Genomic DNA, 280,510 nt, shown 5'->3' with positions numbered 1-280,510 from the left:
ATCTTTGAAATTCATCATAAAATTTTCTTAACTCTTCTCTCTTGTTGCTTATCTCTTTTGGGAGTTCTGCTTCCTGGAAGAGTTCCTAAGCTTTACCTTTAAATCTTTTTACCCTTTCTTATTTTTCTTTTTTGTTACTATAATTTTAAATTTCCTAAGACCACTTATTTTGCAATTTTGTATGTAAAAAAAAAAAGCAAAGCAGCCATAAATCCTATTAATGTTTTATGAATGAAATATCTCTCTTGATGATTTTTATTTTGTTTTTTAAAAGATTTTATTTATTTGACAGAGAGAGACACAGCGAGAGACGGAACACAAGCCAGGGGAGTGAGAGAGGGAGAAGCAGTCTTCCCGCCAAGCAGGGAATCCTGATGCGGGGCTCAATCCCAGGACCCTGGGATCATGACCTAAGCCAAAGGCAGACACTTAAGAACTAAGACACACAGACACTCTCTCTGATGGTTTTTAGATTTATATTATGAAAATTTCAAAACACAAAAAAGTAGAACAAACACCCTTGTATCCATCACTCTTTTGAAGCAGGTCTTTTACATGACATATTGTAAATATTTCAAAATCTGTCTCCAATAATAACTCCTTTAAAAATCATAAAAATATATTATCACATCTACAGAATTAGCAGTACTTGTCTAGTATCAAATGTACAGGCAGTGTTCAAAATCCTCTGTTATTTCGTGTGTGTGTGTGTGTGTGTGTGTGTGTGTTACTTTATTTGACTGATGGTCTAAATAAGTCTCATGCAGTTTTAGCTTTAATTTAAGGTGCGCCTTAAAGAAATTATATCCCAATCTTGGTTCAACTTGCATTTCTCTTATGAGCATCTCTGAGGATACTGTTGTCACTTTGAAATATGCCAGTATTTTTCTCACTTTTTAGGACGCTGTGGACTTCTAGATGAAATTTTTCCTTTAACACTTTGAAGATACTATTCTGTGGTCTTCTGGCTTCTATCTTTGCAGTTGAAAAGTCTGTAGTCAGTATAACTGGTATTTTTTAATAGGTAATTTGCCTTTTCTCTCCAGGAACTTCAAAATTTCACTCATCATTCCTGACACTCTACAGCTTACATTCAGCGTATCCACGTGGATTTCAGAAATCTCCGCAGGGTGACATGTGGTACATACACTTGTGGGTGAAGGACTCATACCATTCTTTCAGCTTGGGAGAAAACAGTCATTATCACTAATATTGCTTCCTTTGTATCCCCTCTGTCCTCCTATTCTAGACTTCCTACTACGTACCCATTTATGTCCTTGATCCAGGTGGGAATGGGAATATGTGACGCAGAATCTGCTTCCCGGTCAGCTGTCTTGACACCATTTAATAACTACCTGTCCTTTCCCCCAGTGATTCATCGTGCTGCCTTTATCACGTACCAGCTGTCCAGCTACACGTCAGTCTGATTCTGAAGTTCTTTTACTTTTTATTATTGCCCCATTATCATCTGTTTAAGTTCCTAGAAATTAATTTTTTTTAAGATTTTTATTCATTTGACAGAGAGCAAAAGCAGGGGGACTGGCAGGCAAAGGGAGATGGAGAGGGAGAAGCAGGCTCTCCACTGAGCAGGGAGCCCAACATGGGGCTCGATCCCAGGACCCTAGGATACTGACCTGAGCTGAAGGCAGATGCTTAATCAGCTGAGCCACCCAAGCACCCCAAGTTACTAGAAATTTATAATGCATTTTTAAATACAGTAGGGCAGGGACGCCTGGGTGGCTCAGTGGGTTAAGCCGCTGCATTCGGCTCGGGTCATGATCCCGGGGTCCTGGGATTGAGTCCCACATCGGGCTCCTTGCTCGGCAGGGAGCCTGCTTCTCCCTCTGCCTCTGCCTGCCTCTCTGCCTGCTTGTGTGCTTTCTCTCTCTCTTTCTGACAAATAAATAAATGAAATCTTTAAAAATATATATATAGTAGAGCTGGAGGAGCAAGATGGCAGTGGCGGAGGAGACCTAAATTTCGTCTGGTCCCAGGAATTCAGCTGGTTATCAAGCCATTCAGAACACCTACAAACTCAACAGGAGATTGAAGAAAATAGCAATTCTATCAACAGAAAGGGGCCACTTTGGGGAAGGTAGGATTTGCAGAGAATTGAATCCTTGGTGATTTTGGGGAAGATACACGGTGAGCGGCGGTGGGGGGCCTCCATCAGCCGCTGCGGCAGGTGATAGCACAGCACAGCACAAAATCAGAGCTTTTCCTAGTCTGCTCCATGGAGGGACATCGCTCCAGTGGCTAAGCGGGTGGTGGAACCCTCGCTGGGAGAGTGTGGTGTCAGGAACCTCAGGGTCACGGAAAGACTGGGGGTGCCTAGGTGTGCCAGACCCCCCAAGTATCAGAGCAGGAAAGCCGGCTGCGAAGACGGAGCTGAGGAGTGGGCTCTCCTCTCAGGGTTGCCATAAACTGATCCGCAGCACAGTCAGGCCACTGCTCTTTGAGCAGGGACCCCACAAGTGGCAGATCCGGGGAGACCCCCGCTTCCTCCAATGGGAGGAGTGGCAGGGGAGCACCCTGCAGGAATCTGCTGGGTTTGGAGACTCCACACGGGGTCATGTACCAGAGGAGAGACACTTGGTCACAGGCCAGGTTAGCAGAGAGAGCAGCCGGAGACAAGGGAGATAGCTGTGACTGAATAGTTTTCTCTGAGGGCGCACTAAGGAGTGGGGCCCCGGAGCTCACGGCCCCTCCGGGCCGGAGACTGGGAGGCCGCCATCTTCATTCCCGTCCTGCAGAGCTCTACGGAAAGCTTTCAGGGAACAAAAGTTCCCAAGAGCAAACCCAAGCGTTTGACTTAGCCCAGCCCCTGGCAAGGGCGGTGCAGTTCCGCCTCCGGCAAAGACATTTGCGAATCCCGGCAACAGGCCCTTCCCCGAGATCAGCGAGAACATCCAGCCAAGACCAAGTTTACCAATCAAGGAGAACTGCAGAACTCCAGCAGGAGGGGAATACAGCACATGGAATTCATGGCTTTTTTCCCATGATTCTTTAGTATTTCAAGTTAAATTTGTTTAATTTTCTTTATTTTTTCTTTATTTATTTGAATTTTTCCTCTTTCCTATTTTAACTAACATCAATAGCTTTTTAAAAAATTTTTTTAATTTTCTTTATTTTTTAAGCTTTTATTTATTTGACAGACAGAGATCACAAGCAGGCAGAGAGGCAGGCAGAGGTGCCCCTTAATTTTCATTTTTAAAAGTCATATTCTACCCCTTCATTGTATTTAACCTTATTTTGTGTGTGTATATATATAAGTTATTCTTTCTTTAAAATTGTGGGGGGTGCCTGGGTGGCTCAGTTGGTTAAGCAGCTGCCTTCAGCGCGGGTCATGATCCGAGGGTCCTGGGATCAGGTCCCACATCGGGTTCCCTACTCAGCGGAGAGCCTGTTCCTCCCTCTGCCTCCGCCTGCCTCTCTGCCTACTTGTGTTCTATCTGTCTGTCAAATAAATAAATACTCTTTTAATAAATAAATAAATAAATAAAATTGTGGAATTGGGGTGCCTGGGTGACTCAGTGGCTTAAAGCCTCTGCCTTTTCAGCCTGGGTCATGATCCCAGGGTCCTGGGATCGAGCCCCGCATCGGGCTCTCTGCTCAGCAGGGAGCCTGCTTCCCCTCTCTCTCTGCCTGCCTCTCTGCCTATTTGTGATGTCTATCTGTGAAATAAATAAATAAAATCTTTAAAAATAAATAAATAAATAAACAAAATAAAATTGTGGGATACATTTTCTTTTAACAGACTAAAATAGACCATAAATCTAGTGTATGACTTTGTTCTTCTCTCCTGCCTGAACACATTCTCTCCCCTTGTTTTAAATTTTTTTTCTTTTTTCAACCAACTTCTTATGAATTCCTTCTTTAAAATCTTTTAAAATTTTCATCTTTGCAGTCATATTCCAACCTTTCATTGTACTTACACTTGTTTTTTTTTGTGTGTGTATATATATATATATTTTTTTTTTCTGAGGCAGTTTCTTCTAACAGATCAAAATACACCCAAAATTTAGTGTGTGGCTCTGTTCTATTCACCAGCCTGATCATATTCTCTATTATTTTTTTCCTTTATTTTCCCTCTGGTTGCAGGACTCTCCTGATTCACTTAGTGTCTACTTTTCTGGGTCATTGTTATCCTATTAGCATTTTGTTCTCTCAGCCACCTATTCTTCTCTGGACAAATGACAAAATGGAAAAACTCACCTTAAAAAAAAAAAAAAAAAAAAAAGAGCAAGAAGCAGTACCGCCTGCCAGGGATCTCACAAATACGGACATTAGTAAGATGTCAGAACTAGAGTTCAGAGCGACAATTCTAAAGACAATAGCTGGGCTTGAAAAAATAGAATCCCTTTCTGAAGAAATAAGAACTAAAATCCAACCATGTTGAAATAAAAAAGGCTAATAATGAGGTGCAATAAAAAATGGAGGCTCTCGCTGCTAGGATAAGTCAGGCAGGAGAGAGAATTAGTGATACAGAAGAGCAAATGGTGGAGAATAAGGAAGCTGAGAAAAAGAGAGACAAACAACTAGTGGACCATGAGGAGAAAGTTTTAGAGGTAAGTGATACCATAAGATGAAATAATATGAAAATAATTGGGATCCCAGAAGAAGAAAGGGGGGGGCAGAAGGTATATTGGAGCAAATTAATAGTAAAATGTACAAGTCTCAGAGACAGAGAAGATCCTGAAAGCAGCTCAGGACAAGAGGACTGTAACCTACAACAGCAGAAATATTAGACTGGCAGCAGACATATCCAAAGAGACCAATCCAATCAAGAAATGGGTAGAAGACATAGACATTTTGGCAAAGAAGACATCCAAATGGCCAACAGACACATGAAAAAGTGCTCAGCATCACTCAGCATCAGGGAAATACAAATCAAAACCACGGTGAGATCCCACCTCACACCACTCAGAATAGCTGAAGTTAACAAGCAGGAAATGAGAGATGTTGGCGAGGATGCGGAGAAAGGGGAGCCCTCCTACACTGCTGGTGGGAATGCAAGCTGGTGCAGCCACTCTGGAAAACAGTACGGAGGTTCCTCAAAAAGTTGAAAATAGGGATGCCTGGGTGGCTCAGTCAGTGTCTGCTTTCAGCTCAGGTCATTATCTCAGGGTCCTGGGGTCGAGTTCCACATGGGGCTCCCTGCTCAGCAGGGAGTCTGCTTCTCCCTCTCTCTCTGCCCCTCTCCACTGCTCATGCTCCCTTACTCTTGCTCTCAAATAAAGAAAAAGAATTTTTTTTTTTAAAGTTGAAAATGGAGCTACCCTATGACCCAGCAATTGCACTACTGGGTATTTACCCTAAAGATACAAACGTAGTGATCTGAAGGGGCACGTGCGCCCGAATGTTTATAGCAGCAATGTCCACAATAGCCAAACTATGGAAAGAACCTAGATGCCCATCAACAGATGAATGGATAAAGAAGAAGTGGTATATATACACAATGGAATACTATGCAGCCATCAAAGGAAATGAAATCTTGCCATTTGCGACGACCTGGATGGAACTAGAGGGTATTATGTTTAGCAAAATAAGTCAGTCGGAGAAAGACAACTATCATACGATCTCCCTGATATGAGGAAGTGGAGATGCAATGTTGGGGGTTTGGGGGGTAGGAAAAGAATAAATTTAAGAAGATGGGATCGGGAGGGGGACAAACCATAAGAGACTCTTAATCTCACAAAACAAACTGAGGGTTGCTGGGGGGAGGGGGATTGGGAGAGGGTGGTGGGGTTATGGACATTGGGGAGGGTATGTGCTATGGCGAGTGCTGTGAAATGTGTAAACCTGGCAATTCACAGACCTGTACCCCTGGGCCTAAAAATACATTATATGTTTATAAGAAAATTTAAAAAAAATTTTTAAAACCCCAATTGAATATATAGAATAATAAATATCCAATGCAATTCTAGTTAGTGAGAAATTGAAATCTTTATAATATTTAATCTTTCTATCCATAATCATAATGAATTCCTCCATTCAGATACTTTTTCCTGTTTGTCCCTACAGTGTTTAGTTTTGCTAATTAGTTCTGTAACTAGAAAAGAAATAAAACATAGGGAACTAAGAAAAAAGTCCAGAATATAATTCTTAGCCTAAAAAGCTTTAATCAGGGATGCCTGGGTGGCTCATTCAGTTAAGAGTCTGCCTTCAGGGGCGCCTGGGTGGCTCAGTGGGTTTAGCCTCTGCCTTCAGCTCAGGTCATGATCCCAGGGTCCTGGGATCGAGCCCCGCATCGGGCTCTCTGCTTGGCAGGGAGCCTGATTCCCCCTCCCCCTCTGCCTACCTCTCTGCCTACTTGTGATCTCTCTCTCTCTGTCAAATAAATAAATAAAATCTTAAAAAAAAAAAAAGTGTCTGCCTTCAGCTCAAGTCATGATCCCAGGGTCCTGGGACGGAGTCCCTCATTGGGCTCCTTGCCCAGTGGAGAGCCTGCTTCTCTTTCTGCCTTCAGCTCTCCCTACTTGTAGTCTCTCTCTCTCTCTGACATAAATAAATAAATAAATAAATAAATAAATAAATAAATAAATAAATTTTTAAAAGCTTTAACCAGAAGACAAAGTAGTTCCTTTTTGAAGAGGAAGCATAACTTTCTAATTTTTTCTCCTCATGAAAGAAGGGTATGGATGGTGGGGTGGGGTTGGGGGTTCCTTCACAAAGCCTTCATTGCCAGGACTCATTCAGCTTATTCGATAAATATTTGTTGAGTGTCTGCCATGTGATACAATTTCTAGGTACTTGGAATAAAGCAATGAACAAATCAGATGGAAGTCTATTTCTGTATGGTTTACACTAAAGACCTATATGCTTCTGGTTTAAGGACATAGAATCTACCTGTCAAAGATATTTGTCTAGGGGCGCCTGGGTGGCTCGGTGGGTTAAAGACTCTGCCTTCAGCTTAGGTCATGATCCCAGGGTCCTGGGATTGAGCCCCGCATTGGGCTCTCTGCTGAGTGGGGAGCCTGCTTCGTCCTCTTTCTCTCTGCCTGCGTCTCTGCCTACTCGTGATCTGTCTGTCAAATAAATAAATAAAATCTTTTAAAAATATATTTGTCTGAATAAAATTCCCAAATCTGTGATTTTATCCATTAAAACTGAACTCTATTGTAGCATTGAGATAGAGGACTCACATTTGAAGGTTATCATATAATCTGCAAAAAGGAACACCTGTAAAGAAAATTAGCGTAAAGAATTATTGCATGATTTATGATGATCCTAAAGTCTCGAAGCATTCGTTTTTGTTTTTGTTTTTTAAGATTTTATTTATTTGACAGAGAGATCACAAGGCAGAGAGGCGGGCAAGCAGAGAGAGAGGGGGAAGTAGGCTCCGGCTGAGCAGAGAGCCCGATGTGGGGCTCGATCCCAGGACCCTGAGATCACGAACTGAGCCGAAGACGGAGGCTTAACCCACTGAGCCACCCAGGCGCCCCTCTAAGCATTCGTTTTTTGTATTCACACTGCATCTTTTTAAAATTTATGTTAAAGCCTTTGTAAAAATTATATAGGAAAGTACTCTGCCATCTTATTTTTTTTAATTTATTATTTATTTGTCAGAGAGAGAGAGAGAGCACAGGCAGACAGAGTGGCAGCTCTGCCATCTTATTAACATTAAGACCTCACTCCCAAAGTTTGGATCATGGATCATGCTTTTTTGTTGATCCCATTCAAGTTCTAGATAGAATAAATTATCTCGAGGAAACATGTCCTCTGGAGAAGGAGATTGAATTGGAGGTAATCACATGAACACTTGTTTCAAATTCACATATCTACCCTTAACAACTCCAATAAAATTCCTGAGTAGAAGATAAATGATCAATGTTATTAATCATGTATGATGTTATTCAGGTAAACGCCAAGTTATATATAGGAAAGTAAGCATACATAGAATAATTATGTTTCACATGAAAATTACTTTTCCGTTCCAAAAGTTAACTTAAAAAGTAGCAACGTACGCACAAAATTTAATTAGTCAACCATGCCTCTTTGAACTGCTTCCCTTTAGCTTTAACATTTTTTCTTTTGATAATGCCTGGTCCTAGGGGCTCCTGGGTGGCTCACTGGGTTAAAGCCTCTGCCTTCGGCTCAGGTTGTGATCGCAGGGTCCTAGGATCAAGCCCCCATTGGGCTCTCTGCTTGGTGGGGAGCTTGCTTCTCCCCCCTCCTCTGCCTCCCTCTCTGCCTACTTATGATCTCTGTCTGTCAAATAAATAAATAAATAAAATCTTAAAAAAAAAAAAAAAAGTCTGGTCCTTGGGGTCCCTGGGTGGCTCAGTCATTAAGCATATGCCTTTGGCTCAGGTCATGATCCCAGGGTCCTGGGATCAAATCCCAAATAGGATTCCCTGCTTAGTGGGAAGCCTGCTTCTTCCTCTCCCACTCCCCCTGCTTGTGTTCCCTCTCTTGCTGTGTCTCTCTCTGTCAAATAAATGAATAAAATCTTTTTTAAAAAATATTTTATTTATTTGACAGACAGAAATCACAACTAGGCAGAGAAGCAGGCAGAGAGAGAGGAGGAAGCAGGCTCCCCGCAGAGCAGAGAGCCCGATGTGGGGCTCGATCCCAGGACCCTGGGATCATGACCTGAGCCGAAGGCAGAGGTCCCAACCCACTGAGCCACCCAGGTGCCCCTAAATGAATAAAATCTTTAAAGAAAATAAATAATGTATGCTCCTTTCACACAGTGCTGAACAGTAGTCTCCAGGAGAAGCTAGCATAAATAACCAAGATGACAGTGCTAGAAGGGGGCCAAGGATGACAATATTGTATGTGACTACAAATCCCTGGAAAGAGTTTAAGCTGGCCAAACCTTGCTGAGAGTAGTGGAGAGGGTCTACAATTTTTCTTTTTCCTTGCCAACAATGGGGCTCTGTTTCCACCTTTCTTCTTTTTTTTTTTAAGTAAGTTTATTTATTTGACAGATAGAGATCACAAGTAGGCAGAGAGACAGGCAGAGAGAGAGAGAGGGAAGCAGGCTCCCCGCTGGGCAGAGAGCCTGATGCGGGGCTCGATCTCAGGACCCTGAGATCATGACCTTAGCCGAAGGCAGAGACTTAACCCACTGAGCCACCCAGGCGCCCCCCACCTTTCTTCTTTTACCTGAACCTGCCTCTTTGGCTACAGGGGGGACACCCAGTGAAATGCATTCGTGCCTTGATTGGATCAGAGGAACAAGAAAAGAAATATCCTGATCTCTGTGCCCGACTGTGCAGGCAGATATCAATTTCAGACTCTTAAGATGGCAGCCACTGACCTACCCCTCATATGGGCTCTGCAAACACAGAATTCTGCCTGTTTATACGTGAGAAATACTGAGGAAAAAAGGGTAGTGGCCGAATTTCCAGCAACCTGGTTATAGGTACCTGTGACCATTAAAGATGTGGCTGTGGAGTTCACCCAGGAGGAGTGGATGATGCTTGATTCTGGTCAGAGAAGAATTTATGGATGTGATATTGAAAACCATAAATCTTACCTCACTGGAATATCAGTTATGGAAGTTTATTGTGATCTCCCTGTCTGGTCAAGAAGAGATAAGAACTATGAAAAGGATTATTCTCCAAGGTACCTATGCAGACTGGGAGATTCAACTTAAAACCAAAAACTCAACTCCAAAGCAGAATATTTTTAGGGAAAAATCATCCCGTGGAATGAAAATGATAAGATTCATAATGGACAATTGGTCCTCCACATTAAGTGAAGACCAGGAATGTCATAAGATCAGAAAACGCACAAGATCCCAGGTGAAATTTGAGGAAAGTGACCCAAAAGAAAACAGCATCTTAGAAGAGATTCTTTGACCATCATGAATTAGAGGGAAAACTCTAAACTTGGATCAAAACTTGTTTTTTCAAAGAGAGTTTCCGCCAGTAAACATTGCCATAAATGTTACTTAGATTTTGAGAATTTGAAACATAATTCAATCCCAAATAATTACAAGAGGAACCGTGTAAGTGGGAAGCTTTGTGTGAAAGTCATAAATAGTAGACCTCTGTGACATCTTGAAAAAACTCAGCACAAAAATATGCATGTTTCAAGCATGGTATACACTTCAAACATAATAATATGCTTCCTACTTATAACAATTTTCATATAATGGAGAATTCCTATGAATGTAATAAAAGCAAGAATTTTTGTCATCATCCATCCCATAGGCAATAGGAACAAACTCCTAATGGAGAGAAATGTCATAAATGTAGTCAATGTGGGAAAGCCTTCAGAAGACCTTGTAATCTTATTTTGCACAAGAAAAGTTGCATGGGTGAAAAGCAGTATGAATGTAAAGAATGTGAGAAAGTCTTCAACAATTCCTCAACCCTAAGGAGACATGTAAGAACTCACACTGGTGAGAAGCCGTATAAATGTAACCAATGTGGAAACGCTCTCAGTCAAAAAACACCTCTTGCTTCAGAGGAGAACTCATACTGCAGAGAAACGTTACGAGTGTAATCATTGTGGAAAATCCTTTGGCACAAATTCTTACCTAATAGTGCACAAGAGAATACACACTGGGGAGAAACTCTATGACTGCAGTGACTGTGGAAAAGCCTTTACTACAAGCTCACACCTTAAAGTTCACAAGAAAATACACACTCGAGAGAATCTCTACAAATGCAATGACCGTGAGAAAGTTCTTAGTGGACTCTCATCCCGTAAAATACTTGTGAGAATTCATACTGGAGAGAAACCCCTTCAATGTAAGGAATGTAGGAAAATCCTCAGTGTTTCTTCTTCCTTTAGGAGTCATGTGAGAACTCACACTGGGGGAAAAATCCTATGAATGTAGTCAATGTGGAAAAGCCTCCAGTTGCAGTTCTTCACTGCAAGAGAAACTCTATAAATGTTACGAATGTGGAATTGACTTATTCATTGTCTTGAGGTGGACTCCAACTCACTATTTCAGGCTTTATCATCCAAAATAAGCACTTAAGACTATAGTCTTCTAAATACCTCTTAAACTATGTAACACATTTTGGCCTATGTTTAATTCTAAATGTTGTATAAGATGTATTATGACTTAATGAGTGTATAGCTGTTTAGAATTCTATGTTTTCAAAATAGTTTCAAAATAGTTAAAAGTTTGTAGTTATTTTCTTTTTTTAAAAAAGACACTCATTGTAGGGGAACCTGGGTGGTTCGGTGGGTTAAGCCTCTGCCTTCAGCTCAGGTCATGATCTCAGGGTCCTAGGATCGAGCCCCACATCAGGCTCCCAGCTCAGCAGGGAGCCTGCTTTCCCCTCTCCCTCTGCCTGCTTCTCTGCCTACTTGTGATCTCTCTCTGTGTCAAATAAGTAAAATCTTTTAAAAAATTCATTTTAAAGACAGTGATCAGGGGCCAAGGGGGAGAGGGAGAGACAGAATCCCAAGCAGACTCCCCACAGAGTGTGGAGCCCAGTGCAGGTCTTGACCCCACAACCCCAAGATCACAGCCCAAGCCAAAATCAAGATTAAGATGCCCAACCGGCTGAGCCACCCAGACACCCTCATTGTTATTGATTTCTAAGTTAATTGCATCATGTTTAGAATATCTGGGGTATATGATATTACTTTATTGGTATACTCTTGGGAGTTGCTTTCTGGCCTGTTGTGGCAGCTATTGTTAGTAGGCAGTCAGACATCCAGCTCATCTTTCCGTACTGACAATCCTATTTGGGCTCACAATAGCAATATATCCGTTACAAAAGTCCTCTCAGTCTCCTTGAACCCAACTTTAGCCATAATCCTCATTCCTGATTAATCAAAAACAGTATCACTGGAAACAGACCTGTCTGGTTTTTTCTCTTTCCCTTTTGCAGTTCATCTTTCTGCCTTCCTCATTCTTTTCCCTTTGAGTTTTCTACTTCTAGAGCTGAAGGAGCCATCTGTGACCATAAGAATGACACCCGTGGCCTAAGGAGGTAAAGAAGGAGATCCTGGTTCCTCAGCGATGCCTTAGATAGCTGTACCAGAACTGTACTGCTTTTGGGGAGCCTGGGTGGCTCAGTGTGTTAAAGCCTCTGCCTTCAGCTCAGGTCACGATCTCAAGGTCCTGGGATCAAGCTCTGCATCGGGCTCTCCGCTCAGCGAGGATCCTGATTCCTCCTCTCTCTCTGCCTGCCTCTCTCCCTACTTGTGATCTTTGTCTGTCAAATAAATAAATAAGATCTTTAAAAGAAAAAGAACTGTACTGCTTCTACCTGGATATTTTTGTGTGAGAAAAATCAGCTTATTGATGTTAAAAGCATATGCTTACAGTCCACACAGTAACCTTGTTTTTGTTTGTTTGTTTTTTAAAGACTGAAGAGGCATGCAGAGTAAATATTTTAGGTTGGATGCATGTGTTTGGATAGGTATATAGAAAAGGGAGGAATGAAAGAATGTTGACAGAACACTTGTGCTTAGGCTAGAAATAATGATGGATCCAAGGTCACCAAAGCCAAGTGATCAGAGAAGCAGGGAAATCCCAATATTTGAGTACTGGAAATCCAGAGAGTTTTCAGAGAGGGAAGTTACCAGTTTTTGTTGCTGAAAGCAGCCCTTGAGATTTTGCCACTTGGTCTTACAGATACTGACCAGCTCAGCTCCAATTTATTAAGAAACAAAACATAGAAGGAGGAACCTATGACGGAAAAAAGGGGCAGTCGGTGCAGTTTCAGCCATGACACCTTTATAGAGTTGTGAAGCACCCAGATAACTGGCTGACACGCGGCAGTTGTGGACCTGACGAGGTGTCTAGGATGGACGTGCAACTTTAGCAACGTCAGTCCACGGACTACAGTAGGTCTTGTGAAGGTGGCTGAGATTGCAGAGAGAAAATGGATGGTGGAAAAAGACAGTGTCTACCGCTGACCACGAAGACCTGCTCTATTTAAAGTTTGGCTTAAAAGAGGAATCTTAGTAGATGAGAGGAGAACAATAAAGATGAGTTTTGCCCAACCAAGACAAACTAGTGTCTCAAGAAGGAAGATTAAGGGGCGCCTGGGTGGCTCAGTGGGTTTAACCTCTGCCTTCGGCTCAGGTCATGATCTCAGGGTCCTGAGATCGAGCCCCACATCAGGCTCTCTGTTCAGCAGGGAGCCTACTCCCTCCTCTCTCTCTCTGCCTGCCTCTCTGCCTACTTGTGATCTCTGTCTGTCAAATAAATAAATAAAATATTTTTTTAAAAAAAGGAGGAAGATTGAGTTCATTCTTTTAAATGCTACTTTGAGGTCAAATTCAATGAAGTCTTATAAAACGAACACATCATAGAGCAGCATGAGGAATATTGTTGACCTTAGTTGGAAATAATAAGGTTGAGGATGGATGGTACGTTGGGATGAGTTCAGTAATCAATAAAGTAAGTAAAGACTGAATATAGACAAGTTCGAACATGAGAAAAGGGTAGTAGCAAGAGAGATTTGGTCAAGGCAAGAGACTTTTAAAACAATGAGAAACTGGGGGCGCCTCAGTGACTCAGGTGGTTGAGTGACCGACTTGGTTTCAGCTCAGGTCATGATCTCAGGGTCATGAGATCAAACCCTGCGTGGGGCTCAGCACTTTGTGTGGAGTCTGCTTGGGACTCTTCTCTCTCAAATGAATGGATAAAGCTTCTTTAAAAATGAGAAACTAGAACATGTGTAAACCTTTATGCAATGCGTCCGCTATGGAGAGATGACATATGTGGGCGCAAGGAGAGACAGTCAATAATACAAAGTTCCTGAGGGGGTTGGAGGGTTCTGGAGCACCGAATGAGAGTACTGCTGTTAGCTCTGAGAAGACACTTCCACAGGCAAAGGAAAGGAGAAGGCGGGCTGGTGTCAATTACCCTGTTTCTTTACTTTTATCTGAGTTAACTGAGGTGTCCTCAGAGTACCTGAACTATAACGTGCAGTTTGGTTTTTTAACAGGTCCTTTCTGAAGGAAAGAAAACTTCCAGCTTCGTTCTGTGAAGCCAGCATCACCCTGATACCAAAACCAGTTAAAGACTCCACTAAAAACAAAAAACAAACAACAACCTAAAAAACAAACAAACATACAAACAATCAAACAAAAAAACTACAGGCCAATATCATGAACATGGATGCAAAAGTTCTCAGTAAAATACTAGCAGTACATTAATACAACAGTACATTAAAAAAAAAATCATTCACCACGATTGAGATGGGATTCTTCCTGGGATGTAAGGGTGGTTCAACATTCCCAAATAAATGTGATCATGTGATTTCACATTAATGAAAGGATAACAACCACATGATCATATCAATAGATGCAGAAAAAGCATTTGATAAAGTACAGCATCCCACTTTTTCTATCTCCAGTGTTTTAAAGGCAAACTCTTTGAAAAGGACATTTAAAAAATATTGCTAAGGGGCATGGGCTCTTTTTAGACTTCATCTGTGGGCATCTGGTGGGCTCAGTCAGTGGAGCATGTGACTCCTGATCTCAGAATTGTGGGTTCAAGCCCCATGGTTGGTGTATAGATTCCCTAAAAATAAAATATTTTAAAAAGAAATAGACTTGGGGCACCTGGGTGGCTCAGTCAGTTAAGCCTCTGTGTTTGCCTCAGGTCATGGTCCTGGGGTCCTGAAATCCAGTCCCATATCAGGCTCCCTGTTCAGCACAGAGTCTGCTTCTCCCTCTCCCTCTGCACCTCCCCTCTGTTCATGCTCGCTAGCTCACCCACTCTCTCCCCCTCTCTCAAATAAATAAAATCTTAAGAAAAAGCCCTTCTAAATGGACTTCTAGCTAAATTCAAAATATGAGGGGAAAAAACAAGATGATAGGATAAGAAGCAGGGGAACTGTGTTAGATAAGGAAGTCAAGAAAGGTCTCCGTGAGATGACGTTTAAGCCAAAATCTGAAGGAGAGGAAGTAGTCCTCCACGGAGGACGAAGAGCGACAGGACAGAAGAGCTTACTAACGAGAACAGCCAAGCTCTGAGTCTCCTCTCAGACCTTGCCATATTTCTCTCTGCCCGTCTCAGTATTGTTGTTGTTCATTTGCCTTCCAGTTTACTTTTTGGTTCTGTGTTCAATTTGCTGTTAAGTCTGTCTATGAAATTCTTAATTTCAGATACTGTGTCTTCAATTCTAGAATAGCCAGCCATTTGACTGTTTTTTCTAGATTCTAATTACTAGTTGAAGTCGTCCAGTTTTCTTTTTCTTTTTTTTTTTAAATATTTTATTTATTTGACAGACAGAGATCACAAGTAGGCAGAGAGGCAGGCAGAGAAAGAGAGAGGGGGAAGCAGGCTCCCCGCTGAGCAGAGAGCCCGATGTGGGACTCGATCCCAGGACCCTGAGATCACGACCTGAGCTGAAGGCAGAGGCTTAACCCACTGAGCCACCCAGGCTCCCTCTAGTTTTCATTCTGTGTCATTTACTTCCTTTGATAAGCATTTATTCTGTTTGATGCTATTATAAATGGAATTTTCATAATTTGCTTTTCAAAATGATCATTGTTCAAGTGTAGAAAGGCAACTGATTTTTTTTTTAAGATTTTATTTATTTGACAGAGAGAGAGAGATCACAAGTAGGCAGAGAGGCAGGCAGAGAGAGAGGAGGAAGCAGGCTTCCTGCAGAGCAGAGAGCCTGATGCGGGGCTCGATCCCAGGACACTGGGACCATGACCTGAGCCGAAGGCAGAGGCTTTAACCCACTGAGCCACCCAGGCGCCCCTCAGTCTTCTTTTTCTTCCATCCTCTCATGTATTTTAATGTACTAACCATATTTACATCAAAATCCTTGTCTAGGGGCGCCTGGGTGGCTCAGTGGGTTAAGCCTCTGCCCTTGGCTCAGGTCATGATCTCAGGGTCCTGGGATAGAGCCCTGGATGGGGCTCCCTGCTCAGCAGGGAGCCTGCTTCTTCCTCTCTCTCTGCCTGCCTCTCTGCCTACTTGTGATCCCTGTCAAATAAATAAATAAAATCTTAAAAAAAAAATCTTTGTCTAAAAACCCTGGTATCTAGGTCATTTCTGGGTGTGCTTCTCTTTCTGTTTGGTCTCTTACTACTCACAGGCGCACCTCAGAGATAGTGCAGGCTTGTTTCCAGACCACTGCAGCAGAGCCAAAATACCGCCATAGAGCAAGGCAGAGGAGTTTGGTTTCCCCGTGCATGTAAGTGTCATGCCTTTACTTCAGTCTATTAAGCGTATAATACAGTTATTCCCCCCCCCCCCAAAATGGACATACCTTAGTTAAATACTTTTTTGCCAAAAAAAAAAGAAAGAAAGAAAGAAAAGGAAAAAAGGGCAAGCTAACCATCATGTGGGCTTTCACCAAGTCTGTCCTTTTGCGGGGGGGGGGGGGGTACTGCCTCACCACTGATGGCTGCTGATGGATCAGCCTGGTCTTTGGTGAAGGTTGGGGTGGCTGTGGCATTTTCTTAATAAAGTTTAATCCATTCATTAATCTTCCTTTCTCTATAGTGTATGATGCTGTTTGATAGCATTTTACCCACAGAATTTCTTTCAAAATTAGGAGTCAATGCGCTCAAGTCACCCCACCACTTTACCAAGTTTATGTAATATTTTAAGTTCTTTGTCATTCAACAGTCTTCACAGCATCTTCACCAAGAGCAGATTCCATCTCGGGAAACCACTTCGTTGTTCAACCATAAGAAGCAACTCCTCATCTGTTAAAATTTTATCATTAGATGGCAGCAGTTCAATATAATGCAAAAAAGCTAGGATTATGCGGAAATTCCCAAAATGTGATGGAGACATAAAATGAGCAAATACTATCGGAAAAATGGCACAGATAGGGTTGCCACAAACCCTCAATTAAAAGAAAAAGGCAGTATCTGCAAATCACAATAAAATGAAGTGTATCTATGATCTTGTTCTTAACATGCCTTGTAATGGTGTGTGTGTGTGTGTGTGTGTGTGTGTGTGTGTGTGTGTGTGTGTTTTGAGGGGACACAGACTTTATGTTTAAAAGAACCACAGGGGCACCAGGTTCTGTTACCTTCTACCAGAGTTTCTCCTTTCCTCTGCTCATTTGAGAGGCTAATCACCTCAGTCCAGTAAGAATGAGCTGGGTCAGATCTCCACTGAAATTTTTTTTTTTTTTTTTACACAGAGAGAGAGAGATCACAAGTAGGCAGAGAGGCAGGCAGAGAGAGAGGAGGAAGCAGGCTCCCTGCTGAGCAGAGAGCCCGATGCGGGGCTCGATCCCAGGACTCTGGGATCATGACCTGAGCTGAAGGCAGAGGCTCAACCCACTGAGCCACCCAGGTGCCCCTCCACTGAATTTTTAATAACCCTCAGTTTACCCTTGTTTAGCCTCTGTGTTTTGGGTGTTTTGGCTCTGCTGAAGCTTTTAAGTTGGAGGGCTTGGTAGGTCCTAATCTCCCTAACCTCCCAGCCCATGCAGCTTCAAATTTTGATAGTGTGGGATGGAGTATGATGCCTCCATCAGAAGGGACGAATACCCAACTTTTGTAGCAACATGGACGGGACTCGAAGAGATTATGCTGAGTGAAGTAAGTCAAGCAGAGAGAGTCAATTATCATATGGTTTCACTTATTTGTGGAGCATAACAAATAACATGGAGGACATAGGGAGACGGAGAGGAGAAGGGAGTTGAGGGAAATTGGAAGGGGAGGTGAACCAGGAGAGACTACGGACTCTGAAAAACAACCTGAGGGTTTTGAAGGGGCTCGGGGTGGGAGGTTGGGGGAGCCAGGTGGAGGGTATTAGGGAGGGCACGGATTGCATGGAGCACTGGGTGTGGTGAAAAAAACAATGAATACTGTTACGCTGACAAGAAATTAAAAAAAAAAAAAAGAAAAAAATCTTGATAGTGTGGGGGGAGACTGGCCGTGTATCTTGGGCGGCCACCCTCTCTAGTGGGCTTTTCACTCCTAAGCTCCAAAGACACTACGGATACATCACTCTTTTCGACGCTTTTCTTCTGGCTCCCCAGCCCTCCTGCACGGCCCTGAATTAAGCAAATGTCCCGGTGGAGGGAACCAGCGATGTATGTGAGGACTCTCAAGTCGCTGTCCTGCCACTTCAGCTTCAACTGCCCACAAAAACCCCGGTGACTTCTCTCTGGAATTTGGGCCCATCTAGTCATCACTGCTTCCACAGCCCAATGACGCCTTTAAACACAGGACTTTTGTATTGATCTGGTTGCTGGCACAATTCTGCATCCTATTTGGAAGTAGACTTTTTGAAGACATTATAAGGGCAGTTAAACCCAACCTCATACTAACAACTTGCACTCTCTTGAGGAGACCAGTAAAAACTGCTGCAACCATGAGACAGGCACATCTGCACGACAGCTGCACATAAGTGTGCCGGATGTGGAGAGCCACTCAGCTGTACATTCAGATGGACTGTGTGCAAGATAATTATCCTGAAAGTCAACTCGATTAAGCAAGGCTTCACACAGAAATGATATATGGAGTCATGTTCCAGAAAAGACACCAGGTGTTATGTGTTCCATTGAGGAAAGGCCTCTTCATTGGGAGTTTGATGCTTTTACAACATATGGGTAACTAAAAAAAATGACAGAAGAATGAAAATCTGGTAACAGCCTCGATTGAAATAATGGTTGCAACAGGCCTGAGCTTATTCCACCGAATTTTACACATCTTGAATATGCAAACATAATAGAATTGTGTCTGAGACACAAACATTTTTTTTTTTTTTAAGATTTTATTGAGAGAGAGACAGCAAGTGAGAGAGAGCACGAGCAGAGGGCAGAGGGAGAAGCAGACTCCCACTGAGCAGGGAGCCCGATGCGGGGCTGGATCCCGGGACCCCAGAATCACGACCTGAGCCCAAGGCAGACACTTAACTGACTGAGCCACCCAGGTGCCCTGAGATACAAACATCTTATACTACAAAGTTCAAAATGTTCAGGCAGGATGCCTACCCCTTCACATGTACACAGATGGTCATATCATGTATCACCTGTTTCTTGTCTCAACAACACAAATAGGAAATGAAATATCACCTTCTAAAATGTAACATCATGCATTTCTACTACTGTTTGCTTTTATATCTTAGTGTATCTGGCTATTGTTACAGAATTTCATCTCAAAAAACAGGCAACTTGGGGCGCCTGGGTGGCTCAGTGGGTTAAAGCCTCTGCCTTCAGCTCAGGTCATGATCCCGGGGTCCTGGGATCGATCCCCGCATGGGGCTCTCTGCTCAGCAGGGAGCCTGCTTCCCCCTCTCTCTCTCTGCCTGCCTCTCTGCCTACTTGTGATCTCTGTCAAATAAATAAATAAAATCTTTAAAAAAAAAAAGGCAACATTTTTTTACTTTTCTGCTACCTCTGTAAAGCACTACAGCTTATTTTTAAAAATCATTTTAAATATGGAAAGATGAAACAGATTTGTGTGCTAAAATTCAGTGAAAGAAAGCAAATGTGAACCTTGCCAGCACCTTCTTGATATGACAAGTATATCATATAATGAAAATGGCCACAAGCTATTCATTTTCTTTCTTCAGTAGCAAGTCTCTTGACATCTCTTATTGTATAATCTAGAAATGATCTTTAATTTACTTTAATTAAAGTAAATTAAATTTTAGGGGTGCCTGGGTGGCTCAGTTGGTTAAGCAACTGCCTTCGGCTTAGGTCGTGATCCCAGAGTACCAGGATCGAGTCCCGCATCAGGCTCCCAGTTCCATGGGAAGTCTGCTTCTCCCTCTGACCTCTCTCATGCTGTTTCTCACTGTCTCTCTCTCAAATAAATAAATAAAATCTTTAAAAAACAATAAAGTAAATTTTAATTAAAGTGTAAATTAAATGTATGTGGTGCCCACATAAAATTTAATTAAAAATTAAATTTTAATCCAAGTATAAAAATAAAGATTTACTTTAATTAAAAATAATAGCACGGGCCCTTGGGTGGGTCAGTTAAGTGGCCAAACCCTGATTTCCACTCAGGTCATGGAATCAATCCCCGCACTGAGCATCTGCCTGAGACTCTCTCTGCCTCTGCCCTCCCCGTGCTCATGCGTGCATTCACTCTCTCTCAAACAACTCTCAAATAAATATATAAAAGCATAGTTATTTTCTGATGTATCTTTACCACAAATTAATTACCTTTAGGATGAGTTACGTAGTGGAGAATGATGTTTCATGAGGGGGATTTTAAAGGAAAGTTACTATTTTTGAGAAAATGGTTCGAGCAATTTGGCAAGCTGGACCACTCCGTGCACTGGCACTCCCTGCCTGACCACCCCCACCGACCTGATCATAGGCCTCTTGTCAACCTTTCGCCACCACTCTTTGACTCTTCCTTGCTCCCGTAAGGGTCACATTTGATTTAGAAATACAGAGCCCTGTTTACAAAAGGGAGACAATAGATACTTCAAAAGGTTATGGTTCTTCCTAGGTCCAGACCCAACTTTTTAATCCAGAGGGAGAGACACGAGGGGTGCCTGGGCAGCTCAGTGGGTTAAGCATCTGCCTTCGGCTCAGGTCACAATCCCAGGGTCCTGGGATCGAGCCAGGCATGGGGTTCTCCACTCAGCAAGGAGCCTGCTTCTCCCTCTCCTCTGCCCCTCCCCCTGCTCATGCTCTCTCTCACTCTCCCTCCCTCAAAAGAGCATGAGTGGCAGGGAGGGGCAGAGCCTTCCAGGAACAATGCCAGCCACTTCCCATTTCTACGAATTTTACTTCATTTCCTCAAGAACCTGGAGTAGGAATTCAGGCAGGAAGGTTAAAGCCACGCCCTTTTTCTAAAAGAGAAAGCAAAGATGCCTAAATTCATGTTCTGAATGGAGGAATGGCAACCTCGGATGAGGATCCCATGGTTCCAAATCATTCTATTCCTTTATGAATTCTTCGGGTCAGGGTCCAATCAGCCCCATTTCTCGTGAGACAAGTCTATGGCCATATCCCCGAATGTTACAAACCTCCGAAATGATAAACACATTTTTATCCAAAAAAGACCCCCCACACGCGGCTAGGAACGTAATAATGCTGCCACACCAATGGAACTGTCCTGGCAGAGACTGAGGCGTTGAGAAAATTACCAGGCAACGGCTATGTGTTACATCACAGTCAGCATGAAAGACAGTTGCCAGCCTCTCACTTGGTGAAAGATTCACCCGTACTTAAAATATACTTAAATGAGGCACTTATTCAAGTACCAAACTGCATATTACCTATCCTAAATGCAAGCTCAGTCCTTAAAAGGAGGCAGATGCTTCCAAGATAAGATACACCTTTAACTGGGACATTAATAAATGGGCAAGGTGTACATGGAGAGTAAAAACATCGTCTGGTTTATTTTGACAAGTACGTGCTTACAAAAGTAATGTTCCCACTGCTAAGTGGATCAAAAGAGGAAAACCACCTTGGCATTTTCCTGCAACATACCTTATGTGTAAGGGCCTACTTAAGCAGGGGGAGCCATATTGTTGCAGTGAACTTAGATTGACCCTGCCCCTCCCAGAGGAACTTCCTTGCAAAGCCTAGATGGAGGGGCGGGTCAGGCCAGGTGAGGACATCCAATCAGAGGGGCGCGCATATATCTACTAGGGTGAATTGAAATTCAATTGGCCGCCCGTGGGTAACCTAGCAGTTTTCTCTGTGTATTGCAATCTCATTGGCTACCTGTGTATCGCCCGGCTAAAAGTGCCTCTATAAAAGTTGGTTTGTGAGGCTAGTAGGGGCAGTCTCTCGCAGTCTCCCTGGAGCTGTAAGAGCTGTCAGGAGGCCTTGCCAGTGCAGCCTCCCTCCGGGGAGTAAGAGCTGTCCCCTGTAGGAGCAGGAGCTGTGAGCCTCGTCGGGAGCGGTCTCGCTGGAGAAGCAACAGCTGTGAGAGCTGTCAGCGAGAGCTGTCAGCTGTAGGAGCCACCGAGGGCTGTCTGCGAGAGCTGACAGCTGTAGGAGTCGTCGAGAGCAGTAAGGGCTGTCAGTAAGAGCTGTAAGAGTCGACGGGAGTGACCTTGCCAGAGCAGCCTCTTTCCGGGGAGCAGCCTTGTCTGGGAAGCAGCCTCGTCGGCAGCAGCCTCGTCTGGAGCAGTCTTGTCCAGAACGGCCTCATCGGGAGCAGCGTCATGGGGAGCAGAGTCTGCGTCATCAGGGCTGTCGTCCTCGTAGTCATCCTCGTCGTCGTCGTCGCCTCTTCCTTGTTGGGAGCGGCCTCGACCAGAGAGCGGCCTCGCGGGGGTCGTCGTGGTTGCCTCTTCGTAAGAGACGGCTCCTACCGGCCGGGTTGGTTTCTGATGCTGGTGCGAAATAAAGCTTTTCTTGACCTTCGCTTTGTATCAGTCTCGTTCCTTTGATCACGGACCCTAACATTATGTACATTTACTTCAAGCTAAAACAGGTCTAGTTACATTCAAGGATAAACATGAGTGAGCATAACCTTAAATCTAAACTCTATGTCAAAGTTAAAGCCATTAAGATACGAAAAATGTTCCTGTGACCATGTACGTTTCTACAAATGCACACTAGTCTTCACTGCTGATGTCAATACTGTGGTATTTGCATTTTCAGAATGATACATGCTATGGAAAAAAACTCTGCAAGTACCAGATTAATTAACTAAAAACCAAATATTTATTCATAGCTTTCTTTTCTGAGTTTGCTTTAAAACAAAAATACCCCCCCCCAAATCCTCCCCCACTCCCTCCAGTAGGACTTCTCAGAACTCAAGATGTTGCCACACTCCTTATGACAGGCTTCTCCCCGGTATAATTCTGCAGTTCTGAAGTAAAGCAGAAAATCACCCTCTATTCAGTTCATTTATAGGGTTGTTTTTTCTCTTGAGGGTATTTTCAGACTTAATAAATGTTGCAGGGTACACAAAAACATTGCCAAATCACTGCATTTGCATGACTTTGCTTCATTAGGAATTTTCTGATGTCCGGGAAAAAGGGAAACAACTCTCGCCCACGCGCTCTGTCCCGTTTGGGCTGACAGATGTGGAGCTGGGGCCAGTTTCCCAACAAAAGCTTCCTCACATTTATTGGCCACGTGTCCTTCCCTGGTAGGAATTTACAAATGTCAAGTGAGGGAATCGGACCAGATGAAGTCTTCTCGGTACTGATTTCATCTTCTGATGTTACAAAAAGAACGTGCTCATGGCTTTCCAACACATTCCCGGGCTTCTATGTTCCAGGATGTTGAATCAAGTATAACCCACCTTCTTCACATTCAACATATTCACTTAAGGCTTCTTTCCAGGAATCCTCTGAAGTCAAAGTAAGGCATTAACTGTTTCTGCTTTTGTTTTGAATCCGTACATTGTTAGGTTTTCTCTGTAGTGCGAATCCCGTTGTGCTCAGTAAGGAATGAGTGATAACTGAACGAGTTCTCATACTCATAGGGGTTCTCTAGGCTGTGTGTTCTCTGATGTTTGGCCAGGTTTGAGCTCCAGCTGAAGGACTTGTTGCACACCTTGCACACATAGGGTTTCTCCCCAGTGTGCGTTATCTGATGCAGAATGAGGGAAAAGCTCCGACTGAAGGTTTTATCACACTCAGTACACGCGTACGGCTTGTCTCCAGTGTGAATTTTCATATGTTGCATAAGGGATGCATGCCACGTGAAAACCTTACCACATTCGTCACACTCATAGAGCTTCTCTCCAGCATGAATTCTCTGGTGTTTAATAAGGAATGAGTGGCAGCGGAAGGCTTTCCTACATTCATTACATTCATAGGGGGTTTTGGTAGTATGGGTGCTCTGATGCCGCGTAAGGTGGGAGGAACGGCGAAACGCCTTCCCACATTCAATGCATTCGTAAGGTTTCTCTCCGGTGTGTGTGATCTGGTGGCGAATAAGTTCTGAGCCACTGCTAAAGGCTTTCCCACATTTCCTACAAATATACTGTTTCTTTCCTATATGAATTCTCTGATGTCGTGTGAGGTTTGAGGCACGGCTAAAGGCCTTTCCACATTCCGTACATTCGTAAGGTTTCTCCCCAGTATGTGTTCTCCGGTGTTCAATAAGGAATGAGAGGTAACTGAATGTTTTGTTACAGTCCTTACACTCGTGGGGTTTCTTTCCAGTATGTATCATCTGATGTTTCACAAGGTTGGAGATCTGGCTAAAGGTTTTGCCACAGTCTGAACATATGTACGGTTTCTCTCCAGTATGAGTTCTCTGGTGTAACACAAGGGAAAAGCGCCGACTAAAGGTTTTTCCACATTCATGACATCCATAGGGCCTCTCCACGGTACTGATACTCATGCGCTGCGACAGTGCTCCTTGATGAGAGGCTGACGCTTGCCGGATACATCCCTGATTTCCTTGCATCTGAGTGTCCTCCTCACATTTCCAGCCTCCTTTCAAACTGGAATATTCAGGGTCTTGGTTTAGAATTCTTTCCACTGCCAAATACTGGGACGGGCCATCTTCATATATGACATTTGGAGAAAACTCTCTGATCTCACCATTTGACTCTGAAAATAAAACAATTTTTTTTCTATACTGAGTAAAGCCACTCCACTTTTTCAACGAGGGATTAAAACACACACACACACACACACACACACACACACACCCCTCAACACTCTATGGCTTTCAAAGTTCTCATATAGACTGAAATCTGAGCAGTATGCCTGGAAATTCAGAAGACATCAGAAGAGAGACGGAACAGGACAGGGAACACCCGGGCGGCTCAGTCAGCGAAGCATCTGCCTTCAGCTCAGGTCATGATCCCAGGCTCCATGCTCAGTGGGGAGCCTGCCTCTCCCTCTGACCCCCGACCCCCCGCTTGTGCTTGCTCACTCTTGCTCTCTCTCGGACAAATAAATAAATAAAATCTAAACCAAAAATACTGTCAGGAAGATAAGTACTTGGGAAGGATGCATTTTCATCTTTCTCAGCTCTACTTAAACTTTATTTGAGGCAAAAAGGACTTGAAAAAGACAATTTCATAATGCTGCTAATAAACTACAAATATTCCTCAGGTCCCATAAAGACATCAGACTGTTCACTTAATGCCTTTGAACATCTGACAGTGACTTACTTTAAATAAGTAAGTAAAAGGAAATGACTGTCTATGATCCTCACTCTTACTCTACTTTGCAAAGTGATAACTGAAGCTCAACTTTGGTGTAACAGTGTCTTTCCATTAAATGCTTTTTTTTTTTTAAGGTGTATTTATTAGAAAGAGTGAGTCTACAAGCAGGATGGGCAAGGGAGAGGGAGAGAATCGGAAGCAAACTCACCACTGAGTGTGGAGCCTGACGCAGGGCTTGATCTCATGATCCTGAGACCATGACCTGAGCCAAAACCAAGAGTTGTACGCTAACCAAATGAGCCACCCAGGCACCCTATCAGATGCCTTTAACAGTCAAACATCGGCCCTGATCTTCACCAGAGGAACAAAACAGTACGACAAATATGAAGAATTTTTTAAAAATATATTCACTCATACTCTAATTCTTAGGAATATGTGGAGGTAAAAGGCCATGATGTATGCAATCTACTGTCTGATCTTTAAGGGGGAAAAAAAATCATATAACAAATGATAAAATGAATGGGGCAAAACATTAGCAATAGGTGAATTTTTTAAAAAAAGATTTTATTTATTTATTTGACAGACAGAGATCACAAGTAGGCAGGGAGGCAGGCAGAGAAAGAAAGAGGAGGAAGCAGGCTCCCCGCTGAGCAGAGAGCCCGATGCAGGGCTCGATCCCAGGACCCTGGGATCATGACCTGAGCCAAAGGCAGAGGCTTAACCCACTGAGCCACCCAGGCACCCCAGCAATAGGTGAATTTGAGTAAAGAGCTTATAGGTATCTTTGTACTATTCCTGAACATTTTCTGGAAGTTTAAAATTATTTCCAAGTAACAACAACAAAAAAATCGTATTTCTCTAAAACACACTTTGACATTTACTTTGCATGGGGGAATTCTATCTTTTATTATCACTGACCTTAAGCTTCTAAGGAAAAGCATATAAATCTATTTCTTTCTTTTTTAAGTTTTTTTTTTTTTTCATTTCTTTGAGAGACAGAGAGAGAATATGCATAAGTAGGGAGGGGCAGGAGAAACAGGCTCCCTGCTGAGCAGGGAGCCCAATGCAGGGCTCAATCCCAGGACCCCAGGATGATGACATGAGCTGAAGGCAGACACTTAACTGAGCCACCCAGGTGCCCCAGACCTATTTCTTTCTTTCTTTTTTTTTTTAATAAATAAATATTTATTTATTTATTTGACAGAGATCAGAAGGAGGCAGAGAGGCAGGCAGAGAGAGAGGAGGAAGCAGGCTCCCTGCCGAGAAGAGAGCCCGATGTGGGGCTTGATCCCAGGACCCTGGGATCATGACCTGAGCTGAAGGCAGAGGCTTTAACCCACTGAGCCACCCAGGTGCCCCAACCTATTTCTTTAATAGGTATCTGAACAAAGAACCAAGAACTATACCTACATGGTAGGCACGTTAACATGAAAGATAAAGGTGGGGAGGCAGTAAAACAATAGTGAAGAAAATGGTCTCAATAGAGGTAAATCAAATTATTTTCCTGGCTCTTCTATAAACCAATTCCATATCTACTGAGCAAATCAGTAAGAGCCCTGGAGATACAAACAGACGAATTCTTTTCGTGAGCAGAACATAAATGGGAAGATAAAGAGGACACAGATGAAAACAACAGTATAAAAAAACAAGATAAGCTCGTCTAGAAAGACTTCACTGCAGAAATTAGTCGGGAACAGAAATACAGCAAGACACAGGAGGTGAGCATAGGTATTTAATGGCATTAGAAAAAGTAAATGGGGCGCCTGGGGCGCTCAGTCGGTTGCATGACTGCCTTCGGCTCTGGTCATGATCCCAGGGTCCTGGGATCGAGCCCCACATCAGGCTCCCTGCTCAGCAGGAAGCCTGCTTCTCCCTCTCCCTCTGCTGCTCTGCCTGCTTGTGTATCTCACTCTTTCTGTCAAATAAATAAACAAAATCTTTTTTAAAAAAAAGAAAAGAAAGAAAGAAAAGAAGAAGTAAAAGTAACTGGGGCTAACTGCAGAGATTTCATATACTACCAGCCATACGGTTTCACAGACCAATCCGAGTAAAAAGCACAACCAAGAAAACCAGGTTCCAAATATGAATAGAATGCTAATTATATATTTCTCACCCCGGTTCGTTTCCTCAAAGTCACCTCCCCCTCCTATCACCTACATGCCTGTACTCTCTTTGGTAAAGGTCAAATGGATCTGATATAACTTAGTTATTATACTGATTAAAAGCCTAAAGGAATACAAGAATTCTTTTTTTTTTTAAGATTTTATTTATTTATTTGACAGAGAGAGACACAGCGAGAGAGGGAACACAGGCGGCGGGAGTGGGAGAGGGAGAAGCAGGCTTCCCGCTGAGCGGGAGCCTGATGGGGGGCGCAACACCAGCACCCTGGGATCATGACCTGAGCTGAAGGCAGATGTTTAAAAACTAACCCACCCAGGCACCCCCTTTATTTTTCTTTTAATGATTTATTTGTTTTAGAGAGGGTGTGTGTGAGTGGAGGGAGGGGCAGAGGGAGAGGAAGAGCAAATCTCAAGCAGACTCCACACCAAACATGGAGCCTGATGCGCGGCTCAATCTCACGACCCTGAGATCACAACCTGAGCCAAAACCAAGAGTCACACACTTAACCAACTGAGCTACCGAGGCGCCCACAAGGATCCAACCTTAATGGAACGGTTCCTATGATAAATCTGCACCTAACATACTCAAAGCAAAACTCAGATGCACTCGCTTTCTTCTTATGGGAAAAAAAAAAAATTCTCTATCACCAATACTTAAGACCACTGAGATAGTACTTAATGTAGTAGAGAGAGAGAAAAAACCCACCAACCTAGAATTGTGTACCCTGAAAAACTATACTTCAAGGTGAAGGAGAAATAAAGGTATTCTGAGACAAAAACCAAGGCAACATGTTACCAGTAGATATGCCTTGCAAGATCCAACATCCATTCATGAAGAAACTCAACAAACTAGGAATAGCGTGGAATTTCCTCAAGTTGCGAAGAACATCAAAAATCCTATAGCTAACATCCTATTAATGGTGAGAAATTTGAAGCTTTCCTGCTAAAACCAAGAACACTGCAAGGATGTTCCTTCACAGCACTGTTTTTGTTTTTTTTTAAGACCTACTTATTTATTTCAGTGAGAGAAAGGAAGTGCAGGGGGAAGGGGCAGAGGGAGAGGGAGAGAAATTCCAGCAGACTCCCACGATGAGTGCAGAGCCTGACATACGGCTCAATCTCACAGCCCTGAGGTCAGATGTGAGCTGAAACCAACAGTGAGATGCTTAAGCGACTGTGGCACCCAGGTGCCGCTCAGCACTACTTTTCAATGCTATAATGGTTCTTAGATAATGCAATAAGACAAGAAAAGTAAGTAAAAGGTATACAGATTGGCAAGGAAGAAATAAAACTTTTTTTGGTAGATGACACTATTATCTATGCAAAGAATCTGAAAAATTTTACCAAAAAAGGGAGTAAGTAATTATAACAAAATTGCAGGATATAAAGTTAATGTATAAAAGTCAGTCTCTCGGGGCACCTGGGTGGCTCAGTGGGTTGGAGCCCCTGCCTTCAGCTTGGGTTATGGTCCCAGGGTCCTGGGATCGAGCCACGCGTCAGGTTCTCTGCTCGGCAGGGAGCCTGCTTCCTCTCTCTCTGCCTGCCTCTCTGCCTACTTATGATCTCTGTCTGTCAAATAAATAAATAAAATCTTTAAAAAAAAAAAAAAGTCAGTCTTTCCCATATACAAGCAATGAACAAAGGAAGGCTGAAACTGAGACATTATTGTTTACATTAGCACACAAAGAATTAAATACTTAGGTAGAATTCTAACAAAACGTACCAGATTTATACGAGGAAAACTACAAAACTCTGTGGAAAGATACGAAGTTAAGAACTAAATGGAGAGGGGCACCTGGGTGTCTCAGTGGGTTGAGCCTCTGCCTTCGGCTCAGGTCATGATCTTAGGGTCCTGGGCTCGAATCCCGCATTGGGTTCTCTGCTCAGCAGGGAGCCTGCTTCCCCCTCTCCCTCTCTGTCTGCCTCTCTGCCTACTTGTGATTTCTTTCTCTCAGTCAAATAAATAAATAAAATTTAAAAAAAAAAAAAAGAAAAGAACTAAATGGAGAAACAAATTCCACGTTCATAGGAGGATTCAATGTTGTCAAGATGTCAGTTCTTCCCAACTTGATCTATAGATACAATGAAATCCCAGAAAGTAATTTTATAGATCTCAACAAAGTGATTTTAAAGTTTCTATCAAGAAGCAAAAGACCTACATTACCTAATGGGATACCAAAGGGAAAGAACAAAGCCATAAGCCTGGCACTACCTGACTTCAAGACTTACTGTAAACTGACAGTAATGAAGACAGTGCAGTACCAGTAAAAGATGAGACATCAGATCAACAGAGCAGAACAGAGAGCTCAGGAACGGAGCTGCCTAATTACACTCAACTGACCTCTCACAAGGCGACAAAGAAAACACAAAGGAGCAAAGACGTCTTCCCAACAAATGCTCCTGAACAACTATGCATCCACAAGCCAAAAATGAATTTAGACACAGACCTTCCACTCTTGACTAAAATTAACTCAAAATGGATCACAAACCTAAGCCTAAAACACAAAATTATAAAACTCCTAGAAGTAACATAGGGGGAACCTAGATGACCTTAGGTATGACGATGATTTTTTAGATACAACAACCAAAGTCATGATCCAGGAAAATAATTGACAAACTGGGCATCATTAAAATAAAAAAGCTCTGCTCTGCAAAAGCCAACATCAAGAGAATGAGAAGACCGGTCACAAACTGGGAGAAAATATGTGCGCAAGACCTGTCTAATAAGACCTGGTACCCAAAATACACAAAGAACTCTTAAGACTCAACAGTAAGAAAATGAACAATATACTTTAAAAACGGGCAAAAGACCTGAACAGCCACATCACCAAAGAATATATACAGGGACGCCTGGGCGGCTCATTTAAACGTCTGCCTTCCACGCAGGTCACGATCCCAGGCTCCGGAGTTCCGTGTCGGGCTCCCTGCTCAGTGAAGAGGTTGCTTCTCCCTTCCCCTCTGCTCCTCACTGCTTGTGCTCTCTCTCTCTGACAAATAAAATCTTTAAAAAAAGAAAAGGAAGAAGTTTAAAAAGAAAAGAAAAGAAATAGGGGCACCTGGGTGGCTCAGTCATTAAGTGTCTGCCTTCGGCTCAGGTCATGATCCCAGAGTCCTCAGATCGAGGCCCACATCAGGCTCTGTGCTCAGTGGAGAGTCTGCTTGAGGATTTCTTTCCCTCTCCCTCTCCCCCTCCCAGTTTATGTGCACACACTCTCCAAAATAAATAAATCTAGAAAAAGAACGAACAGAAAAAACCTCTCCAAATGACTAAACTTTGAGAAGCACAGTGATCTCTTTGTTAAGCTCCTGAGTCTGATACTCAACTGTCTAATGAACTGATAGAGTCAAGTATCCCACAAAGATCCGACACTCGGAAAGTCACAAATTGATATAATCTTCCCCTCCCCTTCAAAGTTGATCATCTTGGGGCGCCTGGGTGGCTCAGTTGGTTAAGCGTCTGCGTTTGGTTCAGGACGTCATCTTGGAATCCTGGGATGGAGTCCCACATCAGGCTCCTTTCTCCCTCTCCCTCTGCCCCTCCCCCAGCTCCTGCTCACTCTCTCTCCCAAATAAATAAAATCTCTGTAAAAAAGAAAAGAGAAATCTATGTTCCCTGCAGCACAGGAATAACCCTTTTCTTCTTTTTCTGTCTGTCTCCTTGTTGCTTGGCTGCAGAGGCAGACACAGAGCGGAGGTCTGCCTTTCTACCCGGAAGACCCGAAAGAGGGGGCCTGAGAGCCAAAAAGGGTAGGAGAGGGAGCTCAAGAAAGTGCTCCCATGAAGTCGTGTATGAAATCCTGAGCTCATCCCTGAGTTGTGCATGCATGGATCTGACCCTATATACCACACTAGAAACTGTGAAAACGGAAACACAGGGGAACCCACTGCCCAGGTGCAGAAAGGCCAGCAGGAGGTGCATATGCAGGACAAATAATGGAGACCTACAAACGCTTTAGAAACAGGACTGTCCTAGGGCACCTGGGTGGCTCAGTGGGTTAGGCCTCTGCCTTCGGCTCTGGTCATGATCTCAGGGTCCTGGGATCGAGTCCCACATCGGGCTCTCTGCTTGGCAGGGAGCCTGCTTCCTCCTCTCTCTCTCTGCCTACCTCTCTGCCTACTTGTGGTCTCTCTCTGTCAAATAAATAAAATAAAATCTTAAAAAAAAAAACAACAGGACTGTCCTAGAACCACGTACATAGAAGAGAGGTTACAACCGATGGCCTCAACTTACCCATACTGACAACCAGCCTAAATACAATGATTGTCTCCAACAGAACTTAAACAAGACCCAAAGTCTTAAAATGTGAAAATCAATGGGTTAAAATTCAAGTTATAGGACATACAGAGAAACAGAAACATTTCACCATCCTGCAGGACAAGACTGCTATAGACAACCCAGCTATAAAACACACTTAAAAGGCATTTATGGGGGTGCCTGGGTGGCTCAGTGGGTTAAAGCCTCTGCCTTCGGCTCAGGTCATGATCCTGGGGTCCCGGGATCGAGCCCCATGTCGGGCTCCCTGCTCAGTGGGGAGCCTCCTTCCCCCCTCTCTCTGCCTGCCTTTCTGCCTACTTGTGATCTCTCTGTCTCTCTCTGTGTCAAATAAATAAAATCTTAAAAAAAAAAAAAAAGACAAGAGAATCCAATACATAAATGAGCAAAAACCTTCAAGAGGCAGCTCACAGATGAGGCATAATCTAACGATAAGAAAGAGGTCACTGTCCCCTGACCCAGCATTCCAGTCCTAGACACAGATCACAGGAAATCCGGCCAGTCTGTGCCAGGATGCAGGGACAATGGTAACACAGCTTGTGACAGCCCTAAAATGCAAACAACCCACGAAGGCCTCGATAATAGAAGAGAGAAATGGGAGTGCTGACTTGCACGATCAAACCAACTACTGGAGTCATACGCAAAATGCGTTAAGCCTTAGAAGTAATTTTGAGAAGCAAAACACAGTACATATGGTATGGACCCGTCTATATGAAGTTCACAAACATACACACCTAAGCTGTAGTGATTAGAAACACAAACACTTGACAAGTCTGTCAAGTAATGAACAGGGCAAGTTACTCCCATTAAAGTAAGGAGAAGTCTGTTCTGGGCGGGGAAGAGGGGATCACACAGAGCGCTCGCAGACACCCGGCAGTGTTCTGCTCACCGACCTGGGTGGTGGTTACGTCAGTACCTTCCAATCATTTGCTAGGCTGCACATTTATGTTTTATGCATTATTTCTGTGTGATACGGCACCTTTCTACAAAAGTTCTGCACTGCAGCCAACAAAGCCAACCGTGCGGCCACCCCATGGAGGGTCTGGTGTGCGACGGTGGCAAACAGTGGCCTCCTCCGTAGTGTACGCGGCCTGTTGCTTATATGTGTTGCCTTACAGGACCCTAGACACAGCCCGTTCTGGTGGACACACATCTGAACTCATGCTGCCCCCAATACAGGCTCCAAACAGGCATGTGGGGTGCTCTTGGGAAACCTCGGGGCACGGTGGCCAAGGTCCACATAGGCCAAATCATGTCCATCCATACCGACGGGCAGAGCAAGTGACGGAGGCCAACACAGGGACAAGTTCCCTGGGGCAGCCGGAAGACCCACATCTCCAAGAAGGGGGACTTTACTCGCTTTAAAGGACAAAAATTTGAAAGCCATGACGGCTGAAAAGCAGTTCAATGCAAATGTCTGCAGGGTCAAACACATCCCTAACTGTGGCCTCCTGGACAAACGATGGGCCCTGTGCTCATGCGAACCTTACCACTGCCCCCTCCTTATTCATGCCCACCAACAAATCCTAATTCCTGTTAAAATAAGGGGGAGGAGGGGTACTAGAATGAACACATAAAAATTGGAAGAGCTGTATTAAAGTTGTGGAGGGACACCCGGCTTGTTCAGTACGTGGAGTATGTGAGTCTTGGTCTCGGCATCAAGAGTACAAGCCCAACGCCGGGCACGGAGATCACTTAAAAAATAAGTGAATAAATGAATGAATGAAAGAATGAATGAAGTGGCGGAATGAGAGACAACTTCTCTACCTTTGTCCTTTATCTCACTTCCCTTGTACATAGTTCTAACAGTTTTGCTGCTCTTACAGGATTGAGAAGAGGACACCGTTCTTCAACTCCTACTGGAAAGGAGAAATCTCCCGGCACGTGCCCCAGTTCAGGACTTCCGCCCACACCCGTTCTCTCCTGCCCTCCTGAAAGTCTCTGCGGCACAGGCGAGTCACGCCCACCACGGCCCTCACAGCGGCAGCTGTTCCCATGGCACCTGCTCCTGCCCCTCATCAGGCTCTGCGAGCCGCTGCTTATGTCCGTGTCAGCACTCCTCCTGCTATCTCAGGGACAGGTCACGTACCGCCATTAGAGGCTTCAGAATCAACTGAAGAACTTGCACAACTTTTCATCGATGTAGAATTTAAGCTCCGTAGATCTTCTGTGTCAGAATCTTCCAGGGTGGGGCCATGGCCATTTATTTTTAAAGAGCTTCACCAGCAATTTTGTTATTAACCCAAGGTAACATCTCAGTCTCATGGCTTCAATTTTTGCTTAATATTAAAATTCCCACATGTACATCTTTAACTGGAACTTTTTCCTACCATATATTCCAACAGCTTGGTGCAAATCCTCACTTGGAAATACCATCCTCTACCTACACCAAGCTTATCTCAAATGAATTCATCACTTTTTCTCCAAAATGGATCCTCTTCCTGTCTTTTACGTTTCTATTACTACTACCCCTGCACATTATCATGTAGGCCTAAAACACCAACTGGAAATTCTTTTCTCCTTATTGCTGAACCGCAAATTTGAGGACATGTAATGTAGTTACTTTCAGACCTATTTTATCTCACTAGGCTATAACTTCTCTGATAGTTACTACGCTCTTATACTTTCTCCTCTTTGTAGCACCTAAAAGAAAGTCTTTTAAATAAATATTAAGAGAGGGACGCCTGGGTGGTTCACTCAGTTAAGCCGCTGCCTTTGGCTCAGGTCATGATCCCAGGGTCCTGGGATCAAGTCCTGCATTGGGCTCTCTGCTCAGTGGGGAGCCTGCTTCTCTCACTGCCTCTGCCTCCCACTCTGCCTGCTTGTGCTCTCTCTCTCTCTGACAAATAAATAAATAAAATCTTTAAAAAGTAAATAAATAACTATTAAGAGAATGTGTGAGTGAATGAATAAACCCATCAACTGACCAAAAAGTAATGAATTAGTCTTTCCAAGATGGTTAAACAGAACAAAGTTTACAGAAGAAATACATACCTTTTAATTTAGGCAACAGAAACATAGGTCAGTTTCAAGAAAGAAAGGGAGGAGAAGTCAAAAAGAAATGAAACTTAGAGCCCAGACAGAGCTCACAATGGAAAGAAAGAACACATCCGTCTGTGAGAAAGCAGGGAAAGGATAAGAGAATTGAAGATAGACTGGTAAGAGGATGCAAAGTGGTTCCTTATGGAGCTATGGACAAGATTTCATAGTCCCCATATGTCTTGTATCTTTAAGGGAAAACTTTACAACCAACATATAAAAGTACTGTTTCTCCCGGATTAGCTGGGTTGTTATTAACTTACTCACCTGAAAACAGATCTCTTCTCACATCTTTCTCCAGCCAGGGGTCTCTCCCTTGCTCCAGTAAGGAAACCACATATGGCTTAGAAATGTTAAGACCTATTTGCAAAAAATGAAATAAATTCAATTATCAGTCCTTGAGTCCCTAGAAGAGGGACATTAAAAGAAATGGCAGATGTAAATATGAGAGATGTCTAAGGATTAGCTGGTTATAATCCATCTTGAAAAATAAAAAACGGGTGATTGGCTGTCTCAGGCAGGAGAGCATGCATCTTGGGTTTTAAGTTCGAGCCCCACACTGGGTGTACAAATTACTTATAAATAAAAATTGTTAAAAAAAAAAAAAGTGGGGCACCTGGGTGGCTCAGTGGGTTAAGCCTCTGCCTTCGGCTCAAGTCATGATCCCAGAGTCCTGGGATCGAGCCCCGCACCGGGCTCTCCGCTCGGCAGGGAGCCTGCTTCCCTTCCTCTCTCTCTGCCTGCTTGTGATCTCTGTCTCTCAAATAAATAAATAAAATTTAAAAAAAAAAAGTAAAAAACAAACAAAAAGAAAACTAACACACCCCCCGTGGAAATATTCAATCAGAAAACCAAGATTCACGAAGTCATCCCAAAGTTCAAATTCTGAGAGAAGGAGGAACACACGTACCCAGTGAGACCAGGTGGCCGTAGTTCTCCAACATCACATGTCTGTACAGATCCCTCTGAGCAGGCTGGAGCCATTCCCACTCCTCCTGGGAGAAGTCAATGGCCACATCTCTGAATGTCACTGACCCCTGAAATGACATACAGGGACACCCAGGCTCCCAAAGACGCTCGTCAAGGAGTAAAGTGAGTCCCACGGCGCAGAGCAGACAATGGACACAAGCAGCAGCAACGGGAGCTTTCAGAATTCTGAGTGATTGGTAAGACTGTAAGTAAGAGCCTAGCTGTTTTGTTTTATTGTATAACTGAAGAAAAACAGAAAACATAAATACAATTTGTCCTGAGATCATTTACAACTTTGTGAAAGATAAAGGAGTATACATGTGAACAACGTCGATTCCTGGCTTTTTGTTGTGAAAGTTCTTAGAATCTTACAACACTAAAGGAATAGTGAAGACAATCCCTTTGTGTGTAACAATGTTTATTTTCCTTAATGGCAGCCCTATTTTAATATGATTTGGCCAAGTTTCTTCCTGGTAACTGACAAGGGAGCAGAAGGCAAGTTGGGGACAAAGCTCAAGCTGACACCCCCAGGTGGGTTCTCCCGAACATTCCTCAGGCACTCCTGGCTGCTCTAAAGCTAAGGGAAAGGAAAACAAGTGGTTCACTGACGGCGATTCAAGTCCTGCAAGACGTGAGTCCCCCTTGGTTCACAAACGTCTTAGTGATTTACAAGAAAAAAGTTTGCTTCTTCTTCTTTTTTTTTTTTTTTTCAAGATTTATTTATTTGACAGAGAGACACAGCGAGAGAGGAAACACAAGCAGGGGGAAAGGAAGAGGGAGAAGCAGGCTTCCCACCAAGCAGGGAGCCCGATGTGGGGCTCGATCCCAGGGCCCCAGCATCATGACCTGAGGCGAGGCAGATGCTTCACCGACGGAGCCCCCCAGGCGCCCCAAGAGAAAAGCATTCTTACCAATAACCTAACTTCTGGAAGGAAACTCACAACTGTCTCAAGGACAATCACCTTGACAATGGCAAGGCCTCCAATATCTTGTAGGTCCTCTTTAGCATACGAAAGTTCTTTTGAAACCCTCCCTTTTGGGGCCCCTGGGTCATTCAGTTGTTAATCCATCTGCCTAGGCTTAGGTCATGATCCCGCCTTGGGCCCCTGGCTCCAAGGGAAGCCTATTTCTCCCTCTCCCTCTGGCTGTCTGTCAAATAAATAAATAAAATCTTAAAACAACAACAAAACAAAACAAAAAACCCTCCCTTTTCCTTACCTCCCCCAACTCCCCCGTATGTCATCAGTCACCCCTCACAGCCTCCATGCAGAAGCTCTTTCTGCCCATGGGTCCTGCCCCTGGGTTTTAATAAAGTCACCTTTTTTGCACTAAAGACGTCTCAAGAATTCTTTCTTAGCCGTCAGCTCCGGCCCCCACCTACATTCAAAAACTTCATCAGTAAGAACTGACTACAGCAGACAGCAGCAGCACCCCTGAAAAGGGGCATGCACTCAAGTGCACCACAGCTGTCCCCACTCCCGGAGAAACAGCTGTGAAACTGAGGGGTAACCTGAGCAGTGTCACAGACAAGCAGGGTGAGCAGCCAAGCGATAACGACTGCCCAAGAAAGAAATGCAACACCTCCCGGGACGCAACCCAAAGCTTTTCCCCTCAGGGCCTGGGGTAACAATAAGCCCCATTTTGCAGTCTGGCTTTGCCCGGCTTAAATAATCCACATGATCATTAAGCATGGACAGAAATTTTAAAAGGTACCAAACTAGTACGACCCCAGGTGTAGGGTGGTTATATTTTACAGTTTAAAAAAGTTGTTTCGGGGCGCCTGGGTGGCTCAGTGGGTTAAGCCTCTGCCTTGGGCTCAGGTCATGATCCCAGGGTCCTGGGATCCACCCCACACTGGGCTCTCTGCTTAGCGGCCAGCCTGCTTCTGCTTCTCCCTCTGCTGCCCCCCAGCTTGCGCTCTCTAATAAATTAAATATTAAAGAAAAAAAAAAAGTCCCCTCTGCCCGTCCTCCCTCTCCCACCAAAAAAACGTAAATGTTAAAAGATTATCGACAAATAAAGCTCTTTCCCAAACGGTGGACTCTGCAGCGCAGACGGAAACGGCACTCCCCAGCAAAACTCGGGGAGCTTCTGGATCTGGAGACAAGCAGGACACGAAGTCGAGAAGTGGAACTGAAAGGAGGGCCCCCGAGTCAGGATGGTCGCCGTTCATCCCCACGGCGGGGGAGCGGCACTGCCGCAGGTCGCGCTCCCCCGCGCCATCCGCCGCCCCGAGACGGGCGTGCGTCGGAATCACTGGGAAGTGACTACGGAAGCACAGCCCGGAGCCGCACAGCCAGGGCCGCCGGTCCAGAAGGTCCGGGCCGGAGCTCGGGGCAGTCACCCCCCGGAAGCTCCCCGGTGACGCTGACACTGCTGGTCCGGGGACCCCACCGACACAGGCGCCGGAAGCAGGCGCCTGACAAAAACACGGGGGTAAGCCGGCAGCCGTGGTCCCAGCTCTGGGGAAAGGAGGCGCGCCGTCCCCGCCGGCTCCCCGGCTGCCCGGAACCCCGCCGGCGCGGAGAGGGCTTCGCGCGCACCGCTCACGCCCCCGTCCGTGCGAGCGGCCGAAGGGCAGCCCGCGGGCCGGGGGCTTTCGGAGAGCGCCGCCCGGCCTGAGCGCGCGGCTGCGTCCGGCAAGAAGGGGACGGGGCGGCTTACCTGAGGCATGGCGCGCGGCCGGCGCGGGGTCGACGGGACCGGGACACGCAGAGCTGGCACGGAGAGAACGAAGCCCTGAGCGCGGGCCGGCGGGCCGACCTCGCCCCCACAGGGGCCCCTCCGCCCCCCAACCACGGCGTGCGTCCGGGGAGCCCGGAGCTGACCCACAGCCCCGCCACCCCTCCGCCTTCTACGGGTCACAGGACGGCGCGCTTCCTCGGCGCCTCTGGCCCGGTGGGCGAGGCGGTCCCGAGCCCCGGACGGAGCCTTCGGCCCGGGCCCCCCCGGAAGCGAGCGCGCGCGGGCAGGGAGGGCCGCTCTACATACCCGGGGCCGATGCGAGCCCGACTTTCGCCTGTGCGTCCGGGGACCCCGCCGCCAGACTCGCGCAAACTCCGCCTGCCCGAGCCTCGGCGACCGGACCCCTGACCAGGCCGCGGGCCTCGGACGACTACACGTCCCAGGACCCACCGCGGCACCCGGGTGAGAGCGGGAGAGCTGCCCTCACGCACGACGACTGCCGGAACGCCCCGCGCCTGCGCACACAGCGCCGGAGCCGGCGGGCCTCAGACAACTACACGTCCCAGGACCCACCGCGGCACCCGGGTGAGAGCGGGAGAGCTGCCCGCACACGCGACGACTGCCGGAACGCCCCGCGCCTGCGCACACAGCGCCGGAGCCGGCGGGCCACAGACGACTACACGTCCCAGGACCCACCGCGGCACCCGGGTGAGAGCGGGAGAGCTGCCCTCACGCACGACGACTGCCGGAACGCCCCGCGCCTGCGCACACAGCGCCGGAGCCGGCGGGCCTCAGACAACTACACGTCCCAGGACCCACCGCGGCACCCGGGTGAGAGCGGGAGAGCTGCCCGCACACGCGACGACTGCCGGAACGCCCCGCGCCTGCGCACACAGCGCCGGAGCCGGCGGGCCACAGACGACTACACGTCCCAGGACCCACCGCGGCACCCGGGTGAGAGCGGGAGAGCTGCCCGCACGCACGACGACTGCCGGAACGCCCCGCGCCTGCGCACACAGCGCCGGAGCCGGCGGGCCTCAGACGACTACACGTCCCAGGACCCACCGCGGCACCCGGGCGGGGGCGGGAGAGCTGCCCGCACGCGCGACGACTGCCGGAACGCCCCGCGCCTGCGCACACAGCGCCGGAGCCGGTGCGCGCGGTGGTCCCAGGAGCCCCCGCGGCCCGGCTGTGAGGGCCCTCCCACCCGGGGACTCCTAGAGCGCCCCGCAGGGAGTTAACGGCGCCTCGAGACAAATACCCTTGGTCTGAGTTACGACTCCCAGAAAGCCTCAGGCCCACAGCCCGACACCTCGCGCCTAACCGGGAGCGCCTGCGGCCGCAACGCTTCCGTGAGAGACCCGCGGCAGGGACAGCTGTAGTAGACCGAGTCCCCGCGTGAGGGACTGCGGTCCCGAGAGACTGGCGCGTCCGGGCCGGCGACGGCCCCCTTGGGTCGAGCCCAGACGCTGCAGTCCCGGGGCTGGCCCCGGCTCCTCGTTCTCCCGGCTCCGAGCCGCCCTGAAGCCCTCCGGAAAGAGCAGCTGGAATGGCGGCCCCGCCGGAACGACCCGGGAGCTCCTTTCCCCCCTGCGCCGCGGGGGAGATGTGGTGGCCGCCCCGCCCCGCCCGGAAAGAGCTCGGGGCCCCGGTGGGGCGGGAGGAGGAACCGTCCACCCAAAGGTGCAGGTGCGCTGAGAGGCGGCCCACGGGGACGGGGAGCACGTAGCCGGTGGAGGGGGCGGCCTGGGCGAAAATACTTGCAGGCAAGAGAGAAAGTCCGTGATCGAAAGTGGAAGGAGCGGAGGAAGAAGGGAATCCGCGGCTGGTCCATCCCAGGGCCCCGGGGTCGTGACCTGAGCCGGAGGCAGTCGCCCAACCCGCCGAGCCACGCAGGCGCTTTATTCTTCATAGCAAAAATTACCAATCCAGGTGTCCATTAACAGGGGAGTGGGGAGGGGCGCCTGGGTGGCTCCGTGGGTTGGGCCTCAGCCTCCGGCTCAGGTCAGGATCCCGGAGTCCTGGGATCGAGCCCCGCATCGGGCTCTCTGCTCCGCGGGAGGCCTGCTTCCTCCTCCTCTGCCTGCCTCTCTACGTGTGATCTCTGTCAAATAAACAAATAAAATCTTTAAAAACAACAGCAGGTGAACGGGTGGACAAACTGCGGCAGAGCCCTACAATGGAATGGCTATGAAAATGGCTAAAGAAAAAAGAAAATGCCCCCAATAACATGACACCGCGTGAAGGAACCAGGTACAAAGGGTTACCAGGTGTGCGACTCCATTCATACGAAACTCTAGGACCGATAAGAGAGACCAGTGGTCGGGGTCAGTGGTGGGAGTGAAACCTGACCGTGGGGAAGTGCCGGCGCGGCGGGGGTGGTCGTGACGCACGCATGGCCGTTTAGCAGAACCCACGGCGCTTCACCTCAATATTAAATAGGTACATTTTGTCTAACTTTCATCAATAAAATTTACTTCTAAAATGTGGTTTTGAAGAAGGAATGAAAATGAATAGACTAAAATTTGTTAAAGGAACACCAAAAACAAAGCAAAACCAAGTAGCACGCCTAACACCACAGAAGGCAGCAATTGATCAGAGAGGCTGGCCCGGGGTTAGGCGTAGGGCCCGCAACTGCTGTAGCAGAAGTAGGGCCGGAAGGTGTCGGGGAAAGCGCACGAGGTCTTAGAGGCCCGCCATCAGTGCCATTTTTAGAAGTTCAGTGACCGGAAGAAAGCCAGGACGTCCCTTCAAGGTAAAGGGCAAGTTAGTCAAGTCCACCCTGCACACCACACCGAGGGACAGTGCCTCGTGGGCCTCTCTCAAGTTGGAAGGCAGCCTGATCGCACCCGGGCAGGGTTCCCCACTGCAGTAGTTAGTAAAGCTTCCCATTTCGAGTGGCACCTGGAGCAACAGAGCTCCGCGGCAAGCACGGGATGGGTGTGAGGCGTGCTCCGGCGGAACTCCCCAACAGCAGAGGTCTAGCTGTGGGAGAAGCACCCGAGGCAGATCAGGACACTGTCGGGCGTCTCACAGCTCCCAAGAGCTCTAGGGCTCTGTAGCAAAGCCCGGTTTCTGGGAAAGAAAACTTATTGAAAAGCAGAGTCTTCCACACCACAGGGCCCTCACGGAGCCCGCACACTTCCCCGGCATGTGATTTTGTAACTGGTGCTGGATGTAACGTGAGGTTTGTTGATGGCTGCTGAGTTCATTGTATTGTGGAACGATTCATCTGGCGTCAGGCCCTGGGGAGCGCCTAAAGCCCAGCGCAGAGGAAGTAACTCAGATGCGTCCTGTATCGTCTAGAAAGGACCACAGATTCACGGGAGCCCCCCAGTTTGTGGAGCCCCCAAGAGAACCCTTGCCAGTGGTCAGAGCTATGAGCAGTGCCCTGAGGAGTTTGCGTAACAGATGGAGGGACGGCTGGAAGCACGGAGACGCACAGATATCCCGGCAGAGGTGACTCACTTGGCTGGTTGGTAGGATCCTGAGGGGAACAAAGCCAACAGGGACGAGGAAGTCTGAGGGAAAGGCAATATGGTTGAACTCTGCACTCGGGCAGTGGCCATGAAGCAGGTGGAATTTTATATCTCACATGAATGCCTAGGAGAGTCAGAGAAGGCAAACGGGAGCAGTGTGACTCTTGCGCATACTGGCTAGCTTCAGGTCCAGTGGGCTATTTGAAGGCAAAGCAAGTATAATAATGGGGTCCTGGTCAAGGTGAAACCCTTGAGTGTTATTCGGTTACCCGGAAGCAGTCAGCCTGACAGATGGTAAGATGGTCTATTGATGATTCCTCAGTTTACAGCATGTACTTGTGACCCAATTATTGGGTCTATACTTAAGGATTTCCAGCTTCTATGTTTTTGATTATAGAGATAAGATTTTCTAAGCTGTCCATCTGTTTTGGCCCTGTAGACCCCAGGATCAATTAGTCACTTCCAGAGTTGCCTGCATGGACAGCAGTTCCAATTACCATCCTGACCTTGAGCCTACTGCAGTAACCCTGCCATCTTGTCTCCCTAAATTAAATTCTGCTACTAGGCCTGTTCTACCACAGAACCCTGGAGTCTCCTTTCATATCAGGAATCTGACTTTGGGGTACCCTTTGCCCCAAGCACAGCAATTAGCACGTTTTTACAGGATGCTGGTGCTCCTCTTACCCACTAATTTCTCAGTGCCCCTCTTGGAGGTCAAGATTGGGGAAACTGGTGAGTGGATTACCCATAACAGACCTACAGCATCATATTTCCTTAAATCCCTATATTATACCAAGAAGTTCCTGGCCTCCTGCCTTTGTGTTGGCCTCTGTCCAGGATTTCAGAAAATCAACTGAACACAAACAAAGATACTGATGGCTCAACAAAATCAAGATCTTGTTCATTGTAAAAGCTGACAAATGGGAAAATTTCTGCCAAGACGGAATTAGAATAAAAGAATTCTCAGGGGCATCTGGGTGGCTCAGCTGAAGCATCCGCCTTCGGCTCAGGTCATGATCTCGGGGTCCTGGGATGGAGCCCCGCGTCGGGCTCTCTGCTCAGCAGGGAGCCTGCTTCCCCTTCTCTCTCTGCCTGCCTCTCTGCCTACTTGTGATCTCTGTCTGTCAAATAAGTAAATAAAATCTTTAAAAAAGAGAGAATTCACAAATATAAATGAAAAATTCAGTGTAACTACAGAGGAGATCCAGAGTCAGCATCTATAATTTGATGTCCGTAAATGTAAATTGCCGCAGACAACAGCCTACCAAAACTCCCTGAATCATATGTATAAAGCAAAGCGAGTCACATGCTATCTTCCACAGTAAACTGCTCACCTCCTCAGGGCTTATCACCTTGTCCCTGGAATGTACATGGGGTATCAGGGCCTCCAACGTGCCAGCCCCTTCTCCACCATCTCACTGGATGGGCACGATTTCACCGGTACCAGACTATGTGCAGCTCGCCCGCACCTCTGCAGACTGTGATGGCAGCCCTGGGGCAAACCGTGATGTGTGATGTGGTCTGCTCCATGCTGATACGGACATCTGATCTCTTCCCGAGTGGGATAAAAAGAATGCATTTATCGAATCAAAGGCTGCATCCTGTGTACCTGAGGGCATATAAATCTACTTTAGAAGACAGTGCAAGGTCTGCAAGCCAGACCATTACTTGGTTGAACTTGTCTGCAGTCTATAGTCCCTGTGGTCTGTAGGGTTTCCCGGGCTCCTAAAAGGCCTGAACTACTGAACTAGACAGCAGTGTGAGAGGCACTCTACCAACATATCTCAAAGGTCTAGAGGAGCACTACTCTCTGGCACTCCCTCCCGTCCAAGTGCAGTGCTGTTTTTGATGTACTATCCTCTCTGGGAGTACGTGTCAGAGGCCTCCATCTTGCCTTCCCCACTACAGTGACCCTCAGCCAAAGACCAGGGATCCAGAACAGGAGTTAATCCAATCGCCAAGAATGCCAATCTGTCCGACAGTACAGAATCTTTCTCACGGGGCTGATTTCGCTACTGCCGTTAGTGAATGTCCAAAACAAGGAAACCAGAGCTGAGCCCCCCAGTACAGCACCGTTCCCTGGGACTTGGTGTCAAGTTGGCCATTTTGGCCAGAAAGGCCACCATTCTCACAATAGAATGCATAACCCAGGTAGGGGTTTTCTTTCCTGCCCACAGTACCTAGGCCAGCGCCACTATCCAAAGATGACGAAACAGGGACGCCTGGGTGGCTCAGCTGAAGCATCCACCTTCGGCTCAGGTCATGATCTCGGGGTCCTGGGATGGAGCCCCACGTTGGGCTCTTGGCTCAGCAGGGAGCCTGCTTCTCCTTCTGCTGCTCCCCCTGCTTGTGTGCTCTCTCTCCCTCAAATAAAAATCTTTTAAAAAGTGCAGGGGGCGGGGGGGGTCACTTACAAAATGATTGAACAGGATAGGACCTCTCATACACTGTCTCAGGCCAGAAGAACAACTCTGCTGCAAAGCGGGGGGTGGGGGGGGAACATGCCCACCACAAAAGGCCACTCTGGCTGTATCACACAGCTCACCTTCCGCAGCGCGCTGGAATGGCCTCGCGAGGGTGCAGCGCACGCCCAGTTCAAAAGGGGTACTCTGTAGGGACAGGGTGCCATCCTTCCAAAGGCAGCTTGGGAGCCAGGTAAGACCTTCTGCAGTGCTGTGTCCCCAGAGCGGAAGACACGGGTCTGTGTACCACCACCACCACCGATTACCTCCAGGGACATGGTGCTTCCCATACCCACAACTCCGGACTCCGCAGCGTTACAGGTCTTGATCCCCAAAGGGAACAACTTTTCACCAGGAGACAAAGCAAATTTTCTACTTAACTGCCAGCTACAGGTACCGCGTGGGCATTGTGCTCCAGCGGGCCAGGAGTCCCTCTTTCTGCAGGGCTTCCTGAGGCATCGCAAGGAAGAGGGCGCGGGACAACTTACACAACAGGATGAGGAGGAAAGAATGGATTCTGGTGATCCGCACAGGTGCTGCTTGAATCTACCGTCTCCTCGGGTCAGGGCAGGCCACGGTAACCATGGCTCAGACCCCTCAGGAAGGAGGTGAGCCACCGAGGCAGCAGAGGTCCCAGAATGGCTCCCAGGTGAGCGAGGACAGCACCAGTAGGGGCCAGTGGGTCCTAATGGCCCGTTTCCTCAGGCTCTCCCCAGACAGACCCAACGCTGGGGAAACGGCGCTCAGCAGTGGAAGGGTCGGACTGTGCTGACAGAGGCGGGCGGCCCAACCCTCCGCAAGGAAGGACTCGCTGCCCAGCGGCAGGGAGAGTGGCCCGCAGGCTGCCTCCCGCCGCCGGCTTCTGGGGAGCTGGCCGCAGCTAAAAAGAACTGCCTGACGTGGGGCGATCCCCTTCCCAGGGCAGCAGGCCTCCGGGGACAGAGCGCCTCAGGGCTGCAGAGACCTGCCCATCTGGGCCCACCACGAGACACTCCTGAGCTGCACTAGCTTCAGAGCCCCCTACCGACGTGGCAAGTGTCTCTACCACCTCTGTGCCGCCTCCCCTCTTCCCCTGACCCACTACCCTTCCTTCGCCTCACAGCAGCTGGTCCTCAACGAGCACTTCCATTCCCAACCTCGTGTCCGGATCCGCTCCCAGAGAGTCCACGGCGTGACACGGCCCGACCTCCTGTGCGAGGAACAGCTGGGCTGTAAGAACAAACACACCTTGAACCAGTCAAAGCTAACATCAGAATTTATTACAAGGATATTCGGAGTATCTCACAGAAGAATGCAACAATCAAGGCATGAAAAGGGCAGGAGAGGTGAACCTGGACATCAAGACCAGAAGCAGCAGCTCTTGGAGCACGAGTTTCCATGGCTTCATTCTTGTCTCTCTGTAGACAATGCTTCCCCACACGGGGGGTAAGCCACCAAGAGCACCCACACTTGTATGTCACAGCTTCAGTTGTTAAAACTATACAAAGAAGGTAGTCCCAGCTTTCCAGAACCTTTCTAATGGAAGAGACATGTGATCGTTCTAGTATCACAGTGACAAGACACGTGTGCGAGTTCATAAAGTGTGGACAGGCATTAACAAGGAACACAGGCATTTCAGGGACAGAAGATTGGCGGAAAGCTTTGCGAAACCGTAGAAACCTCAAGGAACTGCAAGTAGTTTGAGGAGGCCAAAAAAGTACTGTGTAGGAGGACAGATATTCAGAAATAACAGGCTGGGTTTGTGTAGAAGTCCTCATCTACCATGAGGCCAGAACACTTTAAGTCCACAATTAGCCGCATGGTATTTCAACAGAGGAGTGCATAATCGGAAGTGCATCTTGAAGTAACTACTAAGTGTGGGAAATGGACAAGGGTCATGGTGGGGGTGAGCGTGTCTACACTCGGGCCAGACCAGCTTGTGGGTACAGTATTTACAGACTCAGGAGTTCAGCGAAATCGACCACCCGAGCATATTGCTGGAGTAAGCGGCCAATGAGAGCCTCCAGTGGAGATTCCAAATCCCCACTGATCTGCATTCTTTTTGATACAGGTATTGCTGGATAAACTGGATATTCTTTGGGTTTCCTTCTCCTCGGGCTCTACAAGGGTTGATCTTGAAATCAGAATGTCCAGCACACAGATCCACACAGAGGTAACTGTCTGATTACCAAAGCCCACAGAGAAACGCTGAACAAGAGACCTCCTGGGACAGGTCCCAAAACTCAGACTTTATTTAGTAAAAGGAATGCAGTAGGAATTGTCCTCTGCAGGACTGTCTCCAGGCCAGTCGGGGAACCTGGGTAGGGATGCTCCTTCCCCCTGGTCTCCTTGCACATTCAACCAACATAACCTATTGTGCACCAGGAAGCTACACATAAATCCCTCTATAAAATCGGTTTTCTTTTTGGGGTGGGATTTGTGGTAGGAACCAATGAGCGGAAATGTGGTGTCATAGGTTTTTTATGGTTTACCAAGGTAATTTAAAAGATAGACACTAGAAATATCTAATTTCAGAATCAAAACCCTTGTGACTTCAGAAAGAGTCCCTAGTGAGTTCTACACAACATAGCTGGGCCTCCACAGAAGGCATTCTGATAAAAGAGACCTCTGCCACCAGCATTAGCCCTTCGGATGACTGGTAACTGGCACTAAGGGAAAAAACCTGCTTTTGGGTATTAGATCAATGGGCTAGTGCCAAAGCTCTATTATTTAGTGAGGAAAGTACTGGGTTTAACTGCTTAATAGTAAATGGAATCATCTAGAGTTAAAGTGAGCAAAATTAGGTCACTTTTAGACAACAGACTCCAAGCTCAATCCAAGAACTAATGAATCAACCTCTGGGACTAGTAAAGAGAATCATGATGGATAGAAATTTAAAAATGGGGAAATCTACAAAATAAGACATCACTCTGTCACTACTGTCTTACAAATGAAGTTGATAAAAATCACTTTCAGAGGGGTGTCTGGGTGACTCAGTGGGTTAAAGCCTCTGCCTTTGGCTCAGGTCATATTCCCAGGGTCCTGGGATCGAGCCCCGCATCGGGCTCTCTGCTCAGCAGGGAGCCTGCTTCCTCCTCTCTCTGCCTGCCTCTCTTGCTTACTTGTGATCTCTGTCTGTCAAACAAATAAATAAAATCTTTTAAAAAAAATCACTTTCAGGTATTATGCAGAAAAGTAGGAAGTCCATACATTTGAGAATGAATACAAACTTGAGAACTTAGATACTTTTAACCTGGTACAGTGGTTTAGAGAATTACTCTTTAAGTCCCAATTTTAAACAATGATGTTAAAATTGGCAACTAAAGGGAAAAAATACTGCTAGAATCAAAAGTGCAAGACACCATACTGATAAAGCAACTTGTGTATAAGAGAAGTCTTGATTTTTTCCAAGCCTGGTAACAAGGTCAGGGCTGGACTTCTCTGAATTTCACCGTCATACACAGAATACTGTTGACTTTGTCAAGGAACATTGTAAAGATCACTGCAAAGTTCTACCTAAGCTAAGGGGTGAGTCATGCACTGCCAAAGCGAACCCTACTGGTCATGAAAGGTTCACAGCAGGAGTCTCCATTAGAGGGTGCAACTGGTGATGAAAGGAGAAACACAGATATTTCAAATGATGCAACAGTGAAAATCCTATTTCTTAATACCAATCCAGTAGTCACAGAAATTCATAGGAAGGGAAAACAGGCTTCCTTGAATACACCAAAAATATTTTTCTCACCACAAAAATCTATATTTTACATTTTCTGAACAGTGACTCTTAAATTGGCTTCTCCAGCTAGTTTTTTTACAAGATATTTTAAGAAACACCAAAAATGTAACAGCACACAGCATCATATTTCATCAGAGTGAAGTAACACACACGCTGTATTTAAGTACATCTACTTGATGCACAGAGGTGCCAAGATGAATGGGAACAAGACTGTGCATAGCATGACTGCCATTTAGCCTGAGTCAGAGCTGAGTGATAGAGTTCACACACCTGCTTTCTTCTGTTCATTCATGAGTCACTACTGCTAGGTTGTGGTTCCTGCCTTTGAATACTTATTAACCAGATGTTATATAAATTCTCTCAGGTTGCAAACACATGTATATAACGTTGCCTTTCATAACTGAAGAGAAAGTTCACCTTTTATATGCCAACAAGCCATAAGGAAAAAGGATGTGGTGCTATCACTTAAGCTGCGTATCAGCAGTAAGAGGTGTTCTATCAATTGCCCTTTTTACTGTACCGGTGAAACAGAAATACCAGCAGCACGTGGTATGTCCTGACATCAGAGGCACTACCAGGTATGGTATGTGCATTTCATGCTCGCAATTACATTTACACATGTGATTCCAAATATGACACACACTGTGTAACACAGGAAAATAAGCCGTAAGTACCACTGAGAAGTGTCTTATTCAGATGCTTCAATGACTTGATTTATTCACACATTTTTAAAAACTTCATTCTTCAGAGTGAACACATCAACCATTAGAACTGGGCATTTCTGATAACCCCACCTATTAAAAAATGCATGGCTTCCCTTTATAGCCTTATTTCTAGGGGCACGTTTCCAAGGTCTTTAAACTGTTAGTCTGACCCACATTATGAATTCCCCCAAAATACAATATGGTTGGATTACCTGATGAAGATTGTCCCACATTTAGTATTTCCACTGAGTTTCATTCCTGAGAGTATTTTCTTAATGTACAATGACCTGTGACTTCTTGATGAAAATAGGACATCACCTGCTGCATTCATGGGGTTTTTCTTCATTTATTGGACCAGGGTTTACCCCAGTGAGGAGATTTCCCAACAGCAAATGAGGTGTCACTTCTTCAAGGCTTTCTGATGTTCACAGTACTCCTCCGTGCTTTTCATTTCCCACTGTATATCTCACAGGGTTTTGAAATTCACTGCATCTCACAGGTTCATTCTACTCTCAGGGTTCTTACATAAACAGGTTAACCTGCTGAAAGCTCTCCCTACATAAGCTCAGAGATCCTACCCTAAAAGATTACCCAGACAGACGTAAAATGTGATGCGACTATTTATCTGAAAGGTTTACCTTAACTGCATTTTCTGAAATACGGAGAGCTGAGAGCTCTGTCAGAGAGTAGCAGTAACTCCAGTCCTAGGATTTCTTCACTGTATGAGTCCTCTGGTGATTAATGAGCTGTGACTTTTGGGAGAAGGCTTTCGCACATTCATGGCACTGGTAGGGCTTCTCTCCTGTGTGTATTCTCTGGTGATTAACAAGCTGTGACTTCTGAGAGAAGGCTTTCCTACATTCGCTGCAGCCATAGGGCTTCTCCCCGGTGTGTGTCCTCTGATGTGGTATTAGGTGTGATTTCCGAGAAAAGGCTTTGCCACATGCGCCGCACTCAAAGGGTTTCTCACCTGTGTGTGTTCTCTGATGATTGATGAGGCTTGACTTCTCCCTGAAGGCTTTCCCACACTCGCTGCATTTGTATGGTTTTTCTCCTGTATGAGTTCTTTGATGTCTAATTAGTTCCGATTTCTCAAAGAAAGCTTTCCTACAAAGACTGCATTCATAGGGTTTCTCTCCTGTGTGGATTCTCTGGTGAGTATTCAGCTGTGATTTCTGGGAGAAGGCTTTTTCACAATCCCTGCACCCGTACGGTTTTTCTCCCGTATGAGTTCTCTGGTGAGTTGCAAGACTTGACTTCTCACCAAAGGCTTTCCCACATTCAGTGCATTCATAGGGTTTCTCTCCCGTGTGAGTCCTCTGATGGGATATGAGATGTGACTTCTGACAAAAGGCTTTCCCACACTCGCTGCACACATAGGGCTTCTCTCCTGTATGAATTCTTTGATGATTAGTAAGGCTTAATTTTTCACTGAAAGCCTTCCCACATTCACTGCATTCATAGGGCTTTTCTCCTGTGTGAGTTCTCTGATGTCTAACAAGCTGAGATTTCCTGCTGAAGGCTTTCCCGCATTTACTGCATACAAAGGGTTTCTCTCCTGTGTGTGTCATCTGATGGGATATGAGATGTGACTTCTGGGAGAAGGCTTTCCCACACTGAATGCACACATGAGGCTTCTCTCCTGTGTGAGTTCTCTGGTGGTTAATGAGACTCGACCGCTCTCTGAAGGCTTTCTGACATTCGCTGCATTCGTAGGGCTTCTCTCCAGTATGAATTGTCTGATGTCTAACGAGCTCTGATTTCTCAAAGAAGGCTTTTCTGCAATCACTACATCCATAGGGTTTTGTTCCTGTGTGAGTCCTGTGATGTGTAACGAGCTGTGACTTCCTGCTGAAAGCTCTCCCACATTCTCTGCATTCAAAAGGTTTCTCTCCTGTATGAATTCTCTGATGATTAATTAGATTTGACTTCTCACTAAAGGCCCTCCCACATTCGTTGCACCCATAGGGTTTTTCACCTGTGTGTGTCCTCCAGTGTGAGATGAGATGTGACTTCCGGGAGAAGGCTTTCCCACATTCACCACATTCATATGGTTTCTCTCCTGTGTGTGTTCTCTGATGGGATGTGAGCTGCGACTTCTGGGAGAAGGCCTTCCCACACTGGCCACAATCATAAGGTTTCTCTCCTGTATGAGTTCTGTGATGCGTAATAAACTGTGACTTCTGGGGAAAGGTTTTGCCACAGTTACCACAGCCATAGGCGATCTCTCTTATATGTCTGCTCTGATGTTTAATGAGACTTGATTTCTTATTGAAGCGTTTCCTACATTCGCTGCATTCGTAGAGTTTCTCCCCTAAACGGTTTCTATGATATATGATAATCTGTGACTTCTTAGAGTTAATTTTATCATATTTATCATATTCATAGTATTTTAACCAATTATCAGTTTCCTCAGGTTTGGGATGGAGAAACAACTTATCAAATACACTTAAGCCACCTGCTTCCGTTTTTCCATAATCTGCTTTTGGAATAAGTAAATCTAAGTGATGTTTTAAAAGTAATCCATCCACATCATCTTCACTGTTTGATTTCCTTAACGGAACAAAGTTCATGCTCAGACTGAATTTTTCCCCAAATGCAGCACATTCACGATCTTGTTTCACATTTCTAAGCTTCTCTTGGTTATCCTGCTGCCATGTCATGTGACCATTTACTTGCAAAACTTGTTCTATAAAGAAAGAAAAGCCTGTGAATGCTTCCATAGTTGGGTTTTTCTTGGGTTATTAGTCAATTTCAGAGAGAGTGGGCATGAAAGTAGGGGGAGAGGCAGAGGGAGAGAATCTCAAGCAGACTTCCCACTGAGCTTGGAGCCCAAACACAGGGCTCAGTCCTATGACCCTGAGATCATGACCTGAGCCAAAACCAAGAGGCAGACACTCCACCGACTGAGCTCCCCCAGTGCCTCTTCTATGGCTGTGTTTACAGAATACAAAACCAGCAACACTATTTGAAGGGATGAACGCTTCAGAAGGCTGTCTCAGTCCCTAGCATAAGATCTATCCAGGTAAGGGGGAAAAAAAGAAAAGAAAATTCTATAAAAGGGAATAAGATACAGGCAGTATAGTAAGTCACCTCTGGTTTTGTCAAATGTAAGTTTATAAAATGGAGAGAAAATGTAAAAATTTCATCAAGAGCAAGGAGGAACCAAGAAAGGAGGGTAGAAAGACTGATCCAATATTCTGAGGAGAGGATTTCCTCCACCCTGAGTGCGTGAGGCCCTGGGGACAGGAAACAGTCAGCCCCTGACCTTGTAAAGTTTACATTCTAATGGAGAAGACAGAAAATTAACAGGATTGATAGAGGAACTACTGAAGCCATTACAAGCTTGAAGAATGAGAAATCGTTTGTGCACTTTTCCCCATTTTTAAATTCTCTGGAATTTTGAAACTTTCTAAGCACATTTTCAATATTATTACCAAGACAGCCATTTCATGGAACGCATCGTCCTTCATTTAATCTGTTCAGGTACAAAACCTTAAGACCCATGTGTTCTTTCACTGAAAATACCCTAAGATAGGGGAGGAGGAAAAAAGAGGTCTGGTGGTTAAAATCAGAGTCTAGTATAGAAATATTAGTTTTGAGATGGAGGTTAAGAATCTGAATAAAGTGGTCATAGGAAATGTGAGAGCAGAAAATGAAGTCTTTGTAAATTAAACTTACAACTTTGCATTATCTTAAATATTACATTGTTAGACTAAGTACACATTTGGAAATTTTTACTTTTTTCTCACTAGAAAAATGGGACTGCTTTATGGTTGGTTATTTGTGGTATATCCCAGATACGCCAACTCTCTCCACTTTTCTCAGTGAAATATCACTCCACCTGGTTTCCCTGCTTCCCATTACATTTTCCACAACGCACTCGGGTCAAACTTTTAAAAATGTAAATCTGAGCCTGGGTGGCTGAGTTGGCTAAGTGCCCGACTCTTGTTTTCAGCTCAAGTCATGATCTCAGGGTCGTGGGACCGGGGGGCTCTGTGCTCAGTAGGGTTCTGCCTGTCTCCCTCCCCAACTCCCTCTGCCCTCCCCTCCATTTGCACGCATGTTCTCTCAAATAAACAAATCTTTAAAAAACAAAACATGTAAATCAGGGCACCCGGGTGGCTCAGCTGGTTAAGCGTCATCAGCTCAGGTCATGATCCCAGGTTCCTGGGATCAAGCCCCACATCAGGCTTCCTGTTCAGTGGGGAGTCTGCTTCTCTCTCTCCCCCTCTACCCATCCCCTTGCTTGTGCGCGCGTGCGCACGCTCTCTCTCTCAAATAAATAAAATCATTTTAGAAAATGTAAAATTTTTATTTACTTATTTTTTAAATTACTTTTTTTAATTTAAAATTACTTGAATCAATCTAATCACCTTCCTACTGCTTACAAGTCAATGTATGACCCAGGTCTCGCACACAGCACAGCCTCTATCTCCCTGGCACACAAACCCCCAGACAGAAAGGCTTCCTTTCTGTTGTCCTGAAGTCACCACGTCCCTTCCTGACCTAATACATTCATATTTGTCATTTCTTCAGGGAACACTTTCCCCCAATTCACACAGCTCACTCATTTTGGTCTTCGTGTCTAGAACTGGCTTCTCCACGTGACTATGTTGTGCACTGAATGTTTGTGCAGCCCCCTTAACCCCCCCCCACCCCCAAACCTCTATGTTGAAGCTCTAACCATCAGTGTGGCTGTTTATTTGGAAATGGGATCTCAAAGGAATTAAGGTTAAATGAGAACAAGGGGTGGGGCCCTGATCCAAAAGGATTACTATCCTTATCAGAAACACCAGAGCAGACCTCACCCCCACCCCTTGCACAAATGAAGCAAGGCCACATGAGGGCAAGGCCACAAGGCCACAATGCAGCTATGCACAAGCCACTACCACGACGTTCATCAGAACCCAATCACACAGGCGCCTTGACCCTGGCCTCCAGAATTGTGCCAACAGCCTTCTGCTATTTATCTGTCTGTGGTATTTTGTTACGGCAGCCTAAGGAGAGCAACAAATCCTCTACCCTATTATCATCTACCTAATTTATATCTATGATCGAACTTTCAGGGTCTGGGCTTTACCCTGGTTATTCCAACTTGATTTCTTTTGTCCTCCCAGGAGAAAGTAAGCCCTGCATAGGCAGGGCACTGATCTCCAATGCTCACTAAGGAACCCACACCACGCAGCACAGTATCTGTAGAATAAGAGACATCACTGTCTCTTCGACATTCTATGGTACATGGCTACTTGCAAGGTAGCCCTTGGCTGCCATCTGGGAGCCTGGTTTCTGGAGTGTGCCCACCACCCCCCAGCTGATATAACAAGGGCTCCCTGTGCTGAGCACCTGCTGTCCTGGGAGTCTGCAATGCTGCTGTGCCAGGCAGAGGTCCCCGGGTGCTGGGTCTTTAGTGAGCTTCCCTGTGCAGAAACACTACACACATTACTGCACTTTCATTGTTGGGGTGACCCTCAATGAGGGAGCAGCACAGGACACCTGCCCCCAGATTCCTCCAGCCTCTGTTTGTGCCCTTTCGCTGATGAGGAAGCTGTCATTATGTTGCTGTTAAGAAGTCCCAGCCATATGGACGATATCCTGAGTCCTCCTCGCAGCTCTCTGAACGTGGCAGTGGTCTTGAGGACCCTGACACACAGGCTTTGTTTAGTTAACTTAAGACTACAAGTGCACTGCACTGCAATGAAGCATAAATGTTCAATGTTTAAATGCTGAATTAAAAAACAAAACAAAACCTAGGGACGCCTAGGTGGTTCAGTTGGTTGGGCGGCTGCCTTCGGCTCAGGTCATGATCCCAGCGTCCTGGGATCGAGTCCCACATCAGGCTCCTTGCTCGGCAGGGAGCCTGCTTCTCCCTCTGCCTCTGCCTGCTACTCTGTCTGATTGTGCTTGCTCTCTCTCTAATAAGATATTTACAAATAATAATAAAATAAACGTAAATATCTTAACTTCTTAACTAATTTCTATGCTTCTCTAAGGTGTTTTCTAGGTCTTTTATTTCTAATCATCTTTAGTCGTCATTCAAATGGAGGCTATCAATAAATGAGGGGCGCATAAGAATCACAAGAGGTTCCTCAAACTACAAACTCCAGCTCTAGAATACTCCATTTTAAAACTACACTTAAACCACTGTACTGAAACAATTTTACAGGTAATGGATCCATAACATTTACTGTTGGAAAAAAAATGCCCAGGTAATCCAATGCACACCTGGCTAAAAGCACCTGAATTAAAACGATAGGTTTGGGCGCCTGGGTGGCTCAGTGGGTTAAAGCCTCTGCCTTCGGCTCAGGTCATGATCTCAGGGTCCTGGGATCGAGCCCCGCATCGGGCTCTCTGCTCAGCAGGGAGCCTGCTTCCTCCTCCTCTCTCTCTGCCTGCATCTCTGCCTACTTGTGATCTCTCTCTGTCAAATAAATAAATAAAATCTTTAAAAAAAAAAAAAAAGATAGGTTTATTGCATAAATATTGTATCCACATGTAAGTGGATATAAACTATAAGCCTTGTGTTTATGTGTGCACACAGCTCAGGGACCAAGCAGCTAAAGAACATTACATGCACTGTGATCAGGTCTGGGATGCGACTTCCGAAAAAAAATGAGAAAAATTTAGCTGAAACAGTCAAGGAACATTCCGTGAGTATGAATGCAGCAGAAACAGAGCTTATGCAGAAAGGACTAAGATAAAGCACAATCAAACATTCAGATGCAGAGAAGAAGAAATATTACACCCGAAAACAGAGAAATGTTTAAATGGAGTTGGCCATGAACTGGGGGAAGGGATAAACAGGGGACAGACTACACAGATTCAGACCGGGGAGATCCTGGAGGAAGAGGCCACAGGTTGTAGCAGACGCTCCTGCCGCCTCAGCTACATTTAGAGGGACCAGCACCTCGGGAAGACTGTGGGGTCTACCCCAGGGACCCACATCCCTCTGCCCAAAATAATCCTTAAGCCACATGGCGCGCTGGGTCTGTATGTAGGGATTCTGGACGTTCTGGGGAGTTAACACCCCCAAGGCAATGCTCAAGCCCGGAGAGATGGGAGTTACAGGGTGACCAACTTCCTGGCCCCATGGGGCTCCCAACAGCTGCCATGGGTCACACCCCTTCCATCACACACACTGCCATTCCTTCTCCCCCCATCTCACTGCTCTTTCTCCCATCACGGTAAACTCATGGCACTCAGACATACAATCTCAGGGTCTACTCTCGAGGGAGCCTGAAACAATGTCACTTAGCAGATGAGTAGGGCTGGAAAACGGATCAGAGACAGCTGGCAGCTTTAGGAACTGAAATTCATGGCATCATTTGAGAACACTTATAAAAGGTAAGACTCTAGACCCATCGAGCAATTTGGAAAAGTCAGGAATGGGACATCATGGGCCTATTTCAAGTGTCACTTGAGAAGTTAAAAAGATAGTTTCCAAAGGCAAGAGTCTGAAATAATAAGAATGCGAAGAGAGAACATTCGAGGTGCTCCATGGTGTCTAATCTACAGGAGAAGTAGAGCAGAGGCCAATCTCACACAAGGAGGAAAAGGACGGCTGTGTGGGAGGGATGAGGAGGACTTTCTTCTCCCCTGGCACTTCTCTGGGCATTGGATGCCTGAATGAGAGCAAAGGAGACCTCCTGAAGGTACGAGCAGGTGAACCGAGGACAGGAGGAGACTAAATACGCCAGAAAACCAAACAAGAAGTCGACGTCCCAGACCTGACAGCTGGAATACTTCAGGGCCTGGACAAGCCGGGAATATTCTGCTTTACGCCACAAGCAGAGCGGCCACATCTAAGCGTGACTTCCGTGAGCAGCTCACGTCGGCTGTCCTGAATCAGCACGAAAGCTGCAGGGGTCGGGAAGAGCCCTCTCCAGGGCACACTTCACCCAAGCCCACCGACAGCCACGACCGAGTCTCTGCGTCCCGCATCTGCCTGGTTCCCACACCCACCTGGACCGTCTGAACGTGGGACGTCCCCGTCTCCGGTCCAGGGCTCTTCTCCTTGCTCCAACTTGAAGATGACCTCAGGTTTCACAGCTTCGTACCCTGTTTGGGGAGAACACAAAAGCTGTGGCCCCCACTGCTTGGGCTTTAGGGCCTCTGAAGAACAAGCAAGGTCTGGCATCAGGGGGACACAGTGAAGCTACCCAGTGGTGTAGCAACAGAGTAAGTAATTCTCAAAGGCAACGGCCTTCACTGGCGGCTACTGGCGTCTAAGACTCTCTGACTCCTATAATCCAAACCCCAAACCATTACTCCCTTCAGAGGCGCTGGACCAGTCTGCCCAGGTTCAAATCCAGACACTTCCCCTTACTAGCTTTCAGTCCTTGGGAAAGTTACTTAAAAGGAAAATCGTCGTACCAGCCACACGAAACTGCTCTGTAAATAAGGCCACGTGTGAACAGGACGTTCCTTGCACTGGTGCCGACTACTAATGGTAACACCACCACCGTCCTGATCAGTTTCAGAGCTGCACATGGAAAATAAGTCTTCATTATCCCAAAGTGAGGTGCAGACGCCTTCCCTAGTGTCACAGTGCAAGGAACTTTCAATCTCCTAAATTCAGGTCCAAAACCGCTAGAGATTTCAGAAGCTGCGGAGCTCTTGGCAACTCAGAAAGTGAGGTGCTGGGCCCGCCAGGAGGTCTCGGGGAGCTGCCTTACCCAGGGACACAAGGCTGCTGTAGTTCTCCAGCATGACATCCTTGTACAGGTCCTTCTGACTGGGGTCCAGGAGCTGCCATTCCTTCTGGGTGAAGTCCACAGATAAATCTTCAAATGAGAACGCCTCCTGTAAGAGCACAGCCCCGGTGAGCCCGCAGCACGGGCCGCTGCGTGACGTGCGCACGTCATTCCACCACAGCAAGCCACGGACAATGACGACCGTGACTCCTTCGCATCACGTCTCTGGGAGAAAATGCCACGATGCACCCTTCCATCCCTCTGTTCATAGGATACCTGACACCTGGAGTCGCAACTTTACATCTTCTGAACCACCAACAAAACGTGTACTGCACCACAGCTGCGGCACCGGAGAAGCGGCACCAAAAGAAAGAGTAAAACAGCTTAAAAAGCTGCACAGCCTTGCGGAGGGCTGCGAACCTACACACCTGTTCCTACAACAGGCCACTATAATGGCAGAGGCAGAAATAAAGGGAGTGCACAACACGCGTCAGAGCGAGAGCATCAGTTTGAGCATCAACTGAGGCTCTTTCCAAGAGGCAAAGCGTGAGATGAGTTTTAGGAAATTAGCAGTGCGTCCCACAAAACGGGGATGCAGGGTGCCTGAGTAGCTCAGTCAGTGAAGGGTCTGCCATCAGCTCAGGTCATGATCCCTGGGATCAAGCCCCACATCCAACTCCCTGCTCAGCGAGGAGCCTGTTTCTCCCACTCCCTCTGCCCCTCCCTCCTGCTCATGCTCCCGCTCTTTCTCAAAAAAAAAAAATCTTAAAAAAAAAAAAAATGGGGATGCAAAGGCATCCTGGGAGCCAATAGCTCCAATGAGACCCCAAAACTGCTGGAATTCGGGAGGTACAAGTGGTTCAATTAGACAGCATCAGAGGGTGTGAGGTAGGGATTTGAGTAAAGGTCACGTGGGAGGCAGGGCTAACTGGAGTTAACTGACCTAGACACTTTTTCTTTCTTTTTTTAATTAAAGATTTATTTGGGAGAAGGGCAGAGGAGACAGAATCTCAACCAGACTCCCCACTGAGCACAGGCCTGACATGGGGCTCAATCCCACGACCCTGAGATCATGACCTGAGCTGAAACCAAGAGTCAGATGCCCAGCCGACTGAGCCACCCAGGCGCCCCTGAGCTAGACACGCTCTTGTTGCCAACAGTTAGCCATGACTCACAGAATAGGAGTGATATAACCAAATCTAGGTCTCAGAAAGATTTCTGGATTTTATGTCATGATGGATTTCTGTCCCAAAGCCTCCCGAGATGACCAGAAAACATGCACACTAAAAAATCCAGAATATCATCATAAAATACAAAACCTCACCTAGACAGGACATCACACACTTTAACAAGGGCCAGCAAATCTGAAGCCAGTCAATAAAAGTACCCATTTTGAGTAACTGAGAGAAAAGAAGACTTAAAAATGAGCTTCAGACACTCAGGGCTCAGGACAGGGCCAGACAACACCAAACGCGTCTCAGGAGTCCCAGGAAAAGCAAAGCAGGAGCGTGGCAGACAGAACAAGTGACAGCTCCATGCTCCCCAAATGTGGCAAAAGGCATAAGGTGGCAGACTCAGGAGACAGACTGGCCCCCCAACTGGACAGACATAAAGAGCCGAACAAACACATCACAACCCAACTGCTAGGGAATACAGACAAAGAAGGAGTCACATGACTCACAAGGAGCAGTTCAATCGACTGCAGATGTCTTATTCAAAGGCACAGAGGCCAGAAGAAAGGAGAACATTTTAGGAGTGCTGAAAGGAAGGATTCTGTAGCCAATATAAATATTCATCAGGAGTAACTGTGTAATGAGAATAACTGTAACATAGGGGCGCCTGCGTGGCTCAGAGGGTTAAGCGTCTGCCTTCGGCTCAGGTCATGATCTCAGGGTCCTGGGACTGTGTCCTATATCAGGCTCCTTGCTCTGCAGGTAGCCTGCTTCTCCCTCTGCCTCTGTCTGCCTCTCTGCCTGCCTATACTCGTGTCTGTCTCTCTGACAAATAAATGAAAAAATAAAAGCTTAAAATCTCCTCACAAAACAACAGCTTTACTAGTTAATTCTGTAGACATTTAATGCAGAATTCCTATTTTACTAAGCAACTATGGAATATGGAAGCAAGAACACAACCCTAAACATTTTGATACAAGCATAACCTTGATAACAAAACTCAGTAAGAATATTGCAAGAAAGGAAAAACAAAGGCCAAATTACACATAAACATTGTTGTAGAAAACCTAACCGACATGTTACCACACTATGCTGAATAATATATACGGAAGAAAATACATCAAGACTGAGTTGGTTTATTCAGAAATTAAAGGTTGGTTTAACATTAAAAATAAAAAAAAAAGATATTCACTACACTAACAGATTAAGAAGAGATATATAATCACCTTAAAAGATGCAGATAAAGCATATTTACTAATTAAAAGAACATACAAAGAAGCACAACAGAAAAAAATTGAACTAAGTTGTTAAAAAAAGCTTATTAAATTTTCAAAAGGAAGGGGCGCCTGGGTGGCTCAGTGGGTTAAAGCTTCTGCTTTCGGCTCAGGTCATGATCCCAGGGTCCTGGGATTGAGCCCTGCATCGGGCTCTCTGCTCAGCAGGGAGTCTGCTTCCTCCTCTCTCTCTGCCTGCCTCTCTACCTACTTGTGATCTCCGTCAAATAAATAAATAAAATCTTTTAAAAAAATAAAATAAAATAAATAAAAGTAAGTAAATAACTGTATAAACAAATAAGTAGAAGAAAGGGTACCTGGGTGTCTCAGCGGGTTAACCCTCTGCCATCGGCTCGGGTCATGATCTCAGGGTCCCGGGATCCAGCCCCGAATCAGGCTTTCTGCTCAGGAGGGAGCCTGCTTCCTGCTCCCCATCAACCCCCTCCACCCGCCTCTCTGTCTACTTGTGATCTCTGTCAAATAAATAAAATCTTTAAAAGAAAAAAAAAAAAAAGAAGTGGAAGAAAAAGAGGAGGTCGATGCAGGGTATCATTTAGTAGCCCCCATGGAAATAATCCATCAAGGCAACAACCACAGACAACCGCTAGCAAATAGGAGCTGCACCCTGAAAGTATGTACCAAAACCTCTGAAATACTTTTGCCAAAAAAGCGACACCTGAATCTGATCAAGCCTCCAGATCAGATCTGTGAAGACGGAGATATCCTTTATCTGTGCTAATTCATGGCTTCTGAGCACTTGAAATGTGGCTAGTGTGACTTGGGGCTAAATCTAATCATTGTATTTTATTTTGTTCTATTTGTTTTATTCATTTTATGTTATTTAGATTCTATTTATTTGTCAGAGAGAGAGAGTGAGAGAGAGAGGGAGGAAGCACAGCAGGGGGAGCGGGAGAGGCAGGAACCCTGCCAAGCAAGGAGGCTGATGTGGGGCTTGATCCCAGGACCCTCAGATCATGACCTGAGCTGAAGGCAGACACTTCACCTACTGACCCACCCAGGCGCCCCGAGATTTAATCATTTTAAACTGAATCAGCTGATGTGGCTAGTGGCTTCTGTACTGGACAGCGCAGCTCTACACAACACACCAGCAACACTAGCAAAACTCGGACGGTGGGAAATCCACAGAATAGGCCACCTGGCTTCTTCTGCCAAAAATGGGGTGAGGAGGGGTGCCTGGGTTAGTCAGTGAAGGGTCTGCCTTCGGCTCAGGGCATGATCCCAGAGTCCTGGGATCGAGGCCCATGTCGGGCTCTTTGCTAAGGGGCGAGTCCGCTTCTCCCTCTCCCTCTGCCCTTCTTCCCAGCTCACGCACTCATGCTCTCTCTCTCTCAAATAACATCTTTAAAAAAAAAAAAAATGGGGGGGGGGCGCCTGGGTGGCTCAGTGGGTTAAAGCCTCTGCCTTCAGCTGGGGTCATGGTCTCAGGGTCCTGGGATCGAGTCCTGCATCGGGCTCTCTGCTAGGCAGGGAGCCTGCTTCCCCCTCTCTCTGCCTGCCTCTCTGCCTACTTGTGATCTCTGTCAAGTAAATTAAATTAAAAAAAAAAAAAAATTGGGCTAGGAAAAATAGACCCAATAGGTTAAGAGGGTCTTAAGAGAGCAGATCAACCAATTACACTGTATGAACTTTACCCAGATTCTGATCCGAACAAACTTCAAACAATTTGCAGCTTTATAAGACATTTGGAATTTTGAACACTGACTCTGGTGATATTAGGAAGCTGCCTTCGCTGGACAGCGGGTTGCACTTGCAGTTAACCTCATAAACAAAATGTTAACTGAAAGAAACAAAACACAAATTACTACACACTACAGCAGATGACACCAAACTGCAGTGTTAAAGGAACACTAGAAAGAGGACAGAAATGGTTACAACAAAAGTCAGGGTCCCAGTTCTGTGTGAGGAGGAAGAGGTTGTGATTGGCACAGAAAGGACCTCATCTGGGCTGGGAATGTTCTAGTTCTTCTTCTTCTTTCTTTTTTTTTTAAGATTTTATTTGTTTATTTGTCAGAGAGAGTGAGAGAGAGAGAGCACACACAAGCAGGCAGAGTGGCAGGCAGAGGCAGGGAGAGAAGCCGGCTCCCCATTGAGGAAGTAGCCCGATGGGGGACTCGATCCCAGGACCCTGCGATCAGGACCCGAGCCGAAGGCAGCCGCTTAACCAACTGAGCCACCCAGGCGTCCTGGAATGTTCTACTTCTTGACCTGAATGGTGGCTTCATGTGTACGCAGTTGGTAATAATTCATTAAACTGTACTTATACATTGTGGGTACTTTTCCATATGTGAATACTGCCTCACAATTAAAGAGGTACTTAAATACACAATTATGATTACTAAGTGCTTTGGTATTTTCCCCTTGGGTCACATTCTGTGGAAAACTAGGAAAAATGACCGTAATACCCATGGATTTACTACATTTCTCTGAGGACATTACCCACACTATATCATTTATTCAAAGAGTTCATCAAAGCATAACCCAGAAATATTTACTTTCTATGAAGAACTAATTTACTTTTACCTTTGGATAATGCAACCCACAGAAACATTCTTATTTCTTTATTACAACAGCTAAAAATTAGAAAACCAAGTTTGCAGCTCAAAGTCATTAATTATGTAGGACACTATGGTTTATAAAAATTCAGGGGGCGCCTGGGTGGCTCAGTCCATGAAGCATTTGACCCTTGATTTTGGCTCAGGTCATGATCTCAGGGTTGTGGTATCGAGCGGGTTGGGCTCTGCGCTGGGTGTGGAATCTGTTTAAGATTTCCTCTTCTCCTGTGTAAACCTGGCAATTCACAGACCTGTACCCCTGGGGCTAAAAATATATTATATGATAATAAAAAATAAAAAATTGTTTAAAAAAAAAAAAGAAAGATTTCATCTTCTGTCTGTCCTTCCTCCACCTCCTCGTGTGCCAGCCCCCCCCCCCTCTCTCCCTAACAAAACAAAAAATTCAAATCATAAGACCTTCTCAAGGTCCTCCTGTTAATAAAGTTGGCCCTTGAAAGGGCGCCTGGGTGGCTCAGCGGGTTAAGCCTCTGCCTTCCGCTCGGGTCGTGGTCCCAGGGTCCTGGATCAAGCCCCGCATCGGGCTCCCTGCTCCTCCCTCTGCCTCTGCCGCTCCCCCTGCTTGTGTTCTCTCTCAAATAAATAAGTAAAATCTAAAAAAAAAAAAAAGTTGGCCTCTGACCACCACAGGCGAGCACTGGGCAGGTCCACTCACATGGGAATTTTTCAATACAATCACAGCACTACAAATGTATTTTTTCTTCCCTTTGATTTTAATCGCATTTTCTTTTCTCTAACTTTATCACAAAACACAGGGTGTACACGGACAACACAGGCGCTGATCACCCGTCCCTGGCAAGGCTTCCGGTCAGCACTGGGCCGTGAGCGAAGGTTCCAGGGAGAGGGACGTTACCCTCGCCCTTCCCCGGCCGGGAGCCCGCGCCCGACCCCGCCACGGCTCTCGTCGTGGCCCAACCCGGGGCTGCGCCGCGAGGCTCGTTCCCCACGTGTTTCCCCGGAGCCAGCGCGACGCCTCCCAGGCCCCGCCAGCCAGGCCCCGCCAGCCAGGCCGCCGCCGCCTCACCTGTAACATGGTCGCTTCCGGGCGCGCGACGCGTAGCTCCGAGCCCTGCGGCCGCCGCAGCGCCTCCGCTCCCGCCCGGACTCCGCCTCTCCCGCGGCGGCGCCTTCACGCGGCGAGCGGCGTCCCGGCCTCCGCAGCTCCTTCCTCACGCCGCATGGCGGCCCTTCTGCGCGCGGCGGGATCTGCGGCTCCGACACGACGCACTCTGAGGCGGAGACTCGCGCGGCGCCTGCGAGCCCTTCCCCGCTCGCTCGGGACCGGGCGCTGCGGTCACCCGCGCTTCCGAGCGGCGGGCACGGGCCGAAGAGGGGCGGCTGCGACGGCCAGACCCAGAAGGACCCGACGGCAGGAAGCGCCGACCACTCACTCTCCGTCCGGGCGCCGCGGCAGCCGCTCCGGGGCGGACACAGTGCAGCTCCACCGCGGACAGACGGGGAGTCGCAGAGCGTAGTGACCTGTGTGAAAACAGACTTGAGGGGCGCCGGGGTGGCTCAGCGGGTAAACCCTCTGCCTCCGGCTCGGGTCGTGACCCCGGGGTCTCTCTGCTCGGCGGGAGCCTGCTTCCCCCTCCCCCTCTGCCTGCCTCTCTGCCCGCCTGGGATCTCTCTGTCCCTGTCAAATAAATACATAAATAAAATCTTAAAAAAAAAATACTTGAATTTCAACCAACTGTTCCCACCAGTGGCTACATGGCTTTGGGCAAAACCAGACAAAGTTCATCTTTACCAGGCAGAGAAAGTCTGCCTCAACCCCCTCAGTCTACATCAGCCAGTTGTAGCCACTTCTGACGGGAGCGCGTTAAAATCTCCCAATGAGATGACAGACGGGTAAACTTTACCTTGTAATCATATTAGCATTTGCATTCAATGTTTAAAGCCACATTGTTCGACACACGGAGGTTGTATATTTCTGGAAGGTCATGCTTTAGTCATGGTGTAACGGCCCTCCTTATGCCAAATGCTCCTTTCTTAGCTTTTAAGCCTCGTTTTTTTACTTGTGAAAATTGTGAGGAGAAAGTGGACCTTTGGGTCCACTTAACAGTGGGATTCTGAGGCAGAAATGAAAAAATAAATGGAGAGTGAGTAACAAAGGACAACATGTGAATTCTCTCTGAGCACGTTATAATTCGACCCTCGCAGACAAGCCGAGGCGGCACTGAACAGGACCTCGGGGTTACCGAAGCGCGCGGTCTTCGAAGGGACGCGCAGCCGCCAAGCAGCAGCACCGCAGCACCGCGTCTCCTCCGTCGCGCGCTCCAGGCGCTCCCTGCTAGAAGCACCGCACGTGCATGTTTGCACAGACACACGCCGTCGAGGGAGCGCTCATCTCCAGGCACACGTCCGGCCACCGTGTTTCCACGGGAACACACACGAGCGGCCTGCTGCCCCCGAATCATACTAACAGACACCACCTGAAGGAACAAGCGCTTCTTCCCTTTCGTGTCTTTCTGCGATTCAAACGTCAGCACCAGCTCAGAAACACTGAGGTTTCTCCGAGTTACACGAGAAACAATGCCTTTAGATAGCGAAAATACACGTATCTTAGAACAGAAGCTGACACTTGAGCATCACACAGGTATTAGCCATAATTATGACTGCAGCAGTGCGACATGATGGCAAAATTCAGCAACATATACAAGCCAAGTAAGAAACTATGACCTCCATTACCACACCCAGACAACCAATCTTAAGGGACAGGGAAACTGTTTGCATTTATTTATTTATTTATTTGACAGAGAGAGACACAGCGAGAGAGGGAACACAAGCAGGGGGAGTGGGAGAGGGAGAAGCAGGTTCCCCACTGAGCACGAAGCCTGATGCAGAGCTTGATCCCAGGACCCAGGGATCATGACCTGAGCCGAAGGCAGACGCTTAACGACTGAGCCACCCAGGCGCCCTCTGTTTGGATATTTTTAGCAAAAATGTATATGGGAAATAAAATCTACTCTCAAAGAAAAAAACCACAGGGGTGCCTGGGTGGCTCAGTGGGTTAAGCCCCTGCCTTTGGCTCAGGTCATGATCTCTGCTGAGCAGGGAGCCTGCTTCCCCCTCTCCTTCTGCCTACTTGTGATCTCTCTCTGTCAAATAAATAAAATCTTAAAAAAAGAAAAGAAAAAAAAACCACAGAAATTATGTACGACCATCTTTGGACAAGAAACATGTAAGACCCATAGGAAAGAAACTGAAACAACCAATGGGGACTATAAAAAGGTTTCATACATGCACAATCTGGTCTTGCTCTGGGATAGGAAGACTTCCCAGTGAAGTAATTTAGCCCCAAATTATTTATATCTTTAGTTGACTCCAACCATAATCTCAAAAAGGTTTTCTTTAAGAAGCAATTCTAAAGTTCATCTGGAAGAAAATATGTTCAGGAAGAGCTTGGACACTTTTAGAAATACACAGTAACTGGGGCACCTGGGTGGCTTACCTGGTTAAGCGACTCTCTCTTCATTTTGGCTCAGGCTGTGATCTCAAGAGTCAAGCTCTGCTCTGCACTCAGCAGGGAGTCTGCTAGAAGAGTCTCCCTCTTCCCCTCCCCCAACACACATGCACACTCCCAAATAACATAAATCTTTTTCAAAAATTACAAAATAATGAATGTGAACAGGTCCACATAATATTAACAGGTACAAATAATTAAAAACATTTGACACTGTCTCCATAGAAGACATGCAGACGCATGAAGCATTACAGCTCAAATATGTAGGAATTTAGCAGACAATAAATGTGGCATTTCTTTCTTTTTTTTTTTAAGATGTTATTTATTTGAGACCGTGCACACGAGAAGGGGGAGGGGCAGAGGGAGAGGGAGAACCAGACTCCCCCCAAGCGGGAAGCCTGATGCAGGACTCAATCCCGGGACCCTGGGATGAAGACCTGAGCCGAAAGCAGACACTTAATGGACAGAGCCCCCCAGGCACCCCAATTGTGGCATTTCAAAGCCATGAATAAAACTGGCTTGTTTAATGAACAGAAGTGATTAACATTTAAAAGAAAATAAGGCTAGTTTTGTTGATCACATTACAACAAACTAATCCCATATGGATTTTCATTTAAACCACAACAATGCCTTAAGAAAACAGAAGTGAGGCACCTGATGTTTATGGCAGCCATGTACACAATAGCCAAACTATGGAAAGAACCTAGATGTCCATTAGCAGATGAATGGGTAAAGAAGATGTGGTAATATATACACACACTGGAATACTATGCAGCCATCAAAAAAAACCCAAGAAATCTTGCCATTTGCAATGACATGTATTATGCCAAGTGAAATTACGTCAATCAGAGAAAGACAATTATCATGTGATCTCACCGATATGTAGAATCTGAGAAACAAGACGGGATCATAGGGGAAGAGAGAAAAAAATGAAACAGGACGAAACCAAAAAGGGAGACAAACCACAAGAGACTCTTAATGTCAGCAAACAAACTGAGGGTTGCTGGAGGGGAAGGGGGTATGAGGGATGGGGTGACTGGGGGATGGACACAGGGGAGGGTATGTGTTCTGGGGACCGCTGGGTGTTATGTAAAGACTGATGAATCAAGGGCACCTGGGTGGCTCAGTGGGTTAAAGCCTCTGCCTTCGGCTCGGGTCACGATCTCGGGGTCCTGGGATCGAGCCCCGCATCGGGCTCTCTGCTCGGCGGGGAGCCTGCTTCCTCCGCTCTCTCTGCCTGCCTCTCTGCCTACTTGTGATCTCTCTCTCTGTCAAATAAATAAATAAAATCTTTAAAAAAAAAAAAAAAGACTGATGAATCACAGACCTGTACCCCTGAAACAAATAATACATTATATGTTAATTAAAAAGGCGGGGGAGGGCGCCTGGGTGGCTCAGTCAGTTGTGCATCTGCCTTGGGCTCACGTCATGATCCCAGGGTCCTGAAGCAAGCTTCCTGCTTGGTGGGGAGTCTGCTTCTCCCTCTCCCTCACTGTTCTCCCTGCTTGTACTCTTTCAAATAAATAAATAAAATCTTTTTTCTTAAATGTGAAAAGTCTTTTAAAAAAAAACCCCACAGTATGTGTAATTTGGGGGAAAATTATCCTATACATAATGCAAAGGCAAAAACCATAATTAAAAGAAAAACAGTCAATAAATTTAACTATTAAAATATGTAGGGGCACCTGGGTGGCTCAGTGGATTAAGCCTCTGCCTTCGGCTCAGGTCATGATCTCAGGGTCCTGGGATGGAGCCCCGCATCGGGCTCTCTGCTTGGCAGGGAGCCTGCTTCCCCCTCTCTCTCTGCCGGCCTCTCTGCCTACTTGTGATCCCTCTCTCTCTATCAAATAAATAAATAAAATCTTAAAAAATAAAAAAGGAAAAACCTTTGTGTGGTTGAAAAAAAAAAAAAGTCAAATCTACACAACCGCCCCCGTACACACACCGCAAACCAGGAAAACAGACTGACAACAAATGTCATTTGCTTTGCATTATACTCTCACTTCATTTCACATAATAAACATTCTGGCACCATGACAAATAAAACTATGTTTATCGTGTAAACCATTTCCTTAAATTCACAGGGTCATTTAAAAATCTCCTTTGTAATTGTTGTCAAAGGCTACTCAGTGAAGTTTACTTAGGTTTCAACGAAAACTTACCAAGAGTAGAAAACTCATCATATCAAAATGTCGTGGACTTAAGGGGCACCTGCGGGGGCAGTGAGTTAAGCGACCAAGTCTTGCCTTCGGCTCAGGTCACAATCTTGGGATCCTGGGATCGAGCCCTGCGTTAGGCATGCTCAGTGGGGAGTCTGCTTCAGTCTCTCTCTCTCTCCATCTCCCCCTGTCCCTTCCCCACTCCCTCTCAAAGGAAAAAAAACAGGTGTAGACTTGGTATAGAAAACACATGGAGGGGCGCCTGGGTGGCTCAGTGGGTTAAAGCCTCTGCCGTCGGCTCGGGTCATGATCCCAGGGTCCTGGGATCGAGCCCCGCATCGGGCTCCCTGCTTGGTGGGGAGCCTGCTTCCCCCTCTCTCTCTCTCCCTGCCTCTCTACCTACCTGTGATCTCTAATAAATAAATAATTAATTAAGATATCTCAAGCCAAGGACTTTGATTATCTTTAAAAAAAAAAAAAAAGAAAACACATGGAGTTGAGAATTTCAAGTGAACAAGTGTGACAAGCCCTCAGTGTGGTGGTATTATTTCTAACAACATTTGTTATTCAGAAAAATGTAGACACAACCTCACTCTGAATTTAAACAAATACATTTCTGAAAATTGAAAGTTTTGACAAGTTTTTCCTGAGCTGTTTTATATGGGTCCCACGTGTCCTCTCCGCAAACGGAAGCCTAAACCCTTCTCTGTACAACTGGCCCAATTTAACCAGACTGCTAGTGTTGTATACCTTGGCAGCTTCCTGCGTACCACACAGCTCTCCCTGTGACAGCTCTCACGTGTGTCTCCAGAACGAAGGGACCATCATCACCATCACGTAGTTCCACTTAGCATCAGATTCTGAAGGAATTTCAGGGGGAAGATAGAGAATAATAAAAAATAACATTTATTACTTACTATGACAGATGTATTATACATCATACTGTTTGTTGTTTTTTTAATGATTGTTTATTTGACAGAGAGAGAGACAGAGAGAAGGAACACAAGCAGGGGGAGTGGGAGAGGGAGAAGCAGACTTCCCGACGAGCAGGGAGTCAAACAAGAAGCTCGGTCCCAGGACCCTGAGATCATGACCTGAGCGGAAGGCAAATGCTTAACCCACTGAACCACCCAGGCACCCTGTTTGGGTTTTTTTTCTTAATGCATCCAGTACCCATTACAGAAAGTCCTAAGGCTCAGAGGTTCAGCAACTTGCCCAACATCGATGACATACATATGAAGTGGCAGATCCAGCCCATCGGCCCCACTGGGTGTCCCTGAAGGCCTGCAGTCACAGCCCCTCAACAAAAGTGGGGGGTGAGGGTGGGCAAAGGCCTCATTCCAATACTGGCACCATTCAGTCCCCTGTCCAGAAATAATGCCACCACGGCAAACTAAGGATAAAAACAAAACAAAGGAGGGCACTTAGATGGCTCAGCTGATTAAGTAAGTGCCCAACTCCGGCTCTCGGCTCAGGTCTGGATCTCAGGGTCATGGATTCAAGCCCCGCATTGGGCTCCACACTGGATGTGGAGCCCATCTAAAAACAAACCAAAAACAAACAAAACAAAAGGAAGATAAGTTCTCAGGGGCCAGCTGAAAAAACTTCCCCCGCGGAACAAAAAAGTCTACCTTAACAAAAGATAACTGTAATATATCCTAAAGGCTTCAAACAGCATACTCCCAATTTTGCTTCATTAAAGAAATATAAATAAGATGTACTAAAATTATACACACATCAACTGACTACAAGAAATTTATCAAAACATTAACAGTGACTGTCTACTGTTGATGGGATCATGAAAGATTTTCATTTGAGTCTATTTATCTAGTCGCTCCAAACTGACAACCAACACATTTTAAATTCATAAAAGAAGGGGCGCCTGGGTGGCTCAGTGGGTTAAGCCTCTGCCTTCAGCTTGGGTCATGATCTCTGCTCAGCAGGGAGCCTGCTTTCCCCTCTCTCTCTGCCTGCCTCTCTGCCTACTCGTGATCTCTCTCTCTGTCACATAAATAAATAAAAATCTTTAAAAAAAAATGCATTACTTATTAAAAAAACTTAGAAAAAAGTATGAACATTATCTTTTTAAATGTAAAGCGTTTAACCCAAGAACACAGTTCAGTTCACCACCACACAGTTGAAACAAACAACAAATAATTAAAATAACTAAAAGTGTTAATGACAGCAAAAAGCACCAGAACTGGGAGAAAGAAAGGAAAGAAGGAAGGAAGGAAGGAAAAAAGAAAGAAACCCTTTCCTGGCACTCCCTCATTTTCAGGAGATAAACCTGAGACCCAGAAACCGTGAGTGGAGGGTCCAAAGTGGCAGAGGTGACCCACAAGCAGAGAGAGAGAACTTCAAGCCTCAGCAGCCAGCTGCTACCAAAAACTACTTGGGTTTTTTTCCGCTGGCTTTGGGTTTTTTGTTTTAGTAGAGAAGCCTTTAAAAACAACTCGACTGGTAAGAGGCAGAGCTAGCCTGGTGAAGCCGAACTGGAAGGGGGGAGGGGAGGCCCAGCAGGGAAATCACCCTGACAGCAGGGGCCCAGACCCTCTGCGAAGCCGGGGGAGGGGGCGCCGGAGGTTCCAGAGACCCCAGACCCTCTGCGCAGCCAGGGGGGTGGGTGGAGGCGGGGAGGTCCCAGGGACCCGAGACCCTCTGCGCAGCCGGGGCGCATGTGCCCCGGGCTCTTGGCCCCCGGACAGCCACGGACGCCCGGCGGGGGAGCTCCTTAAGGCGTCACCCACGAACGCGAGCGTCCCCGGACGCGGGCGCAGACCCCACGCCCCCTCAGTCGTCCCGCGCCCCGCTGCGCGGTCCGCGAACGACGAGCCCCCGCCCGCCCACGCGCCGGCACCCACAGGCCTCCAAGCCTGAAGGCCAGACGCGACCCCCAGGTACTCCCCGCAAGACCCCCGCACGCCTCCCACCCGCCAGCCCGGAGGAAATTCGACCGCGAACGCCCGCGAACGCCCGCACCGACCCCAGGCCTCCGTCGGCGGACGCGCAGGCCCAGGAACCACGTGACCCGCCCCAGCGCCCCCAGACTCGCCGCCGCCCCGCCCCCGGCCTGCCTGCGCCCCCGGCCCGCACGCCTCCCTGACCCACAGGCCTAGTGCGGTGCCCCTGGGGCAGCGGGATCCCGGCGAGGCTGCTGCGGGGCCGGGGAGCGCGCGCACGAACATCCGGGCGCGCGCGCAGAGACGCCCACACTCGCCTCTCTCTGGGCGGCGAAGGACAAAGAAGGGGCGCAACCCGAAAGCGTCAGGGGCCGTGCGAGTGGAGTACGCGTGCGCGAGACAAAGACGCCTTTAATTTTTTTCTTTTTTCTCTTTCTTTTTTTTTTTTGGTCAGCTTAACGGCAGGAAGTCGCCTTTGAACTACATTTCCCAGAAGGCTCTGCGGCACGTAGGCGTCCGTGCATCTGGGGAGCGCGGGTCGTCTGGAGACGCGTCATCGACCGCTGGCCAGGGAGCGAGCGCGTGAGCGTGTGAGCGCGCCTCCGGGGGAAACGTGGAAGATTAGGATTTCAAAAGACCAGGAATATAAATCCACCAATATGCTAAATAAAGGAAAAAAAAAAAAAGACAACTGGCTTAAGATTTCAACTGAGGAAATGAAAGGATGTATGAGTACATTTACGTTAAATTAACAGGAATTAACAGGAAAAAGTAAAGATGATCCATAATTCGTGGGGTGCCTCGGTGGCTCAGTGGGTTAAAGCCTCTGCCTTCGGCTCAGATCATGATCCCAGGGTCCTGGGGTCGAGCCCCGCATCGGGCTCTCTGCTCAGCAGGGAGCCTGCTTCCTCCTCTCTCTCTCTGCCTGCCTCCCTGCCTACTTGTGATCTCTGTCTGTCAAATAAATAAATAAAATTAAAAAAAAAAAAGATGATCCATAATTCGAGAGCTGTGGGGGAAAGTTATAAACAAGTCACTACCTTAATGTAAGGGCCTAGTAGCCAGAAGGAGCCATTTTGTTGTTTATGCAGTGAAATGAGATTGACCCTGCCTCTCCCAGAGGAACTTACTTGCAAAGCCCAGGTACAAGGGCGGGTGAGGCCAGGCGGAGACATCCAATCAGTGGGGCGTGCATACTGTCCCCCTAACTACCAAGGAGAGTGGGCCCCCCTGCCTTATGCCAATTCTGACCAAGGTGATAGGCCAGTTCAAATATCTACTAGGGTGAATTGAAATTCAATTGGCCGCCCCTGTGTGACCTAGCATGACTGCGCAGTTTTCTCTGGGTGTTGCAATCTCATTGGCCACCTGTGTGTGGCCAGGCTCAACCACCTCTATGAAAGTTAGTCTGTGAGGCTGGGAGGGGTCGCCTCTCTGTAAGAGACAGCCCCGACTGGTCGGTTTGATTCTCGATGCCTGGTGCGAAATGAAGCTTTGCTTGACCTTCGCTTTGTATCAGTCTCACTCCTTTCATCATGGACCCATTGTTGGGGGAAACCTATCATTGGGGGCACGTCCGGGATCAAACAACGAGAACTGAGCCAGCATCAGAATTTCTGGGAAAGGCCTCTGGGGGTAAGATCTCGGGATCCTGTCTGCCTGGTTGCAAAGCCCCAGGGTATAGCCCACCGGGGAGAAGCTGGGCGCAGCCATGCTCCCCAGGGCTGGAGTGGATGCAGGGACACCCAATCCCTCCACTGGTAGATCGTCAAGGGGTTCAAGTCCCCCTGGGAGGTCAGGGGGTTCGAGTCCCCCTAGGCGGTCAGGAGATCAAGAAAGTCCCCATCGGTGGCAGGTTCTGGGTAAGGACCGCTGGGCCTGCGGTTGGCTTTGTCTTGCCTTTTTGTTGTCTGTTGTGTTGTTGACTGTGTTTGGAGAAATGGGGCAAGCGGGGAGTAAGGGACCCGTGACACCCCTAAGTCTTGTTCTCCAGCATTTCAAGGATTTTCAAGGTAAAGCCACCCAGTCGGATGACAAGGTTTACCCGGGAAAACTAAAAACACTCTGCCAATTAGAGTGGCCCACTTTCTCCACAGGGTGGCCGCCGGAAGGAACGTTTGCCTTGGCTCAGATCTACTCTACCCAGAGTAAGGTCTTCGATCTCCATTGAGACCAAATACCATACATCGTGGCCTGGCGATATCTGATAGAAGAGCCACCGTCATGGCTCAAGTCTCACCTTCCCCCTGCTAACGAAACCATCTCTCTCCCTCTAAGGCAGGTTAGATCACCAAACCCAGGACAGAGAGATGAGGAGGAACCAGGGAAGAAGACCGTCCTACCCCTGTTGGATGTGGAGGATGTAGAATCCCCCCCCCCAATCTGTCCCCTAAACCTGACTCTCGATCTTGAGACACCCTTACCAGTCCACCTCATACGCGGTCGGGGTCCACCTATGGGACCACCAAGCAGAAAGACCCCCCTGATCCTTCCCCTTTCCTCTATCCCCCTCTGCCTCCCTCTACCTCACCGGTTCCATCAGCGCCGATGCTGCCTCTCCGTGAGGTTGCTCTTCCGGACGGGAGAGGGCGCCCCCACCTAACCTATATCCCTTTCTCCTCTTCTGACATCTATACTGGAAGGCCCAACACAAATCCTTTTCTGTCCACCCTCAGGATTTAATTGGTCTCCTGGAGACTGTCTTTCTTACCCACCAGCCCACCTGGGTGGATATTCAACAGCTCCTTATGGCTCTCTTTAATGTGGAAGACAGGGATCGCATCACGTGAGAAGCCCATAAGGTGATAAGTGAGAGACTTGGCAGGGACCTCGATCCCGGCCAATGGAGGACTACTGCCCGAGGGAACCCCCCAACTGGGATCCAAACTCTGATGAAGGTAAGCAGAGCCTACGCTTCTACCGCCAGGCTCTACTGGGAGGCCTCCGTGCAGCTGCAAGGAGACCCATAAATTTACCTTAAAAAATTAGTGTGGTGACTCAAGGTAAGAATGAGTCTCCAGGAGCTTTCCTAGAAAGGCTTATTGAAGCCTATAAAATGTATAGCCCAATCGACCCTGAGGCACCCGAAAATCAGAGGGCAGTGAATCTTGCTTTTGCCAGTCAGTCAGCCCCAGATATAAGGAGGAAACGTCAGAAAATGGAAGGATTTGAAGGGGAGAATCTGACTGAGTTAGTGGGAATAGCAGAAAAGGTGTTTAACAACAGGGATGCACAAGAGGATGAGAAACAGACAAAAAACTGGTTAAGGTTTTGGCATTACATGAGGTGGGAAGGAGACAGGGGGAAAGAGGTCAATGGAAAGGGAAAGGCAGGTAGGGGCAGGTAGGGGATGGTAAATGGAAGGAGAAACCTAAGCACACAGGAGGCAGGCGGGAAGACGTAGATTCAGATCAGTGCGCTTACTGTAAGGAAAAAGGACGTTGGGCCAGGGAGTGCCCCAAAAGGAAGACGGCAATGCTGGCCACCAGAGTCTGAAGGGGCCGTGGTTCGGAGCCCCTCCCCGAACCTCGGGTAAGAATTGAAGTGGAGGGGAAATCAACTGATTTTTTTGGTGGACACGGGAGCCCAATTTTCATCATTACTTAAGCCTATGGTAAAACTCTCTGGAGAGGAAGTCTGGGTGCAAGGGGCGAATGGCACAGAGAGACATAAACGGACAACAGAAAGGACTTTAAATTTGGCCTCGGGAGTAGTCAAGCATCGATTCCTGGTCCTCCCTAATGCCCCGTATAACCTGATGGGAAGAGATCTCCTCCACGAACTACGAGCTGGCATTCAGTTCTCGGAAGGAGACACGACTGTAACCTTGAGACAACCCACTGTGCAGATGTTTGTGGCAGCAGTAGATGAACACCTTCTGTACGAGCCAGTCTCAGAACCAGAGGAGACAAGAGAAGGGAGCCTTCTCCGAACCCTACAGGTCGAGTTTCCCGAAGTCTGGGCAGAAGAGAGGCCCCCTGGCTTGGCCAAGGGACAGCCTCCAGTGGTGGTACAATTAAAAGCAACGTTCTCGGCTGTTCGAGTCCGGCAGTTCTCCCTCCCCTGGGAAGCAAAAGAAGGGCTCAGAAAACACATGAACCGCCTCCGAGGAGACGGGATCCTAGTTCCTTGCAAGTCTCCATGGAACACACCTTTGCTGCCCGTCAAAAAGGCCGGAGACTGGGGAGTACCGACCCGTTCAGGACTTGCGGGAAGTTAAAAAACGGGTTGAAGATATCCACCCAACGGGGCCTAACCCCTATACCCTCCTCTCCCTCCTGGGCCCCAAAAGAACGGTCTATACCGTCTTAGATCTCAAAGATGCATTTTTCCGCCTCTCTTTAGCAAGGGAGTCTCAGCCCCTCTTTGCTTTCGAGTGGTCCGACCCACAGGAAGGGTTTCAAGGCCAGCTCACCTGGACAAGACTTCCCCAAGGATTCAAGAATTTACCCACTATCTTCGACGAGGCCCTACACGAGGATTTGCGTGAGTACAGAACCTCCAACCCGGGAGTCACTCTGTTACAGTACGTTGATGACTTGCTAATAGCCGCTGAGGACTATGAGTCCTGCTTGTGGTGGACGGGAGCTCTCTTACAGACTCTGCAGGAAAAAGGGTATCCGGTGTCAGCAAAGAAAGCCCAGCTCTGTCAGAGCCACGCCACTTATCTAGGCTTTGATCTCTACGAGGGAGTGCGTTCACTGTCTGAGTCCGGGAAACAGGTGATCACCCGATACCCCCACCCCACCACATCCCGACAAGTGAGGGAGTTTCTTGGGACGGCGGGCTACTGTAGGCTGTGGATACCGTGGTTTGCGGAGATTGCCCGACCTCTCTACGAACCGGCAAAAGGGGGGCTCACTATGATAGAGTGGACAGCTGAGGCAGAAGGAGCGTTTCGGGAATTACAAACAGCCTTACTGAGTGCCCCAGCACTGGCCATCCCAGATGTTACCGAGCCCTTCCCCTTGCATGTGAATGAAAAAGCAGGGGTGGCCAAAGGAGTATTGACTCAGACTCTGCGGCCTTGGCAAAGGCCAGTAGCCTATTCAGACTATTCAGAGGAAGATTTAAAGTATTTACAAAAATGGGCTAAATTGGACTATGATGGAGACTGGGCTAAGACTAAAATAGGAAAGTTAATTCTTCCATGAAGACGAGGTAAGAAGTTAGTAGACCAGATCCATCAGGGTACTCATCTGGGGACACACAAACTCAAGGAGCTTATAGGCAAGCAGTTCCAGGTTTCTAAATTAGGGCGTATGGTTCAGGACGTAGTTGATAGATGTGCTCAATGCCAGGCAGTTAGTGCAGGAGGAACTAGAATGGGAAGAGGGAAAAGAGAAAGAGGTAAGGAACTACGAATTTATTGGGAAATAGATTTTACAGAGATGAAACCCGGAAAACATGGGCACAAGTATACGTCAGTTTTTGTAGATACCATTTCAGGCTGGGTAGAGGCTTTTTCCGCCAAACGAGACGGCAGGAGTGGTAGCCAAAAAGCTATTAGAAGAAATAATTCCTGGGTTTGGGCTGCCTCTCGCAATTGGGTCAGACAATGACCCTGCATTTGTGAGTTCAGTCTCACAGGCATTGGCCAAGGCTGTGGGTGCTAATTGGAAACTACATTGTGCCTACCGGCCCCAGAGTTCCGGGCAAGTCGAGAGAATGAACCGGACTCTTAAAGAGACCTTGACAAAGCTAATTCTGGAGACTGGTGGTGGATGGATGGGATCTCCTTCCCTTCGCTCTCCTCAGGGTGCGGTGTACACCCTGCTTAAACAAGGTGACCCCATTTGAAATAATGTTCGGGAGACACACACCCCCCAGCTCTGCCCTCGGCTACAAGAGGTTGCTCTAGCAGAAATGACTGATCAGTCTGTACTCCAGTCACTGCAGGCATTACAGTCTGTCTTAAAAAGAACCCTCGCAGGGATCCGAGCTGCCACACTGGGACGGAGACGGAGCTGGAACCACATCCTTACCATCCCGGGGACCTGGTTTGGAAACGTCACCATCAAGTGGGAAACTTGGAGCCTCGCTGGAAGGGACCTTTTACTGTCATCCTGAGCACCCCCACGGCAATAAAAGTAGAAGGCATCAGGGCCTGGATTCACGCGGGTCACGTCAAACGAGCCAAGGACGAGGACGTCCCCCAGAGATGGAAGCCGCAGCCGATGGACCCCGCTGACCGTGGACTAAAGCTAAGACTCAAAAGATTATGAGTTCATTGTTGCTCCTATTGTTACCTGTTTGTGTAAGAGCTTCTGAGTCACCTCAGAAGACAAAAAAGTACAGGTGGGAAACTAGACGAACGGAATTAGTAAAAATGGAAAAGGTTATACAAAGCAGTGAATGGCTAACTCATCAGCCGACTGCGCACTAATGTTACTCTTTGGCCCCTGCGTTATAAACGCCCTAATGTCATTTGTACAAAAGAAAATTAGAGTGATAAAAATGTTAGTCTTACATGCTCAGTATAACCCCTTACAACAGGAGAACATAGAACTGGCTGAAAAGTCAAGGATTTGACTAATCTCCAAAGAAAAGGGGGGAAGGTAAGGTCCTGCTTAGCCAGAGGGAGCCATTTTGTTGTTTATGCAGTAAACTTAGGTTGACCCTGCCCCTCCCAGAGGAACTTACTTAAAACCAAGTCTGGGAAACCAGTCTCAGGTAGCAAAGCCCGGGTACAAGGGCGGGTCAGGCGAGGTGGAGACTTCCAATCAGTGGGGCGCGCATACCGTCTCCCTAGCTACCAAGGAGAGTGGGCTCTGCCTTATGCCAATTCTGACCAAGGTGATAGGCCAGTTCAAATATCTACTAGGGTAAACTGAAATTCAATTGGCCGCCCCTGTGTGACCTAGCATGACTGCGCGGTTTTCTCTGGGTGTTGCAATCTCATTGGCCACCTGTGTGTGGCCAGGCTCAACCACCTCTATGAAAGTTAGTCTGTGAGGCTGGGAGGGGTCGCCCCTTTGTAAGAGACGGCCCGGACCGGTCGGTTTGATTCTCCATGCCTGGCGCGAAATAAAGCTTTGCTTGACCTTTGCTTTGTATCAGTCTCGCTCCTTTGATCACGGACCCATTACTGGGGGACCTATCACCTTACACAGACAGAGGGGTAGGATGATAAAACTAGAATAACCGCAGACATGTAGAAAGTCGAATGAGAATGCTATCTATACTAAGAAATTCGGAATTCTTGGTGAAACAAATGATTCTCCAGGAATGAATGTGTCAGATTTGACTCAAGAAAGGAGAAACCACTTCATGAGTAAAGATGAAGACAGTGTCAGAGATCCTGTGCCAAAAAGCATCATTGAGTTTCCAGGGAATTCTTTCAAACATCCAGTGATCCGAGAATTCTTACATATAAAATTTCCTCCTTCTATTGAAGGAGGAAGTTTTCTATTGATTACTCACCATAAAGACACCAAAATTGACAAATGTATGGTTTGAGAAAGGAGCTCAGACGAAACCTGATTATGATTACCGGTGCAAATATTATGATTACCCTGAGAAATTATCAACAGAGAGAAGCTGGCAATACCTTAGGAAAATATATTATAACGGAGTGGAAATACAGGAAAGTTGGGATATGCATTAATATTACCATATCAATAAGTCCAAGGGAAAATATAATCACCTCGATAAAATGAAACGAACTTTTTAAACTTAAAAATACATTCTAGGGGGCGCCTGCTCAGCAGGGAGTCTGCTTCTGCCCCTGCTTGTGCTCTCTGTCTAATAAATAAATAAAATCTTTTAAAAAATTGTCTAACCCTGGGGCGCCTGGGTGGCTCAGTGGGTTAAAGCTTCTACCTTCGGCTCAGGTCGTGATCCCAGAGTCAGTCCTGGGATGGAGCCCTGCATGGGGCTCTCTGCTCAGCGGGGAGCCTGCTTCCCCTTCTCTCTCTGCCTACTTGTGAGCTCTGTCAAATAAATAAATAAAATCTAAAAAAAATTGTTTAACCCTTAAAAAAATTTTTTAAATAAAAATTTAAGATTTTTATAGCCTTTTTTGAAAGTTTTTTTTATTTGAGAGAGAGAGAGAGAGCGGGCACAAGCAGGGAGCAGGGAGCCCAATGTGGGACTGGATCCCAGGATCCCCAGATCATGACCTGAGCAGAAAGCAGATCTCAACCAACTAAGCCACAGAGGCACCCCTAAGATTTTATTTTTAACTTATATCTACAGCCAACATGGGGCTCGAACTTACAACCCCAAGATCAAGAGTCACATTCTCGGGGCACCTGGGTGGCTCAGTGGGTTAAGCCTCTGCCTTCAGCTCAGGTCATGATCTCAGGGTCCTGGGATAGAGCCCTGGATGGGGCTCCCTGCTCAGCGGGGAGCCTGCTTCTCCCTCTCTCTCTCTCTCTCTCTGCCTGCCTCTCTGCCTACTTGTGATCTCTGTCAAATAAATAAACAAAATATTTTTAAAAAAAAAAAGAGTCACATTTTCTACCAACTGAGCCAGCCAGGTACCCCATGAATTTTTCAGTTCTTTTATGAACTTTAATAGCATTTTTTTGCATTTTCTTATTTTATTCATAAATCATTTTTATGTAAGGTTTCTGTTTGTTTGGTTAGAAAGGGAGAAGGGGAGGGGCAGATGGAGAGGGAGAAAGAGAATTTTTTAAAAATATTTTATTTATTTGGGGCCCCTGGGTGGCTCAGTGGGTTAATCCTCTACTTTCAGATCAGGTCATGATCTCAGGGTCCTGGGATTGAGTCCTGCATCAGGCTCTCTGCTCAGTGGGGAGCCTGCTTCCCCTCCCCGTCTCTCTGCCTACCTCTCTGTCGGCCAAATAAATAAATAAATAAAATATTTCTTTAAAAATTTTTATTTATTTGTCAGAGAGAAAGCACAAGCAGGGAGAGGCAGAGAGAAGCAGGTTCCCCGCTGAGTGAGAAGCCCCATGTGGGACTCAATCTGAGGACTCTGGCATCATGACCTGAGCTACAAACAGCTTACCCAACTGAGCCACCCAGGTGTTCCAAGAAAAAGGATTCTACGGAGGCTCCATGCCCAACACAGAGCCCAGCACAGGGCTTGATCTCATGACCCTCAGATCACGACCTGAGGCAAAATCAAGAGTCCAGGGGCGCCTGGGTGGCTCAGTGGGTTAAAGCCTCTGCCTTTGGCTCAGGTCATGATCCCAGGGTCCTAGGATCAAGCCCCGCATAGGGCTCTCTGCTCAGCAGGGAGCCTGCTTCCTCCTCTCTGTCTGCCTGCCTCTCTGCCTGCTTGCGATCTGTCAAATAAATAAAATCTTTAAAAAAAGAATCAGGAGTCCAGTGTTTAATCAACTGAGCCATTAAGGCACCCCTGTTAGGCTCCCTGCTTGGGGAGGAGCCTAGTTCTCCCTCTCCCTCAGCCCCTCCCCGCTTCTTGTGCTCTGTCAAATAAATAAATAAAGTCTTTTTAAAAAAATTCAACACTGAGGGATGCCTGGCTCACCCGGCTCATGCCGGCTCAGCCGGTTGAGCTGTTGCCTTTGCTCGGGTCATGATCCCAGTATCCCGGGATCGAGTCCCACATCGGGCTCCTTGCTCATAAGGAAGCCTGCTTCTCCCTCTGCCTCTGCTGCCACTCTGCCTGCTTGTGCCTTCTCTCTCTCTCTCTCTCTGACAAATAAATAAATAAATAAATAAAATTCAACATTGTATCAGATATATTCCTAAGAAGCTTGTCATTCCTATTGATATTATGAACGTGAGCTTTTTTCCCCTGGTGTATTTTTTTACTGGCTACTAAATGTGCTATGGACTGAATATCTGTGTCCTTCCAAAATTGTTTTGCTGAAATCCTAACCCCAGTGTTGCTACAGCTGGAGATGAGCATCTAGGGAAATTAAGGTTAAATGAGGTTATTTCCATCTTACACGCCCAAAATACATCAGTGGCGCAGACACGGAAAAGTGCTACAGATAGTCCTGTTGAACACGGGGGACAACAGGAGTCCCCGCACAACAGTCACTGGTCCACGGAAAATCCTAAATCCCACCGAATACGCGTTACCGGGTTCCCCGCTGGGTCCCGCTCTCTTCGCCGCAGCCGCAGCTCTGCCGCCGGTCACCGTCGCTCCCCCCCGCGAGGGATTCAGGGTCGCAGGGGTCCTTCCCGGCCTCCTCCCCGCCGGCAGAGCTGAGCGCGCCGCGGTCGCCTCCGCGCTGGTGCACGGCGCGTCCCTCGCAGTCCGAGCTCACGCCGCCGCGCAGGGCCCGCGGGCTGGGCACACTCACGCCCTGGCTCGGCTTACGAGGAGCTTTTCGGCTTCGTGTTTCCTGCGAACCCTGCACGAAGCCGCTCCGTAACTCTGCCGTCCTGGGTCCCTCTGCTCACTTCGCAGGTTCCTCCTTCTCCCCGAACACGCGTAACCCTCCGGGCCGGCCTGTACGGAGCACGGCTGCAGCCTCGAGGGCTAGAAAACGTGCCCGGGAGCCGAGGGAAACGACGTTTCCTCCCACAGGATTCTCCCCGGGGCGCCGGGGCTCCGCCGTGAAGCGCCGCGTCCCAGCCGAGCCCCGCGCTGAGGCCCCGCCCCGCGCGCGCTGAGGCCCCGCCCCGCGCGCGCTGAGGCCCCGCCCCGCGGGGAGCCGGCTGCTCCCGCCGCCTCCGCCCCTCACCCCGCTCGCGCTCCGCCCGTCTCCGACGACTCTCCCCCGACCGGCGACCGGGTTCTCGGAACTCACCCGCGGACGCCCGGCTCACCTCACCGCGGGCTTGTGGACTCGCTTCAGTTTTCTTCTTTTGAAGATTCCGTCTGTCCGTTTAGAGAGCACGTGCGCTGGGGGAGCGCGGGGCGGGGGGGTCCCCGGGCGCATCGGTCCGAGCGGGAGCCGGAGGCAGCGCGGGGCCGGACGGCAGCGCGGCCGGGGCCGGCCTGAGGCGAGGCGGCGCCCCGCGGCGGGCGACCTACCGGGGACGCGGTGCCGCCCGAACGGCCGTCGCGCCGCGCCGCATCTCTTGCGGGGACGGTTCCGGCTTCAGCGGGTCTCCCGGCCTCGAGCGGGAGGACAGTCACGGCGGAGAGCGGGCGGCGCGCGGACCCGGCGCCCGGAAAGCCCGCGCCTCCGCCGCACGCCTCACGCGGGCGTCCCCGCTAACGCCGCCGGGACACGGCCACGCCGGTAGCCGGTCCCTTCATCTGCAGCCTCCCTCCCGCGCGCTGCGGACGCCCGTCCCGAGGGCCCTGCGCGTTTTCCCGAATGCTCCCCTGCGGTCTTCCGGAGGTTCTCGCCGCCCCGCGCCGAGGCCGGGGGCCCCACTTCCAGGCCAGATCTGCGGGCGCGGGGCGCGTCGGGGCGCGGGGCGCGTCGGGGCGCGGGGCGGGTCGGGGCGCGCAGTCGCGCCTCCGGAGGGCGCACGCGACGCGGTCTGTCCGTCCGGCGCAGCGGGCGGGGGCGCGCGGGCCTCTGGTTCTCTTCGCGAAGCCGCAGAACGTACGTAGCCTCTCCGCGCGGACCCTCGAGGCTCCCGCCGCCCCACAGCCCGAGGCACGGCCGCCCGGCCGCCGGGGGCTTCCCGAGCGAGAGCTCCGGCCGCGACAGCGGGGGCTGCGAGGCGTCTCTGGTGTGTGCGTGCGCGCGGGTGCGGGTGCGCGGGTGCGTGCGCGCGCGTCCGCCCGTGGGAGGGCCACCGCATTCCGCCGCCGCCACCAGTGAACAGGGCTCTCCGTGGCAGCAGCGGGAGGGCCGCCTGGGAGAGCAGGTGAAGAAGGCGGGCGCCTCGCCGCAGCCGTCTCCGGAAAGCGGCGTCCCCCGCCGAGGGCAAACAGGCCCATCATCGGTAACTCCACACGGCTCAGCCCGAACGCGTGCATACAAATGAGTGGGCAAAGAAGCCCGGATTCCATTTTATCCAGAAAACTTTCATCGATTCGACTGGCCTGTAATCACTGTTTTTCTATGGTCTCTATCCAGATTTGGTATGAAGCTTACACGAGGGCTGTGAAATGAATTTGGGAGGAATCCATCCCTTTAAAATTTTCCAATACTGCTTGTATAACGTCATGATGACCAGTCCTTAAATCTTTGGTAAAATTTTACTGCTCAGTACTTCAAGCTTGCTACATTTCATTGAGGGCAATTTCTGACTACAATTCAATTTCCGTATTTCTTTAGTTTTTTTTTTTTTTTAAAGATTTTATTTATTTATTTGACAGAGAGAGATCACAGGCAGGCAGAGACGCAGGCAGAGAGAGAAGGGGGGAAGCAGGCTCCCCGTGGAGCAGAGAGCCCGATGCGGGGCTCCATCCCGGGACCCTGGGACCATGACCTGAGCCGAAGGCAGAGCCTTTAACCCACTGAGCCACCCAGGCCCCTCTTTTTTTTTTTAAGGGTTTATTTATTTGTTTGTTTGATAGAAAGAGGTCACAAGGAGGCAGAGAGGCAGGCAGAGGGTGGGAAGCAGGCTCCCCACTGAGCAGAGAGCCTGATGCCAGGCTCGATCCCAGAACCCTGAGATCATGATCTGAGCTAAAGGCAGAGGCTTAACCCACTGAGCCACCCAGACATCCCTCAACTTCCATATTTCTTACTGATTTATTCAGTCTTGCTTTTTCTGCTTGGTCCATTTTGGTCATGTATAATTTGTGAGAAAATTGAGAATTTTTTTAGAGAATTTTAAAAAAGATTTTATTTATTTGACAGAGCACAAGCAGGGGAAGGAGCAGGCAGAGGCAGAGAGAGAAGCAGGCTCCCCGCTGAGCAGGGACTCGATCCCAGGACCATCCCACGGACCCTGGGATCATGACCTGAGTAGACGCTTAATGTGTGAACCATCCAGGTGTCCTGAAAACCAACTGATTTGATCTAACCTTTCATATTTAGTGGTACATTAATATCCTTAATTTGTCCTATAATTTTAACAATCTAAATTATCTGTATTTGTGTCCTCTTTTCATCCCACATCACTGACAAGTACTTTCTCATGAATGTTCATGCATCTGTCACCCAGATTACAAATGATTTGCAGCCTCTCTTTGCTGCTCCTCCGGAGAAGCAGATGACATCCTGAATCTTTGGGTTAGCATTCTCTTGCTTTTCCTGTTTCATCATTTTACCACAGAAACACGCCCGCCTCGATAATACGTAATCCCATTTCACTTAATTTGGGCCTTTAACGAGGATCCATAGATCAGTTGTAGTTTATGTAGTAGTACATAACATTCCACTGGCTCTATGTAAGTTTATTCATTCTTTTACAACTTTCTTAGATCTGTTCTAAGAAATAGATCTAAATTTCTCTTGAGTCAAATGTAAATTCAGCTGTAGTGTTAAAAATAATAGAGAGATCCTTATACGTTGCCCCAGTGTTAACATTTTGCAAAACTACAGTACATCACAGACAGAATATTGACCTTAACACAGTCCACGCTACTCCTTCAGATTTCCCTGGTTTCACTTACACTCACATTCACGTATGAAGTTCTAGTCAGTGTTATCACTTGTGTGGGTCCATGTCTCAACAGCCACAGTCATGACACCAACCCATTCCCACAGCACAAGGCGCTTTTTTGGTACATTTTGTACTTTGATACTTTTGAAAATGGATTCATTTTATTAAATCCCATTTTGCAAAGTTCTGCTGGCACGAAGAAATAGAATTGATTTATATACATAGACCTGACATCTGATGACCTTGCTAAATTCATTTTTTTTCATTTAAGTATTTAGAAATGTTTTGATACGGATGAAAAGTCAAAAAAAATCACAGAATCACAGAATTAAAGAATTTACAGAAGAGGGAAGATTCCTAAATAAACTTTACCTATGTTCCCCAGATGTTAACATTTTACCATGTCTGCTTTCTCAATAAAAGAACATACTTCTCGGGATGCCTGGGTGGCTCAGTCGGTTGTGCCTCTGCCTTCGGCTCCGATCATGATCTCAGGGTCCTGGGAAGGAGCCCCGCACTGGGCTCCCTGCTCAGAGGGGAGCCTGCTTCTCCCTCTCACTCTTCCTCTGTGTTCCCTCTCTCTCTCTCTAACAAAATCTTTTATTTTATTTTATTTTATTTTATTTTATTTTATTTTATTTTATTTGACAGAGAGAGAGAGAATAGTCACAAGTAGGCAGAGAGGCAGGCAGAGAGAGAGGAGAAGCAGGCTCCCCGCTGAGCAGAGAGCCCGATGCGGGGCTCGATCCCAGAACCCTGGGATCATGACCTGAGCCGAAGGCAAACGCTGAATGACTGAGATACCCAGGTGCCCCCCCCCCTTTTTAAGATTTTATTTATTTATTTGACAGAGACACAGTGAGAGAGGGAACACAAGCAGGGGTGAGTGGAGGTGGGAGAAGCAGGCTTCCCGCTGAGCAGGGAGCCCGATTCGGGGCTCAATTCCAGGACCCTAGGATCATCACCCAAGCCAAAGACAGAAGCTTAATGGCTGAGCCACCCAGGTGCCCCAATTATGTTTGTTTGTTTGTTTGACAGAGGTCACAAGTAGGCACAGAGGCAGGCAGAGAGAGAGAGAGAGAGGAGGAAGCAGGCTCCCCGCCGAGCAGAGAGCCCGACACGGGGCTCGATCCCAGGACCCTGGGATCATGACCTGAGCTGAAGGCAGAGGCTTTAACCCACTGAGCCATCCAGGCGCCCATCATGTTTGTTTGTTTGTTTGTTTTTAAAGATTTTATTTACTTAGGGGGTGCCTGAGTGGCTCAGTGGGTTAAGTGGCTGCCTTCAGCCTGAGTCATGATCCCAGGATCCTGGGATCAAGCCCCATGTTGGGCTCCCTGCTCAGCAGGGAGTCTGCTCTTCCCTCTCCCTCTGCTGCCTCCCCTGTTTCTGCTCTCTCGCTCATGCTCTCTCGCAAAAAAATAAATAAAATCTTTAAAAAATGAATTTTATTCGTTTATTGTATGAGAGAGAAAGCACAAACACAGGGAGCCTGATGCAGGGCTGCATTCCAGGACCGAGGATAACGACCTAAGCCAAAGGCAGAGGCTTAACCAACTGAGTCACCCAGGCCCCCCTGAGATAATCATGTTTATTTTTTTTTAAGATTTTATTCATTTATTCACAGACAGAGATCACAAGTAGGCAAAGAGGCAGGCAGAGAGAGATGCGGGGAAGCAGGCTCCCCGCCGAGCAGAGAGCCCGGTGCAGGGCTCGATCCCAGGACCCTGAGATCATGACCCAAGCCGAAGGCAGAGGCTTTAACCCACTGAGCTACCCAGGCGCCCTGATAATCATGTTTAAAGATTTTATTTATTTATTTGACAGACAGAGATCACAAGTAGGCAGAGAGGCAGGCAAAGAGAAGCAGGAAGGGAAGCAGGCTCCCCGCCGAGCAGAGAGCCCGATGCGGGGCTCGATCCCAGGATTCCGGGATCATGACCTGAGCCGAAGGCAGAGGCTTTAACCCACTGAGCCACCCAGGCGCCCCCTGATAATCATGTTTAAGTGAGGTCATTAGGATGGGCCCTAAGCCTGGATGACTGGTATCCTTATAAAAAGGGGAAGTTTCAGGGCCCAGGCAGCTCAGTCAGTTAAGTGTCTGCCTTCAGCTAAGGTCATGATTCCAGGTCCAGGAATCAAGGTCCATGTCAGGCTCCTTGCTCATCAGGAGCCTGCTCCCCCTGCTTGTGCTCTCTCTGATAAATACATAAAATCTTTTTTTTTTTTAATGTATTTGACAGAGAGAGATCACAAGTAGGCAGAGAGGCAGGCAGAGAGAGAGAGGGAGAAGCAGGGCTCCCCGCTGAGCAGAGAGCCCGATGTGGAGCTCGATCCCATGACCCTGAGATCATGACCTGAGCCGAAGGCAGAGGCTTAACCCACTGAGCCACCCAGGCACCCCCAAATCTTTATTTTTTAAAAGACTTTATTTATCTATTTGACAGAGAGACAGCACAAGCAGGCAGAGCGGGAGGCAGAGGCAGAGGGAGAAGCAGTCCCCCCCCCCCCCCCCCCGCTGAGCAGGGAGCCCGACACGGGACTCGATCCCAGGACCCTGAGATCATGACCTGAGCTGAAGGCAGATGCTTAATGACTGACCCACCCAGGCACCCTAAATAAAATCTTTAAAAAGAACAAGCAGCTCTTTAAAAAAAATTTATTTCTAATAAAGTGACAGAGAATTTGGCTAAACTGTGTCCTAGTGTTTTGTAAAATGAACTTTTAATGAACTGAAACATTTAGCTGAACAGATTTCTAAGCAGAGTGTTGACGACATGGCCTGACTTCTTGCTGCTAATAGTACAATTTGGGAGGACAGAAATAAACTGAAAAATGAATGGTTAAGTATAAAGGAAACAGATTTTAAAAATTTGAGGTTCTCAGCTTATCCATACTGTAAAAAACGAGAAACTGCTCTGGAGAGAACAAGGGTGTGCCTTGTGACTCCACCAACCATCTCAGCAGAAATGCTACCGACGGGACTGAAGGGGAGAGAGACGGGTGAAGAAACTCGCTGGCTCTCCAGGGAACGGGCCAACAGAGCTCTCTAGATGGGCATGTGGGTCATCCTTAAAGACAAAGGAAGAGTGACCCTGGGAGTAGAGCCACCTCCTCGGTCTCAGAGGGTGAAGCCACCTTTTCAATTCCAGAGGCTTGTCCAGCATCCAGGGATGACGGGCATGGCCACCACCCCAGTGGGCTGAGGACAAAGCATTGGGCCAAAGAGAATTATTCCCAGGCCTTAAAATCTAATGGAATCTGCCCTGTTAGGTTTTAACTTGCGTGGGACTCACAACCGTTTTTCCTGATTTCTCCCTTTTAGGACAGGGTAGTCTATTTTATGTCTGCCTCATCACTGGATTTGGGAAGCAGGTAACCGGTCTGGTTTCACACATTCTGAAACAGAGAGGAATACTGCCCCGACGCAGCGTGCCCCGTCTCACCCACAACTGATTTAGATGGTATTGAGAGATTTTGGAGTTGAAGCTTGGGTGAATTAAGACTTCCGGGGGGTGTCGGGTGAGAATGCATTCTGCATGTGAAAAGGACATGGATGGGGGGTGGGGAGCAAGCAGGCAGACTTACACATTGAATTGTGTCCGTTCACAAAAGATGTATTAGGGCGCCTGGGTGGCTCAGTGGGTTAAAGCCTCTGCCTTCGGCTCGGGTCATGATCCAGGGTCCTGGGATCGAGTCCCGCATCGGGCTCCCTGCTCAGCGGGGAGTCTGCTTCTCCTTCTCCCTCTCCCTCTGCCCCTCCCCCTGCTCACGCTCCCTCTCTCTCTTGCAAATGAATAAATCTTTAAAAAAAATTATTAAAGAGCCTCCTTTTTCTAGACCAATACAGGTTTCTACAAGGGATCAGCAAGCACGTGAAGTAGATGGCTGAATTCAGCAACGTCACAGTAAAAGCTCTTCCTTGAGGTGCGTGTTCAGGGCCTCACGTCTGTCATTGGTGCGATTAAGAGCTAACAGGACCAAAGTAGCCATCGCATCTCCTGTCTCAGATTTCCTCATAAATTAAAAACTCTCCTATGGCAACAGCAGCCCTCAGTGTTCCCAGAATCTTATCATCAGGAGCCACAAGGTTCTTGGTGTCAACGAGCAATAACACTTCATACTCTGGGCTAAGGTTTCCACTCTGTAATGTAAACAAGAATCTGATTTTCTTCTTGCCTCAGGAAAAAAGCCCTCTTTTGTGACTTATTCACTACTCCCAGCAACCATTTATTGACTAAAGCCCTTCAGTGACATGAGATAGAAATTCACTCTCCTTAACTTTAGCAGAAAAAAAAACATTTTTACCGAAGAGAGGCAGAAAATCAGATTCAGGGAGGGATCGCACCCAGACTCAGCCTGGGAAACCAATCCAGCAGCACCTCCGAGCCGAGGCGAGAGCACGTGAGGCCCACAGGTCCCCTCTGGTTCACATGAGGCCGACTCAGAGACTCACGATCCAGGAACGAGGCGCCCGTGACCCGGCAGTGGGTCGCCAGTAGCTGGTGGGACAGGCGCCGAGAGACACCAACCCGGGCACGCACACACCCGAGAGGCGCCCGGCCAGAGGAGACTAGGGAGCTCTCGCCAGCCAGCGGAGAACACACTCTCAACGGCTCAAGTACGGTCTCTCCCTGCTCTTCACAGCAGCCCCGTAACTGCCAGACCCACTTCCGCAGGCCGCCGAGTAAGTAAACTCATTTGGGGACCAGATTCTTTCCATTTATTAAACGCCACATCACTTTAGTTGCTAAGAAATAAAGAGACAAAACTGATATTTAGCATTTAATATGGAGAATATTAGGGGATGTTATTCCACAAGCTACCAAATATATGTATGACAAGTTACATTAAAAAATAAAATACTAAAATTTTTAAAAATGCTGTTCAGTGTGACTTAGGAAAGTCACACTACATGTCCTTTAGCCTTCAGAGTATGTTCCTTGATGTTTTCCTGACCCTTGCTTTATTTACATATTAAAATGAAAAACAGCTTTATACTCCACCCTGAAAAAACCTGGAATGGTTTTTCAAGTAGCTTCAAATCTGGAATGTAACTCTGCACACATAACACATTTCCTATGGGAAACTGCTTTCCTGGTTTATTAAATTTGGGAAGTTTTAAATACGAACTCTCCGGATTTCATCTCTACCGTGACGGCACCGCCCTTCACAGTTACTCCTCATTCCCTCGGGGCTCATCTGCCGAGTCTCGGAGGACTTATTTCTGAAGGCTTCTGCCCACGAACGTCTCTCTCAAACACGTCTCTCTCTGACTTGGCTGACGGGAGTGTCTTTTTAGGACTTCCTGCTCCTGATCCCATCTCCATCATCATCGAAAGTCCCCTGAGGGTCAACGTCTGGGAGAAAGTTCCTAACATCTACGTCATTCGAATTTCTCACTTGTGAGTTTTTCGATGTATACGAAGCCCTGAGTTCCAACAGAAGGATTTCCCACATTCAGAGCACTTCCACGGCTTCTCTCCCGTGTGAACTCTCTGATGCTCACTGAGGGACGACTTCTGAGTGAAGGCCTTCCCACACTCACCACACTTGAAAGGTTTCTCTCCTGAGTGAGTTTTCTGGTGGATCTGAAGTGACGCCTTCCGGGGATAGGCTTTCTCACATTCGCTGCATTCGTAGGGCTTCTCCGTCGAGTGAGTCCTCTGGTGTATGATGAGCTGGGACTTCCCGCAAAAGGCTCTCTCACAGAAACTACATTCGTACGGTCGCTCTCCCGTGTGCGTTCTCCTGTGTATAACAAGGTATGACTTGCTGCTGAAAGCCTTCCCACACTCGCTGCACCCGTAGGGCTTCTCGCCCGCATGCGCCCTCAGATGTGCGGTGAGCTGCTCCTTCCTGCCGAAGGCTTTCCCGCATTCGCTGCACTGGTAAGGATTATTTCCCGTGTGGATTCCCTGGTGGACGACGAGTTGCGTCTTCATATTGAAGGCTTTCCCACAGTCGCTGCACTGGTAGGGCTTCTCCCCCGTGTGCATTCGGATGTGAACCAGGAGGTAGGACTTACTCCTAAAGGCTTTCCCACATTCGCTGCATTTATGGGGCTTCACCCCCGTGTGCGTCCTCTGGTGTACGACGAACGGCGACTTCAGACTGAAGGCTTTCCCACACTCGCCACATTCATACGGTTTCACGCCCGTGTGGCTCCTCTGGTGTAAAAGCAGCTGTGATTTCCAGCTGTAGGCTTTCCCGCACTCGCTGCAGCCGTAAGGCTTCCCTCCCGTGTGAACTTCCTGGTGCACGATGAGCTGGGACCTGAAGGAGAACACCTTCCCGCACTCCCCGCAGGAGTAGGGCTTTTCTCCCGTGTGCACCCGCTGATGCGCGTTAAGGTTTGACTTGGCACTGAACGCGCGTTCGCACTTGGTGCACTCGTAAGGCCTCTCTCCCGTATGGATTCGGAGATGCACGATCAGCTGGGATTTACAACGAAAAGCTTTCCCGCACTCATTACACACACAGTTTTTTTCTATACTATGAGCTCTCGGATGCCTAAGAAAATAGGACTCTTCGTATCCGTGGAACTTATCAGGGTTTTTTCTCAGACAGCTTTTGGCTGAAGCGGAGTTTTGTGCCAGCCTTCTTCCATGTGTGTTATACTTGTGGATTCTCTGTCCTGAAGGAACACGGGTTCTGCTCAGACGACGTCTTCCGAAAGCAGCACAAGCGAAACTTCTCTCAACGTTTTCAAACTCATCTTCATTTTCCCGGCACCATTCTTTCCAACCTTCTAGGAAAAATAAATATATATGCATATATGTATTTTTTTTAATTGTCGATGTAGCTGATGTGGAATTAGAGAGCTACAGAACTGCCATGTAATGAGCTTTTTTTTCTTAATAACAGGCCCCAGACACTGGTTCCAAAGAAATACTGGCCAAGCCCAGGCGTGCCATATATCTGAGCTTTGGAGCATGCAGAACTGCGTCAAACAAAATCCCATTATGGAAATGGATGGCAAATGAACAGTGATCAAAAGCGGTTTTTAAAACAGAAGCTTAGGGCCCCCCGGGCGGCTCAGTGTGCTGAGGGCCGACTCTGGTTTTCAGCTCACGTGAGTGGAGCCCACGTCGGGCTTTTGCTTGAGAGTCTCTCTCCCTCTGCTCCCTCCCACCCTCCACGCCCCCATGCTCTCTCTCTTAAAAAAAAAAGAAAAGAAAAAGAAAAAGAGAACAAGAGGCTTAAAAAGCTTAGCCTCGGGGCACGTGGTGGGGCTCAGTAGGTTAAGTGTCTGCCTTCAGCTCAGCTCATGATCCGGGGGGGCCTGGGATAGAGCCCCACATGGGGCTCCCTGCTCAGCGGGGAGCCTGCTTCTTCCTCCCCCTCTGCCTGCCGCTCCCCCTGCTTGTGCACTCTCTGTCAAATAAATAAATCAATCTTAAAAAAAAAAAAGAAAAAAAAAACAAAGAAAGAAAAACTCAGCTTGCACTTAGGAGCCAATACCATTGATCTTGTATCTGAATGTCACTATTACAGCGGCTTACTCAAAAAGTGAATTCAGAGGATACAGGGTAACCAGCATATAACACTCGGATAGGTACGACGAGACATTAAAAGTAAGACTGAGTAAGCCAGAGGAAAATTAGGGGCAAGAGCATTCCAGACAGATGGAAAAGCACATAAAAAGTTCTTGAGCAGGGGGCGCCTGGGTGGCTCAGTGGGTTAAGCCTCTGCCTTTGGCTCAGATCACCGTCCCAGGGTCCTGGGATGGAGCCCGGCATCCTGCTCTCTGCTCAGCGGGGAGCCTGCTTCCCTGTCTCTCTCTGCCTGCTGCTCTGCCTACTTGTGATCTCTCTCTCTGTCAAATAAATAAAAATAAAAATAATCTTTAATAAAAAAACAAAAAGTTCTTGAGAAGGGAACACCTGTTTGGCACAGTTAAGAAACAGAAAAAATGGGACACCTCATTGGCTCAGTCAGTGCAGACTGCAGCCTGTGAGTCCTGTTGTCAGGGTCATGAGTTCGAGCCCCACATTGGGTGTGAAGCATACAAGTTTAAAAAAAGAAAAATATTTTGAAAAAAGCCTGGGACAGTTAAAACCCACTGAGTGAACAGAGTGAGGCAAGAACCAAATAGGCAGGCAACAAGTTTTCATATTACCCAAAGAGTTTTAATTAGAGGACATCTTGATTCATATTGTGCTTTTCTAGAGTTTTTTTTTTTTAAGGTTTTAAAAAATTTATTTATTTGACAGAAAGAAAGAGAGACAAGTAGGCAGAGATACAGGCAGAGGGAGAGGGAGAAGCAGGCTCCCCGCTGAGCAGAGAGCCCAATGCGGGGCTCGATCCCCCATCCCAGAGACCATGACCTGAGCCGAAGGCAGAGGCTTAACCCACTGAGCCACCCAGGCGCCCCTCATGTTGTGCTTTCTAAAGATGTTTGGCTGTTAGGTCGAAAACGAATAGAAGAAGGGCTGAGAGACAAACAAGAAAGCCCTTACAGTACTGCGGGAAGACGTCATAGTGGTTTGGACTAAACTCCGGAGCTGAGTGCACATGGAACGCATCTGGACAGAACCAAGAAAATCTAAAGGACTGGGTGAAGGCTAAGGTGAGAAGGGGAGGCTTCAAGAACTCCAGATTTTAGGCTTGAGAAACAGGAGGTGCTGTTCTCTGAAAGGGAAAATGTCTGCAGGAAAAATGAAGGACTTTATTTGGGATCTGATACACTAGAGATCCCAGCAAATACCCAAGCGACGAGGAGGCAGCACGTAGGCAGCAGACCGAAGTTTAGTGCTCGGGGAAAAGCAAGAGTCAACGACACGTAAAAGGTCTTAAACACCACGAAGGACGAGACCTTCCAGGGAAGGTGAGCAGATGACACATGTGGCCGGATAAGGAGGCCCAACAGCAACATGATGCTGAGTGTGAGGACCGCAGGGCACCAGGAAAGACGAACCCGTCAGGGGCACAGCCTCATCGTGTCAGTACAGCTGTCCTGTGGGGGCACCAGGGAATCTCCTGCCTCCTCTGGACCTCCTGATAAACCCTCTCTCCCCACTCATGTGGCAACAGTTCGCATTATGGTTTGTGCCTCAAAGCAGGGCCACTCAACTCAAGGACAGGGGTGAGAATACCAAGACCAGAGGCTAGAAGACTTCTCAGGCTTGAATATATGTTCAGACAACTTTCAGTTGTTGGTACTGGCTTCACAGAATTACTCAGGAAAAAAGAAGACAGACTGGAAGCTTGTTGGGTATTTTTAAAAAATATTTTATTTATTTATTTATTTATTTACTTGGGAAAGAGAGACAGAGATAGCGAGAGAGAGCATAAGCGGGCAGGCAGAGGGAGAAGCAGACACCCCACTGAGCATGGAGCCCAACGCGGGGCTCGATCCCAGGATCCTGGGATCATGACCCAAGCCGAAGGCAGACGCTTCACCAAGTGGGCCATCCAGATGCCCCACCTGTTAAGGTTTTTTTTTTTTTTTCCCCAAGATTTCACTTATTTATTTGACAGAGAGAGACACAGCGAGAAAAGGAACACAAGCAGGGGGAGTGGGAGAGGGAGAAGCAGGCTCCCTGCTCGGCGGGGAGCCCAATGCAGGGCTCCATCCCAGGACTCTTGGATCACGACCTGAGCCGAAGGCAGACCCTCAACCGACTGAGCCACCCAGGTGTCCCTGCTTGTTAGGTTCTGAAGGAAACCTAAGCCTGATCTGACAACAGCCTATGATTCTGTAGCCCCAAACACACCCAAATCTGCACCAACAGACAGGACCATTCTCCCCAAGTGTCACCTTATCCCTGGCCATGCAGGACAAAAAGAAAAGACTGGAGTGAACAGGAAAGTATGCCAGTGTTAGGGCAGGAAGTCGTCTTTGACTTTCTTTCTCAAAGAGGACAGTGTGTGATGAGCCAGTGAGGCCGGCTATCCTGCCTCCACCCCTCTGCAGAGGGGCTTCCGCGACGGCTTCTGAACCCTTCGCCGCTACTGCATGCGTCCAGAACAGACCAGTGGCCTTGGAACCCCATGTCGGTTCGGACTGTGCGGCCACAGCCACACCAGTCTGAAGGCACCACACACATCTCAAGAAATCCTGGGCTCGCAACTGGACTCAGGTCCAGGACGAGAACGCGTGCTGCCCGGTCTGGGGAGGGGATGATCAGCGCACATGCGGACACCCGCATTTTTGAAGCTGCACAGGTGGAGAGAAGGGCCTGCGTGTGGCACACTCCCAGGCAGGACTCACACCGTGGACCGCACAGCCACGGGATCTTCCCTCCTTCCGTGCACCAGCCCTGGCCGGTGAGGACAGTCCCTGTGCTCCCCCAGGACCCCGCCCCCCCCCCCCCCCCCCCCCCGCCAGCTCAGGCGCCGCAGGTCAGCTGTAAGACAACATGCCCGCAGGCTTCTGAGACCAAGTCTGGGGACTGGTGAAGGGGAGTGCGGGGAAAGAAACAGGACTCATCCCTGAGTCCCGCGGTGTCCGTGTGTGGCGCCTGGCAGGGAGGAACCCACCAGGACAAAGAAAAAGAAAAGCAGAGCGTCGGGGGTGAGAAAGAGGAGGGTCGCTGACATCACCACGCTGCTTGTTCCGTTGGTTTGTTCCGAGGAAGTTGGCTGGTTAGGTGCAGGCGCGTGTACCTAACGCATCGTGAGGGGAGAGCGGGAGTCTCAAGCAGACCGCACTGAGTGCGAGCCCAAAGCCGGGCTCCATCCCAGGGCCCTGAGGTCATGACCTGAGCCGACATCGAGACCGAGCCACCAGGCGCTCCTGACATCACTAAGCTTCTGAATGCAGCCGCTGTGCCGCGGCGTCCCGCGGCAGACAACGGTCATCTGAGACCATAAACTCCCGATTCCTTACTCTGGCTGAATCAGACACGTAAGACACCGTTTATTTTCTCGGACTGGGGACAGGATGCTTATGAAAATAACTCCTGCAGGAACAGCTAAGGAGAAGACCAGGAACTTGAGCTGCCCGCGCCCGAGAGAAGCGATCCAGTCGGGTGACACCCGAGGGCCAGGAGCTGCGAAGACCGAACGGTGGCAAGGCCGCAGCGGAACCGAGACCCGCCGCGGAGGCAAGCCGGGAGCCCGGGGAGCGAGCCCAGGCGCGGGAGCCGCGTGAGGACCGCGGGGAAGCCAAAGACGAAGAGCGCCTGAAGGTGAAGAGTGGGGCCGCCCGGGGCTCTCTGCGAGCACGTAACCCGCGCCGGAGCGCAGAGGGCCGAGGGCGCCCGGGGAGGGGGTGGGGGGCGTCACCGCGGGGCGGGAGGGCGCTCCACGGAAGAGCCCTGGGCAGCCCGGGGGGAGGACGGGCGGATGCGGGAAGAGCGCCTCTGCGGAGGCGGGGCGGGGCGACCCGCGCGCTACAGGGGGCGGGGAACGCAGGTGCGGGCGGCCCGCGGCGACCCAGTGACACGGGGCTGGCTTGCAGCACCGGCCGAGAAGAACCCGAGAAAGCAAGAGCTCTGACGTCAGTGCGAGGAAAGGAGGCAGCGCGGTCTCCTGCGCGCGGGGCGGGGAAGACGAGGCGCTCCCGCGGGAGGCAAACGGGCAGTCGGAGGAAGGGACAGGGACAGCGCCAGCCGCCCGACGGCGGCGGAGACGAACTCTGGAGGCGCGGCTGGCTGACGCCACCCGTGACCTCGCGAAGGAAAGCAACGAACCCCGAAAGCGACATCCTGGCAGAGCGCGGGTCACACGGGCACGCCCGCCGCTCAGGCCCCGGAGAGCACAGCGCAGGCGTGGGCCGAGCCGCAGTCCTCCGCTTCCCCGAGCAGCGGCCCGGGCTCCTCCCGGGCGCCCCGGGGTCCAAGGGCTTGGAAGCAGACCTTCCGCGCAGCACGGCCTGAGCTCCACGCCCACAGCCCGGCTTCCTGGTCCCCGCGCACCCACCTGGACAGCTCTGACGGGAAACTTGGGCATTTATTATCCATGGCTCCTCTCCTTGCTCCAACTTGAAGATTAAATCGGGTTTGGTACCATGATACCCTGTTGGTGGAAAATCATAAAGGATGTGGGCCAGGCTGCTGGGGACTAAGGGACCCAGAACTACACAATGAAACTGCTCGCTCGCACTTGGGGCAAAGACCGCAGTGAGGATGAGGGCCACATAGGAACTCGGAGTCTTTGCTCTCTGACGTTCAAGCCCATAACCGTGAAGTACTTTGGAGACCTCAGGGCAGACCAACAAAAGAACAAGGGTGCCAATTCGAAACGTGCAGCCTGAGATCACAGAGAAGCCGCACTTACCCACAGACACCAGGTGGCTATAGTTCTCCAGGATCACGTCCCTGTACAGGTACTTCTGCGTCGAGTCCAGCAACTGCCACTCTTCCCAGGTGAACTCCATAGATATATCCTTGAATGACAATAATCCCTGGAATAATATACATCCCATTCAATCGGATACAATCACATTAGGTGACACGGAACAGATGTGCAGTAACTGGGAAAGCAGAAATGTTCCTCCGGACTGCCTCCTGTGCCCAGGTCAGCACTGACTTCCAGGATGAAAACAAAACAAAAATCAGGGCACCTGGGTGGCTCAGTCAGTTAAGCATCTGCCCTTGGCTCAGGTCATGATCCCAGGAGCCAGGATTGAGCCCTCTGCTGGGCTCCCTGCTCAGCGGGGAGCCTACCTCTCCCTCTTCCCCCTGCCCCTCCCCCTACTCCTTCCCTCACTCACTCGCTCTTTAAAAGGAAAAACTTTTGAGCTTCCATGTGCCACATACTGTTTTTGGTCCTGAAAATTTCAGGATGAACACAACCAACTTCTGCCCTCAAGAAGCTTCCAGTCTTGGGATGCCTGGGTGGCTCAGTTGGTTGAGTATCTGCCTTCGGCTCGGGTCGTGATCTCGCGGTCCTGGGATCGAGCCCCGTGTCAGGCTCCCTGTTCAGTGGGGAGTCTGGTTCTCTCTCTCTCCTGCCCCTCCCCCTGCTCTTGTTCAGGGAATCTCTCAGAAAAATAGAATAGAATAGAATGGAATAAGATGAAAAGAAACTTCCAGTCTTACAAAGGGAAACAAACAACTACACACGGACACAAAACAGCTGTTGCAAGTCTTTGATTGAAAAAAAAAATTATCTTGGGGCGCCTGGGTGGCTCAGTGGGTTAAGCCTCTGCCTTCAGCTCAGGTCATGATCTCAGGGTCCTGGGATCGAGCCCCGCATCGGGCTCTCTGCTCAGCGGGGAGCCTGCTTCCTCCTCTCTCTCTGTCTGCCTTTCTGCCTACTTGTGATCTCTGTCAATCAAATAAATAAAATCTTTTTAAAAATTTAGAAAAAAAATTATCTGAGATATATTTTGCCCAGAGATGGAGAGAACAATTCTAAACACATGGGAAGGTGTGACCCTCTGAAATGTCATCTTGACAGGTGCTCAACCCATCTTGAGTCTTACAGAGACTGAGAACTGGGCACAATTAGGAAAAAAGAAAAAGAAAAAAAAAAGGCCAAACATAAACTCCTAGCCTTCTTTCAAGAAAATAAGGGGCCCATTACCCACTACTGAGGTCAACCAGGGCTCACTCCCGCACAGACCCTGAGCCGGGAGCCAGAGCTGCGGAGCTGCAGACGCCGGAGAGAGGGTGGAGAGAGGGCGGGCCGGGCGCGGCAGTCCCTCCTGCGAGTTGTGAGGCAGTTCTGTCTGTTCAACCTCTCAGTGAGGCTCCTGACAGTGCTGTGAACTTCCCAAAATGCTTGTAGTAAGTTCCTCTCCCGGGACCAAAGGAAACTCCTAACAAGCTACAGGTCCTCACGAGATCGTTCCGCAAGCGTCTCTGAGGCTCCGCCGATGGGCCGGGGTTGCTCCATGTGCTGGGGGCTCAGCCATGGACACGGTCCCTGCAGGGGGAGGCGACAGTAAACACACAACCACCCAACAAGCGGGTGGTGACAGCACTCTACCAAGACTCAGGCAGGGTAAGGGGACAGAGTCCAGGGAGGCAGGTGCAGGCGGATGGAGTAATCAGGAAGCTCTCCGGTAAGGGACTACCTGGGTAAAAACCCAAGCGACGTGAGAACGATACCAAGATGGGTGCAGAAGAGCCTTCCAGGAGGCATGAGAACAAAGGCCCAGGCCTTCGGGGCTCACAGCATATGGTAAGGACTTGAGATTTCATTCCAAGTGAGGACAGGCCACCCCAAGGCCTCGAGCAAGAGTGGCATGCTCGGATTCCCACCCAGGATCATTCGGACCGCTGTAGAGAAGGGACGGTCCTGGATCCGGGGGCGATGAAGGTAGCTGGAGCCAGAGTGGGAAACTGGAGAAATACGCAGTGGCTGGACTGTGGGCATCAAGTGAAGACAGAGCAGACAACGTCCTGACCGGAGGCGACCGGCACACAGAGACGGATGTTGAGGAGGACAGCAAGGATCCCAGCTGAGGCAACTGAAGACGCTGCCCTTTAACAAGGAGAGGGTGCCTGAGGGATGAGAAAGGAGGGGCATGCGGGGCTGCAGAAGCAACTGGACACAATCCCCTGAAGCAGGCCGCTGGGGGAAGGAAGGGAACATCGGGGACAACCACGTGGGTGTCCCGAGCCCACAGTCAGGAGGAACTGGTCTGTGTTCAGGGATTTCAGTAAACCAGGAATCTGGTATCTGTTGCCCTCTGGGAACTTCTGAAGATGGAGGCTTCTGGAACATTCTGTAAAGGCAGCTGAGAAGTGAAGTACAGAGATTCCTGGACTTGAGCACCCCTGACAGGCTCCTGACGCAACAGCACTGGCTGCAGACAGAGAGACCCAGGAGGGAAGAGACAGTGCAGTTCGGGGGGAGTCTGCAGAGGTAAGTGAGAGAATTGCTCACGACATAGAGGTACAGGGGAAGGTCACGTCTCAGGCCCTAAGCAACCGCCTGGTGCTGAGCACCACCCACCTGACAAGAGGAGCTTCTCTGGTCTAAGCACTGGGCTTCCCAACCGAGGAGGAGCCCCCACAGGAGGTGAGAATGAAGAGACAAGCTCCCCATCTCTCCTCTGCAGCCTGCGTGGGGAAGAAGAGGAGGAATTAAGAGTGTGGGCTGGAGGCCCAAAGGCCAAAAGAGACCAGAGAAGATGAGACCAGAACATCGTGAGTGCTCACTAAGACAACCCCTGGGGCCAAGGAAAGGGAGAGTGGACAGGCACATCTGAGGCTGTGCTGGAGAAAAATGAGGCTGTGACTTCCTGCATTCCGATCCCGCCCAGGCCACTTGTCAAATCAGCGACTTTTCAGCGGAGGAGAAACCCAAGCATGGCACACCACGTGATCGTGTAAAAGCTGAAGGCAGATGCCACGAGAGTGAACACAGACCAAAGCGGCTGAGTATGGAGACAGGATGGAAGAGGAGAGTGAGAGTAAACTGTGAGGCTTATTTTAAGCTTTTTACTGTATTGTGAACTTGATAAGCATAAAAATAAAATATAGAGAAACCATTAAAAAATTTTTATTGGTCAAGAATGGTAAAGACATGAAGAAATTAGAAATAGAAAACTACTAAGAGCAAGAGAGAACCCATAACTCTAAGATAAAGATTTTTTTTAACTAAAGATTTTTAAATATATGAGATTATAACATAGAGGCAGTTCTACTGTATGCAGCAAAGAATCACCCCTGTGCGAAGTCACACGGCAAACCCACAGGGAATCCTGGGAGAATGGGGATGGGGCACGACACCTTTGTCAGCAACACATAAGAAAGGACACCAGGAACCTATCAAACATAGTAGCAGTTTCACCTGTTTACAAGAAATAATAAAATGACAAGGTATCACTTTACCTTGGAAAAGACCTGATGTTTGGACATAAGAGGGGCTGCAGCTGATCATAAAGTGGTGGAAAGAGGGCTGTGTGAAGTCAGACAGAAGGCTCACACTGTTCCCTACCAAATCCATTGTGCTGAATTCACATTTTTAAAGCAAACATGGTGGCAGACCTGAAGATATTTGTTCCAGGAGCGCCTGGGTGGCTCAGTGGGTTAAGCCTCTGCCTTTGGCTCGGGTCATGATCCCAGAGCCCTGGGATCGAGCCCCGCATCAGGCTCTCTGCTCAGCAGGGAGCCTGCTTGCTCCTCTCTCTCTCTGCCTACTTGTGATCTCTCTCTCTGTCAAATAAATAAATAAAATCTTAAAAAAAAATTTATTCCAACAAATTTTAAAACTTAGAAGAAATAAAAATTCTTTAAGAAAGTAGAAAGAACCCAAGTTGGCCCAGAAGGAAGTAAAAAAAGCAAGACTGACTAATCCATGATCAGAAAACACACAGAAGTACAACCGAAGGTACACCCTCTGGTCCAGAGAGGCCACAGCCCACACTACACCCGATAGTAAGTTCTATCAACATCGCGGGGACATCAAATTCCCATCGTGTCTCCCCCAGTGAGGCGCCCAGAAGTTACAGGATGCCCTACAGCGCATGGCACAGACTTGCACAACCCCACAGACAAACCAGGCAACTACAGCACAAACTGCGGTCTTACTCATTTACCATTAACTCCGATCAAAGTATCCGGATAAAAATAGTATTTTTTTATACAAGCCCTGCACACACATACGGAGCAAACCATGACAAAGAAATTTCTCTAAAAAATTAAAGCATGGTCCAAAATTAACAACAACAACAAAAACACAAAAAAACCCATCCATGAAATAAGCCACATCAATATACACCAGAGAACAGCCAACCAATCATCTCAGTGGATGAAAACAAAGTAATGTGGTGAAACTCAACCCTTCTAAAAACCCCAGCTCTTCCCAGGTGAGTCAAGTGCTGGGTGTTTCCATCACTGGGGGCATCTGTCCAGCCTGAGAACAGGCAGGGGAGCCCCTGATGCCCCACGGACAGCGGGCTTTCCCTCCGGTGCATGTCGGAGGCTGGAGAGCACAGAAGCTGTGCTCCGGGAGCGAGAGTCTGCGCCCTCGGGAATGTCTGGCACTGAGGCTTCTGTGCCGGTCGCGTGGGGACAGAGCTGCTGCGCTCTGACCAGGCAGAGGCCAAGGACGCCGCTCAGCGTCCTGCCATGTACAGGACAGTCCTCCACAGCGAAGAGTAACTCAGTCTACAACGTCAACAGTGCTGAGACCGAGAAGTCCTGGCCCAGCAGACAGACGCTCCCAGTCTCAAGGCAGCGAGGACGCAAAGAACCGAAGAGCGGCGGAGCATGCAGTAACCGCCCGCACCCTTACCGCTGAGACCGCAGGTGAATGTGCCACAACTCAAGTGGCACCCTGGTGCCTGTTTGACAACATCATCAGTCACCTCCCTCTCTGCGCGGCAGAGGAAAGGGGAAACACTCTGGTGGAAGGTAACACTGAACTTTGGTCTCTGTGGCTGTACCAATGTAGGCATAAAATAGAAACTTGTGAGACACGTGAAGAGGAAAGAAAACAAGACTGAGAAATCCAAGGAAAAAGCACACAACACAGACTCACAGATGACCCAGAAGTTAGCAGACAACACTAGACACAACTGTCATAAGACATACTATTACAAACACTTAAGAGTATAGAAGTATACAATAGATTGCAAGGAAATTAGAAATTTATTTTTGAAAACCCAAGGAGACACTGAGAAATAAAGAATGGATATCATATTGACCGAGCATCAGCACAATGGCTGAGTACAGGACACCCAACCTTGGGAAGATGCTCCAAGCGAAGGTGACAAACCACCGCTGGCCTCTGCTGATGGGGCACAGAGCCGTTTCAAGGCGTCGGGAAAGTGTCTGGTCGTGTTCACCGAACTTAAATACACAAACACGCATCACTCCTAGACATATGCCAGGTGGCTGTCCACCGGGAGCGAGAGTCTGCGCCCTCGGGAATGTCTGGCGCTGAGACTTCTGTGCCGGTCGCGTGGGGACAGAGCTGCTGCTCTCTGACCAGGCAGAGGCCAAGGACACTGCTCAGCGTCCTGCGACGTACAGGACAGTCCTCCGCAGCGAAGAGTAACTCAGTCCACAGTGTCAACAGTGCGGGGGCCGAGAAGTCCTGGTGTTTGCCCAACAGAAACGAGAACTGATGTCCCTCAAAAGTCGTGTACAAAATGTTTATAGCAGTGTTACTCATAACAGCCAATAACTGGACGCAGCCCAGTGCCGGGGATGACCATGTCTGTGACAACACCACAATACAGCAGATAAATTATGACAGTCATACGGCAGAGTCTATCATACAACTTGGACGTCAGTCACAAACTATGCTAAGAGAAGCCAGATACTTTACTGTACATTTCCAATTATATTAAGTTAAAAAAAGAAGAAAAAGGCAAAATTAATGATGTTGCAACAGGAGTAAAAAAGTATAAATAAAGCAGTGACTCCTGGGGGTTGGAGGGGTGGCGACAGGGAGAAGAATGGAACCTGACCGGCCACTGGAATTCTTGACTTTGGTTTGCCTTCAGCACACGCTCTGATTCTGTGGTGTGGAAGAATATTTGGTCACTCAGATGTCCAAAACGTTTCTCATATGTATTCGGTCTTCATCCATGGTTTCCTGGTTCAGAGCTCCTGAAACCCTTGGAATTCCCTAAGTGTGATCACAGTATCTTTTGTTATGTAAACGATGCAACTTCTGGAAAGCCCCGAGAGGTACCCAACCAAAGGGCAGCTGGTTCCCAGCAGAGTGTCCCCCATCTCTGGGTACACAGTGACAGAATGAAGCTGAATTCTCAGACAACCTGCTGGTGTCCAAGAACTGCGTGATGCTGTGTGTAGGGAAACTGCACCCCCAACCCTCTCGCTGGAATTGGGTCCAGGAACCTAAAAGAATATAGACACTCTACTTAAGGTTTATGCATTTTACTGTAATTTAGAACTCAATTAAGTTTTTAAAAAGCCAAAAGAAGCCACAAATGGATATATATGTACAAAATCGTCACAGATACAACTATAAATGTTTTTTTTTTTGCATGGGGAAAAACAGAAATAACGTTACATAGTGTGAAACCCATTTATCTAATAACCCAAACAAACCAAACATTTTAAGGATATAAACGGCTATAGGGGCGCCTGGGTGGCTCAGTGGGTTAAGCCTCTGCCTTGGGCTCAGGTCATGGTCTTGGGGTCCTGGGATCGAGTCCTGCATCAGGCTCTCTGCTTGGCGGGGAGCCTGCTTCCCTCTCTCTCTCTACCTGCCTCTCTGCCTACTTGTGATCTCTCTCTCTCTCTCTCTCTCTGTCAAATAAATAAATAAATAAAAATCTTAAAAAAAAAAAAGACTTAACTGTGTTCTAAGAGAATGCAGAAAAGTATCATATATGTCACCAAAAATTAAAAGAGATAGGAATATATCCATACATGTGCAGAGTTGTTCATTTCAAAGTCTGTAACAGTGACAAGCTCAACAACCTAAATTTCCACCAACAAGAGAACAGCTAAATACGAATATGGTACATTTACCTTATAGAGACATTTTCAAACTGTAGGATAATTATACACAGTACGATGCAACTCATAAAAACAAAACTTTTCCGGGGCGCCTGGGTGGCTCAGTGGGTTAAAGCCTCTGCCTTTGGCTCGGGTCATGATCTCAGGGTCCTGGGATCGAGCCCCGTGTCAGGCTCTCTGCTCAACGGGGAGCATGTGCTTCCTCCTTTCTCTCTGCCTGCCTCTCTACCTACTTGTGATCTCTCTCTCTGTCACATAAATAAAACCTTAAAAAAATTATTAAAAAAAACCTTTTCCAATGTTTAATTAAGCACACCTAAAATTCTGCACCATCACTATAATATTCATAAATAATTTTAATTAGTTATTTTTAAAAATTTAAATGTATTTGTGTCTCAAAAGAATACAACATTTCAGCAGATCAAAAGCTGAGGCCTGAGAGCAGGAAGCACGAAGCCCTAGTGGTTACCAGCTACGGGACCCAGGAGGTGAGTCCACAGGCTTAAATGTCCATCAGTGGAGAAACAGTTCAATAAAATGTGGCCCATTCGCACTGCAGGATCATAAAATGGAGCTATTATAAAAGGAAACGCCCATCTGTAGGTATTGCCATAAAGAAATCTAAAATAAATGTAAAGGAAATGGCAAAATACACAATTCATAGAAGAGAACAAAACATAAAATCTTGTTTCCTGTAGAAAGGGTCTGGACGGAAACCCCCAAGCTACTGACTACCCCTTTTTTAAACTTTCGGGTTTTTTTTTAACTTTAGTAGGCTCCATGCAATTTGGGGCCTGGCTTATAACCCCGAGATCAGGAGCCTGCCACCGACTGACTACCTCTTGACATCAGAGGAAGGAAATGATAACCAAATGGCTTTGGCTGCATTACTTAGAATACCATTTTCTAAAAGGAAGCAATTAAAAATTTTTATATTAAAGAGGAAAAGCAATAAAGCCATTTGCATGCTAAAATGCAAAACAGCCACCACGGTACACAATCATACATGCAAAATGTAGAGAAAAACAATGGGAAAGTTCGATAAGAAACCACGGATGGCAATCTTTTCTGGGGAGCAGAACAGGAGGGGTGAAGCACTCTTACACTGCCACTGACACATTTGTGTCAATAAAAATAAGAGAGAAGGGAAAGAAAGGAGGAGAAAGAGGAGAAGGAAAAGGAGGGAGGGAGAGAGGGCTGGGGAGAAAGGATGAGGTGTGTAGGCAAGAGCTGGTCTACAGAGATGAAGCGATGCGGGCTGGAACAATGAAGAAGGGAGGAGAGTTAGAGCGTAATACATGTGCGCGCGCAAACACACGCACACACGCAGAGAAAATAATAGAGCAAATATGCTAAAATGTTGACAAGTCTGGGTAAAGAGGTTTTTTATACAACAGTGCACAGGAGTAATTATTTTTTTTTTTAAAGATCCCATTCGTTCACCCATCATTTGACACAGAGAGAGAGCACAGGCAGGGAGAGGGGCAGAGAGCCCGATGTGGGGCTCGATCCCAGGACCCCATGACCACGACCCAAGCCAAAGGCAGATGCTTAATGAACTGAGCCACCCACGTACCGCTGTACAAGAGTTTTTTATACGATTCTTGTGATTTCTCTAGTTTCAAAATTCTTTCGAGATGAAGTAAAATTAAAAACTCCTAGGGCTTTCCAGTATGAGCCTTTCCCTCACTTCAAGAGCCCTACCAGTCTGGCCCCGGCTGCCGCACCATCCCTCTCCACTCCAGCCACAGGCCTTCTTTCCACGAGAGGCGGCTGCAGCTTGCTTAGAACACAACCCTAGAAATAAAAGTCTGGAAGGCTTCCTCCTCCACCACCCCCAGCATCCCATGATCGTCAAGTCGTCACTCAGACGCTATGTAAATGTCGCCTCAAGAAGGGGTGCCAATCTAAAGCAAAGCACCCACTCAGTCGCTCTCTTTCCCGTGCTTCAACACTCACGTCTCTGTCTGTTTACGATGCTCCTCTGGTATGTCTGACCATCTCCCATACCCAGCATGGGGTCATGGACCCTGTCAATCTTGTCCGTCCCAACATGCCCTAGAAAAATTACCTGGTGTAATAATCAATTAACGTTTGTTAAATTAACATGTGCACTCAAAAACAAGGAAATGCTATTCACATTAAAATGTAAGAGGCATAGGGCCGCCTGCGTGGCTCAGTCGGTTAAGCATTTGCTTTGGCACAGGTCATGATCCCAGGGTCCTGGGATTCAGCCCAGGGTTGGGCTCACTGTTCAGTAAGGAGCCTGCTTCTCCCTCTCCGACTGCCTGCTGCTCCCCTTGCTTGTTCTCTCTCTATCAAATAAAATATTTTTTAAAAAAAGAAAATGTAAGAGGCATTAAGAGCACAAACTCTGAAGATACCGCCTTGATTGAATCCTAGCTCTGCAACCCTAGTCTCTTTGGATCCTTTACGAATTTGGGACCATGGACAGGATTCCCAGTTTCTTCACCTGTAAAGTGGGAACATACTTGCCCCATAAGGTCATGAGACTTTAACAACTTCATACACATGAAATGCCTAGCTAAGAATGGTACCCACTAATACTATCCAATAGTTTTGGGTTAAAGTCTTCGTTTAGTTCGTTTACTTAATTATTCATGAGGTATGACTCTGCTCACTTCCTTTATCTTTATTTATTGCTATTGTAAATACAATGTTTTCTCTTACTGTATTTTTCATATGGTTTTAAGAATAAAAATATCCCAGGGCACCTGGCCAGCTCAGTTGTTAGAGCATGCCACTCTTCATCTCGGGATTTTAAGTTCGAGTCCCACATTGGGCATAGAGATTACTTAAGAAAATAAAATAATGAAAAGACCCTTAACTTTAAGGTTAATTGTCTGACTCATGTCACTCTGTGAACTGCCTTGTTCCTGGCACCCATACTCGTCTTGTCACACCTGAAGCATCATACCACCTAAAAAAGGTCTTTACTGTCGCTAATCATTTCTTTACATTCCACCGTCCACAACCTTATGCAATCCAGTTTGCAACAACGCCATCACCTCTCAGGAAGTGACCGTTCCAACATTCTTTCTGGTACGGAAAAATTGCTTAAGACATAAATACGCAAAGCACCGGGGCGGCTCAATCGTTAAGTGTCTGCTGTGGGCTCAGGTCATGATCTCAGGGTCCTGGGATTGAGTGCCAAGTGGGGATCCGTGCTTGGCAGGGAGTCTGCCTCTCCTTCTCTGTCTCCCTCTGCCCCTGCTAGCGTGCGCTCTTTCACTCGCTCTAATAAATAAAATCTTGAAAAAAAAAAAAAGACTTATAAATACCCAAGTCCAAGAAATACTGTTTGTCTCATGAAATAATTCTCGGAGGGATTTCCTATCACGACTTTTATGAAGTTCCCTTTTCTCAGATTTGCAGGGAAACAGCCACTCTCCAAACTGACAGCTCTCTCGCACCCCAGGCCTTGTGCGCCGCCGTCCTTCCTTGTCTTTGCCACAAACCCTTCACTTTTCAGTGAAGTATTCAGTATTCCCTCACACCCCGAGCCTCCACTCGCAAAGTGACCTTTAATCTGGGTATTTCCAGGTGAGAACTCCCACTTGAGCTGCAGACTCGGTGCAGGCAGCACACAGCCAACGCCTACACAGCGGCACCCTTTTCCTGGACGGTGCTCCCTCACAGCGCTCCCGGGGGGAAGCATCTTGCCACCCGCGCAAGAAGTCAGGAGTGCAGCCGTCACCTGCGGACCCGCCAACCGCTCGCACAGCCCCGCCGGTCCACGGCCCTCCCCCGCTCCAAAACTGCTCCTTCCTGCTTCCTTAACAAGGACCCTCACTATCCTCAGGGTTCATGGTCCGCGGCCGGCAATAAAGTGTAACTTCCGAGGGTGCAGAAACCAGGAACGTTTCCGGAGATCAGAGACGGGGAAGGAAGCGGGGGCAGGGACACGCGAGTTCGGGCGCGGGCGGTGACGGTGAAGATGGCTGTGCCCGTCCTCAGCGCCCAGTCCGCGTTTAAAGACGAGGGCATCCCTACTTACCCAACACGAAGCTGTCCGGAACGTGCCGGCCATCCCGCGCGGTTCCCTGCAGGCTGCGGAGCAGAGAACCGAACCGTGAGGGTCTCCCCGCTGGCCTCTCCCGCGCCCACCCACGGGGGGCCTCCCGCCCCACAGAAGGAGGGTCGGCGGCGGAGTCCCCCACAGGCACACGGCCTCCGGGCCTGGACACAAGCATCGCAGCGGCCCTGACCCGGGAGACCCCGAGTCCAGGCTGGCCCCGACCACGCCCCAGACCTACCGTGGGGGCTCAGCCGGCCAAGCTGCTGGTCTGCACAGGACGCTCCGGGCGGAGGCTCAATCGGTCCCTCCGCCCGGTCCGGAGCCACAGAAATTCATAAGTCCCCGGGCCCGCTCCGGTCCACAAACGCCCCGGCGGAAACAGCCCTGGAGGCGCGTACCCCACTACTGCGGCGGGTGCGGCGCAGCGGAAGTACGTCATGCGCCGAGGCCCCCGACGAGGCGGCGCCCGAGGGAAACTACACCTCCCAGAATCCTCTGCGGAGGGGCCCGCTTCCCAGCCGGGGTTTCCCGCGGAGGCTGACGGACGGGCGGAGACTCGAGGGACCCACAGCTCGGGGCCAGGCGCCGCAGGCGGTCTCTCGTCCCCACCGTCGGGCCTCGCCGCACTCCAGCCTCAGCGCCAGGGCCAACATGCCGAGGCCTGCGGTCAAGCAATACGGGGTTCCGATCCCCAGGCACAGAAGAGAAGGACGCTCGTAAGGCCACAAGCTGCAGGTCACAGGGTCACACGACAGCCCTGCAGAGCAGGGCACTGGCCGACACAGTCAGCGCCGCGTCCAGGAGACCCTGCAGTAGACGGAAGGACACCAAAGACGGGAACATACTGCCGGTCCAAAATAGATCAAACAGTTCTCTTATTACAATGCAATGGAACTCTAAATAACATGATTGTAGAAGTCTTTTCTGCCTGAAAGTCTTTTTTTTCCCAAACAGCTTTTTTTTTCTTTAAGATTTTATTTATTGGGGGGCCTGGGTGGCTCAGTGGGTTGAAGCCTCTGCCTTCGGCTCAGGTCGTGATCCCAGGGTCCTGGAATCGAGCCCCACGTCGGGCTCTCTGCTCCGCAGGGAGCCTGCTTCCCTTCCTCTCTCTCTGCCTGCTGCTCTGCCCACTTGTGATTTCTGTCTGTCAAATAAATAAATAAATAATCTTAAAAAAAAAAAAAAGATTTTATTTATTTGTCAGAGAGAGTGAGCACAAGCAGAGGGAGCGGCAGGTAGAAGGAGAGGCAGACTCCCCTCTGAGCAGGGCACCCGAGGCAGGACTCGATCCCAGGACGTTGGGATCATGACCTGAGCCCCCCAGACGACCCTCCCAACAGCTTTTTATTTTAATGAGCAATTATTTTAATGAGATAGGGAAATAAAGACAAAAGTGTAGACAACACTCTATAAGCATTTATGGGAGAAACAGCAGTGATAACAGAAAATCTCACAATCTTGAGTAATTATAAAAATAAACACAAAAAAGGAGCAAATTAACGTAGCAGAAATGTACTGAAAAGCCAACAAAATAAGCCAAAAGAAGGCAAAGGATATATTCAAGATAAAAGCAAACAACTAGAGGAAATTACTCAGAAATGAAAAGACACAGAGTACCTGACATCTAGAGAACACTGATAAAACCATAGGCCCAAAGTGGGACACGCAGGTGAAGGCCCCAAGTCTGTAACCCCAGACAGAATGTGTAACCTAACACTAGCAGTTTCAGCTTCCCAGAAACGTAATCTTTTTTTTTTTTTAAGATTTTATTTATTTGACAGAGATCCCAAGTAGGCAGAGAGGCAGGCAGAGAGAGAGAGAGAGAGAGAGGGAGGAGGAAGCAGGCTCCCCACTAAGCAGAGAGCCCAATGCGGGGCTTGATCCCAGAACCCTGGGATCATGACCTGAGCGGAAGGCAGAGGCTTTAACCCACTGAGCCACCCAGGCGCCCCCCCAGAAACGTAATCTTAACGGGTCAGCACCAATAAGATCATCTGTCACAGGGCCCTTCTCATCCCTCAAAGGAAAAGGAGGTGACCTCACCTAAAATAATCCTTTTTTCTATTTATGGCTTCTTCTGGTTTTTAAAACCTTTCGCTTTCAGTAGCCCTTTGGAGCTCCCCTCTACCTGCTAGATGGGATGGTGCTGGATTCATGAATCAAATAATAAAGTCAATTAGATCTTTAAAATTTACTTGGCTTGGGGCACCTAGGTGGCTCAGTGGATGAAAGCCTCTGCCTTCGCCTCGGGTCATGATCCCAGGGTCCTGAGATCGAGCCCCACATCAGGCTCTCTGATTGGCAGGGAGCCTGCTTCCCCCTTTCCCTCTGCCTGCCTCTCTCCCTCTGCCTGCCTCTCTGCCTACTTGTGATCTCTGTCAAATAAATAAATAAAATCTTTTTAAAAATTTTCTTGGCTTAATTTTTATTTAGCAATACTATCTAAAGACTGTTAAGTATGCATAATTTTTATGTGTACATGGCACATTCTCCAGGATACGTCCTATTTGGACCACAAAATTAGTCTCAATGGATTTACAAGGATTGAAATCATACGAAGTATGTTTTCTGACAACAGTGGAATTAAATAGAAAGGGGGAAAAAAAGGAAAGAAGTCAGCCCCAGGAAAAAAGTAGGAAGTCCCCAGATTAAGTCCCCTAACTCAAAAAAATCAGAGAAAATTAGAAAATACGTTGAATTAGGGGCACCTGGGTGGCTCGGTGGGTTAAAGCCTCTGCCTTCGGCTCAGGGTCCTGGGATCGAGCCCCACGTGGGGCTCTCTGCACAGCAGGGAGCCTGCTTCCCCCCCCCACCTTCTCTGCCTACCTCCCTGCCTGCTTGTGATCTCTGTCAAGTAAATAAATAAAATATTTTTTTAAAAAAAGAAAATACCTTGAATTAAAAGGAAAATGCAACATATCAAAAATGTCTAGATAGGCGTGCCTGGGTGGCTCAGTGGGTTAAGCGGCTGCCTTCGGCTCAGGTCATGGTCTCAGGGTCCTAGGACCGAGCCCCGCATCGGGCTCTCTGCTCAGCGGGGAGCCTGCTTCCCCCTCTCTCTCTCTGCCTGCCTCTCTGCCTACTTGTGATCTCTCTCTGTCAAATAAATAAATAAAATCTTAAGAAAAAAAGGTCTAGATAGATAGAAATCCAAATCCCAAACTCTTTCCTTTATTCTACTTACCTTTAATTTAATCTTCCCTTTCTAGCTGAATCTAGAGATACTCGGTCAGTTAGTTTCACATAACTCCCAAGCAGATTATATTTTTAGCAAATTGCAAAAAATATATTCTATGTCTACTACTCTGATTAAAGCAAATTTACCTCTTAAGACCTTTCTTAGGCTATCCTCCCATTGGGATTGCCATCTTATGTCATTTAAATAAATTTAAATGCATTGTTCCTAATCCTATAGTCTTCCCAGACCTTTCCATCTTAGGGACTTTAGTCTCCTGCTAACCCATGTCTCTCTATTCATAATTATGCGTGAATGTATTATGGTGAAAAGCTTCTACTGGCCTAAAATGATCCAGAACTATTTTTATGGAAGACGGAAGAACTATTTTAGGGTCTAGGGTTGGAAACGGGTATAAAAGAATGGAAGGATATCCTGGAAACGTCCATGAGAGAAACAGACACCGTAAGAATGCCTGATGACAGTATACAGAAAGTGGAGACCAGTGGGGACATTTCCGTATGTAAGATATGATACAAACCAACACAAAGATAACATTCTGACGTGCGCCAGGCAGCCTGTTGGTAGAGCATTCCACTGTAGAGTTTACTTAACTTACTTAACTTACTTAATTCGCTGTAGAGTTTACTTAAAACAAACAAACAAAGCCATTCTGTTCATAAAAAAAAAAAAAAAAAAACAGTTCTGGGAGATCCAAATGCATTAAAGAAAGTCAAGTTGCAACAGTTGATAAATACATACATGTGATTTGCCCTTTTGTTTCTTGTTTTCAGTGATCTACCTTAAGATTTTTTTTTCAGTATTGGCATGAAATCGATGCTGGAAACACCATATGTAATTAATTTATTAAGTCTGTATTAAAAATCTTGAATGCAGATGCTGGAAATATTGCTCAAAGTAGCTTAAACTAACAGAGGAAATGCCCTTTGTTAGGGAGAGGTCAAGCTTCAGGAACGGCTGGATGCAGGGCTTCAGTCGCCTACAGACTACTGTCTCCCTTTCTCTTCTTCCCAGTTGGCTCACTTTCAGTCAAGCTTTCCTCAGGAAGTAGCAGAGGGAACTACACATACTTTCGAAACGGTTCTGGCAAATATGCAGGGATTGACTCTCAAAAGGTCAGATGCCCATCCCTGAACCAGACTCACAATGACTGATTGTCCAGGTTTTGGTCCGCTACATAAAACCAACAGTTCATTGTCCTAAGCTTCACTGACCACACAGACTGAACACAGGAGAAGGGTTGTTTCCTTAAAAAGTAGAGATGAACTATCAAAAGAAAGGGAATGGATGTAGAGAAGGCCAAAATAAAATTTTTCAGGTCTAGTTCTAGCATTACTGACTCCACTGGTAATGGATTATTCCTGTTAATTGGAAAGTCAGAGCATGAGGCAGCAGTGTAACATTTTCAATGCTCAGGTGATGTCTCAAAATCTCCAAAAATGAATTTTTGTCTGTTCTAATGAACTCTGATCTCTTGTTTATGAACTGTGGTATGATTTGTAATTTGGGCCACATAAATTATCCCTATGGACTTTATGTCATACATCATTTCTTATTTCCTGCTCGCCTTTTTTTTTCTACTTAAAAGTGCTCACATTGGAGTGCCTTCACATTGGACTCTGCCTTCGACTCAGGTCATGGTCCCAGGGTCCTGGGATCAAGCCCCACATCAGGCTCTCTGCTCAGCAGGGAGCCTGCTTCCCCCCTCTCTCTCTCTGCCTGCCTCTCTGCCTGCTTGTGATCTCTGTCAAGTACATAAATAAAATCTTCAAAAAAAAATCAAGCATGAAACTTCGAAGAAATTTTTTTTAAATGCTCGTATTTATTTTTGTTCCCATGTTTGGAAACAGGCTCTCATTAGGTATTGGATTTGTTGGTTAATTTATATGGGATATGTCTAGAAAAATTATTTCTTCGTTCTTAGAATTGTCTTTTTCAGAATAGTTTCTTTTCTTAGCTTCCCTGATCTTCTTTCTTATTTCTGTGTTCTTTTTTTTTTTAAGATTTTATTTATCTATTTGACAGAGATCACAAGTCGGCAGAGAGGCAGGCGGGGCGGGGGGGGAAGCAGGCTCCCTGCTGAGCAGAGATTCCTGACTCAGGGCTCAATCCCAGGACCCTGAGACCATGACCTGAGGCGAAGGCAGAGGCTTAACCCACTGAGCCACCCAGGTGCCCCTTATTTCTGTGTTCTTATATAGAGTATCTACTATATAAACATAGAACTTTAATGCAAGGGACATGGCAAAGGAGGAGAAATTTACTTCTCTCACAGACTTAGAAGCTAGATGGAATGGTAAGTATGCACAGGCAGTCGGTTGGGTTTTGCAGGATACAGACTTACAAGCAGCTGGTGTATTAGGGACTGCTTTCGGGATCGAGCCCTGGGAGGGAATGAGGGAAGCAGGACCGGATGGAAGGAAAAGTTGAACAGTGATGCTTTCACAGCAGAGACCTCAGCTGATCTCACAAAATCTCTGAAACTGGCCTTTCAGAGATGACCAAATTGGGGTAAAGGAGTGGGGACTTTGCACCTTTATGCTGACCAGTTTTAGGGTGTGAGCCAAGGAGGCTGACCTTGGGTGAGGCCTCTCCTTTCAGGTGAGGGCAATTTCCTGAGAGGGACTCATTTATGGCCCCTTCAAAGCACCGCAGCCGGTGTCTGGAGAAACATGTGCCTCTGTCCTGAAGGAGCCTGGATGCCAGAGCGCCCGCTACAACACCGAAGGCAGTAAAACCACCAGGATAAAGATTTTGCGGAAAAATCAGCATATTGTTATAAAACCAGCATTTAAGCAGAACTAAGCAAAACCGTTGTAAGACATACCCGGGGTGTCTGCCTTCAGCTCAGGTCATGATCCTGGAGTTTCAGGATCGAGTCCCATGTGGGGCTCCCCACTCTGCGGGGAGTCTGCTTCTCCCTCTGCTTTTCATCCTGCTTGTGCTCTCTCTCACGCTCTCTCTCTCAAATAACTGAACAAATTCCTAAAAAAAAGGGGGGGGCATACCCTGGGTAGCATCACTTTATACTTAATATATACCAATTATATATCCTTACATGATATGATGAAAAGTAGTATTTAAACCAATAATGACTTCCAGAGTTCAACCAGGCATGTAGACTTAGAGTGACCTAAATCTTTTTGTAGCTAGAAAAAATTTTCTCTTTATATTTCCTTCTGAAAAGTTGAACTTGAAATTTCACATAGACTCTACAAATAGGCCTGTGCTGTATTTTTCTTTTATAAGAAAGACCATTTAGACCATTTAGGTTGAATTCAGTTCAGTTACCTTTGTGGCACTGGTTTAAATAAAAGTAGTCAGTAACTGTAATCTATTCTTACATTTGTTGTTATTCTTGTCACTATGAAGTGTGTATGGTTGCAGGGAACCCCTGGAGGTTTTGGGTTAGCAGCAGTGATACAAATCAATATTAAAAAAAAAATAAATGGGGGCGTCTGGGTGGCTCAGTTGAGCGTGACTCTTGATTTTGGTTCAGGTTGTGGTTTCAGGGTCGTGAGACTGAGCCCCGTTTCAGGCTTTGTGCGCAGTGGGGAGTCTTCTTGGGGTTCTCTCTCTGCCCTCCCCCCATCTGCGTGCACTCTAAAATAAATAAATAAATCTTTAAAAAGGATAAATGTTGGGGCGCCTGGTGGCTCAGTTGGCTAAGCAGCCAACTATTGGTTTTGACTCAGGTCATGTCTCAGAGCCCTGCATCAGGCTCCACACTCAGCGGGGAATCTGCTTGAGCCTCTCTCTCCCTCTGCCCCTCCCCGCTGTGTTCTCTCTCTAAAATAATTTAATTAAATAAAATCTTTTTATTTATTTATTTGACAGAGAGAGTGAGAGAGAGAGAAAGATCAAAAGCAGGCAGAGAGAGAGCGGGAAAAGCAGGCTCCTGGCTGAGCAGAGAGCCTGATGCGGGGCTCCATCCCAGGACCCTGAGATCATGACCTGAGCCGAAGGCAGAGGGTTAACCCATTGAGCCACCCAGGTGTCCCTAAATAAAATCTTTAAAAACAATAAGTGTTAAAACAGCTACAGAATGTTTTGGAGGATGGAGGGATTACAGACTGGTGGAAGAGAGTTCACCACTTCTTACGTGATCCCAGATATACAGTGAAGACTATGATTCCAAGCTGTCTTCTCCAATCCTGAACTTCACCATGTTTTCCTATATTATTTCCCTTTCAGTAGTTTTTGAAGTCTAGGATTCAATGAAATCACTTAACTAGGTGTTTAAGACATGTGTTCTTTCTCCAGAGAACAAGACGTAGACATTTGTACTTTTAATAATTTGCTAGGTAAACATGATGCTTGCCGAAATGCGAGAATCACTGATTTACCTAACTCTTTCTCTAACATCCTTTCTCACTTTCCTAGACAAAAATCTTCTTATTTTCAGGGTTATTGTCCAATTTTTGGATTACAAATCCATAACTGAGAGCTGTCTATGCCAGTCACATTTCATTGACATCACTGAAAGTTTAATGATCGTACTTTTAGTATAGAAATTTCCTTCCAGGAGTGCCTGGGTGGCTCAGTGGGTTAAGGCCTCCACCTTCGGCTCAGGTCATGATCCCAGGGTCCTGGAATCAAGCCCCGCGTAGGGCTCTCTGCTCAACGGTGAGCCTGCTTCCCTTCCTCACTCTCTGCCTGCCTCTCTGCCTACTTGTGATCTCTGTCAAATAAATAAATAAAATCTTTTTAAAATTAAAAAAAAAAAAAAAAGAAATTTCCTTCCTTCCAGGAGTGCCTGGTTGGTGCAGTGGAGCGTGCAACTCTTGGTTTCAGCTCAGGTTATGATCTCAAGCTCATGATCTCAGAGTCATGGAGTCAAGCCCCATTTTGGGCTCCATGCTGAGTGCAGAATCGACCTGGGATTTCCTCTCCCTCTGTTTCTTCCCCCTGTTATCTCTTCTCTTGCTTGTTCTAAAAATAAATAAATCTTTAAAAAAAAATTTACCTTTCTTTCAAAGTAGTAAATCAAATAAGAGTATTTTTGTTCTTTCATTTTTTACACTCAGAGTCTAGAATATTTATGAACATTACTCATCCCAACACAAAACAATGGAACAACTTTGGGCGCCTGGGTGACTCAGTGGGTTAAAACCTCTGCCTTCGGCTCAGGTCATGATCTGGGGTCCTGGGATCGAGCCCCGCATTGGGCTCTCTGCTCAGCGGGGAGCCTGCTTCCCCCTCTCTCTCCCTCTGCCTGCTTCTCTGCCTACTTGTGATCTCTGTCTGTCAAATAAATAAAATCTTTAAACAAGCAAACAAACAAACAAAACAATGGAACAACTTCTAAGCTATGAGTGTAAATGTCCCTGTTTCAGAGAGAATTAGGAATGTAAAAGCTGTACACAGAGCATAAGGAAAATCAGAAGACATTTCAGCAGCAAGCAAAAAATGCCTTTTGCTGGTCAATACACAAAACTTAGTCTTTATCTGAGAACTCTTACTTGAGAAAAAACTTATGAACATTTAAAAATGTTTTCAAAGATTTTATTTATTCGACAGAGACAGCACAAGCAGGCAGAGCAACAGGCAGAGGGAGAGGGGGAAGCAGGCTGCCTGCGGGGCAGAGAACCTGACGCGGGGCTCGATCCCAGGACCCTGGAATCATGACCTGAGCCGAAGGCAGACACTCAACTGACTGAGCCACCCAGGCACCCCACTTACGAACATTTTAGATCTGAAAAAACCTTTAGTGATTTCTAACAGTGTCAGAAAATTGAAGCTGCAACCAAGCTCTATGAGGATGATTCCCATATATACAGAACAGACAGTATTCAACACGAGACAGTTCATAAGGTAGAAAACCTCTAAATGCAATGAATATTGACAGGCCTTTAACTGTCATTCACCCCTTATCGAATGCCAGGATATTTAGGCTAAGTATAGAGCTTCTAACTATACCTAATGTGGGAAGACTTTTAGCTATTGCTCAAGCCATATTAAACATCAGAGAATTCATACTGAAAAATTCACACTCCATGAACTTAATGAGCATAATGAAGTCTTTAGATACCATTAAGATTTCATTACACATCAGAGACTTCTAGACCAAGATCCAACTTTACCCAAAATAAACGGAGAGAACAGGTCCCACTCCCACTGTGAAGTGTGATTAACTAGATACGGGGGTATTAACTAAATCGCCTACTTAAATGAGAGGGGCACTTGGGATGAGCACTGGGTGTTGGATGTAAATGATCAGTCACTAGATTCTACACCTGAAACTAATGTTACGCTGTATGTAAACCAGCTGTTATTTTAATAAAAACGTGAAAAAAAATTGCGTACTTGAAAAAAGCCTTGTCTTTTAAAACACACTCAGCAGTCGGATCCAATTCACTCAGGAAATCAACTAATTCATCAAGAAATTAGTACCAAAGGGGCGCCTGGGTGGCTCAGCTGGTTGAGCGACTGCCTTCGGCTCAGGTCATGATCCCGGACTTCCAGGATCGAGTCCCACATCGGGCTCCCAGCTCCCTGGGGAGTCTGCTTCTCCCTCTGACCTTCTCCTCTCTCATGCTCTCTCTCATTCATTCTCTCTCAAATACATAAATAAAATCTTTTTAAAAGAAAAGAAAAAATTAGTACCAAAGTAAGTCGGGTGGAAAGTGACTACACCTTGAGTGTCAACCTTATTTTATTTATTTATGCGAGAGAGAGCGAGAGGGAGCGTGCGAGCGGAGCGAGGGGCAGAGGGAGAAGCCGGGAGCCCCACGTGGGGCTGCAGCCGGGGACTCCGAGATCAGGACCGGAGCCAAAGGAGACGCTTCACCGACGAGCCGCCCCGGCGCCCGGACACTGTCACTTAAGTCAAACCAGGAGCAAACTGCGTCCGGGTGTGGACTCGTCCCAAAGACGGAGCCACAAAGACCATATCAAGGATAAGCGGGCTGCGGAGCCTCGTGTCTTCCAAGCGACAGCGTCTCTCAGCCGTCGAAACCGGAGCCGCAGCCCCGGGGCCCGCCGCACAGGCGGCCTTGCCGTGCGGGTCTCGGGGAGCCGCCGGCCACCTGCCGAGAGTCCTCCGGCCCGCGCGGTTCTCGGGTCCTGCAACGACGGGGCCGTCGACCACGACCAGCAGCCGGACGAGCGCGCGTTGTCGGTCGGTCCCCGCGGCGGCCGCGGCCAGCAACACGCGGGACGGGGCGCGGCGGGCCCGGAAGCGGCGCCGGGAGGAGAAGGTGCACCGCAGGCGCGCGCGTCGGGGCGACCTCCCGGGAGGGGTTCCTCCCCGTCGGATAAAACCGCCGGCAAGAGCGTGTTTTGTTTTAAAACCGGCTCACCGCGTCGTTTCCCGCCCCGGCCCCCAACTTCTGCTTTCGGACTCAGGACTTCCTCCTCCTTCCCCGGTGACACGCTCTCCCCGAGCGCCTCCCTTCGTCTACCTCCAGCCCGGCGGTCAGCGCTGTCGCTCGGACGTCCCGCGGCCTACCGAAACCGCCTGCACACGACTCCGACGCAGCAGGGAGACCGGGCCGGACACGGCGCTTCCCCCGGAGACCCGCCTACGCTCGCACGCGCGCTTCGGGCTCCGCAGCGCGCACGCCCGGGGGCCCCGACGCAGGAAGCCCCAGGCCCCGCGGGGGAGCCGCCAACCGGAAACCGCCGACCTGCCGTCCGCCGCAGAGCCCTCTGGGAGATGTAGTTCGGGGCGAGCCGCACTCTGGGAAACGTAGTTCCGCGCGCGCTCTTCCGCCGTCGGCCGCGTGAGTCTCGCCGCTGGGCCGGAGCCGAAGGGTGTGTGCGGCGGGGGCGGGGGCGGGGCGGCGAGGCTGCGGGGCTGGTTCGGCCTCGATGTCCGTGCGGGCCCCGCGGTGACCCCGGAGCACGCGCCAACTGGCTCTGGAGCCGGGTGCGAGGAGGACCGGCGGTAGGTGGGGGGACGGTCCCGCGGCGCAGGCGCCGGTTCCCTGCTGGGCGGGGCGGGCCGTGGGGGCGGCGCGGTCTGCGGACAGCGTTCAGCGGGCTGGGGGTGCGGCGGGACGGGGCGGCTGCGGGGGCCGTCTGCGGGCGCCGTGATGAGGACACCGGGGGAGGTGTGGAGCAGGGGGCACCGGAGGGTCCAAACACTGGGGGGGTGGGGGGGGATCAGTCAGTGTGGGCTGGGGCTGGGGCGAGTGGTTGTGAAGCCGGCGGAGCGGGTGCAGTGGTGGGGGAGGCCTCTGGGGTGACTGTTGGGAGGGGCTGTGGACGGAGGCCTGGACTGGAGGGGTGGCCGGGATGGGGGCGCGGGAGCCTCCAGAGGCTGCGCTCCGGACTGGGGGAGAGGGTGTGTGCCGTCGGGGATGCGGCTTGAGGGCGGCTTTGCGGGACAAACAGGGTGCTTGAGGTGCCTTTGCGTTGACAAGTGGTAAGGCCTTTGTGGGGGGCCTGCTTTGGGGGTGTTTAGAGGGCTCAGGATTGGTGGACCGAGGATTTCGTTGCCCGGAAGGCATGTTGGTTCCAGTGTTGGAGTTCACCTGAGCCAGGGGCTTCTGGGGCGCAGGAAGGTTGAGGAGTCTCCCCCCGCCCCCGTGTGTTCCAGGGAGGAGCGCGCTGCAGAGGACCCCGTAACACGTGCCCCCTTGTCGGCTTATGACAAGGCCAGATACCCGTCCTCCAAACTCTCGTCCTGTGCCTCATCACGGCCAGCGGGACTGGAGTGCCGGCTGATCAGTCAGGACAGCACCCGTGGGCTTGACAAGGGGTCTGGGTGCACGCTGCTGGGTGGCCTGTTCGGGGTTGTGAGTGAGCAGACGGTGGGGTAGGAATTGAAGGTACCGGCCTATCGGTGCTTATACAGAGCTGGTGGCTCTTTCGGGTGATGATTAGGAGGACTGTAGGGGCGTTAGTGAATGGTGGGTGAGCATGGGGTAGATTAGAAAATAGGGTATCATGGAAGTGAATGGTTGGGGCCGTGTGTGATTAGGCATTGGGAATCCCTTGAGTGTAGTGATGGGGGCTAGCAAGGCTGAGGGCCTCTGTGAGAACACTTTTAGGGTGAGTGGACGGGCAACTGTAGGAAGGAGGACTTGGGATACCGTGTTTAGGATTTCACTGACTCCACTTCTAGTCGACGAATAGAATAGACTGTCCAGATTATCGGGTGGGAATGTGGGGGGTCCAGTGATGGGTTTCGTGGCATCAGTGTTGAGAAGCTTGTGGGAATCGGTGATGAGGGGCTGACCTTGGCTGGTGCTTGGGGCTGAGTGAGGAAGAGCCTGGAATGATCAGGAATGGAGGGTCCTGTGGATATCTGATTGGGGGTGGGGCTGTGGAGAGACTTTGGATTTCACTGATGGATGCATTCCTGTGTCACTTGGGGGTTGATGATGGGGGTTTTGCTAGAGGAGTCACTGGGGATGTGTATGTGTAAGTGAAGGTCCTGGAGGGACCGCCTGTAAGGTCAGCAGTCGGTCCTGGGGGGGTGAGGGGCAAGTGGGGTGAGTGACAGTGGGGCTTGTGGCACTCGGTGGCTGTGAGGTCTGGAGACTTGGGAGGGCTCTTTGTGGTCCATGAAGGAGGGGCTGGAGAATTCTCAGGTGGTCAGTGTGGGTAAGTAGGAGCCTCCGGGGGCTGAAGTTTTGTCCGTGGGCTGGGGGGGGAGGAGGGGGTCCAGTCATTCTGTGGGGGCTTGTGTGTGATTGAGGCCCTCCTTGGTGACAGGACCTGTGTGAGTTGTATTTGTGGGTTTGGGGGGTCCCGGTGAGTTTTGGTCGCACACTGGCTCAGGCAACACTTCCACATAGTGACTTCTGTTGAATGACATATTCTCTTTTGTTCTTTGTTTCTTCTCACCCCGCACGTCACATTGTTGATTTGTGACTGCTTCTTTTACTGGAATATTTCCTTGTTTAAGTGTTCTCGGTGACCCCGTTGGCCGTACGGTCCTCCCCCTTGCTGGCTCAGTCCCCGTGCCCTCCTCCGTCCCTGAAGCATCCTAGCTGTGTCTGGCTCCAGCCCTCTGAGTGTAGTGCGCCGCGATGGGCACGGTCTTCCCACAGCCTTCCGCGTCGTGCTCACGGTCTGCACGGGGCGGGGGCTTTGCTGACTGAGCTGCGGAGGGTTCTCGAGCATGTGGTGTTGGGGGCGGCCTTGTCTCATCTGTTTCTAGCCCTTGGCCCAACTTGGGGTGGGTCGTAACTGCCTCGAAGGGGCCGGTGTTCCGGCTGTGCTCTGGTCAGCTGCCCTGGGGCAGAACCCGGCAGTTGGCTAACCTCCAGGCATAGTTTTCATTTGTGGCTGACTTTTCTGTATATCCGCTGGGACACTGGAGACCCCCTCCCCGTGCGTGAATGAAACAGTGCCTCTGGACAAAGAGCTCTTGCTGTCCGTCTTCTACAGGTGCTATACGCTCTCTTTGTTCAGCTTATTTTCTGGAAAGGTGCCCAGTGCCCTGTCCACCACGTTCAGTCTTCCTCGCTAGCCTGTCAGCCTGTGGACACGGTGCTCAGCGGCCATTCCTGGACCCCAGGTACAGACCACCAGTACTGGACGAATCTCCATTGGCAGGATTGCTAGGAGAGGTGGAATTTGTCCCTCTTGTCCCCAAGTTGGGTGCCATGATGTTTGGACATTTCTTTTCAGGTATGTTCTTAGGAAGGAAATAACATCTCGGTGCGATTTGATGCCTCTGAAGTGCCTGGCTCTCGTCTCCTCTCTGTTGAATGTAAGTGACCTGGTCCATGAGCAGTGAAGGAATTCATGGTGTAAGTATGTGTATGCGTCAAGATGTCGTCTTATTTATTTATTTATTTATTATTATTATTATTTTTAAAGATTTTATTTTATTTATTAGAGTAAGAGAGAAAGAGAGCACCGGGAGGCAGAGTGGCAGGCAGAGGCAGAGGGAGAAGCAGGCTCCCTGCGGAGCGAGGGACTCGATCCCAGGACACTGGGATCATGACCTGAGCCGAAGGTAGCCGCTTAACTGACTGAGCCACCCAGGCGTCCCATATTTTTTGTTTATTATGCTTAGCTGAAACCTTGGTTTTATTTTTTCCAATAATTCTGCCTAAGATATCGTAACATAGCTTGCAGTCTCTTAAAAAGTTCTCAGAATAGCAGTTGTATACGGTTCTTTGGCCTCTTGGGGAAATAATGAAAATCCAAATCAGCCAACCCAAAAGTCTCTTCACAAAAGTGGAAGAAAAAGAAAAACAGTTTTATTGTTGCATAAAAATTAAACCTGAAACAAGACTGAGCTTTGCAGGCAGCGCACTGAAGAGATCGCAGAGACAGACTCTCACTGTTCTGTGCAGCCCGGGCAGCACACCCGCTACACACACGTTCTCGAGGTAAAGGAAAATTTGTTACACGGAGTTCATACTGCGTTTTCCCAGTACTTGAGGTGGCCATTGTGTTAGCCTTTTGCCTTTGTCCAAAGGAAAAATCGCCTTCTCATTTCTTTGTGATAAGAGGTAGTTTTACACCCCAGTGAGGGGAGGAGCGGGCAGGTGCCAAAGTCAGGCACTTGGATAGGGTCCTGTCCTTCGTGAGACTGGGAAATAGGGGCCGATCCTCCTGCATGACATCAAAGAGATCGCTCCCAGGTCCTTAGGAAAGACGTACTGGGTGGTAAACTAGACAAGGCTTATTAGCTTTAGATAAGATTTACACACTTTTCAAAGGGGCAGAGAAAGAATGTACAATTACGGGTTTTCTGAAGTATTTTTTTTAAGAGATTTTGTTTATTTATTTGATAGAGAAAGAGAGATCACAAGTAGGCAGAGAGGCAGGCGGAGAAGGAGGGGGAAGCAGGCTCCCTGCTGAGCAGAGAGCCCCATGTGGGGCTTGATCCCAGGACCCTGAGATCATGACCTGAGCCGAAGGCAGAGGCCTAACCCACTGAGCCACCCAGGCGCCCCCTGAAGTACTTTTTTGAATAGAAGTCACAGGAGTCTCCCTTTCTTGCCTGAGAAAGAATTACCTTTTTTTCTTACTTTTTTTTTTTTAAGATTTTATTTGTTTATTTGACAGAGAGATTGAGAGAGAGCACAAGCAGGCAGAGCAGAAGGCAAAGGGAGAGGGAGAAGCAGGCCCTCTGCTGAGCAGAGAGCCCGATGTGGGGCTCGATCCCAGGACCCTGGGATCATGACCTGAGCCGAAGGCAGAGGCTTAACCCACTGAGCCACCCAGGTGCCCCAAATAAACAAATAAAATCTTAAAAAAGAAATAGCTTTGGGGGTGCCTGGGTGGCTCAGTGGGTTAAGCCTCTGCCTTTGGTTCAGGTCATGATCCCAGGGTCCTGGGATGGAGCCCTGCATTGGATTCCCTGCTGGGTGGGGAGTCCGCTTCTCTCTCTGCCTGCTGCTCCCCCTGCTTGTGCTCTCTCACTCACTTTCTCTCAAATAGATAAATAAAGTCTTTTTTTTAGAAAAACAGCTTTATTAAAAAATAAAGGGAAAGAAAGTTGCATTTTACTCTATAGCACCAGTACTAGTAACTTCATGTCATTGCTCCCAGAAAATACTGCTGCACAATGAGTGAGCCAGGGGTCTGTTTGTGGAGAGCATCTTGGTGTGGGGATCCTTCTCTACACATGTCTGGCTGCACCGGTGGGGCGAGTGGATGGGATCTGGCATTCGTGGGCGGGAGCCGGGGGCTGCAGAGTGCAGGCTGGTGCAGACCTGGCCTGATGCAGGCTTGCCGGGAGCTCCTCTCGCATCTGCTTCTTACCCTGCAGCCCTGATTCAAGTTGTTTGATTTCCCAGTAAGAGAGAACCCAGATTAATGACATCATCTAAGACAAAATTCCCACTGCATCTCCAGGCCACGACTGAGGAGCAAGAGAACTCATGTGAAATAAGGAGGAGGCTTCGGGACTAGGGGTGTCCTCCCAGTTTACAGACATTTGACCGGAGGTCTCTCCAGAGCAGCGGGACGGAGAGGAGTCGCGGAACGGAGCCGATTTTCCAAGCCGCAGAAAATGTTCAAGTCCCAGGTGAGTTCTTTGTTCTCCAACAGTCTTCTTCCATAGGCGTGACAAGGCTTGTAGGAAAGCTCTTAAATACATTTAAACCATAATCAGAAACATAAGCTCGGGGATGAAGGTGTCAGAGAACAAGGTGGGTTACGGAATCATACGAAGTCTTCAGTGGAAGCACGGATCTGTAGGAAACGAGGTGCTTTGTTGCCAGAGGTGAGCCGCAGGCTGTCTTCAGACAGTCCCGGAGTGCAGACGGGAAGGGAAGCACGGGTGGTGCTGGTACGTGCTTCCCTCGGACGAAAGGCAGACTAGCTACTCGGTAGAAGCCGACGTTCGCAGATGATGGCTTTCCCCGAAGACGTCTAGAGCATTGTTCATGTGGATGATAAGTGGACAAAGTCCTGAACAGTGGCCCTGGGAGGCATAAACCCTGCGGTGGATGAGCTTACTTCCCAGTGCTGTTCTTTACAGAGTTCCTCATTGTGAACGAAGGGCATGAATCTGAAGTAAAATTCAGAACTCAGAGCTCGATACGGGACTGAAGCAGTGGGCCTGGACCACCCGTCTTACCTATGTTCCAGCGCTAGGGAAGAAACCCAAGTCACCTGGCAGAATTGATCATTACAAGTAACCTTCAAATGACCCTATAAATATTCACTCAGTTGGAAATTTGATACCTTTTAGATAGAAGTGTTTTTGCTTCTTTTGGTAAAAGCTGGGCATGGGGGTATCTACCTTTAGGTCTTTTTTTTTTAAGATTTTATTTATTCCTTCAACAGAGATCACAAGTAGGCAGAGAGGCAGGCAGAGAAAGAGAGGGGAAGCAGGCTCCCCGCTGAGCAGAGAGCCCGATGCGGGGCTCGATCCCAGGACCCTGAGATCACGACCCGAGCCGAAGGCAGAGGCTTAACCCACTGAGCCACCCAGGCGCCCCATACCTTTAGGTCTTTTTACTTTTTGACTTAACAGAGTGTGTCACGATGGTTGGGGCACACACATCAGCGCGATCCCAGAGGACACATGGTTCTCCTGGAAACAGAAGTTATAGAGAGGACCCCCAGCAGGGCCTGCTTTAGTCCAAATTAGGTTAACACAGCCCCCAGTGTGGGGGCTTCTGCCCTCCGGTTTTTAGTCTGGTCTGGGTAATGTGGTTTTAGAGGGACTGCTGGGGGCATTTCCTTCCAAATCACTTTGTGCACGACCGCAGGTCATTAGTCCACACTTCGTTAGACGTGGGCAGCACCTGGGCATGTTTGGCCTACAGAGCGCAGGATTGCGGTCTGTCCTCGCCGTCTCCCTGTCATGTCTTTGTTGGTTCAGCAGTCGGTCTACTCGAGAGTCTCCGAAAGGCAGCCCTGAGAGTTTCTTTCGGTTTTTGTTCTCTCCCATAGGAGGAGAGAGCTTTCAGGAGCAAGTCCAGAAAGCAAAGGCCACCTGTGACCTTCTCCAGCACCGTGCTTCCCTGGGTGCTAGGTTTATTTTTTTATTTTTTTAAGATTTTATTTATTTGACAGAGAGATCACAGGTAGGCAGAGAGGCAGGCAGAGAGAGGAGGAAGCAGGCTCCCCGCTGAGCAGAGAGCCCGATTCGGGGCTCGATCCCTGGACCCTGAGATCATGACCTGAGCTGAAGCAGAGGCTTTAACCCGCTGAGCCACCCAGGCGCCCCGGTGGAAGGTTTATTTTGCTTTTGTTTTTCTGTCGTTAGTATCAGCGTGTCCCATTTAGTAATCAAAACATTTAAAAGTTCATCTGTTTTCATCTAGACCCTTTGTCTGGAAAGATTAGATGCAAGAAGAACAAATATTACATAACTTAACCAGAAAGATGCATCATGTTTAAGAATTGGCTGGCCGGGGTTCCTGGAGGGCTCTTAAGAAATCTTAAAATCTTAAAAAATCTTTAAAAAAATCTTTAAGGGCGCCTGGGTGGCTCAGTGGGTTAAGCCTCTGCCTTCGGCTCAGGTCATGATCTCAGGGTCCTGGGATCAAGCCCTGCATTGGGCCCCCTGCTCAACGGGGAGGCTGCTTCTCCCTCTCCTTCTACACTGCTCCCCCTGCTTGTACTCTCCTGCTCTCTGTCAAGTAAATAAATAAATGAAATCTTTAAAAAAAAAAACAAAACACAATGATTCCAATAAACCCTCTCATTTTAAACACCACAGGGTACCTCCAGGTCTTGCAAAAAGCAGACTCAGGTCTCAGCTTTGAGGTCATCCCCTCCACGATCCCACTCCTGGTCCTCAGAACTTGAGCTCACCCATCACAGCACATGTAGCACTTTTCTTTTTTTTTTTTTTTTTTTTTAGATTTTATTTATTTGGGGCGCCTGGGTGGCTCAGTGGGTTAAAGCCTCTGCCTTCGGCTCAGGTCATGATCCCAGGGTCCTGGGATCGAACTCCGCATCGGGCTCTCTGCTCAGCGGGGAGCCTGCTTCCCCCACTCTCTCTGCCTGCCTCTCTGCCTGCTTGTGATCTCTGTCTGTCAAATAAATAAATAAAATCTTTAAAAAAATCTTATTTTAATAAATCTTAAAAAAAAAAATCAAGCTTATGAGGAGCAGAACTTACTCATGTCATCCTGCAGGAGGGTTCCTTTAGCTGCCAGTCTGGGGCTTGCCTCAGGCACGAGCTTGACGCCACGAGGGAGGTTCAGTCTTCTGTATATTCACTGTCATGGCCCTGGCTGTGGCCGCTGCTGTCTGGGCTTGGGGGCGAAGGCTGGCCAGGGTGTACATGGGCGATAAGTCAGCACCAATAGCACATTCAGTAGTGGGGACCCGAATATTAGTCTCCTGGAGCCCGTGGTGCCACATCGGTGTGGGAGGGCAGCTTCCCCTGGGAGGCCCCCGGTCAGGTAAAGCCTTCGGTTTGCCTGTGGTTGGGCCTGAAAAGTCTCAGCACTTAGCCATGAGCCCGGCCTCCTCCTGAGTTTCCAGACGTGTGTCAATTCATGTCATCAGCATCGCAGTCAGGACTTGGAACAGGTCCAGGTCTCCAGAGACATTCCCCGAGTCTCACCTTCATGCGTCCCTTTGGATTACTGATTCGTATCTTTGGGGTAAATACCCAGTAGTGCGATTGCTGGGTCGTAGGGTCGCTCTATTTTCAACTTTCTGAGGAACCTCCGTGCTGTTTTCCAGAGTGGCCGCACCAGCTTGCGTTCCCACCAGCAGTGGAGGAGGCTCCCCTTTCTCCCCGTCCTCGCCGACACCTGTCGTTCCTGACTTGTTCATTTTAGCCACGCTGACCGGTGTGAGGTGGGGTCTCACTGCGGCTCTGATTTGAATTTCCCCGATGATGAGGGAGATTGAGATCCTCTCCTGAGTCTGTTGGCCGTCTGGATGTTGTCTTTGGAGAAATGTCTGTTCACGTCTTCTGCTCACTTTTAAATTAGATTATGTGTTTTCTGGGTGGTGTGTCAACTCTTTGTAGATTTGAGACACTGAGCCTTTGTCAGCTCTGTCACTTGCAAACATCTCCCGTTCCCTAGATTGTCTTTTAGTTTGGGTGATTGTCTCCTTCGCTTTGCAGAAGCTTTTTATTTTTATGACGTCCCAATAGTTTATTTTTGCTTATATTTCCCTCCAAGAAATGCCCACTTTTTAAAAAGATTTTATGTATTTATTTGAGAGAGAGAGTGAGAGTGAGTGAGCATGAGAGGGGAAGGTCAGAGGGAGAAGCGGACCCTCTGCCGAGCAGGAGGTCCGAGCAGGAGGTCCGATGCGGGACTCAGTCCTGGGACTCCAGGACCGTGACCTGAGCCGAAGGCAGTTGCCCAACCCACTGAGCCACCCACGTGCCCTAGAAATGTCCATTTTTTAATTGTATTTTTTTGTTGTTGAGTGTCAAGAATTCTTTATTCTGGATACGGGTGTTCTGTCAGATCAGTGATTTTCAAATATTTTCTTGTAGTCTGTGCCTTTTTTTTCTTAAAGTGTCTTTCACATACAAAAATGATTTTGAAAAAGCCCATTTCATTGATTTTTTTTTTAAAGATTTTATTTATTTGACAGACAGAGATTACAAGTAGGCAGAGAGGCAGGCAGAGAAAGAGGGAAGCAGGCTCCCTGCTGAGCAGAGAGCCTGACTCGGGACTCGATCCCAGGACCCTGAGATCATGACCTGAGCCGAAGGCAGAGGCTTTAACCCACTGAGCCACCCAGGCGCCCCTGATTTTTTTTTTTAAGTTGACCATGTGTTCAGTATTGTACATAAAAATTTACTGGCAAATCCGGGATCATGCAGGTTTTTTCCTAGAGCTTTATACTTTTATGTTTTCCCTTTAGGCCTGTGATCCATTTTGAATTAATTTTTTTTTTAAGATTTTATTTATTTATTTGACAGACAGATCACAAGTAGGCAGAGAGGCAGGCAGAGAGAGAGGAGGGAGCAGGCTCCCCGTTGAGCAGAGAGCCCGATATAGGGGTCGATCCCAGGACGCTGGGATCATGACCTGAGCCGAAGGCAGCGGCTTTAACCCACTGAGCCACCCAGGCGCCCCCATTTTGAATTAATTTTTATATAAGGTGTGAGGTCTGTGTTGAGGTTTATTCTTTTCGTTATGGGTATGCCATTGTTCTAGCATCATTTTTCAAAAACACTCTTTTCTTCATGGAACCCTTTTGTCACAATTAGTTGAGCGTACTTGGGGGGTGTAATTGTAAGCTGTCTGTTCTGTTCACTTGTCTGTGTACTTATCCCTTGCCTAACACTAGGTTGTCCTGACTGTTGTGGCTTTATAGGAGGTCATGAGGTCAGGTAGGGGGAGTCCCACAGCGTTCTTTGTCCACACTATTTTCACCTTGTAGCTCCTTTGCCCTTTGTCCCAAAACCCTCTGCATACTTGTTTTATGGCCTCTGTAACATCTTCTTTCCCGGCCTGAAAAGACTGGAAAGTTTTAAAAGCATGCTTTTTATTCTACTCGTCTCCATATTTTGCACTGTTTGCGGTTCGGGGAGCTCCAGCTGCTCCCTGTATGTGTTCCAGAAGATACGGGGAGGACCAGCTAGTTGTTAGCACGTGGGTGCGGACGCGGAGGGAGGAGCGTGTTGGAGATGGGGATGTTGTCAACATTGGTGTTGGCAGTAGCCATAAAATAGGACTGTCACTTAGCAGGTGGGCACCAGGTGCGCTGGAGGTCTGACACTGCGTGGGACTCGGCTAAGAATTGTCCCCACGTACCAGTGGCACCTTCTTTGGGGAGCACTGTGCTTATTTAAACACAACGTATTCCAATTTCTTTTTTTTTTTTTTTAAGATTTTTATTTATTTATTTTTCAGAGAGAGGAAGCACCGTAGGGGGAGGGGCAGGCAGAGAGAGAAGCAGGCTCCCCACTGAGCAAGGAGCCCAATGCGGCACTTGATCCCACAACGCTGGGACCATGACCCGAGCCAAAGGTAGACACTCAACTCACTGAGCCACCCAGGCGTCCCAGAGAAAGTGAGAACACAGGCAAGGGGAGCGGCAGGCAGAGGGAGAAGCAGGCTCCCTGCTGAGCAAGGAGCCTTGATGCGGGATCACGACCTGAGCCAGAGGCAGATGCTTAACCACCTGAGCCACCCAGGCGTCCCCTATCCAGTTTCTTTTTTTTTTTTTTTTTAAAGATTTTATTTATTTATTTGACAGAGAGAGAGAGATCACAAGTAGGCAGAGAGAGAGGGAGAAGCAGGCTCCCTGCTGAGCAGAGAGCCCGATGCGGGGCTCGATCCTGGGACCCTGAGATCATGACCTGAGCCGAAGGCAGCGGCTTAATCCACTGAGCCACCCAGGCGCCCCCCCCATCCAGTTTCTTAATGGATAGGTGGGTGGGTAGATGAGTGAATCAAAATGAAAAATGGCTCGATGACATTATTGTTTCTCTCAAAGTATAACGCAAGGTTAGGATATCATATGCGTTACCAATTGCTGTGTAACAAGTCACCCAAACCTCAGTGTCTAACAGCACAATTTCTCCCACAGCTTCTCTGGGTTAGAAGTCTGCCAGCCGAGCTTACGTCTGGTTCCCTTACAGGGTGCCGCAGGGCCGTGAGCCCCTTCCAGGCTCAGTAACGTGGGAGTTGGTAGCCTCGGTGCCTCGCCACAGGCAGCTGGACCCACCCCCGCCCCCAGAGAGAGCAAGACAGAGCTCCCCAGAGGGAGTGAGTCAGTAAGGGCAGCGCCCGTTCTGGATGGGAGCGGGACGCCAACTCGGACAGGAGGAGTTCGAGATGGGCGAGGATGCCTCCCTGGCCAGAGAAGAAGGCCTGTGTCCCACCAGGAGCCCCGCTGCGGCTCTAACCGTGATGACGCTTTTCCAGATCTCGTTTGAGGATGTGGCTGTGGACTTCACCTCGGAGGAGTGGCAGCTCCTTAATCCTACTCAGAAGAGCTTGTACAGAGACGTGATGTTGGAGAACTACAGCAATCTGGTTTTCTTGGGTAAGCGAGTTCGTGTGTAGACCATGTGTATCCAGTAACGGGGGGGGCGCTCAGGTTTACTGACTTGGGGGTTAAGTTTCAGGTGTCAAAGATTCTGATTTCTATACCCACCTGACAGATTTTGGCCCGCTCGCTTTGTCTTATACCCTCCATAGTAAATCTCCTCCATGTGGAAGGCTCTGTCCGCCCGAGGAGTCGGTCCAAGTTGCCCGTGTTTCCAATTAACAGGTTATCAAATGATCAGACCTGATGCGATCTTCAAGCCAGAGCCGGAAGAGCCGTGGGTCATAGAAGAAGCTCCGAGTCGGACCTTGGCAGGTGAGAGGCACCCGGGTGCGTGGCGTTCAGTGCCCGCTGGATCACGGCTTTCTGACGAGAGCTGGTTTATGATGTTTTGAAGAGTTATTTGGAAATGTTATTTGTAAAAACCGTTTGAAGTTCCTGCGTCTTTAGGGTTGGCTCGGGCTGGGGACCTGAGTGCTTCCTGCATTTTAACGTCCTCTCCGTCCCGGTCTGCACGGCAGGCTGTGTCCTCGTGCGTGGAGCTGGTGGCCGCACGAGCCGGTGGCCGGCGTGTAGGTCCGCGTGCTTTCCGGGACAAGGGTCCTCTTGCCAGCCTCCTCGGCTCCCTTCCTCCTCTCCTGCACCCCCGCTCCGCGGGGTGGGCCTCCTGCCTCCTCCTCAGGGCTCCTCCCGCCCTGTCGCAGGGCACCCGCCGAGTCCTCTGTTAGTGTTCTCTTCTCCCTCTCGTTTGTCAGATTTCTGTCTTGAACCCAAAGGGAGTAGGAGGGGAATCTGTGCGTATAGAGCAAAAGCCGAGCACCGGGACCCTCTCTCCCTCGTCCGCGCGGGCGGCTCCCGGGCGCCTCGCGGTGCCTCGATGTCCCTCTTCCCTAGGCTCTCAGTGACCCGCCAAGAGTCTGCCGGGTTTAACCCCGTGGGCTGGGTTGATGTTTTCACGACGTTTCTGTGGAAGAACCTCATGGTACGGCAACATCTTATCCATTCTTTTTTGTTTTCGATTCCTATGCCCAGAAGTCAGGGCTGCCTCCCTTAGAACTAGTGTCTTCACGTGTTTCATACATTTTTCTCCGCACGTGAGCCTTTGGTTATCATAGCCTTGCCACGGGGACCCGGTGCCGCTGCTCGGTTGGAGCCCTCTCCCCCCGGCGAGAGCGACCCCCAGCCTCTCGGAGATCTCTGGCCACTCAGTGTTGTATGGCCCTGGTCAGGGGTTACCTGGAATTTTTCACCAGTTTTTAACCATTAGGTCCTAACGATTTCCCCCCCCCCCCCGCGTATTAAGATGGCAGGTGACTCACTCTTCTCTTCTCCCTGTAGAACTATGGTGTGTGATTATTAAATGTCTCATTAGTGGAGTGTTGTGGGGCCAGGTAAGGCGGGGCCTTTCTTCTTTATATCCGTTCGTGCAACGGTCTTCACCTCCCAGTGTCTCGGCTCACCCTAGGAAATACTTCCCGTGACAGAGGTCTAGGTACCGGTCACAGGGATGATTCGGTCTGGGTATGTGCACCTTAGAAAACACTGTCTGCGAAGGTAGATTTTTGTGTTCACCCATTAGTTTAGAATGACCGCTGTTCTGTGGACCGAAAGGAACCGAGTGAAAGGGTCCTGAAGCAGCCTTGCGGGTGCAGGGGTTTTAACGCAGAAGGAAATGGAGAACGATTTGTTCCGTCACTCAGTATTTGAACAGAAAGCGTTTGTATTAAAATGCAGAGTTTTTTATCACGATTCATGATACAGAAAGGAAGCGCGTTAGAAGCGCAGTTGTGAGTGCACAGTGTTCTCCGGGTACTGAGGCCTCGCTCCCTGCATGCGCTGGGGGACGTCAGTGAGAAATACAGACCTCTCCCTGCCCTCAGGTCTGCATTCTAGTGGGGGACACAGAAGTAAGGGGATTGCCTGTTTGATAAGTGCTAGAAAGGAAATAGGATATTGTTATGGTGCCCTTGAAATGATGTTTACACTTGAATGAGCCATGCTGAAAGCTGGGAAGAACATGCCGAAAAGAAGGAGCAGCCATTGGGGCACCTGGGGGGCTCATTCGTTAAGCGTCTGCCTTCGGCTCAGGTCATGATCCCCCACATTGGGCTCCCTGCACGGCACGGAGTGTGCTTCTCCCTCTCCCAGTCCCCCTGCTTGTGTTCCCTCTCTCGCTATATCTCTCTCTGTCAAATAAGTAAATAAAATCTTAAAAAAAAAAAAAAGCAGCCATTGCATAGGTCTGGAGGCAGAAGAGGCCTTTGGGATCAGAGGGATGCGAAGGAGTTCAGTGCGGCTGAGCAGCAGTGAGCGACAGTGCGCGAGAGGAAGGCGGAGCGGTTGGAAGAGACCAGCCCATGATAGCGCATTTGAGCCATGGTAAAAGCTTTCATTTATCAGAGGGTTTGGGTTTTTTTTTTTTTTAAAGATTTTATTCATTTGACAGAGAGAGAGAGAGAGAGAGATCACAGTTGGCAGAGAGATAGGCAGAGAGAGAGGGAGAAGCAGGCTCCCCGCCGAGCAGAGCCCGATGTGGGGCTCGATCCCAGGACCCTGGGATCATGACCCGAGCCAAAGGCAGAGGCTTAACCCACTGAGGCACCCAGGTGCCCTTTAAAGGGTTTTTTTTTTAAGCAAGGGGGTAAAAAGCCTGATCACGTTTTCTAAAGCTCACTGGCTCTCTGGAAACTAGAATTGAGGGGGAGCAAGGCTGGAAGAAGGAATCTTAGTTTGAAAACTAAAGTGAAATGTAGGCAGTATGGACCAGAGTGCGACAGAAAGAAGTGGGTTCACCCGTGCCTGGCCCCGCGTAATACCTGTAAGCAACACACTCGTTTTCCAAAATGGCAAGATTTTTATTTCCTTTCCTTTCCTTTCCTTTCTTTCTTTCTTTTTTTTTTTTTGGAGAGAGAGCAGGGGTGGGTGCAGAGCAGAGGGAGAGAGAGGGAGAAACGGAATCCCAAGCAGACTCCCTGCTGAGCACAGAGCCTGACCAGGGTCAGATCCCAGGACCCCAAGATCATGCTCTGAGCCGGAACCAAGAGTCAGACGTTCAACCGAACTGAGTCCCCCAGTGCACCAAGATTTTGTAATTCTTTTTTTTTTTTAAGATTTTATTCATTTATTCGACAGAGAGAGAAATCGTAAGTAGGCAGAGAGGCAGGCAGAGAGAGAAGGAGAAGCAGGTTCCCCGCTGAGCAGAGAGCCCGATGCGGGGCTCGATCCCAGGACCCTGAGATCATGACCTGAGCTGAAGGCAGAGGCTTAACACGCTGAGCCACCCAGGCGCCCCAAGATTTTAAAATTCTTAAATATTTTTTGACACAGTTGAACTACTTGAATATTATTTTATGTTATTTATTAACTTGTATATATATTAATTTTTATTTCTCGTTTTGATTTTAACTTAAAATTTTCATTTCTTTACTCAGATTTCATGAAACCATTTTTTGTAAACACCTTAGGGGGACTTCACACTCACATGTCTACGTACGACTCTTGTTTTTAATCTCCAAACCTTTTCTCAGTCTTTTTCATCTCAATGAATAGTATTAGTATCTCTACTCACTTAAGCTCCAAACACTGAGCCCTTTTATTCTCTATATCAGCGGCTCTAGTTGGTCCTTTTTCTGAAATTCTGATATGTCTGAGAATTACATAAGTCTCCACCCCACACGCGGGCGCACACACACACAAAATCATGCAGAAAAGAAGTATTTGCCTTATATTTGAGTTCTTGCCAAATCTTTTGACTTGCAGGGTACCTCCTGGGAATATTGGCTCCCAGTTACTAGTAAAGATTATTGTAAGGTAAACAGACTTTCACTTTAAAATAGCCGATAAATGACCATGTTGTGGAAACCACGAACAGTTGTACTTACTGGGTCCCGAAGAGTCATTAGGACATAATGTGTTATGCACAGGGTTCTTGTGGTTTGGAATGATTTGCACAGGTAGGATTACATGTAGATTCATTGTAGATTACAGATTGAGTTAAAATGTCAAAAAAAACTGAATAAAACTGGCTACCAAGAAGGAGCCTTTCTGGGGAAGTCAGTGATGGCGGCGTTTCGGGCGACAGCCTTGCACCAGAATGTTCTTCAGCTGTGACGATCATACAGGAGCCTGCTGTTTCTTGTCTTTCAAATGACAGCTCGGTAGCCTGTATTTGCTCTGTATTCAGTATTTCTGCCTTCGTAGCACTCAGTAGTGTGTGCCAGTCCTGCTTTTCTGTGCTAGGAACACTGTTCCTAGCGTTTGCCGTACCCGGAGGCCCTGGTGCGGGCTCACCCATGCTCTCCCCTCGTCTTCCCCCACGGACGTACAGCAGAGAATCACATCAGTGATTAATTAGTTTCTCCAGTGTTTGAGTATAAATTGCTCATGGTCACTGCTCCTTGAGTGGATTTCATCTTTTTTCGTTTAAAAATTCATGTTTCTAAGCACTTGTCACTTTTAAATGTTTTCATTTCTGTTTAAACTTTTTTTTTAGGCTTTTATTTAAATTCCAGTTAGTTAATATATGGTGTCTGTCAGAATTTCTAATGTCCAGTAAGTAGACATTTTATTTGGGAGGGTTTTTGTGTTTTGTTTTGTTTTAATTGGGATCCTAGGCTCATTTCAGTTTTATTCAATGAGTTTAATCATTGGGAGATTTACACAGTATGATTCATTTGTTTCCTTTTTAGAGGAAGTCTGGCTAGATAACAGTCTCAAAATGTGGCACCAGGATAATCAAGACAAGCTTAGAAGTGTGGAGAGAGGCCATGAATATGATGTTTTTAGGAAAATATTTCATTCAAGCATTAACTTTGTTCATTTAGCAATGAGACCCCATAAATGTGGCTCAGGTGAAAAAAGTTTGAAACATCCTTTTGAGTTTCTTATTCCAAAAAATAACCGTGGAAGAAAGAAACCTGATGAGCTCAATAAGAAATATTTATTGTATATCAAAGCTGATAGAACCCATGGTGGCGAGCCATACTGTGATTGCAGTAACTGTAGGAAGGCTAGCCGGACGGGGTCACGGCCCCTTGCAAACCACCGAACACACAGAGGAGTCCACTTGTGCATGGACTGCGGCAACGTTTTCAGTAAGAAGTCACAGCTCATCGTCCACCAGCGGACGCACACGGGAGAGAAGCCCTACGGCTGCAGCGACTGCGGGAAGGCCTTCTCCCAGAAGTCCTTGCTCACTATTCATCAGAGGACGCATTCGGGAGAAAAGCCATACGGGTGCGGAGACTGCCAGAAAGCTTTCAGCAGGAGGTCCCTGCTCATTTTACACCAGCGGACGCACACGGGGGAGAAGCCCTACGGCTGCGGCGACTGCGGGAAGGCCTTCAGCAGGAAGTCGCAGCTCAAGAGACACCAGAGGACCCACACGGTGGAGAAGCCCTACGGCTGCGGCGACTGCGGGAAGGCCTTCTCCCAGAAGTTAAAGCTCCTTACCCACCAGAGAACTCACACCGGGGAGAAGCCCTATGGCTGCAGCGATTGCGGGAAAGCCTTCTTCTGGAAGTCTCAGCTGATTACGCATCAGAGGACTCACACGGGGAAGAAACCGTACGCCTGTACCGAGTGCACAAAAGCCTTCAGCAGGAACTCGCTGCTCATCAGGCATCAGAGGATCCACACGGGGGAGAAGCCCTACGAGTGCGGCGAGTGCGGCGAAGCCTTCATCAGAAAACCGCAGCTCGTCAAGCACCAGCTGGCACACACGGGAGAGAAGAACTACCGGTGCGGGGACTGTGAGGAGGCGTTCCTTAGGAAGTCAGAGCTGCTCCGCCATCAGAAGACCCACGTGGGGGAGAAACCCTACGGATGTGTCGAATGTGGAAAAACCTTCTTCGGGAAGTCCCAGCTCCTAACGCATCAGAGAACTCACACTGGCGAGAAGCCGTACGAATGCGGTGAGTGTGGGAAGGCCTTCACCCAGAAGTCCAGCCTGATTTCACACCAGAGGACGCACACAGGGGAGAAGCCCTATGAGTGCACGGAGTGCGGGAAGACCTTCAGTGAGAAGTCAAGCCTCATTCATCACCAGAGAACCCATACTGGAGAGAAACCCTTCGAGTGTAGTGAGTGTAGGAAAGCTTTTGCCTGGAAGCCACAGCTTCTTCGGCATCAGAGAATTCATACAGGGGAAAAGCCCTACGAATGCAGTGAATGTGGGAAAGCCTTTGTTCAGAAAGTGCAGCTCATCAAGCATCAGAGAAATCACACAGGAGAGAAAACCTACGGATGCGGTGAGTGTGCGAAAGCCTTCTTTGAGAAGGCACAGCTCGTTATCCATCAGAGAATTCACACAGGGGAGAGACCCTATCAATGTGGCGAGTGTGGGAAGTCCTTCACTAGAAAGTCTCACCTTATGAGGCATCAGCGAATTCACACGGGAGACAGATACTCTGGGTGCGGTGAGTGTGGGACCGCCTTCAGCAGGAAGTCACAGCTCATGCTTCCCCAGGGGACTCACGCCCTCTAGAAACGGCGTGATGCCGTGAACGTGGGAAATCTGGCGTCCGATGTCGCCTTTTGGCGTGTCCGAGGACGCACACACGGGAGCAACCCCATCAGTGCACTGGGAAGGCAGGTCTCAGCCGGTTCAGAGAGGGAATTTGTTTAAGTAGACAGTGTAAGGGAGCCTTCTCCCAGAACACACGGCTTATCACCCGTTGACGACTTAACGTGGAAGTCTTAGCAGTATCGTGTGGCAGACCCTGTAGTCAGAAGCGACAGCTCATTGTTAGAGGACCTACACTCGAGGGGAAACGGGACTGCTGTAAAAATCAAGCGAGAGGTTTCATCAAGAAAGGATAACTCGCAGTACGCCAGAGGGTACATACACGCAGGAAATGCTGCATCGTCTGACCTGGAGATTTCCGTATGGAGGAGAGGTCCTAATGTGAAGAATTTTGATAAGCGCGATCCTGTTGAAAGAATTCTATGACGTTGTGTTTGTTGTACATAAGTTATTATGAAAATGGTTATTTTAAAATGGTAGATGTGTTTTAAGTATGAAAACGTCTGCTTTCTGCTGTGTTGGTACAGCAAGGACCAGATTGACTCCCCTGCCCTCAGCGGCTAGAAACTGTAAAATGTATGTGAAAGAATGGTTTAGAGACCTATGGCAAGCAGGTGTCTGTGATCCCCGGCAGAAGGTGGACAGAGTCAGGTACGCTCCCAGGCTGCCGTTCGGGGAAGGGAACACACGCGGTCTCGTCGAAGAGAGCTGCTGACTCGGCCTTTGGAGAGGCCACAGTGGCTAGAATTTATAGGGAGAGGAGAGAGAGCTTTCTGGAGAGAGGGCTATGGAAACCTACCAGGAGTCCCCTTGAGTCTTTTGGCTTAGCGCTGATTGGCATGTGTGTTAAAGGAAAAGTCGTGCTGGAAAGCGGGAGGCTGAGCAGGTCCCAGAAGTCAGTGCAGGCTGGGAGCAAAGTTCCCGCCGGCTGGAGTGGAAACAGCTTTGAACACACGGGGCATCAGGTAGGATTTCCAGCAGACTATGATCTTGTGAAGGAACTAACCCTAGATTCAGAGCTGCTCTGGACCCACTATGTCTGGCATCCAGAAACTTCCTGACACGCGAAGAAACTGTGAGAATACGACTCGTAGCCGGGACAGAAATGAACCCGTAGAAGAGACATAGCAGAGCCTGAAGCAGTTGGCATTGGATAAGGGTGTTTGACTAGCTTTTATGAATGTAGAGGAAAACATGACCGTGACAAGACCCGAAGTGGAAGGTGTATTTTCAAAAGCCCAAGTGGAACTCCTCAGGATGAAAACAGCGGTAATCTGAAAATTAAAACAAAAACCAAACAAACAAAAAAACCACACCAATAACCAAAAAGCCCTACTCTGGGTGGAATTAAGAACAGATGAGACATAGAAGAAGAAAAATCGATGAATTTAAGTAAGAATAAAAAAACTGTCCAACTGATGTACAGAGGAAAAAAGCCTGGGAGGAGAGGAGGGGTCCGTTGTAGTGGGAGCGGGGTCCTAGCAGGAGAGAAGGGGGCTGGGGAAGAAAAGTAACGAGGGAGCTGAGTAAGTGACAGCTGAAATTGTTACCCATGGGATGAAAAGTGTCACTGCCCATATTCAAGGAGTTCAAAGAACCCCAAAGCAGACACACAAAAAAACCCCGCTAACGGACATCAGAGTCAGATGGAAGAAGAACGGCTATAAAGCGCCTCGGGAGAGACAGGGCGCGCTCACAGAGCAGAGTACGACGGCTCGTGGGCAGAGGCTGCTCGGGCTGCGGGGCGACGGGGGGAGTGACGACTTTGGATTACTGAGGGAAGAATAAAGCCCCTGCACCCTGGTGTTTGTCTGTTACCCATCAAGAAGACTCTCAAAAACGAAAGCAAAAAAGAGGCTTTTTCAGGAGAACAAAATTTGAGAATTTATTAGCTGTAGGCTTTCCTCCAGGCAAATTTAAGTAAGTCTGGGGGCCGCAGGAAAGGAATGCTGGCTGGAAATGTGGATCTGCAGGAAGAAACGAAGAGTTCTGGGAGTGCCGAATACGTGGTAAATATAATAGATTTTTTTTTCTCATTTTAAAATCTTTTAAAAAGGTAATCCGTTGTTTAAAGCCAAATAGGGACAGTGTGTCGTGGGTTGTGATCTGTTTAGAAGTATATGACAAAAACAACACTTTGGATGAACTTTCCAAAGTAGTTGAATTGACTGCATCCTCCCGAGTCCGAAGCCTGCTTCCCCAGGGCTTAGGGTGACTCGGATCTGTAGCATCTGCACACGAGTGGCCCGTGTGATGGACCAGCATGTGTGCCAGCGCTTCCCCGCCCTCCTCTCTCTGCTCTGCACCCCAGGGGCTGTCCCTCTAGGGTTCCTACTGAAGTGTGAACGCGGGAGGTGCTAGATCGCCCGCGGGAGGAGAGAGGCTGGACCATTCATTCCCCCCACCGCCTCCCTTTCCTGGACCTTGGTTTTGGCAGAGTCTGTTCCTGTACGGCCCGGCTCCTGCAGGGCAGCCCTCCTTTGGGGCTGTAGACTCTCCGTTCTCAGCTCCCACCTCCCTCTCCTTGCCCTTCAGGGGCCTCACCACCCCTGGCTGGCGTCCTTACTTCTGAACTCGTTATCTGTAAATAGTCGCTCAGTTAAATGTGCTTGAGTGAAAATTTGGAGCGCACTGCTTGTTTTCTGTGCCGTGTTAAGGTTGAGCACTTAACAGCATTTTGAGTGCCAGTTACTGGTGCATGTGTCTCACAGGGCGCAGACTGACATCGGTCAAGATTCCCCACACGAAATGTCAGTGTTTTCTCTCTCTTTTTTTAAACCATTCCACAGAAATTATAAGTAACAGAGTGTCTTGTGTTTTGTGTTTTGTTTTGCTGCAAATGTCCGCGGCTGCACAGATTGTCACCTGCTCCGTGTCCAATGGTCTTGCACTTATTACTAACCCTTCTTCAGCAATAGAAGCCAAAACACTTATGAAGTCTTATGCTACCTCTGGATTAGCCAAGCAATTTACAGAAACACATTGGCGTTTATGTTCAATATGTATGGACAAGAAAAAAGGATAACCGGGTCCTGAGTGAGGCGGAAAGGAATGATGCCTCATAGATCCCAGTGTCTCCTTTAGGGACACTGCTGGGCATACCCTCATTCCATACTCTGCTGCTTCTCTGTATAATTCATGTAATCTGTAACCCATGGACGAGGTTTCCACGCCAGTAAGAATTGCCACAGAGGGTCTCTAAAGGCTCCACACCAGTGCCCATCACCAGCACGACGGTCTGGGGAAGTCAGAGTCAGGTTGAAGTGGGCTGCCTTCGAGTCTGCACGCGGCAGCCCCGTCCATTGTCATTTGTCAGATACCTCTTAGGAAGTTCACCTTTCTTCACCCTCTCTCACCTGGTCCTCTTCTCTTGGTACCTGGGCCACTTTTGAAGGGAAGTAATTGCCCTCAGGCTACACAGCTGCATTTTCTCTCCGGGTGCGTTTGCGTTTTGGTATGCATTTTGAACTTTTCATGCAGGTCTTCCGTTTTGTGTAACCCCGAAAGACGCCATTCACAATGTAGCCTGTGCCAATAAACTTGTGTATTTCTCTGGTCCTGTCATTAAGGAATTATCTAGCCAATGAAATCAATGTTTCAAGGTGTGGACATGTTTGGAACACAGCACTGTGACAGTTACCTGTAACGGCTTCTCCGTAATAGGACTGTGTACTCTCTGGGTGATAGCAAAATGGTTTCCACCAGCACAGCTCTCCCCGGGCCCCCTGTATTTGTCACTTAGTGAAGGGAAAGGCCACGCTCACTCTCAGCTTAGAAGACTTTATCTCGTGATGTCTGTCTGCAGCTGAGAAGCAGGCCGTGCAACATCTCATGACAAGCTCACGAGCGTGACAGGTAACTAAGTTACACGGTCCCGCATGTGTGAATCTGGTGCTGCTGTCCGGTCATTGTTTATTTCCTTCATTGGGTCTGGGCAGTTGAGATGAGCTATTGCTCCTTGTAGCCAGGCAGACTTGACATCCCGTCGTAGAGATCGTTCCTTTGAGAACGTGAAGATGAAGTAAACCAGGGACCACCAACTGTGTTGAATACCGAAATCACTGTACTTCGGTATTTTGCAACACCTACGTCATCAGAAATGCCCAGCAAGGAGAGTGTAGCTACAGAAGCAGTCACCGGTAAGGTGAAGGGAGAATGCAAACAAAGTGACATTTGTAGTTTGAGGTTCTCATTTAAAGCCTTGCTCTCATTCCTATCATTGAAATTTATTAACACATCAAGCTCAACTTCACGAGAAGACGGGGAAGCAGATTAGCTGCTAGTGTATGGAAGAGAGTGGTCATGTTAAGGGGGCATGTAAACCATGGACTTGCCATCGGCTGGCAGTGTGGGTGTATCTCCAAACCGTGGTATCACAGGCTAGCGCTACATGGGTGAGCGAGTATACATACTCCTCTCTGGTGTGTGTCTGCACAGAGCAGAATGTGGGAGGGATGACACCTGAGATCTGGGCCAGCAATGCTTCACATACAAGGATGGGGCAGACAGCTGACGAAGAAGGTGGGGCTGCTGTCCCTTCTGTGTCTGTGCGCTGCTGGTGCGGGTCTCCACTGACTGGTACACCTGGAGAGCAGGGGTGCCCCAGGGAGCTGTGCTAGCTCACACCTATTGCCCACACTTCTCTGTGCTGTATTGGAAAAGAAAGTCTCTGTACCTCTATATTTACTGAGTAAACTGTTCAACAAATTAGTATGTGAGAGTGTGATCATTGGTGACCGTGAACTCTAGCTTCTCTTCCGCTGGGTATCCCACACCAAGTCTGAGCTCTGGCCAGTTTCCAACACGCTCATCATCCACATACACCGGGAACGTACGGAGAAAAGCACCTCCCGATTCACTTGGCGGTCAGTGGTCTGCGTGGCCCTTGGTCCACCTGGCTGGGGTCTGGGGTCTGTGCGGAAGAAAAACGGCCTGCTTTCTTACAGACTAAACCGGAGACTCCCCTAATCCCTTGAAGCCCAAGTGAGTACAACACGGGCAGTTTAGCTCTACCGCCAGCACAACTGGTAAGGAAAGTGGAGGTGGGGTGTGCGCCCATCCACCCTGCGCCTTGCGGGTCGGTATCCCCCACTAAACAGACGGGCAGCGTCCGGCCCTGCACACGGGGGCCCGGACCGCCCCCCCCGTCCGGTGCTCTGCCCACAGGAGACGCAGTTGTCCTTGGATGCCTTTCCTGGCCTTTTGTTTTCTTTTTACGGTTTTACTTTTAAGTAATCTCTACACCGGACATGGGGCCTAAACTCACGACCCAGAGACCAAGGGGGTCGGGCTCACCGGCTGAGCCGGGCAGTGCCCCAGATTCCTTCCTGTCTTAATGCCCTGCGCCCCCAGCACAGGCCCCTGCTCTGTTCAGCACCCGAGTGTGGGGTTAAAGCTCATGCTTTTGCCTCGCCGAGAGCTTCCGGCGGAGGGAACTCCGGCACTCGCTTCGCTGCGCGCACCCCCGGACTCCCGAAAGGCCAGCGGAGCTGACGGCGAGGCCCGCCGCAGAGCCCTCTGGGAGATGTAGTTCTGGGGCGAGAGGCACCCTGGGAAATGGAGTTCTGCGCGCCCCTTTCCGCGGTCCGCGGGGAGGCTCTCCGCGCCCGGGCCCCAGCGGGAGGGGGCGGGGCTGGGGCGGCCCCGTGGGGACGGCGTTCGGGGCCAGTGCGGTGTGGGGCGCGGCCGCCGGGGCCGGCGAGCGCGGAGGACCGCTGAGGGGCTGCGGGGGTCGGGGACTGGGTCAGTTTGGGAGCCGGGCCCTGAGGGCTGAGGGCTGGCGGGTGAGAGGACAGCGGAGGGGGTGTTCCGGGGCTGCCGTTGCGGTGGGTGGTCGCGCGCCTGCAGGGCGGCGTCGTGGGGTCCGCACTGCGGGAGCGCCGGGCCCGCACGCTGGCTGGTGAGCAGGGGCCGGGGCCCTGGGCGTCCGCCGTCTGGACTTGGGGCGCCTGCGGTGGTCCCGGCAGCCGCGAGGCGCAGAAACTGGGTGCCAGGCGGGGTTGGTGCCGGGCGAGTGGACTGTGCTGCTTGGCGGGGCCGCGAGGTTGAGTGTCCGCGCGTGACCGACTTGTGGATTGCTGGGGCCTGCGAGAGCGCTGCGGGCGGGGGGGGGGCGCTCGGGGGGGGGCGCTCCCGGAGGAGGATCTGAGCCTTAGGGGTGAGTGGCTTGGGGGCCGGGGGCGGGGGGTGTCCGGGAGGTGCTGTGCGGGTCGCCAACCACAGGCTCGTGAGGAAGTGAGTGTGGGGTGTCCGTTTACCTCAGCGACTGCGGAAGCACGGAGCCCCCGGGCTCCCCGGGAATCCGGGTGAGGGTGACTGGTGGGAGAGGAGCTGGGGATGCCGGAGCGGTTGGGGAGGCCCGGGTGTCCGTCATGACAAGAGCCCTTGGGTGCCTGGCCGGCTCGGTGGGTAGAGCGGGGACGCCGTCTTCGGGTCGTGAGTTCCAGGCCTGGGTCGCGCAGAGCTTGCCTCAAAAACCAAAGAGAATGGTGACTGCGGAACTGGGGGGTGAGTGATTTGGTAGCTTGGGGGTGGAAGTCAGACATGGGTTGACATTTGGCTGTAACTGGGGGGCCCTGGGGTTGACTGGGGACAGAGTAGGTTTGGGCGACTGGGGAGACATTTTGTGGGGAGAATCCAGCTGGTCATCAGGAAGCCTGTGGGGGTTAATAAGTGTGAAGGTGAGCGAGGGAGTTGATGGTGTAAGTGACCCGGTTGTGGGAGTTAGTGAGGGCCCAGCTGTGTCTGCGCGACCGGGACTCGCAGAGCTCGCGGGGAGTGTGACTGGTGGAGTAGGTGATGAAGGGCTGTGGGGTTGGCTGGGAGGTCGTCCAGGCTAATGACTGCGTGGCCCTGGGGGTCCGGGATTGAAGCCTGGGGATGCGGGGATATTGGATATTGGCTGAGAGCGGACTAGGCAACCTGTAGGGTATAACCAGAGGTCTGTGTTTATAACTGTGGGTCTGAAAGTGGGCTTACTGCATAAAAGGCAGTTTAAAAATGTAAGACTTCAGATCCCATCTTTGTAACATCAGCGTGGTTTCCACCACCTACGAGAGACGTACCTTTGAAGTAGTGGGATTATTGATAATTGTCATTGATGAGAATTTTCTGATTTCTCTGTAATCACGTCACGTGATAAGAGCACTAACTAGCATTTACTCAATGTTGATGTGCCAGTCATAGTTCTACGGTATTTACGTGTGTTAACGACTGTAGAATTCTCAAGAACATCATGAGCTTCAAATGAACGACTTGTATTTTGAGGAGAAGCTCTGATGAATTACTCGTTTCATCAACTGCTGGATTCAGGCTCTTTTCTTTATGCCTTTACTAAAAAGTGAACGTGACGTTCTCATTTTCGGTGGGCTCTGTATTACACACACGCGCGGTCTCTCTTTCCCTTCCCCATTTCGAGAGAGAATGAGTGCTTGGTGCGATGCTGCTACTACGGGGGTGGGGTTCCTTCTGCGTACCCCCCTATTTTGAACCCTTGTGAGGTCTGTGTAGAGTCTATAGAAAATCCACTCTGAGCTTTAAATGCAGGTGAGTTTCCAACAAGAGACGGGTATTTACGTCAACTAAAGAGAGTTTGTTACCCGACTCTACAGATTCTAGTTTCCGTGGACTAATTGGCTTGTCTGAGATAAAGAAGTCTCTGGAGAAGGGTCCTGGGTGAACAGAATTCTGACCCGAGACCTTTAATTTGAGCATCAAGATAAGAACCCAGAAGATATGCAGAGCCTACAGTTACTGGCCATTTCCCGAGAGCAGCAGAAAATGACCAAGTCCCAGGTGAGTAATTCATTTATTTCCTCAGTTGTGGTTCCATACAATTCGCCCATTTTAAGTGAACAATTGACTGTTGGTGGTGATCGTTTTTCAGTAAGTTTAGAGGCTTCTGCCACCATCTAATTGTTCAGCCACAATCTAAATTTAGCATATTTTCATCCTCCAGGGGCGCCTGGTGGCTCTGCCTTCAGCTCAGGTCATGATCCCAGGGCCCTGGGACCTAGTCCCACTTCCGGCTCCCTGCTCAACGGGGAGTCTGCTTCTCCCTCTCCTTCTGCCTGCTGTTAGCCCTGCTTGTGCCTTCTCTCTCTCTCTCTCTCTTTCTATGAAATAACTAAATAAAGTCTCAAAAAAAATATGAAAAGGACATTTTCATCCTCCTAAAAGGAAACCCCATCTCCATAGCAGGTAATCCCCAGGGCCCCACCCCAGCTCCAAGCCCCAGCTCCTGGGTTTACCCATTCTGCCCATCTCATATCCACAGGATCACACGCTACGGGGTCTTTTGTGACTGGCTTCTTTCATGTAGCCTACTTTAAAGATGGGCCGTGAATTAATACTTTATTGTCTTTTGTTGTGGAATAATATTCTGTTGTGTGACTGTAGCACGTTTTGTTTATCAGTTCCTCATTTGCTAGACCAAATGGCTGTTTGCTATTTTGGCTGCTATGAATACTACTACTGCCAACATTGGTGTGTATGTTCTCTATTCTTAGGTACATACCTAGGAATCGAACTGCTAGTTCCTGTGGTAACTATATTTAACATTTTAAAGAACTGATAGACTCTTTTCTAAGTTACTGTTTTCTTTTTTAAGATCTAATTGTTTAGGGGTGCCTGGGTTGCTCAGTGAGTTAAAGCCTCTGCCTTCGGCTCAGGTCATGATCCCAGGGTGCTGGGAATGAGTCCCGCATCAGGCTCCCTGCTCAGTGGGGGGCCTGCTTCCCCTCTCTCTCTGCTGCCTCTCTGCCTACTTGTGATCTGTCTCTCTGTCTCTGTCAAATAAATAAAAATCTTTTAAGAAAATGATCAAATAAATGTATCACTTGGGGACGACTTCATTTACAAATAGTGGCTCTAATAATAAGGCCACTGAAGGCGCACCTGTGGGGCTGTCGGTTAAGCGTCGGCCTTTGCCTTGCGTCATGATCCCAGGGTCCTGAGATCGACTCCTGGGTCGGGCTCCCTGCTCGGTTGGAAGCCTCCCCCTGCTTGTGTTCCCTCTCTCACTGTGTCTCTGCCTCTGTCAAATAAATAAATAAAAATCTTAAAAAAAAAAAATAAGGCCACTGAAGTTTCTCCTGCTAGGACGCGTGGAAGCAGACAGCCCGGGGCTGGCGCGGCGCTTGAGGGCTGCCGTGAGAGACCGCGGGGTCTTTCCGGGCGTCTGCTCTGCCGTACTTTGCCCGTTGGCTTTCTGTGTCACACATGTTGCTCACGGCCCAAGGTGGTTACTGCAGCTCCAAGCACAACGTCTGCTTTAAGAGCAGGGAGGGGGACGCCTGGGTGGCGCAGGTGGTGAAGGGTCCAGCTCTTAGTTTCCGCTCAGGTCATGATTTCAGCGCCGCAGATCAGGCCCCACATCAGGATGCGCGCTCAGCGCAGAGTCTGCTGAAGACTCCCCCCCTCTCCCCCGGCCCTCCTCCTGCTCCCTCTTGCCCTAAAATAAGTAAGTGATTCTCTTTTAAAAAATCATAAAAAATAAAAGCAGGAAGAATAGTAGAGAGCAGAGGGTGTTATCAGTGTGTCTCTCTCACCAGAAAAGCAGCAGCTTCCCCCGGGTGGCCTCGCGCTTCCCGAGGCCGTTGCCAGCGGGCCTCGCGGGACTGACTCTGGATGTAAGAGAGGCGGCAGGGCCAAGGGAACGGTCACGATCTGTGACTGGGAGCGGGCGCATCTGCACCCCTCGTACAGCTGAGGTTCGCAGACAGAAGGAGGGCAGCTCTCCCGAAGGCTATTGTGGCTCCTGCCCCGGGGTCTTTGCAGCTTGGTTTCGCCGTCGGATCCCACTGGTTCCGCTTCACCAGGCGCCGCTCTTCCAGGGCCCGCTGTCGTTCGCGGATGTGGCCGTGGACTTCACGTGGGAGGAGTGGCGGCTGCTGGACTCCACGCAGAAGGCTCTGTACCGAAGTGTGATGCTGGAGAACTTGAGCAGCCTTGTGTCCCTGGGTAAGGCCACGTCCGGTGTGGACTCGGGCCGTCAGCTGGCTTTCCCTGTTTGTTGACTGAAAAATGGGACCTCTGAAGTGTGTCATGACAGAGGGCTTTAGTCTAAGAATTCAAAAATTCTTAGCCCTTTTTGTCTCCAGAGTGTCTGTCCATGCACGTCCCAAGTGAACGACCTCTTCCACAGCCTCTGGAGCTAAGCATTCACTTATTCTTCAGAAGCCCGAGCCCAGGAAATTGGGCCCAAGTCCTGTGTGATTTTCCATCCGCAGGGTTTCAGCTCCTCAGACCAGATGTGACCTTCAGGCCGGAGCAGGAGAAGCCACGGGTACACCCCGAGTCCGAGCTTTGCAGGCGAGGCCCCTGGGAGGCGGTGGAGTTAAATTCCAGCTGGAAGTGAACAGTGAAGACGGTGAGGGGTGGGCACCTGTGCAATGTTGTTTAGAGAATTCTCGAGGTCACTAACCCTTTGGAAGTGACTCAGAGCCATTGAGATGAGCTTCTCAGATACGCAGGTATCATTTCTATTGCTTATCACGTGAGGATAGGTCATCTGTCCTCCTTGGCTCTGATTTTAGAGTGAGCTGTGCCTCTCTGGTCTGTCCTAAGGAGCTCAACCCCTCTTTCTTATGTCGGAACTTGTTTGTTCATTTTCCACACCAGAGACCTTATCCTGCTGATAGATCCCTTTTCTTTTCTCTTGGACACAGGATTCATTGTGATTTTTTCCCCTCTCACTGTTCTAATTTCCACATATTTTCTTTCCCCTTTCATTGTAAATGCCTCAGATTACTCTTGTACTCCCACAGTCATTTCCTCTAGTCTCTCCTTCATTTCTTTCATGATGGTTTACTCCTCCTGGGCCTGTAACCAAAGAAATGACTTTGGTGTCCTCATTCCCTTCTAGTGCAACTTTTTATTGCCTTGTCTTAGGGTCGAGTGTGTGTGCAGATGAAACCCTCCGCCTGGAACAGATTATTCTGTCATGGCTCCTAACAACCTGTTTAGTCCATTTTTTTCCTTCTCCTTACCTATTATTGGTTTTCTACCTCAGTTTCCATGAAAGCACTTTATTTAATTTTAATTCCCAAACACGTACCAGTGTGCAGGATTATTTCTGCGGTTCTGGTTCATCTGGTTCACAGTTATTGAAGAATTCACTAAATGTGTTTAATTGTTCTCTTTTCTAGAATACTGGAAAGTTGATGATTACAAAGCATGGCACCAAGAAATTCAAGACAGGATTAAAAAATTGGAACAAGTTCGTGAAATGAATGCAGGTGGAAAAATATTTCAGTCTGGCATGAACCTTGCCCCTTTAAAGCAAAAATCCAATAACCGTGTCTCAACTGGAAAACATCTGAAATATTCACTAGATTTATTTACTCAGACTGGAAACAGTGGAAGAAAGAAAGCTGGTAAGGTCAGTGGATATGAGAAATCCTTTCTCCATACTGCACGTGAAAAAACTCCTGTTGGATTAAAACACTATGAATGTAAGGAATGTGGAAAAGTCATCAGCAAGAAGTCACGGCTCATCGTCCATCAGAGAACACACACAGGAGAGAAACCATTCAAATGCAATGACTGTGGCAAAGCCTTTTCCCAGAAGTCACACCTCGTTACACACCAGACAGTTCACACAGGAGAAAAACGTTATGGATGTGAGTGTGGGAAGGCCTTCGCTAGAAAGTCACACCTCATCACACACCAGAGAACTCACACGGGAGAGAAACCGTATGGATGCAGCGAGTGTAGCAAAGTGTTCTCTCAGACCTCACAGCTCATCATTCATCAGCGAAGTCACACGGGAGAGAAACCCTATGCCTGTAGTGAATGTGGGAAAGCCTTTAGTGGGAAATCACAGCTTATCACTCACAAGAGAACCCATATAGATGAAAAGCCCAACAAATGCAGTGAGTGTGGGAAAGCCTTCAGAGAGAAGTCAAGTCTCAGTAAGCATCAGAGAATCCATTCAGGAGAGAAGCCCTACGGGTGCAGTGAGTGCGGGAGAGCCTTCCGTGGGAAGTCACTGCTGCTTCGACATCAGAAGACTCATTTAGGAGAAAAGCCCTACAGATGCAGCGAGTGTGGGAAAGCATTTATTTGGAAGTCACAGCTCCTCATACATCAGCGAACTCACACAGGAGAGAAGCCCTATGGATGCGGCGAGTGTGGGAAAGCCTTCTCCCAGAAGTCACACCTCCTCGTACATCAGAGAACTCACACAGGACAGAAACCCTAGAAACAGAGTGGACGTGGGGCGCCTGGGGGGCTCATTCGGTTAAGCGTCTGCCTTGGGCTTCGGTCATGATCCCGGGGTCCTGGGATGGAGTCCTGCATCGGGCTCCTTGCCCAGCAGGGAGCCTGCTTCTCCCTCTGCCTTCTGCTCCCCCTGCTCGTGCTCGCTTGCTTGCTCTCTCTCTCTCTCTCTCAATCTATCAAATAAATAAAAATCTTTTTAAAAAAGAAAGAAAGAAAGAAACAGTGGCCATGAGAAACTTTTAAGGAAATAATCATACTCCTCTCTACATCCTAGAACGCAATTATAGAAATTCTCTGAAGGCTGTGAGTATAGGAAAATCATTGACAGGAAATTCTACTTCCCCCTTTTTTAAAAAAAAAAAAAAAGATTTTATCCATTTCCTGGCATGAGAGAGAGCACAAGCAGCAGGGAGGGGCAGAGGGAGAAGCAGGCTCCACGCGGAGCAGGGAGCCCAATGCAGGACTGGATCCCAGGACCCTGGGATCATGACCTGAGCCAAAGGCAGACGCTTCACTGACTGAACCCCCCAGGTGCCCGAAGTTCTACTTCCTTAAACATCACAAAGCCCAAGCGGGAGAGTGAGCCTGTGTGTGCTGTGAACGCAGCAAAGACAGGAGAGAAAAGCACTCAGTGAATAGTCTAGTCTCATTGTAAATCAAGTTACTCATATTGAGAACAAAAAAATGATTTAAAAGAAGATAGAAAAATTTGTCCATAGAAACGTTTAAAATAATCAATCTCCAACTCTGATATTGGATCTTTTAAGGAAAAGATTATTCAATTTTAAATAATAAGCATATGAAACTTTAAAGATACATATCTGTGTGTGTATGTATGTTAGCAATGATGACAGCCAAGTAAAAAGCGTGTCGATTCAGAGGGATATAGGACTTACGTTCCTGAGTATGGCTACATGTTATACATTTATATATTCTCGTAGCACGTGTGAAATTAATCTGTGAGCATGGTGTATGTCATGTTTATGGCACGGCGTCTGTGAACAGTGCTGCACAACAGGTATCGTTTGTACCACGACCATAGAGGATACGCTGGGCCAAATGATGTATTTCTTATTTAACAAGTAGTTTAAGTTATATTGCCAGATACTTCTCGGCACACGTAAATGAGTTTGAGAACTCTTACCGTGCTCTGTCTTCGATAATAGAAGCCGGAAGTTTTCAGTAAAAGCTCCTGCCTCCTCTGAGTGCCCAGTTTATACACAGAACTGCTGTTCATATTAGACGCGCAAAGGCAAGAAGACACGTGAGCATGCGACGGAGCGAGCAACAGAGAAGCTCTGAATAGCACTGCTCTTCATAGGAATGTGTGTGAAATAAGGTTCGTAAAAATAAAAGACCCACAAAGCATCTCCTCCTTTTATTTTTCAGTGGGATTTCTATACAGATTAGTTGTACATAGGTCAAATATAATAGAGCTAAGAACCTGTATTTTAGGTTAATATGCTAAGACATCATGTAATACTGTTCTCTGTGTCAATCTTTTAATGTTTTCCTAAAGTAACTTGCAAATAATTAGAAGAAACTCTATTTAAAAAAAAAAAAAACCACCATGTAGTTCTATAGGGTTACATGCAGAGACTTTTGCTAGGGGAATTAGGATTTTTGATAATTTGATTCAGACATCTTATACAGATGAGACTTTAGAAGTTGAGGTACCTGGGACACCTGGGTGGCTCAGTTTGTTAAGCATCTGCCTTTGGCTCAGGTCGTGATCTCAGGGTCCTGGGATCGAGTCCCACATCTGGCTCCTGACTCAGCAGAGAGCTTGCTTCTCCCTCCCCCTCTGCCTGCTGCTCTCCCTGCTTGTACTCTCCCTCTCTGTTAAATGAATAAATAAAACCTTAAAAACAATTCTTAAAAAAAAAAAAGGAAGTTGAGGTACCTTATTGTTTGTAAAAGAAATCTCTATTTAATGTACAAGAAATCTTGCAGTGCACAAGGTATTATCTTGCTTTTAAATAGGCCAACCTTAAGTTTAATTTGTAAATAATGTGTCTTGAAAATGCCAAAAGCCTTTCTTGAATGTTGATGAAGTTCAGAGGTTTGCATCACACCCTAAATGTGTGATTTACATTCATGTTTTTATTCCATTTGCCCAGTTCTGCAATTTGAGCTATAGTAGGATTATTCTAAAATCAGCTTAGGATGTAATCATATTTATATTAAAATCATCTTAAAATTTATATTTATAATTGTTAGGGTCCGTGATCAAAGGAACGAGACTGATGCAAAGCGAAAGTCAAGCAAAGCTTTATTCTGTGCCAAGCATCGAAAATCAAACCGACTGGTAGGGGCCGTCTCTTACGAAGAGACGGTGAGGACGACCCCGACAAGGGCGCTCCCCGACGAGGCCGCTCCCCAGACGAGGCCACTCCGGACGAGGCCGCTCCCCGGACAGGCCGCTCCCCAGACGAGGCTGCTCCCGACGATGAAGAGGCAATGATGACTACGAGGACGATAGCCCCGATGACGCAGACTCTGCTCCCCATGACGCTGCTCCCGGCGAGGCCGCTCTGGACGAGGCTGCTGCTGACGAGGCCACGCCCCAGACGAGGCCACTCCCCGGAGGGAGGCTGCTCTGGCAAGGCCACTCCTGACGACTCTAACAGCTCTTACTGCTCCGGCGAGACCGCTCCCAACGAGGCTTACAGCTCTTACCGGCCCCTACTAGCCTCACAAACCAACTTTTATAGAGGCACTTTTAGCCGGGCTACACACAGGTAGCCAATGAGATTGCGATACACAGAGAAAACTGCGCAGTCATGCTAGGTTACACACGGGCAGCCAATTGAATTTCAATTTACCCTAGTAGATATATGTGCTCCCCTCTGATTGGATGTCCTCACCTGGCCTGACCCGCCCTTGTATCTAGGCTTTGCAAGGAAGTTCTTCTGGGAGGGGCAGGGTCAATCTAAGTTCACTGCAACAATATGGCTCCCTCTGATTAAGTAGGCCCTTACAATAATAAGGACGCCTGGATGGCTCAGTTGGTTAAGCCGCTACCTTCGGCTTGGGTCATGATCCCAGGGTCCTAGAATCGAGTCCCGCATCAGGCTCCTTGCTTGCCAGGAAGCCTGCTTCTCTCTCTCTCCCTCTGCCTGCTTGTGCGCGCGCTCTCTCTCTCTCTCTCTGTCAAATAAAGAAATAAAATATTTTTAAAAATTTATATTCATAATAGATTTTATTTATTTTATATGATAGGTTATATATTAAAATAGACACTAAAATTTAAAACTTAATTGTATTAACTAGTGCTATTAAATGTGATTATTAAAATTGAAGGTAATATTATTATATTCAAGCTGATTTTACCAGTTTTGTTCCAGAGGGATTGTCCACGAGGATTTAGTCATCACTGATGCCTCCTCCTTGTCCTTCATCTTCTTAGGTCAAGTTACAGAGGTAGAGGGGAGTATCTGTGAAGTAGAAGGCTATGACCTCCTGAGGGAGAAAAATGCCCTTGGATCCAAACGTTCCAGAGGAGCAGAGTGGCTTTCTGAAGACACACTATCCACCCGTGAGGGGAGCACCAGCCCAGGGTGCTCGGGTGAGCATGACTCCCTGGTCAGCCTGGGATGCAGGTGTGTGTGCGTGTGTGCACGTGTGCGCGTGTGCAGACAGGCACACACACACCCTGCCCTGCTGATACAGTGTGCACGGTGGCAGGTTACTGCTACATCTGACATGCTTTGCACACTTACTTCCAGAGTAAGAGCCAAAGTCACCTTGTTCTGAATTAAATTGCTTTCTCTCTGCCGTGAACATGCACAAAATGCTGTTTGTGTTAGAATCTTCTATTTCTCATGTTTCCTGCCCTGTTGGGTGTTCTCAGATGCGCCATAGTGGAGCCCTACGGTGTGTGAGCGGCAGCCTGACCAGCCTTGCCTGCCGGTGGCCTCTCCCACTTGGCATCCGGTTGTGAGAGAGGCTTGGCCTGTCCCAGGCCCGAGTCCCTCAGGGCCAGCGTCTAAGTAGGACAGTTGTTTTTCCGGGAGGGGAGGGGCCAGAAATCAAGAGGCAATCAGGGGGCCCTGCGGGGAATGGCCCTCCCTCTGCGTTAGGTCCCTCAGGCCACCAGCCCAGGCCGCCCCACCCTCCCCCAGGTAGGCTCCCTGTGGCTCTGTGATTTTCGGACAGGCCTTTCCTCCCCTCCCAGGCTCCTAGCTCCGGACTTAAGGACAGACACCACGGTGATTCCAGCAGATGGGCTGAGCAGGGACCCTGCCGGATCCCAGAACCCCAGGACCGAGCCCCAAGCAGAAGGTTGGTGCTTAACCGACTGAGCCACCCAGGTGCCCCGGCAAAACAAATGTTAAATCTGGTTTACAGAAAACGCTTTTTACCCCTTGTAACCACTCAGCTAGCGCCTCCTGGGACCCATCCCGAGCTGGTCCGTCACTTAGACCCCGGGTTTTGCTCGGTAACAGCCCGGGGTATTTCCCTGCGGCCGCCCCCCCACCCCGCGCCTGTTGGCCCCGCCTTGGCGTTGCTGGGAGACCGCACCCGGCCTAATAAGGGCGGCTCCCCGGCTCCCCAGGCCGCAGGGCCGGGAGGTCGCGTCGGTCGTTTGCGGGCCCCTTCCAGCGGTTGGCGGCGGAGCGGCTCCCGCTGTCCCGCGTCCGGGGCGCAGAGGGCGGAGCGCGCCCGTGGGGTGCTGGCTGCGGCGGGCCCAGCGGGTGCGCGGAGCTGCAGGGAGACCGCGGCCTTGGGCGAGCTTCTGGGGGGGGGGCTCCCGCAGTCGGGACCCCAAGTGGGGCCTGGGGCGCGGCAGGGCCGCGTGTGCGAGTCGTGAGCCCGCGGGGGCGGATAGGGCTGACTCGGACGCGCTCTTCCCGCCCCCAGGGTTCAGGGATGTCCCCAGCACCTGAGTCCCACGCAGGTCCCCGGCCAACGGGCCAACGGGGCGCGCGTCCCTCCCGCCCTGCGCGGGGTCCTCCGCCTCCCCCCCCCCCCCCCCCCCCGTCGCTAGGGCTGTCTGGTCGCCTGGGGTTTCCCGTAACCGCAAGTTCCGGGTGGAGCGCGCCAGTTCGAGCTGGGGCGGTTGGTCATTTGTGTGCTTGCCTTTGCTTTCCGTGTGATTTTGTGGGGTTTGCTTCATTTTTCTCCCTCAGGTTGTAACTTGCACGTATACCTCCGAGTTTAAAATATGTAAGATCTAATCTATATTTTTATTTTATTTTCACTCTCGCCTACAATTTAAAAAGTACAGTCTCTCCATGGCAGCAAATTGAGCAGATTATTTCTAGAGGGCATGTGACACAATTGAACATTGTTTAAGTACAGCAGTTGTTGGATGTACTTATTTCTAAAATTTTCTGTGTGTAAGGGCCTACGTAGCCAGAGGGAGCCATTTTGTTGTTTATGCAGTAAACTTAGGTTGACTCTGCCCCTCCCAGAGGAACTTTCTTAAAAGCAAGTCTGTGAAACCAGTCCCAGGTAGCAAAGCCCACATACAATGGCGGGTCAGGCCAGGTGGAGACATCCAATCAGTGGGATGCGCATACTGTCTCCCTAGCTACCAAGGAGAGTGGGTCCCGCCTTTTGGGCACCAATTCTGACCAAGGTGATAGGCCAGTTCAAATACCTACTAAGGTAAATTGAAATTCAATTGGCCGCCCGTGTATGACCTAGCATGACTGCGCAGTTTTCTCTGTGTGTTGCAATCTCATTGGCCACCTGTGTGTGGCCAGGCTCAACCCACCTCTATAAAAGTTAGTCTGTGAGGCTGGGAGGGCTCACCTCTTTGTAAGAGACGGCCCCGACCGGTCGTTTTGACTCTCAATGCTTGGCGTGAAATAAAGCTTTGCTTGACCTTCGTTTTGTATCACTCTCACTCCTTTCATAACGGACCCATTATTGGGGGAAACCTATCATTGGGGGCCCATCTGGGATCAAACCACGAGACTGAGCCAGCATCAGAATTTCTGGGAAAAGCCTCCGGAGGTAAGAACTCGGGATCCTGTCTGTCTGGTTGCGGAACTCTGGCATACAGCCCACGGGGGAGAAGCTGGACGCAGCCATGTTCCCCAGGGCTGGAGTGGATGTGGGGACGCCCCATCCCTCCACTGGTAGATCATCAGGAATTTCGAGTCCCCCCTAGGCGGTCAGGAGATCAAGAAAGTCCCCATCGGTGGCAGGTTCTGGGTAAGGACCGCTGGGCCTGCAGTTGGCTTTGTCTTGTCCTTTTGTTGTCTGTTGTGTTGTCTGTTGTGTTTGCAGGGGACCGAGAAAGTCCCCACCAGCAGCAGCCTCTGGATGAGGATCGCTGGGCCTGTGGTTGTCTTTGTCTTGCCTTTTTGTTGTCTGTTGTGTTGTTGGTTGTGTTTGGAGAAATGGGGCAAGTGGGGAGTAAGGGACCCGTGACACCCCTAAGTCTTGTTCTCCAGCATTTCAAGGATTTTCAAGGTAAAGCCACCCAGTCGGATGACAAGGTTTACCCGGGAAAACTAAAAACACTCTGCCAATTAGAGTGGCCCACTTTCTCCACAGGGTGGCCACCGGAAGGAACGTTTGCCTTGGCTCAGATCTACTCTAACCTGAGTGAGGTCTTCGATCTCCATCGAGACCAAATACCGTACATCGTGGCCTGGCGATATCTGATAGAAGAGCCACCGTCATGGCTCAAGTCTCACCTTCCCCCTGCTAATGAAACCATCTCTCTCCCTCTAAGGCAGGTTAGATCACCAAACCCAGAACAGAGAGATGAGGAGGAACCAGGGAAGAAGACCGTCCTACCCCTGTTGGATGTGGAGGATGTAGAATCCCCCCCCCCCAATCTGTCCCCTAAACCTGACTCTCGATCTTGAGACACCCTTACCAGTCCACCTCATACGCGGTCGGGGTCCACCTATGGGACCACCAAGCAGAAAGACCCCCCTGATCCTTCCCCTTTCCTCTATCCCCCTCTGCCTCCCTCTACCTCACCGGTTCCATCAGCGCCGATGCTGCCTCTCCGTGAGGTTGCTCTACCGGACGGGAGAGGGCGCCCCCACCTAACCTATATCCCTTTCTCCTCTTCTGACATCTATACTGGAAGGCCCAACACAAATCCTTTTCTGTCCACCCTCAGGATTTAATTGGTCTCCTGGAGACTGTCTTTCTTACCCACCAGCCCACCTGGGTGGATATTCAACAGCTCCTTATGGCTCTCTTTAATGTGGAAGACAGGGATCACATCACGTGAGAAACCCATAAGGTGATAAGTGAGAGACTTGGCAGGGACCTTGATCCCTGGCGAATGGAGGACTCCTGCCCGAGGGAACCCCCCCCCCCGACTGGGATCCAAACTCCGATGAAGGTAAGCAGAGCCTACGCTTCTACCGCCAGGCTCTACTGGGAGGCCTCCGTGCAGCTGCAAGGAGACCCATAAATTTATCTAAAAAAATTAGTGTGGTGACTCAAGGTAAGAATGAGTCTCCGGGAGCTTTCCTAGAAAGGCTTATTGAAGCCTATAAAATGTATAGCCCGATCGACCCTGAGGCACCCGAAAATCAGAGGGCAGTGAATCTTGCTTTTGCCAGTCAGTCAGCCCCAGATATAAGGAGGAAACGTCAGAAAATGGAAGGATTTGAAGGGGAGAATCTGACTGAGTTAGTGGGAATAGCAGAAAAGGTGTTTAACAACAGGGATGCACAAGAGGATGAGAAACAGACAAAAAACTGGTTAAGGTTTTGGCATTACATGAGGCGGGAAAGAGACGGGGGAAAGAGGTCAATGGAAAGGGAAAGGCAGGTAGGGGCAGGTAGGGGATGGTAAATGGAAGGAGAAACCTAAGCACACAGGAGGCAGGCGGGAAGACGTAGATTCAGATCAGTGCGCTTACTGTAAGGAAAAAGGACGTTGGGCCAGGGAGTGCCCCAAAAGGAAGACGGCAATGCTGGCCACCAGAGTCTGAAGGGGCCGTGGTTCAGAGCCCCTCCCCGAACCTTGGGTAAGAATTGAAGTGGAGGGGAAATCAACTGATTTTTTTGGTGGACACGGGAGCCCAATTTTCATCATTACTTAAACCTATGGTAAAACTCTCTGGAGAGGAAGTCTGGGTGCAAGGGGTGAATGGCACAGAGAGACATAAATGGACAACAGAAAGGACTTTAAATTTGGCCTCGGGAGTAGTCAAGCATCGATTCCTGGTCCTCCCTAATGCCCCGTATAACCTGATGGGAAGAGATCTCCTCCACGAACTACGAGCTGGCATTCAGTTCTCGGAAGGAGACACGACTGTAACCTTGAGACAACCCACTGTGCAGATGTTTGTGGCAGCAGTAGATGAACACCTTCTGTACGAGCCAGTCTCAGAACCAGAGGAGACAAGAGAAGGGAGCCTTCTCCGAACCCTACAGGTCGAGTTTCCCGAAGTCTGGGCAGAAGAGAGGCCCCCTGGCTTGGCCAAGGGACAGCCTCCAGTGGTGGTACAATTAAAAGCAACGGCCTCGGCTGTTCGCATCTGGCAGTACTCCCTCCCCTGGGAAGCAAAGGAAGGGATCAGAAAACACATGAACCGCCTCCGAGGAGACGGGATCCTAGTTCCTTGCAAGTCTCCATGGAACACACCTTTGCTGCCCGTCAAAAAGGCCGGAGACTGGGGATTACCGACCCGTTCAGGACTTGCGGGAAGTTAAAAAACAGGTTGAAGATATCCACCCAACGGGGCCTAACCCCTATACCCTCCTCTCCCTCCTGGGCCCCAAAAGAACTGTCTATACCGTCTTAGATCTCAAAGATGCATTTTTCCGCCTCTCTTTAGCAAGGGAGTCTACCCCCTTCCTTAACCCTTGACTCTCCTGCCCGGGGAGAGTCTCCCGTGCCCAGGTCACGGCTCCATAGGTGACCCGATACCTATGCAGGAAACAGGAGTATCAGGACTCCCCCACACCCTCCGATCACCAAATACCTTACCACGTATGGCTGTAAACCCGAGCCCTGCCTGGGCCTGATAAAAGTCCCCGCCGACTGCCTCCCAGCGAGAACTTCCCCAACTCCTCCTCCCCGAGCCGCGGAACCTCGCCTGAGAGTGCCCGCCTCCTCCCAGCGCGACTTTCCTGGCTCCCCTTCTCCTGAGCCCTGAGACTTCGCCAGAGACGCCTTTGATAAATTTTGCCTTGCGCCTGCCTCGCCTGTAAAACCTTACACCCCTCCGTGTCCCGGTCACTCGGAGTCCCGCGCTTTCTTAACTATCGCACATTCGCAGCAATATCCACTCTCTGTCATAGCAAGTAGCTTCCCAGTGGTTTTCCCGATTCTGCTCTTTCAACAGATTGTTTTCCTGAATTTGGTTACTTTTTTTACTTTATCTCATTGTCCACCTCAGTTTATAACTAGATTTGGGTTACTAATGACAAAGTATATATTTTTCAAAAATATATTCACTAAGGGGCGCCTGGGTGGCTCAGTGAGTTAAATCCTCTGCCTTCGGCTCAAGTGATGATCTCAGGGTCCTGGGATTGTGCCCCGCATCGGATTCTCTGCTCGGCCAGAGAGGCTGCTTCCTCCCTCTCTCTCTGCCTACTTGTGATCTCTGTCTGTCAAATAAATAAATAAAATTAAAAAATATATATATATACACATATATATATATATTTTTTTCACTAAAAGACCAAACCCCACCCCCGACAGTCAACAATCTTTTTAATTGTTCCATTAAAACAAAATAGAATCTGTTTAACTAAAACTTTCTGGCTATTGTCAATGTTTTAAAAAGTCCTATCCAAGTATGAATTACTTTAAAATCTACTCTTTAGCCTGGGTGGCTTAGTGTTAGGTGTCTGACTCCGTTTCAGCTCAGGTCATGATCTCAGGGCCATGTGGTGGAGCCCGACTCCCGTGCTTAGGAGGGAGTGGGCTTGACATTCTCTCTTTCTCTTTCTGCAGCAACCCCCACCCCTATGCACGCGCTCACTCTCTCTAAAATGAAAAATAAATCCTAAAAAATTCCACTTCTTAATTTTTTCTTTTATATACTTAACAGACAATGAAAATCTGTTATTGATAGTAATAAATTTTTGGTAAATCAGCAATGCTGGTGAAGGTTGAAAGTTGGTGTATTTGGGAAATTGGCTGCTGGAAAGCTTATTTTCACTGAACTGGTTAGAGAGAGCATACTATGTTCCGTAGTCACGATGGCAGTGGCATTCTAGGGCAGATGAGTGTGCAGATACAACAGGTGTCTCTGTAGAATAAGGAGATTTCTTGTTAAGCTTTATTTTTTTTAAATAATTTATTTGAATAAATAAATTTATTCAAATTTATTTATTCAAATTCAAATAAATTTATTTATTTGAATAAATAAATAAATAAAGAGAGAGAGATCACAAGTAGGCAGAGAGGCAGGCAGAGAGAGAGAGAGGAGGAAGCAGGCTCCCCGCTGAGCAGAGAGCCCGATGTGGGGCTCGATCCCAGGACCCCCAGATCATGACCTGAGCTGAAGGCAGGGGCTTAACCCACTGAGTCACCCAGGCGCCCCTCTTGTTAAGCTTTAAATAGGAACACTCAGGGTACCCAGGTGGCTCAGTTGGTTAAGCGTCTGCCTTCCACTGGGGTCACGATTCCAGGGTCCGGGCATCGAGGCCCACATGGGGCTCCGTCCTCAATGCGGAGTCTACTTCTCCCTCTGCCTCTCCCCCTGCTTGTGCTCGCTCTGTCACCCACTTATCCTTGGATGTAGGCTACATTATTTACGGAACGGGGCAGCTCTCCCTACCTTATTTTTGATCACTAGGGTGAGTTAACCTGTCTGGCACTTCCCACCTTGCTCGAGGCTGTATCAGGCGTCCACAAGCCCAGCCCCAGGCCGAGCCTCACCTTCCCCTTCTGGGGCAGCGCAGCCTTCAGGAGCACCCGGAAGCCCGGCGGCCTGGACGTGTTCGCGGAGCTTCCTTTCTGTGGCCCCCCGGTTGTTTCCACTGCTTTGTACCCCCTTGACGCGTACCCGTGGCTTTGCCTCTCTACAGTCACAGGCTTTGTAGAAACACCTAACCCTTGCCCACTGCCCTGCCCTCCAGAGTATTTCCTTATGGAACCGCGGTGCTGGTTCGCGTGTTCCTGAGAATCACTTATGTAGCGTAGCTTTTGTGGGAGCCATATTTGTTTTTTCAAATCAAATGAATTAATTCCTTGGCAGGGATGACACACAGAGGTGAAATCAAACGTCGAGTGTTGGCACATATGAATAACGTCTGGTGTTGATGGCTTGTGCTTTTGTAAATTTATTTGTGAGGTGTGAAGCCACCTGAGTGTAAGTGCGGAGTTGTCTGTGATAAATGTCTTTCCTCTCTGCCTTTACCTCCAATTTCTTTCCTTCTGCTACATTCTTTCCGAAAATTTTCCCTCAGGAGGAAAAGCGTATTTTCTCTGCCACCTCTCATTTTTTAAAAAAATATTTTATTTATTTATTTGACAGACAGAGATCATAAGTCGGCAGAGAGACAGGCAGAGAGAGAGGAGGAAGCAGGCTCCCCGCTGAGCAGAGAGCCCGATGTGGGGCTCGATCCCAGGACCCTGAGATCATGACCTCAGCCGAAGACAGAGGCTTTAACCCACGGAGCCACCCAGGCACCCTCTGTCACCTCACACTTTGCAAGCCTTAAACTTGAGTGAGTTTTAAATTCTCCCTTTTAAGCCTTCAAAATAATTACAGCTTCTGTGTCTTAGTTTTCATTCCGCAGTATTTTTTATTGGACCATCATTCACTCATTGCCAGAGGACAGTTTCATTGGCCCCGTCCAATCCAGTCTAGACAGTAGCTCACCGCTGACACCAGCATCCAACAGTTGCGCGCTGTGCAGGAACGACCAGTGACGAGCACTGGACCCGTCTCTCTCTGATTGCTCCAAGAACTTGCATGGAAGCCCGTCCCCATAGCTGCTGTCCTGGAAATTATTTCACTTTAAGTTATTCCAGATATGAGCATATTAAACTAACCTGTAAGCATGCTATGAGTCATAAAGCAGCAGGAATTTGGGGCACTTGGGCGGCTCAGTTGTTAAACGTCTGCCTTCCGCCCAGGTTATGATCCCAGGGTGCTGGGATCGGGCCCCACGTCAGGCTCCCTGCTCGGCGGGAAGCCTGCTTATCTTTCTCCCACGCTCCCTGCTTGTGTTCCCTCTCTCGCTGTGTCTCTGTCAAATACATAAATAAAATCTTTTTTTAAAAAGCAGGAAATTTTATAGTCATGTTTCCTCTTAGATTACTAACATGAATAGAAATTAGTGCTTGGAACTGAAACTAACCATGTAAAATAACCATGTAAAATAATAACCATTTTTAAAATTTATTTTATTTTATTTATTTATTTTTTAAGTTTTTATTTATTTATTTGACAGAGAGAGAGAGAGAGAGAGGGCACAAGCTGGGGGAGCTGTAGGCAGAGGGAGAGGGAGAAGCAAGCTCCCCGCCAAGCAGGGAGTCCGATGCAGGGCCCGATCCCAGGACCCCAGAATCATGACCCGAGCCGAAGGCAGCCACCCAACCAACTGAGCCACCCAGGCACCCCTTTTTTATTTATTTTAAGAGACTTATTTGAGAGAGACTGGGGGTGTGTGTGAGCAGGGGGAGGGGCAGAGGGAAAGAATCTTCAAGCAGACTCTCCCCTGAGCATGGAGCCCAGTGTGGGGCTCCAACCCACCACCCATAAGACATGACCTGAGCCAAAACCAAGAGTAGGCAGCCTCTAGTTTCATCTTTTTAGGCAAAGAACTCTGCACAAAACAACTGTAGAATCTCAATGAGAAACAGCATTCCCCGCCCCCCCCCCCAGGTTATTTAGGGCGCCTGGGTGGCTCAGTTGGTTAAGCAACTGCCTTCAGCTCAGGTCATGATCCCAGAGTCCCAGGACTGAGGCCCGCATCGGGCTCCCAGTTCCACGAGGAGTCTGCTTCTCCCTCTGACCTTCTCCTCGCTCACGCTCTCTCTTTAAAAAACAAAGATTATTTATTTGACACAGAGAGCGAGAGCACGGGAGGCGGGGAGCTAAGGGCACAAGGAAAGGGAGAAGCATGTTCCCACTGAGCAGGGAGCCTGATGTGGGCTCGATCCCAGGACCCTAAGATAACGACCCAAGCTGAAGGTAGACGCTTAACCCACTGAGCCACCTAAAAAGCATTTTCTCGCAAAAGCCAAATACTAAGTATTTGGCAGGTGCTTTGCTAAAAGTTTGGAAGACTTAACCCACCATGCACTCAAAGACCTCATACAAGAATTTTATTAAACTGCATTTATAATGTTGACAATTTGACAACATCCTAAATGCCACACAGTAAGGGATTTTTTAAAATAATGTATTCTTCTTATTTTTTTTTTAAGATTTCATTTTTAAGTGATCTCTACACCCAGTGTGGGGCTGAACTCACAACCCCGACACCAAGAGTTGCAGGCTCTACCGTTTCAGCCAAACAGGCACGTCCAGAAAGGGAATCATTAAATTACTGTACATTCTTCTAGTGCAAGAGTAAGCGGCTCCTAAGATGTGTTTCATAGACATTTCAGAACATGGAAAAGGCTCGTGATCCAATGTTAGATGGAAAAATGCAAAAAGCAGAGTTTCCCAAGTGTCCTTGAAGCTAGAGGGAGACTGTTGCAGGAAAATTCTTATCCATCAGAGGTCAGGTAATTTTTCTATTTTTTCCCTAATTCATTAGTTTCTAAAATTTTCTAATCAAATGAATATTCGAACTCAGAAAATGTTTTTCTTTGAAAATGAAGTTTACGTAATGTCTAAAAACAGTAGTAAACTTTAACTCCACTGAGTGCCTTTTCGGTGTAACATTTACCTGTCCACGTTGCTCTGACTGCACTTTTTCTTAAAAACGCTGACATAGATATTAGCAAATCTATCCCTCCAGCCATATTAAAGGACCTGTCTTTGAGCCATGGAGTAAGTAAAATACCGTTTTACACCCCAAACACTTGTGGCATTTATTTTACAACGCGTCAAGAAGGAACCTGAAGTCCTGGTTAGCCAGATCAACACCAGGGCACCTTTAACTGAAATTCAGAACTCATTCTCAGTGAAATATTCTGTCTCCAGGCAAAAGGGTCTTCTGTTCCTGTGGTTTTGCACACACTCATTCATTCTCCCCTCACTCCCCATGGTGATTCCTTCAGATGAAGGGTCAGCACAGAGCACGAAAGCAATTGGGAAAGTATTTCTCACCTCCCATTTTTTTTTTTTAAGATTTTATTATTTATTTGACAGACAGATCACAAGTAGGCAGAGAGAGAGGAGGAAGCAGGCTCCCCGCTGAGCTGAGAGCCCGATGCAGGGCTCGATCCCAGCACCCTGGGATCATGACCTGAGCCGAAGGCAGAGGCTTTAACCCAGAGCCACCCAGGCGCCCCGTCTTCCATCTTTTTATTTCAGACATGAGCCCCTGCTCTGATCTGCACAGGTTCTGTGGCTTTATTTTTTGAGCATGCTTTTCAGCAGCAGCACCCTTGCTTTTGGAAGCTGTGCTTGCTTTCAGTCACCAGCCCGTCACTCCACCCCAGTGGCCCTGGCTTTTTGGGTTGGATGCTACAGGGCAGAGGAAGCTTGCTGTCTCGTGACCAAGTCTGCAAGGTTTGAGGAATATCCATGATATTCCAGGTTGGACCTTTCTGGATGCATTCTCCTGTAACATTGTAGGTGTTTCCAAACTGCAATTACATTCTATTATTATGACGAGTTTTTTAGTCTGGTCTCAACATTTTAGCAGTTGAAAGTTGAAGTATGTTCGAGGTGACAAGAAACTTTTACTTTACATGGTATTTAAAATAAGGTCCTGCCTGGATGACGTTATGCTGTCATGAGGCAAGTCCTCTGGGGATCAGTGGGGTTTGAGAACATTTTGCCCTCTCCAGGTATTAGCTGACATGTCCCTGTTGCTCCTGGCTCTGTAAAGCAGTCCACCCACCGTCTTTCCTGTGGAAAGGTCCCATCCATTGGTGGATAGATTTTGATGCCACTAATTTTTTTTAAGATTTTATTTATTTGACAGAAAGACACAGTGAGAGAGGGAACACAAGCAAGGGGAGTGGGAGAGGGAGAAGCAGGCTTTCCGCAGAGTGGTGAGCCCGATGTGGGGCTTGATCCCAGGACCCTGAGATCATGACCTGAGCCAAAGGCAGACGCTTAATGACTGAGCCACCCAGGTGCCCTGATACCACTAAGTTTTATTTTTGAATGGTGAATACTTTTTTTACTTACTTGTATATATTCAGTGAAGCAAAGAAATATATTCAGTAAGACTTTCTTCGCTAGGGGTGCCCAATCGAACCCTGCATGGGGCTCTCCGCTCAGCAGGGAGCCTGCTTCCCCCTCTCTCTCTGCCTGACTCTCTGCCTACTCGTGATCTCTCTTTCTGTCAAATAAATAAATAAAATCTTTAAAAAAAAAAGACTTTCTTTGATGATGCAAGTAATGTTAAGATGAAAACCCTCTTCATTTTCCTGGATTACATCCTCAAAACAGAAGTACAAGTAATGACCACTCATTATTGACTCTACCGCGTTCTGTGCAGGATCACACTACATCATTTGAAGGAATTAGTAAGTCCTGGTGACATAACCCAAAGTAGACGTGTTCTCTTGGGATCCGAGAGAGATCAGCGTGTCAAGAATCTACCTGATAAGAGCGGGGAGCTCCCCTGCTCCGTGGCCGGTTCTCCGCGGAAAGCCGCGATGCTGCGGGGCTAGAGCAGCCGTGTTCTTGAACAAAAGGCCTGCTCAGCCAGGTGTACACTGTTCCCAGCACCCAGAGTCCAACAGAGTGCTGCGTTTTGCTGGTTTTCCACCTAAACCGACTTTTTGTAGAAGATTGTGTTTACTAGAGCGCGCGCACGCACGAGTTGGGGGGGAGGGGCAGAGGGAGAAGCCGGTTCCCGCGGACAGCGAGCCCGATGGGGCGGGGTCCCAGCACTCCGGCATCAGGACCCGAGCCCAAGGTAGGCGCTTAACCGACCGAGCCGCCCAGGCGTCCCTACACCAAATTTCTTAGGAGGAATTTCTAATTCCGGCCTTTCCTGCGTCTGGAGTCTGCGACAGCAGGAGACAGGCGCTGTGCTAAGGCTACGTGGCCGGGTACCGTCGGCCGGACCTCGTCTGTCCCCGCGGTCCGGACACCCGGCGCCCAGGAAGCCTGGGCCTCGGCCTTTGGCGGGCTGCCTGCCAGCTCCGGAGCGCCCGCCCGCAGACCCGACGCGGCGAGGCCCCGGGGAGCCCTCGGCGCCCTCCCCGCGGACCGTCCCGGGGTGCCGTGGGAACGGGAGTGAGGACAGCCGTGCGAAGCCTGGCGACACGAAGGCGCTCCTTCCCAAGGACGCACGGCCGGCCGCGTGCCTGCTCCGCCGCCGCCCCGGGAGAGCCCCGCGCCCAGCCCCGCCGACGGCGGAGCCGCAGGAGAGCAGCGGGACGCGGCCGCCCGCCGACGCGGGGGCTCTCGCTCGCCCAGCCCTCCCGGCGCTGTCCCCGACCGCCCGGCCTCCGCTCCCCGGCGGGTGGAGTCGACGTCCGGAAGGGCCGGTGGACCGCGCTTATCGCGCCTTCCGTCCGGCGGAGCGTCGCTTCGCGCACCTCGCTGCCGTGCGCACTCCCAACGCGGCCTGCAGGATTTATTTCGGACGCCCCACCCCCAAGCAGCTCCATCTCTTTTGCCCCGACTTAACATGGCGCCGACCGCCGAGCGCTCCGTAGACGAAGTCGTCCCGGCCATCACCAAAAATGGCGTCCAGACCCGCCGCCAGCCGTCTGCGCACACTCCGCCGGCCCCCACACTCCCACTCTCGCCGGCCGCTCCGAGGTCCGCTCTAGCCGCCGCGCTCGGTGGGCGCCGCCGCCAGCCAATTGCAGGGCGCGGCCGCTGCTGGCCCCGCCCAGCGGATCAGCTGAGGGATCCGCGATGTCTGTTGACAGCGGAGGGGGCGGCGGCGGCGGCGGCGCGGCCGGTTCCGGGTTCGGCGCGGGGCGGGGGGTAAGCGGACGGCGCGGGGCTGCGGCGGGTCGGCGGGCGGGACGCGGCCGCGCCGGAGGAGGCGGGCGTCCGGCCCGCGGCGGCGGCGGCGGCGGCGGCGGCGGCGTGGCGTGGGCGCCGAGGCCGGGAGGGCCGCGGGGCGGAGCGGCGGGCCGCAGCCCCTGCCTCTGCGGCCCGAGAGCCTCACCCGGCGTTTCCGGGTCTCGTCAGATGTGAATCCGATGGAGCAGCCCGGGGAAGGCGAGCAGCCGCCGCAGCAGCAGCCGTGGGGGCGGCTTCTCCGCTTGGGCGCCGGAGAGGGCGAGCCGCACGTCCTCCTGCGGAAACGCGAGTGGACCATCGGGCGGAGGAGAGGTGCGGGCCGGACGCCGGGGGCGCGGATGAGGGCGGGGGCCGGGGGACCGGGCGCTGGGGGACCGGGACGGGGGACGGAGGGCTGGGGGACCGCAGCCGGCGATGAGGGCTGGGGGCTGGGCCGGGGGCCGGGGCCGGGCCAGGAGGCACCCCAGGCCGCCGAAGGGCCCTGGGCGGGGCCCGCTGTGCTCTCCAGTTTGTCCAGTGGAAGAGGCTCCCGTGTAAGAGCCGCGGTGCATTCGCTTCCCGGTCGGCCCGGTCACTGCCGAGTGTTTCCCGCAGATTATTTAATCGTCGCTACAACTTCAGGAAGTAGGCGCAGTGATGTCACGGACCCTTAGAACGCAGGGTCGCCGAGTTCCTGACTGCAGAGAGCCTTTCCGCCCTCCGTGGGATGAAACGAGAGCGGTAACGGAGGAGCCCTGGAAAATCCAGTGTGGAAATTAAGCAGCACACCCTTAAACCGCCAGTGGGTCAAGAAGTCCCAAGGCACATTACAGAATACCTTGAGATGAGTGGACACGAGGATATGATAGGCCTCGGTTTATGGGCTGCCGCCGAAGCAGCGCGCAGAGGGAGATTTGTAGCTGTAGGTGGCTCCATTTATTTTTATTTATCTCTTAAGATGTTGTTTATCGGACAGAGAGTCAGCGAGAGAGGGAGCACGAGCAGGGAAGCAGGCTCCCGTAGAGCAGGGAGGCCCGTGCTGGGCTCCGTCCTAGGACACAGCGATCAGGACCGAAGCCGAAGACAGATGCTGAGCAACTGGCACCCAGGCGCCCCGGTGGCTGCATTTGAAAAGATCTCAAGCCCCCACTCTTAGAATTGAGCTGCTTATGTCTAGGTTGGAAGTACAGGGCGCGATCAAAGTCTCGCAGCTCGATCAAAGTCTCGCAGCTCGGTGAGACAAAGTGTGTCCCCCTCCAGGCTCAACTGCCCCGAAACTCGTAAGTGCCCGTCTGGCTGTTTGACCCACTTGGTATCTTCCCTGCAGGGAGAGAAGTGTGCTGGTCAAGTCAGCAGAAAAGTCTAGTTTGTCTGAAAGTTAATACATCATCACTCTTGACTCTTTCTCTCTATATATATTTTTACAGTTTTTTAAGTCCAGCCTAATTAACGTACACTCTTTAGCTTTGGCTGTGTGATACAGTGATTCAACAGTTCTGTCCATTACTCCGTGCCCATAATGAGAAGTATACCGGAATTCTGTTCACCTAATTCACTCTTCCCCCAACCCCTCCCCTCTGCCAACCATCAGTTCTTTACATGTAAGAGTCTGTTGTTTTGCTTCTGACCTTATATTTTAAAAAAGAAAGAATGTGGAAAAGTATTTTTTAAAAACAAGTATTTTTTATATGTTAACTATACTGGAGTTAAAAAAACTAAAAAAATAAAGGCCAAGTACTATGATAAAAAATAAGGATAATAAAGTAAAGCACAAATTTTTTGGTTACTTTACCATTTATGCTGTACCTGCGCCTGTTTTTGTTTTTTGTTTGGTTGGTTTGGTTTGGTTTGGTAGTCTTAAATCTCAGTATCAAGTTAACTTTTTTTTCACAACTTTGAATGTTTTTGCCTGCCATTAGAAACTTCTGAAAAATGCATAAATTGTCTTTAATTTATATAATAGGAATTTGGTGAAGAGCAGAAGCCCCGTGTTTCCAACCTGGCGCCGCCTCATAACTTGCTTTGGGCTAAGGACTTCACTTTCCATACCTTTGTATCTACTTCACTGAAGAGTAATGCACATCTTACCTGTGAAGTCCTTAAAAGGAGCCTGGTTGAGAGTTAGCTCTGAATGTTAGCCATTGTTATTGTAACACAGTATTGTAACATCATTTTGCATGTTAATACAAGGAGCAAAAACAGGTTGTTGGGTAAATCTTCTCAGGAGAATTCCTTTTGGTGAATGTATTAGCCTCTCCTTCGGAAGCAGAAGTTGCTGTGTTAGCCTGCTCAGGCTGTGGTAACAAAATGCCGTAGACCAGGAAGCTTAAGCAATAGACATTTGTTTTTCACAGTTCTTAAGTCTGAGAAGTCCAAGATTAAGGTGCTAGTCGATTTGTTTCTTGGTGAGAGCCCGCTGCTGGACTGCAGACAGCTGCCTTGCCAGCCTTCTCCTGCGAGACAAAGTTTTGGTGTGTCTTCCTCCTCTCCCAAGGGCACCAGCCCTATCAGATTAGGGCCCCACCCAGTGGTCTCATTTAACCTTTATTGCCTCCTCCCAAGCCCTGGCTGCGGTCACACTGGGGTTCAGACCTTTAGGAGGAATTTTGGGAAAGACACATTACATAAGAATTGTAGGACTTGATTACATTTCTTTTCAAACGACACGCGTGGTCTGTGTAAGGCATTATTTCGAGGAGAAAGGGAGAGCTGAGTTGGTGTGTGTGGGAAGGGAGATGAAGACCTCACCTTCCAAGAGCTTCCGTGCTGGGGGCGTGGCCGAAGTAGGCGCCAGGCAGCCTCCCGGAGGATTTTAACCCACTGAATGATAAGCAGGGCAAATGCCAAGAATAGAACTCAGCACAGAGTATCTTGGATCTACATTAGGATGCTGCTGTTCTGGTGTAGAGAAGCTTGTTAAAAACCCATCCTAGTGGCATGGTGACTAGTGCTGGGTCGGGGGCTGCCGGCAGACCGTCCTGCTGGTTATACTCCGTGTGCTGGGAAGATGGTGAGCGCAGCTGAAATGTGCCTTGGGTAAATGTAACAAAGCACTTCCCCTAATGTATAATGTGGAGTTAAGATGTCTAATGCTTCGGGTTTATGGAGATACAGTTCACATACGGTAAAATTCACCCCTTCCGGGCGCTCAGTGAGTTTTGAAAATGGAATCACCACTGCCGTTAAGAGGCAGAATATCGCCATCACCCTAGAAAGTTCCCTAGTGGTCCTTTGGATCAGCCACCTGCTCTCAAGCCCAGCTCTGGCCACTATCCATCTAATTTCTATCCCTGTCATTCTGCCTTTTCCAGAATCTTGGATCTAAGTGGAATCACACAGTATTCCACCGTAGTCTGTGTAGGGCTTCTGTCCTTTGACATAACCCATTTCAGGCTGTTGTGTGTTTCAGTAATTCCTTTCCTTCCCTTTGTGTAGGCTCCACACCCAGATTGAAGCCCAACACAGGGCTTGAACTCGCAACCCTGAGATCAAGACCTGAGCTGGTACCATGAGTTGGACATTTAACCGATGTTAAGTGTCCCCTTAACTTAATCCACCCAGGCACCCCCATAATGTGTATCTTTTTGGTGCTGTGTAGTCTTCCAGTGTCTGGGGGTACCACAGTTTGTTTTTTAACTCACCGGCTGATGGACACGTGTATTGCTTCCCATGTTTGGTTCTTTTTCTTAAAAGATGTTATTTATTTATTCGACAGAAAGATCACAAGTAGGCAGAGAGGCAGGCAGAGGGGGCAGGGGGGAAGCAGGCTCCCTGCCGAGGAAAGAGCCCAGTGTGGGGCTTAATCCCAGGGCCCTGAGATCATGACCTGAGCCGAAGGCAGAGGCTTAACCCACTGAGCCACCCAGGCACCTTTCCATGTTTGGTTATTAAAAGTAAAGCTATAAGCCTTAGTAGCTATAGCATAAACTTATTATAAGCACATTAGTGATTCGATAGTAAAAAGTTGAAAGATTTTATTCCTTTGGTTTAAGGAGAGAACAAAATATTTGATGATTTCTCCCTTGCATTTAATGAGGGTATAATGATCATGTTCAGCTGTAGATGCATTCCCCCTTCTGTTTTAAATTTTCTCAAACATGTACCTCTGTCTGTAATTTGCTCAGTCACGTTTTCTGTGACTCTTGATTATTGCTTCAGTTTTGTGATGATTTATGAAACCTTAGATTATACTGAGAAATTAAGGACTAAGTGAAGATATTGAAGAATTACTTAACTAAGGCCCTTAGTTTTTTGTTTTTTTTTAAAAGATTTTATTTATTTATTTGTCAGAGAGAGAGAGAGTGAGCACAGGCAGACAGAGTGGTAGAGGGAGAAGCAGGCTCCCTGCTGAGCAAGGAGCCCGATGTGGGACTCGATCCAGGACGCTGGGATCCTGACCTGAGCCGAAGGCAGCCGCCTAACCAACTGAGCCACCCAGGCGTCCCAAGGCCCTTAGTTTTAAACTTCTCTTTTTATCACGCCGGCTGCATAGATGTGCATATTGTGAAATTGTCACCAAGAAGCTCTTGATGTGTAGCCAGAACTGTTGATGGAGTGGGTATCCTTTAGGTAATGGGGAGTCAGGTTCAAGACACAGTCCCTCTCCCTTTGCTTTGGATTAATACTTAAATGGTTTTTTAAAAATTGCTTCCTATCGGGGCACCTGGGTGGCTCAGTCAGTTAAACATCCAACTCTTAATTTTGGCTCAGGTCATGATCTCGGTTCTGGGATCGAGCCCTACATCGGGCTCTGAGCTCAGCGGTGAGTCTGCTTGAGATGCTCTCTCCCTCTGCCCCTTACCCCACTCTCTCAAATAAAAAAAAATTTTTTTTTAATAAATCTCAAAAAAATTGCCTCCTTTCTTGCTTTATTAGGTGTTGTCTCCTGTGGTGCATACAACATGGGTCCTGATTTTCAACCACATGCTTTGATAAGCAAAGGGTAGTGTTATGCACGGTCCCCATGGTCATATCCGGCGTGTATCCTTTCTCTGTTTTAGGTTGTGACCTTTCGTTCCCCGGCAATAAACTGGTCTCCGGAGATCACTGTAAAATCATAGTGGATGAAAAATCTGGTCAGGTGTCACTAGAAGATACCAGGTAAGGTCCTTCAGAACTTTTCTTAAAAAGATTTCTTGTTTTTGTTTTTATGTAATCTCCATACCCATCATGGGGCACATACTCACAACCCTGAGATCAAGAGGCCCACATTCTTCCAACTGAAACAGCCACGTGCCCTTCTTTCTGAACTTCTGTTTTCTCTGGAATCCATTGACTACAGAGAAGAAACAAGGGCTTGTTTGCTACGACACAGTAGTCTGGTAGGCCGTCAAATTCTTAGAAAATGTATTTTCCTGTTTCCAGTAACACGTTGGTGTCTGTGACCCTTCTTGAATGTATTCAAATTAAAGCAAAAATACTTCTGAAAGAAAGACTTAAAAGGCAGTGATAACCTATGCAAGTTAGACTTTCCTCCAAGTAAAGAAAATCTTTTCTTTTTAAAAAAATTGTATACAACATAAATAGTACATAGAAGTGAAAAGCTTTCCCAAATCCCACTCACCTGTTAGAAATACGTATTTATTTTGTATTAATGTGGTTTTGCTAGATACATTATGTCTCCTTTTTCACTTTCATTTATGGGGCGCTTATGTCAGCGCACCCGGACCCATCTCGCCGCCTTCACTGGGATTATGTAATTATCCGTCAGCTCCTTTACTGAGGGAGAGTTAATATTTTTGACTTTTTCTTATTATAAATGACACTGCAGTTATTGTCTTCCAGAACTCTTTGCATTCATGTCTGATTATTTGCTTGGGGCAGGTGTGTAGGAAGGACCGCGGTGTCAGAATGTGGCTGCTTTCAGCCTGGTGCAGGTGGCACATGGCCTTCCCGCGGCATGTTGACAGTATGCCTTTTCCACCAGACGAATTCTTATTTTTGTGAAGGTCAAGTGTTAGGAGGTTGGCAGTTACAGTTGTAGGGCTAGAAGGCTAGGAATTAGTTTATTACGCAGAAATGATGCTCCTTTCCCCTCTTCTGGTAGGTAGCAGATTGAATTCTTTCTTTCTTAGCCTGATGGAGAGTGGCGTCGCGCCGTTCTGGAGCTGTCCTGCGGCAGGGCGGGGCTCTCCAGGACTGGCCATGGGACAGTTTTGTAACAACTCGCTGCAAACTTACTGGCTTTCACAGAGCTACAGTCTCATGGTGTCGAAGACACAGAGTCGAAGTCAGGTCTCCCTGGACTAGAATCAAGGTGTCGGCGGGGCCGGCTCTTCCGGGGGCTCTAGGAGAGGTGTCGGCGGGGCCGGCTCTTCTGGGGGCTCTAGGAGAGGATCCTTTTCCCGCGTTTTCCAGCTTCCGGAGGCCGCCGTGTTCCCGGCTGCGGTGGCTGGAGGGGAGAGGGTGTTCCAGGCCGGAGGAGGTGCAGGTGCAGGTGCAGAGGCCCAGGGGCACAAGCAGGTCCTGTGCGCACAGAGTAAGTGGCGGGTGCAAAGCCGGACAGTGGACCGGAGCGGGAAAGCCCTGGTGACCACGCTAGGGAGTTTGGACTTTAGCCTGAGAGCAGGGAGAAGTGATTGGGGTTTAAGCCGAAAAGTAAAGTCAGACTTCGTTGGTTGGAAAGGGCGTGAGAATGGATTGTGAGGAGGCTCCCGGCGGCAGAGACCTGGCTGTACCAGGAGCAGCACCAGCTGCTGGAAGTGAAGTCGCACTGGGGCACTGGCCGCTTTCCTGTGACAGGCAGAGCGGAGTAGTTGGACAGAGACTGTGGGAATATTTGCTTTGTGGCCCTTTGGAGAACAGTAAAGTAGTGGACATCTGCTCAGATGGGAAAATAAGGCCTTTCACCCCTGGAGGCCATAGGAGTGAAGCCGCGGAGTCAAGCTCGGGTGGTCTGAGCGCCTGCGGTCAGGTCGGTCCGCTTGCTGGGTTGTGTTCTTGGCCTGTACGTTCCCATGCTGCAGTGCGTGCTTCGTCCGATCACGACTTTCCGTCAGGTTTCTACTCAGGACTCCCTCAGATAAGTGCTGTTCCGTCCTGTCCCGGCTGACTTAGACTCCTGTCTGTCCCCTTGGCAGCCTGTCCCTCTTCCACCTCTGCTCCCTGATTGACCAGAGTGACCTCCTAACCGAGGGACCACGCCACCTTCAGCCCGTAGTCGGCACTGATTTGCTTCTGCTGGAAACCTGTCTTTCTCTCTCTTTTTTTTAAGTAGGCCCCACTCCCAGTGTGGGGCCCAGTGTGGGGCTTGAACTCACGATCAAGACCTGAGCCGAAGGGCGCCTGGGTGGCTCGGATGGTTGTGTCTGCCTTCGGCTCTGGTCATGATCCCAGGGTTCTGGGATTGAGCCCCACATCGGGCTTCCAGCTCAGCGGGGAGTCCGTTTTTTTCCTCTCCCTCTGCCTGCCCCTCTGCTTCTGCTCTGTCTCTCTCTCTCTCGAATGAATCAATAAAATATTAAAAAGAAAAGAAAAGACCTGAGCCGAGATCAGAGCAGGACGTTTAACTGTCTGAGCCACCCAGGCGCTCGTTGGAACCTGTCTCTCTCTCTCTTTTTTTTTTAAAGATTTTATTTATTTGAGAGACAGAGATCACAGGTAGGCAGAGAGGCAGGCAGAGAAAGAAAGAGGAGGAAGCAGGCTCCCCACTGAGCAGAGAGCCCGATGCGGGGCTCCATCCCACTGAGCCACCCAGGCACCCTGGAACCTGTCTCTTAAGAGGCGTCAGTGCTGACTGGAGGAATGAGCTGACCTGGTTGAAACTCCTGGAGGGAGGGGTGGATCTGTGGGAGGAGCGGAGTGCAGAAGCGGGAGAGAAGCTGGAAATCAGAGCTGCTGGGAGAATTCCAGGGCTCCACCAGGAGGCAAATGGGGGAGAATGTGGCGTGGGGAAAAGCAGACACGTCGATGAGATTGGTGACTAGTTTGGCTGCCAGCGAGGGGTAGCAGGCAAGCTTTTCCTCAGGAGAACTGCGGTGTGGCACTAGCATATATGGCTCCTTAAATATTCACGTTGTGCTTGGGAGTGTTTTATCATTTTCAAAGCAGTGATACTGATTTGTTTCCCTAGTGGTGGTCGAGAAAGAAAATTTTCACTCCGGAGATATTTTAAGTAGGCTAAATTGCAATTTCGTTGTCTCTGCAGCACCAACGGAACAGTGATTAACAAGCTGAAGGTTGTTAAGAAGCAGACCTGCCCTTTGCAGACGGGGGATGTCATCTACTTGGTGTACAGGAAGAATGAGCCAGAACACAGTAAGAGGGAGGGAGTGGACAGGGTGGACACAGGGGTGGTTCGTGGCGGGGACGTCCTGCCGCCGCTGGGAAGCGTCGTTGAAAGGAAGTGTGCTGAAGCAGCTGGTTCCCTTAGGAATGATCGTGTTAGCTACATTTTCTCTGCTGTTGATGTAGACTCTCGGCGGAGTCATGTCTGTTGAGAGTGGGAGTGTTGGCCCTGCAGTCTGAGCCCGAGCCATTCTTCCAAATCCCACCGTGGCCACAGCCGTGCATCTCAGCAGGGCCAGGGGAAGTGAGCGGGGATGGGCTGGGTCACATAGCAGAGGGAACCTGAGTTGTGGGGAGTCAGACCTAGAATAGGAGCTGGAGGCCAGAGGTCATCTGCTTTGGAAGACCTTATAGGAGACAACAGACACCTGACTGGATCCCATTCGGGCTTTTCCAGATCTGAATATCCGTTTGGGGAAGAATGATACGGGTCAAGGAGAGTTGAGAGGGAGTCTTTCAAAGGTTACCCGCGAGCTGGAAGAGGGAGGCAGATATTCTCGGGTTGTCTTCAGCATCGTCAAAACCAGCCCCTGGCCACGTGGCCGGTCTCGTGTCTGCTCCTGTTGGTGGTTTGAAGCCACAGGCAAAGCACAGGTTCACCACCTGCTGGTCGCTCTGCCTCCCCTAGTCTGCCTCCTGCCTCCAGACCTTTTATTCCGAGCCTTATTTATTTTAAAGTTGGTTAAGTTATCCTGGATCACTTGTTTTGAAATCTCTTGAACTGGTTAATGTTGTTACCGGCTGGTGAGTCAGCATCGTCAGCAAGGACCGAGGGACCGAAGAGACAGAAAGGAGCAGAAAGGGGAAGCGGGTCCCTGCTGGTCCTGGGGACTCCGCTCTGACGGGCTGATTTCCTTTTAGACGTGGCATACCTCTACGAATCTTTAAGTGAGAAGCAAGGCGTCGCGCACGACTCCTTTGGTAAGTGAGGCCGTAACAGCGTGGGTGCGTAGTAAGGGCTGTTGGTTCTTACTAGGAAAGCCTTCTCGTCTGCTGGAACGTCTTGGCTGAAGCCGTGGTGCTCCCCCTGAACCCTGACCGTATGCTTTTCCTGTTCCTTTCGTGTTCGCAGAAGCTAATAAAGAGAATGTGTTCCACGTGACCAAAGATACCTCAGGTGCAGGGCAAGGTGATGACCCCCAGGTCCTGCCGTCATCGCCCACCACTCAGGCGTGCTTTGAGGAACCACAGCCATCGACGTCGACATCAGACCTCTTCCCCACGGCTTCTACCTCTTCCATGGAGCCCGCCTCTGCAGGGCGAGCGCCTTCCTCCGGCTCTGGTGAGAGGGGCATCTCAGGGCGGTCGCCGCGTGCCTCTTTGGTCGCTGATTGTGACCCGTGTTATTGCGGACGGAGACAGACGTAGAAGCCACTGGGGAAGCCAGCGGCGGCATCAGGCGTCAGGCTGTCAGCGGCAGGATCGCTGCCGTAGTCGACCGTGTCGTGTTCCATCTGCGGTAGAAATGCGGCGAGTCGGGCCGCGCAGGAGCATGCCGCGTCTTGTTGTTGGGCGGGGATGTAATTCGCAGGCCGTAACGGTCACCCGGCTCAAGTGTACACGTCTGTGGTTTTTACTGCATTCATAGCGTTGTGCGTTCACACCACTGTACCATTCCAGAACATTTTCGTCACCCCAAAAGGAGACCCTCACCCACCAACAGTCACTGCCCCTCCCCCAGCTAATCGGCTTCCGGTCTGTGTGGACCTGCCTCTCCTGGACGTTTCACACGAGTGCAGTCGTGTCGTCTGGGGCCTTTCGTGTCTGCTGCTGTCACCGAGCATAATGTTTCCAAAGCTCACCCAGAGGAACATATAATTTACTCATTTATTTTTTAAAGATTTGATTTATTTATTTGAGAGAGAGTGCACGAACACACACCAGCCAGGGGGAGAGGCAGAGGGAGAAGCAGACTCTCCGCCGAGCGGAGAGGCCAACTCGGGGCTCGATCCCAGGCCTCCAGGATCATGACCTGAGCTGAGGGCAGATGCTTCACCAGCTGAGCCCCCCAGGAGCTCCTGGAAGAACGTGTAATGTAAAACCAGTTTTACGTGTCCTGGTCCTTATGGCACCAACTCTTTACCTTCCTCCCTGGTCACTAGAGAAAATCCAGACTCCCTGGGTGCCGTGGGACTTGAACATTTCTTTGTAGATAAGTGTTAGGGTGTAGAGTGTACACATATATATGTTCTGTGAATTGGATCGTACCATATATGTTAATTGTTTTAAAAGATTGTATTTATTTGAGAGCGAGAGCCAGCATAAGCCGGTGGGGGCGGGGCAGGAGGGGAAGAAGCCGATTCCTCACTGAGCAGGGAGCCCAGTGCGGGGCTCGATCCCAGGACCCCGGGGTCCTCACCTGAGCCAAAGGCAGAGGCTCAACAACTGAGCCCCCCAGGCACCCCTAAATATGTTAATGTTTTAGTTCACTTTCTTAGCTATTCTTCTGTATTTTTTTTCCAGATTCTCTTCAGGTTTATCTTAAGTTAAAAAAAAAAGAAAGTCTTTTTGAGATTTTTTTGACTGGGGAGAATTGCCACTTTTACAATAGCCAGGACAGTGGTGTTTCACCCTGTTCATTAAGCTCTTTGATGTTCCTCAGTGAAGTGAGCCTTCTTCACCTTGTTTTGGGAACTCGAATTTATCCCTGGAATACTTTTCTTACTGTTGTTTTTTAAGATTCAATTTATTTGAGAGAGAGAGAGAGCAAGTGAGTACAAGCCGCGGGGGAGGGGCAAAGGGAGGGGCAGGCTCCCCACTGAGAGGGAGCCTGACCCCGGTAGGGGGGGCCTCGATGCCAGGACCCCGAGATCGTGACTTGAGCCGAAAGCAGACGATTAACCGACTGAGCCCCCCAGGGACCCCTCCCTCTCTTATACTTAACATCGTAGTGCCGGAGACCCTCTTAAATCTTGGTGAGGGTGTGTTTGGCTGTGGATAGTAGAAGACATGGTTCCCAGAGCAGAGTCCGGAGACTTGCAGCCTCACCCTGGCTCACCAGCTCATGATGTCACCGGGCACTTCCTGTCCGTGGCGTGTCGGCTCTTTGTCTTCTTTTAACCTTCTGCTTGCAAGAAGCCCAAGTTCTAGCTGTCACAGACACATTCAGAGGCAGGAACCAACAAGGTCTTTCTAAAAAGAACTCTGTTGTGGGCTCCGCAGCAAAGGACTTGTCCCCAGAGGACCCCTCCGTCCCCTCCGTCCCCTCCGTCCCCTCCATCTCCTTGGCCAACCTAGCTGTTCTGCTCCAAGGTGGTCCTTATTTTCGCATCTGTTCTGGTGGGATTTGGGGAAGGAGAGGCAGTAAACGCAGGGACTCCGTATGCTTCCTTGAGACCAGAAGCCTTATTTCTCCCACATTACTCGAACCTGTTTCCATTTTTGCGAACTTGGTTTTTACTTGCCAATACCGTTGCTCTTTTTAGCGTAGGGAGCGCCACTCTCCTACTGGCTGCCCTCATTAAGGCTTTGTAGCTCTCTCCGCCATCCTTACCCAGAGCCTCCGCTGCCCAGCCGAGTCCCCAGCGGCAGCGGGCTCGCACAGCACACGGCACTCTCTCCCCGGGTCGGCGGCACCCGGCTGAGCAGCGGCACCCTCGTGGTACGGGGACTTCAGCGTGTCCATGAAAGGACTTCGCGGTACTTACAGGCATGCTTGCTTACACAACAGCGGTGGCTGGTGAGCCCTGTATCTGAGTGTCGCCCACCACCTCCAGGAGATGACCAGCAGCAGAGACCAGACCCGTGACCACAAGAGGCCCTCCGGCCTGTCCCCTGGTACTGCTGAACTGGAGTCCCAGCTTCTCAGACGCCTTTGACTTATCTCTCTTTTAGCATCATACCTCAAACTCCTGAGTAAAAGAAAAGGCGATCACCCTATCTAGATAAAAACACGCCAGATACTGAAAAAATTGCCCAGATGGTTGAAGTTCTCTGTAGGCTCGCATGCCCTTTAGAGCATCCCCTGGGTTCCCTAAACCACAGAGGCACGACACGGTTAGGTCACGGGCTGCCCTGCTGCTGGTTCCACCCACCTGAGGGTTTCCCCTCGTGAGGGCCTCCCCAGGAGGAGGAGAAGTGACATTCACTGTCCTTGAGTGTACCCCAGGGAGTGTTGCGTATGAGCGCAGGTAAGACGGAAGGCTGTGGGCGTTCTGGATTGAGTGCTGATCTCCAGCTGTTTGCCTGCGTAGAAAGATGCATTGTCTCTGGTGCCAAGCCGTGTGTTTTGTGGTTATTGTAATAGCTTTTCGGAATTGAAGCACAGAATAGCTCTGATCTCTAAAGAAAACCTGCTTTACCAATAGGAATTTTTTCTATTCCATCTATATACTTAATACAGTGTATAATATGAGTGGTTGGGACTTGACAGTTTATTTTGATGATGTTCTAATTTCATTAAAGGAAACCGCAATGCGGTATTACCTCACGCCTCTTAGAATGGCCAGCGTCGAAGAGACAAGGGATGACAAGCGTCCGTGAGGGCGCAGGGCAAGGGGAGCCCTCCCGCGGTGTCGCTGGGAGCGCAGGCTGCTGCGGCCGCTCCGGAAACCAGTGCGGAGGCTCCTCAGCCGGTGAAAGAGAGCTGGTTCTGGCGCAGTAACCTCGCTTCTGGGTGTACATCCAGAGGAAGTGAGACCACTGTCTGCAGGAGACGCCTGCACGTCCTTGTTCCCGCAGCGCCATCCGCGAAGGCCGAGACCTGGAGACAAAATGTGATGTGTGTGTGTGTGTGTGCGTGCACGCACATACAACTGTTAATTTTACCATAAGAGGGCAGTGCATTTATATATTGTGCGATTAAAAAAAATCGTAAAAAATTTTGCTGTAAGCAGATTGTTCAGATGGAAAGCTTAGCTCCCGTTCTGTGAAGCTGGGGGCATTCTCCTGTGTGGCTGAGTGTATACATACTAGTAAGGTACGCGGCCTGCTGAGTGTGCACGGGGGGCCAGGTGCTCTTACAGGTTTTGAGTTAACCCTCACCGTGGGTCTCTGGGAGAGACGCCGTCCTCATGGTCTGCGTTCTGGAGGGAGAAGCTCGGCGGAGCTCAGGAGGCCGCCCCGTAGTGGGAGTGAGAACCAGAGCCAGGAGCCGGCCCTTGGCGCTGTCCCTTGTCTTCCCTCCGTGTACAAGCTCATTTGCTCCCCGAACAATTTTAACCTTTTTCCTTGGCGGCCATAGGGCAGTTTCTTTCTTTTTCAAAATAACAGCACTAACCACTTGAATATTACCAACTACGCCTGTATTGTAGCGGATGGTATTATAAACCAGGTATTTATTCAGATAAAGGTTATTAGAAAGTCTCCTTACCCTTCTGCCGGCTCGTTTCAATCGGCGCCTCCGGCTTCTGGCTGGCGCAGATCAGAACTGCCCCGGGAGGTGCTCCTGCTCCCTTCCTTTCTCGCCGCGCCGTCCCTCTCCTCTGTCTGGCCTTCGTGTCCCTGCCGCCCGAAGCGCATCCCTCTTCTGAGAGGACGGTGTGTACCTGCGCTAACATGAGTTACAGCACAGTGAGTGTTCGGCGTTACTTCGCGTGCGGATTGGCCCCATGTGAGACTAAACGTTCCAGGCCGATCCCAACCACAAACACGTCTGCCTCTGTTTGCACGTGAGCACGCTGTTCGCTCCAGGTCCATCCAGCACAGCAGCGGGCACAGGTGCATTTAAGAGACGCAGCTCCGTATTTCCAGTGAGTGTATGTTACTGAGAATATGGCATCTTGGATTACATAGGCCTGACTCGAACCTGTGATGCTTTACCTGCCGTGCTCTCTCCTTCCAGGGCGGATGAATCAGAACCTCTCTCGTTTGTCCTCCTCACAGGCTCCGGAGACGCAGGCGTTTCCCCGAAAGAGTGTGGTCCGTCTGTGGCTGGTGATGAAATCCCCACCTTTCCTTCAGCTCTCCCAGGCAGAGAGGGAGCTTCCTTTTCTCTGTCAGAACCCCGGGATCAGGAGGATTTGGAGCCCATCAGGAAGAGAATGAAAGGAGGTCAGAGTCTCGGGGTTCTGTGTATCTTTGGCCCTTGTGGGAGTGCCGGGGTCCCAGCGGGACTGTTCGAGCTGCTTCTGATGGGGCTTCCCCTTCTCCAGAAGTTTGAGGATCTGTCTCAGGCAGACACCTAGGGTACCTCAGCTTTTTTGGAATGGAAATCTGAACCTTTTCTTTCTTTCCTTTTGTCATCATCGGATTGAACTGTGTTTACTGTCAGGTTATGCTCGTGGTCTGGAAGCAATGCATTCTGAGTTGCCGTTCTGTCCACGTTTGACAATCATTTTTTAAGAATATGTTGCCTTTGGAGGAGCCTGGCTGGCTCATTCGGGGGAGCCTGTGACTCTTGATCTTGGAGTTACGGATTCCAGCCCCACGTTGGGTGTAGAGCTTACTAAAAAGTAAATGAACTTTAAAAAAAAAATTGTTGCCTTTAATCGATAGCTTTAACCTTCTCGTAAAGGTGAGTTAGAGAAAAATCTACTCTTAAAAAGACTATAAAAAATTTTGGGAATGTGTAGTGGGACAATGGCTGTGCTGCGGCCTTGAGACTGCCTGAGGTTGGGAGCAGTGAGACCAGGAGGCTCTGGGAGGGAGGAGGACCTTGGGGGAGGAGACTAGAATATCTGGCATATTGGATGGAAAATTGAATTGACTGGCTTGGGGAGGGTGTGGAAAAAATCAGCAATAGTGCATAAAATAATAAGCAAGTATAAAAATGAGGCTACTTTGGGGGGTACCTGAGTGACTTAGTCAGTGAAGTGTCTGCCTTCGACTCAGATCATGATCCCAGGGTCCTAGGATCTAGTCCCAGTCAGGCTCCTTGTTCAGTGGGGTGTCTGCTTCTCTTCCCTCTGCCCCTACTCCCCTATCTCTCCCCCCCAAAATAAATCTTAAAAAAAAAAAATCGGACTCAGGCATGGTATTATATAGTTAAGAAACACGAAGGTCTGTACTAGCAAAAGTAGCTAAAAACACGAAAGTCGTTAACTCAGTGGAGGTTAGACCATGGCAGGGGGCTGCTGCTTCTGGTTTCTTGTAAATGTTTGACTTTGTAAATTGTGTGCAAGTATTTCTTTAATTAAAAATAAAAATTAGGCTGTGGTTAGCAACACACGAGCACTGTGGAACAGCAGAACAGGAAAGAAGATTCAAAGCTCCTGGTCACACCGGAGCGCGCGCTTCCCAGTGCGTACACAAGTCACGGTTTTTGTTTAAACAAAAATGACATTACATACAAATACTGAGCGACAGATGGCCTTTAAGCATGTATCCCGAGTGCCCCTTTTTATGTGATTAACTGTTCTTACGAAACTTAAGTGTGTTGGAATTTGAAGCTGCTTTTCAGCCTCCTTCAGAAAGACCTTTGAAATACGAAAACTGGGGGTGCCTGGGGGGCTCAGTGGGTTGAAGCCTCTGCCTTCGGCTTGGATCACAATCCCAGGGTCCTGGGATCGAGCCCCGCATCGGGCTCTCTGCTCTGCGGGGAGCCTGCTTCCCCCTCTCTCTCTGCCTGTCTCTCTGCCTACTTGTGATCTCTCTCTCTGTCAAATAAGTAAATAAAATCTTTAAAAAAGAAAAGAAAAGAAACACAAACACCGCGGGAGCTGCGTCTTCCGTCCGTAGGTTGAGGTGTTCATGAAACCAGAAGAGCCCGTGTCCGCTGCTGCCCCGCTTGGCTGCGGTGGTCAGGACGCACCCCTTTCTCTCGCAGATGGGGGCCCTGACGTGACCCTGCCGTTGCTGGCCGCAGACCAGTGTAGAGACACCCACGCCGCCCTGGGCAGTGTCAGGTCCGAGGCCGTGAAACCGGACAAGATGGAGGAGACGCTCACGTGCATCATCTGCCAGGACCTGCTGCACGACTGCGTGAGGTGCGCCCGGGGCGTGTGCGGGGGCGCCACAGCCGGGGGGAGCGGCCGCGGGGCAGCCGGCCTCTGGCTCGGGGCAGGTGCGATGCTGCGGACGTCGCCGTGGTCATTTGACCTGTGTGGCCAGCCTGCCCAGAGCCCGGTGCCTGTACCCGAGGCTGTGGAAGAGCTCACGAGGCCGCTGTGGCCATGGCCTCGGTGGGCACAGGTCCCGGGTAGCCCCAGTAGCCTGTGTCTGCTCCACAGACACAGAACAGGAGAACTGTGCCGAGCCTTAAGGGAATGTCGTCGTTAATCCAGGGGCAGTGCCCCGGGATGTGGGTCCCAGGAGCCGCTGGGGAGAGCCCCCTCCTCGCTTCTCTGGGGGAACTGAAGCGTGAAAGCCCCTAGAATTTCCACCGAAATTCTAGGCCTTTTCCACACTCAGTGTCCCTGTTCCTCGTATGCCTCAAGTCGCAGCCTGCTCTCCTGTCCCTGCTGGAGCATAGATTGTCGCTCCTGGTTTCTCTGAATTCCCAAGGACCAGGTGAAGGTAGTTGAGGTCGCGTGCCATTCTGCCAGGGGAGCCGGTGGCCTTCCCCGCCCGACAGCTGCGGCTGCGGCCAGCGCGGGCCCCAAATGCGGTGTGTAGCCGCCCGAGAAGCAAGGGCTCTAGGCTCTGCTGAGTCAAGTGAGCTCGGTGGGTCGGGGGAAATGGCACTTTTCTGTTTGGGAACGAACCCTCAGCCTGAGCCAGGCACGTCCTCCTCAGGGGAGAGAGGCAGCGTGAGCTGGGGTCCCTGCTTCTGCTCCAGGCAGGCCATGCCCCACGTGCCCTGGCGTCTGGGGGGCTGCTGCGGCCTGGCAGACAGATGCTCCAGCGGCGGGTGATCTGCGGGGGCGTCTGAAGACCTGTCCTTGTGCCCTCAGCCTGCAGCCCTGCATGCACACCTTCTGTGCGGCCTGCTACTCGGGCTGGATGGAGCGCTCCACCTTGTGCCCCACGTGCCGCTGTCCCGTCGAGAGGATCTGTAAAAACCACATCCTGAACAACCTGGTGGAGGCCTATCTTCTCCAGCACCCAGGCAAGTGGGGCGCCCGCCCAGCTCCTGGCCGCTGCGGGGGTCTCTCCGGGGCCCCTCAGCCAGTAGAGCCACGTCCTTTCCCTCCAGACAAGAGTCGCAGCGAGGAGGACGTGCGGAGCATGGCTGCCAGGAACAAGATCACGCAAGACATGCTGCAGCCCAAAGTCAGGAGGTCGTTCTCCGACGAGGAGGGCAGCTCAGAGGACCTGCTGGAGCTGTCTGACGTGGACAGCGAGTCCTCCGACGTGAGGTGAGCCTCCGCCTGGCTCTGAGTGCGGCAGGGAGCTGGGCAGGCCGCGCCGGAGTCCAGGTCGGGTTCCGCCTCCAGCAGCCGGGCTCCTGCGCGGTCTGGCCGCGCTTCTCGTGGGCGACGTCAGCCAGTGACCTTGGCTGCCTTGAGCGTAGTGAGGGTGGGGTGGGCGCCGGCCAAGGACAGCCACTCCCTCGGGTGACTGGGGTGGGTCCTTGCCACCCTGCCTCCTCCAGTGCCCCCTCCCTCTTCAGGTACTCACACAACGTTTATTTTTTGCTGCTGTTTATCCGGATTTCCTTCCAGCTTTACTGGGATGTCATTGGCACCCAGTATCTTTTGAGTTCAGGGCATCCTGGCCAGCGAATGGCTTGACTGCCGACTCTTCCAAGATGAAGAGCACCAGAACCCACGCCCTGTCTTCAGGTGCTTGGGTTCTGGCTACGACGATGTCACAATGTAACACGTTCTTTGTCCCACGTGCACGCACGTACTCGGCAGCTCGTGCAGGGAGCGTCGGGTCCCGCACTGGGAGCTGCATGGTCCACGTTTGTCAGGATGGTACCGTGGAGAGGCCGTGGCCGCCTGGCTGAGGGGATGCGATCCCACGAGACCTGGTGTTAGCTGCCGTTTCCTGACTCAGAAGTCCACTGTCTGATTTTTGGGTGAAGGCCATCAGACTTAGACCAAAGTCAAACCTCCCAAATTTACTATCTTTTGTGTCTTTTTGTAAAATTTAGCAAATGATCGTCAAGCCAACAGAAGGAATCAAAAATCGCTTTAGCGTGAGCATATTATGGTGCATCCTTCTGGCCACTCGTAGAGGTAGCCACACAAACTCCTTCTGTTAGTAAATAAAACGCGGTATACTTAGAAATGGTCGTATGAAGATGGGATCGTGCCGTACACGTGGTTTTGTAGGCTTGCTAGTATTCTCACTCGAGAGGCCGTGCTACGGTACACACCCTGCAGTTACGGTTTCGTGCACGTGTGCCTTAGTTGACAGAGGTAAGTGACGCGGCACTGGAGCGGTCAGGTCGGAGAGCCTGACCCAGGGTGCCCTGCTGGACTGGCACCTGTGTCATCTCGTGCTCGTCAGGAAGGTCCTAGCGATGGCCTCTGGGAGGTTTGTCAAGGGTGTCAGGAAACCCTGCCTGCACTCGGTGTCACCCGAGATGAAGGCCATCTCGTTCCTAAATGAGGTGGAGCATTTTCAGTGGTGGTTTTCTAGTAAGGTCTCACCCCTTTTTCCCTCCCTGGCTCCTGCTGTCGGAGGCAGGCTCAGGAGGGCGTTCTGCGAGATGAGGGAAGACTCTGTGCCTGTTTCCTGTGGATTCTTTTTTTACCATCTGTGTTTTTAGGAAGCTCAGCTGAAGGGCATAGAGCTAGGCGGGGCGGGGCTGCTGCTGGCCGGGCGGGCAGGCCCTAGAGGACAGCAGCATGCAGCTGGGGCACGACACGTGCTCCGACCGGACGCACTTTCTCAGGCGCTGGGGGAAGAGCTGAGCGGCCGGGCGAGCTGGGGCGGCCTCCGGACCTGGCTCCCGCCTCGCCCAGCATCAAGCCTGTGAGCGCGCCCCCGCCCCGTGTGGGGACTGAGCGGCCGCGCTCTGGGGGATGCTGTGCCGAAGCACGGCGTGGGCAGGACCTGTCTCCGTGTGTCAGGAGCCGCCAAAGGGGCTGAGGGCGGCGAGGGACAGAGAGCCCCCCCCCCCCCCCCCGCTGCTCTTCCAGATGAGCACTGACTGGGTGCCCAGCGGGGACAGGCTGTCCTTCCCCTTCACACACTGGGCGGCGGCAGCCGGGATGGTGGGCAGAGAAGACACCTCCAGGCTTCGCATCTGGCTCTGGTCTTGTCGCGGGGCTGGGGACGTGGCCGCCACCCCGACGTGCTTGAGAGCAGGAGCCTCCTTCTCCGCACTCAGGTGCGCGTGGCCTTTGTGTGCTCCCCTTGCAGCCAGCCGTACATCGTATGCAGACAGTGCCCCGAGTTCCGGCGGCAGGCGGGCCAGGCCCTCCCCTGCCCAGGGCCTGGCAGCGAGCCAGGGGCGGCACCGGCTCCCGGGGATGCGCCCTCCACGTCCACCAGTGTCGCGACGGGTGAGATGCCTCCTTCCGTGCTGTCGTCCTGCTGTGACCACCCAGGATCCAGCTGTCGTTCCTGCGGGCTCCTCTCCCCTTCCTGCCTGACTCCTGTCACTGCCTCCGCAGCCCTGCCACCTCTCATAACCGCTTGCTTCTCCGGGTCTGTTTTGGGCTGAGAAACCAGAGAGTTAACTTGTTCTCCCGTGGTCCTCTGCTCCTGGGCGGTCCTGGGGGTTTAGTCCTGAACCTGACATTTGGGCCAGGTGCCATCAAGAAAGGGAAAGTGGACAGGTGGAATCTGGCCGTTTTGTAGTTCATGGCCCCACAGGGCCCAGTTTCTTCGAGCCTTGTCACAAGGCCAGTGACCCAGGATTGTGACCCAGAGCCGTGTTCACAGCCGTGTGCCATGATGCCATGCTGCGACTCTCTCCATGGGTTCCTGTAGGCCCTGCGGACAGGCACGGGCAGTGCAGTGCCTGGTCACCTCCTGACTCTGCCATCCCTCGGGTGGGCTCCGTCGTTTTCAGACTGCGGATGGAAGTCCCCGGAGGGATGGCGTCTGTAGCAGATGTGTGTGCACAGGCGGCGCCTCCCGGGTGGCCAGGAGTGTCCCGGGGCTGGGCTGTATGGACACAGCTCCCAGGGTGGGGTCAGCCACTCATGCCCACCAGGCCTGTCACTTGTTGGAAGACACAGAACTCGCTTTATTGTTTTATCGCGTGTGCTTTATAGCCTGAGGAAACGTTAGAAACCTTCAAGTGAGCTTGGAAATGTTGCTGCAGCCGCTGAGCCGAGAGGTTGCTCTGCTTATTTTTCGTTCTGTTTTTTAAAAGGCTCCTTTCCGATGGTAGGCTGTCGTTTGGCTATTTAAGAAAACAGGTCAGAGTTCTCCCTGGGTTTCCTTGTGGCTGAGTTCCCTTGTGTGCTTTCCAGACACTCCCCTGGATGGGGGTCTAACCTGTTCTTTCTGCCTGTGTCCCGGTGTGTGCCACCTGGATATCCCGTCTGCTCCGCAGCCCAGGATTATGTGTGTGCCCTGCAAGGAAGCCACGCCATATGCACCTGCTGCTTCCAGCCCATGCCCGACCGGAGGGCAGAGCGCGAGCAGGACCCCCGGATCGCCCCCCAGCAGTGTGAGTAAGGCTGTGCGCGTACACTGCCTGCCTGAGCAACTTCCCCACCGCAGAGCCCTTCTTGGGGATCCCTCTAGGCTCAGGTTTCAGAGTGGTGTTGACTGCTGCGCATGGTGTAAAGACGTGGCTGTGTGTTCTCATCTGCGGAATCGGTTGTCTCTGTGCAATCCTAGCAAATAACCATCTTTTTCTTTTTTTTTTTTTTTAAATATTTTATTTATTTATTTGACAGAGATCACAAGTAGGCAGAGAGAGGAGGAAGCAGGCTCACTGCTGAGCAGAGAGCCCGTTGCGGGGCTCGATCCCAGGACCCTGAGATCACGACCCGAGCCAAAGGCAGAGGCTTAACCCACTGAGCCACCCAGGCGCCCCAAATAACCATCTTTTTCTGTTAGTTGATAGCCAATCCCGTCATAAACCAAGTTTCCACATACGGGCAGTCTCTTTCTGAAGTCTGCATCTGACGTTTGTCCCCACATCAGGACCGTAACATTTCTCTATTATGTCACTTTTTTTTTTTTAAAGATTTTATTTATTTGACAGACAGAGATCACAAGTAGGCAGAGAGGCAGGCAGAGAGAGAGGAGGAAGCGGGCTCCCAGCTGAGCAGAGAGCCCTATGCGGGACTCGATCCCAGGACCCTGGGATCATGACCTGAGCCGAAAGCAGAGGCTTTAACCCACTGAGTCACCCAGGTTCCCTAATATGTCACTTTTTTAAAGAAGATTTTTATTTATTTTATTTTTTAGAAGATTTTACTTATCAGAAAGAGCACACACATGCGTTCACAAGCAGGGGGAATGGCAGGCAGACGGAGGAGCAGGCTTCCCGCTGAGCAAGGACGCCCCCCCCCCATGGGGGACTCGATCCTGGGACCCTGAGATCATGACCTGACCCGAAGGCAGATGTTCAACCAGCTGAGCCACCCAGGCACCCCTTTTATTTATTTATTTTAAAGAGCGTGTATGGGGCACCTGGGTGGCTCAGTGGGTTAAGCCGCTGCCTTTGGCTCAGGTCATGATCTCAGGGTCCTGGGATCGAGCCCCGCATCGGGCTCTCTGCTCAGCAGGGAGCCTGCTTCCCTTCCTCTCTCTCTGACTGCCTCTGTCTACTCGTGATCTCTCTCTCTCTGTCAAATAAATAAATAAATAAAATCTTTTTAAAAAAAGTAAATAGAGTGCGTGTGTGTGAAGGCGGTCGGGGAGGGGGAGGCAGGGGAGGAGCAGGAAGAGAGAGGCTCTCAAGCAGACTGCCTGCTGAGCAGGGAGCCTGACTCGGGGCTTGATCTCATGACCCTGAGATCATGACCTGGGCCAAAATCAAGAGTCAGACTCCCAACCAACCGAGTCACCTAGGCACCCCTATAATAGGCCACTTTTAAGTAAAATAGGTGAAAAGCCATGCTTTAACTTGCAGTTGCGGGATTGCTGTCAAAATTGAGTGTGTCATTTATTTAACGGTTATTTGAATTTATTCTTCACTGAAATGGCCTGACTAGCGGCTGTGCTGTGTCCACAGGTGCCGTGTGCCTGCAGCCTTTCTGCCACCTATACTGGGGCTGTGCCCGGGCCGGTTGCCTCGGCTGCCTGGCCCCGTTCTGCGGTAATGCCGGGTCTTCGGCTGAGTTCTGTGCCTTTACGTGTTCTCTCGGTGCCTTTGAGGGCGGTGACGGGGTGGTGTGGCCCGCGTTGTGGGAGGCTGCCACGAGTGACCCTACTTTGTCCTGACATACTGCATATGTCTGACGTTTGGAAGTGTCACTCTGTTCTAGCTCAGAACCAAGCAGTAACAGAGCAGCTGCAGGGATACGAGCTCAGTCGGGAGGGTGTCCTTATGCGCGAACAGCCCCACTAAAGACGCCCAGTCTGGCCGTGGCCTTGAGTCTTCGCTGCGCCAGACCAGGTGCTCAGGAGGCGGAGAGGGCTGTCCGCTTCAGGCAGGAGTGGAATGGAAGTCATTTTGCCTGTTCTCTTTTTAAAACTGTATTTTATCATGGAACTTTTTATTCTTCTAGACTCTGTAAGAAAGGAAATTTCGTTATCTTAGTGTCAGTGAATGCTGCTTTCATAGAGCGTCTATAAGACGGGTGACTTTGCTTCCCCCTGTTTGGCAGAGCTAGACCTGGGCGACAGGTGTCTGGACGGGGTTCTGAGCAACAACCACTACGAGTCGGATGTCCTCAAGGTAACGGACGGACCTCCCGGACCGGTGTGGGGGGGCTCGGGCCAAGCGAGGCCCCTGGGGTGTGCAGCTCTGCTAGTGGCTCTTCCTGGTACTGCTGCTGAGTGCACCGCGTGGGTGTTTTCCTGTGTTTCCCCATTTTCCAAAAAGGAGGTATTTCCTTCATGCCCATTACGCCACGAATCCGCAGGACTCGCCCCAGTGCCTGCCCGCCGCAGGCCCAGAGCTTCGGGGTCTGGGTGGGGGCGGGGCCAGCCCTCCGGTGGCGCCAGGGCCGGTCCCGGTTTCCTCCTTTCTGACGTTTTCCTTGCCGCGCTTTAGAAGCTGGCCCAGCTCTTGGAAGTTCCGTGTCTGATGCGCGCATCGGTCCCTTGCCAAGAGTCCCGGCTTCGTCCCATTTACGTGCAGTGCTGCGCGCCCAGGACGGGGCCGGTCGCCTGCGCCGCGGGCTCCTCCGCACCCCGCGCTCTCGCACGGACGGGGCCCAGCAGCCGCGTGTCCGCACGGCGGATTGTAGACCCAGACCCTCCGTGCGTCCTTCCGTGGTCACGGGTCCCCAGGGCTGCTTTGGCCGAGGTGGGGTGTCCCGCCGCTGCCGTGCGAGGACCGTCTTGGCAGAATTTTAGAGGGAACGTGGCCGCGCCCGCACCGCGGCTCCTGAAGCGCGCCCTCCTTTCGAGGCTCCGACGGAGCACCTCAGACGAGGACCCCGGGCAGCTAGGTGGGGAGCGTGTCACCGAGTCAGGCTTGGGCGGCCCGGCCCTCAGGCTGTCCCGGGTGTCCTGCGGCCTTGGGAGCAGCCCCCCCCCCCCCAGCTGCCCGACGCAAATCCCTGCCCTGTCGAACTTGCCCGGGCTGTGGCTTTACCCACCTTCAAGGGCCTTTTATGAGGTGTTTGCCTTGTCGCTTTAGTGTTTCCTCTTCCAAGCCGGTGGCTGAGGTTTCTCTTCTTCCCCGTCACAGAATTACCTGGCAACCAGGGGTTTGACGTGGAAGAACATGTTGACGGAAAGTCTGGTGGCTCTGCAGAGGGGAGCGTTTTTACTGTCCGGTAAGCATCGTCGCCCCTGCTTTCCTCTCTCCAGAGGCGCTGCTTGGCCTCCTGGAAAACGGTACCGCCGGCCCGGCCGAGCCCGGGGCTCCCACGCAGCTGCCTTCCCACAGGCACAGCCTCGCCCTCCCCGCCTGACGGAGGCCGACAGGAGGGTGCGGATACCGCTGGTTTTCTGCATGTAAAGTTAGGTCTGAGCCCGCGGGAGGTATCCTAGGGTTTCTCTGCCGTGGGGAAGGGGGGCCCAGCTGCAGAGACGGGCCGCACCTTTTGTCAGCAGGGAGATCCTGGGGCTGGTGCTTCCCAGATCCTCCGGCTCCTCCTTGGCCCCTCGTTTGGTGTGTTGCTAACTTGATGTGGGCTTGGCCCGTGTCGCAGGACACCCAGTACACCGTGAAATGGGATTTTTGTCACTGGGGGGAGGCCGCAGCAAATCAGCAAATGCCTATTTCTTTTTTTTTTTTTTTTAAGATTTTACTACTTTCTTTGAGAGAGAGGGCGTATGTGTGCAGGGAGGAGTAAAGAGAAAGGGAGGAGGAGGGCGGGAAGGAATCTCAAGCAGACTAGACTCCCCTCTGAGCGCAGAGCCCCAAGTGGGGCTCGATCCGACAACCCTGAGATCATGACTTCAGACCTGAGTGGAAACCGAGAGTCGGACGCTCAACCGAGCAAGCCACCCGGGAGCCCCAGATGGCCTTTTTTTCTGAGACACACATTATCATGAAAGACTTTAGAAGTTGTTGGGGGTGTTCTACACAGTTCCTGTCCTGTGGACACAGTCTCACGAGCGTCTCGGGTGTTCTCTGCAGCAGCCCTGTGGCTGCCCAGACCGATCATCCGAACAGGGCCTGAACTCCATTAGCTTCTTGAGGACTGCTGTGAGGGTGATGTGGCTCTCAGAGATGTGTGAGTGACAGAGGGAGGCAGGAGGGGTAACGTGACCAACACGGGGAGTCCCAGCAGCTGAGCACGCAGTGACGATGCTTGGACGGCCGGGCACCTGCCTGCACGGGCACGCCGTCCTCGTCAGTGAAGGCCTGCCACCGTGCTGTTCTGTGGCCTGTTTGCTCAGCACAATACCTTGACCTGCATCACGTACTGATTCACAAGTAGAGGATATTAAGGGACTTTCTCCTTTCCGCTCTCGGAGCCAGCGCTGCAGCTGCCAGCGGGGAGCGTGCGCTTTGGCAGGCTCGAGAAGCCGTTCCGCTGGGATAGGTAGGAAGGGTTGTTGCACGGCACCGTGCACGGTTGGGACTCTGCCGTAGTGACTCTCCGCACAAGGCCGCGACTCGGGTGTGAAGGCCAGCATCTTCTCGAGGCCGGCTGCCCTGCGTCTGCCTTTTGGGTCTTGGAAATACAGAACAGGCAAACTGGGTGCATCGTCGTTTTGTCTGCCGGCGTCGGAGCACGAACAGAATTGATGATCTTTCTGTTCCATGGCTCACTAGCCTGTCTCTGACCTTGGCCCGTAGTAGGCTGTCTGGATTTGGGGGTCTGGGGTGGTAGGATACCTTTATTATATAAAGGAGCAACAGGTTGTCATTTGTGTCGCGCATATGTTTTGCACTCATCGATGAGCATTTTACTTTCAGGGTATGTGTTTCCGTTTTCTGTTTAAGTTGTAGGCAGTCGGATTTACAAGTCCTTTCCTGTGTGCTGTTTGTTTGGTTTTTAGACACACTTAGGAGTAAGTCAAGAGAAAAATAATACTCATTCCTTTCAGTACTTTAAAAAATTTTTAAGATACTTGAGTTTTTTTTTTATCCAGTGGAATTACTTTGCTGTGAGGAAATGAGTTGGTTTCGTTCTCATTTTCTGAACATCGGGCCCATCGTCTCTGCTCCCCCGCCCGCCCCCCGTGTGGATCAGGGCCGGGTATCCCACGCCTTCGCAAGGCCACAGCTGTTGTGCTGATGCTGCGTGCTGACTGGCCTGCCCACCTGAGGCTGTGTCCCTTGCAGATTACAGGATCACGGGGAACACCGTGCTGTGTTACTGCTGCGGCCTGCGGAGCTTCCGAGAGCTGACCTACCAGTATCGGCAGAACATTCCTGCTTCCGAGTTGCCCGGTAAGGAAGCCCCCTCCGCCCCAGCTCAGTTCTGCCTAGATTGGCTTCTGTGTTCCTTCATGTGATGGGTACCGTGTTTGGGCCCGGGCTCCCTGTTCTTGGTGGCTGTCTGCCTCAGCAGGGACAAAAATGGGCCGACAGGCTGCCTGGGGGCCATGCCTCTTCCCGGGCCATCCTCGCTGGGGTCAGCTCAGGCTCCGGGCCTTTCTGCCGAGACGCAGGCTTCCAAAACAAGATTCACAAAAGCAACCTGTAGACAACTGTAGTAGTCTTATTTTCTTTTCCTTTTCCTTTTTTTTTTTTTTAAGATTTTATTTGTTTATTAGAGAGAGAGAGAGAGAGAGAGATGACAAGTAGGCAAAGAGACGGGCAGCGGGGGAGAGGGGAAGCAGGCCCCCTGCTGAGCAGAGAGCCTGATGCGGGGCTCGATCCCAGGACCCTGAGATCATGACCTGAGCCGAAGGCAGAAGCTCAACCCACTGAGCCACCCAGGCGCCCTAGTAGTCTTATTTTCTAAATTGGGTTGGTTTTTTTTGTTTTGTTTTTTTCCTCCTGAAATCTTGGAACAAGGACACTAGTTATAAAGCATGACAGCCGCCGTGGCTTTTCTGCTGCTGTTTGTCGCCTGGGGTCATAAATTCACACAGCTGAGCTTGTGAGTGTGATGTGCATCACAGATAATGTCGTGTTTCCTCTTCCTAGCGGCTGTGACGTCCCGTCCTGATTGCTACTGGGGCCGCAACTGCCGCACTCAGGTGAAGGCCCACCACGCAATGTGAGTGAGACCGTGCTGCCAGGCACGGGTCCTCGGGGCTGGGAAGGGGCGCCCACGTGGTCCTCCTGCAGAAAGGCACACCCCTGTTTTCCTAACAGGAAGCTGATTTTTTTTTTCTTTTAAAAGTTTTGGCCAAGTTGATAGCTGGGCTTGTAAGGATGTTCATGAACTAGTTAATTATTTACTTGTAAATAGGCTAATTTCACCATTTTATTTGTCTAAAGTCACGTGGTGTATGAAACAGTGCTGTTGTTTCCGTGTCCCGTAGAACACAGCCGTCCGTCCCCGCTGACGCACCAGTTAGCACTTCCTCAGTTGGTGGCTGGGGTCGGCGCCCTGCTCTGTCTTTGGTGCCATGAGCAGGTGTCTATGATGGCTCTAACTCAGTGACTCACCGGGCATTTCCCACTCACAGAGACATCCGCCTTGCCACGTGGGGTTGTCTGGAGGTGTCGGTGAGGTGATGCTGTCAGTCAGTCTCACAGACTGATGTCGGAGGAGGGCACGAGGATCCCCAGTCATTCATGGTTTAAGTCAAAGTCACTGAGAGTGTGCCCTTAGTGCAGGGGACAAGGGCCCAAGTAAAGGCTCCCTTGGAGACTGATGCTGTGGAATGAAACCCTTGTTTTGTATTTGAGCATAGCGTGTAGGAGACTGTTTTGGTACAGGGAAGGGAATTTCACGAGTAACTCGTTAATCTTTCTTAGTGAAAACATTGGTGAGGAAAGCAAAGGCACCCCTGTCTTCCTCTGGGGCTGTCCTGCCCGTCACGAAGGGAGGTGATGGTGCTCTAGCCCAGCCGGCAAGTCTTACCGGTCCCGCAGGGTGGTCCCTGGTGGACCACCATGTGTCCGTGGGGACACTGAGGAGGCTTAGAGTTTGAGTTGTTCTCTAAGAAAATGACCTAAAAATGTCTGATTTCTAAAATTTAAAGAAGAAGGCGTAGGGGTTAATTTCTTTGATGGTACTAAAAATATGCCACTGTGAGCGCCCCGTATGCGGTCAGCTTCTTGTCAGGTTCTCCCAGCGTGTGAGCTCAGGATCCGCTTCTGTGAATACTTTGTGGTAATTTCACTCTTTTCTCCCTGCAGGAAATTCAATCACATCTGTGAACAGACAAGGTTCAAGAACTGAGCATCTAAGAGGCACCAAGGTGGCTTGGGGGTACTGGAGGTCAATGACAGCGTTTCAGAAAATACTGGCTACAGACATTTTAAGGGCATTTTACAGTCCCCAGGGGATGCTGGGGGTCTCTGCGCCTGGCACTGTAGTGTGACGACTCTCGTGGAGTGAGACCTTCTTAGCGAGACCCTCCAACCCGCCCCGGTGGCCTGGAAGGCCTGGGGCACGACCCACCCCTCCTCTGAGCTCCGCTGCCCGGAGCACTTCTGGCCGAAGCACCGCTGTCGCCGTCCCCTCCCGTTGAGACGATGACTTTCAGGTTTGCTCTCTGTGCCTTTCCCAAAACTATGGTTCCAACAGACCTCTCTCTTCAAGAAAGCTTTCGTGGGAGGAAAAGGAAAGTCTGTTGTTGAAAGGAAAGGGAGCAAAAGTTTACAGCTCGCAGGACGCCCCGCTGCGGGTTCGGCCACGGCGGCTAAGGCCTCTTTGTACTAGATTTGGTGCTTATCTTCTAGTGAGATTTATCACAAACGGTAGCACAAGTAATATAATTTATAATTTACAAATTGACTAAAATTGGGATAGTAGGGTATTTGAAAGAATAAACATACGTTTCTGTTTATTAGAAAAAGAAAAAATCAGATGTCCAGAACTGCTAACCCTAGACACCCAGCGTCAAGCGTGGGGCCCTGTCCTAAGAGAGCAGAAGTGGGGCGCTGCCACCGTGAGCCTGCCGTGGAGCTGGGCCCTGGCGCCTGCTTGTCGCTCTGTTGGCACAGCAGCCCCCCGCCAGCTGCCCCACCATTCTTCCCGCAGGCTGGGTGGGCCCCGCCGGGGCCCCGCCCACCTGGACCAGCCCCTCCCTCAAAAGTGCAAGAAGCCTTTGCTTCCACTAGATCTGATCTGCGTTGGGTTTGCCGTGTCATCTGGAATAATACTTGAAATTTTGTTCTTTGTTAAAAAAAATTCGTTTTTTATCTTTTGTTGAAATCATCTGTTATTTTTGTTTGCAAAATTGTAACTTTTTGCTTCTTCTCAGGAATAGGATTTTCAACTGTTGTCTTGCTCTTGATACGGACTCTGAGAAGCAGCGCTGTGTTTGTGGAAGAGGCCTGCTCCTCGCTGCGTTCTAATAAACAAGCCGTGTCTGTTTCTCTCCCCCGCGCTGGTTTGCGTGTCGGCCGCCATGTGCTCCTTCCCGGCACGGTGGGCGGGCTGCAGGTGTCGCTGGTGACCGCCTGAGAGTCCAGCCGGTAGCCCTGCTCTCAGACGAGCCACACCCACGCGGGGCTGCCGGGTCCGAAGACTCGGTGGAAGGGAAAGGGCGCAGGGTCTCTCGGATCCTGCGAGGTGTCGGCCTCTTGGCTGCATGTTGGAGCTGTGGCTTTGTGTCCGAGCCCCGCGCTCAGCCTGTGCGGGAGGGAGGCCTGCCCTCCCATCTTAGGGCCTGGCCTCATCACTCCCTTCCCTCCCAACAAAGTAAGAACAAAGATGTGGCTCTCAAGAGATAACCCAGCTCTTGAAGCCTGGGTTAGAACGTGTGACTTCCCTCGGGCTGCACTGGATCCTCCCGTGAAGGAAGGACACGCGTCACGCTAGACGGCGGGCTCCCCGGCGCATGGCTGACCCTGCTGGGCTTGGGCTCCCGGTTCGAGAGCACACGGGAGGAGCTCGGGCCGGGGCGGTGGTTCCCTGGGCTGTTGCACTGCGCGCTCAGGATGTTTTCATGACTTCCTGTTCGTCAGCACCCTCCCACGCCCCTAGCAGCTGGGCCGCAGTTGGGGTGGAGCCCTGTGTGTGTGTGTGCGCGTGTGTGTGGTGGCGACACAGGCTGCCTGGGTGTGAATGGTCAGCTCGGGACTCCCGTGTACTTGTCTGCGGGTACTTGGGACCAGCCCTGGCACGGGCCCAGCCGGGCCTCCCTGCCCGCTTCCTGCCGGCTCCTCCTCCCGCAGCCTCACGCCACCCGTCCCCAGGCCCGGGTCCCTCCTGGGCTCTGATGCCCCCCCTCAGAGGAGGGCCCAGCCCCGCTCACGCCCACATCCAAGGGGCTCCCTCCCCTGAGGGTCTGAACTGGGAGGACAGCCACGCATCCGCGTCCGGGGAGGATCCTCACTGGCGCAGCCGGAATCCAGCAACTCGTCTGGTCCCCCAGCGCTGACAGGGTCAGAGTCACAGGCCCGGAGGGGAGAGCAGCGGAGTGGCGTGGGCGGATTCTGCCGCGGGGAAGCGGCCGGACCGGGAGCGGAGGTGGCGGGGTCGTCACGCGGCCCGCAGGGAGGAGGCCCGGAGACCCCAGCTCTGAATCGGGATGGCGGTGGTGGACGGGGCGGCAGGAAGCCAGCCTCAGGCCTGAGGGAGGACGTGAATGGGGGACGGATGGGATTTAGGAAGCCCAGTGGGGATCTTCCGCTGTGGCTGGGCGCAGGATGCCGAGCCGGGACCGTCGCCTCCCCTTGTTTATGGCCTCAGCTTCCATCAAGCCGAACTCGGTGGGCTTCCCCGCCGCCTCCAGTGGAAACTCTTCTGACCTAATCACTGGTGGGCCGGACCAGAGGCACCTGCCCCCACCTGGGCGGTCAGCACTCCCACGGGCAGGTGGGCCCCCTCAGGCAAGAGGAAGGGGAGTGTCCTGGGTTGTCATTAGGGATGCAGACCGGCTGCTGGGTAGCAGCTCCGGCGGTAAACCCAGCAGGCCAGTCAGCTGGGGGAGGCCTGACCCTCAAGGGGACTGTGCTGGCGGCGGCCTGGAGGGCGTGCCCGGCGGGTCTCAGGTACTCCTCTTGGAGATGCCAGCTGCTGTGTGGGGCAGGGACGTGGAGGAGCCCAGACACACCTGGGGGGAGATTCACAGCTCCCTGCAGAATTAATTCCAAGGACCTTGGTGCACATGGAGTGCAGCCCAGTCAGGCCACAGTCATTCTGTCCTGTCTCTCAGGACACAGGCATCTGTGCGTTCCCTCCTGCTCTCAGCCGCTGTCCCAGCTCATCGGAGGGGCCTGAAGGAGACCGACTTCTGAAGATGGACCAGCTAAGGCAACCAGCCCTGCCGTGAGCCCTGTGACCCGGAGAAGAGCTGCCTTGCTAGCTCCCAGGAGACAGTCCTGGTCTCAGGAGCATTGCGACCCAGTAACTTGAGGACAGCCATTTAAAAATCATGAGAATAGGGGCGCCTGGGTGGCTCAGTGGGTTAAAGCCTCTGCCTTCGGCTCAGGTCATGATCCCAGGGTTCAGGGATCGAGCCCCGCATCGGGCTCTCTGCTCAGCAGGGAGCCTGCTTCCTCCTCTCTGCCTGCCTGCCTCTCTGCCTACTTGTGATCTCTGTCTGTCAAATAAATAAATAAATAAAATCTTAAAAAAAAAAAATTTGGATTTGGAATTCCTAAGTCACTTTAGAAGCCAAGGTGGTAAGCACTCAGGACTCATCTCTTCTAATGAATTCACTCCACCTGCCCATCACGTGTGCTCTCCCGGCTCTCTGCATCGATGTGTCTGCATGAGGTAGGCGCTCTATGATGGTGCGCACCCCTGCCCCCCACCCCGTTTGTGCACCTCAGGTTTGTGCTTGAATTGTGCCCTGCTGGGAGGATTCGCACCATGGCAATAGAAATGCTATCAATCAGGGTTGTTCTTATTTATTCCGGAGAGAAGTTTGCTAAACACCAGCACACGACTGCACCCAACCAATGTAACTATGGGAACTAATACACTTTGAAGCCACCATGTTTTGGGGGGCTTGTCACTTAGCAAAGAGTAATTGTCGTGGCCCATGAAGGCCTAGGACTGGGTGGCCCTGCCCCTCCCCCAGAAGCTCCCCTTCTGTCCACCCCATCTTCAGGGCCCTCCTCTGCTCGGGCCTTCTCAGAGGGGCACGGTGGCCGCAGAGCACCAGATGGTCCTGTCTTCCGTCACTCAGGGCTCAGTTCAGTTCCCCTCCTCAGAGGGGACACTCACCTCCTGCCACCCTCCAGCCAGCCATGTCGTGTTCACCTGTTTGGTTTTCTTCCCGTGCCTGTCACTATGGGAAAATAAACACTTGCTTACTGCTCGTCTCCCCTCGACGACCCAGAGCAGGATCTTCCTGCCTTGTGCGCTGCCGTGCGCTCAGCCCAAACCTCGGGCCCAGGCCGCATCTCGTGATCGCCGGCAGACTAGTGGCCGCTGCGTGAGTGCGCAGAGGAATGCAAAGGCTCCGCCGAGCCCCAACTCATGGCAGACAGCCCCTTCCTGCCTCTCTGTTAAGCCTCACACACTCTCTCTTTTCTTCTTTTCTTTTAAGATTTTTTTTTTTTTTAAGATTGTTTATTTGACAGCTCCCTGCTGAGCAGAGAGCCCGATGCGGGGCTCGATCCCAGGACCCCGGGATCATGACCTGAGCCGAAGGCAGAGGCTTTAACCCACTGAGCCACCCAGGCGCCCCTCTTTTTTTCTTTTTAAGATTTTATTTCTTTGAGAGCAACTGAGCAGGAGCAGAGGGGAGGGGCCGAGAGAGAAGCAGACGGCCTGCTCAGCCGGGAGCTCAATGGGGACTCCACCCCAGGACCCCAGGATCATGACCTGAGCTGAAGGCAGAAGTTCAGCTGACTGAGCCGCCCCGGTGCCCTCATTTTCCTGTTCGTGTATGTTTGCCTCCTTTGAAGATGATGAGCCTGGAACCCATCAGTGGCTTCCCACCGCTCCGGCACACCCCGTGCAGCTTCCCCTCGTCGCAGACCCCCTCCCCCTCTGAGTGTGCTGATTCCTTTCCAGTAAAGCTCTTCCCCAGACCCTTGTCCGCCCGCCTCTTTGTCAGACAAGCGTAGCTGGACTCCGTGAAAATGGGCCTCTCCTTGCTCTTCCCTTGCCGGAAGCGCTTCCCTCCGCGACCTGCCCGGCCCCGGGCTTTACTCCTGTGTTCGCTCACTCCGCCGAGGGCCTCACTAAATCGCAGCAGCCTCCACACCCTGTTTCCTTACCCTGCTCACCTCCCAGCTCATCACCTCCCGTCTTGTGCTTCCGTGTGCTGTCCGGTTGTCCGAGGGGACGAAGCGCCTGTGACCGCAGGGGCTGTGTGGTGTCCAGAAGAGCGCGCGGAGCCCGGTAGGCCGCAGTGAAGACCAGGCAAGCGACGGTGTCAGCGGCAGCCCCTCCCGCTGACAGTTTCCTTCGCGTGAATGACGCCCTGGAGGGCTGGTCTTCCCCACACAAACAGAGCTGGACCGGACGAGGGATCCTGTCTCCTGGTCCCCAGCTAAGCCCCACGCTGGGAACATTGACCGGCACGTGCAAGGCACTGGAGTGTGTCCGCCAACGGATGGGTGACAAGACGAGGTGTATCCAGGCAGGGCAGTATTACTCATCTGTAAAGGGAAGAAAGTTCTGCTACGTGCTGAAAATGATTGAATCAATCTCGAAGCCTAACGCTACACGAAAGAGAAGGCAGTCACGATATGTCACGTATGACGTGATTCTTTTTATACGAAATGTCCAGAATAGACCCATCCTTAGAGACAGAAGGTGAGTTAGTGGCTGTCAGGGGAAGGGGTGTGGGGGGGACTGCATGCATATGGACTAGAGGGGCACTTGGGGGTTATGGAAATGTTTTATTACTGCACTGAAGTAAATCCAGTTTTATTTGCTAAAATATAAATGTAACTGCAAGTTTAAAAATTGAATTGTACACATTAAAAGGGTAAATTGTATGTACATAATACCTTGATAAACTTAAAAGTTTTACTTAATTAGCACTTTTCCCCTGCGTGGATACGCCGTTTATATCTAGGCTCATTTGTTTTTACGTTTAGTGTCGTCTGTCACGTTTTACTCGTGATTTGTTCTCCAGTTTCCCACACCGGCTGCACCTGCGTAGCTCTAGTTTGTCACGTTAGTCCAAAGTGTGTACAGCTCCCTTTGGGGTTCCTGCCCCACGTTAGCCAGCCCCCCACTATTCCTTGGCAACCACTAATAATCGTCTCACTTCACAAATGTTATGTAAGTGAAAGCACGGGACACAGTATCCTTCTGAGATTTTCCCCCATCAGCATAATGCCTTGGAGATTCATCTAAGTTGTCCCGTGTATCAATAGTCCTTTTTTACGGCTGAAGAGAGTCCCGTGAGGTGGGTGCTCCCCAGTTTGTTTGACGGTTCCTCTGTTGGGTTGGTCAGATTCCGGTTGTTTCCAGTTTTGAACTATTACAAATAACACTGTGGCGAACAATAGTGTCCAGGTTTTTGTGTGGATCTAAGTCTCGTTTCCCTCTCAGATAAATATCCAGGAGGGCAGTTCCCGGGTCGTACAATCAAGTATATGTTTAATTTACAGAAATCGCTAAACTTCAAAGTGGGCGTGCCATTTTATAGTCTCACCAGTAATGTAGGAGAAATCTAGTTTCTCCACATTCATTGTTAGCATTTGGTGTTGCTACTGTTTGTTTTAGCTGCTCCAATAGATGTCTGTAGTAAAAGCTCGAGGCAGTGCTGATTTGTATTTTTATAGTGGCCAGTGGTGTTGAAATCTTTCACAAGCTTGTTTGCCATCTGGATATCCTTTTTGGTGAAATGCCTCTTCATACGTTGGCCTGTCTTTCTGGGTACCAGGTTTGCAATATATTTTGTAACTAACTGTAGCTTGTCTTTTCTTTGTCTTAGTGGAATCTTTCTGAAAACAAACAAAAAAAATTTAAAGATTTTATTTATTTGACGGGGAGTGCAAGAGAGGGAACACAAGCATGGGGAGAGGGGTGGGAGAAACAGGCTTCCTGCCGAGCAGGGAGCCCAACGCGGGGCTCGATCCCAGGACCCTGGGACCATGACCTGAGCGGAAGGCAGAGGGTTAATGACTGAGCCCCCCGAGGTGCCCCTCAAAACAAATGTTTTTAATTTTGGCGAACTTCAGTTTATTAAGTTTATTCTTTTGTGGCGTGTCCAAGAACACTTCACCAAGCCTTCAGTCCTGAAATTTGTCCTCTGTTTTCTTGTAAGAGTTTTATAGTTTTACACATTTCTGCACTTAAGTCCATGTTCATTTTGAGTTAAATTTTTGTGTTTGCAGATGACATGATGGCCTATGTAGAAGATTCCAAAGAATTTATAAGAAGAAAACCTCCTGTAACTGATAAGTGAGTTTAGCAAGTTCTCAGGATACAAGATCAACACAAGCATTTAGTCACATTCCTACAGACTAACAATGAATGCGTGGAAACCACACTTTAAAACGTTTCAATGCAATTCCATCAAAATCCCAGGAAGGATTTTTACAGACAAAAACAAGCTTATTCTAAAATGTACATGGGTCCCCAAATACCCGGAACAATCCTGAGAAAGAGCCCAGTGGCAGAAACGCCCTGCGCAGTCCGGGCCTCGCTGCGCGGCCGGGGGCCGGGGGCCGGGGGCCGCCGTGTGGGCAGAGGGACCGGCGGCGGCGGCCGGCGGGGCGGGAGCAGACACACCCCGCGGCCCGCGGATCCCGGACGAGCGGGCCTGGCGCGGGAAGGGCCGTGTTCCCCCCACACGCGCCGGCACCATTTCACGCCCGTGGACAAAGGACACGCGTCACGCGCACCTCCGCCTGCGCCAACGACGCAATTATTTTTATTTTTGAAAAGGTGAGACGCGGCCCTGGGCCCCGCCGGAGCCAACTTGGCACCTTAAGATAAATAAGTCGCGCGCTGGGAGGCGGGGGATTCCGGGTTCGAGGCGCCGCAGAGACGAGCCCCGCTCCCAGCCCCGGAGCTGCACGGGCTCCGCCGGCCGCCCCCCGCCCCCCGCCCCTGCCGGCGCCTCCTAGCCACGCCCCGCAACGGGGCCGGGGCGGAGCCAGGCTGACCCCGCCCACAGCCTGACAGATGGGGCGGGGCGGGGCGGGGACCCGAGCGCTGGCCACGCCACTTCCGCCGGAAGTTCCCCGGGTTAGCTTCCTGCCGGAGTTGGTTCTGCGAGTCCAGAAGTTGCATTTCCGTAGAGGAGAGACTCGCAAACTCCCATCCTGAAGCCTCCCTCGCGCCGGTTGTGAGTGGGCTCTCGACTCCCACCGTGCGGCCGGGGCAGCCCGGCCCGAGGGCGGCTGCCGGCCAGCAGAAGAGGACGGTCTGTCATCCGGAACGGAGGCTGCGCGCACAGCTTGTTTCCGGAGGGGCCTAGCCCGTCGCCGCGCCGCGCCCCGCCCCTCGCGCGGCCACGTCTCCGCTGGGGCAGCGCGGCCGGCGGCCGCCGAGGCTTCCACAGCGCCCGGGTGAGGGTCGCGGGCGGGCGCCCGGGCCGGGGCTCCGGCCTGGGGAAGCGCGGGGCCGCCGGGGGGAGCCGCGGCGCGGTCGGGGCGGAGGCCGGGCGGCGGGCGAGGGGCGCCGGGGCCTGGGCGGACGCGGAGGGCCGGCCGCGGCTCCCCCGGAGCGGCGACGCCCCGCGTCGGTCCCGCAGCTCGCCGTTGGCAGCCTCGGGGCCCGGCGCGCCCTTCCCGAGCGCTGAGTGCGCGGCTGTGCGCGGCGGCCGTCGGAGGCGCCCCGGCTCCCGCGGCAGCGTCGGGCGGCGTCGGGCGGCGCCGGGCCGCGGGCTCTCGTCCCGCGGCAGAAGTTCTGCCCGGGCGCAGGCGGGACCCGCGGGCCGGGGCTAGCGGGCCGTCGGCTGCAGCGCGCCCGTGGCTGCCCGCCCTCCCTGCGCCTCGACTGCGGCCGGCTTCGGGGCGCCGAGCGGGGTCCCTGCCCGAGGGGCTGCGGCCAGGCTCGGGCCCCGGAACGGAGCAGGGGGGCAGCGCGGCCTGCGGTCTCCGGGCACGGCGGGTGTCGGTGTGACGGGCGCTGTGCGCGCAGGTCCTGGCACCGAGCGCCCCTTAGCGAGGCGGTGGGCACGGAGATGCGCCTTAGTGCGGGGCGCCGCGGTGGGTGCGTCTGCGGGACGAGAGCGTGTGGGGCGGGGGAGCGGCCGCGGGCCGACCCCGAGGGAGGGGCCGGCGTGAGGAGGGAGCGGCACGCGGGCGCGGGCCTGCAGGCGGGGAGGAGCCGGCGGCTGCCCCTTCCTAGTGGGCGGTTTGGTCCTCGGCGCGGCTGCCCCGCCGGGAGGTGGTCCGCGGGGTACAGGTGACTCCCGCGTGTGAAACACTCAAAATCCTTTCCTCTTGCCAGCCCGTCTCTGGAGCGAGAGGTTCAGTTCCCGTACCTTGAACGGCAGGAAAGGAAAATAAAAATCATCCGCCGTGACTCAGATTCAGAAGTGGCGTTTTTTGGTTTTGTTTTTTTGGTGTTGTGTTGTGTGGCTTGGTTTGCTCTTTGGCCGGCCGCTTCAGCCGTGTGCTTCGTGAGCGAGAAGAGCATCTTCGGCTGGCTTTGCCTGGTAGCTTCCCCGAGCCGCAGCCGGGGAGAACACCATAGGAGCAGGGACCATTTATCCAGCGTGTGGGGCAGACTGCGCCTTGTTGCATTTAATCTTGGCAAAAGTTTGTGTTCTTTTTCTCGTCATCGCATTGCTGAGGAGACCGGCTGAGAGCAGTTACGAAGTCTGCCAGGGCCTTACCGGGGCGGGTGGAGGAGTCCTGACCGCCGCTGGAGCCCACCCCCGCCACAGCACTGTGGTCGCTGTTTACCTGTGGTTACTGGTGTGGCCTCAGCTAGATGTTATTTTCTTCTTCTTCTTCTTTTTTTTTTTTTTTTAAGATTTTACTTACTTATTTGACAGACAGAGATGACAAATAGGCAGAGAGGCAGGCAGAGAGAGAGAGGAAGGGAAGCAGGCTCCCCGCTGAGCAGAGAGCCCAATGCGGGACTCGATCCCAGGACCCTGAGATCAAGACCTGAGCCGAAGGCAGAGGCTTAACCCACTGAGCCACCCAGGCGCCCCTAGATGCTATCTTCTTAAGGAAGTCCTGTTTGATCTCTGGCCCTGGCGTTTGTAATTGCCAGTGGAAGCAACTTAGAGCAGGGTACGTGCAGCTGTTCATGTGTATCTGGAACTCACATAATCCACTGTGTGGGGGAAGCCGGAAGTCACTCACACTTGCCTGAGCCGGTGTTCTCGGTATGACGTCCCTCGATGTCAGATGGCGTGAATTCAGAGTTATGAACACTGTATAAGTCGTAATCTTGTTCCGTCTCTTCCCTCTAGGAAACACAGCAGAAAGCAGGTGTCAAAAATGCTGCTGTGAGGGGCGCCTGGGGGGCTCAGTGGGTTAAGCCTCTGCCTTCGGCTCAGGTCATGATCTCAGGGTCCTGGGATGGAGCCCCACATCCGGCTCCCTGCTCAGCCGGGTGCCTGCTCCCCGCCGCCACCCACCCCCAACCGCCTCTGCTTGTAATCTCTGTCTGTCAAATAGATAAATAAAGTCTTTTTAAAAAATGCTGCTGTGAGCAGACTGATCCTTTAATTGTTTTAATTGTGTTTTAAACCCGGGGCCGGAATGTATGTTACTAACAGCAGCTTCCTCGTGCTGTGCTCCCAGCTGTCTGACCCTTCTTGCCCCGTTTTTGTCAGCAATGAGGGAATGAGACCCTGACGACTGAGTTGCACTAAGTCCCCCTGAGACAGGACAGACAGAGAAGGCCTGCTTATTACCTGAAGGGAGGTGCCCTCACCAGAGGCCGCTCTGGGCAGGCAGGCAGTGGTGTCGGTTGTCCGGCTGCAGGAGGCGCTGCCCGTGAGCAGGAGGCATGTTTGAGAGTTACCGGGGCGTGTCCCAGTGCTGGGGTCTCATCCCGTGGAGGGCTGCACCACCCAGCTCTGACGCGGGTGGGATCTCTCGGCATTCAGCAGGTTTCTTGTTTCTCAAGAAATCCACATAGAGGGAATTAGACGAGTGGAGCATGTGACGGCGCTGTGCCCAGCAGCCTGACGCATTTGTCTCCAGGTTTGGTGGAACTTGAACGTCTCAGCCAGAGTTCCTCTTCCCCGGACAGTGTCGGGGTCGAGTGTTGTTACTGCCTGCCTCGGTGGTGCGTGCTCCTCCGCGGCCCCTCGTCCGCCCCTGGGCCTTCCCTTGTCCGATTGGCGTGTCCCGTCTCTGGTGCCCGAGTGAAGTCTGGCCGCCTGCTCTTCCTTCTTGCCCAGGCGACATTGCTTATCGGGGATGTGGCCATTATGTGCTGCTCTGCCCGTTGGGACCTCCCAGGGACGTTCTCTGTCTCTCACTGGAACCGTAGCTTCCAAGTATTTTTAGTCAGAATAGTTAAGAGTTTCTCCGTGTTTGAAAAGGCAGTGTTGGTGTTCGGGAGGCAAACACTGTTTTGTTGCGGAGCCACTAGCTTCGTTGCTAAGGGCTAGAACTTGGCAGGGCCAAAGACTGAAGTCAGGAGCCTGCGCTGAGCACAGCTCGGAGTAGGGGTGTTGGAGGGGCGGGGCAGACTTGGAGCAGGGGCTCCTGCCTCCGAGGTTCTTGCAGCAGGAAGGGGGAGCGGGGCGCACACGCATGTGCAGTGTGGTGTGCACGGAGGGGTGATCGCGATGGCAGAGCAGAGTGGGCCGGGCGCTTCACCTGAGGCCAGGAGAGACTTGAGAGCAGTGCAAAGTGGCAGACATGGAAGGGTCCTTGGGAAGTTGACCTGGTGGTCAAGCGGGGAGAGGCGTCCACGCGAGAGGGACCGGCTTCTGCCCGAAAAGCACTCAGTCTGCTATTGTTACCTTTTCAGGCATCATGGGGAGAGGTGACTTACACAGCTTCACCCCTCCCTCCACGGGACAGAAACAAGGACATTGGAAAGCAAAACGCAAACATTTTCTTTTGTTAAGGAACGCGTCAGGGCGAGCAGCACCTACCGTGTGCCCTGTGCGGTGACAGCTGACTGCACGTTCCACGCTGTTGGCCGCTTCCTGCTCTTCAGGCGGCAGGCCTGTGAGGCGGGGCTGGCCTGGCCGTCCCTTCGCGTGTGTGCCTTGTCTTGCTTTGTGGGCGTCTCTGGGATCAGCCATCTACAGCGGCCAAGCGGTTTTCCGTGGAGCTGGGACCCTGTGTGACCGTGAATTTGGACGGCCCTGTGAGATGTGCAGGGGCGGGTGCGGAGCCTCCAAGAGCCTGTTTGTCCATCCACCCCTCTCCCCGACCCCAGAAAGGCTTTTCGCCTCAACGAGGTTACTGATTATTGTGGAGACAAAAACAAGAGAGAGAGCTCCTTGCAGACAAGATCGCGTCCTGGCCAGCCTCAGTAACTCCCTTTGTTTCTGTGATTCAGTATTTTTTCGGTCTTCAAACACTTGCGTAAGGGATACGCTGTGAGCCACACGGGCACCCAGCTTTTCATTTAGCTGCTTGGATTGTAGTCACCCCTGTTGTCACACGTTCTGTCATGGTTCTTTCTAGTACAACCCTTAGTGCTGGTTCTGCGCTTAGTGGTGTGTGTAACCTTTTCACGTTCGTACCAGCGCTGGTCCTGAGCCGCAGCATCTTTGGCCTGTAGGGTGCCAGGCGGCAGAGTGGAACACGCAGGTGATTGGAGCTCAAGCCAGACACCCCTGGGTTTGCACGGGGGACACCGCCATCACGAGTCACTTGATCGTGGTTAGGCCGGGTTATGTCAAATGTCAACCACCAGGGGCTGCCTGGTCGAGGGGTACAGCAAGGGGATTGTGGAGAAAGAGCCACACCTACCTCTCCCGCTGTGGTGCCTGCTTAGGCTCCTACCTGAAATGTCTGTATGGGATTTGTAAGCTAGAGAAGGAAGGCATGTAAACTTTTGTCCTGAAACTTGTGAAACACAGAATAGGATAGGGTGAAACTTACTTTAAGGGGAGTAAATGCCAACGTCTCTGTAGCATGAATGGTGGGTCGGACCTTATCTAATGATCAGGAGTAGGTTATGAATATCCTTGGTTCACTTCCAAAACGGTGACCAGTTGCCCAACTTGGGGTGAAGGTTTCCTCCCTTAAATTTAGCCTGGCAGGATGGGCCAAAAGCTGATCCTGACAGAAGTGAAAGACGAGACTGGTCACCTGCTGTAAGATGCCTTCTCTGGACCCTGATTCCCAGGTGGATACCTTTCCACGTGTCATCATCTCCCTGTGCTTCCCCGATACAGTGTACAGTTTCCATGTTCTGTGCACTGCGTTTCCACCATGAGGTCAGGCTCCTGGGAGGCGAGCTTGCCCTTGGAGCCCTGCGTGTCCAGTACACGTGTCACTGGTCACAGGTGGCTATTTAACCCAAATTACTTATATTTTAATGAATAACTCAGTTCCTCAGCCTCCTAAGCCCTGCCTCTGCTAGGAGGCTCCCTGTGGTGCCTACAGGTCCAGTTACAGCCCCACCTGGGCAGGGTGGCCCGCAGCCGGCGCCCGCACAGGCATTAAGCACCTTCTGGAACAGCCCACATTCGGCATCGTATCCTCAAAACCTGGTATATTGTAGGTACTCAGGGGTTGTCTGCTGAATGAATAGGTCTGTGTTTATTTTATAGGTGTGAGTTGGGAGCCAAATGGTAGTCTTGGAATTATTACTCAAATCTGACGAGTGAAGATTCATAATTCTTTCTTTTTTCCTTCCTGTCAGGTACCATGATATTACTTGGTTTGAGTTCAAGCCACTTATGAGACTTTAGATCTCCCCGGAATGGAGAGCTTAGTGTGGTTCTTCCCAGAAGCTCTTGGCCGCTGCTGATGGCCGAAACCAAACCTGCCGGCAGCGCCCGTGCAGCCCGAGACTCCGCCCAGCCTGTGCCGTTCCGACCATGGACAGGACGCCGGCTGGCTCCGGCGCTGGCACCGCAGCTGCCCCGGAGGCCCTCCCCAAGCTCCCAGGCTCGCTGGCGCCGGCTGACCAGCGGGATGAAGCCCAGTGTAAGTCGCCGGGCACCCTGCTGTGACGTTTTGCCTTAGAAGAGGAGGACACGGAGCCCCTTACATTTTGGAACGAGACCGTGGTGTTTAAGAGCATAGTGAACTTTATGTTCAGAGTGTGTTTTTACTAGTCCGTTGAGTGTTTTTTCTGAGTCAATGGCAACTTTAAATCAAGTGCTGTGTGTGCCACACAGGGTAGGGGCTGCCCCACTCTGCGGCGGCGGCCTTCTGTGAGCCTTCACTGACACGCCGTCCCCCGCCTAGTGGCCTGCCTCTCTTGTCGCGCGGTTGCCTGAGTTTTACTGAACTGGGATCCAGAAATGGTCCAGGAGTGCTCTAGGGATTACTGGACCACATTGCGTGTTCGCTGATGGGTCATCCACGCGTCAGAACGGCGGGGTGCATTGCTCACTTGCTTCCTATGCCCTTTAGGAGGGTCGGGGCGAGGAGCTTGGAAGTGGTACGGTCGTATGTTCTGGTTTGCTAGCAGAGATTGCGTTCTGTTCTGGCAAATGATGTTCAGGCACCTAAAATGGTTTTGTTGACTACCGGTCCTTCGGGGCCAGGGTGGTAACAGCAGGGGCCCAAGACCGGGGATTCGACGGCAGGATGTGCGGGGAGCCTGCTCTCAGACCCGCCGCCGAGATGGCGAACCCTCCAGCGGGGCTCTCACTTGATCTCGTTTCACATCTCGTGTAAACGGAAGATGAATGGTGCGTGCGCCTTAGGATGGTTGTGAGGACTGCAAGAAATGGTGCGTAAAACCCAAGTACTCAGACGCAGTGGGAAGTGGTGGTAGCTGTATTTTCTCATTGTCTCGTCATCTTTGTTACTTGCTTATCCACAGTTTGGCTCGTGTTTGAGAATGGATATATGTAATGTTTTTTGATCCTTCTTTTAGATTTTTTTAGAAGTACGATATAATGCTCAAAACATTATTTTGTCACGAATAGGAAGATGTAGAGACTCGCCCAGATCTGTAAGCCCATCAGAAAGTGATATTGACCTGATTACCTCGTATCTGAAATGCAGGCTCCCCTTCCCTTCCCAACATGCAGCCGAAGGGATGTTTGTGTAAGAGCAGACAGTTGGGTCAGAGCTGTGGTCCAGGCTCCTCTGCTTTGAGTCTGTGGTGTCCCATTTGTATTGTGCTTCCTTTCAGGAAAGCATGACAGTGAGTGGCTGCATTGGTTGAAACTTAGAATGTCAGAAACCCGTTTTGAATTTGCTTGGGCAAAGGGCAACTTCCTGGATGCATCCTGGGTACGTCCAGGGATCCGAGTGATGTGGATCCCTGTGGGAGGCTCAGACCTTGCTGCCTTTGGGAGCCTCTGGAACCACACCCAGAGGCCCCCGGACCCTCCCTTCCTCCCTCCAGGTGCCATCTTGGTTCTTGACCGCCAGCGGCTCCCTGGCTGGGGTGAGGGGACAGGGAAGGTAAAAATGATTTAATTGTAAGAAGTCTTTTTTTTCTTTTGACAAGGCAAGAGATTTCATTTAGTGTCTGACTGATCTGTGTGCAGTGATGTTAGTGGGTGAAATTGGGTCGTCATCACTGGTTAAACCTGGGTTTTTATCTAGCACGTGTTCATCAGACGGAAGCACAGACTCCGACTCCTTGCCATAATTGTTTGGATCGGTTCGTGTCACCTTGCCTTAGATCTCTCATTTTGGAGGATACGCTTATGCTTTGAAAACAGCTTTGGAACTGGCCCGGTGTGTGTGCGCAGCCGCAGCTCTGGTTAGCGTGCTGTCTCCAGCACCCGTTAGGAACGTTGTCAGCTGTGTTTTTAGCATTTACTTCCTTTTGCTATTTTTAAAACAAGACTTTCATAGGATTTCTCATTGGTCTTGTTTAAGTGAAAAGGAAGCACTACTACTTAAATCCCACAGGCTCGACTCCACAGTGAGCAGTCCAGCCACTTGTCCGATACCGCCCACTAACAGGAGGAGAGCGAGGCCTGCTCTCGTCCCGGAGCGAGCAGTCTCATGGGGCGTGGAGACAACTCACGCCCCTGCATCTGCAGTCCCTTCTGTCCTGTGTTAGCTGTGCGTCTGAAGAACACCTTGATCTGGTGGTTAAAACCATGATGACCAGCACGCCCTCTTTTCCAGGTGCCAGCGTCCAGGTACACAGAGCTTCAGATGGAGGAGGAGGCCTGGATGTACCCAGCAAGGGCGACACCTGTCAGAATGGGCCGACGCCACCGTTCCCAGACCCTCCGTCATCTCTCGGTCCCCCCACAAGCCCAGGGGGTCCCGATGCCTCTCCAGGTGTGGCTGGTTTCCATGACAACCTAAGGAAGTCTCAGGGGACTAGTGCTGAGGGCAGTGTTAGAAAAGAAGCTTTGCAGTCTCTCAGACTCAGTCTTCCTATGCAAGAAACGCAACTGTGTAAGCATCTGTTCCCACCGGGCTCTTCCCTGCTCTCCCCAACCCTCCTCCCGCATCCCTTGTGACTCACCACCCTTCAGAGGCACGTGCCCTGGCCAGCTTGCTGCTTGTCCCTCTGTCATCACTGTTTGATCACTGTGGTGGGTTGTGCGTTGAGCAAGTGGCTCCCTCTTAGAGAGAAGGTATACTTCTTCGTGGTGGACTCTGGGGACACTGCTCCAGGTCTGGGTTTAAACGACCGTGCGGCACGTCTTTTGTTTCGTTGGGTGGTGAGCAAGCAGTCAGTGGGGAGTTAAACTTTGACAGCTTTCTTTACTGAATTATTTAATCAGCGCGGGGACCCAGGGGTGAACAGACAGAAACTGGCAGCCCATGAGCCCTGGAAGCATCCAGGCCTTTTTCCAGCACGTTTGTCATACATAGACACACATGATCTTACATGATGGGATGGGACCACACATGGCGTTTTTACCTCTCACGCCCCTCCCCGGCCTGCAAGTCACATTCTCCCATGATCCTTTATACCCCTGCAAACGGCCAGGTTTCAGTCACTGTGTTTTAAGAAGGGATTAGATTGTCATAGCCTGTATTTCCTGGTCAGTGTTATCACGTGGAGTTTGCCCCCACGCTGTTGGGTGCAACTGCAGATTCATTCTGGGAAGGCTGGTCGGGAGCCCCTGGCGTGGCTGGTGGGCTCTGCGCCTGTGTGGTCACCCGTCATGACTGATGCTGCGGAGAGCGCCTGGCGCCCGTGTCCAGCGGCGTTGGCACTTTGATTTTTGTGGGCTCTGTCCCAGAAGCAGAATTGTTGGGTAGAAGCAATGGCATCTTTATTTCCATCGTGCACGGTCCTGCCGCCATGCCACTGACGACCCTGAGAGGCATGGGCTCCCCCCGGCACGTGCTGTTTCCAGTTTTGCCAGCCTGTTGGCTGTGCCACGATGCTTCTGTGGTCCCTCAGTTTGGAGCTCACACTACCCTGATTGTTTGGGCGTCTTCTGCCTCTTGGCCCTTGGTCATTCTTTTCTGTGAATGGATTTGTTTGGCCCATTTTTCTTTTGGATTGTTTGCCCTTTTCTTCACAGGCATTATTTTACTAGGGCCGCAGTGTGTTTTTAAAATTTCTATAAACCTAGGGGCGCCTGGCCGGCTCAGTTGGTAGAGTGTACGACTCTTGATCTCGGGTTTGTGAGTTCGAGCCCCACACTGGGTGTACAGGTTACTTTAAAAAAATAAAATAACTTTTTAACTGTTAACATTGAAGTCCAGAGCTGTCATTAAAAACCTCTGGATTCTTGATTTCTAAGGATCTGTGAACCCTAAGCCCAGGTGCCCGCATGGTGGCATCCCCCGGCCACCAGCTGCCCCTCCTGGTGAGTATTTACCCAGCCCTGACTCTGCTGAGTTGGGCTCCCTGCTTGAGTCCGTAGACTCCTAGGTTTTTGCCATGTGGACCCGTTTGCCCTGTGAAAACTACTAGACCTTTTCAGTGATAAACACGCACATTAGAAATGACTTAGTGAGCTCTTAGTGAAGTTCTTAGCAATTGCTCAGGTTTTAGAGATTATTATTATTTAAGATTTTTATTTATTTTGGGTGGGGGGTGTGCTTGCAAGTCGGGGGAGGGACGGGGGGGGAGAAAGAGAGAGAGAGAGACTCTCCAGCAGACTCCCTGCTGAGCGTGGAGTCTGACCCGGAGCTCGACCTCACCACACTGAGATAAGGACCTGAGTTGAAACCAGAGCGGGATGCTTAACTGACTGAGCCATCTAGGCGCCCCTGAGGTTTTAGGGATTTTTTTTTTTTAAAGATTTTATTTATTTATTTGACAGAGATCACAAGTAGGCAGAGAGCCAGGCAGAGAGAGAGGAGGAAGCAGGCTCCCTGCCAAGCAGAGAGCCTGACGCGGGACTCGATCCCAGGACCCTGAGACCATGACCTGAGCCAAAGGCAGAGGCCCAAACCCATTGAGCCACCCAGGCGCCCCGGCTTTGGGGATTATTTAAAACAACAGCAGCGGGCACCTGGGTGGCTCAGTGGGTTAAAGCCTTTGCCTTCAGCTCAGGTCATGATCTCAGGGTCCTGGGATCGAGTCCCGCGTCAGGCTCTCTGCTCTGCGGGGAGCCTGCTTCCTCCTCTCTTTCTGTCTGCCTCTGCCTACTTGTGATCTCTGTCAAATAAATTAAAAACAAAAACAAAAAAACCCAGCTGCTTATCTTCTCAGAATCCACATCTGAAGGTGGCACTGTCTGTAAAGTGGTGAAATTAGGATACTTTTGCGCTCTCAGCAGTGTGGTAGCTGACCCTGCCTGTGCCCGTGGCACTGCTCAGGTGCAGGGCTGTTGAGTGTGAAAGATTCCTATGGCTTTCGCACCTTTTGCTCACTCCTCAGCCCTTTTATTACCCAAAATGAAAGATATGGGTTCTGAGATATTCTAAATTCTGTTTTTAGGGGTTTTGTTTTTTGCTTTTTTTTCTCTTAAGATCTTGTTTATTTGAGAAAGAGAGAGAGAGAGAGAGAGAGCATGAGAGAGGAGAGGGTCTGAGGGAGAAGCAGATTCCCTGCTGAGCAGGGAGCCTGAGGCGGGACTCGACCCTGGAACTCCAGGATAATGATCTGAGCTGAAGATAGTCGCTTAACCAACTGAGCCACCTAGGTGCCCCTGTAAATTCTGTTTTTGGCCAAAAAGTTGTCATTTCCCCTTCTGCCCTTGAGCCTAGCTCCTGGACTGGAGTTGCCTCTGTCAGGAAACTGAGGTAACCAGCCCCAGGCCTTGCAGAGACGCCTGCCTGGCCTTCACTTTGGGGTGAGTCCTGAGTGGGACACTGTGAACAGTTAGTTTCCTTAGGAAGTAATGTCTGAGCACTGCTTGTCTGAGTACCTTCGATTTTGCAGAACTTGACTGTAACATGACTTGCCACAGGAATTTAAATAAGTTGTGGGTCAGATTGTGTCTGCAGATGTGACTGTGTGGAGAAGGCATGTTTGGGGTCCCTTGACCACGTGCTCGGATTATCCCTCGGTACATTTCGGTGGACACGACTGTCAGTGTGCTCCTAGGCAACCTCCCGAGCATGGTTGGAGCTATGTGCGGGCTGAGGGTCCCTGAGCCTCGGAACGCTCGGCCCTGGCTCTGGCTTGAGATTTAGTTCTTCTGTTGCTGTAAGTCATGGGGGAGCCGGGTCCATTTTCCAGCTGAATGCCTGTGGGGAGTGGCAGGCTGGTGGCAGAGCACGGACCCAGTGCTTTGCCAGTGGGTTCTGCCACGGCAGTCCGGGGCTCACTGTTGTCTCTTCATCAGGCAACAGCTCTTTCAACCTAAAAGGCGAGGCATTGTTTGAAGCAAAATCACAGTTAATTGGTAATTGAATGCAGAAGAGCCAAGCTGCTGTCCTGCTTTGTCCTCTGTGCCCTGGTGCTTTATGAGTTTTTAAATGGTCATTTCCTGGGGTGCCTGGGTGGCTCCGTGGGTTAAAGCCTCTGCCTTCGGCTCAGGTCATGGTCCCAGGGTTTTGGGTTCGAGCCCCGCATCGGGCTCTCTGCTCTGCGGAGAGCCTGCTTCACCCTCTTTCTCTCTCTTTGCCTGCCTCTCTGCCTACTTGAGATCTCTGTCTGTCAAATAAATAAATAAAATCTTTAAAAAAAAATAAATAAATGGTCATTTCCTCACTGCAGGTTCAACAGAGGCTTCCCTGCCCCTGGAGAAGGAGGAGCAGGTCCGACTTCAGGCTCGGAAGTGGCTGGAAGAACAGCTCAAACAGTACAGGGTGAAACGCCAGCAGGAAAGAGTGAGTCCCCCTGTCTCCAGCGGGCTGATGGGCAGCTTCGTGTGCGGAAAACGGAAATTCGACTTGGTTTCTTGGGACCTATCAGTGGTTTCTCTGTGCTGGGATGGCTGCTTGTGCTTCTCTGGCAAGACCCTTCCTCTCTGCATTTCCCACCCTCTGGGGCTCCTGCCTTCCCTTGGATCAAGCATATTTGATTCCTGTGTCTGCCATTTGAAAAGCAGAGACTGCAAGCACTTGGGTGTAATTTTTCTCCCTCCTTGAAAGGAGCAGTCAGTTCTAGGTTTCAGTTGTTTATTTCATGTGCGGTGTCTGCTGACCAGTGGTCTGTCCAGTGTTAGAGTCTGTGTCATGTCATGTGGATTTGATGACTAGGTGCTAAAATCAGTTCTATTCAGGTAATGAAACTTTTGTTGGCGTGCTAATGAAAGCAGTCTTTTATTTTTTTATTTTATTTTATTTTTTATTTTTATTTTTTAATTTTTTATTTTATTTTTTAAAGATTTTATTTATTTATTTGACAGATCACAGGTAGGCGGAGAGAGGGGGAAGCAGGCTTCCCGCTGAGCAGAGAGCCCGATGTGGGGCTCGATCCCAGGACCCTGAGATTATGACCCGAGCCGAAGGCAGAGGCTTAACCCACTGAGCCACCCAGGCGCCCCGAAAGCAGTCTTTTAAAATCGTATCAAGTGACTCTAGGCAAATGGGTTTGGGTGTTCGTTTCATACTTTGTTTAACTTTTCTGTACTTGAGAATTTCGAACTAGAGGGATTCAGAGTTAAAATATTTAAACATGCTTTCAATGAGTGATTTAGTGGTGGCATGACCCCGTTAGGCTCTTTGTGTTCCCAGGAGGGGGCTGTGACTTTATGGGTGTCATTGCTCCAAAGCCAACGTGAGGGAGCTGAAGGAGCCGCCACCGGGCTCTTCTGCCTGGTCAGGGCCCTTCAGGGTTGGTCCAGCCGGCCCAGCAGAAGTCCCAGGGATAGCGGCGAGTAATCATGTCGTGCCAGGCCCTGTGTCCGGTTCCCTACGGAAGAGGAGCCTGAGGCTCAGATAGGTAAGGAGCTGGTCAGCGGTCACTCAGTGCTGAAGTGGAGAGTCGGCGTGAGGACCGGTGTCTGTGGGCCAGGCCTGTGCACCCTGCCGCCAGGCGCCTGTCCTCACTCTGCCTCCCGGAGGCCTGCCTGGCTCGTCCAACATTGGGCGATTGATGTTTCAGGAGTTCAATGTAAGAATCCAAATGTGAAATTTAGCGTCATTTCCCATCTTTAAAAATAATATGATACACACACATAACTAATAGTTGAAATGGAAGGTATTTCCTTCAGTAAGTAAGATCTTCAGTGTCTTCAGTAAGATAACGTCTCTTCAAGTGATGGAAATGGGCGCTGTGTTTGTCACTTGCTGTCCTGACCGGGTGTCTGTCCCTGCGTGCTCAGCTCCTCCTGCCCTGAAGAAGGCAGGCAGGCAGCAAGATGCTGGTGTGCGGACCACCCCCTGGCCCGCTCCAGGGAGCCTCAGGGCAGGGCCCGAGGAGGCAGAGTGCGGCGTGCAGGGGCGCCGGCCTGGGCGCAGACCACAGTCTCCCTCCTTTAGTTCTCCTCAGCCCTGCGAGGAGGGGCCGTGACCCGCGCTCGGGGCGGAGCGGCGGGCTGCGTGGGGGTCTGAGCCCGCCGTGCGCAGGCCGAGCTGCGCTCCCCACTGCGGTGCTCTCGGGCGGCGCGTGACCAGTCAGCGCCCCCGCCAGCACGTGGAAGAGTGCGGGACTGCCAGGGGAGGTTTTCCTGAGGACAGGTGAGTTCAGAATGGGAGAATCTGCCAGAACTCATTGTGGTGGTAGGTCCATGTGAAGGGGCTTAGGACCATCCCAACAGGTGTTGAAAAGGTAGTTGTTCGATAAAAGTCAAAATATGCAAAACAAGCAGAAACTACTAAACTAGGAGCAGAAGGGTATTTCTTTAGGAATATTTCCCTTACCTGGGAACGTAGCTCAGACCCCATATTCACATGCCACAGACCGTAAGAGTTCTGTCCTGTTGACAGCCTTTGGGAACATCGTTACACCTTGGCAGGGTTGGGTCTTCACGCTGCCTGCCCCCCTCACCGTGTCCTGAGCGCACTTACCCTCACAGCACTGTGTGTACCAGCATTTCATTAGAACCTCCCCTGATCAACATTTTAGTTGTTTCTTAGTTTTTGTATTTTTAATTTTAATTTTATTTTATTTATTAATTTTTTAAAAAAGATTTTATTTATTTATTTATTTGTTTATTTGACAGACAGAGATCCCAAGTAGGCAGAGAGGCAGGCAGAGAGAGAGGGAGGAAGCAGGCTCCCTGCTGAGCAGAGAGCCCGATGCGGGGCTGGATCCCAGGACCCTGAGATTATGACCTGAGCCAAAGGCAGAGGCTTTAACCCACTGAGCCACCCAGGTGCCCCTTTATTTTATTTTTTAAAATATTTTATTTATTTATTTGACAGAGATCAGAAGCAGGCAGAGAGGCAGGCAGAGAGAGAGGGAAGCAGGCTCCCCGCTGAGCAGAGAGCCCGATGTGGGGCTCCATCCCAGGACCCTGAGATCATGACCTGAGCCAAAGGCAGAGGCTTTAACCTGCTGAGCCACCCAGGCGCCCAGTTTTTGTGTTTTTTAAACAGATTTTATCTATGAGTGAGAGTGTGTGTAGGAGCGGGAAAGCGGGGCACAGGGAGAGGGAGAAGCAGACTCCCCGCGGAGCAGGGACCCCCCAATGTGCGACTTCATCCCGGGACCCCAGGATCATGACCCAAGCTGAAGGCGGACACTTAACTCACTGAGCTACCCAGGCATCTCTGGTTGTTTCTAAAGTTTTGAAAGTGCAAACAGTGCTGCAGTGAATGTTTTGTGCCTTGGTATACTTTTGTGGACAAAGCCATGAATGTCAGATTATTGGGTAAAGGTTTTATGTGTTTGTTAGCTTGATACTCTGCAGTCTGGATGGGCTGGACTGGTTTGTACTCCAGCCGGCAGTAATGGGACTGCTTGTGAGCATTAAAGTAACAAAAATTGGATTTTGTGAGAACAAGTGTCCCCTAGCAGTTTGTGTTTTTTATGTGTTAGTGGTTTTTGTCTTTTTTTTTTTGAAGATTTATTCATGTATTTTAGTGGGGACGGGGAGAGGGAGAGAGAGGCTCTGTGGCAGCCTCCCTGCCGAGCCCGCAGCCTGAAGCGGCGCTGGATCCCACGACCCTGAAATCGCGATCTGAGCCGAAACCACAAGCTGGACGCTCAGCTGATGGAGCCGTCCAGACGGCCTGTGTTTGTGTGTCTGTCAGTCTTTGCTTGTTTTGCTGTTGGTTCTCTTTTTGTTATGTAGGTGCTATATACAGGAAATTACCCCTTTCTCATCTTTATTGCAAATTTTTTTCCCTGTTTGACATACTTTTAACTACTTCCCTGGCTTATTTTTCATTGCATATCCATTTTAAGTATTTGTAGTCAAAATTTTCTATCTTTGCTGTTACTTCTTTCAGGGTTTATGTCATATTTCAAAAGGATCTTCCCATTGGAGGAATATAAGTTAGTTCACCAGTGTTTTCTTCTTATACAAAAAGTATAAGGTAGTATAAAAAATATTTTTATTACTTATTTATTTAATATTTTATTTATTTATTTGACAGAGCGAGAGACCACAGCAGGGGGAGCTGTAGAAGGAGAAGAGAAGCAGGCTCCCCACCAAGCGGGGAGCCCAATGTGGGGCTCGATCCCACAGCCCTGGGATCATGACCCGAGCCAAAGGCAGGCACTTAACCATCTGAGCCACCCAGGCGCTCCTAAAAAGTACCTTTAAATGTGTTTCTTTAACATGTGTTGGATGTGGGCGAGATGGATGTGGGACTCGCCCCTGTGTGGGCAGCGGTGTGGCTCTCATGTTGCTCGTTCCCTCAGCAGTTCCAGTGCCGCCTTGTTGCGCGGCTCCTCGAACATGGGCAAGCCCCGCTGTACGTGGACAGATTTCTGGGCTGCATTTGGTGTCATCCGCCTGTCTTGCGCTTTTCAGTTCTCAGTGGATCTGATTACTGTGGCTTTACAGTCTGCGTTAGCATCGGGACTGGCCAGCATATCCATTGCCCTGCACCCTGACCCTTTCCCAGCTCTTTTTGCTCATTTATTCTTCCCGTCACATCCCAGTATCATTTTGAGATGTTTCCCTTTCCCCACCGTCCCCTTGCCTGTCGTGATTGTACAGACTTGGTGGCATAAGCATCGGATTGGCTATTTCTCTGTAAGAGAAAGTCATTTTGAAAAGGCATCTGGAGGTGGCGCGTGGGGTGGCTCATTCAGTTAAGTGTCCAAGTCCTGGTTTCAGCTCAGGTTGTGATCTCCGGGTGGTGAGATCGAGCCCCACATCGGGCTCCACACTCAGTGCAGAGTCAGCTGGAGACTCTCTCTCTCCCCCTCCCTCCTCCCTCTCTGCCCCTCTTCTTGCTCACACATGCTCTGTCTCTCTCAAATAAATAAAATCTTTACGAAATAGCAACAAGTAACAACATCTGCTGTCAACCTCCATCTCCTTTCAAAGCCCTCTGGGAAGTTGTAGTTGACATAATAATAAAAGAAAAAGAAGTGGGAGATACAAATACTGAAAAAGAGGAAAAAATGTTAACTATTTGTAGGTCTTGGTAATGCCTTAAAAAACTAGAGGATCAGCTGAAAAAATTAGAGTTTATTAAACTATTCTAAAATTATTAAATTAATGATTCAGAAAATGGTCAGTTTAAGACACAAATGTGAAAAATTAATAGTTATGCTAGCATGACTAGTTATAAAATTAGTGGGAAAAGATCATAGTTTTAACAATAAAATAATAAAATATCTAAGAATTAAGTTAAAATGGCAATAGGAGTGGTTTAGAATTGGGGCGCCTGGGTGGCTCAGTCAGTTAAGTGTCTGCCTTCAGCTTGGGTCATGATCTCGGGGTCTTGGGATCGAGCCCCACGTCAGGCTCCCTGCTCAGCGGGGAGTCCGTTTCTCCCTCTCCCTCTGCCTGCTGCCCCCCTGCTTGTGCTCCTTCTGTCTCTGACAAATAAATACATAAAATCTCTAAAAAAGACTAGTGTGGAATTTAGACAAATCCTACATTTTTTCCTTTGTTGAGAGATGTGCAAGCTGGTATGAATAAATGGAAGCAGTTGTTATCCCTAAGTAATTACAAATCTAAGGTGGTTGTCATTCAGCAGGGTTGTTTTTTTTTAAGATTTTATTCAGTTATTTTAGAGAGAGAGTGAGCAAGAGAGAGCATGAGCTGGAATGGGGCAGAGGGAGGGGAAGAAGCAGACTCCCCACTGAGCACGAGCCCAACGCAGGACTCGATCCCAGGACCTGGGGATCATGACCCGAGCTGAAGGCAGATGCTTAATGACTGAGCCCCCCAGGCATCCCAGCAGGGCTTTTTCTAACTTGAACGTTTTCGGGGTGCCTCGTGGCTCAGTTGGTTGAGCATCTGACTCTTGATCTCAGCTCAAGTCATGATCAGGGTCATGAGTTTGAGCCCTGTTTGGGCTCCACACAGGGCATGAATCTTACTTAAAAAATAATATTAACTTGAGGGATGCCTGGGTGGTTCAGTAGGTCAGTTGTCTGCTTTCCGCTCGGGTGATGATCCCAGGGCCCTGGGATCGAGTCCCACATTGGGCTCCCTGCACGGCAGGGAGCCTGCTTCTCCCTGTGCCTGCCACTCCCCCTCCTTTCATGTGCCTGCTTGCTCTCCCTCCCTCCTCCTCTGTCTCTCTGACAACTGAATAAGCAAACTCTTTAAAAAATAGTAATAACAACTTGAACATTTTAGGTCTGTTGAGAAAAGTGAGTGCAGGAGGACTGTTAAGAAAGTCACATAATAGCAGGGTCATGGGGAGGGACTTGGTCTGGCAGAAATTTTAAGACGATGCCAAGTCACAGTTATGAGAGGTGTGTGCCGGGACCTGCGACTGGGTGGGGAGCTGGCGTGCTGAGGGTTTGCACAGGGAGCGTGCTTGATGCAGCCTTTCTGGCCGGCAGTATTTGAACACAGCTTGTCACTTTTCAACATTGTCTCTATACTTTTCTTTCTCAGTCCAGTCAGCCTGCGGCTAGAACAAGACTGTCTAGCACACTCGACCCGGAACTCATGCTGAACCCAGAGGCCTTGCCCCGGGCCAGTGCTGTGGCCCTGACGAAGGAGTATTCCTTCCTGCGCACCAGTGTCCCTCGAGGCCCAAAGGTGGGCAGCTTAGGGCTCCTGACACATCCTAAGGGGAAGAAAAGTTCCAAGTCAAGCAAAATTCGGTCTCTGGCTGATTACAAAACTGAAGACGCAGGTACCGGGAGTTCTGGCGGAGACGTCCCTGCTGCAGACTGTGCCAGGGGCTCTCTGAAGCAGAACCGCAGCAGTGTGGCATCCGTGGTGTCGGAGGTTAGTTTGTGTCCTGAGGCCGAGGACCACCTGGAGAATGCGTCCCTGACAGGTGACAACACGTCTGAGGCCGACGGGAATGAGAGCGACAGCTCCTCCCACAGCAGCGTCTCTACCCGTGGGACGTGCGGGCTTCTGGTGACCACCGTGGGCACTCGAGAAGACTCCTATGTGGTCAATGGCCAAGAGATGCCCGCTGGTGCGCTGGGCCAGTTCCCCTCCATCGCGGATGTCCTCCAGGCCGCAGCCGCCGAGCACCAAGACCGGGGGCAGGAGGTCAATGGGGAGACGCGGAGTCGGACAGACAGCATCTCCAGCAGGTGGGTGCCGCCTGCAGACCACCCCTCCGCTGCCGGAGCTGCCGGACAGCACTGTTCTGCCCTCCTGGTTACATGCCTCGTCTTCCCCATTTCACTTCCATGCAGCTCTGTTGCCTTGTAAGAGACGGAATAGGTCAGTAACGTTTCCGTTATTAAGATACAATGATTTCCAGTGTTTGTGCGGACGTGTCTCTGAGACTGCCCGGTTCCTCCCCGGGCTGCCGTTTCAGCGGGGGTGTTCCAGCTCCACGGGGGTGTGTATTGGTAGCATTTGTAAGGGCACTAGTGCTTCACTCAGATCTTGTAACTTACTGAAAAAAACATGGGGTAAGAGGAGTGGTGTGAGGAGCCCTGCGACGTCAGGTGCCTGATGCTCCGTGCCCTCGTCCCCCAGCGTGTCCCTGGAGAGCTCTGCCACCGAGACCCACGACGCCATGCTGCAGGCCCTTAAAGACAAGATGAGGCTCGAAGGGCAGCTGGAGGCGCTGTCTGCAGAGGCCAGTCAGGTAACAGGCGCACTCGGCGGGCTGGTGTGCCGCGGCTCTGGGAGGGGCGTGCGACGCCCGGCGGTTGTGCGCGGTTATGCACACGTCTCGAAGCGGCACCCAGGGCTTCTGTGTCCTCTCCCTTTGTCTGCGTGCTTTGTCAGCCTCAGCGAGAAGTGCGCTCGTTTCCTCTCTGGCTGCGTGCCTCAGTTTCCCCTGGATCCCTGCCCAAACCCTGACCTAATTGTCCTGTGGCGGATTTCACTTCCTGGCATGGTGAAATTGTTGTCTTTGTCCCTTTAATTCTCTTTGCTATGGCTTCTGCTTTTCCCGATGTGAATTTTGCTGTTTTCTCTTTATTTCCATCCCTTAATTTTCAGTTTTCCCATGGACAGTGAATCTACTCAGTAGCGTCCAGCTCTCTCGGTTCAGGGTGGAGAGCAGGGGGCACACGCGGGCTTAGAGGTGGTGTCGTGGCCGCGTGTGTGCTTGAGTATGGGGTGCAGGGTGCGGCTCTGCCACATGCGCCTCTCATGCCTGATGGTGGTGTTTTGCGTGACGTGGGCCTGGGACACAGACTGGCCCCTCCGTATGTAGACCCGTGTCGATGGGGGAGGTGCTTGCTGGGAATGAAGGTGAATTTTGGCGGCCTGTGACTGGCGGTCCGTCCCTCTTTGGAATATCACCTCATCGATGCACTTCTGCTTCATCTGCACGTTCAGGCCCACGAATGATGTCGGAACCTTTGTTTGCTTTTACTGTGCTGCGCCTTCTTTTCCTCCTGGGATACTGATTTGCTCTTTAGTTGTGTGAATTGTGATGGGTGTGATCCTTTGTGGCTTTTCTGTAAAAATCCAAATTCTTCCTGCAGACTCTCCCTGCTTTTGCTCAGATACCTCGATATTCTTGGGTATTTGTTCTTCTGTTTGTTGAATTTGATGTTTGTCTTCCCGACGGTGGTTTCTTTTCGTGTGTGTTGATGTGCATTTGTCCGCCCATCTTTGCATTTTGGAATTCCTGTCCACGCCCCGATAGACTCATTTTCGGGTAGGCAGGAGGTGCCAATGGCAGATGGGGCCTGTGCCCTTCCCTTGTTGTCTCTCGGACGTTCTCTGCTGCCCTGGGGCCTGGGGCTTGTCGAGGCCCCACCTTCCCTCTCACCTGCAGCTTTATCCGACACGCGGCGTCCCCGTGGCTCCTCCTGTGCTTTGTGCCCCGCGCCCCGGCCGGAGCCCCTCAGAGCGCTTCTTGTGTAGTGGGAGGCAGCCTTTCCCCGCAGGCGTGTTGCACTTGCTGTCGTGGGCTCCCTCAGCACTCCCGGTCGTCCTTCTTCGTGTGTATGCGTGTGCACGCCAGTGCACTTGTTTTCTGAACAGTTGTGTTTTCCAACATCCTTGCGGACGAGCAGGTGCCCGCATAGTTGGGGCACTCCTGTGCAGAAAGCGAGCAGACTGCGTGGTTGCCCCTCCCGCCCCTCCGGCCTGTTTGGAGAACCCGCCTTCTTTGGGGAGAGCCATCATGGTAGAGCAGCCGGAAGCTCGGGCATCACGGTGCTTCACCTCTGTGTCTTGCTCGTTCATCCCGGCGGCCCTCTTACTGCCCAGGATGGAAGCGGCTCGTTTTCTGAGAGTCCGTTTCCGGCCGGGGGTCTTTGCAGGCACTTAAAGAGAAGGCAGAGCTGCAGGCGCAGCTCGCCGCGCTGAGCACGAGGCTGCAGGCGCAGGTGGAGCACAGCCACAGCAGCCAGCAGCGGCAGGACTCGCTCAGCTCGGAGGTGGACACCTTGAAGCAGTCTTGCTGGGACCTGGAGCGAGCGATGACCGACCTGCAGAACATGCTGGAAGCCAAGAACGCCAGCCTGGCGTCGTCCACCAGCGACCTGCAGGTGGCGGAGGAGCAGTACCAGAGACTCACGGCCAAAGTGGAGGAGATGCAGAGACACATCCTCAGTAAGGACAGCACAGGTGAGCGCTCCCAGCCCGGCCCGCGGCGGTTCTGCTCCGCAACCACCTCCGAGGCTTCCCGAAAGCTGTGGTCCGACCGCGGGCGGGGTTCGGCTCCTCTGCTCTGGGGACTGGCCTGTTCCGCTAATACGCTGAGAGGTGTTGTAGTCCCTGCTGGTTTATGTACGGGCTGTACACTTCTCTAAAGTAAGTACTGTTTTTGGTTGAGTGCACGAAATTCTGCACGTTCTTGCACATGCAGCAAAGGGGAACTTTTCAGTCTGGCTTGCAAGGCCTGCCCCGGCCGGAGCTCGCTGGGCAGCAGAGCTGGCCGGCAGGCAGTCACGTGGTGTGACCGCCCACACGCGGAGCCGAGGGCATGCTGCTGTGGTCTGGACGGGGGCTGCCTTTCCGAAACGCCCCCACTCTGATCTCTGAGACGTATCCAGCCCCAGGAATGTCTGATAAGGGATTATGGATCCTCTTAAACTCTCATTTTTGTTTTTTTAAGTTCTGGGAATGGTCTTTTGAATGGTGCATGTTTTCTTAAATGTTGGGTATAGTTTTAATTTTCGAGTATTTGACCGGTTTTGTTTGTAGTGTGCTTTGGGTTATTGTGACTTCCCGTCTCCTCCTTCCCTCCCTCCCGCCCTTGTCAGTGTTAAGAGTTGGCCATATCAGCACACCAGTGGGTTTTAGTGGAATTAGCAGCACGATACCATTCTGTTTATTGACACAGGTGCCATCAGGCCGTTTGAAGACCAGAGTCCTAGCACCCGCAACAGCTTTGTGGACACACAGTTGACCCTCAGTATCCATGGATCCCTAATTGTGAATCCCCCGGCTCACTCAAATCTGTCTGTAGCCCCTCAGAGCAGTACTGTGCTCGGTCACTTGAAAGCAGGAGCGCTCTGTGCAAGGTGCGAGCTGCCCAGCTGAGCAGGTGCTCTCGTACAGTTTAGCATCACCTCCTTTGCATCTTTGTGCTTTTTAGGGTGGTTTTACAATTTAAAATGAACTCCAGACACTGTTGTGTGCTCTTAGTGCAAGGAGTCTGTGATGTGTTTCATGGAGAAAATACGTGCGTTAGGTGAGCTTCGTTCAGGCCTGAGTTAGGTGCTGTTGGCTGTCAGTTCAGTGTTGGTGAGTCAACAGTACAGAGTAAACGAGGCGCCTTTAACATGTACACACACACGAAACAAGGTTGCGTATTGATCTGCTGACCCGTTTCCCCCCGGGGAGCCACGGTTCAGCACCCACGATGGCAGCGTGGAGAGAGTCAGCTGTGTTTCTCACTCTGCTGAGCACCTGGCTCTGCTCGGCGCGTCCGTGCCGAGCTGTGGGCTCTCCTGTGTGCAGCAGGTGCCCTGAGCTGCTCTGCTTCCTTCCAGTGCATGACTTGCGGCAACAGATGGCGGCCCTGCAGAACCAGCTCCAGCAGGTACAAGGGGAGCGCGCGGCTCTGAGCGGCAAGTTGAAGGCGTCCCAGGCCGAGATCGCCTCTCTGCAGCACGTCCGGGAGTGGTACCAGCAGCAGCTCGCCCTGGCCCAGGAGGCCCGGGTCAGACTGCAGGGAGAGATGGCCCACATCCAGGTATGGCCCCTGATGGGTCTCGTGTGGAACAGTTGCCTTTTTCCTCAATTAAAAAGTTTTTCTCTTTTTAGATTTTACGGATACATTTTTTTAAAAATGTAACAGGTTGGTCTTTCTGGTTTTTTTTTTTTTTCCCAAGATTTTATTTATTTGACACAGAGAAAGAGATCACAAGTAGGCAGTGAGAGAGGGGGAAGCAGGCTCCCCGCCGAGCAGAGAGCCCGATGTGGGGCTCAATCCCTGGACCCTGAGATCATGACCTGAGCCGAAGGCAGAGGCTTAACCCACTGAGTCACCCAGGCGCCCTTATGGATACATTTTTGAGAACTCCGTTGCCCGCTCATCTAGCCTACGCCCCATCCTGCGGGGCGGCCACCCTCCATGACCTTCCGATCCCAGGAGTCTTTCAGCTTCTACTTGCACATTTTTAATTCTGAGGTCCCCTCTCTGGAATTCCTGTTCCCGAAGCTGTGACGAGTTCCCCCCAGAGGAGGGGGGCTGCCATTGTTTGAATCTAGCTCAGCCCGGTGTCTGCCTGGGTCTCAGGGCTCGCACACCAGCTCCTATGCCCTGGTCACTGCCCTCCTGGGTCGTTGCGGACACAGAGCACAGCCTGTGTCACCTCCTGGTTGGAGTTTCACTGGCTCCAGCTGCTTGGGAACCAGATCTGTCCCGCATGAGCACTCTTGTTTCTCTCTGTTTTGTTGGGGGTGCAGGCGTGTCAGCCTCGGAGTCTGCACGAGGAGTGGGGGAGCGGGTGACCGTCCAGGCCCATGGAGTAACACTGAGTCCCGTGCTTTTCCTCGAGGCCTCTCCCTCTGGGCCCGCTGTGCTCCAGAGGCGCTCGGGATGGCAGGCAAGTGCCTGAGATGCACTTTGCTCCACATCTCGGTGCTTTAGACTGATTAGACCGTGAGGAGGTCGAATGGTGCCTCGGTCAGCCTCTACCATCTTTTTGAATTCAGCTACAGGTTTTGTTCTCTCTCCCTTTCTTTTGTCTTTTCTTCAGATAAAATATTACAGGTTAGTTAAAACTTATTTATTAAGGGGGCGCCTGGGTGGCTCAGTGGGTTGAATCTCTGCCTTCGGCTCAGGTCATGATCTCAGGGTCCTGGGATCAAACCCCACATCGGGCTCTCTGCTCAGCAGGGAGCCTGCTTCCCCCTGTCTTCCTGCCTGCCTCTCTGACTACTTGTGATCTCTCTGTCAAATAAATAAATAAAAATCTTAAAAAAAAAAACACAAAAGCGATCCCTGGCACAGATGTTTAAAACAAAAACAAAAAAAACCACTGATTTATTGAGTAGAAGATATAAATTACTAACTCCACCAAATGCTCTTAAAAAAAACACACAAAATCTAAAGTCTGTGAATACAAGAAATAGAAATATTCTTAAATTTGTGTTCCATATATTTTAAGCCAAAGGACCATATGGGTAAGCATTTATTCTATTTACAACATACATGGAAATTACTGTGCAAGTTAATGCAAGCTTAAAGTGACAGTCATTTATACAAGGCATAAATGCATACTTAAAGGCATATTTAAAGAAGCTACATTTATGTATCTTGACATAAGACAGAAGTGGAGGGAGGGCCACAGGCAGTGGAATCTGATGCCTTGGGAACCCAGGGTCAGCATTCCTGATTAGGAAGGTGAAGGCATTTCCTCCTTTCCCTGCTAACATAGAAATGTTGCCAGGCACATTTAAGAGGCAGGACAGAGCAGGGTGGTCTTTTCTCTTTCATTGCCTTAGAACACAGTCCCAGCAAATGGTGCCTCCTCTTCTGCTCTGGGTAGCTTCCAGTTAGACCCCAGAATTCACAACGTCTGGTCACATCCGCATCTCACAAGTCAAGAAGTGTCCACATTAGATCTGGAAGTAATGTGCGGGAGAATCCAGTCACAGACCTGTGTTCCCTCAGGGCTTCTCTTTCCTGAGCCCCCTCTTGGGGCTGGCAGGCTGTGCTGGGTACCTTCTGTGTGAGAGATGGTGGGTCAGAGGAGCCCTGGCTGTGTGACAGCCAGGGGTCATCCTGGGCCAGCTTGCTTCCTGGGAATGGCCAGGATCAGCCTGGCCAGTATCTTAGACGGGCACTGAGAGGACAGGGCATGAGATGTATCTGGCCCTAGTTGGTTAGGTCATTTTTTTTTAAAGATTTTATTTATTTAGTTGACAGAGATCCCAAGTAGGCAGAGAGGCAGGCAGAGAGAAAGGGAAGCAGGCTCCCTGCGGAGCAGAGAGCCCAATGCGGGGCTCGGTCCCAGGACCCTGAGATCATGACCCGAGCCGAAGGCAGAGGCTTTAACCCACTGAGCCACCAGGCGCCTCTTGGTCAGGTCATTTTGGGGGCAGATTCCAATCTTTGCTGTCCCTGCAACCAGATGAGGCCCCTTAGCCCACACATGTACCTTCACCGAGAACATTCGTGTAGGTCTTGCGACAAAGTGCATAGCCTTGGAATTGACCCCTGACCTCGGGACTGCCGGCCTGCCCCTCTTAGGCACAGCAGCCCAGGTGGTCCAAGTGTCAGGGTGAGTGGCAGGAGGGTGGGCTGTGAGCCCTGTGTGGTGGGGTCCTGGGGAACAGCTTCCCCCGGGGGCCATCGCTGTGTAGGGACCCTCCCTGTCACGGCCTCAGGGATAGCCCAGTCTGCACTTGAGCATGAAATCTGGCCACTTTCTACCTTGTGGAATTTTTCTTTGAAGGTTGGACAGATGACCCAGGCAGGCCTCCTGGAGCACCTGAAACTTGAGAACGTATCCCTGTCGCAGCAGCTGACGGAAACGCAGCAGAGGTCCATCAAGGAGAAGGAGCGCATTGCTGTCCAGCTGCAGGGCATCGAGGTGAGGGCTGTGCGTCCCGGGACCGCGATCTGTTGGTGTTCGTCTGGGGTTGGGGCTTCGTTTTCACTCTGGTCAAGGTTCAAGTTGACAAACACGCGTACATAAACACTGACATTATGTATGCTTACATTCAAGTGTCTTTTAAGATAATCTTTAGGACAAGTGGCAGTGATTTCAGGTTGGGGACTCTGACCCTCACGTTCATGGGAAGCTCCTGTGTCTCTCTGATCTCAGCTGCTGGCGCTGACTTGTCTTCCGCTCTCCCGTGTGGGCCTTGCATTCAGGCCGGGGCTGGGGCCGGCTGGCAGGTGGGGGAAACAGTTCAGCATGTTGGATCTCGGAGGCCTCATAGCAACAAGTATTTTCTTGTCTCTGTGCTCTCTGCTTGTGTCCTCTTGAACCCCCACAGCCACACGCCTGAGTTAGGACAGGACCGGCTGCCTGCACAGATTATGCCTGGGAGGGTGGGTGCAGCAGCTTTGACTGGTCTCCTTAGCTCTGAGACCCTGTATGGTTTCATACCCTCTCTGAGCCTTGTTCCCTTGTTCTATAAAACGAGGGTGATAACGTGTACTCGACAGGCTTGTCGGAACGGAGCGGGAACGGTGCACAACATCCGGGCAGCATGTGGCCTGGCAGTTGTGTGCCAAGGATGTGGAAGGACGGTGCCCTGGGACTGTGGCCGCTCCTCTGTCTCCCGCCTCTCTGCGGGACACGGGTGACGAGGGTGACGAGGGACCATTGCGGCACAGCAGGCATCTGCTTCAGGGGCTCAGCACTGAAGAACTGAAAGAACTTTAAATTATCAACTGATGTTTTTCCCTGAGAAACACATCTAGGTGCTGGGTCTTGTCTGTGTAATCACACCGTGAGGAACGCGATGTTCGTCTCACAGCCCTCCTGTGGTTTCAGCAGCTGAGTAGGAGTGGGGGTGCCCCAGTGGGAGAGCCTGGGCGGCTCTGGTCATGATCCCGCGGTCCTGGGCTCGAGCCCCACCTCGGGCTCCCTGCTAGGCGGGAAACCTACTTCTCCCTCTCCCGTTTCCCCTCCTTGTGTTCCCTCTCTCACTTGCTCTCTCTGTCAAATAAATAAAATCTCAAAAAAAAATGTTCCAGTATCCCTTCCCCAACACGGGGACACTCTGCAGCCTGTCCTCGCCTTAGAGGCAAGGAGGGGTCGCTCATCACTTTATCCTATTTTTTTCTTTTTTTTTTTGTGAGGAAATGTATTTTATTTAAAGATTTTATTTATTTACTGAATAGGCAGAGATCACAAGTAGGCAGAGAGGCAGAGAGAGAGAGGGGGGAGCCGGCTCCCCGCTGAGCAGAGAGCCCGATTCGGGGCTCGATCCCAGGACCCCGGGATCATGACCTGAGCCGAAAGCAGAGGCTTAACCAACTGAGCCAACCAGGCGCCCCTTTTATCCCATTTCTTTTTTTTTCTTTGCTTTTTTTTTTGGTTATAGCACAACTTACATTTTTCAAATGGACAAAAAATTAGTATCGTTTACAGAAAAATATGGAATGCTTCACGAATTTGCGTGTCACCCTTGCGCAGGGGCCATGCTAGTCTTCTCTGTATCGTTCCAGTTTTCGTGTGTATGTGCCGCCGACGCACCTTCTATCCCATTTCTTAGAGCTGGTCTTCTGCTTGCTTTGACCCGGCCCGGCCCGGGCATCAGCAGAGGGAGTCGTGGGCCAGGGAGTGGGTGAGGTGGCCTCTCGGGCAGTAGGAGGTCACCAGCCTTGGGCCTCTGTGCCCCTTGGCTCCTCGGTGTGCGGGTCGAGGACAGCACGGTGATGTGAATGAGGTTTTCCCACTCAGTCTGCTGTGGTTGTCAGGTTATCCTGATAGCGTTTTTTTTTTTTTGTTTTGTTTTTTTAAAAAGAAACACTGTTTTCTGTGCTCAGGCTGACATGTTGGACCAGGAAGCTGCCTTCGTGCAGATTCAGGAGGCAAAGACGATGGTGGAGGAGGACCTGCAGCGGAGGCTGGAGGAGTTCGAGGACGAGAAGGAGCAGCTGCAGAAGGTGGCGGCCTCGGCGGCGTCCCTGGAGCAGCGGCTGGAGCAGGCAAGCGCCCGCCGTGCCTCGCGCGGCTGTTCGGTGCCGCACACGGCCCGTCCTCGCCTGGCTGGCCGCGCTGCACGCGTCGGGGCCGGTGTCTGCTGAACCTGTGACCGCGTCTCCTCAGCAGTCTGGCTGTTGCTGTACACCTGGCCGGGTGGTTGACTCCAGTGTTCTTCCACCCCAGAACTTGCCATACGGAACACTGACCCCAGAGCGTCCTGAACACACGCTCAGAGCAGGGGCCGGGTTTTTGTTGCGGGGCAGTCCTAGTGAATCGAGTTCTGTTTTCCAGGTGAACCTGACTTTGCAGCAGCGAGACCAGCAGCTTGCGGTGTTACAGCAGGAGCACCTGGACCTGCTGAGGCAGCTCACCGCGGCACAGGAGACGTCGCAGGCCCGGGAGCAGTCCCTCGGCGACCTGCAGATGCGCTACGATGAGCTGCACGCCCAGCTGGAGGAGCTGCAGGGGGAGGCCGCCTCCAGGGACGACACCATCCGCTTCCTGCAAAATGAGAAGATTGTCCTAGAGGTGGCTCTGCAGGCGGCCAGGAGTGGCAGGGAGGAACTGGACAGAGGAGCCAAGCGCTTGGAGGAGGGCACCGAGGAGACATCGCAGGTTTTAGAGCAGTTGAGGCAAGAGTTAGCCGTGAAGTCCAGCCAGGTAATGCGCTTTGCTGCCATTCTGTGATGAGTCGCGGTCACATGTGAGGACCAGTGCTGGCTGCTGGCTCCTTTCTTGGAGCACCTTGTTTCATAAACATGGAAGAACGCTTGTAGCGCACGGCCCAGGGCTGGGGTGGCAGTGAAAGTAATCTGCCGAAGGGCACCTGAGGGGCTCAGTCGGTTACGTGTCTCACTCTTGACTTTGGCTCCGGTCGTGATCTCAGGGTCATGGGATTGAGCCCCACACTGAGCTCCACACTCAGCGTGGAGTCTGCGTGTCCCTCCCACGCGCCCCGGGTTTCTAGCGCACGTGTGCTCTGTCTCTCGCTCTTAAACACGTCTTAAACAAATTTTAGAAAGAAAGAAAGAGGGGCGCCTGGGTGGCTCAGTGGGTTAAAGCCTCTAACTTCGGCTCAGGTCATGATCTCAGGGTCCTGGGATCGAGCCCCGCATCGGGCTCTCTGCTCGGCCGGGAGCCTGCTTCCTCCTCTCTCTGCCTGCTTGTGATCTTTCTCTCTGTGTCAAATAAATAAGTAAAATCTTAAAAAAGAAAGAGAGAGAAAGAAAAAGAAATCCACCAAGAAACCGCAGTTTCTGTCCACAGATGATGTGGAACTCAGACGTGGATAAAGTTGCGGGGAGCGTTTGGATTTTCCCCGCTGCGTGCCCGTGGTGGAGCCCTCTGGACACGCGGCAGGGTGGTCGTGTGTCCGCGGGTGAGGGCGGGAGACGCGAAGGGTCCAGGCACATATGCACGTGAGCTAGCACGCCACTCCTGGGAGCTGTTACGCTAGCAGCGTGACGTGACCTGACGTAGGCGAACGTTAACAAACAGCACGAGGAAGGTGCAGGGGTGCAGGCAGCGGTATCGCGGCAGGGAACAGTTCGCCTTTAGATCGCCCTCCCTGAGCATCGAGGATGAGGAGATTGGTGGCAGGTTTCCCTCTGGGGTGTAAAGTCCGGGGCAGTGTTTCCTCTGCCAGCACTACCCTGGGTCCCGTCACTTCTCAGACAAGACATAAAGGCCCGTCAAGAAGCAGTGGGGGCGTAGTTTGGGGGGTTTGCGGGGACCTTCAGGTTGAGGCTGAATTTGCTCTTACTGTCGGCTCAGCAAGAGGGATCCCAGCTCTGACCCCTGAAAAGTGCGGAGACGCGGGGTTTGGGACACTGTCACACTGGAGTCTTGCCCGTGTTGCTGTGTGCTCTGTGGTGGGTTCACTGTGGCCTGAGACGGCGATCCTGCAGACGGGGAGGTGGGAGCGGGCGCCGGCCTCCCCGGGAGCAGGGCGGCCTCAGTGACGGCTGTGCCCGTGTCCTTGGCAGCTGGAGCACTTACAGCAGGAGGCTGCCGCCCTGAAGAAGCAGACACAGAAGATGAAGGAGCAGTTTCTCCAACAAAAGGTAAAAACATGTTGGTTTTCCTTACGCACAGCAAGTGTGCGACAAAAAATGCCGTGTGGTTTAACCATTTCTCCAGAACAAAACTGGTCAAGTGGAAAGCAGTGCTGGACCCCTGCAGGTTTGTTTTTAGCGGCGCTCTCAGCCCTCCTGTTTTAAGGTCTCCAGTCAGTAGGCGGCTTCAGAGTAGGGTTGACATCTGTGGGTCTTGGTCCTCTGTCACCTCAGAGGGCATGAGCTGGGCCACGGCACAGACTGACTTTCCCTTTCGTGCGTCTCTGAGAAACGACACCCTGCTCTAGCGCTGCAGTGGGTCCTGGCCCGTGCGGAGGGGGGGGGGGCTCACGTCGTATGTGAGCGGAGCCCGTGCGGCTGTTGGAGGAATGAATGCCAAGTGTGGCTCGCACCGGCGTTTTGAGGAAGGCCGACCCGAGGGACAGTTAGACGTGGTTCTGGAGTTTGTTGCTGGGACGCCAGCTGGGGGAGGACCCAGCGTACGCGTGGCAGTGTGGCTGAGCGGGAGCACTCGCCTGGGCCCCAGGGAAGGGGAGGCCGCCAGGTGACCCTGTGTGCATCTCCCAGACGTGAGGTGACGCTGTGCCTCAGCTAATAGTGTCCCGGAGCTGGTGAAATGCGTTGTCCGTAGTGCAAGGCACGGCATGCCGTGCACCAGCGGCGAGCGCTTCCGCTGAAGGAGGCTGCGCGTCAGCTCTGTCTCGTCGGGCAGGTGATGGTGGAGGCCTATCGGCGGGACGCCACCTCCAAAGACCAGCTCATCAGTGAGCTGAAGGCCACGAAGAAGAGGCTTGACTCGGAGCTGAAGGAGCTGAGGCAGGAGTTAATTAAGCTTCAAGGGGAGAAGAAAGCCGTGGAGGTGGAGCACGTGCGCTTGCAGAAGGAGGTGTCGCACGTCCACCAGCAGATGGCCGACCTGGAAGCGCATCTCCGGTCGGCGCAGAGGGAGCGCGACGAGATGGAGACGCACTTGCAGGTGGGACGCGTTTGACTTCAGGGTTCGGCCGCTTCAGGGTTCGGTCCCGGGGTCTGTCGTGCAGGGTAGAGGGCAGGACAGCCCGGAACAAGTCCCTCCTGGAGCTCCTGTCCTGGAAGGACAGGCAGACGGACGGTTCCTCACTGGAGGCGGCACGGGGCTGGAGGCCGTCAGCCATTGATAGTTCACTCCAGCAGGCGCTGGGAGGGGCCCAGGGGGGCTCGGGGAGGGTCGGTCCCTTGGGGACTGCGGGCGGAGCCGCAGGCAGAGGCTGACCTGGGCATTCCCCGTAGCGCTCTGGACCGCTCTAAAGCGATTGCTTATACAGAGCGCGAACCTCTGTCAGGGTCCTTCAGAGCTCTTGTCCTTGAGGGTGGCCCTGGACTAGCAGCCCTGAGCCACGAGAGCCTGGTCCTGCGAAGCAGGCTGCAGGGCAGGGCTTTGCTCTGCTCACTTTGTCTTTTCTCCCTTTTTGGAAGTCTTTGCAGTTTGATAAAGAGCAGACGGTAGCTCTTACGGAGGCCAATGCGGTGCTCAAGAAGCAGATCGAAGAGCTGCAGCAAGAAGCCACCAAGTACGTGGCCCAAGCCGCGCGGGGCGGAAGGGGTGGGCGCGGGCAGCCTCGAGCCCTGTCGGGGACACGCAGCAACTGAGGGCCGGGGGACCCTGAACACGCTGTCCGTGGAGCCCTTGCCGAGGAGAGGCAACACAGGATCCACTTGTAGGCGGCTGGGAAGTCGGATTGCAAAGCTAAGGCCGGAGGGCAGACCCCGCCCCGCTTCGGTGGCTGCCCGTGGTTCGTAGGCACAGCCCTGTGTGTGTGCGTTCCACGGCAGGTGCACGTGGCGGCCCCTGCCCCTCCCCGGTCCCGCCGCGGGGCTGACGTGCGTGTGTATCCCTCCTGCTGCGCGTGCGCACTCCAGTAGCTTTTGGGGGCCTTTAATGCCTGTGGCGTCTCGTGTCCCACACGACCTTACTTTCGTCGCGGGAGGTTCCCTGTGAGCTGCGCCGTTGGGAGTATTACTGCTGCTCGAGCACTGGGAGTGTGTGTCTGCGAGGACAGCAGCGCTTTCTGTTTTCCATGAGGTCACTGGAGCGGCTCTGAGAGGGGAGCGGGACAGAAGGAGGTGCAGTGCTAGGCTCTGGGCGGGCAGTTGCCACCAGCCCCGCCTGGGGGATTGGGTTTGGGGGGAGCAGCAGCTAGCCAGGGTGGGGCTGGGGCGGGTGAGGACCAGCCTTTCCTTGGTGCCGGCGTCTTGTTGGGAGTGAGTTCGGACTCCTTCTCTGTGCTGCCTGCCGCACCCCAGGGCCATCACGGAGCAGAAGCAGAGAATGAAGCGGCTGGGCTCAGACCTGAGCAGCGCTCAGAAGGAGATGAAGACCAAGCACAAGGCCTACGAGAACGCAGTGGGCATCCTAAGCCGCCGCCTGCAGGAGGCCCTCGCAGCCAAGGAGTCGGCAGAGGCAGAACTGAGCCAGCTGAGAGCCCAGGTGGCCAGCGGTGGCAGCGACCTCCCTCTGCACGTGGGTAACCCGTCTGCTCCCGGCTGGGGTGCCAGGTGTGCAGACTCAGTACTGGGGACTCGATGTGTTACAAACGTTCACATTCTGAAGACCTCGAGAAAGATTGGAGACCCGGGGCAGAACTTAGCGTGGAGGCCACGTTTCTGTAAAGTGTCGTGCGCTAGCAGCGTGACCAAGGGCTTGATCACTGCCCGCACATTCTCTCAATTAGCCCCTGCACGCCTGCACAGGGCACACCGTCACCTCCTGCCTCAGCCTCCCTGCCCACTCCTGTCCTCCACACTGCCCTGGTGTCTGGGGAGGGATTTCCTGAGTGCCCGTGGTGGGGGGGGCGTGGGGGGTGTATTTGCAGAGTCCAGGAAAGCTTTTTGAAGGAAATAGTCTTTTTCTTTTTTAAGATTTTATTTATTTATTTGACAGACAGAGATCACAAGTAGTCAGAGAGGCAGCAGAGAGAGAGGGAAGCAGGCTCCCCGCTGAGCAGAGAGCCCGATGCGGGACTCGATCTCAGGACCCTGAGATCATGACCTGAGCCGAAGGCAGAGGCTTAACCCACTGAGCCACCCCGGCACTCTTGAAGGAAATAATCTTTGAAGTGGTTTTGAATAAGCGGGAGGCGTGAGAGTACACAGGGGTACATCTCAGCAGAGGACTGCCCCTATGCAGGGCTTGCGGGAAGACCCGTGCTGTGCATTTAAGGGGCATGGTGAGCAGGTGGGGGTGGGGGTGTTTCTGCTGCAGGGGTTGGGGTGTGTGCAGGTGGGCCATGGTTGGGTCTGTACCAGGGCTGGCGTGGGATGGAGGGCTGAGGAACGGCTTGGGCAGGGTGAGCTCTCCGTCTTCTATGGTGGGACATGGACAGGCAGTGTTGCAGCACAGCTGAGGTCAGGTGAGGCCCTTGGGGAGACCACATGGGCTGTCCTGCAGTAGCTGAGAGATCACAGGACCACACGAAGGCTGCAGAGAGGCCGGGCCACGGGTGCCATGTGGTCACTCAGAAAGGAAGGCCGTGAGCCGGTGGGGCAGGCCAGGGGCCGGCATAGGGGCCTGCACCCAGTGTCCAGGTGGAGGGTGGTTGCAGGTAGCTCTGCTGCCTGGAGTCCGTTGGGGAAGGCGGCCACTGTGGGCTAGGGTGGGATGGGAATGGCTGTAAATACTCAGACTGGGAGGAAGAGGGACCCTGTGCATGGTGACGGTCCTGGGCCCTGCTCTTCCTGCTGTTACATCACGAGGTGGAAGCCTTCCGCTCCGGATTGTTTTTCAGGCTAAGTGGGTGGATGTCCTAGAGGAGGATGGTGGATGGGGCCAGCGGGGTGAGGGCTCTGGGTTTGTGGGGCATTTTCATTCCTGTGATGAGGCTACCCAAGCATCCCCCCGTCCTCGGGGCCCTTCACCCTGCCGTCTTGGCCAGCATCAAGTTTTTTTTTAGATTTATTTATTTGCTTATTTGACAGAGAGAGAGAGATATCAAGCAGGCAGAGAGGCAGGCAGAGAGAGAGAGAGGAAGAAGCAGGCTCCCTGCTGAGCAGAGAGCCAACGCGGGTCTCGATCCCAGGACCCTGAGATCACAACCTGAACCGAAGGCAGAGGCTTTAACCCACTGAGCCACCCAGGCACCCCTGGCCAGCGTCAAGTTTTATCCGATTCTGTTAATTTGCTTTTTGTTTATCCCTAGCCAACGTTTCACTTATGTTTAGTGGTTGTGTTTCTTACTAAATGAAGTTTGTCTTTTTTTCTCTACGTAAGAATTTAAAAGTGGGAAGCCATATAGCACGTTGTTTTCTTACTAAATTAAGTAAATTTAGTACTTCTTTTACCTAATTATAAAATAGTGGGAGGAAGGAAATTTATTAAGTTGCAATTTCCCGTCAACCTAAAAATATTTCTTGGCTTGTTTTTTGATTATGTGGCTTCCCCGGTGTCAGGGACAGGCTGTAAATGGCTCCGGGAGCCTGTCGTCCCCCACACCGCACAGCAGCCGGAGTCCTGGCTTGGTCTGTGCCTCACCACTTGTAAAATGGGGCCTTCGGCAAGTCACTCACCCCTTGATCCTCAGTAAAACGAGGCCCAAAAGGAGGAAGCGGTATACCCTCCTTGATCAGAATGGCTATGAGAGGAGACACACATGGAGTGATCGGAGTAGTGGCTGCCCGCAGCAGCGAGCGTGTGCACGCACGTGTGCCAGTAGTTCTGCCGCACCTGGTGCACTCTTCTTGCCGCAGCAAGTAATTTGTCATTCTTGTTTGTAAGTCAGAGTTTTTCTGTATTTTCAAAACGTTTAACTGGAGGAGTTAGTTTTTGAGTTGTTAACGTGCGCCCGACTGGGTGGGGTCACTGGGTGCCGCCGGGGGAGGGAGGTCCGGGGAGAGGCGCCCGTGAGGCGGTCAGCAGGCTGACGCGGTGGGTGCGAGGCAGCCCTGCAGGGAGGGAGGCGAGCGCCTGTCACATGCTATCTCGAAGCCCACGACGAAATCCCCCTTCCCATCCTGGTTGGTAGGAGAGGATCCAGGCCCTGGAGGCAGAACTGCAGGCTGTTGGCCACAGCAAGACGATGCTGGAGAAGGAGCTCCAGGAGGTTATTGCGCTGACCAGCCAGGAGCTGGAGGAGTACCGCGAGAAGGTGCTGGAGCTGGAGGACGAGGTGGGTCGCGCTCTGTCCCCGCACAGCTGGACGGGCCCCTCTGCTCCTGTGCGGCTCTGGAGAGGCAGAACCCTCCGCGCCATGCTTCTCTGTGCCGTCTGACCCCTTGTCTGGGTCCCTCTCACCCCCGTCCCTTACTGCCAGGCTCTCCACACGCTCTCTCGAGCACCCCTCAGTAGTGGGTTGTCAGAGTGTTAGGGTTAAGATGCACCCGGTAAGAACTCTCTGGTTGCAAATAATGAGAAAACCTATTCTTTTTTTTTTTTTTTGAGAAAACCTATTCTTTAAAAGAACTTCATGTCACTCTCGGGCCCAGAGAGGCTGTGGCTTCAGGTGATGCTACATGTGGCAGTTGGTGGTGATGTCATCAAGGGCTCACCCCCAGGGTCCCAGGCTCCCTGGGGGAAAGCTAGGGGGCTGGGACCTGGGGTGTGCTGTATCTGCTGCAGTCCTGGGTGGTCTGTTGGAGCTTTTTGGCACAGTTGTTGTGTTCCTGGTGTGGGGAGCTTAGCTCCGTTAGCCAGAATAGGTACTTGTGTTGGTTCACGGTGGCTTCGATCTGTTTCAGCTTCAAGAATCCAGAGGCTTTAGGAGGAAGATAAAGCGCCTCGAGGAGCTGAATAAGAAGTTGGCCCTTGAGTTAGAGCATGAGCGAGGGAAGCTTACAGGCCTGGGGCAGTCCAACGCCGCTCTCCGGGAGCACAACAGCATCTTAGAAACAGCTTTGGCCAAGAGGGAGGCAGACCTGGTTCAGCTGAACCTCCAGGTACTCAGACCCTTTGCCGGAGGCGGGGGACTCGCTGCAGGGCAGGTGGCTCTGGGTCTGGTGCATGTCACCTCATGCAGTTGTCCCTGCCACCAACAAGCAGAGACAGGAAACAGGGAGGATCTGGTGACGTTTGGAGCCTCACGGGGTGGGGCAGGGTTGGGAGCTCCTAATGCCCCCCTTACCGAGGTGTGGAGGCGCTGTGCCCCGACTGTTAGCTTCCTGGCGGGTGGGGGACTCCCTGCCCAAGCTGATGCCACTGTTTATGACGGGCTCTTCCCTGTGTGACTCAGCGCTGGGATATGAACCCTGGGGGCTCTCTCTCCAGACCCTGTGGTCGCTCCTCAGGCTCTGTGGCCTCTCTGAGGATGGGGAGCAGGCCTGGCACTTCAGGGCCGTCTTCAAGGGGCAGTCAGCAGCCAAATCCAGCCCCCGTCTCAAATTATCCGGCCACCAGAGAGCTTGTGAACTTTCATTTGGCACTGGTTCCCACCCCTGCCATGTCCGGTGGCCTCCTGCATCTGCGTTACCTGCCTCACCAGGGACGTGTGTGTTTCTGAGCCCCGGTTACAGGCAGCCCTTGGGTTCCTTGCTCTGTGCTTGAGAGCGGCCGTCTCAGACGTTATGTTCTCCAGAGATGGAATTCTCTCTCCTTGGCCACCTTGTGCATTTGTAGGTAACGCAGGATGATGTCGTGTGCCGCTGTCCTGCCAGGTTCCCCGCGGGGCACTGTGGCCCCACAGGCCTTCCTCCCTTACCGCTCCGGTGATGTGCCGTAGGTACAGGCTGTCTTGCAGCGGAAAGAGGAGGAGGACCGCCAGACGAAGCAGCTCGTCCACACCTTACAGGCCGCGTTGGAGCGAGAAAAGGCCAAAGTGCACAGCCTCAAGGAACAGGCGAGTGGCTAGCTTCCCCCTGGTTCTAGACTGCAACTTCAGAGCCTGTGGCGATGCAGTGTTTCTGAAAACTGAGTATGTGTACCCTTGATGCCTCACTTCCCTTTTAGGAATTTATTGTACGAATATCTTTGCTGATGTGTTCTGACAGCAATGTCATCACAGGCTTGGTGACAGTGAGCAGCTGGAGGGAGCTCTGATGTCCGTCCCTAGAAGAGTGGACTTGGATTAACCCAGATGCAGTCATGTGGGCCCAAGATGCATGCACAGAGCCCTGTAGACATACTTGCTGGAGGACAGTGTCGCACACATAGTCTTGAGTTCAAAAACCAAACTGCAGAGCGATGACCCCATTAGTGTTAAGAGAGCAATCGAGAAAGAAGGTTGCATGCACCTTTGCCGTTTCCTGGCAGGCTCCTTCCCGTGCTCAGGTGCTCGCCAGTGCATCAGGTCAGTCTTCCAGAGAGAGGCCTGCCTCGCCGCCCCTGTGGGCTGGGCCAGACCTCAGCCCCTAGGGTTCCTCAGTGAGTGCATAGCCATGATTCCTCAGCAGAACATCAGCGTCATGGCTTGAGGGCCAGGACTCGCTTACCCTCATGTCCCCAGCACCTGGCACTAGAGAGATGTTCACAATGTGAGGTTTTTTCGTTTTTGTTTTTTGTTTTTTAATTTAATTTTATTTTTTCAGTGTTCCAAGATTCATTGTTTATGTACCACACCCAGTGCTAGAATGTGTTTGCTGTGTGCACACGTGTAAGGGTGTTTGTCACATCCTTTAAAAATGTCTCCATAGTGATAGGATAGAAACGTTCTTCCATTTTTTTGGGCCCAACAGTAGAATATTCTTTTAAGAGAGAACAGTTTTAAGATCTGTTAAGTACATGTTGCTATGGGGGATGCCTGGTTGGCTTAGTTTGGCTCAGGTTCTGAGACCGAGTCCCACATCGGGCTCTCTGCTCAGCAGGGAGTCTGCTTGGGATTCTCTCTCCCCCTGCACCCCCCCCCCCCGCACGTGCATGTGTGCTTGCTTGCTCTCGAAGAATCTGTGAACAGACCCCCGTTTGCCTTGCCTGTAGTTGTGTGTTTTTTTTTTTTTAATTTTATTAACGTATAATGTATTATTTGTTTCAGGGGTACAGGTCTGTGATTCATCAGTTTTACACAATGCACAGCACTCAGCAAAGCACATGCCCTCCCAGTGTCCCTCACCAGTCACCCCATCCCTCCCCCCGTGGTTGGTTTTTATTCCTTGTGTGGAGTTGAGCTGAGTCAGCTACCCTCCCTACTTTTCTACTTTTCCCCCAATTCCTGTCTTTTGCTCACTTACTAATTTTACTCTCCCTTTAATGAAGATGAAACTAGGAAATCTGTAACTAAAAGTGTTGGGGAAAAGGATGGATATGTGACACGAGCTTCCTTTTTTAAGGGCAGTCACTGAACAGTCCTCATTTATCTCTCTAAGTGGATCTCATATAATCATCTGGATTGTAAAAACAGTACATACTAGTAAAAAGGAAAAAAAAGTAAGATTAAAGATCATCTTGAATTTGCATCTAGTGATAAACCACTGTTAACATCTTTTGTTGGAGTTTTGTTTCTTTTTGTAGGAGTTTTTTCTATATTTGACTGTCATATATCGTAAGTGTTTTTATTTAACATTTATATTTTTAATTTTTTAAAAAAGATTTTATTTGGCAGAGAGAGCACAAGCAGGGGGAGTGGCAGGCAGAGAGAGAAGCAGACTCCCTGCTGGGCAGGGAGCCCGATGCGGGGCTCGATCCCAGGACCCTGGGATCATGACCTGAGCCGAAGGCAGTCGATCACTGACTGAGCCCCCCAGGCGCCCTTTATTAAGCTTGAAAAAATGAAGTCCTTGCTTCTGCTATTAGATATAAGAGAACTGAGTTATCGGAAAGGAAACTGGAAGATTTTGTTATACTCCGAGAATTCGCCGGTCTCGGAAACCTTGAGAGAAACTGCGGTCGGCCGTGAGAAGGCGACTGCGTCACCGTGCGGTTAGGAGTAGCTTCACGGCGGCTACTCGGTGTGCGGGGACGGCGCGTTCTTCCCCAGAAACATCCGCCGCGACTGGATTTAACAAGAACGAGGCGGATGTCCTTGAGGACGACCAAAACTATTCAGACCAAGGAAACCTCGCGCGCGTTTGTTGGTTCGGCAGACGCTGGTGGCCGCGTCGCCCGCCCGCGTGCCAGGCCCGTGTTAGAGCTTCGGTCCTCGGGGAGTTTGAGAAGCTTCGGAAGAAACGACGGCAGGGGCGGCCGGGACGCGGGTGGGGCCGGGGCGGCTCTCCGCGCAGGCAGCACCCGGCGCCTTCGTGTGGTTCTGGCCCCTGTCCTCGCTGACGCTGGTTTCTGTTTTTGCAGGTAGCTGCCGCCAAGGCGGAAGCAGGACATAACCGCCGCCACTTCAAGGCCGCCACCTTGGAGCTGAGTGAGGTGAAGAAGGAGCTGCAGGCCAAGGAGCAGCTCGTGCAGAAGCTGCAGGCCGAGGCCGACGCTCTCCAGTGAGTGCCACCGGCGGGGGGCTGGGTCTGTGCTGCGGCCGGGGGCGGGCGGGCGGGGGCCGCCGCGTCTTCCAGGTAGGACGTCCCACACGTGCAGGTCACCCGGGTTCTGGCAAATCTCTGTGCACTCTGGAGGCAAATCTAAGAAGGAGAGTGTATCCAATCTCTGTCTTAGGAAACCTGCAGCTCAACTCTGAAGTTTCTGGCCGGACGCGGGTGTCCCCACCGCATACCCGAGGGTCCTTCACCAAGAACAGAGAGCCCCGTGTGAGGGGCTGGTGTCCTGAGGGCTGGGCGCCACCACTGAGGTTCACGGCAACCTCCATATAGGGCGGTCTTGAGTTGAGCACATGCAGAGGGCTTTTGTCCCATTGTCGTCCATAAAATGGGCTAGCAAAATGTCCTTCCCGGGGGCGTCTGTGACGCCCAGTCACAGCAGAGCACCCAGAGCTCCTAGAACGGCCCCTGCCCAGAGTGAGCAGCGTGTGAGTTTCTGTCACCACTGGGGTGACCACTTTGTGTGTGGGGGGTAGGGGTGCTGTGACTTCATGCCTCCTTATTTTTTATGCTAGGATTCAAGAGGGGAAACATTCCCAGGAAATAGCACAGTTCCAGGCAGAGCTGGCGGAGGCCCGGACCCAGCTCCAGCTCCTGCAGAAGCAGCTGGACGATCAGCTGAATGAACAGCCCATAGGAAACCAAGAGGTGACCCGCCGGGGAGGCTTTGCACCTCCAGTTAGCAGGACTGACAGAGCTAGACTCCACTGTTGACACATTCAGTTCCCTCACTCCTTGTCTGCTTGGAAAGGGATATTTATTCTTTCTAAGAATGATATTAAACAATACCCAGAGATGTAGTTAGAGCAATTTATAGTGTAAAAAAGCCACTTCAAAATTCTTTTGGACATGTGACTTTCTCCCTCCTCTAGATGGAAAATCTCAAGTGGGAGGTGGATCAGAAGGAAAGAGAAGTCCAGTCCTTGAAGCAGCAGCTGGAGTTGACTGAACAGCAGAGTAAGAAGGAACTGGATGGAATACAGCATTTGCTGCAGGTGCGTGCGTGGGAAGGCCCTGGGGCAGAAAGTCCAGGGCTGCTCCTCACAAGGTGCTAAGTGCGTAACGTGAGCTACCCCCGAGCCGGGTGCTTCCACCAAGCCGCTTTGCGGACGTTACCCGTTTCAGAAAGAAGGCCAGGTCTCACAGCTAAAGGAGGCCCAGCCCCGGTGCTCCGTGTGCCCTGGGCTGAGCTGTGTGAAGTGTACCAGGACTTGACCTGACAAAGCCCAGGCAATGAGACAGTGCGTGTGGGAAGTTCACGAGTCTGTGATACACTTTTCCACAAAGAGATCTGTGTGCAGGCTTGACTGCTTGCGTAAAGGATCAGGAAGAGACTCTTGCCGGGACTCCTACTTGTGCATGGCTGGAGTGACAGGATTGATTTATATCTTTCTTCCTAACGGTGACGCTTACTCCAATAGCTGACCTTGGAATTGGAACAGGTGACTCTTGGGGTCCACTGTAGACAGTGGACATGGAAGTATTGCTCATTCCTCAGCAGAGGCTCTGAAATTTGGGTAAGAACGTTGAGGCGTGACTGTAGCGGGACGCTGCCCAGCTCAGACCGTGGGGCGGACGTAGGCTGGCGTGGTGGCACCAAATGCAGCATCACAGAAAAGTGAGCGTCACGTTTCCAGCCCCTTACCCTTGGGACATACACAGATCTTAGCAGCACATGTAAGATCGTTCAGATTTTAAAAATGTGTGACTTCCCTTTCTTTAGAATATCAAAGCTGAGTTGGAGATGGTGCGGGAAGATCTGTCCCTAACCCAGAAAGAGAAATTCGTGCTTCAGGCTCAAGTGTCGGAGCTGAAGAACAGCATGAAGACGCTGCTCCAGCAGAACCAGCAGCTCAGGCTGGACCTGCGGCGCGGCGCGGCCAAGACGGTACTCGGGCCTGGTGCCCTCGCGGGGTTCCCTGGGCCCGTGGCACCCCTGCTGGGCAGGCGGCTGGCAGCCCTCCGGTTACTCAGCCTTGGAGTTCTGTTGAGCCAGTGTGGAGCCGCTCCGGTGTAAAATAGATGATGCCAGGCTCTTGTGCTTGGCCACAGGCCAAACCCTTTTATTTTGGTGCCTTTTCCTAGAGCCTTTTGCTGCTTTTTATGAATTCAGGTATCATTTTGTTGTAATACGCCTTCTAAGCCATATGAAGGCTTATCTGCTGGTGTTCGCAAGAGCCCCTGGTCTAGTGGGTGCACCGGCTGGGGCCAGCAACTGCCACGTGGGCTTGGGGGCCCCGGGAAGCCCGCGCAGACCCTCTGTGTACCTGGCATTGGTTTCTCTGCTCGGTCTGTGTGGTCTCCAGGTGCCAAGAAATCATTCAGACTCTGAGTCTGTTTAGCACTGTTTGCCTGTCTGTGCAAAGAGTTTGAAGTTCTAGAAAGGGGAGTTGTAGGAGTTAAGAATTGGCTGAATTTCCTAGGGATATGCGGGGTCAAGGCTGTGGTCCTCTGTGGAAAGCGCCCCCAGCCCCCACAGGGGTGTTCTCGGCGAGCTCGGCCCGTCCTCCCGAGCAGCCGGCGCTGCGGGTTGCCGTGTGAGCTGGCGCGCTCCGGGGCGTCGGGAGGGAGCCCAGTCCCCCGCCGGCACGCCTGAAGCCCGGGGCCGCGCTTGTGACGGTCGGGGGCCGCGTAGGGGAAGCTGTGGTTGGTGTCAGCCTCCAAGCGAGGGGGCTCACCGCATGCTTTTAAAAACAGAGAAAGGAACTGAAAGGCGAGACCAGCTCCTCCGGCCCCGTGACGCCAGTCAAGATCCCCGACTGCCCCGTCCCGGCCTCGCTGCTGGAGGAGCTGCTGAGGCCCCCGCCTGCCGTGAGCAAGGAACCGCTCAGGAACCTCAACAGTTGTCTTCAGCAGCTCAAGTATGAGCCGCGCTCTGTGTCCTCCCCGGGCCCTAGAAGTAGATGGCGCGTTCGACTTGGGGGAATCCTGTTGCCAGCCCTGCGAGCCCCGGAGAGGCTGGGCAGGTCTGGGCTGTGTGCGCCCACTCGGGCCCTCGGGCCCTCTCGTACGGGAGGCCTGCCTGGAGCTGGGTGGCCCTTAGGAGCCCTACCCATAGCTGGAGGTTTTGCTCCCACCAGCCTGAGGCCAGTGTTGATGGGGTGTGGCCCCGTGGGGACATCTTTTTGACCCTGTGAATGGAGGCCGTGTGCATGCAGGCCCTCAGTGATGTCTCACCCACCTTCTCCCTGAGCACAGGCCCGTGTATGCAGACCTCTGCACATGCAGAGAGAAATACTGAGCCCCATAAGTCGTGTGACCCCATGGGTGCTGCTTCCCAAATAGACAGGCCCGTCCACCCCCCCCGAGGGCGCCGCAGATGCTTGTTCGGATCTATGTTGGAGATGACCCGTTGCCCCTTGGGGAAGTCAGAGCGTCGTTTCCGGCTCTCGTTTGACTGGCCTGCCTTGCTCTGCTTCCCCGGTCTGCCCAGGCAGGAGATGGACAGCCTGCAGCGCCAGATGGAGGCACACGCCGTCACCGTGCACGAGTCCCTGTCCTCATGGACGCAGGGGGACCCTGCCGCCAGCGCTGCTCTCCCGGGAGATCATGCCAACCCCAGAGGAGATACAGAGCGACACAGTCAGTGCAGGGTCTCCGGACAGGCACTTGGAACAGCAACCACCGAGCACCCCCGCTCCGAGTGCTCGTAACTACCCAAAGGAATTTTCTTTTATCAATATTATTTATTTGACTGTTTGCTCTGTGTTTTCTAAGAGATGAAGTTGAAATTTTGCATCTGCCTTTTCAGGAGTAAAAGAACTGAACAGGAGCCAAGGATTGGAGAGATAGTCATTCGCAGATCACAGCTAGCTTCCCCACGAAATGACCAAATGCTAACAACCTACTGTAGATCCCAGTGAGTTTCTGACTGTGTCTGAAGGGTTCTTTGCGGAGGAAGGCTCCTGTCGAGTGACCTCGGATGCTGCTCTCGGAGGGCTGATGCCCGCCAGTGGCCACTGCATGACTGGGTCCCGTTTCTCTCTTTCCTGATTCAGTGAGAGCTTTACCTCCCTGCAGAAATGAAACTTGATTTGCACCTTTGGTTTTATTTTACTTTCAAGAGTTATCTCACCATAGGATGTGTATATAAATACTGAAAATCATAAGCTAATCTTCAAAAAGAATATGTCCATATTATTTAAGAATGACCGGAATTGTCTTTTTATCGATTGCCTTTTGAAAATCTGCTGTCAGGAAGTAATGTACGTGTAGGATTTAGGGATGTCGGTCAGAAAATTATATTTTAAGAAATATAATTATTTTATTTACTGTACCTTCTAAAACCAAATATTCTTGGAGCGAAAGGTTTTTTGTTTCAGTTTCACTTTATTTTTGAGAGCCTCGTCCTAAGTGCACACCCCCACCCCCACCTGACTATTGACGCTGCCCGGCCTCACTCCCCTTGGCTGTCCCTTGGGTGGGCCTAGTGGCCACAAGGTTACCAGTGACCGCGCACTGGCCTGACATGGGTGATGTTTGGGGAGAGGTCATAGGAGAGGCGGGGAGAGAGGACCAGGGCTTCCTGCAGGGCTCCGAGCCAGGCGCAAGGCTTCTCCAGGCCTCCTCCCACCTGCCCCGACTCCCCCTACCCCACACCATGCCCACATGAAAATCCATCCATCGGGGCCTGTGTGGTCACCAGGGGACATGCCGAACTCGTGGTGACAGCCTTCAGAGGCCCTGTAACTTCTCACCTGGAGGGATTTCTAGCCAGGGCAGGTGATCTCTGTGGGAAGGCAGTGAAGGCCTCCTGAGCGCTCCTGTAGGTGGGAGTCTGATTCGGAAGCCGGCTCCCTGAGCCTGGGAGATTTACTTGACTGTCTGACCCATGAGGGCTGTAACTTTGTCCCCTGGCCAAGTTGGCCAGGAAATCCAAGCTGATAGTTACCGTCGTGAGTTAGAGAAGAGGGGCCCCTGGTGCAGATCTGCGGGTCTGAGGATGAAGTTGGAAGTGGTACTGATCAGGCCAGATATGCTTCCGTTGACCTGCTTCTTACGTCTCTCTTGTGGAGAAAACGGTTTGGTATTTTCAAGCCGTTTGTCTTCTCTTACGCTATTAGAAGGTTAATTGATAAAGTAGCATTAACCACAAAGATGCTTAGTGTTTAAAAAAAATTCCCTAGTAAGTATTGAAATTTCTGAAGTATGTATATCACTTGTACAGGGTTAATCTTGAAATAATACTTGAAGACTTTTCATTATAAATATATCCTATTTTTCATCTTAAGTTGGAAATTGTTTTAGACAAAATTGTTTTTGTACCATTAGAAAAGAAAAATTGTAATTTACATTCTTATTTATTTGGGGTGTTTCATCCTCAGTTTTAATTTTCAAACCAAGACATGACACTCAGCCTCGTGCTGCGGCTACTTTCCCGCTGCTGCTTATCGGAGGTCTCCCGGTGAAAGCCGCTCACTGTGCATTTGTCATTAGGAAAGGGCAAACGGATTCTGAATAATCCTCAAGTGAAAGCAGATTTCTGTTCCTCACCCCGTTGACCTCATGTCTTATTTGCTTGCTGTGTGTGGTGCGTGCCTGTGCACGTGTGGGGGTGTGTGCGGGTGCATGTGCCTTATGCGTGGGTGGGTGGGTGTGTCTGCACACATGTGGGCGTATACAGGTGTGTGTCCTTTGTGCATGTGTGGGCATGGGCGGGTGCGTGTGCCTGTGTGTGCGTGTGGGTGGGTGCAGGTGCCTGTGCGCGCATGCGAGCGTGTGTGCCTTGTGCACGTGCGGGTGTGTGTGCCTTGTGCGTGGGCGGGTGCAGGTGCCTGTGCGCGCGTGGGCGTGTGCTGGCCTGCAGCAGCAGTGCTCCCTGCTCTCCTGACATCATCCCGTGCCACTGTCGTCACCCCATCTTTCCGTTCTGTCAACGCCCAGCCTGCCTTTGGTCTGACTTCCCTGGCTGTCCCCACGCGCTGCGATGTCACCTGTGTGGCCTGCAGCTCCTGACCCGGGGCCCTTTTTTTCAAGCTGACACTGGCTTTAGGGTTCCTTAACAAGTCTCCTGGGAGAGGAAGCTGGACTTTGAAATCCCCTGCTTCTGATTTGTTGAGGGTTATTTTTCAGTTGAGGGACTCGATTGGCACTGCTACCTCCCAGGCTACCTTCTGCATTGAATATCATTTGAAACATTCTTTTTGTGGGCAGAAGGTGTGAATTTGGGATTTACTCATGGAAAACAATAGTCCAGTCTGGAGTATTTGTAAGAAGAGGCTTGCTGTTACATCATGTTTGTGTGTGTCACTTGTCTTGTGTGGCGACTGTGTATGTCATGCCCTCACTGCAGAGGACGCTGGTTCGGATAGTCGTGATGTCATTTCTTGTTTCTCTTACGTTCCAAGAAAAGGCTTGTTGCAATGTGGTTGTCACTGACTTTTCCGTGGAACACATTGGATAGATGCCGCGGATCTTATGGGTTTACATGGTTTTGTTCTACTGTTGGGAAGGTATGACAGGCAATGTTTTGACAGGATGTGAAAGTGGCTTTTTCTCTGGCCTGGGTCCAGGTCATGGGACAGACCTGCTTGGAAGATTCTCATCACACTCTTTCTCTGTTTGAAGACTTTTCTTGGTGTAGGGATACTTACTACAGAAGCCATGGCATATATTCCTACGCCTGTGAGTAACTTTTCGAATAGAAATGAAATGTCTTGTGTAAAGATTTCTAGTAGTGAAAGGGACGAGCGTGTCTGAAAGCAAATGTCCTGGAGCCTTCCTCAAGAACGCTGTGACGTGTGAGACGTCCTGAGCCTTCCTCAGACACGTGCCAGGCAGATCTGATTGTGTGGTGGTCTCAGGCTATAATGGGATCCTTGAGGGTAATGTTGTAGAGGATCTAGAAAACTGGATGGCTTTTAAGTTACTCATTTTTGTTAAAAATTTTCTCATGAAAGGGAGTCCTCAGGCCGGGGCCGTTAGGGGAAAGGTGTCACCATGCACAACAATTGTAACTTTAAAAAGCATGTTGATTTTTTTATAAATTTTAAGTGTGCTGGGGAATTCCTTAAATTTTGTGCAATAAACTATTTTTTGTTAAAGATTTTCATATTTTATTGGGGGCCTTATTTTAATATATATATTTTGCCATATTTGGGAGTAACTTTTATCTTGTGTTGTTATAAACTGTTTAACTACTTGTCTTAAAAGAGCATTTTACTGTTCTGCTAAAAGATTCAGATGGGTGTGAAATCTAACTTGTGCTGCTTTTGACCACAGTGTGTTAGCCGTGCCCTTCCCCTAGCCCACCTGCACCTGCTGTCACACGCAGGTGGATATGAAAGAAAGAAATTTGCTGAGCAGTTTGAGAGACCAGGGACAGGTGCCCTCCAGCCTGCGGGCATGTCCCTGAGCATGTCCCTGTATGGGAGGCTGCCTTCACCGCTGGGCCCCACGACTGTAGCAGCTGATAGCAGCTGGACCGTAAGTACTTCTCTGAGCCTCTGCGTCATGGCCCAGTTCCCCCTCTTCCATTTGTATTCTTTTTTTTTTTTTTTTTTTTTAAGATTTTATTTATTTATTTATTTATTTTTAAAGATTTTATTTATTTATTCGACAGAGATCGCAAGTAGGCAGAGAGGCAGGCAGAGAGAGAGGGAAACAGACTCCCCACCCAACAGAGAGCCCGCTGCGGGGCTTGATCCCAGGACCCCGAGATCATGATCTGAGCCGAAGGCAGAGGCTTTTACCCACTGAGCCACCCAAGTGTCCCCCATATTGTCATTTTGATCAAGAAGAGTTAGCCGGACATGGAAAGTCTTCCGTTAAGTGTTCTTATTAATGACCAGCATGACAAAACTGTACAGCCAAGAAGTAAACTAGCGATCGCGGAATGTGGCTTTGTCGTAGGCTTTATGCAGTTCTTTCCTGGGCCGCGGCTTGGGCCGCTTCCATAACCAGGGGCCAGGGGACACAGGTGCTGCACGGCCTAAGGGGAGGACCTGACCGCCTTCTCATCCTTCTCGCCCCGACTCCCTGAAATGGGGCGGCTGCAGTCTTGGTTTTCTCCACGGTGATCAGGAAGGGAATGGTTCTGTGCCCCTGAACCTTCTCCTTTCGTCTGTAAAGTTGCTAAACCTTTGCAAGCACTGGGCGAACGCATGCATGGGTTTCGTTTTGAAGCTTGCCGCGCCCTCTGTGGGCGTGCAGTGGGTGGTCAGGAGGGGCTGGGCACAGACCGGCAGCGAGCGTGTCCCGGCTCAGGGCGTGGCAGGTGCAGTGGGGATGTTGTGCTGAGGGAAGGACCCGAGACTTCCCACTGAGCGGGGGGCCTGGTGTTTAGAAATCACCAGGTCAGCCAGACATCTCCTACCTCGTGCGGACCGTGTGAGAAATTCGAACAGGATTGTTGATGCCGCTACTGTCCGGTTCGGTGGATGGGCACGAGCTGCTGGAGGAACCTGCAAGCCTTTCCTAGACGGGAAGGAATTCCCAGTCATCAGTGGCGTCTAAAACCAGCGGCAGCAGCCCCGGTTTGCCCTTCATGCGCGCTCGCGCTTGCCTGCGAGTGTTGCAGATGCTGGGAGCAAGTATACTTTGGCGATGTCTTTTCCTGAAAATGATGGGTGGCACTAAACTGTGTTGCTCTTCCTTTTTTTTGCCCTGTTTGGTGTGGGGCGGGCCCTTCTCGCATCGCAGCTTGACTCCCGGAGCTTGAGCCCGCCAAGGGCTCGGGAAGCAGCACCGTGACGCCCCTTTCCAGCAGCGAGCTTCCTGGCCGGGTGGGAAGTGTGTGGGTCCCGGCACCTTGCGGCGGGAGGGCAGCGGCTCTGGGAAGGCCCTGGGGGTTCTCATCCACTCGGCCCTGCATCCGGCCCTGCATCCGGCCTGGGAACCGCTGGAGGAAATGGTCCACATGCTTTTCACACAGTCTGGGTCGCAGCTCCACAGAGCAGGGAATGGGAGCCGGCTTAAAGGGATCTCACGGGACACCTCGTTCTGTTCGTGAGCTTTCTTTTTTTCTTAAGATTTTATTACTATTTTCGAAGATTTCTTTGACAGAGATAGCGCACGCTTGCACACAAGCGGGGGGAGGGGCAAAGGGGGCAGCCGGCTCCCCGCTCAGCAGGAAGCCCGTTGTGGGGCTCGATCCCAGGACCCTGAGGTAATGACCTGGGTCGACGGCAGATGCTTCACTGACTGAGCCACCCAGGTGTCCCAGAGATCGATTCATTTGGGAGAGAAAGCGGAGGGGAGGGAGAGAGAGAATCCCCGGCAGACTGCCCCCTGAGTGCAGAGCCTGCTGACGACACGGGGTTTGATCTCAGGACTTTGAGATCATGGCCTGAGCCAAAATCAAGAGTCGAACACTCAACCGACTGAGCCACTCAGGTGCCTGGGAGCTTTAAATGTGCGTTTGGGAAGACTTGATGGGTATTTCAAAGTGATTTTCCTAGTACCTAAACCTCGGGGTGTTGAAAGCTGACTGCCTCCTCTTCGTTCAGAAAACCGCACCTTCCCCTGACCGGCGTCTTCGTGGTAGTGACACAGTCACTCTGGTCTCTGAACCCTCCAGGTTTGCCATCCTCAACATCCTCGTCCCTCACCCGGGTCAGCCGTGCTCACGGCTCCTGAGTGTGTTTCGTGCCCCCTCCTTTCTCCGTGTCTGCGGAGAGCCTGGCTTGGTTCCAGAGCCAGCTCTGTACTAGCCTCCTCCACTCCGTTTGCGGTGGACATTGGCTTGAGCTCCGAGCACACGGTGTGGCTGTCGCACTGTCTGTAGTCTGGCCCAAATCAACCCGTCTTGCTTAGTCCGGTCAACATTTGGAGTTCTGTGGTAAGCACTGGTGCTCTCCACCAAATGCCCTTCCTCCGCCGCCTTCTGGGGGGGACGGAAGGTGCCTGCCGTGGGGCAGGAAGCTTGGCGCATTAGGACCAGCGAGATGGCCTGCAGGTGTGTCCCTTCTGGGCCAGAGCACTGACCTCGGTTGCGCAACGTCCCACCCTGGCGACAGCATGAGGATGGCCACGTGGCGGCAGACGGGAGCAAGACATAAACCTGGTTCTCTCAAGCCTCTGGAGAGCGTGACCAGTCGGCTTAGGAGTGCTCTGTGCCCTGCTGGGGCATCTGGACTCCTTCCTGTTCCTAGTGCCACCCCTGCCTCGCCTTCACTCACAAGATGGGCAGTCAGGCTTGATACCAGAGATACGGCTCTCCAGGGGGAAGCCTGGTTGGTGGCATTTGATGATTCCTAGGTGTGAATGCCCTTCCCGGGCAGAGCTGAAGCGCCCGTGTCCGTGGACCTCGGAAGGGGTGTGGGCTTTCCCAGGAGACTCCAGCACCTCGCTGATGGTCCCCAAGGGATGTGACCAAGAGCAGAAAGCAGACCTAGCTCATCTCCTTCATAAAACCTTCCCTAATCCCCAACCCACAGCGCTCCTTCCCTGTGTACGTTCACATACAGGGAACTAAGCTTAAGGCAAACAGTTACTTCGGGATAATCCCTTTTCTCCCACGAGATGAGAGGGCATCAGGAGCTGGAGGGCAGTACTGTGGATCCCACTCAGCCAGTGAGTTTCCTTGAACAGATGAGCCTTAAAGTCAGCAACTTTGGAGACATATGTAAAGAAATGCCAGTTGGATTTTCTTCCTAGCCAGTTTGGTGTAGAAATGGTGGCAGGATACATCAAACAGAGCAGATTTATGAACTAGGGCTAAATGCCCTTTTTTAAAGACCTCCGGAAATTCGGAAGGATTGCGACAGCCTTGTGTAGAAGAGCGTTTTTGCTAACCCGCGTGTGGAGCTGCCAGGCTGCCTTGCCAGCGAGGCTTCCTGTCGGGCTCCGCTGCGCCCTCTGCCAAGGGTCGCTGCTTCCTGCTGTGACTGTCCCTTGTGACTCCCAGACTTCCTGGCATGGGCTGCTTTCCTGGCTAGACCCCCACCACAGGTAACGTCACATGTGGCTGGGCTTGCACGTGCTTTCCTTCCCTTGTTGAAGGATACTCGCGACGTGAAAACGAGACTTTTTCACTCAGTCGTTGACGGACACCATCCCTGGTCCTCTCGTGATCTGGGATCCGAAACGGAGTTAGGGACTAGGATAGGGGTTAGACTACCATTAGGAATTCGATCAAACCTGTTCCCCTCAGAAAAGACCATCAGTTCTTCCTGGTTTCTGTTTATTCACTGGAAATCCACCTCTACCTGCAAGGATTTACCTCTCAAGTTCTCTCATTTGTACCTCAGCGCTAAATAGTGCTCAGTGACAGGATTGGCTTCCTGACATCAGAATTATTTCCCCGTGATCATCCCACTCTCACTTGAAGCGTAGTCCGGGTTGGATGGTGCTGAGGAGAATCCCGCCGTCGTAGGATTCCTCCTGTTGGCTGGAGTCCCAGAAAATCCTGGTATCAGCATACTGGTTAGGCAGGTAAGGTGCTCTAAGAGACTTCCAAAGTTCAGTGGCTTAAACAAGGGAAGTTTCTCTTTCACACAACAGCCCAGGAGTAGAAACGGGACCCATCGCGGCAGTTTCACGGTGCTGTCCATCTCACATAATCTGTGACTTCCACCCGTGGCCCAGGACAGCCGCTCCAGGCCCCAGCTTCCTGTCTACCTTCCCCACGGGGACAGGAGAGCCCTTGGAAGAAGGCATGTTCTGTGCCCTCATTCAAGGGTGCGGCTCGCCAGTCCCGCAGACCATTGTCCATGGCCTCCCGTAGTCCCTGGGACGCAGGATGTGATTTTTAGCTAGACAGCAGTAAGGAGTGACAGCTGCGAGGTTCTGTCATTAAAAAGTGGAGGACTGCTGCTGCTGCTGCTGCCCACGGCCTCTCCTCTCCAGACTATTGGGAATCGTGATTACTATCACAAAACCCCTTATGATAGGGGAGGACCCTGCTACCTCGGGGAGGCACGGGTGGGTAACTTAGGCTTCGTGAACGATGGAAGCAGTGATAGCTAACCGGGACCAGGCCCTGACCGTACGGCGGCCCTGCAGCAAGGACTGGCGTGTTGATCCGCGCCTCCGAGGCGGGTCGTGATCACCCTCCATTTTACCACTGAGGAGAATGAAGCACAGGGCGATTAAGTAATTCACCCCAAGCTACCCAGCAGGTAGGGGGCAGACAGGGTAGCCGCCCAGGCAGTCTGGCCTGGAGCCGGGTGCTCTCACCCATGCCATGGCACACAGCTGTAAAAAGGTCACAGGGCCCTGGGTGACTGTTGGCTGAGCGTCGGGCTCTTGATTTCACCTCAGTTATGATCTCAGGGTTGTGAGATCCAGCCCTGCATGGAGTCGGCTTGGGATTCTCTCTCCCTCTTCCTCTGCCCTAGCCCCGTCATGCCTGATCTCTTAAATAAAATGTATTTTTTTAAAGATTTATTTATTTGACAGAGATCAGAGGCAGACAGAGAGAGAGAGAGGAAGGGAAGCAGACTCCCGGCTGAGCAGAGAGCCCGATGCGGGGCTCGATCCCAGGACCCCGGGATCATGACCCGAGCCGAAGGCAGACGCTTAAGGACTGAGCCACCTGGGCACTCAGCAAGGATAATTTTTTTTTTTTTAAGGATTTTATTTATTTATTTGACAGAGATCACAAGTAGGCAGAGAGAGGAGGAAGCAGACTCCCCGCTGAGCAGAGAGCCCGATGCGGGACTCGATCCCAGGACCCAGGGATCATGACCTGACCTGAAGGCAGAGGCTTTAACCCACTGAGCCACCCAGGCGCCCTTTCCTTTTTAAGTATACACGAAATTTACACTAAAAGATTTTCAGTGTCTGGTTTGGTGAGTTCTGATAACCATCCACCAGTGTGTACTGAAGCAAGACACGGAGCCTTTCCTTCATGGTACCGACCGGTTCCCTCATGCTAACCACCCCACTTAGAGGGGGCCCTTGCTCTGATTTTTTTTCTTTTTGGATCTTGCTCTGATTTCTGTCACCACAAGCTTTGGCTGTTCTTGAGACTCTTACAAATGGAATCGTACAGCGCACACTTTTGTCAAGGGGCGGTCCTTGAGCTTAGTACGGTTCTCCGATTAATCCGTGCTACTGCTGAAGAGAGTATGCACCATAGGAATTTTTAAAAAAGATTTTATTTATTTATTTGAGAGAGAGAGAGCACAAGAAGGGAGGAGGTCAGAGAGAGAAGCAGACTCCCCATGGAGCTGGGAGCCCGATGTGGAACTCCATCCTGGACTCTGGGATCATGACCTGAGCTGAAGGCAGTTGCCCAACCAAGCCACCCAAGCGCCCTACCATAGGAATTTCAAGTGCGAGTTCCACAGTTTGGCGATTATCCAAGCACCTGGGCAGCTCCTGTCTGGGACTGCCACAAACATGGTGCGGACGTCCACCTTCATATCTAGGACTGCACTGCTGAGCCACAGAGCAGCGGAGGTCCAACTTTGGGAGAAACTGCCTCGCTGTTCTCCAGAGTGCTTACCTCCCCTCACTCCTGCCTGCGCTCTATGAGAATGCCCTAATTACTCCCCATTCTCACCAAAATTAACAATTCTGGTGGGTGAAAAGCAGTGTTTCATTGTGGCTTTAATTTGCATTCCACTCTTTTCTTTTGTGCCCAACACGCTGTCAGTACTACCCCATTAAATGTTTTTACCAAGGATGTCACTTACATTACTTCAGGGTTTTTTTTTTTTCCCATTAAAAGAAATGTATGAGTGAGGTTCACCCTTTTATGCCCGAGAGTTTTGACAAGCATATAGAGTGCTTCCCTCGGCCCCTGCAGCCCCCCAAGCTACTTTATATGATTGCCCGAATGGGAGGAGTGGGAGGAATGGGATCTCGCAACCTGGAGCCTGACCAGACCCCTCTGGCACAGCTGCTCGCACCCACTCCTTCCGGAAGCCCTCCGCGCCCCCAGGACTGCAGGCGGGGGAGGCCAGCTGCACGGTTAACGTCTCCGAGCACAGGCCGCAGCGGCCCAGCCCCCTGCTTACTTAGGCGTGCGGAACCTTGTTCTAAAAGTGCGCCGTCCCAAAGGGTGTCCAGGAGAACCAACAAAATCCCGACTCTCGCCTGGAGGACCCCGCGAGCAGCCCTTCCCACTGGGGCCGGGCAGAGCTGGGGCGCTCTGAGCGGCACCGTCCGGCAGACGGCAGAGCCCAAGGCTGCCCCCAGGCCCCGCTCCGCAGTCTCCCGGACCCTGTACCGCCCGCCCCCCCAACCGCGCCCCCCGAACCCCGCCCCCCACACTCCTACTGCCAGCCCTCTCCCCGGCCCGCGCCCTCCGGACCCCCGCCCCCCAAACTCCCGGACCCCTACCGCTCGCCCTCTCCCCGGCCCGCGCCCTCCGGACCCCCGCCCCCCGGACTCCCGGACCCCTACCGCCCGCCTCTCCCCGGCCCGCGCCCTCCGGACCCCCGTTCCCCAGACTCCCGGACCCCTACCGCCCGCCTCTCCCCGGCCCGCGCCCTCCGGACCCTCGCCCCCCGGACTCCCGGACCCCTACCGCCCGCCTCTCCCCGGCCCGCGCCCTCCGGACCCCCGCCCCCCGGACTCCCGGACCCCTACCGCCCGCCTCTCCCCGGCCCGCGCCCTCCGGACCCACGCCCCCCGGACTCCCGGACCCCTACCGCTCGCCCTCTCCCCGGCCCGCGCCCTCCGGACCCCCGCCCCCCGGACTCCCGGACCCCTACCGTCCGCCCTCTCCCAGGCCCGCGCCCTCCGGACCCCCGTTCCCCAGACTCCCGGACCCCTACCGCCCGCCTCTCCCCGGCCCGCGCCCTCCGGACCCTCGCCCCCCGGACTCCCGGACCCCTACCGCCCGCCTCTCCCCGGCCCGCGCCCTCCGGACCCCCGCCCCCCGGACTCCCGGACCCCTACCGCCCGCCTCTCCCCGGCCCGCGCCCTCCGGACCCCCGCCCCCCGGACTCCCGGACCCCTACCGCCCGCCTCTCCCCGGCCCGCGCCCTCCGGACCCCAGTCCTCAAGACCCCCGCCCGACCCTCGAGCCCCGCCCTCCGGCCCTCCCCTCTCCCCGGCGGGTTCCGGGAGCCGGGTTCAGTTCGCAGCGCGCCGCGGCCGCGGGGGCCGCCCGTCTCAAGACCCCGCGACCCGAGCCGCCCGCGCCACTGCCTGAAGGCGCCATCGACCGCCCCGCTCCGTCAGGGACTGGGCCCCCGGCCGCGCTCCCTTGCCGGGCCACCGGGCACGGGGGCGAGCGCCCCGGCCCGCGCGTTTGGTCTCGGCCCCGCACCGGCCACCCCGGTGTGCGGCGCCGTCAGGCAGTGGCGCGGGCAGCTCGGGTCGCGGGGTCCTGGGGCGGGCGGCCTCCTCCACGGCGGCGGCGGCGGCGGCGGCCGGGCGGTGGCGATGCTGTGGCCGCGGCTGGCGGCGGCTGAGTGGGCGCCACTGGTCTGGGAGCTGTTGGGCGCCTCGGTGCTGCTCATCGCGGTGCGCTGGCTGGTGCGGCGGCTGGAGAAGCGGCCGCGGGGCCTGGGGCGGAGCGGACCCCCAGCCCCGCCGCCCGGCGCGGCCACGAACTCGGCCTTAGACCCAGGTGAGGCCTGCGCGCTGGTGGGCCCGCGCCCCTCCCGTCGCCGCCCCGGGCCCCCCACCTTCCCGGGGCCCCCTCCCCGCCCCTCCCCGGGCCTCGGCCTCCTCCCGGTTCCGCCCCGGGCCCCCTCCCCTCCCGTCGCCGGGCCCCTCTCCTTCCTTCCCCTCCCCGGGCCTCGGCGCCCTCCCTCGCCGGCCCGAATCGGGGGTTCCGGGACGAGACCCAGAGTAAAGTCGGGCGTCTTCAGCGTCCCGACGGGGGGAAAGCGGGGAGCTGCGGCGGCTTGTCTGCGCACTGTTTGTTTTTTGGGTCCTGATGGGCCCTTCTAAGGGGTCCTGCAGCCCGTGCTCGGCTTCTCGGTGGCCTCGCTGTCCTGTGTGTCCGCGGCAGTGGGCTCCCCGGAGGCCGCGCGCCCCGCGAGCCTTCGGGACCCTTTCACGCTTCGTCGGCCCTCTTGCGCCAGAGTCTGGGTTCCTTACGACTCCGAGAGGAGGGTGACGTTCCAGGAGCAGGCAGTGAAGCCGAAGAGCCCACCGTGGGATGTCAGGGCTAACAGGGCCCAGAGGGGTGACTTCTTTCTCTTGTCCTGGTTTGCAGCTGAGGGGACCGTCCCAGGAAGGCCCAGCTCTGGCTGAGAACGCAGGTGGGAGGCAGAGACCAGCTGGGAAGGCGGGCCTGCGGACACCAGGTCCAGCTGACCCCCGACCCGTTGGTTGCTGCTTTCTTTGCCCTCTCATCCCCGTAAGACAGTTTTAGCTGGGTTTTTTTTTTATTTTGAAGATTTTATTTATTTACTTGTCAGAAAGAGAGAGAGCCCAAGCAGGGGGAGCGGCAGGCAGAGGAGAAGCAGACTCCATGCTGAGCAGGGAGCCAGATTCCAGACGGCATCCCAGGACCCTGAGATCATGACCTGAGCTGAAGGCAGACGCTGAACAGACCGAACCACCCAGGCGCCCCCTTAGCTGGCATCTTGAGTAAATAGCGTGCTGATTTGTCTGGTTACACAGTCAGCCCTGGACCACGTACCTGTCGGACACCAAGACCAGATTCCCCAGATGCTAAAGCTGAATGATGTGTGTCTACTAGGGCGTAGGACTAAGATATTAGGGTTTGGGGTGTCTTTTTTTTAAATTATTTTTATTAACATATAATGTATTATTTGTCCCAGGGGTACAGATCTGTGAATCATCAGGCTTACTGGAATGTCTTTTTTTTTTTTCGAGATCTTATTTATTTATTTGACAGACAGATCACAAGTAGGCAGAGAGACAGGCAGAGAGAGGAGGAAGCAGGCTCACCGCGGAGCAGAGAGCCCGATGCGAGGCTCGATCCCAGGACCCTGGGATCATGACGAGAGCCAAAGGCAGAGGCTTTAACCCAGTGAGCCACCCAGGCGCCCCTCTTTTTTTTTTTTTTTTAAGAGCTTATTTATTTATTTATTTATTTGATAGAGATCACAAGGAGGCAGAGAGGCAGGCAGGGGGTGGAAAGCTGGCTCCCCACTGGGCAGAGAGCTTGATGTGGGGCTCAATCCCAGGACCCTGAGATCATGACCTGAGCTGAAGGCAGAGGCTTAATCCACTGAGCCACCCAGGCGCCCCTGGAGCGTTTTTTTTTTTTTTTTTAATCTTTCTTTTTTAATTTTTAGTTTTCTGTTTTGAAGTCATTTTAGATTTATAAAAAATCGCAAAAAGAGTATAACACAAATGCACATGTGAAAAGAAGCTCAACTTTTCCAGCCAATAGTGAAATACAAATTAAACCTAAAATGAGATATTACACCCATTAAAATGCTAAAATAAAAACACCACAAGATGCTGGTGGAAATGCTGAGAAAACTGGGTATCTCATTTACTGCTGGTAGAAATAATAAAGCTTCAGCCAGTCCAAAATCAGTCTGGCAGTTGCTCAAAAATGTAACTGTGCACTGCTTTCCTAGGCATTTATCTTAGAGAAATGAAAACTTACTTTTACGCAAAAACCCATATGTGAGTACTTGTAAGTACTTGTAATTGTAGTTTCCAAATACTGGAAGCAGCCCAAATGCCTCCCGAGGGCTGGATGGCTAAAGGGACTGTGGCACATTCATACCTTGGAGTGCTACTCAGCGGTGAAGAGGAAAGAGGTGCTGGTTTCTAGGGCATTGTGCTGAGTGAAAACAGCCAGTGAGAGAAGATGTGTATTGTATGATTCCATTTATAATAACATTCTTGAAAAATTACAGCAATCGAGAATAAATGAGTGCTTGTCAAGGTTTGGGGACAGGGGCGGACGTTGGTGTGACGATAAGGGGCGGCAGGAGATCTTTGATATGGTGGAACCGTCGAGTGGTTGATTATGAACTTATTTATTTATTTAGATTATTATTATTATTTTTTAAGATTTTATTTATTTATTTGACAGATCACAAGTAGGCAGAGGGGGAGGCAGAGAGAGAGGAGGAAGCAGGCTCCCTGCTGAGCAGAGAGCCCGATGTGGGGCTCGATCCCAGGACCCTGGGATCATGACCCGAGCAGAAGGCAGAGGCTTAACCCACTGAGCCACCCAGGCGCCCCTGATTGTGATTTAGACGGTCATGGAATTCTCTGCAAAGACAGCAGAGTGATGCAGGCTGTGGTGAAGCTTGGCCCCTGTCAGCTTCCTGACGCGCTGCAGCGTGTAAGATGTCACCTGTGGGGCTGCCAGGAACCGTCCATACTGGTTTTCAACTTGAGTTTATCGGTTTTTCCAAGTAAAAAGTTAGATCCGGCGAAGCGTCCTCTTAGACCCCTGACATTAGTATCTTACATCAGCACTGTAAGTGGGACGGCCTGGAAGCGCTCACCGTGCGCACCCGACCGGGTCTCCACGTTGTCATCTTTGTGCTCGGTCAGTCAGGGTTGCGCGGATACCTTGGATTCTAGCCCAAGGGGCAGCAAAGCACATCCTGTCAGCCAAACCCAGCCTCTCTTTGTAGAGTCTTACTGGATCCGTGGCTCTTCGTGAGTGTTGGAGAGAGCTTCAACCTCAGCCTGCGGCCCTTGACGGAGGTTTGCCGACCCCTGTTCTGGCCTCCGCCTCCCCTTGCTTGTAGCTCCCTTCTGCTGGGGAGGAACCTGGCTCTCCTCAGCCCCTCTCTACCCGGCCGCCTGCTGGTTCCTAGAGGAGGCGTAGAGTAGCTTCAGAATTGCCGGCCTGTAGCATGCGTGGCCACATGGTGCTTTTCGTTTACTAGGTCAGTTCTCTCCCACCTGTTCGTTTCTAATTTGTAATGCAGTGGAGCTCATTTGTTCTGGTTTGTATTCCACTGGGGGGCCTTCCCCCATCTTTTTTAAAATTATTTTTTAGTATGTGAAGCAAACATGTTCCTAAAAGTCAGAACATAGGAAGTCACAGTGTTGCCGTCTCCTGGGCTGGCTCTCAGGACAGTTCCTCTTGTCGTTTCCACCCTCCACCCCCAGCAGTTTCCGAAGCTCATTGGTGTCTGCTTTATTCTTCCTTCGGTACAGTTTTGTATAGTGTATTCCGAATATTAATGACAGTGTATTAAAACCATGTCTTTGTTTTTATTCAGATTGACTTTGAGCGGATTCTGTGTTGTGCAAGATTAATACGGCTGTGTTAGTTGATAACTTAGTAACCAGAACTGACTGTTAAGCGTAATTTGTCAGTGTCAAACACAGCAGCACAGGTTTGACGGGTATTATTTTATCTAATTTTCATTGCCGCCTAAGAAGTAGAGCTGTTATTGTGTCTGTTTTATAGGTGAGGAAACGGGCTTGGAGTTTGCACACCTTGTCCAAGCTCACATGGTTAGTGCCGTGACCTGCCGTACTCGTTCTGCCTGGTGCTTGCTTGGCTGCAAGGAGAGAACCCCCTTCAGACTAGCCCGGGTTAGAAAGGTAGCTGCGGCACACAGACACGAGAACGGCATGAAAACTGCTCTTATAGGAATGATGCGGCCCCTGTTTATTCGGGGCATCCACACCCCTTGTCCTGACCCCTTGCGCGTGGCTTCTCCCTACTCTGTGCCTTTTACATCAGTTTCCTGTCCCCGAGCAACCTCCGTTGCTCCTACGTCCAGGTGCTGCGGGAATCTGCTTAGGTGCGCTCCCTGGATAGAGTCCTGGGTCAGTAGGCCACCCCCTTCAAGTTCTTTGGCAGCTTTTTGGGGCTGTGCAGTACATTCATTGTTTAAAAAGCTAATATCCCCTTTGCAAGTAAGGAACAGCCGTTTTTGAAACCTTGGAGTTGGGTGGGGGAAGGTGGCATTAAAATTTAAAAAAAAGTGTACAGGGGCGCCTGGGAGGCCCAGTTGGTTGAGCTCTGGCTCGTGGTCTCAGGGTCTCGAGTTCAGGCCCCTCGTCGAATTCCATGCTGGGTGTGGAGCCTCCTTAAAATAAATAATAAAGAAATAAATAATAAATAAAAAGCCCATAGAAATAGGGTAATATAATGAATTCCTGGTTTGTAGTCATCGTCTAGCTACAACAGATATTAATATTTTATGAATCTTATTTTATCTATCACTGCCCTCCCTTTTGCTCTCCTGCTAGAGTAATTTATTTTTTAATTTTTTTAAAGATTTATTTGTTAACTTTAGAGGGAGAGCATCTCAGGCAGACTCCCACTGACCACAGAGCCCCGACATGGGGCTCGATCTCACAACCCCAAGGTCATGACCTGAGCCAAGGTCAAGAGCCAGACCATTAAAAAGATAATAATAATAAATAAGTAAATAAAAAAGACCATTGGGGCGCCTGGGTGGCTCAGTGGGTTAATGCCTCAGGTCATGATCCCGGGGTCCTGGGATTGAGCCCCGCATCCCATCGTGCTCTCTGCTCAGCAGGGAGCCTGCTTCCTCTCTCTCTGCCTGCTTCTCTGCTTACTTGTGATCTCCGTCTGTCAAAAAAAAAAAAAAAAAGTCAGAGCATTAACCAACTGAGCCTCCTAGGCATCCCTAGAGTAATTTATTTATTTAAAAAATACTTAATTATTTTTATTTTTAAATCGGAGAGGAAGTGAGCGCAAGCAGGGGTAGTGGCAGGCAGAGGGAGAGGCAGGCAGGAGAAGCAGGCTCCCCGCTGAGCAAGGAGGCTGATGTGGGACTCCATCCCAGAACCTTGAGATCATGACCTGAGTCAAAGGCAGCCACTTAACCAGCTGAGCCACCCAGGCATCCCACCCCTAGAGTAATTTAATCTTGAATGTTCCCTCATTTCATCTGACAGTACTTCTTAAAACTTTATACTCCTTGGTTTCATTGATACATTATGTAATTCCTTCTTCATCCCTTGTAGGAGTTTCTCTTTCTCTTTCCTGTCTTTTACTCCTTTGTATTTATTCCTTGCTATTGCTGGTGTATTATTGGTATTATAATCACCATCCATGTGCTCGTGACTCACAGATCTCTTACCCACTCCGAACTTGTAAATCTTGGACTTGAAAATTGAAATGCCCAGTTGGTGGCCGTAAGGTGTTTCTGATGCTATAATGCTCAAGTCTCCATCTGTCTATGTCTAGGATTCTCTGTCGCAGGAGTCACTCCTAGGCGTCTGGCCTGGAGCTCTGGGTGTTACTCCAGGCCGTCTGCAGTTCCTCAAACCCCTCCCCGTGGCATCTGATACATCCGCCCTTAAGATCTCCAGTTTTTCTAATCTGAGCCCTTGTTTCCAGCCCCGTTTCGATGGCACTAGTCTGTGCCCCCTTATTTCTTACCTTCTTCCCAATTGTTGCAGACCATGCTTAAACCTGCAATCCCTAGGTTTAACTACTCTTTCTCCAAAGGTATGGATTAAAGCTCCTGCTGTCGCTCAAACCCGCTTGCTGGGTAGCTGTGTAACTTGAATAAGTTGCTTAGTGTCTCTGTGATCCAGGTTCTTCATCTGTAAAATGGTGGTGCGTAGTAATTATAACCTGCCACATGGAAAAATCGTAGGGTCTTTATACTAGAGCCAGGCTCTTGGAAAGACCCAAAACACTAAACATTAGCTACTTGTTATTAGTATTAGCAGAATGACTCCAAGAGTTATCTTTGTGGCTCCCCTGGCTAAATCTTTGGATAGAACCCCTTTATTGATGGAATAAAGTACAAAATATCTGTAGACTATATTTCTTGGGTTGGACTTTTAATGGGATTTTTCGTTCAGTTTGTTCCACATTATCCTTTAGCAACAAGTGAGCATGCGTGTTTCCCCAGTATGCTTACTTTCCTAGAATGGTAGTGTTACTGTATCATGGAATAGTACCAGTCTAACTCCTTATTCAGATGAACCAGAAATTGCTTATTCTAATTTTGTTTAGATTATTATCAATTTGGAAACCAAAAAGTTCAGAAAGTTCTCATAGAGGGCTTATAGACTAAAAAATCTGGAGAAACACTGGATTGAAATGAAACTGAAGCTAGCTTTTTTGCTACTGCTGTGTTGCTTTGTTTTTTTAATAAGAAAAGATGTACTTAGAGCCATCACATTGATTTTTGTTGTCTTGGGCCCAGGCGAAATGACAATGGACGCCATCTTGGCGCGACTGAAACTCCTGAATCCTGATGACCTTAGAGAAGAAATCGTGAAAGCCGGATTGAAATGTGGACCCATTACCTCGACCACAAGGTTCATTTTTGAGAAAAAATTGGCTCAGGCTTTATTAGAGCACGGAAGAACACTGCCTTCACGTCCCCCTGGCTGCGACACCTCAAGTGCCACTGCTCTGAGCCAAGATGCACAGAAGATGTCGAAGTCTGCTACAGGGAGTCAGGCTGAGCAGGTCGGCTTGTCTGAAGACAGAGATTTTGGGTATAGCGTGGGCTTGAACCCGCCAGAGGAAGATGTCGTGACGTCTAAGACCTGTTCCGTGCCCTTCAGTGCCGCCACTGGGGTCAGCGGCCACAAAGCTGTGGCAAGGGCATCTGCGGAGCCGCCTCTGTACTATGGGGTGTGCCCGGCGTACGAGGACACCCCACCGAGAAATGGTAGCGTAACGAGCACCTGGTGTCTCTTCCGCAGGTGGTTTGTGGGCAGCAGGGGCCGGTGATTGTGAAAATCTCAAACCCCAGAGAAGAAAAGAATTTAATCACCATAATCTCCCTGCCCCAAGTGAACCACTGTTAGCATTTTTAGGTAGAACCCTGCTGAATTATTTGTAAATGTATATGTGAGTTTTTAAAAATGAAGAAAATTGGTTTCTGTGAGACATGCTTCACCTTACAGATGGTTTTGGCTAGCTACCATTTGATTATTTCCCTCCTTTTTAAATTTTAATTTTAATTTTTTTATTTTTTTTTTTTAGATTTTATTTATTTGACAGAGAGACATCACAAGTAGGCAGAGAGGCAGGCAGAGAGAGAGAGAGGGAAGCAGGCTCCCTGCCGAGCAGAGAGCCCAATGCAGGACTCAATCCCAGGACCCTGAGACCATGACCCGAGCCGAAGGCAGAGGCCCAACCCACTGAGCCACCCAGGCGCCCATCCCTCCTTCTTTTTTTAAAGATTTTATTTATTCATTTGACAGAGAGAGAGAATGAGAGAGGGAACACAAGCAGGGGGAGTGGGAGAGGGAGAATTCGGGGCTCAATCCCAGGACCCTGGGATCAGGACCTGAGCCAAAGGCAGACACTTAATGACTGAGCCACCCAGGTGTCCCCCCTCCTTTTTTTTTTTATTCAGTGGAATCTGAACACCTTTTATGTTAATATAAATGGCTTGTGGTGCTATAAGTAGTTTTCAGCATCAAAGAATTGCAGTTTTTAAAACAAATTTTTATTTGAGAGTGTGAATGAGTGAGCCTGTGCAAGCAAGTGTGAGCCGGGGTTGGGGTAGAGATAAGGGGAGAAGCAGGCTCTCTGCTGGGCAGGGAGCTAGATGCAGGGCCGTATCTCAGGACCCTGATATCATGACCCGAGTCAAAGTCACATACTTAACTGACTGAACCCCTCAATGCCCCAAAGAATTGCAGTTTTAAATAAGATGAAAGTAGATTTAGTACTGGAAAACATTAATGAAAGCCTGATGTTGGTTAGACTGTCAGAAATTACAGACTGGGGGGCGCCTGGGTGGCTCAGTGGGTTAAAGCCTCTGCCTTCGGCTCAGGTCATGATCTCAGGGTCCTGGGATTGAGTCCCACATTGGGCTCTCTGCTCAGCGGCAAGCCTGCTTCCTCCTCTCTCTATCTGCCTGCCTCTCTGCCTACTTGTGATCTCTGTCTGTCAAATAAATAAATAAATAAAATCTTTTTAAAAAAAAATTACAGACTGTCATTATAGTGATGTCATTTGTGGTGATACCCCAAAATAGATTTGTTAGCCATATTATTACCATGAGTAGAATGGAATATTGTTCAACCATAAGAATTTTTTAAAGGTTTAGTGACACTGGAAATGATCATGATGCAATTTCTGTTTGTTTGTTTATTTATTTGACAGGCAGAGATCACGAGTAGGCAGAGAGGCAGGCAGAGAGAGAGGGAGAAAGAAGCAGGCTCCCTGCCGAGCAGAGAGCCCCATGGGGGCCTGGTTCCAGGACCCTGAGATCATGACCTGAGCCGAAGACAGAGGCTTTAACCCACTGAGCCACCAGGCGCCCCTCTATTTATTTTTAATCTTTATTATAAGAGTTGCTTTTTTTTTTTTTTTAAGATTTTGTTTATTTATTTGACAGAGAGAGATCACAAGTAGGCAGAGAGGCAGGCAGAGAGAGGGGGAAGCAGGCTCCCCGCTGAGCAGGGAGCACGATGCAGGGCTTGATCCCAGGACCCTGGGATCATGATGAGAGCCGAAGGCAGAGGCTTAACCCACTGAGCCACACAGGCGCCCCATAGTCATAATTTTTAACTTGCTTTTATTACTATTTTTATTTAGAGCATTAATCCAAGAATTTTATTTTTCAGTATGAAATAGTATCCTTAGATATAAAGTTAAACATGTACAAAATACGTATTTTTATATCCATGTCCACACATATGATCAAGCTTATTAATCATGTTCTTTCACTAGCTAAGGCCCTTTTTCTTCAAGATTAAAAATGTGAAATATTGGGGCACCTGGTTATCTCAAGTCAGTGGAGTGTACAACTCTTGATCTTGGGTTTGTGAGTTTGAGACCCATGTTGGGTATAAAGCTTACTTAAAAATAAAATCTTTGGGTGCCTGGGTGGGTCAGTGGGTTAAAGCCTCTGCCTTCAGCTCACGTTATGATCCCAAGGTTCTGGGATCGAGCCCTGCATCGGGTTCTCTGCTCAGCAGGGAGCCTGCTTCTCCCTCTGCCTGCCTCTCCCTTTGCTTGTGCTCTCTCTTTGTCAAATAAGTAAAATCTTAAAAGAGAAAATAAAAGATTAAAAAATGGAAAGGCAGGTGCTTAGGCCACTGAGCCACCCAGGTGCCCCTAAAAAAAATCTGTAAGAAAAAAATCTGAAATATTAATATGAGAGAAAAATCAGACAACTGGGTAACAGTTGTTTATTATGAAACCCATGGTCTTCAGGTGTGAATTAAGTGATGGTGCCTCTGGTTACTCCTAATTTTCCTGTTACTTTTCCCATGCAGAAAGGATTCATGTTTATGAAGATAGAAAGGAGGCATTGCAAGCTGTCAAAATGATCAAAGGATCTCGATTTAAAGCTTTTTCAAGTAGAGAAGATGCTGAGAAATTTGCTAGAGGAATTTGTGATTATTTCCCTTCTCCAAGCAAAGCCTCTTCACCCCTTTCTCCTGTGAAAATAGCATCGGTCTTCAGCAGCGGTGGAGTGAAAGGTAAGGGATGTGGCGGCTCATTTCTGGGTGTTACTGTCCTTGGGGCCCAGGTGTTCTGTGCTGTCTTCCCCATGGACTGTAACTGGTTTTCTCCTTTGAGAGAAGTCTGATTTGCACGGAAGGAGAGAGCTAAGGCCCAGGCCGTGGAGGATGGGTCAGTCGCCTGGTCTGAGAAGGACCCTGAGGAGAGAAGCAGCGGGGCACTGAGCGGGCCAGGCGTCTGCTCCAGGGCCTGAAGCTGGCAAGGCCAAGGGAGAAGCAGCAGAAGGATCACGGTTGGTCCTTTTGTTGGGCTCCCTTTGTTCCGTCTCTCCTTGCTGCCCGTGGGACTTGGGCTTTGTTAGGTGCTGAGACAGCCATTTCCCAGCTGAAGCTACACCTGCTTCCAGGGCTGGGCCACCTGCTCTGACCCAGACAGTCTGCAGAAGTTGAGCTCCCCTGCACGGCCTGTCTAGTCCGAGATCGGACCTTACCCACTCTGGCTACAGACCAGGGTCTTGGGAGAGGCCTTTTCCGTCAGCACCGTGCAGAATCCCAGCAGCCTCTAACTTTCGCCTGGCGTCCGTCTTGTCCCCTCCAGGAGCTCACGGGTGTCCTGTTTCCCAGGCCGCCTAGGACTCCCGGGGAAGGCAGCTTCTTGTGGACATAGGCCTTCCGTCGAAGGCCCCATCGGCTGCTTTCCTCTCATCCTAACTTGGCCCGTCACAGGTGCCTCTTAGCGGGGAACCAGCGTGGTTCTGCAGTTTGCAGTTTGTGCAGATGCCCCTCCAGAGACTGTTGGAGACACTCCCGGGTGGTTGTCATCAAACAACAACAAAAATCACTTCGGCTCACTCTGCCTCTGTGGGAATGTTCTGTGTGCTCGGAAGTTCTTGTGTGGGTGCAGCCGCTGTGCCGTTATCCGTCCTCACAAAGCCTCTTGCAGCTGGAGTCCGGTCAGGTCCTTCGCGCTTGGGCTCGTGCCGTAGTGACGTTTGTGCCATGTTGCTGGCTGGGACATGTGCCCCTTGGCTGTTCATGCGAACTGGTTCGTTCTTGTTACTCCCAACTAGGTTTTAAGCTTCCGTGGGAGAGATTTTCGTTGCTCTCAGTGTAGCACACAGTAGGCGATGAGAAAATGAGAAATTCAATGTTCTTAAATTCTGTCTCTTAATGATAGATGCCGCGTACTCCTCAGAGTCAGAAACTATCAACAGAGAACGAGCGAACAGTTACAAAACCCCCCGTACTCAAGATCTCACTGCCAAACTCCGAAAAGCTGTGGAGAAGGGAGAAGAAGACCTCTTTTCGGATCTGACCTGGAGTAACCCCCGGTACCTGATCGGCTCCGGGGACAATCCGACCATCGTGCAGGTAAGCCTGCTCCAAGGGTTCTCGCATCGACCAGCCGTGGCCGACAGAAACGATGCTCAGGACGCGCACTTTTCTTTCAGGAAGGGTGCAGGTACAACGTCATGCATGTCGCTGCCAAAGAGAACCAGGCTTCTATCTGCCAGCTGACTCTGGAGACCCTGGAGAACCCCGAGTTTATGCGGCTCATGTACCCCGACGACGAGCCGCACATGCTGCAGCAGCGCATCTGCTACATCGTGGACCTGTACCTGAACACGCCGGACAAAGCGGTGAGTGGGGCCCGCCGACGTGTCCCACGTGAGCGTCCGCTGCATCCCGCGGCGTGTGGACGGGAGGTGCGCGGCGACGGAGCTCGGCTAGCTTGGGAAGGGGGGGCGACAACCACTCACACGCGAGAGTCCTTCCCTCCCACCCACCCCCCACCGGGCAGGGTGACCGGAGTCCCCGCTGTGCGCGAGGACAGGTCCCTCCCGGCATTCTTCCAGAGCGGCCTGAGCTGGGCTGTGATGGGAGGATGAGCCAGTGTCAGAACCTAAAGAAAGAGGGAAATAAAGGGGTTTTGGTACTTTTTATTCTAGGTATCTACATATTACCTTTTTTTTTTCACTTAATAATAGGAATATTTCCTGTAGAGTTAAAAATTTCAAAGGGTTGGGTTTTTGTTTGTTTGTTTGTTTTTTAAAGATTTTGTTTATTTATTTGACAGAGATCACAGGTAGGCAGAGAGGCAGGCAGAGAGAGAGAGAGAGGAGGAAGCAGGCTCCCCGCTGAGCAGAGAGCCCGAGGCGGAACTCGATCCCAGGACCCTGGGATCATGACCTGAGCCGAAAGCAGAGGCCTTAACCCACTGAGCCACCCAGGTTCCCTCAAAGGGTTGTTTTTTAAGGGTGCATACGCTTACGTAAAAATTCCTCAAACAGAAGCATTTTACGTATTTATATAAGGCAGAAGCCAGTGATAGCTTAGAGCCAAGGATTGTAAGCTCTGAGCAAGCCTACAGTTTGAAAAACTGTGGTTGGCAGGGGAGGGAGTAACAGAAGCATGTTGGAGTGGGGCACGACTGTTCATGACAGTGTGTTGAATGTGACACATTGAACTCCAGAATCGCAAAGCAAGACTAACTTACTTATTTATCTATTTGACAGAGACACAGTGAGAGAGGGGACACAAGCGGGGGGAGTGGGAGAGGGAGAGGCAGGCTTCCCGCCGAGCAGGGAGCCCAGTGTGGGGTTTGATCCCAGGACCCCGGGATCATGACCCGAGCCGAAGGCAGATGCTTAAGGACTGAGCCACCTGGGCACCCAGCAAGGATAACATTTTTTTTTAAGGATTTTATTTATTTATTTGACAGACAGAGATCACAAGCAGGCAGAGAGGCAGGCAGAGAGAGAGGAGGAAGCAGGCTCCCCGCTGAGCAGAGAGCCCGATGCGGGGCTCGATCCCAGGACCCTGGGATCACGACCTGAGCCGAAGGCAGAGGTTTTAACCCACTGAGCCACCCAGGCAGCCCAAGATAACTTTTAAATCAACAAGAGAGAAAAGGGGGAATAAAGATAAATTTGGCCGAGATAGCAGAATTATAGAAGGAAATAAAACAATGATTATATGAAAGCAATAGTAAGTGTAAAAACAAAGGAGTGAAATCAGAGTTATGTCAGTTAAAATGAAGGGTGAACAGACTCAGTAAAGAAGGGTTCCTGACTGGATTAGTACAATCAGGAAGTGTGACTTGGAAAATATGAGAGAGAAACACAGTTTTCCCTGATGTCTGTGCAGTATTCACAGAAAATGCGCAGATGCACGTGCACGGGGAGCGCTTAATACCTTCCTGGGTGTTATAGGCCGTCTTTGACCATAACTCACAAAGAGTAGGAGTAAGTTCAGTTATTGGCCACAAACGTGTGGACTGTTGAGAAGGCGCGGGCACAACAGACCAGCACGGTGAGAAGCAGGGCTGCGCCAGCCAGCACCATCGGAAGGACCCAGACCCGGCTGTCTGTGCGGGAGCGGCAGTGTCCAGCAGGGGGGAGGAGAGACGTTGCAGTCAGGTTTGCACATTTGGAAGCAGGTTAGAGATGGGCGTTCTGTGGCATGAAAAAGAGCAGTGGCCGGAAGGAACAGTGGTGTTGAGGTCGCTCTCTTTTTTTTTTTTTTTAAATTTTTAAATTTTTAATTTTTTTTAATTTTAATAAACATATAATGTATTTTTATCCCCAGGGGTACAGGTCTGTGAATCGCCAGATTTACACGTTTCACAGCACTCATCATAGCACATACCTTCCCCAATGGCCATATCCCCACCACCCTCTCCCGTCCCCCCGAGGTCTCTTTGAGGTTGGATGCTCTGAATGAGTGAGAACATTGACCCCGATCTGCAGTGACCGTTGTCCTCCCACCGCCGCAGGCCTGGCAGGGGAGGTCAGGCTGTTAGAGCTTGGGCCACAGAGCTGGAGTTGCCTCAGGTAGACTGTGAATCAAAGTCGTCACTTGGAGAATGCACCAGGGCAGATCTAGCAAAGGACAGCCTGTTTTTGTAAATAAAGCTTTATTGGAACACAGCACTGCTCATTCTAAATGTTTGGTTTCTGGCCCTCAGTTGAGAAGGTTTGCCAAGCTGGACAAATGGGCGGGATGCGGTTAGAGAGGGGTGCTGTAGGCAGGCACCCAGACTTTTCCAGGTTCACGTGGGCAGTGTATGAAATGGTGAGATGGTCCTCGAGGGTGTGGAGCAGGGATGGGTGCTGCCTTGAGGTTACTTGCTCATACAGGATCGGTCGGGTCACCTAGAGGGGGACAGACAAGCTGGCAGTTTGAGTGCAGGAAGCAAGGTCCATGAGGAGTCTTGGCAGCCTGGACGAGAAACTAAGGGGATGGCAGGCGTACGTAGCATGTGGAGGGCGGAGACGCCTCCCAGGGACTTCAGAGCTGGGATCTGCTGTCCTTGGGAATCACAGGTGGACTGCGTGGCCGTGTTTCTAGCTCTGGTAGACGTGAGTGGGTTCTGTTTTGGCTGTGTTGCATTCGAGCCTGTGGGCATTCAAGTGAGGGGACCCAGAAGTGATTTGCTCTATAGCTCTTGCTCACAGGATGCTGTTACACTAAGGCCCACGGATCTTAAGGCCTTAGTTGAAGGTTATCTGGGGAGGGGTGCCACGAAGGGCAAGTGAGAGCGTTGACAAGCATCCCGGGGTCAGGAGTGGAGGGTTTCATTTACTAGATATTAGCCGCTAGAGAGAGTTTTCTTTGGGTACAGACTGCGTTTATAGACTTTGTTTTATTCTGAGTGTTGCCTCCATTTGTTTATCTCACCATTTTTTTTTTAAGATTATATTTGTTTATTTAGAAACAGCACAAGTGGGGGAAGGGCAGAGAGGGAGAGAGAAACTCCAGCAGACTCCGTGCTGAGTGCAGAGTCTGACGTGGGCTCAGTCTGACAACCCTGAGATCATCATCTGAACCGAAATTACGAGTCAGGCACTTGACCGACTGAACCACCCAGGTGCCCCTGTTTATTTCATCTTTTGAGCATCGATTACATAACACTGTACTGGGCCCTGAATTGTTAAAGCCGCCGTTTACTGAGCAGGTATCTTGCCCTTGGTCATTTATAAACTCCCCCTGGGCCTGGGCCCCCAGCGCTGGCAACAGTAACTGGGGTGCCGGGCTGGCCTCAAGCCCTGGCTTGGAGTGGGCACGTGCTGACGCGCCGGTCATTCCTCAGAGAGAGTAACAGTGTCCTCTTATGGTCTTCGGATTTTGAGGGTTTTTGTTTGTTCTGCTAAATGCCTATTTTTATCGTAAACAACCTTATGAAACAAACGTAAGTAAGAAATACTCTTTCTCTGTACCTTTCTCAGGGCTATGACACGCCGTTGCACTTTGCTTGTAAGTTTGGGAATGCAGATGTGGTCAACGTGCTTTCTTCACACCCTTTGATTGTAAAAAATCCAAGGAATAAGTATGATAAAACCCCCGAAGATGTAAGTATCTATTAAAATGCTGTTTCTGTAGTGTTAGGCATGAAAATATGTGAACTCGTAGTCTTGTTCATAGCTACTATAAAGTCACAGTACTGACTGTGTGAACGTGTTTGCCTCACGGGCGCACCTTAGAGCCATGATTACTGAGTAAGACGCACCGTGAAGAAGACGGTTCTGTAGAATCAGGAAGGAGTAAACTGCCCATGTTTCCTGATTTTATTTTCCTGAAACTGGTGGTCATTTGTTCTCAGCAGCTCATGGGTTTTTTATCAGGTTCTCTCTGTGCATACCTCGGTAGACCAGGGAATCAGGGAATGGTGGAGGAGGTGGTGGTGGTGAGGATGGTGGTGATGAAGGTGATGGTGGTGGTGGTGAGGATGGTCAGTGTGGTCGTGATGGTGAAGGTGGTGATGGTGGTGGTGCTGCTGATGGTGGTTGTGGTGGTAGTGGTGAACGTGGTGATGGTGATGAAGGTGGTGATGGTGAAGATGGTGGTGAAGCTGGTGAGGATGGTGGTCGTGATGAGGATGGTGGTGCCGAAAGCAGCTGACGTGTGCTTAGCTCATTCCGTACCAGGTGCCGTCCTAAGCCCTCCCAGGTGTTCTCACCGGACCCACACAAGTCTTGTGAGGATTGATACTGGCAGTTGAGCAAAATGTGCTCTAGAGAGGGCAGAGACAGGCACATCTCTGCCTGGGAGGTGGGGGTCGGGGAGGTGGACCTGACAAGAGCTAGGTGGGCGATCTCGTCCTGCGCTGGAGCTGTTGGCTTGCTGCCCTGGACCAGCCACCCCTTTGAGATGGAATCTGTAAGGGCTCCAGGCTGGTCGTGAACGCCAGCTTTGTGGTTGCTGTGGCTTCCTAAGTAGTGCTTATGTTCTGTAGAACCTTCAGAGTACACATAAGCAAAAAGAGAGAAAATTCACCGTTTGACAACTCAGAAATTACTGTTATTTTTCATGTGTCTGACTCAGCTTTTTGTGTGCATGAGTATGTGTGTTTTCAATATATTTGTCACTTGTTAAGGGGTATTCTTAAAGCATTTGCCATTTGTCACCATCAGTTACACATTTAAAAAAATAAGTTGCGCTGCTGACAGGACACAGTAGAGTTGTTTTCTCTCACAGGCTGGCGGGAGATGGCAATTTTGTGGCTCCTTCCTTGTTTGAAGGGTACTGGTTTTTTATTCTAGCAAAAATGTTCTTGTTGCTACAGTTCTCTAAGGGGGAAAGTTGACTCCTGTGGTAGCAAGAAGAGAACACTGTGTGGCATGCTAAATAGGAATTCTGCTGTAATCGAGCCACACAACAGCCACGGACGGACAGGCCCAGGCCAGGGAGCTCTTGCTGCTAAACATTAGTGGCCTGTCGGCCTGTCTCCGCCCTGACCGATCGTGCCTCCCTGGGCAGAAAACTGGAGTGTGTTGTTGAGCACAAAGAAAGACAAATAAAGTTCACCCGCTGAGTTTGTTCTCGTCCTGACCCCTTCAGCTTTCACAGACCATTCTGGAAGAAAGACCGTTTTGTTCAGCACATGTCTTCTGATTGTGGGCGTCATGAGGTTTTCAGCATTAGGACACAGTCCTTGCTTTGTTAGTTTTAAAAGTTGCTTTTATAAAATTATTTTAGTGAGAAAATGTGAGAAATTAAGATACAGACTATTCACATACTGTGTCTTTTTAAAACAGGTGATTTGTGAAAGAAGCAGAAATAAGTCTGTGGAACTGAAGGAGCGCATTAGAGAGTACTTAAAGGGTAAGGTGGGGCCTGGCGCTTGGACGGTGAGGACCGCCAGTGGGAAGGCCCTGGACTGCGCGAGCCTGGCTCCCCTCTCAGGGTGGCGGCCCTTCTCAGGGTGATCTGCTCCTGGACCCCCAGCTCGCACACCACTTGCTGTCATATAATCCCCCCTCGGAAGCCTTGACCTTCTCTGGGAGACGGCAGGTTGTCTGTCGTCGGACTGTTGCTCACGGCATCACCCCGTGATCTCTGCAGGGATCCCACGTGGCGGGTCCCTCCGGTCCCCGCCCCCCGAGCGCAGCCTGCACATCGCCAGGGCAGAGGGTGGAAGGAGCCCTTTGGTCTGGCGGCGGCTCAGCTCGTCAGCCCTTCCGGGTGCCGCCTTCTGCGCCACGGCCTGTCTCTCCTTTCACGGTCTTAGGCCCCCACTCCTGCTAATCTTGTTGACACACACAGTACCTGGGACTAAAGAGGGGTGTCTGCTGCTCCCCTTCCTTCCTTCCTTTCAGTCCTCCAGTGGAGGACGAATGTGGGGCCAGTTCAGTGGGTCCGGCAGAGACCGGCCTCCGCCCGGAAGCTCCGGCTCGGAGCTCCTGCACACTCTCCATCACTGATGGCTTGCAAAGCCCCTGGTGTTCCTCGGTGGCGGTGATGCCGCCGACACCGGGCCCCGCCCAGCAGACGCCTTACCTGGGCTGTCTCCTCCTCCCAGGCCACTACTACGTGCCACTCCTGAGAGCCGAGGACACATCGTCTCCCGTGATTGGGGAGTTGTGGTCTTCGGACCAGACGACCGAGACCTCTCATGTCGGCCACGGGGGAGGCGGCCCCAGAGACCCTGTTCTGACCTTGCGAGCCTTTGCGGGGCCCCTGAGCCCGTCCAAGGTGAGCTACTGTAGAAACTTCTGGGAGCCAGCTCCTGGCTCTCCCCACCAGGAGTGTTGGGTATTCCGGACCGGGGCTCGTGGAACCCCAGTGTCTGGTGACGGGGCTTGAGGACATCTGCGGGAGGAACAGGAGCGCCTTGACCTGTCCCTCGCTAGTGAGCCCACGCTTCAGAGAAGCCTAGTTTACCTGGGCAGCCGCCCGTCATCGCCTGGCCCTTCTGTCCGGATCACGGCCCTTCTCGTGCCACGTGCCGGTGGAGCTGGGCTGTCCGCTCCCGGATTCGGGGGCGTGTATGGTCCCTGGGAAGCCGCAGTGTGCCCACTGTGAGGTTCACCTTCGGGGCTGAGGTGTCTCACAGGCTGTGTGTCATCTTTCTCGTTAGAGATTTTAAAGGGGCGCCTGGGCAGTATGGTTGGTGGAACGTGTGACTCGATCTCAGGGTTGTGAGTTTGAACCCCACGGTGGGTGTGGAGATAACTCAAAAATAAAATCTCAAAAACAAACACATAACAGGAGACCTACTGTATTAACAACGTTTAAGAATAATTATTTTATTTTTAAAAATGTATTATTTGAGAGCAAGAGAGCAGGGGTAGAGGGAGAATCCCAAGCAGCCTCTCCACTGAACGAGGGGCCTGACACGGGCCTGGGTCCCAAACCTCGAGACCATGACCTGAGCCGAAACCAAGAGTCAGATGCTTCGCCAGCTGTGCCACCCGCGTGCCAGTGTTGATAATTGTAAATAACTAGTTACTTGCAGTTACGGAAGTGTCTCCAAAAACAGGTGTTACCAGGTAGGTTAGATTCGGTTGCGTAAAACAAAACTCTGAGTGACTTAAAAATGTAAACACTCATTTTCCTCTTGCGTGACGGGAAAGTGACTTGAGGCTCTCAGTGTGGCAGCTCTGACCCTCACAGCCCAGCCTGGGCCCCTAAGGGGGAGGCTGTGGAGCCTTGCCAGAGCCCCTCGGTGCTGCTGTCCTAATGTGGCGCTGTGGTCTGTCCAGCCGCCACACAGGAGGGCACGTTGCCCAGGGAGTGAGGACAAGGAGGGGTGCCGGGAGGCACTCAGCAGGCTCTGTGGTGCTGGTGCTTCCCGCGACTTGGGGGCACAGCACAGCTCAGGACATTTTCTCCTCAGGCGGAAGATTTTCGCAAGCTCTGGAAAACACCACCTCGAGAGAAAGCAGGCTTCTTTCACAATGTCAGGAAGACGGATCCAGAGAGAGGCATGGAGAGGGTGGGAAGGTACCGGCTGGCTTTAGCACGGAGGGACCGGCGCTGAGTGGCAGCGTCGTTTTGTGTGCTGCATGCTTCTGTGTTGAGGGCAGAAAGCTGTTCCAGCTGCAAAAAGTCATTCCTGGGAAGTGCTCATGGGGTTGGAGAGGGGGGTGTAAAGCCTGTTCCCTGCGGTCTGACTCCTGCAGACATCGCACACGCTGTGGCAGAGGTGTCCGCCAGCGGTCCCTCTCCAGGCAGAGACTCGTGGCAGCGTTTTGTATGATGGCCGTACGGGGGGCGTCGCCTCGGCAGTAGAGCGGGAAATAAAACACAAGAGGCGGTGTGGCCAGAACCTGCTAGTAAAAAGTCCATGAAAAGTGTTTCTCCATAGTCAGAAATCTGTATTACAGTGTTAAAGCTACACTGAATTGTTTTAAAACTTTGTCTCCAAATGTACACGTAATTTCAGATTCCCAGCTTGAGCTTTTGTGCCTAAACAAAACCAGAATCCTCTCCAACTTTATACAGTTGTTGGAAGGAACCGGAAGGCTGTTCTGTTTATGGGGACTCACGTCTGACCTGTCGCCTCTGTGGCGTGTGGTGCGAGTGGGGTGGCCGCGGCCCCCTTCTCTCGCCATGACTTCAGTGCGCTCAGCGTGGGGCCCATGTCCGAAACCTGCTTGTTAGTCTGGCCCCTGCTTGAGAAAACGCGAAGTACTGTTTCACCCCACATTTACGATACGATCAGAGTCACAGCCAAGACTCTAGGCACTGCTTGGCCCTTCGGGCACAGAGTGGCTGTTTTCCGTGTGGTCCGTTGCGTGTTTCCCGACTGATGCGTTGTCTTACTCTTGCAGGGAGCTGGCTCGCGAGCTGGGGTACCCCTGGGTCGAATACTGGGACTTTCTGGGCTGTTTTGTTGATCTGTCTTCCCAGGAGGGTCTGCAAAAGCTAGAAGAGTATCTCAGTCACCAGGAGGCAGGCAAAAAGGCCCCTCAAGACTCGGGAGAAAATGAGGCCTGTCGTCAGGAGAACCCCTCCGCCTTTGGTAAGGACACGCAGCGCTCGGGGGGTTCTCGGGACCTGGCCCGTGCCCTGTGGCCGCACACCGGCAGGCGCGCCCGCGTGGAGAGCCGGCGCCTGCTACTTCTGTCAGCCGCTCGCGTTCTCGGCCGCTGGCGTCCTAGCAAGTCAGGCGGGAGGTCCCAGCCACTGTCACGTCCCACGCATGCCTGCCCTTGACCTTGGCCTCCTCATTTTCCTGCCTTTGAAGGTGGGGGGCCGGACGCCGCTGGTCCCCTGTGCAGGGTCCTGCTTGGCTTTTCCCGAGGGGCGGCGCGGGCTCTGTCTGGGAGTCCGAGTGGGTGGATCTGGAGGAGAGGCCGTTGGCTGCTGGTCCTGGGGATCTGCGGCGGCAGCGCGCGGTCCCTTGCGGACGGTGTCACCCGTGCCTCTGAGGAGCTGCTCTCTCCCTTGTAGGCCGCGCTCGGAAGTGCAGCAACTCCATCTCCGTGAGGGCGTTCCTGGATGAAGACGACGACCTGAGCTTGGAAGAGATTAAAAATCGACAGAACACGGCCCGAAACAACACGCAGCCCACAGTTAGCACCTCTGGGGACTCGAAGTGTGACATCCTTCCCTTGGAGCAGGAGAGCAGCCTTATAGAGGCGTCCGCCCTGGCCGGTCCCCACGCCAGCAAGAATGGGTTCTGGGGCCGCCTGAGCGGCAGCGGGCCCCCGGGCAGGAGGAGGCCGGAGGCCGCAGGCGCCGGGGAGGCGCTCAGCTCGCCAGTCTCCGGCTTGACGGTTGAGTTCGATAGACTGCACTTGCAAGACCTAGGACGGAATGTTCCCAAGACACCAAGTAAAAACAGGAAAACTAGAGACAAGAAGAGCTTCACAGCAAGGACGGATGCAGTCGAGGATGACTCGTTGGAGCCGCCTGCTGCTGACACGCTTGCAGATAACCAAACCAGGACAGAGAGCGAAATGTCAGCCGAGATGGCTAAAATACGTCTGGGTCCTGACCCTGCTGCGCCCGAAGTTCAGCAGAACTGTGGTTCCAGGGCCTCCGAGCCCTCAGGGGTCCCCGCTGCGAACGAGCCTGTGGAGAGGCTCTTCCTTTTTGGGTACGAGTGGGGGGTGTGCGCGTGCGTGAGGCCGTGGGAGTGAGTGTGGAGCGGGCCTGACGCTGTGGCGGGCCGCGGGAGTGGACGTGAGCTCACGTGGCACCGTCCTGGTTTTCTTAAACCTTTTCTCTGCCCACAACCTGGCCGGACGTGCTTTGCTGGCTCCCATCTCTTGCCTCTCCCATCTCCCAGCTCTTGTGTAGCTCCTGGTGCTGTGTTGCCGTCTTCCAGGTTGGTGGGACACGTGTTCTTTGCAGCCCAGCCTCATGCCTCACTGTGCTCCCTGGGGAAGTGGTCCTCCCCAGAACAGCTGGAACTGTACCAAGAACTCCGTGTGTTTTAGGAAGAAAGCCCATCCTGGGGTGATCTCAGCCTCCCAGGGGCCAGGCCTTCTGGGTCAGCCTTCTGGTCGGTGACCCTGGAGGTGGAGATACTCAGTATGGGGTCCATCCCGCCCCCACGGGACCGTGCCTTCTGTCTGCCAGTGTAGCCTCTGTCGCTGCATAGCCCGCATCGTGGCCCTGACAGCTGGGTCCGGTGGCGGCAGGAGCGGACCAGCAGCTCCTGGCCTCTGCTCGCCCTCTGCTCGCCCTCTGCTCGCCCTCTGCTCCTGCCCTAGGCTCTTGAGTGGTGGCGCCGCAAGTCTTTTGAATCACGGGTGTTCCTGCTCTTTCTTCCCTTTTCCTCTGCCATGTAGAGAGGAGCCGTCAAAACTGGATCGAGATGTTTTGGCCGCTCTGGAGTGTACAGAAGTGGACCCGCAGCGGTACCCGACCGTGCACAGATGGAGGAGTGCCGTCCTGCGCTACTCGCCCGCTGACAGACAGAGGTCAGTGGGCCTGCAGCGTGGCCTGTGTGACACGGGGCTCGCTGGTAGCTGCCTTCCGGGCCGTCCGCGGGGGACTCGGCGTGTTCACACAGCGCTTCACGCGGAGCGCTGCTTGGCCGGGCCGACGCGCGGCTCCCGACCGGGCCGCGGCTGGCGGACCCGCGCAGACGGGTGTGCGGTTCGGTGGGCAGCGGCGGGGGCCGCTGACCGGGTCGGGGGCGCGTCGGAAGCAGCCGGGGGCCGAGGTCGGGGCCGCACGGGGCTCGTGTGGAAGGTCGCATGTTCTGTGACTCTTCGGGGCTCGTGGTCCTGAGGTTTGCGGCACCCGTTCTGGAACCGGGGGGTCCCCCGGGGCTTGGGACAGGGCCCGTATCACCCGTCGGTGCTGACGGTGCTTTCTTGGTTTCCTCAGCTGGCCGAGCCCCGCGCTGAAAGGGAAGCTGGCGTCTCAGCAGCTGGATGTTGGTCGTCCCCACAGCTGCGGCCCTGGGAGAAGCCCTGGGAAGCCCGGGCCCGCCTCCCACTCGCCGGGCCTGGGCAGCCCCGGGCGCTACAGCCCCGCGCGCGGGAGCCACCTCCGCAGAACGGCGCGCCTGGCGCAGCTCGCGGCCTCGTAAGGCCGGTGCAGGCTGCTGGGCGCTCGTTCCCTTCTTTGGTTTTAAAGGAAGAAGGGAAAGTGTTGATTGCGAAAACTTACCAAAAAGAATATATTCTGATTAATTTATTAGTCCTCATTTTGAGAGTAAAAGGTTTTTAGAAAATGCAAATGTTTTGTATAAAATTTAGTTTTCTGGGGTTTGGGGAGAAGTTGATGGAAGCAAATCCAGTTACAAACTTTCTGAGAACCGTCAGCGTGTAACAGCGTGGACTTGAGCTCACCGTGGGCAAGCGGAAGACGCCGTTCCCGTCGTGTGTGAGCCCGAAGCCCGGGTGAGGGCCGCAGCTGGGGCTGCCAGTCCCCCGTTCCTACAGCAGAGATGAATCTCGCGGCGTCTTCCTTTTCTGGGCAGGGTCTCTGACTTGTTCGTTCCTGATAGAAATCTTTTCTGCCGCTTGGTCCCAGTGGCTGAGACCAATTGACAAGGTGCGTGTCTGGGGGCAAACAAACATGGAGATGACTTAGACTTGCAAGTTTGGCTCATCGCAAACATTTAAACTAGCGACCAGACGATAAAACCGGCTTTTCTCTGGGAATAAATTCTCTGGTCCATGGGAGTCCTGGGAGTGGTCCCCGCACTTGACGGAGCAGCAGCTCGAAGGAACCTGCGCTGCCGGTCACTTGGTTTCGTTGCGGGGTTGTGCCAGTAAAGTGATCTTTAAGTTCTCCGGGTTTGAAATTTATTGCATATTTCCAGATTTCACTCCCACTGGATTTCCTTTATAAAAGAGTGTTGCGTTTTAGTATAGAAACTAGAGATTTGAGTCCCGGTCAGTAACCTTGCTCCATTTATTTTAACTTCCCCGTGGCCATGACCTTCTGGGGGTCTGCCTGGAGCACGGGGGTCATCTTAGAGCCACTGCCGTGATTGATACCCAAGAACTCCACACCTGAGTTACTTCTCTCCGGTGTACATGACTGCTCGCGCACTGGGGGTGCTCTGTGAATATTTCCAGTGTTTGATCCAAAATGGAAAACTCTACCAGTTTTTGCTAAATCCAGTGCCTTTTGTAAATCATTTTTTATTCTCCTGAAACTTGCTTTATGGGAATATACAGGGATACTAAGTAGGCATGAGATTTTGTTGTTGTTGTTTATAAGAATTCTGAATTGGAACTTGCGTTTAAAAAAAAAAAAGCTTATTTCTTTCATCTGCTAACAAGAGACAGGTCAGGACTATTGGAATCAAGATTTGGACTTTAAAACTTAAAAGGTGGTTACACAGGGTGTTTTCACTTGTGTAACGATCTGGACGTAACACAGAAAAATACATTCTATTCTGAAAGTCAGTGGCATTTACAAAAGGCATCGTTGTTCTCAAAAGACATTAGAATACAGATAGTACATTCACAGCAATGATCTGTTTTCTGTAAAATCCTGTTACGCATATGTTGTAAATATTAGGATGGAAATTAAAAGTGTTTCTGTCCAAATTTTGCAGACTGTTGTTCTTATTTTCTGAAGGTTTAGGTTATCTTTGCCTGTTTGTCCATTTGTTTATATAAGGTGGCCCTGGCCCCAGTTAATGCATTTTTAAACTACTTAATGAAATAAATTATTATTAAAACCATGTGGTAATAATTCTGAGCTTTCAGAAAAAACTGTTCTTGTGGGCGGCTAGGCAAAGTGCTGTTTTTAGTAAAATCTTAGGTAGTGTTGTAATGAAACAATACGTTAATCCGATAGTGGTGAATGCTGTTCTGCGGCCCCTTTCATACCTCACACGGTCTTGAAAGACTTGAACTTTGATTTAAGCTAGCACAAATTTCATAATGGCCCTCGGAAATGAAAAACCTTTCTTGTGATGTTAACAACCGGCGTGTGACTTTAGTTCCAAAGAGGTGATGGGGACCCCTCTGCCACAGTGGGGCGGTGCCGGGGTGCCAGGCACAAGGGACGCAGAAGGTCCCCTGGTCTTTGACTGGGGATGGCC

General features: G+C 50.8%; 8 protein-coding genes across 14 annotated transcripts; 5 read left to right on the top strand and 3 right to left on the bottom strand.

Annotated features, from left to right (window-relative positions):
* Nucleotides 1-21,194: 21,194 nt before the first annotated feature.
* ZNF140 (zinc finger protein 140) lies at nt 21,195-38,493 on the bottom strand. 2 transcript variants are annotated; one of them, XM_080821562.1, is made up of 5 exons: nt 38,299-38,493; nt 37,972-38,024; nt 35,249-35,375; nt 34,606-34,698; nt 21,195-24,343 (listed from the first exon to the last, which is right to left on the bottom strand). In XM_080821562.1, the coding sequence occupies exons 2-5, from the start codon at nt 37,978-37,980 to the stop codon at nt 23,187-23,189; spliced, it is 1,386 nt and encodes a 461-aa protein (XP_080677688.1). In that variant the 5' UTR covers nt 37,981-38,024; nt 38,299-38,493; the 3' UTR covers nt 21,195-23,186. The 2 variants fall into 2 exon arrangements, with proteins under 2 accessions (XP_080677688.1, XP_080677689.1); XM_080821563.1 differs by lacking the exon at nt 37,972-38,024 and having other exon boundaries at nt 38,299-38,486.
* Nucleotides 38,494-45,177: 6,684 nt separating this feature from the next.
* Nucleotides 45,178-70,926, bottom strand: ZNF84 (zinc finger protein 84). 2 transcript variants are annotated; one of them, XM_080821141.1, is made up of 6 exons: nt 70,816-70,926; nt 68,458-68,567; nt 63,107-63,561; nt 57,028-57,154; nt 56,315-56,410; nt 45,178-51,041 (listed from the first exon to the last, which is right to left on the bottom strand). In XM_080821141.1, the coding sequence occupies exons 3-6, from the start codon at nt 63,113-63,115 to the stop codon at nt 49,057-49,059; spliced, it is 2,217 nt and encodes a 738-aa protein (XP_080677267.1). In that variant the 5' UTR covers nt 63,116-63,561; nt 68,458-68,567; nt 70,816-70,926; the 3' UTR covers nt 45,178-49,056. The 2 variants fall into 2 exon arrangements, with proteins under 2 accessions (XP_080677267.1, XP_080677266.1); XM_080821140.1 differs by lacking the exons at nt 68,458-68,567; nt 70,816-70,926 and having other exon boundaries at nt 63,107-64,494.
* A 17,791-nt stretch (nt 70,927-88,717) lies between these two features.
* Nucleotides 88,718-107,799, bottom strand: ZNF26 (zinc finger protein 26). 3 transcript variants are annotated; one of them, XM_080821142.1, is made up of 5 exons: nt 107,626-107,799; nt 107,367-107,419; nt 96,234-96,360; nt 95,877-95,972; nt 88,718-90,759 (listed from the first exon to the last, which is right to left on the bottom strand). In XM_080821142.1, exons 2-5 carry the CDS (start codon nt 107,397-107,399, stop codon nt 89,408-89,410), a joined length of 1,608 nt encoding a protein of 535 aa, XP_080677268.1. In that variant the 5' UTR covers nt 107,400-107,419; nt 107,626-107,799; the 3' UTR covers nt 88,718-89,407. The 3 variants fall into 3 exon arrangements, with proteins under 3 accessions (XP_080677268.1, XP_080677269.1, XP_080677270.1); XM_080821143.1 differs by having other exon boundaries at nt 88,718-90,756; XM_080821144.1 differs by lacking the exons at nt 107,367-107,419; nt 107,626-107,799 and adding an exon at nt 97,485-97,587.
* A 10,495-nt stretch (nt 107,800-118,294) lies between these two features.
* On the top strand, nt 118,295-148,867 carry LOC308353970 (KRAB domain-containing protein 4-like). 3 transcript variants are annotated; one of them, XM_080821139.1, is made up of 7 exons: nt 118,404-118,471; nt 121,168-121,249; nt 123,352-123,523; nt 129,807-129,927; nt 130,156-130,245; nt 144,064-144,247; nt 146,287-146,405. In XM_080821139.1, the coding sequence occupies exons 3-6, from the start codon at nt 123,509-123,511 to the stop codon at nt 144,129-144,131; spliced, it is 294 nt and encodes a 97-aa protein (XP_080677265.1). In that variant the 5' UTR covers nt 118,404-118,471; nt 121,168-121,249; nt 123,352-123,508; the 3' UTR covers nt 144,132-144,247; nt 146,287-146,405. The 3 variants fall into 3 exon arrangements, with proteins under 3 accessions (XP_080677264.1, XP_080677265.1, XP_080677263.1); XM_080821138.1 differs by lacking the exons at nt 144,064-144,247; nt 146,287-146,405 and having other exon boundaries at nt 118,295-118,471; nt 130,156-130,351; XM_080821137.1 differs by lacking the exons at nt 118,404-118,471; nt 121,168-121,249; nt 123,352-123,523; ... (1 more) ...; nt 130,156-130,245; nt 146,287-146,405 and adding an exon at nt 147,601-148,867 and having other exon boundaries at nt 144,124-144,247.
* ZNF605 (zinc finger protein 605) lies at nt 134,673-141,159 on the top strand. The gene has a single exon (XM_080821136.1). The coding sequence runs from the start codon at nt 134,756-134,758 to the stop codon at nt 136,412-136,414; it is 1,659 nt and encodes a 552-aa protein (XP_080677262.1). The 5' UTR covers nt 134,673-134,755; the 3' UTR covers nt 136,415-141,159.
* Nucleotides 148,868-165,565: 16,698 nt separating the features above from the next.
* CHFR (checkpoint with forkhead and ring finger domains) lies at nt 165,566-194,693 on the top strand. The gene is made up of 18 exons (XM_080821135.1): nt 165,566-165,635; nt 165,846-165,989; nt 170,657-170,756; nt 173,803-173,912; nt 174,804-174,863; nt 175,015-175,224; nt 179,766-179,933; nt 181,648-181,807; nt 182,714-182,868; nt 182,956-183,118; nt 185,076-185,218; nt 186,220-186,336; nt 187,855-187,938; nt 188,450-188,520; nt 189,481-189,568; nt 191,533-191,640; nt 192,343-192,415; nt 193,507-194,693. The coding sequence occupies exons 2-18, from the start codon at nt 165,857-165,859 to the stop codon at nt 193,547-193,549; spliced, it is 1,986 nt and encodes a 661-aa protein (XP_080677261.1). The 5' UTR covers nt 165,566-165,635; nt 165,846-165,856; the 3' UTR covers nt 193,550-194,693.
* Nucleotides 194,694-207,158: 12,465 nt separating this feature from the next.
* Nucleotides 207,159-247,642, top strand: GOLGA3 (golgin A3; the record flags this gene model as incomplete). The annotated part of the gene is made up of 23 exons (XM_080822143.1): nt 207,159-207,267; nt 209,383-209,661; nt 213,338-213,450; nt 219,540-220,198; nt 220,593-220,704; nt 222,341-222,647; nt 224,018-224,220; nt 226,931-227,068; nt 228,979-229,140; nt 229,430-229,798; nt 231,124-231,201; nt 231,926-232,189; nt 232,669-232,763; nt 233,497-233,713; nt 236,211-236,354; nt 236,923-237,120; nt 237,900-238,016; nt 240,401-240,540; nt 241,113-241,245; nt 241,470-241,592; nt 242,321-242,485; nt 243,295-243,458; nt 244,031-247,642. The coding sequence occupies 23 exons, from the start codon at nt 207,159-207,161 to the stop codon at nt 244,248-244,250; spliced, it is 4,509 nt and encodes a 1,502-aa protein (XP_080678269.1). The 3' UTR covers nt 244,251-247,642.
* An 8,186-nt stretch (nt 247,643-255,828) lies between these two features.
* ANKLE2 (ankyrin repeat and LEM domain containing 2) lies at nt 255,829-280,140 on the top strand. The gene is made up of 13 exons (XM_080821224.1): nt 255,829-256,063; nt 262,536-263,009; nt 265,576-265,782; nt 266,942-267,135; nt 267,216-267,404; nt 270,993-271,115; nt 272,802-272,868; nt 273,566-273,738; nt 274,883-274,989; nt 275,820-276,010; nt 276,442-277,090; nt 277,788-277,919; nt 278,332-280,140. Exons 1-13 carry the CDS (start codon nt 255,877-255,879, stop codon nt 278,534-278,536), a joined length of 2,898 nt encoding a protein of 965 aa, XP_080677350.1. The 5' UTR covers nt 255,829-255,876; the 3' UTR covers nt 278,537-280,140.
* Nucleotides 280,141-280,510: the final 370 nt, after the last annotated feature.

Source organism: Martes martes, assembly GCF_963455335.1.
Source record: "Martes martes genome assembly, chromosome: 13".
In the NCBI taxonomy this organism is placed as follows: Eukaryota; Metazoa; Chordata; class Mammalia; order Carnivora; family Mustelidae; genus Martes; species Martes martes.
This window is presented reverse-complemented; position numbering and strand designations above follow the sequence as displayed.

What these genes read in the sequence shown, in the direction of transcription:
- ZNF140 (XM_080821562.1), bottom strand. An exon ending in CGGCCACCTGGTCTCACTGG is followed by an intron (nt 34,699 to 35,248) that starts GTACGTGTGTTC and finishes TTTTGCAAATAG; the next exon opens with GTCTTAACATTTCTAAGCCA. An exon ending in GAGAAGAGATCTGTTTTCAG is followed by an intron (nt 24,344 to 34,605) that starts GTGAGTAAGTTA and finishes TTTTATTTTCAG; the next exon opens with AGTCAAATGGTGAGATCAGA.
- ZNF84 (XM_080821141.1), bottom strand. An exon ending in CAGCAGCCTTGTGTCCCTGG is followed by an intron (nt 56,411 to 57,027) that starts GTAAGGCAGCTC and finishes CTCCCCAAACAG; the next exon opens with GGTACGAAGCTGTGAAACCT. An exon ending in CCCACGTTCAGACGGTCCAG is followed by an intron (nt 51,042 to 56,314) that starts GTGGGTGTGGGA and finishes CTTTCTTTATAG; the next exon opens with AACAAGTTTTGCAAGTAAAT.
- ZNF26 (XM_080821142.1), bottom strand. Translation starts at nt 107,399, where the DNA reads ATGGCCGGCACGTTCCGGACAGCTTCGTGTTGG. An exon ending in TAGCCACCTGGTGTCTGTGG is followed by an intron (nt 95,973 to 96,233) that starts GTAAGTGCGGCT and finishes TTCCACCAACAG; the next exon opens with GGTATCATGGTACCAAACCC. An exon ending in TTCCCGTCAGAGCTGTCCAG is followed by an intron (nt 90,760 to 95,876) that starts GTGGGTGCGCGG and finishes TATTTTTCCTAG; the next exon opens with AAGGTTGGAAAGAATGGTGC.
- ZNF605 (XM_080821136.1), top strand. Translation starts at nt 134,756, where the DNA reads ATGAGACCCCATAAATGTGGCTCAGGTGAAAAAAGTTTGAAACATCCT.
- LOC308353970 (XM_080821137.1), top strand. Translation starts at nt 147,681, where the DNA reads ATGAATGCAGGTGGAAAAATATTTCAGTCTGGCATGAACCTTGCCCCT.
- CHFR (XM_080821135.1), top strand. Translation starts at nt 165,857, where the DNA reads ATGGAGCAGCCCGGGGAAGGCGAGCAGCCGCCGCAGCAGCAGCCGTGG. An exon ending in CTATCTTCTCCAGCACCCAG is followed by an intron (nt 182,869 to 182,955) that starts GCAAGTGGGGCG and finishes CTTTCCCTCCAG; the next exon opens with ACAAGAGTCGCAGCGAGGAG. An exon ending in GTGAAGGCCCACCACGCAAT is followed by an intron (nt 192,416 to 193,506) that starts GTGAGTGAGACC and finishes TTCTCCCTGCAG; the next exon opens with GAAATTCAATCACATCTGTG.
- ANKLE2 (XM_080821224.1), top strand. Translation starts at nt 255,877, where the DNA reads ATGCTGTGGCCGCGGCTGGCGGCGGCTGAGTGGGCGCCACTGGTCTGG. An exon ending in GGCCCCTGAGCCCGTCCAAG is followed by an intron (nt 273,739 to 274,882) that starts GTGAGCTACTGT and finishes TTTTCTCCTCAG; the next exon opens with GCGGAAGATTTTCGCAAGCT. An exon ending in GGAGAACCCCTCCGCCTTTG is followed by an intron (nt 276,011 to 276,441) that starts GTAAGGACACGC and finishes TCTCCCTTGTAG; the next exon opens with GCCGCGCTCGGAAGTGCAGC.